The sequence below is a fragment of the Macaca nemestrina genome, chromosome 8 (assembly GCF_043159975.1).
Source record: "Macaca nemestrina isolate mMacNem1 chromosome 8, mMacNem.hap1, whole genome shotgun sequence".
Taxonomy (NCBI): Eukaryota; Metazoa; Chordata; class Mammalia; order Primates; family Cercopithecidae; genus Macaca; species Macaca nemestrina.
Window position 1 is genome coordinate 132,875,669 of NC_092132.1, and position 288,358 is coordinate 133,164,026.

General features: G+C 44.9%; 1 protein-coding gene and 1 long non-coding RNA gene across 2 annotated transcripts; one reads left to right on the plus strand and one right to left on the minus strand.

The window, feature by feature from the left end:
• Nucleotides 1-41,505: 41,505 nt before the first annotated feature.
• On the plus strand, nucleotides 41,506-191,163 carry LOC105482103 (uncharacterized). The gene is made up of 4 exons (XR_987384.3): nucleotides 41,506-41,745; nucleotides 90,981-91,049; nucleotides 166,721-166,799; nucleotides 186,260-191,163. It is a non-coding gene; the product is annotated as an uncharacterized lncRNA (long non-coding RNA).
• Nucleotides 191,164-240,768: 49,605 nt separating this feature from the next.
• Nucleotides 240,769-241,657, minus strand: LOC105482104 (ferritin heavy chain). Its single transcript, XM_071068535.1, has one exon. The coding sequence runs from the start codon at nucleotides 241,476-241,478 to the stop codon at nucleotides 240,927-240,929; it is 552 nt and encodes a 183-aa protein (XP_070924636.1). The 5' UTR covers nucleotides 241,479-241,657; the 3' UTR covers nucleotides 240,769-240,926.
• Nucleotides 241,658-288,358: the final 46,701 nt, after the last annotated feature.

Sequence of the window (288,358 nt, forward strand, 5' to 3'; positions counted from 1 at the left end):
TTGCTCCACTTAATTGGGCTTCATCATTGCTCCCTCTCCTCCCTCTCCAGCAGCCTTGCGCTTGTGCAGGTCAGCACTAACAGACCATCCGCAGATGCAGGACTGAGTAGACCTTTGTGGCCTTCACAAGGGAGCTCACAGGGCAATGAGGAGGGAGTTCTATAAGCAACTTCATTAAATCAAGTATGGTGTGGACTTGAAATGAGGGAGGAAGGAGAGGGGAGGAAGACGCTGCCCAAGGACACAAGCCCCTGCCCACAGTCTTTCCGGTGGGGTAGGGAGATGGGGGTGGCATTCTACTTCAGGGCTTGCCATCTGATTTTGCTGGGATCGCTAATGACCTTGCTGGGAATGGCTTTGATGGAAGGTGGCTTTTCCAGGAAAGAGACTGACCAGCTAGGATCTTACTCGCTTGGACCTGCCTGGACAGTTCTTACCTTGGGGGCGCCATGGTTAAAGAAGATAGTGTGTAAGTTTGGAAATCAGGCTGACCTGAGTCTGAGTTCCAGATTGGCCACTGACCAAGAGGGTGACCACGTCCAGTGTGAGTTTCAGTTTGCTCATCTGTGAAATGGAAATAGTGGTCCCTGCCTCCAAGGCGTGGTGTCAGGATTCAATGCAGTACTCTGCCACATGCCCTGGCACATGGGTGCTCAGCCACTCCCTCGGCCCAGTGGCCACCCTGCCCCAGCCCCCAGGACTCCTCAGCACCTGCTGGCCACCAGGCTCCTTTTGGCAGTGAGAGAAGCTGCACTGGGACCCATGCTTGGATCTTCTTCCTTCCTCCTCCTCTCTGTGGCCTAAGAAGCTTTCATGGATTCCCCGTGGCAGACAAGAGAACATGACTGATCAGGCCCTGGGGCTGTGTTCTTGAAAATTGCCAAGTGGAATTGAGAGGGCAGGAAGAGAGAAGAGAGAGAGGAAAGAAAGAAACTTCCTTGTGTTGGTAAATCAGTTGAAGTGATCTGTGAGCCACTGGGGACGGTGGCTACAGAAGATGCAAATGTCACGCTCTTTGGAGTCCCTTTGACTGGCTTCCCCCTCTCCAGGCATGCAGGCAGAGGACGTGCTGCCAGAGCAAGTGCACCAGCTCAAAATAGTGAATAAATATTGATCAGATGGGGAGCTGAGCTGAGGGGAATGTCAACACCGATGGGAGGTGGGCTGGTGTGGGGTCAGCCTGTCAGGCCTGATGCAAAAGCGGAACGGGCTTTGCTACCTCAGGCTCCTAGGAGATTCCTGCAGGGAGAGCCCCAGGAGGGTATGAGTTCTGAGCCACCTTGATGTTTTCTAACTAGAGCCACTTCTCCTTTGTGTGCTTTTGTGTATAGAAAGAAGGCTGGCGGGGGCTGGGCATGGTGGCTCACACCTGTAATCCCAGCACTTTGGGAGGCCTCAGTGGGTAGATCACCTGAGGTCAGGAGTTCAAGACCAGCCTGGCCAACATGGCAAAACCCCGTCTCTACTAAAAATACAAAATATTAGCCGGGCGGGTGCCTGTGATCCCAGCTACTCAGGAGGCTGAGGCAGAAGAATCGCTTGTACCCAGGAGGCAAAGGTTACAGTGAGCTGAGATCATGCCACTGCACTCCAGCCTGGGCAAAAGCGTGAGACTCCGTCTCAAAACAACAACAAAAAGGTTGGCAATGGGGTGAGAGTCTGAGGACATAGTATAGTCTTTTCTTTCCTCAAAGAGTCTGGAATATACCAGAAGGAGTGTCAGGGGATCCAGGTTCGAATGCTGGCTTTGCCATCCAGCAGCTGGTGACATCAGCTAGGTCACTGAACTTCTCTGAGCCTTGGAAAGTTTGCTTTAGGTCAGGGATGGGCACGCTTTCTCTGTAAAGGGCCAGATGGTGAAAATGACAGGCCTTGTGTGCTATGCCATTTCCATTGCAACTAGCAACTGTTCTGCTATAGTTCCAAGGCAGTCATAGGCAATGTCAATGACTAGGCGTGGCTGTGTTCCAACAAAACTTTATTTACAGTAACAGGCACAGGCCAGATTTGGCTCATGGGCTGTAGTTTGCCAGCCCCTGCTCTAGATGACCTCTGAGACGAAGCTGTCCATCCCAGGCAGTTAGAACTCTGAGGGTTTGCATCGGGCAGTGACTGATGGGTGACAGGGCTGAAATCCTCAAGTTGGAGGAAGAGAGAGGGCACGCTAGCCCATTGTGGAAAGGGAGGTGAACTCACAGGGGAGTTGGTGGAGGAGAAAGCTGGGAGGAAAGTACGGGGTCCAAGGGGTGCAAGGAGAGAAGCCAGGTAGCCTGTGGACCAGGCATACATAGGTGTGGGCTGGAATGTGGGGGCTTTGCATGCCACGGTGAGATTGTACTCTGCTCAGGGGCATCTGGTAAGCAGGGTGAATGGGGCTGAAATCCACCCACTGTCAACTCACCCATCTGTGCACCTAACCTGGGTCTCAGCTATAAGGAGGGGGCATCATTCTGTAATTTGCTCCAAGGTTTCTCTGTACCTGCAGAGAACCTGTGGCCAAGAGCAAATGGAGCTGCCACCCCAGTGACTGGGGAGGGGACAAGGGTCCCGAGTGCACAGAGAACTCCCTGAGAGCCCTGCATGGCTGTGGGCAAGTCGCTTACCCTCCCTGGACTCTCCTGCCCTCATCTTCAAAGGGAGAGGTCAGAGGGACTGCCCCCCAGGCTTCCTTCCGCGGTGGGATTCTGTGATTCTGTCTGGCAGCCCTTCCTGAACTCACTGGCCTGGGGCAAAATGACTTGAAAGGAGGCAGAATTCATCTCCCTTTCAGCAAACACGGCCACCTGCTTGGTTGCTTCAGTTTTTCTCTGAGTCTGTAGTCCAGAGCTGTGGACTGCCACCTTAGAGCTTGCTCTGTGCATGGCACCTTTCACGCTGGCTTGTTCCCGCTCCTTCAAGATAGCATTTTTTGGGAAGCCAACCTCTGGGGCCATGTGAAGCAGTGACCCAGCCCCCGCCTGGCCTCCCTCCCTGGAGGAGGGCACACTTGAGTCACCACCTTGACCTGGACACTGCCCAGCATCAGAGGTCTTGAAGTCTCCTACGCATGGACCACCCCGGCAGAAAGTGACTAATCTCATCAAACATCTCTGTGGGAGGTTTGCACAACCACCGTGGTGTGCCTGACTGTGTGTGTGGAAGCTCTCGCAGCCAGAAGAGAGGCTTCCAGGAAAAACTCTTTGATTTTTTTCAGCCCGGCACAGTGGACTGACCCCTCCCCTCTCCTTCCCTGCCCACCAACACACAGGAGGCTCACAATGTAAGATGAGGTTGCTGCTCTCACCCTACTCCATTTAAAAGTCAGGGTCCAGCCTGGTTGGCCAAACAAATCCTTGTGGAATGACCCCGCCTGGCCCAGTCCATCCTTCACTTTTATCCTCAGTGGAAGATAAAAGGCCTTTTTCAGGGGCCCCAGCAACCTGAAATTACTCTTAATTCTCATTTTGCTAGAAAGCTGGCTGAGTGGGAGGCTGCAGTGACATGAGGGATCTGTACTAAAATATCTTCTTCTGGGAAATGTATTTCTGGTATTTCTACCTGGAGTGCGTGGTGGTGATGGGGGCTGCTGGAATAACCTTCTCTTCCAAATGGAGCAAACTTGATCTTCTTCACAACTGGAAATGGTCCAGGGGAGCTGTGGTCCCAGGTGATGACAGCGATGACCTAGCCCAACCCCTCAAACTCACCTTCCTGCATCTTGATACAGAGTCCCAGGGCAGCCTCGGAGAGGACAGGTCTAGAAAGAGCACTGGGCAGTCTGAGAAGTGTTTGTGGAGGCAGCCACACTGCTGGGTCCCTGCTGCGGGCGGGAAGTTGGGCTGAGCTGCCCCTGTGAGCATCCTTCCTGCGGGCAGGAAGTTGGGCTGAGCTGGCCCTGTGAGCATCCTTCCTGCAGGCGGGAAGTTGGGCTGAGCTGGCCCTGTGAGCATCTTTCCTGTGGGCGGGAAGTTGGGCTGAGCTGGCCCTGTGAGCATCCTTCCTTTTTGGGCATTGGTTGGCAGGTCTAGGAAGTCCACACCACCCAGGATCTGCCTCGCTGAGTCTGCACCTTGCAAAGGATCCCATCAGAGAGCAAGTCCTCCTGGGAAGGGCTCTGTTTAGGGCAGGCCTTGGGAGCATCCACAGAATGAATTGGACAGTGGCAGGACAGTGGGGGGACTCGAGGGTACTACTCGTTCACAACCAACATGACTAATGGAGTGATTGATTTCTGGCAGCAAGATGAGTGCTCCCAGGGATCCACCTGAACAGGAGTCTCTCTTGGGGGATCCCTAAGGATTCTCTTTGTCCTCTGCAAGCCCCCAGAATTCCACCCTTGGAGCCAGCTGCCCCCGCGACTCCTCCCCTTTCTCCTCTGCTCGCCCCAGCTGCTGTGGTCAGGCCGGGACTACCACATACTTGAGCGTGCAAGTGTAGGATTTAGACGACAGTTGTGGGACTCTGGGTATGACACATGCATACTGATTAGGTCACCCCTAGTTGCTGTGTCCTGTTAGAAATTCAGTGTGGCAGACTTGGAATCCAATCATTCTCTTCTAGGAATTCCCTCTTTCATCCTTCCTTGTTAGAGCCTCTTCCGCCTGGCTGGCTTTCTGTCTTTCACCTTCTGCTGCCGGAGTTGTGTGCAGCGTTTGAAGGCCCTGGAGAAGGAAACAGCTTTATCCCCCTAGTCCTGTGCTTTGGGTCAGGATTGCTCTTCCTCTCTGCTGTCTGGACCTAACTGAGCATCATCTTGGGGGATCCATCCACTCAGAGCCCCTGAATGAACCTGCTCTCTGGGTCCATCGTGGTCATTCCATCTTGTGTTTTCCACTGTCTAGGCCAGGCCCTTCCTTACAGGGTCCTCTCGCCTCCTGGGGAATAGAGTCGAGAGAAGGAACCTGCTAGAGACACACTAGCATGTTAGGTGGCCTCACTTTACCCACGTAGTTTGCCTGAGTATTGTTACCAATTTTTTCCAGTTATTAGCCTCTTGGAATTCCGCTGTGTATTTCCTGGCTTCTTTCCATCAATCTGGGGCAAAACTCCCCTCGTTTGAATTAATCGGGAGGCTTTCAGGGAGACTCATTTAAATGAATTAAAAAATCTGAATTATACAATTTTGCTTAAACAAAGAAATGTACTATAATCTGTTTCAAGTGGAACCCAGCCCTTACAAGGCCTCCCTATAAGGCCCTCCATGGTCTGGCTCACTGCCTTTCTGGCTCCTCTCCAACTGCCCTCTCTACCCACTCTGCTCCAGCCACAGGGTCTTCCTGGCTGTTTTTGTACGCCCCCAGCCGATTCTCACCTCCAGGTCTTTGCAGTGGCTGTTCCATCTACCTAGGACACTCTTCCTAGTCAATATCATAGCTAACTCCCTCACTTCCTTCAGGTCTCTGCTCCAACATCAGCTAATTAAAGAAACCTTCGCTCTCCAGGGAACCCCTTCCCCCCCGCTAGTTTAGGACTTCCTATTCTCTATCACTTTACTTTTCCAAAGCACTTAACCACCTTCCAACAGACTACATATGCATGCATGTTCACATATGTGCATATGTATGTGTGTCTGTGTGTATAATTGTTCATGATCTACTTCTACTAGAATGTAAGCTCCAAGCAGGCAAGATCTTCCTCTGTTTTTTTTCTTCACACCTCTATCCTTAACCTCTAGAACAGTGCCTGGCAGAGAGTGGGACTTCAGTAAATGTTTGTTAACTGACTGAAAGAAAGTAGGCATGGAGTTTCGGTGGGTCCTGGGAGAGTGTTCAGGTAGAACGTGAGGAAAGATGGGATGGGGAGAGGAACAGAGAGGATTTTGAATTAGCATATCAAAGCAGATTGCAGAGAGTGCTGGCCTTAGACAGCTTTTTGTATCACTCAATCAAGGCCACACTGCAGTGCATTAACAGGAGAGCTGAGACTAGAACCCTAGATTGTATTTGTGAGTCCAATCCTCTCCAACCTTGGAAAATGGTTTCTTCTCTTAGTGGGTTCTGCACATGCCGTACAGTCTCACTTTGATTAATTTGCTTAGCAAACACTTTTCTTGTCAGTAGAGCAAAGGGAACTTTCCGTCGAGCCATTGAAGCACGGTGGGTTTTGGCCCAGTAGGATTTGAAGGAGGGTGTTTTGGTGAGAAGCTCCAGGGTGGGGGTCTGGCTGTTGTGGGAGACTTGGACATCTGCCGAAATAAGTTGAGTTCCTCCACAGAAAGCCTGTCTTGCAATCAAGCTCGAAGCCGTCTGATTTCTTCATCCTGTCCCTCCAAATAACTACATGTCCTGGTTTACCCAGCCTCACCCTCCTACTTAAAAAAAAATGACGTTCCAGCGCAAAAAATACCCTGAGTCTATGTCTCTTTCTGAATTTGCACCAGGCGTGCGTGCTTGCTGTGCGCTGTGGCCAGTCGCTGTCTCGGTAAACAAACGGGGAAGTTATCCAGGGAAAATCTCCCCGGTGCTGAGCCTGGGCCTGGAAGGGTTAAGAGGAGCCTCGGGAAGGGGAGGGGGCAAAGAGGGGAGCAGGTGGGTTTTATTTACTAAGCGGGGGCTAATGATCACAGAAAGAGGAATATCAGGTCTTGCTTGTTCAGGTATGTGATTGAGAAAGGCCATCAGCAGAGGGAAGAGGAGCTTGTTAGAAATCACTGGGCCATTATAACCAAGATCAACAGCTGCCTCTTGAAATGGGAAGGAAATAGATACAACCTCAAGGGGACAATCACATTGAAAGATTCCAGTGTGCCTGGGTGAGCGGACATCACTTCATAAAAGATCTACTTGGGCAAGCAGCCTCCTTAATAGTCATTGTCTTTCTCCAGTCATTAGTGACAGGAGTGCAGGACATTGGTTGACGACAGAGGTCAGGGGTCAGAAGCAAAGGGCAAGGATGAGACCAGCTGAGTAAAATTTCCAGCTCCTCCGCCTCTGGGGAGGGGCCACACAGCTGCTGACTTTTCTTCTTTTTTTTTTTTTTTTTGAGACGGACTCTCTGTTGCCCAGGCTGGAGTGCAGTAGCACAATCTTGGCTCACTGCAGACTCCACTTCCCGGGTTCCAGCAATTCTCCTGCCTCAGCCTCCCGGGTAGCTGGAACTACAGGTATGCGCAACCAAGCCTGGCTAATTTTTGTGTTTTTAGTAGAGACAGGGTTTCCCCACGTTGGCAGGCTGGTCTCAAACTTCTGACCTCAAGTGATCTGCCCGCCTTGGCCTCCCAAAGGGTTGCTGACTTTTAAAGACAGGAGAAGGGAGGAACCAGGAATAGCAAGCCTTAAGTTTTCTAAATTTACTAACAATCTTGTACTTAAACGATGCTGAGTGTATATAGGACACCATGCTGTGGTTCCTGGGGAGGGGGAGTCTAAAAGGGCCTGCAAATGGTCCTGCCTGGTAGAGAGAGGAACTTCAGTGAATGTTTGTTGATTGACTGAAAGTAGGTATGGAGTTTCAGCGGGTCCTGGAAGAGTGTTCAGGGCAGCTCGGTTAGATTGAGGGTGCCACAGCCGTTTTCTGTTTTCTATACTCCCATTCTGCAGTGAGGGGACAATGGTGAGTGTATATATGTGATAAATGCACACACACAGAAGTTTCTCCTTGGCAAACATAGAGGAAGGTGGAATTGTTTATTCACTTACAATTATCTGAGCCAAACCTTGGGTTCCTTTGGGAGAAGCTGATTGACTAACAAATCAAAGGGAAGCGGACTAGAAGTGACTGGGCATAGAGACTAGATGCCTTCCTTCTGGCCCCGCATTGACCCTGTTGCAGTGGCATGAGGTGACCACAGGGCCCCGACTGGGCCTGACTGAGGGTTGGGGAACCCACTCTGTGGGCGGATGCTGCCGCCTGGGTGCCTGACCTCTCGTCTCAGATGCCGGCCGACAGCATGCCTGTCCTGGGCCATCTTCTTCAATGGCCCCATGATGCCATTCTCCCTGTGATAATTTGTAACTAGTGAAGAATTTTACCAAGCCTATCATTTGAGCTTTTAAAGATGCCGTTGATTACTTGCACATGAACTCAGAGTAATCAAGGGAAGAATAGATGGAAAGAATGAGGCATCCAGAGAGGCGGCTGGTGAGGGGGTTTCCCCTCCCTTTCTTGAGCTTCCCTGCGTGGGTGGAGATGGCCCCATACAACATGGACTGGATTTTGGGCATCATAACCCTCCCGCTAGGGTCCAGGATGTGTCTGCCCTCAGAGCTCTGCTGAAGTGGCTGTGCTATTGAGGTGGAAGACAGGCAGAGGGCAGAGGGGCCCTAACCAGCTCCTAATCACTGAGAAGCAGTCGTTAGCAGAGATCCTGGGAGCTCCAGCACTTGGCTGACTGTTGCCCAGGAAGAATGATTCCTTCTGCGGGATGCAGGGGTCGGGAGGAGGTATCTGCCTGGGAGTCAGGAAAACAAGGCTGTGGTTTCTGCCTGGTCTAGGTTACTTGCCTTCTGTCTGCCTCAGTTTTCTCTTCTGTCAAATAAGTGGTTTGGACCAGGTGGGTGTCCTGGTAAACAGCTCCAGGAGATCTAGAATGACTGGGCAAGGTAAGGTATGGATGGGCAGCTTATGAAACTGGGCTGTCTCAGTGTGGACCAGCTCAGTCTTCGGGTCCCTCAATAAGGTCTAGCTATATGACCTTGGGAAGCCACTTAACCTCCATAAGTCTCGATTTTTCCCTCTGTAAAGGGGGTTGCGTGACATTTGCTTTGAAGAGTTGGGGGTAATGAATGAGCTAATTCACATGACGTGCCTAGTGCAGGGCCTGGGATGGAGTAGGCTCTTAAAAAATAGGTTCCCTTTTAATTTCCTTTTTCCCCAAGTCCTCGCTGCCTGTGCTTGCATTCTTCTCATTCCATTGCTGAACCAAATTTGAGAGTTGGAAAGCTGTGTAAAGAGACTGCAATAGTTTGATTCCCTGTGTAAACGTGATGACTGGAGGACATTCTGACATTCTACTCTTGGTTCCAGTGGGGTTTGCTATCAGTCACAGCCACTTCATGAAGGCTTGCATTGTTCAAAAGCTCATTCTGGAAGACACTGTTCATTACAGAAAATGTCCCTTTGATACGGATGTGTAAGACCCTAGATCTTAGTACAGGAAAAATAGTCTTCCTTGATGTCAGACCATGATGGAACAGATCTTATTTTCCCTTTGTGCTTTGGTTGCCAGAAAACCCAGTTAAGTTTGTGCTCAAGAGCTATGATGTCTGACATACTTGTACTGCCCAACCTCCTTTTATAAATCTCTCAAGGAAAACTTCTCTGGCTCCCCAGGGCTGGGAAAGAGGCCACCTTTAATGGTCCTGGATGACCTGTGCCCACTTCCATCTGAACACTCTCAGGCTGATTGTCTTATTTTCTTTTTCTCAACACACACATGCACATACACACACTTTAAGTTCCTTAAGGCCGTGGAGTGTGTCATTCTGCCCAGTACACCCAGCACAGAACACATGGTATCTGAAACTTACGATATACTCTGTGAATACTGATTGAATAAAGAGATAAATGAATGAACAAATGGTTAAAGAAAGCACTTTAGTTCAGGTTTCATGTTTAATTATCCTTCCCATTCTACTCTATGGGTTTTGATCTTTTACACTTGAACTTTTGCAGTGATTGAACACTTTTGAGTAGAAACAGAACTTCAGGCTGGGCGCAGTGGCTCATGCCTATAATCCCAGCACTTTGGGAGGCCGAGGCAGGCGGATCACTTGGGGTCAGTTGGACCAGCCTGACCAACATGGCGAAACCCCATCTCTACTAAAAATACAAAAAAATTAGTCAAGTGTGGTGACACATGCCTGTAGTCCCACCTACTCGGGAGACTGAGGCAGGAGAATCTCTTGAACCCGGAGGTGGAGGTTGCAGTGAGTGGAAATTGTGCCACTGCACTCCAGCCTCGGGGACAGAGCGAGACTCCTATCTTAAACAAAAAAGAAAAAAGAAACACAACTTTAAACCTTTTTGGAATTATGTGGGGTGGAGTGTAAGTAAATGAATAAGCAACTGCGTATCTCTTTCACAAAGCCTTCCTTCTTTGCCAACTCCAGCCAACGAGCCCCTTGTGCTCAAGAATGTAGATTTGGAGTGAAGCAGGACGTGTGTTTCTATTCTGCTCTGTCATATGACAGCTGTGGAACTTGGGCACATTCTTCACCTCTCTGACCTTGTGCCTGCTTATAAAATGGAGGTAGCAATATCTCTTGCAGAGGGTCGTGGAAGATTCAACAAAAGTGTGTAAGTAAAGTGGGTAACAGAATTCTTGACCCATAGTAAGTGCTCAGCAAATTTTTATGATGCATGAAAAAAAAAAAAAAACGTTTCTGGTTCAGTGATTTGATGTGCCCTAAGTCCTGACATTTAGATTCAAATGTAAGCTCCTTGAGGCCAGGCATCTTGCATGACACTCCTCTTATGTCTTTTTTTTTTTTTTTTTTTTTTTTAGGCAGAGTTTCATTCTGTTGTTGCCCAGGCTGGAGCATAGTGACAGGATCTCAGCTCACTGCAATCTCTGCCTCCTGGGTTCAAGCAATTCTGGTGCCTCAGCCTCCCGAGTAGCTAGGACTACAGGTGTGCCCCACCACATCCAGCTACTTTTTTGTATTTTTAGTAGAGACGGGGTTTTACCATGTTGGCCAGGCTCGTATTGAAGTCCTGGCCTCAAGTGATCTGCCTGCCTAGGCCTCCCAAAGTGCTGGGATTACAGGTGTGAGTCACTTTGCCTGGCCTTCTATGTCATCTTGACCACCTAGCTTGGCGCTTGGCATATTGGCTCTGCAAATCCCTGAATAAACCTCTGAACATCATTGGAGAGAAGGTTCAGGCATTCAGTCTGGTGCATAGACTTGTGGCACATAGGTCTGGGAGGGGCCTTTGAGATCAGGTGGTCTGACTCCCCATTATATGGGAGAAATTGGAGTCTAGGAAGGTGCCGGCCTGGAACCCAGGCCCTTGGCACCAGGCAGAGATGCATTTCCCACCACAGTGCTGCCCCACCTGGCCATGAGCAGAGATGGCCCAGTAGATCAGCCATCTCAGCATGTGGCCTTGGCCAGGCTGACACCAGGCTGCAGTAATTACCCATGGCACAGGTGTGGAGCTTCGTGTTTTCAAAGTTCTATTTCACAGCCGTGCTCTCTTTTCATCCTCACAGGGAAGATATGAAATAGGCTGAGCAGCTGTTTTTGTCTGGATTCCCCATGGGAAGCTTGAGGGCTGGAGAGGTTAAGTGATGGGTTGGAGCTCCCTCAGCCAGTTAGTGGCAGAGCTGGGATAAGAACTGCAGTCAGGGCCGGGCGTGGTGGCTCACGCCTGTAATCCCAGCACTTTGGGAGGCCGAGGTGGGCGGATCACAAGGTCAGGAGATCGAGACCATGGTGAAACCCCGTCTCTACTAAAAATAGAAAAAATTAGCCGGGCGCAGGGGCGGGCGCCTGTAGTCCCAGCTACTCGGGAGGCTGAGGCAGGAGAATGGCGTGAACCCGGGAGGCGGAGCTTGCAGTGAGCTGAGATTGCGCCACTGCACTCCAGCCTGGGCGACAGAGCGAGACTCCGTCTCAAAAAAAAAAAAAAAAAAAAGAGAACTGCAGTCAGTGAGCCCCAGCTCCGTGCTCTCTGCCCTGTGCCTGAAGAGGGAGGGGGGATGCTGCAAGCGACGGCATCTAGAAGTTGGTACCATCTCTGAAGTTTGCTCTGAAGAAGGTCAGAGCCCGAACCCAACCAGTGTAGCCCATGGAAACTGAGAGGGCCTGGCCTTTCACTGAGTCCACCTTTGTCCCTGACTGACATGACATGATGGCAGCAGGGGGAGACCAGGGCTAACTTTGAAGGCCTTGATTTGTCTCTGGGACTGGGTTCAAAGTCAAAAGCTGTGACAGGCAGTGTTGCCAAAGGCTGTGTTAATAACATGGTGGTAGGGAAGAGGACTGCGTGTGGAGAGTAAAGGCTCCGTGCTCGCCTCTGAAGCTGTATCACCGCGCACACACACACACACATACACACACACACGCACGCCTCTGGAGCGGGCACTGGACATACACACGGATTGGCATTTAGCAACTTTCCAAATGTGAATCGCAGTATAAAATTAAATCCACGTTTAAGGGCTTTTAAAGCATAGCTGATTTCTTCAGCAGCTCTTTACGCAGCACTCACTGATTTATAATCTAGGCGGTAACTCACTCCACATTGCTGAGAGCTGCGTGTTAACCCTTAGCTAGAAGAAGCACAGGTTTCCCTGTGTGAACAGTGCAAGTCTAGCTCCCTGGGCCTGTAAACTGTAAGACAAAGACCATCTGGGAGATGCTACTGAGTCACCTCCCCCTCCATCCTGATGACCTACTTCCCCTCCTGGTCCTCTGGAGTTCCTTGCTGGCTAGGAGCCTGAGATGCAGGGAAACGTTTATTCATTCAGCAACTTTCATCCAGAGCCTGCTATGTGCTGATGACGGGGGATCCAAAGGAGAAACTCCCTTCAAAAACTCCCCAAGGAGTCCAAGCTGGTAGCCTGGGCTTTCCCGTCTGTTGTATGAGCGACGGTTGCCCATAAACTCTTGCACAGCAGCCCTCTCCTCACACCATCCCAGGAAGAGAAGAGACACTTGGATGTGCCCCCTGGGAGGGTCCCCAAGCCTTAGCCTATCCTCTTTCCCTTCAGGTCGGCAGGCTGTTCTCTGACTATTTTAAATTAAGTCTGGTCTAAGGAGGCAAAAATCCCTTCTCAATACTTGGGCTCATGCAAGCAGATTTCTGTGTGGTCTCCTCCTAGAGAATGACTCAGGCCTTAGGGGGTGTTTCTTTCACTTCTGTTGGGGAGTATTTGTGCTGATTATTTGCTGCTTCCATTACATAACCAGACCTTTGTCAGCTGTTTTCCGATGGGACCATCTGTGAAATTAGGGTTTGCTGTTCAGGAAGCATTTCTGATATGTGCTCTGGGAAGTCCACGGTACTGTGATTTTGCATCTGCCCTCTTGGACTTCACATGCCACTGGGTGCAAACCCAGACTGCAGAAGCCCCAGAGTGCTCAGGCACTCTCTGCTGCGGAGGCAGCCTCTCTTAAAGAGGATGCATTCAGGAAACGCTCTGTGTTCATCGTCAGAGGCAGGGCCCAGCACACCTGGCTCTGGCCACAGCTGGAGTGGGGATGACTTATTGGAAAGGGGCAGAGTACAGTAGAAAGAGCTCTCCTTATAGGAAATGCCTCTGTTTATCTGTGCTCAGCCCGGGACCCTTTTGTTAAATGTAATCCCAAGCTTGAAACCCCATTAACTAAACTCTCATTAATGGCAATGACAGTAGCTAACATTAATTGCATGCTTTTTAGGCACCAGATACTGGCTGGGCTTTTAACCTGCATTATCTTATCTAGTCCTATTACAATCCTCTGAGAAGGTGCTTTTCTTCTCTTCATTCTACAAGCATGGAAATTGAGGCTAAGAGAGGCTTACTGCCTTGTCCAGGATCACTTAGTTGGGGTAAGTGGAAGTGGTGGAGGGCAGAGATTTGTCCCCAGGGCTTCTTGTTTTTATTGCTTGTTTGCTCATTCAGTTTTACAAACATATATTGGATGCTTTCTGCATGTCAAGTGCTGAAATACAAATGTAATAGTTGTACATTTGTTCATCTTCTTTCCCTGGGGAAGCTCAGAGCATAACGGGGGAGACCTTCTTTGAGGTGTACAATGTGGGTATAGCATACGGGGATGCATGCAGCACATAGCACTGGGTGCTTCAAGGAGGTGGCTGTATTAGGGTTCTCCAGAGAAACAACCAATAGGACATATATTATAAGGAATTGGCTCACGTGATTCTGGAGGCTGAGAAGTCCCATGATCTGTCATCTGCCATCCCCCAGTGGGTGGAGTCAATTCTAGTCTAAGTCTGAAAACATGAGAACCAGGAACACTGATGGTTTAAGTCTCAGTCCCAGGACAAGCAAAGAGTAATGTTCCAGGGTAGCAGTCAGGAGAGGGGGAGAGAGAGAGAGAGAGAGAGAGAAAGAGAGAGAGAGAGAGAGAGAGAGGAGAGAGAGGAGAGAGAGGAGAGAGAGAGAGAGAGAGAGAGAGAATGAATTCCACTGTCCTCTGCCTTTTTATTCTATTCATGTCCTCCATGGGTTGGATGTGCCCACCCATGTTGAAGAGGACAGGTCTTTATGCAGTCTTATGATCCAAATGCTAATCTCTCTTGGAAACACCCTCACAGACACACCCAGAAATAATGTTTATAATATTTAACCAGATATCCAGGTACCCCATGGCCCAGTCAAATTGACACATGAAATTCATCATGGTGGTTGAGTGTCAGCGATTGTCACATACAGAGATGGGTCAGGTGGCTTCTGGAGGTGGCAAGGTGCTGGAACTGAATCTGGAAGAGTATGCAAGAGATGCCAGGCAGAGAAGGGGAAGAGGGCCTCCCAGTAGGAGGAGTGGCCTGTGCAAATGCAGAGAGGTGAGAGGGATGCAACAGCAATTGCTGTTGCACCTTGGTGCAACAGCAATACGGTGGATCCTAAAGTCAACAGGAGGCCCATAGGTCTGGGAGGGAAGGCTCAGATGGGTGGGGGTGGGGCCTAAGTGCAAAGAGAAGGGGAAATTTATATCATGGGTCTTAAGGTTGTGCTGAGGCTCATCTTTGCTATCCATAAATGCCTCTTTCTCTAATCTTTGACACTTAAATCCCATTTTGTGTGTCCCCTACTCACTCTGATGTCAGTGTCATACGATTCCACCCCCTATGCTATGTGGTCTAAATGTATATGTCCCCCAGAATTCATATGTGGACACCTAACCCCCAAGGTGATGGTAATAAGAGGTGGAGTCTTTGGGAGGTGAGTAGGTCTTAGGAGTGAAGCCCTCCTGAATAGAATTTGTGCCCTTATAAATGAGGTTTGAGGGAGCTGCTGGCCCTTTCTGCAATGTGAGGACACATACAAGCCACTATCTATGGGGGATAGGCCCTCACCTGACATTCAGTCTCCTGGCACCTCAGACCTCTCAGCCTCCAGAACTGTGAGCAATAAATTTTGTTGTTTATAAATTACCCAGTCTAAGGTATTTTGATGTGGCAGCCGAATGAACTAAGACACCCTGCATTAAGCTGCTGCAAGCTACCGAGTCCAGCTATATGTCCTGGGGTGTTTGAGGATCTATATTCTTGCAACTCTCCCTCTCTGGTCTTAGCTTATAGGAAGCACACACTGAACTTACTTGTAACTTGACTTCCTTTGTTCTCCTCTTGCTTCCCCAAACCACCTACAGTGACGCTGAGCAAGGCCGGTCCTAAATGGATGTTCAGGAGATTCTGAACTTAGATCACGTGTTTAGCGTGTCCTGTTAAACTTCCTCAATTCCCCTTATGTCCATAAAAAATCTCAAATAATAGGAGGAACTAGAAAAAACTGGGGTAAACTTTGGCCACTAAATACTATTATAGTAGGGATGGCTGCGGTGAGTTCAGGTTAAACACAAACCACACCATTTCCTGTCACACACCTGCCCCAGCCTCAAGACCCTCCTGCAGGTAGAACAAATTCTCTCTCTCCCATTGGACCACCTCCTTGGATGAGAAGACTCACTATTGCCAAGAAGTCAGTACTCCCTAGGTAATTTATAAATTTAACATAATCCCAATAATATACCTACAGGTTTCCCCCCATTCTCCGCTCCCTTGGAGCTCGACAAGGTAGTTGAAAGTTTATATGGAAATGGAAACAAGCAAGAAATATCAAAAATACCTTAAATTAAAAAACAAAAAACAGCAGGCTAATGAGTGGAGACTAGCCCTACCAGAAAATTTGGAAACACTATTGTCTGGATAGTGAAAGCAGCAGGACATTGGCATGGGTGGATAGACCAAAGGGGTAGAACAGCAGGACCAAGACAGCCCAGAAGCCACATAACAATTAGGAAGTGATGCAGAGATGCAGATGGCATCTCAAATCCATGTGGTAAACATGAATTCTTAATTAAGGGTATTGAGACAATAGAGTAGCCATTTCTGGAAAAAGATAAATTTGGCTCCATACTTTATATCATGCATGGGGAAAATCTCCAGATGGAGCAACAATTTGAACATTAAAAGCAAACCTAATAATGCTACAGGGAAACTTGGAGTTCACTTTGGATGGGGATAGACTTTCTATGATTCAAAATCTAGAAGCCATAAAGAAAAGATGACCAGGTGCAGTGGCTCATGCCTGTAATCCCAGCACTTTGGGAGGCCGAGGCAGGTGAATCACCTGAGGTTGGGAGTTCTAGATGAGCCTGACCAACATGGAGAAATACACTACTAAAAATACAAAATTAGCCAGGCATGGTGGCACATGCCTGTAATCCCAGCTATTTGGGAGGCTGAGGCAGGAGAATTGCTCGAACCTTGGAGGCAGAGGTTGCAGTGAGCTGAGGTCACGCCGTTGCACTCTAGCCTGGGCAACAGGAATGAAACTCCATTAAAAAAAAAAAAGATGAAGAAATTTGACTATATAAAAATAAAAATGATTTCTGCATTCCCAAAACACCACATGCAGAATCAAAAAGCAAGTGACACTGAGGAAAAAGCGAGTGAAGAATGTGAATGTTGAGTTCACAGAAAAAAACTCAAATGCTGCTTCGTCATTGGAATAGAATAGATGTGCAACCCATTCCTGATGAGAGAAATGCAAATCAAAACCACACTGAGAGACACCATTTCTCATGCCTTTGATTGGGCAAAAATACAAAAATTTGACAAAACACAGTGTTGGCAAAATTGTGCAAAAGAATGTGGTCTCTGCTATTGCAGACAGTGTGACATGGAAGAACTCTATGGAAGGAACGTTGGTAAGGTCCAACAACATCATGGATGCCTTTACCCTTCCACCCAGCTACTGCACTCTAGGAATCTATCCTACAGATACACCTGCACATGTATGAAATCACATGTGTACAAGGTCATTCATCGTGGCATTGTTTATAATAACAAAAGTCTGGAAATAACCCAGTATCTGTGCACTGGGGACTGCATGAAGCCTCCTGGCACATCTACCTAGTGGAAGACTCTGCAGTGGAAAGAAAGAAAGGAAAATCTCCATGTATGGATACATAGAGAGCTCCAGGATAGTTTGCTAAGTGAAAGAGGGAGGGACAGAACATGTAAATAGTATATCTTTTGTGGAAGACGAGAAATGAGAATATATAAGAATATATATATATGTATATTCATTTGTGCTTGCATTTGCATGAAGAAACATGGGGAAGATAAACAAGTGGATCGAAGGGTATTCTGTAGTAGAGGAGGCCAGGGTTAGGGAGATGTAGGAACCTGGCTTCTCTGGGTTTATCTTTGTACGGAATTTGGAATTTGATGAATATAGATATGTTACCTGACTTAGAAACCTGTGTTCCGATCTGGCCAGATTAGAACAATCCCATAGGTTATGTGTTAAAATGAATCTAGAGTCCCAGGTTCCTATGTGTGGTGGGGCCAAGGAATGTGCATTTCCCCATGGGCGTCAGGTTATTCTGTGGTTCGGGAAGTTTGGGAAACTGTTGAAGCTCATGCTCTTGATGCCACTGAGGCTGCAAGGAGCCAATCAGAAGAGACGATCCCTGTGAAGGTCCCAACCCTCACAGTGTCATGGTCCTCAAACTTGAAACCCCACCTCCAAGTCTGACGGGAATGGGAGTCCCACTCCTTCCCCTTGAAACCCTGACCCCACGAGGCCAATCTCCCACCCCTAGAGGAGCACTGTGCTGTTGGGCGTCTGTCTCCAGCAAGCCAAAGTATTTTGTTAGATTTTATTTTCCACAATTTAGAGTATAAAAATGACACATTTATTTTTATTTAAACTATGAAATGATTGTTGACCCTTGAACAACACAGGAGTTAGGGGTGCTGACCTCCCCACACAGTAAAAGCTCTACTTACAACTTTGACTCCTCTAAAACTTAACTAATAGCCTACCGTGGACCTGAAGCCTTACTAATAACATAAAGTTAATGAACATAATATTTTCTATGTTATATGTTTTATATACTGTATTCTTACAATATAGTAAGCTAGAGAAAAGATGTTATTCAGAAATAGGAAAGAGAAAATGTATTTACTCTTCATTAGGTGGAAGTGGATCATCACAAAGGTCTTCATTCTTGTCATTTTCAGGTTGAGTGGGCTGGGGAAGAGGAGGCTGGTTTTGTTATCTCAGGGGTGGCAGAAGTGGAAGAAAATCCCTGTATAAGTGGATCTGTGCAGTTCAAACCCGTCTTGTTCAAGGTCAATTGTATATTATAATCTTTATTTTTATTTATTTTATTTTATTTATTTTTGAGACAGAGTCTCACTCTGTCGCCCAGGCTGGAGTGCAGTGGCATGATCTCAGCTCACTACAACCTCGGCCTCCCAGGCTCCAATGATTCTCATGCCTCAGCCTCCTGAGCAGCTGGGATTACAGGCATGCACTACCGCGCCCAGCTAATTTTTGTATTTTTAGTGGAGACAGGGTTTCACCATGTTGGCCAGGCTGGTCTCAAACTCCTTGTCTCAAGTGATCCACCTGCCTCGGCCTCCCAAAGTTCTGGGATTACAGGCGTGAGCCCCCATGCCAGACCTATAATCTTGAATACACTTTTTCAAACTCCTCCTCCTCCCTCTGCAGGGAATCCTGATAGCTCCAATGGATATTCCTTTCCCACTCCCAAACCTCATTCGAGAAAAACTGATGGAAGATGCTTGAAAGAGATCCCTCCAGTGCTTCCTCCCCTCCCAGGAAACATTCCCTCCCCTTTTGTAAGAGCTAATGCAGTGAGAAAGCCTAGGCCTGAGAGCCGGATAGGGGTTGCCATGCCAAGTTCCCTCTGGCCCTCTAAAGCCTTCTTGAAAATCAATTTGCAAAAGGCAGATTAGTTGGAGAAAAGGCATACAAGTTTATTTAATGTGTGTACATGGAAACGTTCAGAATAAAGGCCCAAAGATACAGGGGAGATTGTCCATTCTTTTTTTTTTTTTTTTTTTTTTTTGAGGCGGAGTCTCGCTCTGTCGCCCAGGCTGGAGTGCAGTGGCTGGATCTCAGTTCACTGCAAGCTCTGCCTCCCGGGTTCACGCCATTCTCCTGCCTCAGCCTCCCGAGCAGCTGGGACTACAGGCACCCGCCACCTCGCCCGGCTAGCTTTTTGTATTTTTTAGTAGAGACAGGGTTTCACCGTGTTAGCCAGGATGGTCTCGATCTCCTGACTTCGTGATCCTCCCGTCTCGGCCTCCCAAAGTGCAGGGATTACAGGCTTGAGCCACCGTGCCTGGCTGGATTGTCCATTCTTATGCTTCAGTTCAACAAAGGATGGACAGCTGTGTAGAGATATGATTGGACTAAACAGGTTTGATCTAATGCTAACAGACTGGGTTGGAAACCCAGCAAGGCCTGTCTGTCTAGATTTTTCCTGGCCTCTTTGAGCAACTTTCCTTCCTCCTGGGTGTGGGACAGGCCCTCTCTGGAATGAGGGTCTCATGACCTACAGTCAAACAAGGTACGTCATGGCCAGGTTTTACAAAGAAAGGCAGGGGAAAGTTAGAGTCTTATTTTTAGGTTTTATGGATGGCTTTGAAGAAAAGGGGTCCTGGTTTCTATGACCCATCTTGGGGAAGAGGGATAGTGTCTATGGGTAACCTCGAGGGAGAGTGAGACTGGAAGATAGGAGGGCAGGAGAAGGGCAAAGAAAAACTTCTGCTTCTGAGGCTGTTTCTGAAGCCTTCATTTTGGGGTGTTGTTTTCTGAGCCCCAACACAGCTAATCTCCACGGAGCACTGCAGGGAGTAACCCACATCATGATCATGGGGTGGGTACAGGGGCTATGAGGCTGGTCTTGGTCCTTTGAGAGAGTCTGGGGCCATCTCTGAGAGGCAATCTAGAAGTTAGGAAGATGTTTGTTTGGAGCTGGCGCCAAGAATTGGCCCTTTAACTCACTTGGCCAGCTGGGAATGCTGCCAGGAGGACCCAGAAGGGCCCTGGGTCCAGTACGTTTCCAACGAGGCTCTCTGTGGACCCACAGCCCAAGGGACAAGGTGGTTGCAAAGCTGTGTTCTGAGCCATGAATGCTGGCCACGTAGCTCAGTGGTAGCACGGGGCCTCTAAAGCTTAGCCCTTTGCCCCATCTCTTTCCTGGCATTGATTTTCCAGTTTGTTGCTTTTTTTTTTTTTGTATCAGAGGACAGTGTCTGTCTCCTTCCTACATCTCCCTGAAGTCCTAAAGGACTAATGAGAGCCTGTCTTGGAAAAACTTGGGGTTCTTGACATGCTGTTAACAACTGGGAATTAAGAGACAGAGATTGGATTTGCCAAACCCCAGCCTGTGGTAGTTATTGGGTGGAGGTGTTGGCAAGGGTAGCCCCATGTCTCTCCACCACCCTCCCCTGCCTGGATCCTGTGACTCGCATCACACCTCTCTGGACCTTGACCCTTATGCACTGTTGGTTGCAGGTCCTGTTGCCCATGGCAACGATCATGTTGGAGGAGGGAGTAAAGGTAGCTGTGAGACCTGGGGCAGCCTCCCTCTCCTCTGCCAACCTCAGTTTCCTCCCCAGGCGAATGAGGAGCTGCCCTAGGTCATCTCTAGAGGCTTCCCAGCTGGAACTCTGGTTCCTGCCTGGCCTGCTGCCCAGCACTGGGATCTCTCTCCAGCAGACATTCATGGTGAGGAGAAGCCCCTTGCTGGAGAGGACAGAGCAGCTTTAGCTGGAATAAAGAATGCAGGGAAGGAAGGCCTGAACAGGAAGCGCCCACGGGCACTGGCCCTGTCCACAGGCTGACAGTGGCATGTGGAAGCTGGCTGCTCCTACCCACTGCTCTCACTTGCCACTCCTGGGTCTGTGTGGCTTTACTCCTTCTGCACCCAGGGAGAATTAACAATGCATCCAATCTTCAACCCCATCTGGAAACAGATGTTTTTCCTCCCTCCATTATTTTCTGTAAATTTTGCAGGCATTCAGGCTCCATTTCCTGCCACCCCTGCAAGCTCTTGGCAGTTCTCCCAGGTTCTTGAGCCAAAGCCCTAGGAGAGATCCAAGCTGAGTGCTGGGGACCCCGCAGCCCAGGCCGCTCTGCTGACTCTCCATTGACTGTTTTCCTTTTCTTCCTTTCCCTTCCTCCTCCAGCGTGAGCTCAGGGGCGTCTGGGGGTACTTCCAAAGAGGCCCCACTTTGAGGAAGATTCTCATCCTTACTGGGGCCCAGAGGCTCTGGGGAACAGCCCTAGGCCAGTATGTGTGATGAGTATTTGCAGGGGACTGCTGCTTGCAGGGGACCATTTCATAGGCAGCCGAAGATGTCTTTGTAACCTTCTTATGTTCCTTTCTGTGTTCTTTGGGGTCTCCTCTCTCTTTGATACCATCATTCCCCCCACACTTGTTGGCATAAGCCCCTGATTCTTTTTTTTTTTTTGAGATGGAGTCTCACTCTGTCGCCCAGGCTGGAGTGCAGTTGTGTGATCTCAGTTCACTGCAAGCTCCGCCTCCTGGGTTCACGCCATTCTCCTGCCTCAGCCTCCTGAGTGGCTGGGACTACAGGCGACCGCCACCATCCCCGGCTAAGTGTTTTTAGTAGAGACGGGATTTCACCGTGTTAGCCAGGATGGTCTTGATTGCCTGACCTCGTGATCTGCCTGCCTTGGCCTCCCAAAGTGCTGGGATTACAGGTGTGAGCCACCACACCCGGCCAGCCTCTGATTCTTGAGGTCCCCATCACAGAGTCCTACTCCTTCCTAAGTGACAGGTGCTCAGTTATTCTTTCAACAAACACTGATTGACTGTTATGTGCCAAGGGACATAGCAGTGGAGGAACAGCCGGCTCTGGCTTCTAGGAACTGGTGGTCAAGTAGTGGAGGAAAAGATTATTGAGGAAACGATGACAACAGTGTGATCAATGTTGCAAGGTCTCAGCACAGCCCATGGGGCTCAGCAGAGGCTTCTGGAAGGAAGAGATGTAAACATTCCCTTCCTTACCCCTGAAGCTCCTCTTCCCACAGTATCCTGATGATTTTGGAGGAGAGTAAATGAATGGAAAAAATTCCCTGATGTGGGTGAGACTCAGATACAGGTTAGTTCTCTCCAGATTGTTTCCACATTACACAATGGAGCTTTTTAACCTGACTAGTTGACCTAATTGCATGTCCTGGAGGGAAGGCCCCTTCCTGTGGCCCTTGATATCTTAGTTTCTGCACTAGTTTCAACCCATGCCTCCCTTCTGAAAAGCTGACAAATTCTTATATAGAAGATCAACATACGGTGTGTGTGTGTGTGTAAATACTATTTTTGGAGGGAAGCTGGTACTGGGAGTCCAGAGACCTGGATTTGGGCTGCTATTAATTAGCTTTGTGGCTTGGGGTGAATCGTCACACCTCTCTGGACCTTGATTTCTTCCTAGAAGAAGGCAATGCCATGTGCCCTGTCTGCTTCATGCAGAAGCTACTGGGAGAGCATTAGAGTGTCTGTGTAAGTGTTGGCCCAACACTGGAAAAAGTCTCTCCAAGTACTAGGAGTCACCTTTGCTTGATGTATTAGTGAGGGTTCTCTAGAGCAGCAGGACTAATAGGATAGACTTATATATGAAAGGGAGTTTATTGGGAGAATTGACACACACGATCACAAGGTGAAGTCCCACAAGCTGAGGTGCCGTCTGCAAGCTGAGGAGCCAGGAAGCCAGTCCGAGTCCCCAAACCTCAAAAGTAGGGAAGCCAACAGTGCAGCTTTCAGCCTGTGGTCAAAGGCCTGAGAGCCCCTGGCAAACCACCGGCATAAATCCGAGAGTCCAAAAGCTGAAGAACTTGGAGTTCGATGTTTCAGGGCAGGAAGCATCCAGCACAGGAGAAAGATGAAGGTCAGAAGATCAGCCAGCCTGCTCCTTCCACCTTCTTCTACCTGCTTTGTGCTAACCACGCTGGGTGTTGATTAGATGTTGCCCACCCAGATTGAGTGTGGGTCTCCCTTTCCCAGTCCACTGACTTAAATGTTAATCTCCTTTGGCAACACCCTCACAGACACACCCGGAAACAATACTTTGCATCCTTCAATCCAATCAAGTTGACACTCACTATTAACCATCATATTTGTCCTCACATGCTCAGTAACCTGGGGCTCACTCTAGTCAGCAGGTTGGGACCAATTACGAGCTGGGGTCCCCTCCATCCTCATCCCCCAGGTCCCCACTTCCCATTTCTGTGAGTCTGTTCCTGGCTGCAGTGAGCTTTTGCTTCCAACACCTGCCTCTGAGGAAGACAGCTCTGGGGGTACTGGAGCTGCCTCGCCAGGTGCCAGGAACTCACCCCATCCCCAGCTCTCCATCTGTTCCCTGGGATTGGAGGAGGGTGCGAGTCTAGCTCACTGGCCTCACCATTAGGGGGTCTCTGTTGTGTAACTGACACTCGCGAACTTTGAGGGATTGGGCTGAAGTCATCTAAAGGGGACCTTGCCTGAGATTCCACTTGTGCTTGGCTCCTTCTGCATCCCTGTCACGTGTCCCCCTCTTCCTTACAGTTTTCTCTTGGGAGCACTTCCTTAAAAAGTCACCGCCATGTGAAGCCTGGCCTCAGAATATCAGGGTCTGTTAATGGGCATCTTGACCTTGGGGAAAAAAAACTCTTTGAAGATAGTGTACTGTCATGTTTCAGCAAGGATAAAAGGGTGAAGAAAGAAAAGAAGCAGTTGAACAATTATTAAGCACCAACTGTGTGCCAGGCACAGTGATAAGTGGCTATTTCACCTGATCCTTAAAAAAAAAAACAAAAAAACAAAAACACAAAACTGTATGATTGCTATACTTCCCATTTTATGGTTGAGAAAACTGAGGCCCAGAGAGTTTCAATATCTCACCCAGGTAATGAAGTTAGTGAGTGACGTCTGACCCTGGGTCCCACCCGTTTTCTGATTCCTTCTGTCACCTCCCTGGTATGCTGTGGATCTGGGGAGCCTGGGGTTGGCTTGGGGGGTACTTGTGAGGTGAGGGAGGTGTCTCTCTCTCTGTCTTTTTTCTTTTTGAGACAGAATCTCACTCTGTCACTCAGGCTGGAGTAGGGTAGCTCAATCTTGGCTCACTGCAACTTTGCCTCCTGGGTTCAAGCAATTCGCCTGCCTCAGCCTCCCGAGTAGCTGGGATTATCTGTGCGCACCACCATGCCCAGCTAATGTTTGTATTTTTAGTAGAGATGGGGTTTCACCGTGTTGGCCGGGCCGGTATCGAACTCCAGACCTCAAGTGATCCACCTGCCTCGGCCTCCCTAAGTGCTGGAAAAACAAGTGTAAGCCACTGCTCCTGGCCAGACATCTCTTTAGGCGAGCCTGGGCCTGAACACAGCCCTGGTAGTCATATACCTGAGCACAGGACAGCCTTGAGTGTCTTTTGTTTCTCTTCTGGTGGGGAGTGCATGACCCTCTCCTACCACCTGCAGGGTGTGTATGATGGAGCTGCTGTCACTTTCTTTTCTCCTGGCCCTAACAAAAGAAAGGACATAGGATGTCCTCCTGGGGCTGGGAACACATGCTAAACCAAAAGCCCTGCGGCCTGGAGCCACTCACTTTCTGCCTTCTGGGTCTCTGTCTTCTCATCTGTTGAATGGAGGTGGCCCTATCTGTGTGTGGCCTTCTTCATGGAGTTGGTAGGGGACAGAAGGAGAGAGCAGACATTGAAGCTTAGCAGGGAGAGTGGCCAGACAGCCCCATGGAAATGCCAGGGGTTCCAATTCTGGAAACGTACCTGCTCCATACCTCTGCCTTCCTGCACCTGACCTGCTCATGGGCTGGGGGTTAGGATCCATGCCACAGGTGACTGATCCTCTACAGGACAGCTGCCTCCCACCCACCCCTGCTCCCAGCTCCTATGCAGTCTGGCCTGCAGTTAAGTGTCCCCTTCCTGGCCCTCCCCAGGCAGCCCTGTAAATAGCCTGTGCTGAATTCTGCACACACCTCAGTGGAAGGGGAATTATTTGCCAGATATACAGTGTCTGCGAGAAGGGCCTCTTATGAGTCAGTGTTCAAATATGTTACTGGCTCAATAAACAGAGGTTTGTTGTAAATTAAGAGAAGGAAGCAAGGTGCCTGCAACAGCCCTTGTTCATTTACTGTTTTCTATTAGCAGCACTTTCCCCTAAGTAGTGCCTGATGCCCTGGGAGCTGTGGGGCAGGCAGCTTGGTGGGGGGAGGGTGGGCAGTATAATTACACTACAGTTGTTAGGTAGTTAGAGCTACACAGTGAGGCCCAGAGATGGACAGGGGCATCCCCTAAGGGACTTGGCTGGGCTCCTGTCTGGGACGGGGGCTACTGGATGGATTGGCGAGAGGCAGTAGGAGATGGTGAAGGGAGGAACAGCCTATGTAAGGGTGGCAGGCAGATCTGGAAACGGAGGCTCTGCCTTTCATGGCTGGGATGTGTGGGGTTGCTGGGGTCGTGGCTATTGGAGCCCTGTGGTTGATTGACAGGTATTGGTGAGGCATGGCAGACTGTGGCTGGCACTGGAGATGAATGAGGCTGAGGTGGGTGCTGGGAGGGGTCTGAGGTGAGGACGGCTGTTGGGGAGGGGAAGGAGAGCACAGAAACCAGGTTGAAATCCAACCAGGCTGCCATTACCTCAGAGGAAGCAGGCTGGCTGCTGGGTCTCACCTTTGGCGGTGTTGTTTGGTACTTTCAACTTCTCAGCCAGGTCCAGGGTCCCATCCCCCAACAGTTCCCCATTCTGAGCAAGCTTAGATGGTCAAGGTCAAGCTACTCACTCCTTGCCATGCCTCTCCACCCTGTGGCCTTCAGAAGCTCACCTGCCCTCATGTCAGGCATCCCAGGCTTGGGAAATGTTAGGCTGAACTGTGGGTTTAGGGTGGGAACCCATCTGGTCCTTGACATCAACTGTCTCTGCAGGTGTCCCCTAGGCTGTCACTGTGCCCATCTGCCGTAGTCGCATGTCCAAGGGAGTGCTACTGGGACATCGCTCTTCCCCCAGCTGGCCTGTTTGGCTGTGTCTGTCATCTCCTCTCGGCACAGGTGAATAGCATTTAGAAAGTTCGGGGGGCATCCTTGAACTCTCAGCAGTGGAGTTGAGGGTTCCCCTGCCTCCCTGGTCCGAGTCCTCTCAGGTCCCAAAGGACACAAGCTTTTGACATACTAGAGGCCAGAAGAGGCTGCAGTCCTGTTTGTTTTCTGTCCTGCAGGTTCCTGCCCTGAAACAATGGTCAAAGAAAGTTCTAGTGCTTGAATGGGAGAGGGGGAGGGGAGCAAGGAGAAGATGAAAGATGAGTGCTGATGTTCCCTGAATCCTTTCTGGTCTCATGGAAATGTTGGCGTTAACAGGGACCTTGGGCAGCATGTGGTTCAGGTTCTTAATTTATGGATGGGGATCTGGGGCCCACCATAGGCAGATTCTGAGTGGAGAGGGCACCCCTTCCCTGGCAGAAGAATTTGCAGTTGACATACTGGAATGTGCATGGCACATGGTAGGTGCCCAGAACATTTTAGTTGAATAAACGAATGAATGAATAGAGAGTGGGGCAGCCTCTAGTGAGTGAGGAGGGAGGAGATTCAATGGGAGCTCCAGAGCTTCTCCACTTTTCTTTCCTTCCCTCCCTCCCTCTTTCCCTCCCTCTCTTCCTTCTTCCTTCTGACATCATGGCATGCAAAGAAAATGATACCATTCGGCCGGGTGCAGTGGCTCACGCCTGTAATCCCAGCACTTTGGGAGTCTGAGGTGGGTGGATCATGAGGTCAGGAGTTCAAGAGCAGGCTGGCCAAGATGGTGAAACCCCATTTCTACTAAAAATACAAAAATTAGCTGGGTGTGGTGGTGGGCGCCTGTAATCCCAGCTGGTCGGGAGGCTGAGGCAAGGAATTGCCTGGACCCGGGAGGCAGAGGTTGCAGTGAGCCAAGATAGGGCCACTGCACTCCAGCCTGGGAAAAAGAGTGAAACTCTGTCAAAAAAAAAAAAAAAATACTGTTAGCAGGGCACACCAGAATAAATCAGGGAGAAATTAATATCTTGTAAACCTGTAACTACTGCCCCATCACTGTGCTACAGCAGGCTGACTGGGAAGCTCTGCATGCCACTTCCCCACTGGGACCCTAGAGCTGGCTGGAAGCAAATGCAGGCTCGAGGGGTTGGAGACCTTGGCTCAGATGAGCAGAAGGAGAGGCCAGTAGGTTCTACCTTAGGCTTCAAAAGAGAGAAGGGGACTCTTAGCTAGTGGCACACAAGAGCCATGGTTTTTGGTAAGTCCTTCCTCTGCACATGATCACAGCTCCGCATTGGAACTCCTTGGTGATTGAATGCCTGGCTGCCCACTTACTGGAGGAGTTCTGCTGCATTCTCCAGGAGGATCTCACTAGTGTCGCCCTGCCCTCCTGACTCTCTTGCCCCCTCCCCAGCAGCAGAGCTGGGGGTAGCTGCACAACTCCTGCTTTACTGCTCTGAGTGCAAAAAATTTCTCATCATGGTAGGCATGAAAGGTTCTGCCAGGTTTGTGGGATTGGAAGACAGGTCACTTCATTCCAATTGGAGGGGGCGGGAGAGCGTCTTTGGAAAGCTTTTGATTCTAGAGGCCTTTATCACATGCCCAGTCTCATCTTCCCAGGTTGGATGAGAAGGCTACATTCCCTTTGTGTCTCTTTTCTGTTTCACTCTTATTTAGCTAAGTCTTCTCAACATCCTTTGAGGCTCAGCAAGTGGTGTGCAACTCCATGGAACAGCGTTACCACCCTGCTCGGAGCAGAGCAGCAGGGAGGCCCTGTCCCCAGGGCTGGTTCTCCAGGCTTGCCCGGTCTCCTAGCTATGAGCCTATGCTGGTCCCTGACTGGATTTATCCACAAGTCACTAACTTTCACTCTTCTGCCAGTTTCTGATACTGGGGCTCACTGCAGCATGGGAAGAGTGTTGGAAGAGTGTTGGCCCAGGAGGCAAACAATTAGGTTTGAATGCTGGTTCTGTGGTGTGATCTTGAGCAACTCAAATAACCACTGTGTGTGTGTGTGTGTCTGTGGGGTGTGTGTGTGTGTTTTAATCAACTTCAAGATATAGAAAAATGTACTTCCCAGCATTGGGGTAAGGGTCATATGACAACATTTGTAAAGGTATTTAGAAACATTCTATACCACTGTGCAGGTATTGGTTATCCCAGTTAGACCCTGGGATCTCAATTCTAGTTTTCATTGAGCTAAGTTGTCAGAACCAGGCTATAAAGGACACATCTTCACCTTCCCTATTACAGAGCCAAATCAAGGGAGTGTAAGAGCAGGATCTTGGGGCAGCTCCTAAGATGAATGCTGTTGGTTTGCACGTAGCCTTCATTAGACGTTCCTTCCATGGATACTTACTGCACACTCATTCTAAGTCTAGGTACTCAGTGTACATCAGTGAACAAAACCCATATGTTAGTCCGGTTCCACTGAGAAGAAGATGCCATGATAGGACAACATTTCCTGGAGAAGGAGCAAGGAAAGACAAGGAGAGCCTCACACTGTGATGCAGGTCTAATGCCTGCAGAAGGAGACAGGGAAGGGAGGAGGCTTGGAGTAGAAGAGCCTTGGGCTGAAGTGCAATTCCAGGAATGCTGTGGCCCCACCAGTGGGGAGTTCTTGAACCAAAGTCACCCATAAGAGAGTCTTGCATTTTGCCAAAGGGATCTGTGTTAATGACCTTGCTGTGCTCAGCTGCTGGCTGGAAACAGCCTGTGGGAAGTATGAACTCAACATGAATGTGGTGGTGGGTCCCAAGGGGTGAGCTGAGATTGTGAGTCCATTGTGCTTCTCACAGCAGAGATCTGAGCTGTGCAGTTTTCATGGACACCCCTAATGTTTTCTTGGAGTGGGAGAGACAGAAGGTACTCACTAAGCATCAGAAATGAATGAATAAATAGAGAAAGGTATGATAGAAGCCCGTAAGTACTATGCAAAACCCGAGGTGGCACGGAGAAGGATTGGGAGTGCCAGGATGGGGAGGGCTACAACTGATATAAAATGGAAGGGCAGGTCTCATGGAGAAGGAGATGTTCAAGCCCAGTCCTGAAGGAGATGAGGGAGTTAGCTACGTGGCTGTCTCAGGGAGGAGTGTTCTATGAAGAGAGAAGAGTGCAAAGGCCCTAAGGTTGCAGCAAGCCCGACTGTGTGAAGAACAGCAGTGGAGTCGGAGTGGAGAGGGCCAAGGGGAGACTGGGAGGAGAGGGTGTCTCCCAAGGGGGATGTGCCTGTAGGCCATTACATGAGCTTAACTCCTCTGAGTGATGTGAGCAGGATGATGGAGAGTTTGGGCAGGGGAACAATGTGGTCTTAATGTTTTAAAAGCACTGATATGGCTTTTAAATCAGAATAGATTCTAGGTAGCTAAGATGGAAGACTGGAGACCAGTTGGGACATGAGGACATTAACCCAGGTGGGAGATGATGGTGTCAGTGGAAGTGATGAGGAATCAGGGGTGATATGGTTTGAATTTGTGTCCCCACCCAAATCTTATATCTAATTATAATTCCCAATGGTGGGAGGTGATTGGGTCATGTGGGTGGATTTCCATTTGCTGTTCTTGTGATAGTGAGTGAGTTCTCACAAGGTCTGGTCATTTAAAAGTGTGTAGTGCCTCCCGCTTCTCTTTATTCTTTCTGCTCTGGCCATGTAAGACGAACCTGCTTCCCTTTCACCTTCTGCCATAATTGTAAGTTTCCTGAGACCTCCCAGCCATGCTTCCTGTATGTCCTGTAGAACTGTGAGCCAATCAAATCTCTTTTCTTTATAAATTACCCAGTCTCGGGTATTTCTTTATAGCAGTGTGAGAATAGACTAATACAAGGGACCAAGCTGGGCGTGGTGGCTCATGCCTGCAATTCCAGCACTTTGGGAGGCTGAGGTGGGTGAATTGCTTGAGCCCAGGAATTCAAGAACAGTCTGGGCAACATGGCAAAAAATCCTGTTTCTACAAAAAAATACACACACACACACACACACACAAATTATTCAGGCATGGTGGTGCACACCTGTGGTCCTAGCTACTTGAGAGGCTAACTGAATCCGGAGGGTTACCTGAGCCCAGGAGGTCAAGGCTGCAGTGAGCCATGATCGCACCAGTGTTCCCCAGCCTGGGCGACAGAGTGAGATACTGTCTTAAAAAAAAAAAAATTCCTTATCCCCATCAGATTCTGAATGTATTTTGAAAGAAGAGCTAACCAGACATCCTCATGGATTGGTGAGAGAAGGAGAGAAACCAAGGATGGCGCCCACAGTTTTGGCCTGAATAGTGAGTATAAATTAGTGCTCATACCATAAATAAAAGAACATAGAGCTTTCAAACCAGCAGACGGAAGTTTTATCTATCCAGTGGAAAGAAGGGAAGAAGGAAAAACAAGTATGAAAATGTGAAATAAGAAATATGAAATAAGATAGTAAACATAACTGTTAACTACAATTTACAGTAATATAAATGAATTAAACTCAATTCAAAAATACAGAGACTTAAATTGGATTGAAAACACAAGATTTAAGAATACAATTTCTGGCTGGGCACGGTGGCTCATGCCTGTAATCCCAGCACTTTGGGAGGCTGAGGCAGGCGGATCACGAGATCAGGAGATCGAGACCACGGTGAAACCCCGTCTCTACTAAAAATACAAAATATTAGCCGGGCACGGTGGCAGGTGCCTGTAGTCCCAGCTACTTGGGAGGCTGAGGCCGGAGAATGGCGTGAACCTGGGAGGCGGAGCTTGCAGTGAGCTGAGATAGTGCCACTGCACTCTAACCTGGGTGACAGAGCAAGACTCTGTCTCAAAAAAAAAAAAAAAAAAAAGAATACACTTTCTATAAGAGACACAACAAGAGGTTGGAAATAAAGGGGTAAAAGAATAAATAACAAGAAAATATGAGCCAAAAAATTTTATAACAAAAAAATGGGAGGAATGTTATATTCCAGTAAAAGGAATAAAGGATCATAAAACTATAAAATCATGAAAAATGTATACACACCTATTAAGATAGCCTCAAATATGTATGTGTGTATATTTATACACATGCACACACATATAAAAAGTAGCTGTAGAAACAGAGAGAAAAATAGATAAATCAACCATTTTATTTGAATATTTTAACATATTCCTCTCAAGTTTATAGAGCAAGGAGACAAAATTTATTAAGTATACAGAAGATCTGAACAACTTGTTTAATCTTAAATGTGTGTGTACAATTATATGCTAATATGTAATTTATACCTAACAGAAAATACATTTTGATTATATGTAGAACATTTACAAAATGGACCATAAATCAGAGCACAAAAACAGCCTCAATAAATTTCATAGGACCAACATCATATGCATCATACAGACAGTGTTTGTATTTAGTCCATCTTAACACTGCTAATAAAGACATCCCTGAAACTGGGAACAGAAAGAGGTTTCATTGGACTTACAATTGCACATGGCTGGGGAGGCCTCAGAATCATGGCAGGAGGTGAAATGCACTTCTTACATGATGGCAGCAAGAGAAAAATGAGGAAGTAGCAAAAAAGGAAACCCCTGATAAACCCATTGGATCTCATGAGACTTATTCACTATCACAAGAATAGCATGGGAAAGACTGGCCCTCCTGATTCCATTACCTCCCCCTGGGTCCCTCCCACAACACATGGGAATTCTGGGAGATACAATTCAAGTTGAGATTTGGGTGGGGACACAGCCAAACCATATCAGTGTTCTCTGACCAAAATGCAATGAAACTCCAAATGAGTTAAAATCCAAAGACAGTGTGTCTAGAAACAAAAAATGACAATACTAAACAGTCTTTCGATTAAAGAAGAATTAATAGACAATCACAAAATATTTAGGATTAAATGAATGAACAAGCCACATGGCAAAAGTTGTGGGATATAGATCAAGCAACACTTACGAGAGAGGGGATAACCTTAAATATATCACTAAGAAGATATAGAATACCTTAAACAGAGGAGCTAAGTGCTTATCTCAAGAAGCTGGAAAAGTAGCAACAAAATAAGTTTAAAGAAAAGGAAGGAAATCATAGACATAAAGACAGACATCAATGAATAGCAAGTAACAAAAGAATCATAGAAGCTTAGCAAAGCTGAATGTAGGTCTTTTGAAAAGATTAATAAGATAGACCACTGGTAAGAGTGGTTGAGAAAAAAATAAAACAGGATTCAAAAAGGAAAATGACAGACACAATAGATGTTTAAATATTAAAATAATCTTACAAAAATATTATAAAGCACCAGTACATTTTAAAAATTAGATGGATTGGACACTTTCTGAAAAAAATGAGAAATGCCAAAATTGGCAAAGAATGAATAAAAAACCCCAAACAGACCAGTAATGAGTAAAAACATTAAAATCCTAGCCAGTCCTTCCCTTTAAAAAATTAGGCCCATATCCCTTTACAATTAAATCCTACAAAGCATTGTAGAGAAAATAATCCCAATCTTGTAGAAGCTGTTCCAGAAAATAGAGGAGGAAAAAAGTGGTCTGATCCCTTTAATTAAGCTAATTTACTTGTTACTCTTAAACTAGACACGGACAGGAGTGGAAAAATGATAGGCCCATTTCACCTGCAAAAATAGATGGAAACAATAGTAAATAAAACATTTACTAACTGAATCCAGTCTTGTTGGTGGGTTTCCGGGAAGAATGCAGGGCGGTTTAACAGCAAAAAGTCTGGCAATTCACCCCATTCGTGGACCAAGGAGAAAAAAATCACATGATTATCCCAGAAGTTACATAAAAAGCATGTGATGAAGTTCAATATCTATTTATAATGGTAATAATAATAAAAATGACAAAGTTCAACACCTATTTATTACAATAATTATCATCTTAATACATTTCTCGGGAAACTAGAACTAGAAACAAACTTCCCCAACTCTAGCAAAGCTGCTTACCACAAACCCACAGCAAGTCCCACTGAATGGAGAAACATGAGCTTCACTGTTTTATTTTTTAGGAAGAAATCACATGCACACCAGGGTCTGTCTGGTCCCACATCTCATGCTTTTCCTCCTCTGCTGTTTTCCATCAAGTAGGGGCAAAGACTGAGGCATAGCAGGCTCTAGGAATTTTCTCTGGGGCAAGGTCCTTTTGGTTGGTTATAATAGAAACCCACTTAAATCAATTCTGCAAAAAGTGGGAACTTGATGGTAGATATGACAAGTCCAAAAATATTTAATGATTTCTTCTTAGGCTGTAAGGGGTCTTGTTGGTACCTCACCAGTGAGCAGGAACCTGCTTATCTTGCAGCTGGTTCCAAATGGCACGACTCAATACTCCAGGGATAAGTGAATGGGTCACTCAGTTTTGCTCCTCAGTTTTCGGAGGTATAGGGAGAAGGATGGTGGATTCCCTGAGAGAAAGGCTGTGGAACTCCATAGTGTGGACTAGGATTACTAGGAAGAAGAAAATTTTATAAATTTTTGCAGGTGTTAGGTGCAGCCTGTCTTCCCCTAGTTCCTCAAGAGGACCTTCAGTCAAGAGCTATTTTTTTAAATCTCTGGGCATTTTAGTGTTAGCTATGTGATGTTTGCTTTTTTCTTCCAATGCATTCCTATAACAAAGAAAGAAACACAATGCCACACTTTATTCAGGTCGCATTAAAATACAGGATCTCACAGCCCCAAATCAGAAGTAGGGTTCATGCCCCACTTTCTGTGCCTCCTCCTCTGGGCCCTCAAGTCTTCTCATCTGTGCAGTGGCCTTGCACGCGTGTTCCTGTTCTCTGTTTCATTTTCTTCTCCCTCTTGCTCTCACTCTCCCCTCAATTAAACTTCTCTGGATCTATGGAAATTTGAGGTTGATGAAACAATTATCCTGTGCAAAGTGCGTGAAAATTTTACATTTTTAATTCAAAGGACCAACAGAGACTGACTTGTGCCTCTTACGCTCAAGTTCAAAATCTTATAAATCTTGTAAGACAATCTCTGATTTCGCCAGCCTGGGTCAGGTGTCCATCCAGGTCCAATTGGTTTCTGGCCAGAAATAGGGCAGTGAGGAAGGGTGGGAACAGGGTCCCAAGAACAAACATGGCTATAGGGTACCATGTCTGTAGGTAGGACTGGCTCTCAGAAAAGAGAGGCATGGGTTGGCTGGACTTCCCAAGTGCACTCTGCACCTGTCTGCACAAAAAGTACAAAGTTTTCTTAAAAGCCAGAGCCTGGCCAGAGAGGGTAACACATGACTCTGCAAGTGAGGTGGTCCAGGATGGCTGCAGCTATGACACTGACCATACAGAAGCTGTGTTCAGTTGTCAGCCAGATGATTTCTGAGGACAAGGAGCTAGTTCTAACTAGCAATAGGAAAAATAGAGAAGAAAAGAATTCATAACAGCTTGACACCCTGCAGGCTGAACCCAGCAATTTTATTTTTACTTGTTCAGGAGGGGGAAAAGTCATCACTAATTCCACAATTACTTCATTCCAGAGTACTGGTGAAAAATGACTTCAAGTGTAAAATATTGTCTACTAAAGAATTAACTTAATAGATAATTTGGATTCAATTATTGGCTCAATACTGAAATTTTCTGGGAAAAGTCAGGCAATATTTTATGACTGTCACATGATGCAGCGATTGTGAAATTAGTTATTAATGACTTATGAGAGAGACACTTAAAAAAAGTCAACTGGGGAAGGAAATACATCACTTAGGCATTTATAGGGCAGGCTAAGTTGGGGGATTCTTTCTCCTCCATTTCTCAAGTGATTCCGATTTTGCTGACCGAGCCTCTTGCCTTGGCTCTGTCCTTCCTCTCCCCATGTGTGTGATTTGGGGTTGGAGTCATACATGAATTCTTTGGGAGCAATTGGAAACTGAAGGTTGCTGCCATCCATCATGGGCAAGGGGATGCCATTTCTGTTCGCCCTGAGAGTTGGGTACTGACCTCTCCCCTCTGCTCCTGGCCATCGATTATCTCTAGCCAGCATTGTGTGAGAACCAAATGATCTTTTAAAACCAGAATGAACTGCAGGCAGTTTATGACCATTACTCCCCACCTATAACCTGCTTGCTAGTCAAAGGGGAAATTTTTTGAAGTCCCCTGGGTTCACTTTGGGGGTGGGTATGATATACCTTCATTAGTGACTTTAAAGTTACTGCTGAGGCTACCTTCTAAATTCAATTTAAATGACATTTGTTCGTTCTTCCCACAGTACTTATTGGGCTTCTACTCCACACCCAGTACTGTGCTAGAGCCTGCAGGGAATGGGAGATGCAGAAGAGGTGCTCTTTGCTCACTTAGAGCCTCGAGCCTAAGGGGTGATCTACGATGAAGCAATGCAGTGACAGTACTATTTAGGACAGGGAAACTGCCTAGTTGGGTGGCAGATGCAACATGTGTCCCTTAGAGTGAGATGTTGGGGACAGAAGGTCCTTGCCAGAGGAGGAGTGTGGAAGGCCCAGATTCTGACATTGAGCCAAGAGCAGTGTGAAGAGGCAGCTCATTCATTCGACAAATACTGAGTTAGGTCTACTAGATCTAGAAGAACTCCACAGGGCTCTAGGTGCCAGGGACATAAAACCACAAAGGAGATCAATGCTTTTTGCAATTCTTTCTAGGCAACAAAGATCACATAGCTAACACCAAAAATCCCAGAGATTAAAAAAATAGCTCTTGACTGAAGGTTCTCTTGAGGAACTAGGGGAAGACAGGCTGCACCTAACACCTGCAAAAATTTCTAAAAATTTCCTTTTTCTAGTAATCCTATACACACATCAGGATTACTGCCCATACTGTGGGACACCACAGCCTTTTTGTCATGGAATCCACCATCCTTCTCCCATATCTCCAAAAACTGGGAGCAAAACAGAGTGACCCATTCATTTATCCCTGGAGAATTGAGTGGGTACCATTTGAAACCAGCAGCAATGAATTGGATGAGTATGTGTGTTTTGGGATGGAGGGAGATGACCAATAATCAATACATGTTTGATAGGCACATCATCTAGTATATTAGAAGAAAATAGGTGCTGCAGAAAAAAATGCAGTTGGGCTAGGGGAACTGGAGACAGGTACACAGTGGGTGGGAGGGAACAATTTAAAATGTAGTAGCTGGGGCTCACTGAGAAAATATCTGAGTGAATATTTCAAGGAAGAAGTGAGGACTTTCATTTGTGAATCTCTGGAGAGAGATCTTTTTAGGCAGAGAGACATCCAGGGCACAAGATGCAAAACAGGAGTGAACTGGTGTGTTCCAGAAATAGCAGTAAGGTTGTGTGACTGTGGGAGTGGATGGAGAGATGAGGTTGGAGATGTGATGGGGGCAGGATCATGTGCTAGGGTCTTCTAGGTCATTGTAAAGACTTGTGTCCTTTTTGTGAGTGAAATATGGAGTCATTGGAGGGTTCTGACTTGAGCAAGGGTATGATCTGAATAATGATTTCAAGGGATCCTTCTGCCTGTTGTATTGGGACTAGACTACAAGAGGCAAATACGTAATCTGCTAGATCAGTTAGGAAGCTAAGACAGTGAGCCAGGTGAGAGAAGTCCTGTGTGTAGCAGTGGAAGTGGTCAGATTCTGGATGTATTTTGAAGGTGGTGTTGATAGGTTTTGCTGGTGGAGTGTGTGGTATGAGAGAAAGAGAGAATTTCAGATTGGCTCCAAGGTTCCCCTTTATTCCCAGTAAACTTTGGGTTGAAATATGCACCCACAGAAGGAATTGTGCCATCTCTAGGCAAGACCACATCCTTGCTAGGGTCTCTTCTGGTGATATGGTTTGGATGCCCCACCCAAATCTCATGTTGAGTTGTAATCCCCAATATTGGAGGTGAGACCTCATGGGAGTTGTTCAGATAATGAGGGCAGATCCCTAACTATAGCTTGGGCCATCCCCTTGGTGATAAGTGAGCTCTTGCTCTGAGTTCTTGTGCGATATGGTCATTTAAAGGTGCATAACACCATTCCTGCCCCCTGACTTTCTCTCTCTCTAGCTCCTCTTCTTGCCACATGATGTGCCTGTGCTCTTATTGCCCTCCACCATGATTGGAAGCTTCCTAAGGTCTCCCCAGAAGCACTATGCTTCCTGTATAGCCTGCAGAACCATAAGCCAAATAAATCTCCTTTCTTATAAATTACCCAGTCTCAGATATTTCTTTATAGCAGTGCAAGAATGGCTTAACACAGAAAATTGGTACTGAGGAGTGGAGAATTGCTATAAAGATACCTGAAAATGTGGAAGTGACTCTGGAGCTGGGTAGCAGGAAGAAGTTGGAAGAGTTTGGAAGATTCCAAAGGAGATAGGAAAATGAGAGGAAGTTTGGAACTTACTAGAAACTAGTTAAATAGTTGTGACCAAAATACTGACAGTGTTATGGACAGTGAAGTCCAGGCTAATGAGGTCTCAGACAGAAATGAAGAACTTATTGGGAACTAGAGAAAAGGTCACGTGTGTATTGCCTTAGCAATGAGCTTGGCTGGATTTTGTCCATGCCCTAGAAATCTGTAGAAGTTTGAACTTCATAGTGATGATTTAGGGTATCTGGTAGAAGAAACTTCTAAGCAGCAAAGTGTTGAAGAGGTAACCTGACTGCTTCTAACAATCTATGCTCAGATGTGAGAGCAAAGCAATGAGTTAGATTGGGAACTTATATTTAAAATGGAAGCAGAGCATAAAAGTTTGGAAAATTTGCAGCCTGGCCATGTGGCAGAGAAAGAAAGCTTTTTCAGGAGAGGAATTCAAGTGGGCTGTGGAGTAACCACTTACTAGAGATATTTGCATAACTAAAAGAGAGCCAAGTGCTAATATCCAAGACAATAGGGGAAAAAGCCTTGAAGCCATTCCAGAGACCTTCCTGGCAGGCCCTCCCATCACAGGGCCAGAGGCCTAGGAGGGAAGAATGGTTTTTTTGGGCCAGGCCCTGGGCACTGCTGTCCTGAGCAGCCTCAGTACACCGCTCCCTGCATTCTGGCCACTCTGGTTCCAGCCATAGGGCCCCAGATACAGCTTGGGACGCTGCTTCAGAGGGTACAAGCCATGAGCCTTGACAGCTTTGATGTGGCATTAAGTCTGTAGGTGCACAAATGCAAGAATGAAAGAGGCTTGGGAGCTTCCACCTAGATTTCAGAGGATGCATGAGAAAGCCTGGGTGTCCAGGCAGAAGCCTGCTACAGAGGTGGAACCCTCACAGAGAACCTCTACCAGAGCAATGCTAAGGGGAAATATGGGGCTGGAGCCTCCACAGAGAGTCCCCAATAGTGCACTGCCTAGTGGAGCTGTGAGAAGGGGGCCACATCCTCCAGACCTGAGAATGGTAAATTCACTAGCAGCTTGCACCCTGCACCTGGAAAAACTGCAGGCACTCAACTCCAATCAGTAAGAGAAGCCATGGTGGCTGAACCCTACAAAGCAGCAGAGGTGGAGCTGTCCGAGACCTTGGAAGCCCCATTCTTGCTCCAGTGTGCCTGGGATGTGACACATGGAGTTAAAGGAGATGATTTTGGAGTTTTAATATTTAATGACTGCTGTGCTGGGTTTTGAACTTGCATAGGGCTGGTAACCCCTTTCTTTTGGCCAATTTCTTCCTTTTGAGATGGGAATGTTTACCCAATGCCTATACTCCCATCGTATCTTGGAAGTAAGTAACTTGTTTTTGATATTACAGGCTCATAGGTGGAAAAGACTTACCTTGTCTCAGATGAGACTTTGAACTTTTGAGTTAATGCTGGAATGAGTTAAGACTTTTGGGGGACTTTGGGGGACTTTGAAGGCATAATTGTATTTTTGTAATATGAGAAGGACATTTGTATTTGGGGTGCCAGGGGTGGAATAATATAGTGTGAATGTCCCACTCAAACCTCATGATGACTTGCAATTCCCAATGTTGGAGGTGTTTGGATCATGAGGGTGTATCCCTTGTGAATGGCTTGGGCCATCCCCTCAGTGATAAGTGAGCTCTTGCTCTGAGTTCTTGTGAGATCTGGTCATTTAAAGTGTTTGGAACTTCCCCTCCCCGGCCTCTTGTTTCCATTCTCACCATGTGATGCACCTGCTCCCCCTTTGCCTTCTGCCATGATTGGAAGCTTCCCAAGGCCTTCCCAGAAGCAGATGCTGCTATGCCTCCCATACAGCCTGTAGAGCCATGAGCTAATTAAACCTCTTTTCTTATAAATTACCAGTCTTAGTTTTTTTTTTTTTTTTTTTTTTTTTTTTTTTTTTTTTTAAAGAGCGGTGCAAGAATGGCTTAACACACCTGGCCTGCCTGCTTTCCTCACCCCACTTCTCCTTAGCATATCCCCTCAATAAGCTACTCTACAAGGATCTCCATCTCAGGCTTTACCTCTAAGGAGCTTGGAGATGATAAACTTTCACAAAAGTAAAACATTCATGTAACCACCATCCAGATCAAGAAACTGAAACACTGCCACCTCTTCCCAAAGATTGTCATCAATCCGAATTATAAAACCATAGATTAGTTTTGTCCGCTTTTAAACTTTATTTATTTATTTATTAGAGATGGGATCTCGCTCTGTCACCCAGGCTGGAGTGCAGTGGTGAGATCATGGCTCACTGCAGCCTTAAACTCCTGGGCTCAAGTGAATCTCCTTCCTTAACCTCCTGTGTAGCTGGGGCTGCAAGGGTGCACCACCATGCCCAGCTAATGCTCTTAAACTTGACATAAAAGCAGTAATACAGTATGCACTCTTTTGTGTCTGGCTTCTTTCGCTTGAGATTCTGGCATTCATTCATAATGTTGCTTGTCGTGGTAATTCATTCTCCTTCATTGTTGTATGGTATTGAATTGTGTGAATATACAATGCTTTCTTATCCAATTTAATGCTGATGAGCATTTTGGATTGTTTCCAGGTTTTGGGTATTACAAATAATAATCCTGTTAATATTATTCTTGTATGTGTCTTTTGCTGCACATATGTAGGGTGTCTAAGGATGGAATTGCTAGGTCATAGTGTACAAAACTATGTTTAGTTTTTTTTGTTTGTTTTTTGAGATGGAGTCTTGCTCTGTCACCCAGGCCGGAGTGCAGTGGCATGATCTTGGCTCACTGCAACCTCTGCCTCCCGGGTTCAAGTGATTCTCCTGCCTCAGCCTCCTGAGTAGCTGGGATTACAGGTGTGTGCCACCATACCCAGCTAATTTTGTATTTTAGTAGAGATGGGTTTCTGCTAAGCATTTTTTCGCAGTGTTTGTATTAATTACCCTCCTGCCAACATGTATGAGTATTCCAGTTGCTCTGCATAATTGGTAACATTTGATATTGTCTGGTCTTTTTATTTCAACAATTCTACTGGTATTTCAGCAATTCTGCTGGCAAAGTTTCACTACGGTTCTAATTGTTGGTTCCCTGATGATGACAAAAAAGATTGAGCAGATTTTCAGGTATATTGACCGTTTGGATGTGTTAACTTTTATAAAAATACCTGTTCATGTCTTTTTCCCATTAAACAAAAGTTGAGTTGCCTTTTTTTTACTGATTTTTAGGATTTCATTGTGTATTCTGGGCATGAGTCCTTTGATTATATACAACACAAATATAATTTCTCAGTTGGGATTGCCTGTCACTTTCTGAATGGTGTTTTGTTGTGGACAGAACTCTTATTTGTAATGTTATTATTTATTTCCCTTAGGGTTAGTATATTTTGTATCCTGTTGAAGAAATCTTTGTTTAACTCATGATCCTGAAACTGTTCTACATATTTTTTTCTAGAAGCTTTATAGTTCTAAGGTCTTTGACCTGAACAGCTTTAAGGATAGAGTTGCTATCCACTGAGATGGAAAGATGGGGAATATCAGGTGTCTGAGAGGGGCTGTGGGGAATTCAGACTGGGATATGTTAAGTTCGAGGTAAATATTGAACATGCAAGTGAAATTTCACATAGATGATTGGATCTATGAATGAAGAGTTCAGGAGTTTGGTTGTCATGAAGACAATACTAAAACAGTATTAGGATGCCAAACACTGAGCTCCCAGGCTTGGCCATGTTAAAGTTCTGGATGAAGAAGAACCAGAAAAGGAGACTGAGAAAGAGCAAAACCAGCAAGATGGGAGAAAAGCGAGAAGACTGTGGTCTTCTGGAGGGCTGGTGAAGAAAGTGTATGTGGGAGAAGGGTCAGTGCTGTTTTGAATGTTGTGGACATGTCATGTAAAATGAGGACTGTAAAACTGCACCTTGGATTCAACAACAGGGAGGTCCCTGGTGACATGATAAGAACAGTTTTGGAGGAGGGTGGGGAGGACAGGCAGATTGGAGAAGGTCCAGAAGAGAAATGACCAGATTAGGAAGTCTGCTGCTGGGCTGGTAGCTATGACTCTGTGAGAGCCCACGCCAGGCATCAGGAGTCTAGAAGAAGGGAGGGAGCTGCTAGTCCCAAATGAGAGCAGCAGACACAGGAGTGAACCCGATAATCCTGCCAGACCCCGGAGCTGTTTTAATGAGCCAGCCCAGCTAGGTGGGTACTTGCTGAGGAAGAGCTCCTGAGCAGACCTAGTGGGGCTTGGAAGGGAGAAACAGCTTTGTGGAAGTCCTGGACCACGTTGAGTTCGTAGGCACAGCACACAGTGCTCTCTCTATGCATTTCCCAGCTCATTTCCCTCTTTTGTTCCTCCCTCCCACTTCTTGTTCCTTCAGTGCAGAACTCTCAGCTTGGGGGCCCCTGTTGCATAAGCTGTCCACATGTCAGGGTCTTCATTTGGCCTGCTGCTTCTCCTAGAATCTCCCCCACTGCTTCCTCCAGACCGATTCCTACGTATCCTTCTCGTCTTAGTCGGGAAACACATCCTCTGGGAAGTCTTCCATGACCGTTTAACATCTAGCATCTGCCTCCGTGGCATTCCTCTAGGTGAGTTCAATGGTCTTTTTATCTGTGTGTCTGCAGCACTCGATGGCGAACTTCTTATGGGCTGTGACTCATGCTTACCCATTTCCATCTTACGCGCAATGACTGGCATAGAGCAGGTCCTCACAGGGTTTTAGCAGGTGACTACGGAGGCCCTTGCATTAAGTGCAGGATGTGGACGGGCTGCCAGGAGGGAGAATGGTATTCCGGGAGGAGAACAGTGTGAGCAGCAACTCAGCCATGCAGCCGCATTGATCTGGGCATATGTGGGAGCCTGAGAACCAGGCCTGGCCGGGGTTTGAGGTGAGCCTAGAAAGAGATAGTGATGGCTCAGTGGGTGCCGGCCACATCGGAGAGGCAGCAGGTGCGCGTGTATGCGCACATGTAGCAGTTGAGGAGAGAAATTATGGATATCAAATCAAGCTAATTTACATGGATAAGTGCAGCCAGTGAGGCTTGGCCTGCGGGAGCTGATTTATTTAGGGCAGGAGGAGATCCGGCAGGGAGCTCCCCTCAGGTGAGCGAGCAGCGGTGTGGCCACTAGTATAAATAATCCAGCTGTCAGCCCGAGTTAAAGCCTCTGTTACTCTGTTTAGTGCTGGAGGAGGAAGCACCAGGGCTGTTTCAGAAACATTTTTTAGAGAGATGGACCTCTCTCTTTTTTCTCTTCCTGGAACACTGGAAGACTAATCTTTTTTAAAGCAAGCTTGATTGCTTTTAATTCTAATTATAAAAGTGAAATGTGTTTAGTATAGAACATGTGAAAAATACGGAATGGTATAAAGACAAGAATTAAAATAGCTCTACTTCTACTGCCCAGAGATAACCACTATAAGCATATTAAAGAGTTTCTTCCAGTCTTTTTTCTATGTTTAAGTGCAATTTTAATAGTATTCCAGTCTGTGTTCTAATTTTTTAAAATTTAAGATGATATTTTGATCCTTTTCCTATCCCACTGATAGAAGATGACTGGAATAGTCTACCTTGTGGATGCACTGTACTTTATTTAGTCAGTCCTCAGTTAGTGGATGTCAGAACTATTTTCAATTTGTTGTTGTTATTAATAGTACTGCAGCAAAAGACATTGTTTATGAGTCATTGCCTGTATCTTGGATTATTTAGAATGGATTCCTAGAAGTCAGACTTTTCTTACGGATTGTCAAATTACTTTCCAGAACATTTGAGTGGGTGTGGACATTTTTTTTTTGGTTTGCTGTTTTAATTAATTTATACTCCTATTGGAGATCATTGAGAATGATCATCTCATGGCACTGGATATTACTATTAGAAATGTTTAATGGCCATTTGTATTTTTATGTAGTAATCTATAATCTTTGTTTTTAATTTTTTTGTTGCTAAGTCTGATCTCTGTATATAACGTTAAAAGGATTGTTTAATTATATCCTTATTTTATTTTATTCCAGCGTATAATTTGCCTTTTTGTTTATAATGAGGTTTTTGACATGTGCAGACTTTAATTTTACATGTAGAAAAATTTCTTTCTCTTTCTTGCCTTTATGGTTAGACAGTGTTTTCTACTACAAATAATAATTTAAGATATAGGCAAAGACTTAGAAAAAATATTTTTTTTGCTGTAGTATTGTTGTCAAGAACAAATTAATGTTTTACTTACATATATTTTACTTATTTTATGATTTCATATGATTTATGAATCATAAAATTCATCCATCTGATATTTACTTTGATGAAAATTATTTGTTTTCATTTATTAACCACATACTTAACCAAATGTCCCAAATAACCTTTTTCTGGGTGCTTTCTGATGACCTCTATTTAAAAAATAAATTTGTATATATGTGTGCATTCATTTACATACTTGAATTTGTCTGTGAACTACATATTAATTTTCTCATCAGCTCCATGCCATTTGATTGCCGTAGTTATAGTCAGGTTTATTACTTGTCACAGCAAGTTCCTTGTATTACCCTTATTTTAATAATGCTTTTGGGAAATTATTGCATCTTAATTTTTACTGATGACCGTTTGAATCACTTAGTTAAACTTTAAGGAAGAAAAATTTCCCCTGGCATTTTGATTGGAGTTATACTAAATTTATAAAGTGTTATGTGAAGAACTGACTTCTTTACAAGATTCAGCTTTCCCAACCACAGATATACTCTCTTTACTGAAGTTTTCTTTTGATAGGGATTGTTATTTTATTTATACAGAGTTGGGGGCCAGCATGGTTCACCTGGAAGATGGGAAGGCAGAGAGAGGGCTGGGTAGCAGCTTGTCCCCATCTGTCCTTGCCTTTGATCCTACCTCTTTCTCCAGGAGCCCCACGTGGAGCCTTCTAAGTGGGGCACATTGGCTTCTACCCAGAGGCTCAAGGCTGCCCACGCCTGATCTGGAAGCCTGTAGCAGCCATTGCTTCTCTTTCTAGATTGTTTTTGCTGCTCATGTCTTATTTCCACTCTCTTCATTTCTGATGATTTATCTGGCTTTGGATTTATGGTTTTGCATAGCTCTGGGCAGACAAGCAGAGAGCAGATACTCTTTCATGGTGGGAGAATATTACCATAGGTGTGAGGCTTGATTGGGTACACAGCCTGTTAAGCTGCTGAATGCAGGCCTGATGGCTCAATATGATGCCCAACAAGGGCCTCTTGGTTCTCAGTGCCAACTAACACAAATCAAGAACCCACTTTATTCCCTGGCCACAGTCTATCTATCATCAATGTTTGGGCAACCCGTTTGGCTTCTCCGTCTTGAGATAAAGCCAGAGTTGTACCTCTTATCATTTGTATGTGTGACGTATGTGTGTGTGTGTGCATGCGTGTGTGTATTTTGGCTTCAGAAACTCTCTCTAGACAGCCTGAAACTTTGAGCCTGGATATCCTCTGGCTCTCACCCTTCATCACCTGCACTGTTTCTTTCCCTAGCTACTTTCTCTCTGAGTCTTCCTGGAGCAAAGAGGTCAGTCTCACTGGAGCTGAGGGCCTGGATTGGAAGGGAAGAGTAATAAGTTGGACATGTTGGGTGCAAAGGTCATTCTGGTCCTGGAGGTTGTCTTGAGACAGAGGATGGTTCCAGGGGGCATCCAGGGGCTCAAATTTCAATCCTGGAATTCCAGGTGGACAAGATCTTAACTTGTCAAGTTGATTAGACCCCAGTGTGTCAGAAGTGTCTCCAGCTCCTCTTACACTCTAGACATCCTCCTTATCTTGATCTGGGCTGGGGGGATTTCCCAGTACTCACCCTGCACCAGAAAGACCTGCACTCCCTGCCAGCTACACCCTCCAGCCTGCCTCAATCTGGGTGTCAGCTCCTCACCTTTCACCCAGGCCCCTGGGGACCTGGCCATCTTTGGGATGGTGGCTGAGATGGCTCTCCCTGCTGGGCAGTGACTCTCCTTAGGGTTTCCTGGTCTTGACAAGAGGAAGGAGTTGCAAGAGGAAGACAAGAGCATAATGAAGTGCCTCGGGTCGGTTTCTCCACGTTCTTATTACTCCCAAGAAAGTTTCCTTTCTCTCTTTTTTTTTTGGACTACAATCACGCACCACCACATCTAGCTAATTTTTTTTTTTTAAAGTAGAGAAAGGGTTTTGCCATGTTGGCCAAGCTGGTCTCAAACTCCTGACCTGGGGTGATCTGCCCACCTTGGCCTCCCAAAATGCTGAGATTACAGGTGTGAGCCACTGTGTGCAGTCCCAAGAAAGTTTCTCAAAAGGGTGTGCCCCCTTTGAGAAGCAGAAGCAAAGAACTTCTATGGGTAAAGGAGAGGGAGAGGAGAGACAAAGGAGAAAGTTCACTGCTATCTCTTGCCTTTCTTATCTAGAATGCAAATTTCTGGATTTGCATGACTCTCTTTTTCAAGGAAGAATACTTAGTCCTCTGCCCACCCATCTCAGCCCCACCAGGCCATGCTGTCTGTAGCCCCGCAACACTTCCTTGGGTCCTCAAACCCCGCCTTTCACCTCCTGCTTTTCTCTTGCCATGCACCCCACACCTAAAGGCCACCTCATCTCTCTTCTCTCTCCCAAGATTTGGGTTCCATGTCAAAGTCACGCAGAATTGTCTAATTATAACAGATTAATCCATTAGGATTTATGCTTTTCTGTTTATTGGCTGGAACTATCCATTTCACAGCTGTGGCTCCCACATCTAACCAGCTAGCAGGCAATTTAAATATAGAAAGCAATTTAACCTAGTTGGATACCGAGGCATCTCGCTTAATGTAGTGCATAAATTTTGGAGCTCTTTGCTCTCAGTCCTCAAAAGGGCAGCCAACAGTTTCATGTCCTGAAAAGATTTGGCTTTTCAGGGAATTTACACCCCGAGAAGGGACCCTGGGTCTTGGTTGAAAGAAAGGAGTCTTTTCAAATGAGGTCAGGGGTAGTTTGCAGGTCAATTCAGCTTTGCTTTTTTTCTTCCTCATGCGGGGAAAAATGATGTTTCCCTTGACTGAGCTTTTTTTGGAACCTGACATCCAAAGGATGGAGGGTGTTTGCATTTTCCTCTCTCCTTTTAATTTTCATGTACTGCCTGTTTGAGGAAAGTGGTTTTTCCCACATTGTGCCAATAGTCACGGTCAGCCTGCCTGCTAAGACCTTGCCTTCCAAGTAACACCATGCTCAATCTTGGTTCTCCTAGCTTCCCAGCACCTGGCTTATCGTAGGGCCCCACCTAATGTGTGTCATGACTGGGAAGAAAGGTGGAGGCAGGAGGTCACGAGAACTTGCAAACTTAACTCTAAACCCCAAACTGGAAGCAACAGTTACCAGGACACACAGACTTGAGAAAATCCTTTTAGTACGTACGACTGCATAGCCACCCCCCTTTCAGGGAGGAGAATAGCAGAGAGGGAGATCTTGCCAAGACAAGAGAATACTAAGGGGAATGAGGTACAAGTCCCCAAGTGCCTGAAGAGTTTTCAAAAAATGGGATTAGATTTTTAAATTTTCTTTTCTGCAGGGCCTCAGAGGGCAGAGCTAGCAGGCTAAGGGACAGAAGTTATAGGAAGAAAGAGTTGTAACTTATTTGTAGGGCAAACTTTGCGTTGATCAAATTTGGAGAAAGCTTTTTAATGGAACTCTCAAAGAGATAGCAAACTTCCTACCAGTATTTATGCTTAAGCAGAAGTTAGCCATGGCTGGGAGCTGTAGTGGACTTGAGAACCAGACAGGTCTAGGAGACCTTGAAGAGGTTGTCCAACGGAGCTTCTGTGATCTTGTATCTGGCTTTAGGAATCCATGGACCTGAAACACAGTCTGTTTTATCCACTCCCTTGGGCAGATGGGAAAAGAAAACTGTAGGCTTTGAAGAGGGTGGTGGGAGATTGCTTAGCACAGACTCCCTGAGCCAAGAGCATGAGTACAGGTCGCCTTGGTTCCCACTGCTTGGATTCAGTTCTTCCCCAGGGCAGGATGGCGATTGCAGTAGCAGGGATGGGGTGTCTGTTATTTTCCTAGAGCTGCCATAACAAGGTACCACAGACCAAGTGGCTTTAATCACAGGAATTTATTATCTCCCAGTTATGAAGGCTAGAGGGCTGAAACCAAGATGTTGCAAGCCCATGCGCCGTCTGATGGTGCTAGGGAAGGATCTGTTCCAAGCCTTACTCCAGGTCCTGATGGTTCCTTGGCTTGTGGCAATAGCACTCCAGTCTTCACACGGCATCTCCCTGTATGTGTGTCTCTGTACAAATTTTCCCTTTTTTCATATTAGATTAGGGTTGTACCCTACTCCAGCGTGAGCTCATCTTAACTAATTACATCTGTAACAACCTTATTTCCAAATAAGATCCCAGTCATATGGGAATAGGGGTCTACCTTATCCCACTGTGATCTCAACTAATTACATTGGCAATGACCTTATTTCCAAATAATATTCCACTCTGAGATACTGGAGGTGTTAGAACGCCAACATATAAATTTTGGTGAAACACAATTCAACTCATAACAAGGTATGAAGAGATGGGCTATAGAATGGTTGGTTTGATTATAGGACCCAGCAGAGGTTTCAGATGGTTTTGTTAGGTGTGAAATAACTCTAAAATGTTCCATTTTGAGCCACTCAGTCCCCTGGCAATCTGCTCTATGTAAAGCCCCAAGCAGGTATTCCTTCTTTTTTTTTTTGAACTCTAACAGTATTTGAAGTGGGCATCACAGTTTAGCCCTTAATGATGGTCCTTATACTAGTCTTTTGTTCTTGCAAAGAAACTATTACCGAGCACTTACTATAGAAATATGTGATCTATACAATATCTCAATTAGCCATGACTCTGTGAAATAGATAGTATCCATCCCATTTTGCACGTGAAGAAATAGATGTTGAGAAGATACTTGGTAACGTGCTGAAAGCCACACAGCTAGCAGCAGCAGAACGGGGATTTGAACCCCTGTCTATTTGGCTGTAAAGTTCATTTTCTCTCTGATATACCAGGTTAACTCCCAAACTCATTCATAAACTTTTCAGGAGATCAGACTTCTCTTACATTCCACTCACTACCAGGTTGATTACAATTCGCCATAGGCATTCCTTCAGTTCCTTGTGGTGAAATGCACAGGTGCTGCTAGCTCATCTCTAAGCCGCCTTTTAGCTCCTTCATGTCATGGTGAATAATCTCCTTTTTTGACTAATGGATTGGTTTACTTTGAATCAGGAATTTGGCGATTATGCACAGAGTTGGTATGTAATAGAGCGTAGGACGGACGTGCAAACGGCTCCATGCTGGGTGGCCTGTCTCCCGGGTAACCGTATCCTGGGCTGGGTCCTCTCCTTTGAGGTCAGAGGTTCTGCATCTTCTTCATTTCTCCAGGGGACCATCCTGTCTGAGTGAATTGATTTACACTCTCTCAACTCCCAGCAGTCTTATGGGTAAGCATGAACACTGATTTATTAATATACAGTGAGACGCAGTTGCCAAGAAGACTGAACAATCGGGGCATCAGGCAGCACATGCTCTTCTCACCCTTGAGAAGCAGCTCGGTCCTGAGAGTTGGTCAACAAGGAAAGAGACCAACAACATTGCAGTGGCTGTGAGGGCTTATCATCAAGCTGTGGTAACCCTAACCAATCCTTTGATCTCTCTCTCTCTCTTTTTTTTTTTTTCAGTTTTATTGAGGAATGGTAGACAAATAAAAATTGTCTACATTTAAGGTATGCAAGCTGACATTTTGACATGCAGATACATAGTGAAATGATCACTTCCGTCAAGTTAATTAACATGCACCACCTCACATAATTATCTTTTTTTTTTTTTTGGTGGTGAGAACACTTAAGATCTACCTTCTTAGCAAATTTCAGGTACATAATGCAATATTGTTAAGTATAGTGCACCACGTTGTCCATGAAACCTTCAAAACTTACGCATCTGGCATGACATGACTGAAACTTTGTACCTTTGACTAGCACTTCCCTGTTTCTCCTTCTTCCTGTCTCCTAGCATCCCCTTTCTACTCTGTGTTTCCATGAGTTTGACTTTTTTTTTTTTTTTTTGAGAGGGAGTCTCGCTTTGTCACTCAGCCTGGAGTGCAGTGGTGTGGTCTCGGCTTACTGCAGCCTCTGCCTCCTGTGTTCAAGCAATTCTCCTGCCTCAGCCTCCCCAGTAGCTGGTATTACAGGCACCCACCACCATGCCTGGCTAATTTTTGTATTTTTAGTAGAGACGGGGTTTCACAGTATTGGCCAGGCTAGTCTTGAACTCCTGACCTCAAGTGATCTGCCTGTCTCAGCCTCCCAAAGTGCTGGGACTACAGGCATGAACCACCGAGCCTGGCCGAGTTTGACTATTTTAGATCCCACATATAAGCAAGATCAGGTAGTATCTGTCTTGCTGTGTCTGGCTTACTTCACTTAGCATAATATCTTCCAGGTTCATCTGTGTTGCCACAAATGGCAGGATTTCTCTCTTTTTAAAGGTTAAATAATATTTCATTGTCTTTATACACCACATTTTCTTTACCTAGGCACCCCTCAATGGACACTTACACTGTTTCTATATCTTAGCTATTGTAAATAGTTCTGCAATGAACATGGGAGTGGAGACATCTCTTTGACATACTGATTTCATTTTCTTCGGATATATACCCAGTAGTGGTATTGCTGGCTCATATGGCAGTTCTGTGTTTAATTTTTGAGGCACCTCCATAGTGTTTTCTATCATAGCTATACTAATTTACATTTTCACCAACAGTGGGTAAAGGTTCCCTTTTCTCCATATCCTTGACAGCACTTGTCTTTTGTCTTTTTGATTAGCCATTCTAAGGGGTATGAGGTGATCACTCATTGTGGTTTTGATTTGCATTTCCCTGATGATTAGCGATGTTGAGCATTTTTTCATATCCCTGTTGGCCATTTGCGTATCTTATTTTGAGGAATGTTTATTTCGGTTCCCACTTTTAAACTGGGTAATTTGTGTGTTTGTTTTTTTTGCAACTAAGTTGTATGAGTTCCTTACATATTTTGGATAATGTATGCATTCCTATTCTCTTAGGACGTATTTAACAAGCAGCCATTGTATCACGTCAGTAGGTCAGGACACCTTCCACGGGGATGCTTACCCTTACACACTTGCTCTGACTGTATTAGCTACAAACCTGTCCTTCCTGTGTAGCAGGTTTCATGACACAGAGCAGGTGGGTTTTGCTTTAGGTTGCCTGCCTCAGATGATCAACATTGATTGAGCACCAATCATGTGCTGGGTGCTGGGCTATATATTGGTGGCGGTCAGAGAGACTGATACATGCTTGATAAGCATATGAAGAGATGTTATAATATGAGGAATAACAAGGTGGGGATAGGTACCGGATTTTATGTGAGCACTTGGAGAGACTGGGGCTTCAGGAAGGCCTCTAGGAAGAGATGTAACTGGCGTTGAATCTTGAAGAGTAAGAGTTAGCCAAGACCACACCACAGAAAATAAAACAAAGAAACAAAAACTGCCAATGAGTCCTGGCAGAGGGAAGAGTATATGCAAAATCATGGATGCATAAAGCAAGGTGTGAGTGTGTGTGTGCACGTGTGTGTTTTTGTGTGTGTGTGTGTGTGTAAGTGGATTGGAATTAGAGGATAAAATGTTGGAGATGAGATGAAGTAGTCGACAAATCATGGAGGTTGGTCAATACCAGGTCAAGGGGCAAAGACTTAATTAGTCATGTAGATGACAGAATTACTGAAATGTTTTAAGCAGAGGAGTAACAGGGTCAGAATCATGTCCTCTAGAGAGCTGGCTATGGGGAGGATTTCCTGATGGAGTTTCTGGAGACTCGCTGATCTCCTCTATACATGTTGCTGAATGAGTCACTCTGGAGGTTGGGGGAGGGTTACTTCTTGGTGGTTCGCAGGACAGCTGTGCCTGCCGCCCAGGTAACTGCAGTGCCAGAGAGGAGGGAGGCATTCCCGGATCTCGTAGCTGGGTTTTTGAACTCATTTTCTTCTGGAAGTTTAGAGTTCTCTGCTCCTGAGTACATTGTGAACTGTTGAGAGCAGGGTAGGAGGAATGGTGTGTGTGAGTGTGTGTGTGCGTGTGTGTGTGTGTGTGTGAGAGAGCATGTGTGTGGGCACCCGTGCATATGATCATCCACAACAGTGAGCTTGGCATTAACCAGTCAATATAATATCTGGTTACTCTCTCTTCTTTCTCTATTCATTTAGCATCTATTGCAGTGCTGATTGCATTGTACCTATCATCTTTTTCTGTCTATTCTACTTAACAGTGGGCAGAGACTGTCATCTTTATTTCACAAGTAATCCCTGAGCATCATAGAAGTTCAATAAATATTTGTGAGGTGAAAGAGTAAACGGAAGAATGAGGGTTGCTGTGCTCCCTGGCACAAGACCCTGGCCTGGGATCAGCAGAGAATGCCAAAAAAGGCAGCATGTCCTGACTGTGGCCATGCCAGGTGGGAAGCCAAGGGTATTAAAAGGTCTTAAGTAGAGGGTCAGGTCTTTGATTAGTGCATTGACTCTTTGAAGGGAGACTGTACTCTGAAAACTGTGGTACTTACAGGAAGGTCACATCTCAACAAGGCTTCAGGGTGGATCCCTGCTTGTCCCTGACAGCTAGGTCTTGGGCATAGTCACCAGGCTTCCTAGTTGTCCCAAATTACAGGAAAATCACAGGTGGGGTGTGGCACAGGCTTTTATGGGTCCTTTGCTTTGGAGCCTATTGACTGTCTTCTTTTGAGTGCAGGCCATGCTCCCCTCTCTGACATAGCGGGCACTGGCAGCTGGCAAATCCAGTTAAGAATGCTGAAGCAGGTACCGTAATTACAAAAAAAGATATGCATGCATCTTAAGCATTTTGCCTTAGTTTAAAATATATACATGTGTACTTATTTGCCAGTCCTTTGGGGGAGGGGTCAAAGCCTATTCTTGGAGTATGAATCTCCTAATCAGAATTTCCCTTCATTGTTCTTGGATCAACCATGCCTGTGATGCATTATCTAAGAACTCTAGTTTTCTTTAAATCCTGGGTTTCTTTAAAGTAGAATAAGAACATCAAGACCCATGCAAAGCAGTATAAATGCAGAATTCTGTATTTTTTATAATTATGCCCACCACTTTCCCACCCTGCTCCCCAAGCCCCAGTCTGTTTTAGTGGTCTCACCCACACATTATTTAACACCATTTTAAATGACTTGCTTTTATGAAGTCTTTCCAAAGCATTCAATATGGTGTACTTAGAATCACCAGCCTTCTTTTCATTTGTGATTGCATTTACAGCTTATTACTTTGCATAATATTTAATCTAGATGCATAATCAACAATAATAAGTATAATTGGCAACAGACTCCTGATAAGCAGACAATTTGCTGCTGGGAGAGGGGTCCAAGGTATCTTGGAACCAGCCCAGTGATTTCTGTCCTCAGTGGGCTGGGGCCCCAGCAATGAGGTAAAAAGACATCTGCTCCACACCCTGTTTTTTCAGTGACTTCAGGACTGGCTGCCTTTGCTGCTCTCTTCTTCTCCAGTCTGTCAGTCTGCCATAGGTGGGGGATTGGGACCAGTGCTTTCTGAGTTCCCCTTAGTTCTAGAGTAGACTTCTGGGCCCTCACAGGAAATGCTTCTAATGTCTCCTGCCTCCTTCTTCTTTTTCCTGCCTCCACCAGACTCTCTAAGTCCTCCCCAAGGTCCCTGCAAATGTTTTCATGTATAGGAAATCCCAGACCTCTCTTGATTTCTCTTTTTTTTTTTTTTTTTTTTGAGACGGAGTCTCGCTCTGTCGCCCAGGCTGGAGTGCAGTGGCCGGATCTCAGCTCACTGCAAGCTCCGCCCCCCGGGTTTACACCATTCTCCTGCCTCAGTCTCCCGAGTAGCTGGGACTACAGGCATCCGCCACCTCGCCCAGCTAGTTTTTTGTATTTTTAGTAGAGACGGGGTTTCTCTGTGTTAGCCAGGATGGTCTCAATCTCCTGACCTCATGATCTGCCCATCTTGGCCTCCCAAAGTGCTGGGATTACAGGCTTGAGCCACTGTGCCCAGCCAACCTCTCTTGATTTCTTATAAGCCACATAGATATGGAATGGATTCCCAGCTTTGTCACACAGCAGGCTGTGACCTTGGCCATCATACTTAACTTCTTTTAGCCTATCACACCTATCACATCAGATTATTGTTGCATTAAATTAAAGAAAGTTCCATGTGTTATAATAATAGCTAGCATTATTGAGTGCTTACTGTGAACCAGGATAAGCTTTACATGGAGTACTCCATTTCTGCAACAACACTGTGAGCTAGGTGCTATTGATCTCAATTTACAGCAGAGGAAATGGAGAGTCAGGTAGTCTACAATATCCTTTAAAATCTAGGTGGAAGAAGCCATGCTACCACAACTCTTGCATTCTGTGTGCCTGCAAAATTAGCGCTGTGTGAACACTGCCGAAATTTATGGCTTGAGCCTTCTGGAGTGATGGGTTGAGCAGCACTTGGGCCCACCTGCGCTATGGCTGGGGCAGCCAAGGAGCACTGCATCCAATGTGAGGAGCAGTGACCCAAGGCAGCTCTGGGCAGCGAGTCTACGGAAGGTACCCTTGACACACACCCCCAGATCATTCTGCCCACCTCGAGCTTTGAGCCTGTGATGAGAGGAGCAGATTTGAAGATCTCTCAAATGTTTTTAGGGTCATTCTCCCATTGTCTTGATGATCTCTTATCTCCACACTCATCTTCTTAGCAAATGGTCAATTGCCAGACCCTTGGTTTGTACTCCTGAACACCCTTTTTTATTCTTTATCTGACCAGGCTGGAAATTTTTGAAATCTTCCCATGCTGCTTCTCTTTTAATTATAACGTTTGTCTTTAAGTTACTTCTTTCCTCTTGCATCTTAGGCAGTTAAAAGTAGCCATGCACTTCCTTCAACTTTTTGCTTAGAAATTTCTTCTGCCAAATACCTTAGTCTATCACTTTTAAATTCTGCTTTCTATAAAGCCCTCAGGTATAGACATAATTCAGCCAAGTTCTTTGAAACTTTATAGCAAGAATGGCCTTTACTCCAGTTTCCAGTACTGTTTGTCATTTTCATCTGGGACCTCATCAGAATGGCCTTTACTGTTCATATTTCTACCAAAATTCTGATTAGGGCCACTTAAGTAATCTCTAAGAAGAGTCAGACTTTCTCCACAGTGCTCCTCATCTTCTAAGCCCTCACCAGAATCATGCTTATTGCTTGTTTACTGAAGTCCATGCTTTTTCTAGCATGCTTCTCCAAAATCTTCTAGCCTCCATCACCCAGTTCCTAACTGCTTCCACATTTTCACGTATTTGTTACAGCAACAATTCCATTTCTGGCACCAATTTTCTGTCTTAGTCCATTTCTATTGCTATAATACAATATTACAGAATGGATAATTTATAAAGAATAGAAGTTTATTTGGCTCACAATTCTGGAGGCTGGAAAGTCCAAGAGCATGGTGCTGACATCGGCGAGGGACTTCATGCTGCATCATCCCATGGCAGAAGGCAGAAGGGCAATAAAGCATGGGAGCCAGGGACAGAACAATAGGGAGCTGAATTCATTTTATTTATTTATTATTTATTGTTTTATTTATTTATTTATTTATCATTTTATTTATTTATTTATTGTTTTAAGAGACAATCTCCCTCTGCCACCCAGGTTGGAGCATATACAATGTATCATAGCTCACTGCAGCCTCAAAATCCTGGTCTCCATTGATCCTCCCACCTCAGCCTCTTGAGTAGCTAGGACTACAAGTGTGCACCACCACTCCCACCTAATTATTTTATATTTAGGAGAGGTGGAGTGTCACTGTGTTGCCCAGGCTGCTCCTGAACTCTTGGCCTCGAGTGATCCTCCTACCTCAACCTTCCAAAGCTCTGGGCTTACAGGTGTAAGCCGCCATGCCCAGCTTGAACTCGTTCTTTTAACAAGTCCACTCATGTAATAACTAATCTACTCCTGGGGTTATGTTAATCTATACACTGGCAGAGCCCTTATGACCTAACCACATCTTAAAGGTCTTACCTGTCAATACTGTTGCATTGGGTATTAAGTTTCTCCCAGGAAACTTAAGTTCCAACATGAACTTTGAGGGAAACACTGAAACCATAGCAAGGTTTTTTTGAACTTTCTGGAAACAGACAATCTGCAGCCCTCCTATAATTATCTCTGTGGCTCGCCACACTTTTGGTGCAGTAGAATGTATTCTAATGTCTGTGTTGTTAGACACCATCTCCCTCGTTTATAGAAACTGAAATTGCAAGTAAAACTCTATTTGCCACAACCAAGATGTAGTGAAAAAAGGTGCCGTGGGATTAGGAAGATCTCAGCTCACATTCCAGCCCTGCCATTTTCCAGCTGTAGCACCTTAAACAGATTAATTAATTTCTTTGCTTCTCGGTTCCTTATCTGTAAAGAGGCATAATAATATCTACTTTGCAGGGTTGTTGTGAGGATTAAATGAAAGTGACACTGCTCAGCAGACAGAGGGCAATCCACTAAGGGCCTTTTATTTATAATTCATTCATTTAATAAGGGTTTAAAGAAAATCTAGGATGTGCCCAAAACTATTCGAGGAGAAGATGCTGTGCCTACCTGGAGGAGATGACTCTCTAACAGGGAAACATGCTGAGTGTACATGAGGCTGTTGAGTCCTATAGCCAGGTAGCAGGGCCCTCGTGCTGGAGCAGTAGGTGTACAGATCAATTCTGTGACAGCTGCCCTTGTCCAGATGGAGACTTCCCTGAGGAGGAGGACAAGGCGGAGGAGATATTGGGACCTGAAGGAGAGGAGAAGCCAAGGTGACCGTTTGGAACAGGGCTCCTCTGGACCTCTGGTCCCCTTTGCCTGTTGCTTGGCGTGACTAGAGTGTTGAAGAGATTGGAAGAGGTTAGGGGTGAAAGTTGTGGGTTTGGGTGTGTCCTGCATGCAAGGCTGAGAGCAGATTGTGGTGCTAAGACAGTGCTGACAACCCAGCCAGGGAAAGCGCTTGCTTGGAGGGGCTAGGTGTCACCACCGGATCAGCCAGCTTTGCTGCTGTGAGGCATTTGCAAGGACAGGCAGCTGGCTCTTTCATCACCAGAATGTGCAGCATGACCCTGTGTCTCCAGCCTTTGCTGGGGCACCAAAACAATGCCAATGACACAAAGAGATGAGCAGCACAGTCATCCTTGTTGGCTCATTTCTGGGCAAGTCTCCAGTTCTGCTACCAATATCGCTGGATCTTTTAAAAGAGAGGCTCTACCTTGGGGATCCCCCAGCTCTTGGCATCTTCAGCTAGGAGGACAGAACAGCTCCTCCAGGGACTGATGGTTAGTAGACATGTCATCCCTGTGTGAGGACAACTGCAGCCACCGTGCCAACAGGCTCCTTGTCGCTGACACAGATCGGCCGTCTCCCTTTCCCCCGCCTCTAGGTTCTGTGGCAGCTGTTTAGTGACCATAGATTCCTTTGTGTTCAGTGTTTTCCAGGTTAATTAATCCAATTATTATCACCACTGTAGTTTATAGTTAGGCACACTGTGCAATTATATCATCCGTTCTGCATTATTGATGTGCAATTTGCCAGCCAAAGACAATCATTAATTCTTATCCTGTTGGGTTGTGTCACACATAAACATGATGCATCCTTAGTCCCAATACCTGGGTGTTTATCCAGTGTTTTGGGATCCCTGCTTGGGTCTGGGCTAGCTGTATTGTTAGAGAGCCATCCAATGAGCATGAGCGGATGCCTCTCGTTGAGGGGAGGTCTCTTTGGGCAAGACCAGGTAGTAGCAACATCCTCAGCTGAACTGGGAAGAGGAGCATGTGCCTCTGGTCCCAGCCTTCCTATCCAGGCCTTTTCTTCATGGGCAGGCCCGTTGGTGTCCTCAGAGATCCAGCTGTGTTCTCCCCAGACCCCAAGGGCCTTCAGCTCTGGTACTTCAATGGGCTTAGGAGCATGTAGGCTACCATTACCTTTGTGTGTGTTATCAACTCTGTGCCAGGAACTTCACATATGCTCTCAGTGAATCATCACGACAATCCCACAGGGTAAAATCATTATTGCCATTCTAGTTATTTTTATGTATTTATTTTTGAGACAGGATCTCTCTCTGTCACCCTGACTGGAATACAGTGGTGCCATCCCAGCTCACCACAGCCTCGACTTTCCAGGCTCAGATGATCCTCCCACCTCAGTCTCCTGGGTAACTGAGACTACAGGTATGCGCCACCACTCCCAGCTAATTTTTTGTATCTTTGGTAGAGACAGGGTTTCACCATGTTGCCCAGGCTGGTCTCAAAACTCCTGGGCTCAAGTGATCTGCCCGTCTTGGCCTCCAAAAGTTCTGGACAAGAGGCATGAGCCACCACGCCTGGCCCATTCCCATTTTACAAATGAGGAAGTTGAGGCTTGGAGAGACTTAGGGACTTTTGAAAGAATTGTGGAGATGAGTTGCACCTCAGTTGGCTTTGCTTCAAAGACAACACCTTCTTAGCATAAAGAAAAGAATCACATTTTGTAAAGAATAAAGGGAGGTGGGCATTTGAGCCTGACTTGATGTGAAAGGAAAGAAGAATTAAAGAGAGTTGTCAGCATTAGCTGGTAGGGGACAGAGAGATAAAGGCGCTCAGGCAGCAGGGCCTCTGGATTCCTGGAGCCATGTGTGCATAAGCCATGGTGGTTTTCACATGTGTGGCTGTGCCCGCCCCTCCCGCCAGGCTGCTGAGAAGAAGGCATTGTGGGTAGCAAGCCAGTCCTGGGGGCTTGTTCACATGTGACCCCTGACAGCAGCGTGGGACTTCTGGGGCGATGAGGATGTGCCAGGGCAGAGGCAGGCCCCCCACAGGGACTCTTGTGTCCTTAGGCACTCATGATGTCTGGATGTGTGTGAGACACTCTTTACTGGGGACGTCTGGCTTTTGGAAGGTCCATGGAGAGTACAGGATGAAGTCACCCAGAGAGACTGTGTCCATCTCCCTGCGTTCCACTCTGCCTGTGCCCCCTGCTATCTTAGCCAGGTGAGGCCAAAGAGGAACGACAGTGCAGGGAGGCCTGCGAAGGAAAACTGGTGTGAAAGGGCTGCTTTCTGCCTGGGGGTGGGGGCAGCTAGGGGCTGAGGAAGGCTGACTTCTTACGTTTGGGATGGTGGGGATACGAGAGTCAGGACTGTCCTCTGTCCTCTCCTTCCCTCTCTGCTGTATTCATCATGTTTTTAACTTTTCTGTGTTTTATGATGTTTTGACATTTCGCGGAGGCCTTGCCGGCTGGGGAGAGATGGCTTCCCCCAGGGCCAGCTGATTCCTAGAGACGGTAAACAGCTTGCCTGTGAACACACCCTTCATGTCCAAGCCAGCCATTCCCGAGCCCATCCTCCTAATCATCTCCTTTATCTAACTCTTCCCCACGCAGCAATATTTCCCTGCCCTGAATCACTCCAGGGTCAGGTACCAAGCAGCTAGGGACCACCCTTATACCCAGAGCCCACTGACATTATTCAAAGGAGCCAGCCCGAGGCCTGCCCATGCTGCCCTACCTTGCCTTCCCGAGAGCCTTGTGATAGAGGTGTGGCCTCTGCTTTGCTGGTGCTGGCTTCTGCCTCCTGCCTGATTCAAGTGCTTGCCTGCATGGCCATGGCTGGCAATGCCTCCCATTTTTAGGGGAGCTGGGAATAGCAATAAAATCTTTCAGTGGCATTAGTCTCTGTGTGCCATCACTCATTCACCTCAATTAAAATCTTGCAGGTACATTTTAATACAACCGCTACCAGGGCAGCCCAGATTCACGGTCCCCAGCATAGGCCTGCGGGGGCCTTGCTGGTGCTGGTCACACCTGGAGGTGGCTGACTGTGGTCACTGTGAGAGGATGGCGCACATTCTGTGGAGAGGATGGGATAAAGTCTCTAGAGAATTCCAACTCTTTCCAGCATGTTTGGAAAGTCAGAGCAGCACACCCAATTCTTCTTTTTTTTTTTTTGAAAGGGAGTCTTGCTCTGTTGCCCAGGCTGGAGTGCAGTGGTGCGATCTCGGCTCACTGCAACTTCCACCTCCTGGTTCAAGAGATCCTCCTGCCTCAGCCTCCTGAGTAGCTGGGATTACAGGCACACACCACCATGCTTGGCTAATTATTGTATTTTTAGTAGAGGTGGGGTTTTGCCATGTTGGCCAGGCTGGTCTTGAACTCCTGACCTCGGGTGATCTGCCCTCTTTGGTCTCTGAAGTGCTGGGATTACAGGTGTGAGTCACCACACCCGACTGACACACCCAATTCTGGGTTTGGAGACACCAGACGAGGCCATCCCAGAGTAGGTGTGGGTGCCACCTGGGAGCCTTTGGGGGCGAGGAGAAAAGGGAAGATGACTCAGAGTGTGAAGGGAGCGAAGGAGGAGAAGCTGTTTCCCAACTGCAGCTCAGGGAAGCAGAGGCAGTGCACAATGCTTCAGTTTTTCCATCTGCTAAATGGGGCTTGGTGTATTTGCTCCTTTACATCATAGGATTTAAGCCTGCAGGGTTGGGGAGGGAATTCTGAGTCTGGGTGGAAGCTCTTTACAAAGTCCTGGAATGCCATCATGCTCCGCTCTGTGACAGGCAGCCTGGAGACAGGAACATCAGGGGTGGGGGTCGGGAGGTGGCTGGAGCCTTCAGTCAGAAGGAGGAATGATCCATTTCTGCACAGTTCAGTGGCATGTTCTGGGTCTCCATGGACCCGGCCAACTGGTTAAAGGAAGACGATTTCCCTATGGCATCATTTTCAAAGGAAGGATGAGGAAAACTGAAAATTGCAGTAATGATAATAATGATACACACAATATAAATAAACTAGAAAATAAACAGTAGTGGTTTGCAGAAATAGCAGTTGCAAAGCCCCAGGCTGGTTCCAGGACCCGGATGATGGGTTACGGCAGCCACTGACCTTGGGGATGGTGCTGCCTCTGATCGGAGAAGTGGCAGGGGCATTTCCTGTGGCTTCTGTGGGGGTTCTGGTCTCTGCTGTCCTCTCCACACTTCTGTAGCTCTGCCTAAGCCTCTGGGGACTTCCCAGCTTGGCTCAAGGACTGGCCTGGCTGGGTGGGTGGGGACTTAGGTCCTGGGTTAAGCTCTGGCTTGGGAAAACCCCCAGTGTGACCTTGGCCTGGCCATTCAGTTCTGTCACATCAAGATGCCTGCGATCAGTTGGCAGAGGGAACAGGTGCCGAGCTGTTTATTTGTAACAGTTAAGGGCCTCAAAATGCTTTTTCCAGGCTCAGAAAAACCCCCACAAAATTTTCGTCTTCATTCTTTCTATCCCTTCCCGTCTTCCTACCTCCCTTCCATCGTCCTTCTCTTTCTCCTTCCTTCCTTTTCCTCCAGCCTATCTCCCTCCTTCCTTCTCTTCTTCTCTCCCTCCTTTTCTTCCTTTGAATTCCTAATAATGCAGCCCAGTACTGGGTTCTTGGTACCTGGAGATGAGAGAGGCCCAGTGTTTGCCCTTGAGGAGTTTTAATTGGATGTCTAAGTCTGTAGAGAATTATTAAAAGTCATTGACCTGCAGAAAAAACTAGAGCTTTCCTCTATCTCATTGGAAGCATCTCACAGTCTTATAAAACCCTAAGGCTGCTCTTGAATTCCTGCTCCTCCCTCCAACAGGTTTCTGGGGAAGACAGGGAAGCAGGGCATAATGACAGTGTCTTGAGGGTGTCCAGCTGGCTCCTGCATCCTGGCTGTGTGAGCCCAGAGAAGGGGCACTGGCCTTGCCTGGGTGACCCCGGCTGAGTCCCCTGCAAGTGCTGGTGGCCCTCTCCCTGTGCATCCGTCCATGTCCCAGCTGTTCCCATGGCGAGTTGTGGTCTGTGCTGCAAGGACAGACTGTGAGTGGGGGCTTGCTGCCACCAGTGCCACTGAGCCTACTTTAGGCTGTTATTGTCCAACTGCAGGCTGCAGCCATGTGCTTCTCCAATTTCCTCAGGTCCAGTTCAAACTTTTCCCTGAGCTCCACGGTGGGGTGACATTGAACTGCCTCCTGGATAGTAGTGCACACGATAGCTGTTTGTTAAGTGCGTGTGTGCTGTGTGCCAGGCACTGTACTCTGTTGACGAAGGTTGTTGCGTTTAATCTTTATCATTATCCTACAAGGCAGGACTGCAAGGGTGAGGCAGTAAAGCCAGGGTAACTCACCCAAAGTGACACAGCTCCTCAGCGGGTCCCTTGAAAGCCCAGACCCAGATGTGGGAAATTGCACTTATTTTCTGCCTATCCTTTCCTTATTGGATTCTCCTTCAGTGACTTCTTTCAGTCTGTTCAGCCAGTGGCCCAGCTGAGTAACCCAAGTTGCTTTTTTGCATTCTTTCCCTTCATCCCAACAGCCCCTTGACAATACCAATAGCTTTGTTGCCAGTGATATCAATACTTACTATTTATTGATCTCCTCTTGGTAGCAGGTTGTGTCAGGATTTAATTTTTAATCCTTAGAGAAACTCTGCGAGGTAGATGCTGCTACCTTCGTTTAGCAGATGAGAAACCTGAGACCTGGAGAGGGCTGGATGCTTGCCCTTTGCCTTCTAGTGGGCTTCTGAGATGGGGCATGCACCCAATCTGTCTGATTCCCGAAGGCCCACCCCTCACCAACAGGCAGGGATGCCACCCTCCTTGCTAAACCTTGCTAAATTCAGTTATTGTACTTCCTTGCACAGGCTCTGGATCCATTCCTATGGTAGGTGAAATAACAGCCCTTCCAAAGATGTCCATGTCCTAATTCCTGGAGCCTGTGAATACACTGGCTACATGGCAAGCGTGGGGATTAAGGTTGCAGATGGAATGAAGGTTCCAGCTCACCTTGAAATAGAGATCGTTTTGGGTTATCTGAGTGAACCCAGTGTAATCCCAAGGTTTCTTTAAATGTGGAGTAGGGAGGCACGAGGGTCAGAGAGAGATTTGAAGATCTACCCTGCTGGCTTTGAAGTTGGAAGGGGGCCACAAGCCACAAGTGAAGGAATGTGGGCAGCCTCTAGAAGCTGAAAAAGGCAAGGAAATGAATTCTTTCTAAAGCACCCAGAAGGGAACACAGCTCTGCAGGCACCTTGATTTTAGCCTTGTGAGACCCATTTTGGACATTGGACCCCCAAAACTGTAAGATTATAAATCTGTGTTGTTTGAAGCCATTGAGTATGTGATAATTTGTTACAGCAGCAAACGGGATCTCATACAACCCCTGCAGCCCTCAGCTCAGGACCTCATTACATTTCTCTTGAGCTGTGGCCTCTGCCTTTCCTCCCATCTTCCATCTAAAGGGTCCAAACTATCTTTTCAAAGCAAATATTGTTCCCCACCCCCAACCTTGGCCCAGAAATCACTGCTGGCTTCTGCCTTCAAATCTGCTAGGTGGCCAGTCTCTAAACACCACGCTCTGCCTTCCTTCCCATTAGCCTGGAGAAAGGTCCCTGGCTGTCTCCAAGGCTAGCTCCCAAGGGTGCTCTGTGACCTTCAGAACTTCCCTCTGTCTGTGTAGCCTCTTTCCAATCACCAGTTTCTTGCTCTCTGGGGACAGTTCCTTTTGGTACATAGCTATGTGCTGGCAGCTCCCATTTTGATCACCCATCTCACATTGGAGCATTTACATTTGCTGTTCCCTCTGCCTGGAATGCTCTTTCCCTGGGTATCCATGTAGCTCTTCTCTACATGTTGTTCAAGTCTCTGCTCCAATGCAATTTCCTTAGAGAATTCCCCCCCGATCACCCCATCCAAACTCTCTGCTCCCACTTCTCTCCTGTTCTCTTCTCTTCCTAGCCCTGGCCACTGCCTGAGACTGCAGCTTCCCTCCGTCCGTCTGGCTGCCTCCTCCTCTTTGCTCACTTTGCTCATTGCTTTAACTCCAGAGCCTGGAATAGAACCTGGCAACCACGTAGGTGCTCAGAGAACATCTGCTGGAAGAATGAATCACGTTTTATTGCTTTAAATACAGTATGGATGCTGATAAATGCCTATATCCTCAGCTCCTTTATCTCCCCGAGTTGCAGATTTATACATCCAAATGCTTATGTGACAGACACTCTCTTTGGATGTGTAACAAGCATCGCAAGGTTAATGAGCCTTGGGTTGGATCCGTGTTTCCTGCCTACAACCTGATCCTCCCCTGGTTGTTAAGCTGAACACCAGTGGTTATCCTTGATCCCCGTCTTCCCCCTCTTCACACCAGTCTCCTGGCCAGGTCCACACCCCAACACTGCACACTTTCTCATCCCCACTGTTACAACCACTAGTTTCCACTCTTGCTCCCCAAGAACTCAATCTGCACATGGCAGCCCAAGGATCTTTGAAAAAAATTTAAAAAATTGTACATTAGTTTTAGGTTTACAGAAAAGTTTCTAAGGTAGTGTGGAGAGTTCCCAGGCACCCCTGACCTAGGTTCCCCTATTGTGAACATCTTACAGTACTAAGGTATGCTCATCACACTAGGGGACCAACACTGGTGCACTGCTATTAGTTTCACTCCACACTTTATTCAGATTTCACTAGTTTTCCTAAAGTCCTCTTTCTGTGCTGGAATCCCACATTACGTTCAGTCATCATGTCTCCTTGTAACAACTTCTCGGATTTTCCTCATTACTGATGACCTTGACTGTTTTGAGGAGTAAGGGTCAGGCAGTTTGTTCATTGCCCCTCAATTTGAGTTTGTCCGATGGTTTTCTTATGTTTAGGCTGGAGTTATGGGTTTTGGAGAGGGGAAGTGCTATTCTCTTCACGTCACATGAAGGCTACCTAGCATCAGCGATGTGTTTCACTGTGGACCTTGGCCTTGGTCACTGGGCTAAGGTCATGTTTGCTAGGTTTCTCCTCTGCAGCTACCTTTCCTGCTCTTTTCCCACGCTCTACTCTTCAGAAACAGGTCACCAAGAGCAGATCACATTCAAGGGGCAGGGAGAGAAGAAAATTAAACTCCATGACCTGGAGTGGGGAGTGTCTACTAAATTATTTGGAGTTTTATAGGGGAGATCTGTTTCTGCTCTCTCACTTATTCATCCATTCATTTATTTACTAATTCATCGTGTATTTATATCAATGTGGACTCATGGGTATTTGCAGCATACTTTGGGTCACAATTCAATGCTATTTTATTTACTTACTATGCAAAGCGTTCCAGCTTTGGCCTTGGGGAGTTGCTTCGGGTTGGCTCCCGTGTCACTTGGCCATGCTCCCTCTGTTTAGTAAGTCCTTGTTTTCTGGCACTGGAAGGTGCCGTGGGCTCATCTGATGTATTCCCTGCCCAACTCCTAGAATCAGCCAGAATTCCAAGGAGCGTTGGAGCCATTTTCTTAGAGAAAGGAAGATCTGGGATCTGGGTGTGTCCATGGGAACTGGGCCAATGCACTGTTGAAAATGCTAAATGAAACACTTACTGTTTTCCCTTAGAATAAAAGGCACACTCCTTGCCATAATCTTCCGGTTCTGGGCGACCTTTTCAGTTTTGTTTTGAACCACTGGCAGCCACAATGGACTCACTCCTGTTCTTAATCCAGAACCTTTGGACTTCCTTTGTGTTCTTCAGTTTTTGCCTGGCTGGCTCCTTTCCAGGCTCCAGGTCTCAGCTCAAAGCCCCTGGACTCTAACTTCATGAGCGCTATAAGGGTAAAGGCCTTGTCTGCCTCATTCATCATTGTCTTCCAGTCCCTGGAAAAGCCTCTGGCACCTGACCAAGCTAAGCAACCATTTATGGAATGAGCAACTAGCTCCAAGCACTGGTGCCGCCATTTGCAGGCTGCTGTCTGATGGGAAGCCTGTCTCTCCCTGGAAAGTTTATTTCTTCTCTTAAGGCCTCGCTCAAAGATGAGTGGAGCCCTGTCTGCTTCTCCGTGATCCAGAAAACTGTGGCTTCTGCTTTTGCTCCTGTTGATCCTTCTGCATGTCTCTGTGACGTCATCCAGCCCAGTAGATGCTAACCATAGTGAGCCTGCAAACGTACCTTACTTCCTAGGTGCAAACCTTGACCTGCCCATCTAGCGCCCCTGTTCAAGGAACTCAGTAAATGTTTGTTAAGTGAATATTGGGGCTCTCCATTTGGATTATTTCAGCCATCTTCAGTCTAACCCTTGCTAGGAAAGGGTGAGCTGGCCACTAAGGGAGCTGTCTCCGGCACTCAGAAAGGGTGTGGAAGACCGTGACAAAGGTTGCCTCCCATTTGCTTTCTCCTTTTGGTAGAAAGAACCAGAGGGTGGAAACTTCACTTCTAGCTAAACTGTCTGATATTTCACTGGCTATAAAGGAGGTCCCTTCATCCCTAGTCTTATCTTAAAATCTCCTTGATGTCTGTATCTTTTAAAAAAATTTCCACCTCTGAAGATCAATAATATTGCAGAAGTGAGAGATCTAAGTTTTTCAAGTGGTGGGTGAGCTGGGGCGGGAGGTGGGGGTGGAGGCTGGAAGGAGGGTTTTTATTAAACTCATCCGTGGATGATGCTTCCAGATGCATGGAAGCTCATTCTGTCACCTGCTCGCAGTGCCCTCTTTTTCTTTCTCTCCCCACTCCTTCCCCCTCCATCCCTCCCCCTTTTGCCATAAACAAAGCCACAGCCTCAACAACATCTTGTAAAGCACATTATAAAACGCCTCTAATAAATCCCTAACAGCCTTGGCCATAACCAGCTGAAAGAAAGGTGATCATGACACGGAAGTGTCAGGTTAGAACAACAAATTGGGCCATGTGAGCAGGGATTTATTCGTCTTTGTAAGTGTGCTATAAAGGTCCATATAATTTCACAAATACATACGAATATTACTTAGTAAATGCCTCCTGAATTTAGAGCTCCAGGACCCCTGGAAGTAGCACATTAGCACCAACGGTGTAATTTCAGATGTGGGGCAAATCAGCCCGGGACACCAACCAGGTGGCACTGGGCCCTACCTGTGTCCCTTCTCAAATGTGTGCAGTGCCCCAGGCTAGGGCAGCAGGAGGGGATCCAGGGCTGGTGGGCTCTGGGGTTCTCATAACAGTCCCTGGGGCTTAGGATGATCAGGAAAGATCAAAGAGGAAGGCAGGCTCTGAGCTCTTCATCATCTCTAAAGATGGGGATTGTCAGGCTTAGGAGAGCTGGCAACCCAAGAATTGGTCCTTCCAGTTTGTCTGGGGCTAGGGGCTTCCTGGGATGCTGCTGGGCTTATGGTTTTAGAAGCAGGATGGTTGGTCACCTTCCTTGTTGGAGAGCAGTGGTACTGATCGGTGACCCTAGAAACTAGGCATGGGGAAGAAGAAGGGGAAAGGAGCTGAGGAGCGGGGTTGGGGGCTTCAGAGAAAGTATAATTGGATTAATATCGGTGTTTTTTCAACCCTGGCTGTACTTGAAGCACTTTTAAAAACTATTAGTTTGTGGCCTCATTTCAGACCAGTAAACTGGAATCTCTGAGGGTGGGGTCCAGGATTGGTACTACTTAGGGGCTCTGCAGGTGATTCTGATGTGCACTGGGGCATGGTTCAGAGCCCTGGAGGCCCCCGCCCCTCCCCACCCCAATGCTGCTCCTTGAATGCACCTTCACAGTGCGTCATAGAGCTGTCCGATCCATTTATTCCCTTTTGTCATGTTGCTGTTGTCCCTCCTACTCCCCTTTTTAAATACCAGATCACATAGGCTCAGACAAACCATATTGGCTAAATCAGTCATGAAACCACCAGGAACACTGGCTGACCCTCTCCCCATCTGGTGCTTTTCTGTTACAGACACAGCCTAAATAAGAAATGATGACCTGAATTTTCAAACCAAAGATGTTACAAATAGGAAGGTCCATCCTCAGAAGCATTCTTTTTTTTTTTTTTTATAATTAAGATACAGATGCAATGGGCCTTGGCAGAATGTGTGTGTCATTGCCCCTTCCCCATGCCTGATGGTGGGACAGAGTGACCTGGAGCTTATGTATCATTTTGCTCTGTTGGCCAGCGGGGATTGGCTGGCAGGACCCACAGACCCTACATTTAAACCCTGTACGTCTTCCTGTATACTTGCAATCTTGTTTTTCTGCATGGGACAGAAATCTGGATGGTGAGTGCTATAGTGGGTGGTGGGGGAAGCTCCCTATCGTGACCTGTCAGAGGGGGTGGATGGGGGTGGGGGCCTCCCATGATGCTTAGGGAAAGAGAGTAGATCAAGGCTCCCAGAAGAGGAAGTTTGTTTTCCATAGAAACCTGACTTGAGTGTGCAAGGTCCTCCTGCTTCTGACATGAAACTGACTCGTCCATTCTTCTAGGCTACAGTTCTCTGAACCCCACCACCTGTTGTCTGCAGCCCAAATTCTGCCCTCGACGCCTGTAACAATGATGCCTCAATCACCCAGTGCTCTGCCCTCCCGTAAAGTGATAGGTATCCAGGGTGTCATTTGATGCTGGCTTGCATTATTCTCTCATTATTTTACGAATGTGGAAAAGACGTAGAGATTTAGATTCAGAGCTTGGGTCCCAGTCCCATTTCACTTGATGGCTCTCTGACCTAGAAAAAATCACTTACTTCCTTTGATCATTAGTTTTCTTCTCTGTGTAATGGGAATAATGGGATTATAGACCCGTGAAGTGCACAATGTTACATACGGTAGCTGGGCACATATTTGGTGTTCATTGCATTTGGTGCCTCTTTCCCTAGCTCCCTTCTTTTCCTCCATATGGCTGTTGAGATAATCAAATGAGCTAATTTATGTAAGGATTGTGTGGAAAGTGCTATACTCATACTCATGCTTGTTCTAGTTATTACTCTTATACCTATTAGACCTCTATCCTCCCTGGCTATATCTGGAGACCAGACTACTCTTCCATACTAGTCCATGAAGCACCTATACTGCTTTGCTGTCTCAGACTTTACCATGGAAGCATCAGGCATTTACTGTTCTCTTTTCTCTGTAATGTCTATAGCGTTCCTTGCCTCTTTCTGGGGTCCAGTTCAAGTTCAGCCTTTCAAGGTTCACATCTTTTCTTTCCAGGAAGGAAGCCTGGGATTTCAGGATATCGGAACTGGTGAGGAAAGGGTCCAGTGATTTATCCCTGCAGTGATTTATCACGGCTACCCCATCTCTGAGGACTTCACACTGATCTCCAACTGTTTGACTTTGCTCAGGCCATCTGCCCTTGACTCTGTCATCCAGGCTGAAGGGTCCTCCTTTCTTATCTCTCCAAAGCGCACTCATCCCTTAGGATCCAAACCTGGCCCTGCTTCTCCCAGTAGAGAAGAAGTAACTCTAACCTCTTTCATACTTACCACCTGTGATGTTCTCATATCAGTCCATGGTCTGGATATCCTCTCTTGGTCCCCCCATGCTCACCCCTACCCTGCTGTGTGCTCTGGGAGGCCCACCCCTATAGACTCCTTTGTCTTTGGCCTCAGGTTGGGTTTAGCCAATGGAATGACCCAAATGGAGGACCAAATGACCAAATGGAGGGTGAAAGGAGAGTGAATGGAGCATACTCATTCCCTGAGTGGTTGCCTCAGCTGCTACAGCTCTTGTTAAGTGAACCTCTCCATGCCACCATTCTCTCTGGTTCTTCAGTTTCTCCTTCCTCTGGACTCTTCAGGCCCAGGAGAGTTGTACATGTCATCCTTTATGGATTTCTCTAAACCTTTCCCACTTATTTCAAAATAGCATTCTCATGAAACTCTCCTCAATTATCCAGCTTGAGTGTACCATCTGTTTCCTGCTGAGACCCCCATCTATATGGCTTCTGACAATGAGGTATCCGATTGAACACTTCAGCATATATTGTTTTGTGCCATCCTCCAGTTGTCTATCCCATGCACATCAGGGTTAGGGTCTTAAGGGAACACAGGACCACTATCTAGCTCTCTTTGGTGCCCCTGAGCTTGGCATAGAACTTGCCACATGCTTGGCATGAAACAAACACCCATAGAATTGTCCAAGGGGAGGACTGCCACATATGTGAGCCCCTGACTCTCTTTTAGCTGTCCACTGACATGGAGAGAAGTTCCAAGCAGGGTGGGTGGTGAGGAAGCCTGGACTTGGAAACCAAGCTCATACTTTGGACTGAGAGAGGCACTGGGGCAGGACCCCTGTGGCTTGGAACATGGGTTCAGATAAGCCAAGCCTCCTATCTGGAGAGCAGAAGGTCAGCACTGGGTGACAAAAGATGGCATGGACTGCCCAGGTGGTAGAGTTTTGTCTCCTTGAGAGCAGGTGGGCAGAGCCTGGTGATGGGAATCTGCTGTCAGGCAAAGTACAGAGGCATGATCACAAAATTCCAAGTTATCTGAACTAAGAGGGTCCTTAGGGTTATCTAGTCCTGCACTGTCCAATATGGCAGCCACTTGGCACTACATTGTGGCTACTGAGCATTTGAGGTGGGACTGGTCTGAACTGGCATGTGATGCCAGTGTAAAATACATACCAGATTTCAAACTCAGCATGAGAACATTTAAAATTATCTCATTAATTTTTGTATTGATGATGTGTTGAGATGATAACATGTTGTATATTTCAGTGGTCCCCAACCTTTTTGGCACCAGGGACTGGTTCCGTGGAAGACTGTTTTTCCACGGATGGGGTGAGGGGTGGTTTCAGGATGATTCAAGTGCATTACATTTATTGTGTACTTTATTTCTATTCTTATTACATTATATAATGAAATAATTATACAACTCACCATAATGTAGAATCAGTGGGAGCCCTGAGGTTGTTTTCCTGCAACTAGACAATTCCATCTATGGGTGCTGGGAGACAGTGACATCAGGCGTTAGATTCTCATAAGGAGCAGGCAAACTGGATCCCTCACATGTGCAGTTCACAATAGAGTTCACGCTCCTATGAGCGTCTGATGCTGCTGCTGATGTAGCAGGGGGTGGAGCTCAGGTGATAATGCAAGTGATGGGGAGTGGCTGTAAATATAGATGAAGCTTCACTCACTCACCTGCTGCCCACCTCCTGCTGTGTGGCCTGGTTCCTAATAGGCCCTGGGCAGGCGCCAGTCTGTGGCCTGAGGGTTGGGGACTCCTGGTATATATGATGTTCATGATATACATTATTAAGATTAATTCCACACCTTTCCCCCACCTTTTTAATGTGGCTACTAGAAAATTTAAAATTATATCTATGGCTCACATGACATTTCCACTGGGCAGCACTGGTCTAGTCCAATGCTCTCATTTTACAGGTGTGGAACCTAAGGCTCAGAGGACGGAAGCATTTCCCAAGGCCTCATACCCAGTGGGGATTAAGTGGAGAAAGCTGGGAGGTCTACAGGTTGTTTCACGGCATCAGTTATTTTTGTATAAACTATGGTGGATGGAGAGAGAGGGGGCATGATCCCAGTGGTCTGTCTCAAAAGTTGACACCATTTGTCCAGTCTTGGCATGGATTTGGGATCTTGGCATAAAAATTTGGAATGCAGGCCTGGGACCTTTCTCCATGGCAACTGGCCATGCTACTGTCCATGAAGCTCTTCCCTCCGTGGTGGGTTCTTGGTCTTTTTGGTGGGGGTGGTTCTTCTCCATAGGTGGCCTTGGTGCAGACAGCCTGGACAGGTCATGGCAGAAGAGGAGAAAAGCAGTTTAGAGAGAGCAGCCTTCTCACCACTCAATATCACATCAGTGTTGAACAAGTCTTGAGACGCTTCTGGAGAGCCTCCTAAACCTGCAGGACTCAGCAACATTCAAATGGATTCTGAAAATATTTCCTGAGCAGATCCTCTGTACCTGGGCCAAGAAAAGGAGAAGATGCAGCTCTTGGGCTCTGTGACTTTATCATCTGGGACAAGAGAATCCATTATACATGAAACAACTCAAGAACAATGACAGACAACAAGGCAAGTCCCAAGAGGGCATCCCAGCCTGCAGTTGAGATATGGTGGGAAGCAGGGTCATGACGATGGCCTGGTTTGGTGGAAATATATCCAGCATAGAATCCTTGCATAGTCTTAAGTCCTGCTATGAACAAATTCAGTGATTTGGGCAGATCGCATTCTCTCTGACCTCAGTGTTCTCATTTACTCACTGGAATGATGCCTTCCCTGTGGTTCCTGTTCCCCAGTGAGGCTGGGCATGGTGAAAGTGCCACACCCAGCCCAGGAAGAGGTGCCACTTTGGGCTGAGGTTTCAGGACCTCTGTAGGTAGAGGGAAGGTAGGAGCTTCTGAATGTAACCCATGAGGGAAGCCAGTCAAATGATTTATCTTCCAAAAGAAGATGCTGCTGCAAGTGAAAGAGAATGCTATTAATATTAAAACTGGGACAAGGGATGGAGAGAATGATTGTTCTATGTATATGGGACATATGGCCACCCTGCTGGGCAGAGGCCAAAAGACATAGCAAAGACATTGTCCAGTCTGGGCTTTGAGGCTACTACAGGGAAAGGCCTTGTGACAGAGGTTGGAGGCAGAGGTAGATGGTAAGGGCTAGGGTAGGGGTGAATGCAGGGAGGAATTTTGTGATAGCTCTGAGTCAGACAGAAGCAAAGCCATAGTTGTGGTGCTAGACACTTGCCTCCCAGAGCTATTGCAAATCTAAACTGAGAACACAGTAGGAGGCATGAAGTTTGGGGATCCAGTGAGGCACTTTTATTCTCATTCCTGGCAGAGTGAGCATATTTTGTGGGTGTCCCCTGGCTGCTGATAGAAGAAAGCCTGCTGCTTGGATCCCCCCAGAGGGAGCCCAAGAATGCTCTTCAAGTGAGGCCACAGCCACTGCTGCAGGATGTAGGGTTTAAATGGTTGGGACCTTGAGTGCCTCCCCAGGGCCTCCAGCCCTGTCCCCATCCCAAACAATGGGATCTGTTGAGCCAGATGGCTCCCAGGCCACAGGAAGCCCTGGGTCCAAGCCCCAAACATAGAGCCTTGGAGGAGATGCCCCAGTGACCTCTAACTGGGGAGCACAAAGGGGCCGATTTTTCTGGCTGTGGGACTGGAGTGGGAAAAAGCAGCGCTGTGGCTTTGACTCTAGAGAAACATGACTGGCCTAGTGTTCCAGCCTTTGCCCTGCAGCTCTCTGTTCCATCTGCTGACTTCATGGGATTGTCCTTCGAGTCCAGCTGGACCACGGTGCAAGGCAGTGGAGACAGGGCCTTTTCTTCCCTTCCCTGCGGCCCCTGGGGGTTCAGGCCTGGTGCTGGGCATGGAATCCTTTTGGCTGCCCCCTGCACAAACCCAGTGCCCCCACCACCTTCCTGTGCCTGTCTTGCCCATGGCTTCTCACTGGGGCCTGCAGGGATTTGTGGAAACAACACACGTGAGCCTCCAGCCAGGTGAAGTGATAAAACCCTCTCCTCTTCACAGGCCCCAGGGATTGGGTCTGTTTGATTATTGACTCTGTGGCCTCCCCCGGCCCTGTGTCTTGGGATTCAACTGCACACATTTGGTTCACAGCAAGGGCGTCCCTGATGCCCGAGATCGTCACAGGCACAGAGGGGCCTGTCCTCGCCCTCACTGTTTGACGGTGTTTCCTCCTAGGAAGATTCCCAAGCATAACGCTTTGGCCTTTCGTGGTTGCCTTTATATGGACGCAGTGGGATTTTTCGTTTAGAGCTCTCTGTTAGGAATCTCCCTAAGTCTGGTGCAGTTCCCCAGCTAGAAGAGGTCTTTGACAGATCCTCTGGACTCTCTTCCTGCACCGTGCTGAAACGTAGGCAGGGCTAGGCCTGTCTTCCTTACAGTTTCCTCTTTACTCATGAGTTGGTCCCATGGAGAAATTAACATCTTTCTTCCATTCATTGATATGTAGAGATAGAGCCCAACCAGGCTTCCTTCCCTCAGGGAAGCAGACCCATGTTTTAAGGGTCCCTGGGATTTGTTTTAATCAGAGATGGTATGAGACCCAGACACAGAAACGACTGTCACGAAGGAAGAAGGAGGGAGGCCCGGCATGCAGGGCCACAGCAGGGAAACACCAGAGGTGGTCGCGAGGCAGAAGACGGGAGGGAAAATCGTGGCCAAGAGCCTTTACAGTGGTTTCCCTGGGACAGCTCAGGCCCAGAGCTGGCTAGTTTGAATAGTTACAGCAGCTCTGTGGCTCGGGGACTGTCCCTAGCTGTCTGGTCCCTGGCCCTGGGGTGAGTCAGGCAGGTGGAGAGAGGTCCAGAGTGAAGTGTAAGAACATGATAGGGTAAGTGGTAAAGGAGTGGACTCTGGATTGGTTGGTTCGCTCTCTCCAGGAATTTGCTAGCCCTGAGAGAGGCAGCCTTCCACTATCAACAAGGCCCAGAGATGTCAAAGCATCGAATGCAGAAACTAGAAAATGTGGTTAGCGCACCCTTTCTCTTCAGAAGTGCTATACAGGGCCAGGCACGGTGGCTCACACCTGTAATCCCTGCACTTTGGGAGGCTAAGGTGGGCGGATCACCTGAGGTCAGGAGTTTGAGACCATCTTGGCCAACGTGGTGAAACCTCATCTCCGTTAAAAAAAAAAAAAAACCCAAAAAAACAAACAAAAAAAAACTAGCCAGGCTTGGTGGCGGGTACCTGTAATCTCAGCTACTCAGGAGGCTGTGGTGGAAGAATTGTTTGAACCCAGGAGGCAGATGTTGCAGTGAGCCGAGATCGCACCACTTCATTCCGACCTGGGAAACAGCCTGAGATTCCGTCTCAAAAGAAAAAACAAACAAAGTCCTATAGAGTTCCTGGCAATTCTGCTACAGTTACTTTCAACAAAACTTTATGCTTTTTGGAATCTGGTTCGAGCCTCAGGGTCTCTTCTGGGAAGTCTTCCTTCATCCCGCCCCTGGGAACCCCCCAGTGGAATTGCTCTCTTCTCCTGCAGAGTCCTTCCATCCCTCTGGGGGACCCCTGCTATCCTGCGCCGTAGCTTGGGGTTAGTTGTGTTTATGTTTGCTTTTCCATGAGCCGTGAGAGCCTTGAAGGTTCACCTGATCCAGTATCCCTTGCAGTGCCTGCCACAGACAGGCCTGACTCCAAAGGCTTTGGCAGATCATTGAGTGAACATGGACCGTAGGCCATTTGAATATCCTCACACTCAAGGGGGCCGTAATATCTGCTGCCTTGGTGTCATTCTTCAGAAAGTGGCAGGAGACATGCAGTGTGGGCACCCGGCAAGCCATTTGTGTTCTTGTTACTGGTACCACAGGTAAGCATTTCTCTGGATGTCCCCTGGCTGCTGGTGTGCTGTGCCTGGAGGAATTCTTATTGCACATGACCTTATGGAAGTCCTTCAAGCCTGGAATTTTATACAAAATATAGAGCTTTTATGCAAAATATAACACCTGCATTTTCTGGAGGAGAGAAGATCCAGGGCATTAATCAGACTTTGGAATTGCTCCAAAATGGGAACAGGTTAAGAGGTTTGGAACAGATGGTCTCTGTCAAGACTGTGGTCCAAGATGCTGGTGGCCACTTCCCATCTCCAGGTCATGCCCTGCGAATGCCCTCTTTCCTCAGAGGAGCTCTGTCTCTGTCCCCTCCCTTTTCCCATAGGTGGGGCCTCTCAGCCCCCTAGCAAGTCAGAGTCTCAATGTCTCTCAGGAGGGAGTGATTTAAGTCATTCCAGATTATCACCCTACAAGCTAATCGGACTCTGACCTTGTTCTCCGGTGACTGGGCTCCCATATTGTTCCTTGTGCCAAAAGCCCCATCCAGAGGGCTTCTTTAGTGCCCTGAGGGTTGTGGAATAGTGGCCTTCCTAGTCCCTCATCCTTGCTCCTTACAACCCCACCCAGGCTGCCCTGGTGTGGAGCAACTGGGAGCAGATGAGAGACTTTGCAGGTGCTAGTCGTTACAGCAATGACAACAGCAGCAGCTACCACTACTATGGCTATTACTCTGCTCAGCAGTCATAACATACTATTAACAATGACAATGGTAGCAGCTGACTTTGACTGGGAGCTCACTTTGGCTAGGTGCTTTCATGCACTCACTTTCTTGTTTAATTCTTGCCACGGCCCTGTGACTTAGGTATTTTATCTTCCCATCTTCATTTTACAGAAGGAACCTGAGGCACAGAGAAGCTAAGCTGCTTACCCAAGGTCACACAGCTAGTAGGTGTGGAGCCAGAATTTAGACCCAGGCTTGTGCTCCTCCCAAGCTCATACTTGTAGCCCCCATACTGCATTGCTGAGTGTTCGACTGCCCCCTTGTTCTGTGGGCATTGATGTCCCAGGAGCCAGCATTCCTCTGCCCTCCCCCGTGACTCCCACTGCATCTGCCCTTCCCTCCTCAACACATCTGTCACGCAGGACTGCTGAGGCCTGTTAATAGACAGTGAGCTTCTTGTGGGCAGGGACTGGGCCATTCTTGCTCCTCATTTAGCCTCAGAGCATGACACAGAGCCGATGTGCAAAATTAATGGAATGAGTGGACCGCCCACTGCCTGGTTCTTGTCCAGTTCTGTCAAGAGATACAACCTTGGCCTTGGCTCATGCCAGATCACCAGTGTGCAAGTGACAGGCTGCCCCACTGTGCCTGTTTCATGCACCCCTCTCTTCACCCTTGTGAGCCTAGAAGGGATGGGAGGCAACAATGACAGAGTTAGGGCTTGCCATGGCACGCCCCCTCCCTGCTTTTGGCACTATACTTCAACGAGAAGTGACATCTCCTCTTGCGTCTTGACCTCTCCTTTCCCCCTTCCCTGGGGACTTGACCCAGAAACTGATAGGGAAAGACAGTTTGACTGGAATGAGCACGCTGGCAAAAGGGCAAGAGCAGCCCTCCCCACCAGGACCCAGGCAGCCTGGCCAAGACAGCTGAGGCTAGCAGCCTTGGGGTGACTGAGGGGGGCCTGCAGGGACCACTTAATTCAGGCCTGGATGCCAAGGGCTTGGTGTTTCTCCCATTTCCCTACTCAAATGAACCTTTGTCCTGGCAGTCTATCCTTCCCCTGAGCACAGGGCCTAGGGGCTCTGGGGTCCCTGCCTGACTGCATCCTGGCTTCTAGGCACAGGATGGAGGCTGTGAAGTGCCTGTCCCAAGTGTCAACTTTTGGAGCCATGCAAGCAACCACTGACGGCCTTGTCCCAGCAGATTCCCAGGGCCAAGCAAGATGAACCACCTGAAGCCAATTCAAACAGGGTACGTGAGAAGAGGAGCCAGGCAGCACAGCCAGGCAGAGAAGTGGCTGGGGGAGCCGGTGCCAGAGGACGTTAGACATATATGCAGAGAGGAAGCCTGGAGGGATTCCTGAGCAGAAGCAGAAGCGACTATGATGGTTTTAAAACCATGATGCAAATCTGGATGTACCAGAAGCTGTTTTTAGGCGTCAAATCAGAGCAGACACTCATGGCAGAACCAGAATGGGTATTCCCAGGAGCCTTTCTTAGGGTCTGATTTCTATCTTCTAGAAATCCCCTCTGCTTCTGTTGGTTCACACATCAATCCATCAACCCACCAAGCATTTTTTGATGGCTTTCTACGCATGCAGCATCATTCCAGACATATACTTACACTCTTGCTGGAGAGATGAGATGGATGGTTGGATGCGTACACCCGCAAACATCCAACCAGTGGTCTGTTGCAAGGCATAGACCTGCGTGGGAGAGGGGATTGGCACCCATAAGGCAATGATTGGCAGCAGATGGATGCAGGAGTTCTGGAAGGGAGCAGCAGCATGGGCTGCAGTGATCAGGGAGGGTCATGCACTGGGGGCTTGAAGGATGTGGTTCTGTGAATGGGAGAGGAGAGATCCCTCCAGATTGGATGGATTCCTGCTACATGCCCTGGTGCCACGAAGACCACAGTTCCAACTCCACTCAGGATCTAAGCATGACCCTGTGGTTGCTCCAGCCCCTGACACGGTGCTACTGTGCCCTGCGGCTCACTCTGACGGAGGCTTCAGATTTAGGAGAGAGAACAGCACACAAGGAGACAGTGTGCACAGTGTTTCTCTCCTCCCCTCTCCCCTCCTTTCTCCCCTCCCTTCTCTCTTTTCTCACATGCCAGGTACCTTTTATAACAGGAAACAAAAGACTCATCACCCTGCCCTCATGGAGCTTACATGGATCTTTGTCACCAGTTCCAGCCTTCAGTTTCTCGTCTGTAAAATGAGACTACTTCTAGCTCCGAAGCTTTCGAATTCAGTGGAACTTAGAGTGGCAAGCTGGCCTGGTTGCAGTTGTGGAAGGAAGCTGAGAACCTGTCCTGTTCTGAGGGGATAGATACACACACACACACACACACACACACACACACACACACACACCATTGCACCAGTAACAGGGAAACAGAAAACATCAGAGTAGCCTCAGCTCCCTGTGGTGTGACTCGTGTGTCCCCAGGCACTGGCTGGGTTCTTTGCACCAGGGTCTCCTGGGATGTGCACGCCACCCACATCTCTGCAGCCTGGGGCTCTGTTCCCTGCCTTATTTTGCCCATAAGCATGACGAGAAGGCCTGCGATGCCTGTGCCTGTGTTTAGGTGAGCTACTCCAGTGGTGATTTCCCTTTGCAGGAGACTAAACACGGAAACAATTATTGTTTAATTTCAAGCGAAAGGATCACTGAAGGAGACATGGTGTGACCTTTTCTGTGCATGTATCTATAGATAGAGATATATAGACATTGGAATTTATTTCCCCCGGGAGACAAGTGCCACAGCGCAGCCAGCTGGGTTTGTGTGTGGAGCTGTGTTTGTGTACAGTGTTATGTGTAATTTATTTCCCCAGGGAAGAGCAGCTAAGATGGCGCATCTGATTCCTAGCAGAGGTTGCTTTTCCTTTTATTTCTTAAAAATAAACCAATCTACTCCCCGCTCTTCCCCACATCTGAAAGAATTGTGTCCTCCAGCCAGCTGCCTGATTTGACTGGATTCTTTGAGCTTCCCAATGTCTCTGCAGAGACGTGGGCTTTGGGCTCTGCAACTCCCTGGGATCCAGTTGCTACCCACTGTGCCTCTGTTGCAGCCCTGTTTCTGGATGGGAGAGAGGGCACTGCAGAATGGCTGGGGCTGAGGACACACATGGTGGGCTGGCCCTGCCTCTGTCACTTGTCCTCTGGGAGGCTCCAAGGGAGAGTTCTGAGTCTTTGCTTACTCTTTGCCTAAAACTGGCTTTTTCCTGCTGTCACCAAAGGGATGTCCTCAAGCCTCTGCCACTCCCACTTGCTAGACCCCGACCCTCTCAGCCCCCACCTTCCTCAGTAAGAGCAACCCTGTGAGGCAGCTCTCTAGACCCTGGAGTAAATGAATGAGAGCTCTGGCTTCGTGTTCCCTGCCCTCTTTTGTGACTCATGACTGGGGGCTTAGAAATATTTAGAAGGCATTATTTAATTAGTTAGCAAATACAATGCTTACTTTAATTTTGTAAATTCAGTGGGCACAAGTTCCCACCCACCTGTTCTGGTTGCCATAACAACTTTAAATTTCATTTGTGGTCTCGGCTGATGCTTCTCCTTTGACTGCGTGTATGTGCAGGTTTTGTTTGCTTGTGGATGACTGTGTGTAGTTTCTCTCCTGGCTTTCTCTCCCCTCAAGCCCTTACCCTGGCGCCTCCTCTTTGGTTTCTTCCTTCTTGGTGCCTCACTGCTTCTTTCCTCATTTCCTCAAGGGTTTCCCTCTATCCCTTCCCTCTGTGTTTGGATTTATGGTGGGATCTTCTTCCATTATTGGGATCCCTGAGCCATGAGTCCTCCAAGGCTCCCTAAAGGTACTTTAGGCATAAGGGAGTTGTAGCTGTCTATGTGGTATGATTTTAGGGAGACCGAGAAGAGCCCCAGATATCAAACTAACCCGTTAGGGTGATTGAAATTTCCCTATAATTTGTAACCTAAAAATATTATTTTCTTAGTTGACAAAAAGTTATGTTTATTTATGTGTACAGCATGGTATTTTGATATATATGTACATTGTGAAATGATTACATTATGCTGAAGGGTGAGGAAACCCAGTGTGAATCCTCCCACACCTCCCTATCATCAGCATCCCACTCATATCAACACCTCTGGGTGCCTTGATTCCCCAGCACTTCAGGCGAGCTCCGGGGGGAGAGCTGCAGGTGCAGGGATGCTGTTGGTGTGTACTGGAATGGTAAGTGCATGGGGGATATGGACAGGGAACTGACGGCATCTACTCCGGTCCTCCCTTTGCACTACTCAGATCCCCTCATGGCCCAGTTAACCTGACTGCATCCTGACTGTTTCTTTCAAATGTGACTGATCCTAATAAAATAAGAAAGACAACTGAGGGGCTAGTGAGACCAAGATTTTGCTGCTGTGGTTGATTCTGGGGTTGTAATTGGTAATCATCATGTTGCTCTTTTACCACCAACCGGTTCTATGTTCTCCTCGCACTCAGCCAGCATTTCTGCTACATTTTGCTTGCCTGGCGGGATGGACCAAGCCATTATCCCTGAGAGGCTGAGCCCCTGGCTACTGTGACTTTGTCAGGCCATTGGTTGAGAGACTTGCCCATTCATGCCTATCCCTGGGCACAGAAGCACCAAGCAGCACCCCCAGTGGATCTCCTGAATTCCAGACCTGTTCCTTTCTGCCCCCATGATGTAGCAAAAATCCTAACTGCTCATGGAATCAGGTCAATTTTCCCTCCTAGTTTAATAATTTCTTTATTTGTCTGCTGGTATGCTGGCATGAGGACCCCAAAATGATCAGGGAATAGCCCTCACTTTAGGATTAGAGGAAGCCTTACTGTGTCTCCTGCTTCAGGTATTTACCCCACCCTGGAATCAGGTTCGTCAGATCCTAAAGGTGCAGGGACAAGAGACATGAATTCCTCTGGTGGGTCACTGGGAATGGTGCTGAGAAGGGCTACTTCTTCTGCCAGCCGTTGGTCTTCAGACTCGTGTATTTAAGTCACTGGGGATACAACACTATGAAGTAGTCATTAGTTCAAACAGTATGTTGCATCTTGACTAGTGTCCCAACCCCGTGGGTGTTATTACCAAGCTGGTGCTTAGCTGAACCTTCATGAGGCCAACCCAAAACTCTATGAGATTGGTGGCTTCTGAGAGATGGATGTATGACAGGACTACCAGGCCCTGTGGTTGTGTGCTGACTGCCACACCTCTATCACTGCAAGGTGCATCTTTTGGCCCACAGTGATACTGCAAGATCCCATATATTAAACCAGTACTCTATGAGCCCTTGGACACTAGTTCTATTCAAGACACTGTGGGTCCAAAAGGCAAAGGCTTTCCTAGCATATGCGTCAATGCAGTAAGAACAAAACACGTCTTCCAGGGTGAGGAATTCTGACATCATCAACTTGCCACAAAGTGGCTGCGTGGTTTCCTTGAGGGATGGTGTCAAACTGAGGGCTCAGCATTGGTAATGAGGGACCATATGAATCTCTGGAAATAGCTGGACCATCCTCAGTAAGAAGTAGCCCATGCTGTCTGGCTCAGGGCCTCCTTACCTGTTATCAAAGCTTCATTCACTGGGATGGTTAAGGGCAGCAGTGGGCTGACGTCCTCAGGATCCTGTCTACTTGGTTGTTCAATGCCTGCTCTGTGGGGATGCTCTCCGGTGGGTGCTGAGAATGATCCACACCATTTTTCCTTGTTTTGCAGTCTTGCTCTTTCCAGGCTCTTGACCATAACCAGTTATGCCATTCTCTACTGCTTGCGGGTATGTGACTGTCATAACCTTAGGGCCCTTCTCCCACCTCATCAGGTTAGGGCTCAGTTCAAGTGTTCAAGGCCCTCTCCAATGGGAAGATTTCCCTTCACTGCTGACTTTCAGGGCTACCCTTGCATCAGGCTACTGGGACACAGTGGTACATTTTTAGGTTCAACCAGAATATGGAGTTGACTTATCTGTGAAGTAGGCCCAAGGTTTTCCTTCTCCATCAACTGGTAACAGAGAACTCCCTACAACCATGAGCTGAAGGAAACACATTGGTGCAACATAAGTAGGTGACATGAGATCTGGGTCATCTGTTCGTGTCCTTTAAACCTGCTAGGGATTGATCTTGAATGTGCTGTTTTCATTAACTGGTGGAATTCTGCAGTGTCCACACAACTTATGACTTGGCAAGTCTAAACATACCCAGACCACGATGGATAGCTCTGGTCTCATTGTTCCTTGATATCCCATGGTCAAGCGATTAGTTCCTACTAGAGCCCAATAGCGTGCCTAAACCTGCCTTTTGAATGGTGAGGTTTTTTGTTTTGTTTTGTTTTACTGTAGATAGTTCAGTCTTGCTCTAGAATCCTAGGGGTTTGTTCTGTAACTCCCCTGCTTAATCTCACCAAGACTCCACGAAACATTGTCATAGCAATAACCCCAGATATTGCTAGCATCCTGGAATCTGTGAGGTCTTAAGGTACCAAATATGAAGCCTCTGTCTTAAAGATGGGATGTTCAAGATTTAATGATTTCTTCTTTATCTTGGAAGAAATATCTCAATATGCCCCATACCACTGGATCTTTAAAAACTTTTCTGATGTGGCAGGCCTCTGAGTCTTTGTGGGGCTTATCTCCAACCCCTGATGCACATATCTTACCAGGACTTCTGAGTACTTGCCACTTCCTGCTCATTTGAATTATTATGATGCTCATTTGAATTATTATCAGTATAACAGACTGGTCTGATGTTCTGTGGAATGTTCAGAAAAAGATGGTTCCTTTGAACTGTATGGTGACAGAGAGCAGAAGAGTTAAATAGATCTGGGCAAAACCATTCATATGGACAGCTATGTATGCCAAGTGAATGCAAACTTGTTCTGATCTTCCTCAAGAGGGACTGAAAAAAATGTATTCATCAGATTGTAAACCACATACTAAGTGCTGTAGGCTGTGCAGATCTGTGCTACTGAAGATGTCTGGCATAAAGACTTGCAATTGAGGTAACTGCTGGGTTAAGTTTGTAGTAGTCCATTGTTATCTGCCAGGAGTCATCTAATTTTGCTGATGGCTTATATGGGGATCTGATGGGGACCATGACCCTGCATCCTTTAAGTCTTTGAAGGTGATACCATACTAGTCTTTTTCATTCCATCTAAGGTGTAATATTGTTTGACTCTCTTGGCCCAGTGAGCATATGTTTGTGTGTGTGTGTGCATTTTAGTGTGTGAGTATAGGTGTGGGTGTGAGTATGGGAATGCCTTAGTCTGTTTTGTGCAGCTGTAACAAAATAGCACAGACGGGATAATTTCTAAAGAACAAAAATTTATCCTCTCACGGTTCTGGAGTCTGGGAAGTCCAAGATTAAGGTACTGGCAGCTGATGAGGATTTTCTTGCTGCATCCTTACATGGCAGAAGGTGGAAGGGCAAAAAGGGACAAATGCTGTGTCCCCACATGGTAAAAGATCAGAAGAGAAAAATCTACTCCTGCAAGCCCTTTTAAGATGCATTAATCCATTCATAAGGGTGGAGCTCTCATGACCTAAATACATCCCAAAAGATCACACCTCCAGGCCGGGCGTGGTAACTCATGCCTGTAATCACAGCACTTTGCAAGGCTGAGGTCGGGAGTTCGAGGCCAGCTTGACCAACATGGAAGACCCTAAAAATACTGTCTCTACTAAAAATACAAAATTAGCCAGGCGTGGTGGCACATGCTTGTAATCCCAGCTACTCGGGAGGCTGAGGCAGGAGACTCACTTGAACCCGGGAGTCAGAGGTTGAGGTGAGCTGAGATCACGCCAGTGCACTCCAGCCTGGGCGACAAGAACAAAACTCTGTCTCAAAAAAAAAGAATAAAAAACCACACTTCCAATTTCAACATGCAATTTGGAGGGGACAAAAACATTCAAACTATAGCAGTGGCAAGAATGTGTGCATGTGTGTGGGTGTGGGTGTGTGTGGGTGTGAGTGTATTTGAGTGTGTGTAAGAGTATGTGTGTGTGAGTGTGTGGGTGTGTGTTGATGGTAGGAGAGGTGGGGAGGCTTCCACTTGGCCTTTTCTACTCCAACAAATACTACACAGGACAGGAAGCCAGTATGAGAGGTCTGCCAACTTCTAGGTGCATTCATCCAGATTATGCATAAAAGGACCTGAGAAACGACCACAGAGTGAGGCTGTAAACCCATTGGACCCTCTATGAAGTGATCTTCTACTGGGAGTCCATTGATTAAATAACATTTCTATGCTTTCCACTCAAATAGGATGGTGTTTTTCATCCCTTGGTATCAGTTTCAATCTGTGCAGATCCTGTATCCAGCAGTCTCTGACATTTCTGGGTATTATCCTTTTCCCAGCATACAGTTACTCTGATAAATGGCCAAAAGTCCATTAGGGTAGGAATGAGAGTATTGGTACTGTACATACTTTCTGTGGCATTTTCAGAATCCTTTATCAAAGGGGCACCGATCTCTTCTTTCACCGATGGGCTGTGAGTCCAAGAACTATCTCCGATCTGGAAACTGGATGAGGGATTATAATGTTCTATTCTAGCCATGACATCAGCCTTCTGCTCACCCCCTCTTGATCATTTTAGGTTATATAAGCCAAGCAATACCTTTGTTGGCAAAGAACGTCTATCTCACCTCTGGAAACATCGAGGATTATTAGTCACTGCAATAAGCCTCCCCCTACCTGACCTCCTCCTGGTTATGATTCCAGCCTTGCTGCCCATCACGTAATTGCATTCACTTTGCCTCTGACGTGGTCCTGGCTATTCTAGAATTCCAGCCCCATTGACATTTGGGAGCCATGGCAGCATCTCCCACTGTTTCCCCTGGCCTCAGACAATAGCCACCACTGAACTACTGATCATAGTGCCTCATATCTTTATTGCTTTATTGAAGGCAATGTCCTCCAGGCCTCCCTGGAGAACATAGTTAGTTAGCGTGTTCCCTGGTATAACATAGTAAATTCAGTTCAACAAGGTGCCTTTCTGAGCCTTTTGTTCCCTTCCTCAATACCCTGCCAAGGCAGTTCTGGCATTTCCACCTCATATACCATAGGCTGTTATTGTTTCCAAGCTTCAAGGAGCCAACAGTGCATTAGGACTGGCTCTGAATGTCTTTGCCAGGGCATTCAATCTTGAGTCATAGGAAAGTGTTCTCTTGTCAATGAATTGTTCACAACCTAACCTTGTATTCCACCTGTGCAGTCCAGCACACTCACGATTAATTCCCAGGCATATCTCCAACTTCCTGCTGGATTTGCAGCAGCTTCTTTTTTCCCGGAATAATCTCTTTCCTTCCACAAGAAGTGACGTATTTCTCTAGTTGAGTCATGCTGAGACTTGTTCTTAGATATTGGTTTAGAAACAACAAGGGGAAGTGCAGGCAGCCCTGGAAGACAGTAATCATGATTTTGTGAGTCATTGGCTTTTAGTGAGGCCTCTTCATGGATCCAGGCCAATAAACAGTCTCTCCTCTGCATGGGGGAGGTGGTATTTCTGCTGGCCCAAGGGATTAGGGGAATCTGGGACTTCAAGGTTCTCAAGTGCATCAATCTAAATGTCTTTATCACAGGTCTCAGGGTTCCATTCATTTCTAATGGGGGCCATCCCATTAGCATTGAAGGCTTTGAATGCAGCTTCCTTTGCATCTCTGCCACCCTGTTAGTCATACATTGAGCCCGATTTCTGTTCAGTCTGCCTCTCAGCTAGAGGAGACAAGGTTCTCTTTAACATGCTCCTGGAGACCTTCTGAATTTCAAGTTGATAGCTCAGTTGAACTGAACCTATCTTATTTTCCCTTCAAAACTTTGGGGGCAGTTAACAACACTTAACTAACTTCACAATTGTCATAACTAAAATTATTCCCATTGTTTTCAAGTCTAGGCCACTACTTCTCAGACTGTTTGTTGTAAAGGAATAGTTTCAGCAATACTTTGTGGACTGATGAATTTCTTAAAAAAAAAAATAAAAAAAATAAAAAAGACATATGGTTAGGCACAATGACTCATGCCTGTAATGCCAGCATCTTTGAAGGCCAAGGCAGGAGGATCACTTGAGGCCAGGAGTCCGAGGCCAACCTGGGCAACGTAGTGAGACTTTGTCTCTATAAAAAGCTAAAAAATTACCCAGGCTATATGATGTGTTCCTGTAGTCCTAGCTATTCAGAAAGGTGAGATGAGAGAATCAATTGAGCCCAGGAGTTGGAGGTTACAGTGAGCTATGATGGTGCCACTGTACTCCAGCCTGGGTGACAGAGTGAGACCTTGTCTCTAAAAAAAATTGAAAGCCCATGGACCACACTTTGAGTAACACTGTGCTAGACCTATTTTATAAGCCAGTGCACTTTCTTTCACTTCGACTCCATCTCAATGCATTTCACCACAGGTGAGCATGTTAGTAACTGTGATGCCATGGTGTGACACGGTTGTCTCCACCCCATCCCATTTATCACCAGCAATGGGGTCCTCATTAGCATCTGGCTGGCATGTGATCCTATTCTAGCACCTTATGCTGAAGGTCTGCTTCCTACTCTTATTCTGGCACCAAATATCTTAGATTGGGTTCTCCCAGAAGCATTTTCTGAGCCAAGTAGATGAATGCATGTGGTTTATTTAGGAGGTGATCCTTGGAAACACAGTAGGGAGTGGGGAAGTGAGACAAGGAAGGAAGAAAGCTGAAAAGGATGTATTATTGTATAAATTCCTACTGTGAGAATCTGGGCTTACTTCTACTGGGAAACTGGAAATAGATTAGAACATTCCATAGACTTATTTTACTCAAGGATTATTGACTGATGGCTGCTGCAAGAACATTGACTCTCAGCATCTCCTGTAGATTTGCAGACTGAAAGAAATCTCTCAGGCAGGGAAGTATATGTGCTTGCAGCAGAATACCACCGGCCTGTACCAACATAGTGATATGGACAGGTCATTGACAACATCTGCTCTGGAGAAGTACCAGAGGTCCATTCAAAGAAGCAGAGGCAAGAGGTCAATCCTAGGCGCATGCCAGGGCAAGGTGGAAACTGGAAATGAAAGCCAGCCCATGTCAGTCACTGAGAAACTGAATGAAGGGCACAGGAAAGAGCAGAGTGTGATTTTAAAAAAATGTGGTGCAGTCCAGGTTTGTTTGTGACCAGATATTTTTGCAACTGGAGAGTAGATTCTTACTACTCAGGGTGGAAGAAGACCATGTGAGGTGTTACAGACTGGGACTTGGCAGGGCTACCTGCCTCCTAAAGAGTGAGATGGAACAGAGCTCTACAGGCCTTTTGTGAGTTAACCTAATCACGTGTTTTTTTGTTTGTTTGTTTTTGTTTTGTTTTTTTTTTTTTTTAGGAGATGGGGTCTCGCTATGTTGCCCAGGTAGGAAACAAACTCCTGAGCTCAAATGATCCTACTGCCTTGGCTTCCCAAGTAGCTGCAGCAGCAGGCCTGATCTACTATGCCTGGCAACCAAGTAACTTTTGACTTGTCTGAGAACCCCACCATCCTGCAGAGGTGCCTCCAAGAAATGGGGTGGGCTGAGGGCCTAGTGTGTGTAGCCCCCACTTTGGCTTCAAGCACAGTGTCTTTAGTGGTGGTTGTCTTCTGATCAGATTTTGTTTGAAATGATGTTTCTGCTTCTAAAAGACTGCTTGAAAACCACTGATCTAATCTGTGGATTTCTGATTTATCTACTTTTGGGTGAATCCATTTGGCATGTTAGAGGGTCAGGGCTTGGGGCAGCCGATACCCTGTGTGGGAGGCCCTGGCACATGGAAATTGTGCCCCCGTCTCCCTGAGAGTAATTGTGTCTTCAGATGCCATCTGAAGGGTTTGTAAGAAAAAATAAATAAAAAGAAAGTGGTGGTGTCACCTCAAACTTCTGTTTCTTCTGTTCTCTCTCTGTAAACTCTGAGTGGGCAGGAACATTCTCTAGTGGTTGGCATGCATCTCCTTCAATAAGACCTAGTTACCTTGGAAAGTAACCTTGCAGGAGGTACACAGGAAGTCCTGGGAAAAGGTGCCGATCAGTTTCCAAGTCCAGGGGATTTCAGGGGGTCCCTTATCTGCCTTCTCTCTAAACCCTAGCCTTCCCCACCTTCTCCTTTCACAAGAAGGTTGTATTTGGGCCTGGCAGACACAGACACATGCTTCTTCCTCATGGCCTCTGCACGCCTAGCACCTTGGACAGGGACAGGCGAGGCCATTTCCAAGACTATTTCTCTCAGGGGAACAATTTACTCTTTGCTCTGTGCTTGTCAGCAGAGCTCTTAAATTCCGAGGACAGTTGGATGAAATTGGATGTAGCCAATTTGCATCTTCAAATCGGTTTTGTACACACGGGTGCGTGCACTCATGTCTCTGGGGACGAGAGGGGAATGGTGTTTGACAGCTCATAGGCCATGAGATGACAGTTGTCTCTGCTTTGTCTTTGAGCCTGGGCCTATGTATCCTTGTCCCTCAGTTTCCTTTTAGGAGAATGGGGGCAGAGGGCTGAGTGATCTCTGAGGTCTCTTTTAGCTTTAGTGTTCTATGGTTTTCTGGCTATGAGGAAAGAAGATGATAAGAAAACCAATAGTCCATGTTCCACTATGTAGTTGAACTGCAGCCCAAGTAGGGAGAGTCAAACTGTTCTTTGCACAGTCTTGATTTCAGACCCAGGCTCAGCATTTGGACGTCATCATAGTAAGCAGGCCTGGAAGTGTGGAGGGTGAAGGGGTGGATGCTGTGTGCTCAAGATGATCTCCTGCAGCCTCTGTGTAGCTGGGATTGGCCATGGGCAATGCAGGAGGTCATTGGATCTCTCAGAACCTCAGTTGCTTCACCTGCAAGAAGCTGAAAAGAATTCCTCCTAGTCTGGTTGAGAAGAATAACGAGGAAGGACCTGAGATGTCATAGGCACTCATCAGTGTTAACTTCCTGATCCTTTCCCTTCCACTTGGGTCCTGATCTGGAGGGGTACATTTGAGTATGAGCCCTCCATGGGGAGAGTATTCTCACTTCTTCATCTTTATCTCCTACAGCTCCCAAAGCTCAAGGACTCTTTTTCCCCTGCAGTTGTCCTCTCTCTCTCCTGCATCATTAATTTTTACCTCTCTACTCTCTATTGGAGTGTTCGCATCAGAATACAAACATGCCATAATATCTTCAATCTTAAAAAAAAAATCTCTCTTGACCCCCACGTCCCTCTTCAATTACTGTTCAATTTCTCTGCTTGCTTTGACAGCAAAACTTGTCGATACTTTCTGTATCCACTTTCTCACCTCTAATTCTCCCGTGAGCCCATTCCCATCAAGCTTTCATTCCTACCACCTCACCGAAATAGCTCCTAGCGAGGTTGCCCATTACTAATTTGAGTGGTTAACTCAGAGTCCTCCTGTTGACCTGCTGGCCTCATTTGTCACAACGAATCACTGTTTTTTTTTTTTTAAATACTTTCTTCCCTTGGCTCACTGTTGTTCTTTAACATTCGTCTTCTCTGGTTTTCCCTTATTTTCCTTACTTTTTAGTGCTGGAGTTCCCCAGGATGCTCAGTTCTAATAGTTCTTCTCTAGGTTCCTCCCCAAATTTATATCTCCAGTCCCAACTCTGACTTCCCTCCCCTGATTACAGACTGATATATCCAGTTTGCCCCGTGTTGCTGCTTGGTTGTCTAGCAAGCACCTTGAACTCACCATAGACAAATCTGAGTGCATCTTAGAAACTGACAACTCAGACTTCCTCATCTTTGTCATGGGAAAATTATTTTTTTCCAGATGTCCAGACCAAAAAAAAATCTAAGAATAATTTTTGATTTCTGTCTTCCTCTCCCTCTCTAAGTGCAACCTGCCCCCCGCCACCAAAAAAAAAAAAAAAAAAAAAAAAAAAAAAAAAAAAAAGAGGCAGCTCTACCTTCGAAATAATCCTGCCTCCTACTCCTTCTCCTGACCTCCACCATAGTCATCTTGGAGCACGTCACCATGATCTCTTGCCTAACAGTTACAACAGTCCACTAACTTGTTTCCTTGCTTCCATCCTTCCTTTTTATAGTTTGCAATGATAGTCATGGTTTAGACATTAATTTTAAAACATAAATGGGATCATGTCGCAACTGTGCAAAACAATCCAAGCCATCCCCATCTCTCTCAGGATAAGTTCCTTTTTGTGGAAAAATGACAACTAATACAACATAAATGGATAGTATATTGAAGACAATATTGGATATAATATTGTAATGTAAATTATGTATTCCTAATGTTTATTAGTTGGGAACCTCTATGCCAGGGATAAAAATTAGTGGCCTTTGGGTCCAAATTCAAACTGAAAATATGTTTTGGTTGGCTTAAATATTGTAGTTGCCATATCGTTTTGCCTGCTGTTTTGACTTGAATATATTTAGTCAGAGCATTTAGCCACACACTCTGCTATAGTCTCTTATTTTATACCAGTATTATGTTACTGGCTATCCCATAGGCATTTGAAATTTTATTTCATATATATTTCTATTTATTTTCCTCTGCAAGCAAATAGTGCACTTTCTTTTTTTTCAATATTATTATTATTATTATTTTTTTAACTTTAAGTTTGGGATACATGTGCTGAACATGCGGGTTTGTTACATAGGTATATGTGAGCCATGGTGGTTTGCTGCACCTATCAACCCATCATCTAGGTTTTAAGCCCCACGTGCATTAGCTATTTGTCCTAATACTCTCCCTCCCCTTGCCCCCCACCCCCCGACAGGCCCCAGTATGTGATGTTCCCCTTCCTGTGTCCATGTGTTCTCATTTTTCAATTCCCACTTATGCGTGAGAACATGCAGTGTTTGGTTTTCTGTTCCTGTGTTAGTTTGCTGAAGATGATGGTTTCTAGCTTCATCTATGTCCCTGCAAAGGACATGAACTCATTCTTTTTTATGGCTGCATAGCATTCCACGTTTTCTTTATCCAGTCTATCCCTGTGGTAACTTTTCTGACACCTCCTGCTTAAAACCCAAAAGGTCAGAAGGATTGTGAGACCCTGTTTTCACGGTGTATATTCATACTGATAATCAAGATCGAGTGAGCTTTTGCCCTTTCGCTCCACAGGAGGTTTCTGTCCTCCCTGAGCTTGCCTTAGGACACCTGCGTTACTGTTTGACAGTGTACTGTCCTAGTCAAACTCCCCACCTGGCACTGTCCCTGGAGCGGGTCGCACCTGGGTGGCATGTAGCCAGGCATTTGGTGTCAGATGCAAGAGCCCCTTGGGACTTGCCCCCACCCCCACCTCACCAGGTCAGTGAAAAAAACAGTAAGTTCTACATGATCTGGGCCTTCTCTACCTCTCTGACCTCCTTTGTCCTTTGTTCACTCTCTTGCAGCCACATCATACTCTAACGTGCCCAGCACGCTCCCAGTCTAGGGCCTTTGCATCTGCTCTTCCCACTACCTGAAATGTTCTTCTCCAAAGCTGGTCACATCGTTCACTCCTTCACTTCATTTGGGTCTACACAAATGGTACCTTCCCAGAGAGCTTTCCACGAACCTTCTATCAAAAGCACCACCTTTGTCATTCTCTATTCCCCAATTATTCTTTTTGTTTTTTAAATTTGAGAGCTTTGTTGAGGTATAATTGACACACAGTAAACTACACGTATCTGATAAGTTTTGACATATGTATGCATCAGCAAAACCATCTCCACAATCAAGATAATGAACCTATCTATCACTCGCAAGTGTTGACTTGTGCTGCTCTGTAATTCTCCCTCCTGCCTCTCTCCCATACACAAGCAATTACGGATCTGTTTTCTGTCACTACAGATTAGTTTGCATTTTCTAGAATTTAGTACAAGTAGAATCAAACAGTGTATATTCCTTTTTGCCTGGTTTATTTCACTCAGCACAATTATTTAGAGACTTTTCCATGTTGTAGCAGGTATCGGTAGTTCATTCCTTTTTATTGCTGAGTAGTATTCTATTGTACATGTCTATTCACCTACTGCTGTATGGGACATTTCTAGTTTTTGCTGTTACAAATAAAGATGCTGTGAACATTCATGTGTAAGGCATTGGATGAACATATGTTTTCCTTTCTCTTGGGTACATGCCTAGGAGAAGAATGACTGGGTCATATGGTAGATGTATATTTAATTTTTAGGAAACTGTCAAACTCTTTTCCAACATAGCTTTTTACATTTTACAGATCAACTAGCAGTGAAAGCGAGTTGCAGTTCCTCCGTGTCCTCGCCAACACTTTCAGCAACTTTAAAAGGTATGTAGTGATATCTTATGGTGGTTTTAACTTGTATTTTTCTAATTACTAATTATTTTAGTAATCTTTTTCATGTGCTTATCATTTTGGCATCTTTTTAATGTGCTTGTTTGCCATCCACATACTTCATCTGGTGAAGTGTTGGTTCAGAAGTTTTGTTCGTGGACAGTCATGTACCACCTAATGATGGGGATACATTCTGAGAAATGTATTCTTAGGTAATTTTGTCATTGTGAATACATCATAGTATGTACTTACATAAACTTAAGTGGTACAGGTTGAGCATCCCTAATCTAAAAATTTGAAATCTGAAATGCTACAAGATCTGAAACTTTTTTGGAGTGCTGACATTATGTCATAAGTAGAAAATTCCTCGCCCGACGTCATGTGACAGGTTGCAGCCAAAACTTTGTTTTATGCACATTATTATACAATATGTATAAGATTACCTTCAGGATAGTCATGTAAGGTATATATGAAATATAAATGAATTTTGTGTTTAGACTTGGTCCCATTCCCAGGATATCTCATTATGTACATGCAAATATTCTAAAATCTAAAGAAGTCTGAAATCTGAAACACTTCTGGTTCCAAGCATTTCAGATAAAGGATATTCAACCTGTGTAGCTTCCCACACACCTAAGCTAGATGGCATAACTGATTGCTCCTCGGCTACAAGCCTGTACAGTATGTTATTGTACTGAATACTGTAGGCAACTGTGACATAGTGGCAAGTGTTTATATATCTAAAAGTAGAAGAGGTACAGTAAAAATATGAAATTATAATCTTGTGAGACAACCATCATATATGTGATTTGTCATTGACCAAAACATTGTTATATGGTGCATGACTATTAGTTTTCTGGTGCTTTATAACAAGCTATCACAAACGTAGTGGCTTAAAACAACATACATTTGTTATCTCACAGTTTTTGTGCATTGGGAGTCTGGGCACAGTTTAGCCGAGTCCTATGCTCAGGGTCTTACCAGGTTGCAATGAGGATGTCAGCCAGGCTGATTTCTCATCCGGTGGCTAGGCTAGGGAGAAATCCACCTCCAAGCATATCAGTTTGTTGGCAGGATTCATTATCTTGCAGCAGTGTGACTGAGGGCCCCGGCTTCCTACTAGCTGTCTTTTAGCTACTAGAGGTTGTCTGCCATACCTTGCCATGTGGCCCCCTCCATAGGCAGTTTAAAATATGGCTTTTTGCTTCTTCAAGGCCAGCAGGCAAATCTCTTTGCAGTCTGCTAAGATAGAGTCTTATGTAACATAAGGTAATCGTGGAGTGATAGCCCACCATCTTTGCCATATTCTGTTGGTTAAAAGCAAGTCGCAGAATCTATGTGTATTCAAAGGCAGATGATTAAACAAAGGCATGCCTTGTTGGAGGTCACCTTATGGTGTGTTCACCAATCCGTTATTTTACTGGGTTATCTATTTTCTTCTTTTTGAATCTTGAGAGTTCTCTATATACTCTGGATACACATTCTTTATCAGACGTACACTTTTCCTCCCAGTCTGTGGCATGTCTTCTCATGCTCTCAACAGTGTCTTTCAAAGATCAGAAGTTTTAAATTTTGAAGTCTGCTATATCAATTTCTTCCTTTATAGGTACTGCTTTTGCTGTTAGACCTAAGAAATCTTTGCCTAACCCAGGGACAAAAGCTTTTCCTTATATAGTATTTTCTTCTAGAAGTTTTATAATTTCAGGCTTTATATTTAGGTTTATGATCCATTTTTAATTAACTAGAATCATTTTTGACTTCTCTCTTCCTCTCCCTCTCTACATGCAACCTGTCAAGAAAATGAAACAGGTTGTATATGATGCTAAGATATGGATTGGAGTTTACTTTTTTTGCCTATAGACATCTAATTGTTGGAATACTGGTCTATAGTTTTATTGAAATATCTTTATCTGGTTTTGGTATCAGGGTAACACTGACCTCAGAGAATGAATTGTGAATTATTTCTCTTCTTTAATTTTCTGGGAGTTTGTATAGAATTGTTATTATTTATTCCCTAACATTTTGATAGAATATACCAGCAAAATCATCTGCATCTGGAATTCTCTTTGTGGGAAGAAATTTATTTAATAGATATAAAGTTACTTAAGTTATCCATTTTTTCTTCATTGAGCTTTGGTGGTTTTTATCTTTCAAAGAACATGTCCATTTCATTTAAGTTGCCTGTTTATTGGCACAAAGTTTTTTCGTAAGATTCTCTGGGTAACCTTTTAATATCTGCAGAATCTGTAGTGATGTGACCTCTCTAATTCCTGATATTGGTACTTCATATTTTCGCTCCTTTTTCTTGGTTAGTTTGGCTAGAAATTAATCAATTTTATTGATCTCAAAAGACCATCTTTTGATTTTATTAATATTTATGTTGCTTTTCTGTTTTCTAGTTCATTGATTTTCGCTGTGATCTTTATTATTTCCTTTCTTCTACTTATTTTGGGTGAACTTTTCTATAAATATCAATTAGGTACAGTTGGTGGTTACTGTTGTTGAAATAGTCTCTGTCCTTACTGATTTCCTGTCTGTTTGTTCTACCAGTTATTGAGAAGTAGGCATTGAAATTCTTTACTAAAATTGTGGGTTTGTCTATTTCTGCTTACAGTTTTGTCAGTTTGTGCTTCATGTAGTTTAAAACTTTATTATTAGGTGCATCACCCTTTTGGCATTGCTATGGCTTTGTGATGAATTGGCCCTTTTATCATTATGAAATAACCTACTTTACCTTTGATAATATTCTTTGCTCTACAATCTACTTTGATAGTCATATAGGCACTGCAGTGTTTTTTGGTTAGTGTTAGCATAGTACTTCCTTTTCCATGCTTTTGCTTTTAATATAATTGTGCTTTTATATTTAAAGTTTCTTGTGAGCGGTGTACAGCTGAAAATCTCTGCTTTTTGTTCATTTATAAAGTGATTTTCTATAACTCTTTGTTTTGTTATTTTAGTGGTTGCTTTAGGATTTGTAATATACATATTTAATGTATCAGTCTACCTTTAAGTGATATTATAAGTACCTCATGAATAGCATAAAAACCTTATAATAATATACTTCTATTTCTCTTCTAATGTTCTTTGTGCTATTGTTGCTGCACAGTTTACTTTTAAATATGTTATAAATCCCATGCTACATTGTTATTATTTTTATATAATTATCTTTAAAAGATATTTAAATAATAAAAAACAATTTTACATATTTCCATACGTATTTGCCGTATCTAGGACTCTTCATTCTTTTCTGTAGGTGTCTAGTTCCATCTAGTATCATTTTTTTTTCTGCTTGTAGGACTTTCTTTAACATTTCTTGTACTCTGGATCTTCTGGTGATAGATTCTCTCAGCTTTTTCATGTCTCAAAAGTTATTATTTTGCCTTTGGTTTTAAAAGATATCTTTGCTTCTGCAGAATTCTAGGTTGACAAATTTTTCTTTCAGTAACTTAAAGTTGTTGCTTCACTGCTTTCTGGCTCGCACTGTTTGTGATGAGCTGTCTGCTCACATAGTATCCTGTTCTGCTGTACCCAGCAAGTGGGTTTCTTTTTGTGGCCGCTTTCAAGGTTTTTTCTCTATTGTTGGTTTTGTGCAGTTTGACTATTGAATTTGGAAAATTTCTAACCATTATTTTTTCAAATTTTTCTGTCTTTGCTTTTTTCCTCTCCTTCTTTGACTCCAATTACACATCCATGAGAGCACTTGGAGTTATCCCATAACTTAGTAATGCTGTGTTCATTTGTGAAGTTATTTTTCTCTCTGAGTTTCATTTAGAATAGATTTTATTGATATGTATTCAAAATTTGCTACCGTTTTCTTCTGAAATGTCTAATGGGATTTTAATTCCATACTGTGTAATTTTATCTCATACATTGTAGTTTCCATCTATAGAATTCCAATTATCTTTCTATCATTTATGTCTCTGTTTAGCTCTTTGAATTACAGTCGTAATAACCATTTAACGTTTTTGTCTGCTAGTTCTAATATCTGTGTCATTTTTTAGTTGATCTCAATTGATTGATTTTTTTTTCTCATTGTGGATTATATTTTCCTGTTTCTTTGTATGCCTGGTGATTTTTGATCGGTTGCCAGACATTGTGAATATTACTTTGTCAGGTGCTGGATATTTGTGTTTTCATATAAATATTCTTGAACTTAGTTTTGTGGTGGAATCCAATGACTTGGAAATAGTTTGACTTCTTTTGGGTCTTGGGCTTAAGATTTGTTAGATGGAACCAAAGCAATGCTCAGTCTAGGCTTTCTTCACTACTGAGGCAAGGCTCTGGGTTATAAAGTTTTACAGTGTGGCTGATGGGAATAGGCACTGTCCTTGGCCCTGTGTGAGCAGTGGTCACTGTTCCCTTTAATCCTTTCAGATCCTTCTTTCCCTGGTCTTGGACATTTTCCACACATACACATGCTGATCGGTACTCAGCTGACTACTCAGTAGGAGCCCTCTCCTGATCTCCAGAGTTATCTGTCCTTGCATTTCTCTCTGTTTCTACTCCATTTTGGCGAGTATCTGCCTTGGTTTCCCTGGACTCCAAGCTGTCTGTCTCTTCAACTAAAAATGTCTTCTGGGCTCCATCTGTTCCTCCTCCTTGTGCCTTGACCTAGAAATTCTCTCAAGTTGGGACGACTGTAGAGCTCACCTGTTTCTTGTCTCTCAGGAATCATTGTCCTTTGTTACCTAATGTTCAGTGTCTTCAAAACCATTGCATTTTGTATTTTGTAAATAGTTTGAATGTCTCAGAAAGAAGGGTCATGGTCCTTCTTACTCCATTCTGACTGGAAACCCTGGTTTCCTTTATTTTTCTTCATAATTGTTGTTTCCACTGATGTTATATATTTTTTTGTTTGGGTTTTAAAAATTCATATTAGAATGTAAGTTCCATGAGAGCAGGGATTTTTTTGGTTTACTGCTGAGTCCCTTTCACCTACAATAGAGTCCATTATATAATAGGTGCTCAATAAATATGTATTAATTAATGAAAAGATGATGAGTCAGTAAATGAATGCATCCCAACACCCAGCCACCCTGGCCTCTTCATGTGTTCTCTTTCTGCCAGATCTCTGCCTCTGCCCTTCTACTCATGCTGGTTCCTGCTTGATGAAACCTTCCTGTTTCCTCTCTGAAACGTTTTTCTATCTTTCAAGCCCCAGCTCCCATGTTTCTTCTCCCATAATTCCTTCTCTGATTGTTGTGGCTGACCCAGATCTCTTCTTCCTCCAAGTTCTTTCAGCACTTAGAGCCAGTACCATGTAAATTACAATGTCATCACTCCCCTTTTTGGGTGATGTGAGCTCTTTGAGGGCCTTCCCCTGTCTTCCCCTATTCCCCACTATATACCTAGCACAGGACTAGTCTCAAGAAACACATGTTGGTGATGGGCTGGAGTCTCTTCTCTTAGCAAAACTTGTGAGTGGTTAGATTCCCCTGTTCTTCCTCTATCTCCAATGTTTCCACAATAGTCCCTCTTTCAGGGGCTGATGTCCTGTCCCTTTTAAATTTTCAGAAACCAGAATGTCTGGAATTTGGAAGACCTTTGAGGTCTAAGGTCAGAGCAAAGGGTTTGGAAACAGGCTGTGGAAGAAAAGGGGATGGCAGTTGGGATGAGGGACAAATATTTGATGAACAAGTGTTTTATGCAGTCACTTTGTCTATTATTACTTCTCATGCCACCATAGCACCATAAGCCTCATGATGCTAACATCATGGTTGGCATGTTGAAACAGTGTTGCTTGTCAGTGAAGACCCATAACACAGAGAATGATTGGATTCACAGAAAACCATCCGCTAGGAACTGAGTGGTGTCCCTCCAGAACTCTGGGCCCCCAGTGTGATGGTATTTGGAGAGGCAGTTTTGGGGAAAGAATTAGATTTAGATGAGGTCATGGGGATGGGGCTCATGATGGAATTAGTGCCTTTATAAGAAGAGACACCAGAGAGCCTGCTCCTTTTTTCTCTAACGTGTGAAGACACAGTGACAGGGGGATTGTCTGCAAGTCAGGAAGAGAGGTCTCACCAGAAACTGACCATGTTGTCACCCTGATCGCAGACTTCCAGCCTCCAGAAATGTGAGAAAATAAATTTTTGTTGCTTTAGCCACCCAGTCTATGACATTTTGTTATGGCAGCAGCTTGAGTGGACTAAGACATATGTCAATCAGTCAGTGTGTTGGGATTCAGGAGGACTGGCGTGAGGGAGTCATATCCCGGGAGAGAAGACGCATGTGACTTCCCTTGCCCGGCCTTGGTGAAGACCCAGATAGTGCTGATACCCCTGAGAGTCACCCCAGTCTGTTGTCTGGTTGCTCCATCTCCTTTCTGGGTTGAACCATGGGAGGACCACCCTGCATCGTGGCTCTTCCCAGCTCCCTTGCTCTAGCATGGGAACCATGGTCACCCTGATTGGGCTGTTGAAAATGGATTGGATGCCCCCAGCTTTGCTCCTGGCAGCTCTTAGGGGACAGTGTCCTCCTTTTACTAGATCACGGACACAGTGCTTTGTGCTCTCACTGCATGAGGTTAGCTCTGACAGTGAATGACAGGGTTCTTTGGCTTACTTCACTAGTGGAGGACAGAGTCCCTGACAGGTAGCTCAATCCACTTTCAACTCTGAATCTACCTAATCATACTTCAAATCCCCATCAGGTCTCTGTGAAGTTCCCCACTGGAGAAGCTCCCTCCGCTTGCGGTCTCCCCACCACTCAACTGGTGTGATCACCCTCCCCTTTGCTGCCATCAAACACAACCACATGTCCCCTTTTCTGCTCATTCCTGATGGAGGATGATCTCACTACCTCCCCTCAGCCTTCCCTGCAGAGTACATGATTCTCCTCCTCCTGGTAAGAGCCAGTGTGCATTTTGCTCTGTTCATCTCCCCAGTTAATGCTTCCAGGGCTATCTCAGTCCCTTGAAGAACCTCCCCTTTGGCTAGAATGTTCTTGCCAAATAGGAGGCCTGTTGCTTCGTAGAAAGAAGATAACTTGGAAAGTGCCCAGCCAACCAGCCTAAGCGATGTCAGCATTGTTTAGACCTGGTACACGTCCTGGAATGAGCTCCACAACGCTTATGATTTCCTTCTGGGAATGTGGCCATTTGGGACCCTAAAGATAACAGCTTGGATGTTTTTCCCATTTTGAAGTTGTCTTTTTATTTGTTTGTTCTTTAAATAAACCTTTTCCGTTTGAAAGGAACCTGGATTTTACAAATTCACCTGCTCATATTTACGGTTTTAGGTCTTTTATCTCTCTAGCCATCAGGGAAAAAATAACTTTGGCAGCAGTAAAAGTAGACTGGCCACTCTTATCTCTGTCAAACTTGGGGGAAATGTTGTCAGACTGCCTGGCTCACATGACAGGGATATTTTTCTTCTAATCTTGATCCTGTTCCCTGGCAAGTTGGATGTGATTTGTCTTAACACTCAGCTTCCCCTGCCAGGACATGCATAGTGTGTTTGGACACATGGTCTTTTAAAAATGTTACTTTGAATGTTATTCTTATTCATCTTGGGGCTGATTGTTTTGGGGGTCTGGAGCACTAGATTTGGCTGCTAGTGTGCTTGAGCCTCATTGGGGTCCCCTGGGGGATAGGTGACTCACTTCTCTGTGGGATGAATCTTTAGAGACAGTTTGATCCATTGAAAGAAAAATTTCCTAACAAACTCAGTTGTGCATAGAACCCATGGTATTGTATGGTTGTGGAATACATCTGGGGTAAATTTTACCTGTACTTCTTCTCTACTGTGCTACCTCTAGCATGATTGACTCTTGTTGTCAGCCCATCTTGAGTTTACAGCACCCAAAGGGTATAAGATCTGGGTCAGGTAGAAAGGGAATATGCCTCTTTATCTCTCTCTCTCTCTCTTTTTTTTTTTTTTTGGAGATGGAGTTTCGCTTTTGTTGCCCAGGCTGGAGTGCAATGGCACGATCTTGGCTCACCACAACCTCCGCCTCCTGGGTTCAGTTATCCTGCCTCAGCATCCCGAGTAGCTGGGATTACAGGCATGCACCACCAAGACCAGCTAATTTTGTATTTTTAGTAGAGACGGGGCTTCTCCATGTTGGTCAGGCTGGTCTTGAACTCCCAACCTCAGGTGATCCACCCTCCTCAACCTCCTGAAGTGCTGGGATTACAGGCATGAGTCACCACGCCCAGTCTGGGAATATGTCTGTCTTGTGTAAGCCGTGGGCATGGCTATCCTAGAACCTACAGGTCCACAACTTTGACCTGGAAAGTTTAAGAGGTTGGGAAGTGTAGGACAGGCAGAAGAACTTTCTGACTTTCTGGGATTTCAACATATTTCATCTCTGAGCCCTTAAGGTAGATGTCTCACTTCCTAGGAGAATGTAGAAAATGTAAAGTTGGGTTTAGGTGCCAAGTGTTTCAGTAAAAATGAGCCTTATCCTCCAGAGTTTGGAAATAACTTTTTAAAAGGGTGGAAAAATGGTGTCTGAATTGGTGAAGACCTTTGCAAACAAAAAATCAGAAGTGTCCAACTGGGACCTTGTCAAATTTAAAGTCGATTATAAATTTTACATTGGTTGGAAAACATTTAGTTGTAGTAAAACTTAGTGAGATGACCTTAATGTGGTTGATAGTTCTGGCAATAAAAACAGATTTTAGGACAATTACCTGTGGCACAAATGTTGGGAGTAAGACTCTGGGGCACTGATTCCAGTTGAGAGCTGGAGGCTTAAAAACATCTGTTCCAATTTTTGCAGAGGCTAATTTGCTCTTGGTCCAGCCCTTCACGTTGCATAGTTAATTTAAAACCTGTTGCTGAATACAACACCAGAGAAAGATCATTTGTGCCTACAGCTGTTAATACACTTTCTTCTTTTTGTTTTTTTAGACAGGATCTCACTCTGTCGCCCAGGCTGGAGTGCAGTGGCATGATCTCAGCTCATTGCAACCTCTGCCTCCCAGGCTCAAGTGATTCTCATGCCTCAGCCTCCCAAATATGTAGGATTATAGGCATGCACCACCACGCCTATATTTTTGTATTTTTTAGTAGAGACTGGGTTTCGCCATGCTGGCCAGGCTGGTCTTGAACTCCTAGCCTCAAGCAATCCCCCACCTTGGTCTCCTAAAGTTCTGGGATTATAGACATGAGCCACTGTGCCTGGCCCAATAAACTTCCTGAAAGGTGGGTTCTGAGCCATAATATCTTGCTCACTTTTATTGAATCTATGATTGTATTTTATCCCATCACAGACATAAAATATATCTCTTTACTTCTCCTAAAAGATTTATCCGTTTTTGGATATTTTATAGATAATGTATGCTTGATGAATGAACATGAAGCCTGGGGTTTCCAGGCCAGTGTTTTATGTGAGAAGCAGATAGGCCCTTTGATAGGTCTTTCAACCACAGACCATATTTTTAACCAATTACCACCTGGTGGTGAAGTCCACCAGGAGCAATATCCGATCATGTGCGGTTTTTGTTGACTCTTCCCAAGCCTTCATATTGATTAAGAACGAACACATGAGCTCATCAAAGACCTGCAGTTCCTGATGCTTCTACATACTTGATACTATTATTTTATAATCTCAGTCAGGGGCAATACGTGGAGCAGTAAAATCAGGGAAGTGTTTTGAACCCCATCATTTCAATTTGTTTCTTAATGATTTGATATCCCACCTGGATGAGCGGGGCATGAGCCCCCTGCTATGATGAATGGAAAGACACACATCGTTTATATTCAGATCACACTTTCCACTGCCTTGAACTTGGAGTGGACTGGACAGACAAGAGGTCTGATAACTACTAGTAAACTGCTGGAAGGAGCCCTCCAGAGCAACAATCACGAAAGCAACTTTACTAATTTTGGTAGAATTTTTCTAGTACTTCAACTGCTTAAGCAGCAAAAATAGTGTGTGGTTAGGAGCATGAACTTTGCTTCCAACTGCTTGGGTTCAAGTCTAGGTTTTGCCACTTGTTAGCTGTGTGGTCCTCTGACTCATTTTCTTCTTCTGTATACTGTGAATAGGAATAGGTCCTACCTCCTTGGTGAGCTTATGTCACTTATTGCAGGTAGGGTCCTCAGAGTAGCTTGGCATATGGAAGTGTTTGCATTGAAAGCCTATACATTTTGCTCTTGTGCACATCAACTTAAAAAATTCCAGACTAAGTCAGAATGGCGATTATTAAAAAGTCAAGAAACAGCAGATGCTGGCGAGGCTGTGAAGAAATAAAAACGCTTTTACACTGTTGGTGGGAATGTAAATTAGTTCAACCATTGTGGAAGACAGTGTGGTGATTCCTCGAAGATTTAGAATCAGAAATACCATTTGATCCAGCAATCTCATTACTGGGTATATACATAAAGGAATATAAGTTATTCTATTACAAAGATACATGCATGCATATGTTCATTGCAGCACTATTCTCGATAGAAAAGACATAAAATCAACCCAAATGCCCATCAATGATAGACTGGATAAAGAAAATGTGATACATATACACCATGGAGTACTCTGCAGCCATAAAAAGGAACAAGGTCATGTCCTTTGCAGGGACATGGATGTTGCTGGAAGCCATTATCCTCAGCAAACTAACACAGGAACAGAAAACCAAACACTGCATGTTCTCACTTATAGGTGGGAGTTGAACAATGAAAACACATGGACATGGAAGGGAACAACACACACTGGGGCCTGGTTGGGGCCGGGTGAGAGGAATAAGACCATCAGGAAAAATAGCTAATGCTTGCTGGGCTTAATACTTAGGTGATGGGCTGACAGGTGCAGCAACCACCATGGCACGTGTTTACCTATGTAACCTACATGTCCTGCACATGTATACCAGAACTTAAAAAATGAAATTGAAAAAAAAATTCCAGACTGAAATCCTTATGGCCATTCTCTGTGGTGCAGCCTTGCTCACCCGTTTATCTACGTGCTGGAATTGACCCAAGACTCCTTTAGAAAGGAGAATCTTGGCCTTGCCTTTTGGATGGCACTGTCAGTTGGAGGAGTCACAGCTTCCTTCAGCCCTTCTCCTTGAGGGCTGCTCAGCTGAGCTCCAATAAGAGGACTTCACATTTACTCTTGGCTCTGCTGCTGGTTGAGGTGCATGGGTTTGATGGGCAGCCCAGGCTTGTGGCACCACAGGTGCTTTTGAGGAGTAAACAACACTGAACTCCGTGTTGAAAATCGAGTTAGATAAGAAAAAAAAACTCAGCTAAGAGAAACAATACCTTAAAGAATTTTTCAAGTGACAATCTGGAGTCTAAAGTTTACATAGTCTAAAATGTGTCCCAGATCAAGTTGTACCACTGGAGTTGGGCACTGAGATCTCATCACTCTGCCCTTCCCCTGACCTCTCCCCTGAGTTCAGCAGCTTTTACTGAATGATGCTTTGATGGGATGCTCCCAGCCCACACTGGAGTGGTTGAAAAGAAAATGGGGTGTTTACTTCAAGGATGTTGCTCATTACATCATGTAGGGGCCTCCTTAAGAGGTGTCTAAGAAGAAGGCGTTTTCCCCTCTGCTCTCAGGGCCAGGTGCACTGTCCTGATCACCTGGTATTTCTCTTAGGAACCCTGTGAGCTGTATAAAAGACCAGCCTTTCCTTTTCACACTGGTTTCTATGATGCTTGGGGTCATGTGCACGGGCAACTCCTAGATCTTTGTTGTCCTCACTTTTTCCAGCCTCCATTCCAGCTTTTGATTATCCCTACCTTAATTCCCTTTCTTCTCTTATCAGTTTTAACCTGTATCTTGTTTCTCTAATGTAATCTCATCAACCACCTTAAAACCTGTCTACAGCAAGGTAAGGACCTACATGAATAAATAAATAACTCAGGGGAGTGGGTGTTGTCGTCCCCACTTTGAAGGTGAGGAAATTGAGGCCCTGAAGGGCAAATAAGTTTGCCCAGTGTCATATAGTACTAAGTAGATGGTCCAGGTCAAACTCAGGCCTGGCTGACTCTGCAACCTGGTCTCCTCTCACCCCCTCCTCATGCTCAGAAACATAGGTAGAAAGAGCCGTATTAGGGGATTTGACGAGCCACTGATACTGGCGGCCAGTGGGTGAAACTGATAAGTGAAAGCTACACTTCCATTTTACATTGAGGAAGGACATATTTATGGAACCTTTGGTCATTGGGGTACAAGTAATCTGTAGGGTGAATCTCAATTGCATTGTAACCTTGATTAACTGAGACTGGTTAACTTGGGTAATTGAATTGTCAAGTTAACTGAGAGTCAACTCAATATACCGTACTTTTCCACCCTGACTATTGAAGTTTTCTTTATGTCTCTGACCATTTTCTGCCTCCATTACTATAATGTAATGTACATGTTAGGACTATAATTATAATTCTATACTCCCTTCAACATGTGGTGCAATTCCAAGGACATAGTAGGTCCCCGGTCCTGACTCTTGATTCTGTTGAATAACAGTTTTCTTGGGCCTTGAGGTCAGGCTAGTATCTATCAGTTCTCTCTGAGCAAGATAGCGAGTGGATACACAGGCTGGTCAGGACACTGACCCACTGCAAACATGCCTGCGTTCCTCCATGCACCCGTTCAACTGCCTACCTAGTCCACTGACCTGAAATGACAGTCACACACAAGTTTATTATGCTGTGATTTGCTTGTTTCACTTAAAATAGAAGCTCTACAATTTTATTTTAGTTACTTGAGAGTTTCAGTTGGCAGGATTCTGGTTAATCAAGATTTTGTTTGCCTGTATGGGTTTCTCATTATCCATAACCATATATTGAGCATCTTTTGTACACAGAAAAATGTGCTGGGCTTGGAGAATACAAAGATGTATGAAGATGAGGCAAGTTTCTATTTCATGGTAAGGAACAGACAAACTGTCTGTGGCTGGCTTCTGTGTTTAAGGTGGTATGAACCCCGCTCCATGGTATTTTAGAAAGAGCACAGGCTCTGGCCTTGGATTCACCAATGACTTCTGCACGACTCAGGAGAAGTTTCTTAACCTATCTGAACCTCAGCTAGTTTCTTAACCTAGACGAACCTTGTCTGTAAACTATGAATACAAATATCTATTCAGAGATTTGTCAAAAAGATGAGATGTAACATATGTAAAACCCTAGCACATAATAGCTGCTCAGTAAACTATAGCTGGTAATATTGTTGTTCTGAGCAGTCTTTGCCTAGAAAAGCAGGGAAAACGTCTTCTCATTCCCTTTTAGAACTGTTTCAAGAATAGGTGGCGTAATTTCTGTGAGGTCCCTTTCGATTTCAGGTCAAAGGGCCAAGGCTACTGTAAGCCACAGTCTATAGATGCTCTTGTCTATAAATATCCCCAGCATGTGTAAATACGCAATTGAATGCAAGCGTCTGAATCATAGTGAAGATATGCATGCCCTGCCGTCAGGCATTGTACAGCAGCCAGCGTCTGTCTCGCACGTTCATCAGGCCACATAGCCGCCCAACAGAAAGAACATTGTGCACTGTGCTTGTTCTGCACGCTTTATGAGAGAGAGAGCAAATCAATAGAAGAAAACGTGGATTTGTTCTGCCAAGGAGAGGGGTGGGGCCTGCAGAGTTGGTAAGGAAAAGGGGAATGAAAAGGGGGGAAGGATATTAAGGACAAGGAAGGAAGAGAGTCTTAGTCTATTTGGGGTGCTATAACCAAATACCATAGACTGGGTGGCTTCTAAACAACAGATATTTATTTTTCACAGTTCTGGGGGCTGGAAAGTCCAAGATCAAGGCACCAGCAGATTTGGTGTCTGGTGAGGGCCACTTCCTGGTTCAGAGATGGCGCCTTCTTGCTGAGTCTTCATGGTGGAATAGGAGAGGGATCTCTCTGGGGTCTCTTATAATAGCACTAGTCCCATTCATGAAGGCTCCACCCTCGTGACCTCAACAGCCCCCAAAGGTGTCACCCCTAATATCACTTTGGGCTTTAGGATTTCAGCATGTGGAGATTTGGGATGGGGGGCATAATTATTTAGCTCCACCCTCATGACCTCAACACCCCCCAAAGATCTCACCCCTAATATCACCTCGAGGGTTAGGATTTCAGCATCTGACTTTGGGGTTGGGGGCATAATTATTTAGTCCATTGCAGATAATAAGAGAAGTGAAGGCTGAGGGAGACACAGAGTAATCCCCTCTCTGGTGGTTTGTAACTCCTTAAGATCAGAGAGGTTCTTTGCACATCACAGATTGCAGTGACACCCACGGGGCTGGGATAGGGTGTGGAGGACTTTTCTTGCTCTGCCATGTTGGTTTTCCTTACCAGGGACAGCCTGACCCTTCCTGTTATCTTTCGCATCCCTCTCCCTCTCTCCTTCTTTTCCTCCCTCTTTCTCTTTTTTCTTGAGTTTCTTCCCTCCCCTTCTCTCTAGCCCTGTTCCCCAGCAGTCCTCTTGGTGTTCTCCTTTTCCAAACCCTAGGGTTGGTGATACCAGTGTCTCCCTCACTAACTGAGCTTTCCTACTGCTCCCATCTTCTAACCAGGTCGTTAACATCCAGTAGCTCCATGGACACAGGCTCAGCTTGTTGTCAACATCCAAGCCCCGTGCAGGATGGTCTTGCAGGGAGAGGTGGACATGGACATTCAGGGAGACGATGATGTCCAGAATGGCCGTCAGAGTGACTGACTGCTAAAAGCAGCCTGGGATGGTGCAGGGTGAGGGAGGGCAGGATGTGGCTGGAGAAGGAGCTGACCTCCTCCAAGGCCCAGTGGGTGCTGGGGAGTGGCCTGAGCCCATATGGTACACAAGCATGGCCTGCCCAGGTCAAAGCCAACAGGGAGGAAACATGGCCAAGAGGAAGGAGCCCTGGACCAGGATGTGGGAGGGCCCCATGTTCTCCCAGAATGGCTTTGAGACTCAGCCTTTCCATCTTTGAATGGGGACAATGACCCCTGCTCTGCATGCATATCTATACCCTGATTCAAGATTGAGTGCTAATGATGCTCAAATGAGGTCAAGTGAGGTAAAGGGCTTCACATCTCTCTCTCACCAAGCGGTGTGGCATATTGGTTCACAAGAGCACTGTAACGATGTCACAGACTGGGGGCCTTAAACAACAGAAATTTATATTCTCACAGTTACGAAGGCTGGAAGTCCAAGATCAAGGTGCTGGCAGGGTCGGTTTCTTCTGAGGCCTCTCTCGGCTGGCAGACATCTCCTGTTACTGTGTCCTCATGTGGTCTACCCTCTGTGTGTGTCGTCCTCATCGCCTCCTTATGAGGACACCAGTCACATTGGATCACGGCCCAGCCTAGTGACCTCATTTTACCTTAACTACCTCTTTAGAGGGCTCCAAATCTAGTCACATTCTGAGGTACAGGGGATTAGGGCTTCAACGCAGGAATTTGGGAGGGATTCAGTTCAGCCCATAGCACGTGGCGACTTATGTTTGTATTCTCATCAGTCCTCCCTAGGGTTAGGGTGTGTCCAAGTGATGACAGCATTTTCATCCTTGGCAGATGGGAGGATGGACAGCAAGTTCCAGAGAGCTGTGGGGTCTGGGCCAGCCTTTAGGGGATGGGAATGGGTGAGAACTGAGTGGCGTCTGCTAAGCCTCCTCCCATCAGTGGCCCATCTTCCTGGCAGGGCTCCCCTGCAATGGGATGTCCATGTGTCCATGGGGCTTCTACTGTGGCTCCGAATGGATGACACAGGCCCAGATCTGTCCACACGTCCCCTGAGACCTACCCAGAGGTAACAGAACTGGCTGAGCTGTCACCAGTCATGGCCCCAGTCTCCATCTCCTCCAACTGTGAGCCGAGAGGAGGACCTGGCAGTCATGGGTCATTGGTCTGCGGGGAGTTCTGTCTTCCTTTTCTGTCTGGGTAGGAGAGCGTCCTCTCCCAGAGCCAGTGATGGGTGATAAGACAGCACTCCTAGAAATTGAGTCCATACATGCTGCCTCCCCCACTGGATTCCTGTGGAGCTGGGGCACTGCCAGGCTCACCCTGGGGGATCATAGAAATGGGGTGTGAAGCAGCTGGTGCTTGTTGCGGGAGTTAGAGGTGAAAAAGAGCCTGAACCCTGATGCCTGCTTCTTCCCTGGAGTCTCTGGTAGACGGGGATTGGCTGCAGCAGCCGTGGGTGGCAGCTGGGAGAGTCTACATACCAGGACAGAGTTCTTCCGGACGGTGGGTGTGGTGGCTGCCCTGCCGAGGTCCCAGGGTTTGGGTGAAGGACCCTGGAGGGTAGGGCAGGAGGCGGGAGCTTAGGGAGGGGAATCCTGGCAGGGGAAGGGTTGAGGGCATGGACCTCAGGAAGGTGGGAGGGAGACCCCCTTGCCCTCCCTGTCGTCAGCAATGGAGGGCCAGTCCAGTCTGGACACCACCCATGGCACAACCAGCAAGATTGTCTAGAAAGTGATTCCAGGAACTCGCCGGGTGCTGGGTGTCTGGCTTCCCTGCTCAGTTCTGCAAACAGTAGGCACCTCTCAACCTACTTGGCACCAGAGCAATCTCTTTCGCCACTGGCCATGTTGCCCACATCTGCTCAATTCAAAGGGAGAGCAGACTGGGAGGACTGTGTCCATTGCAATGTGTCCAGGTCCAGTCTGGGCACCTCGGTGGGGCGATGGGAAGGAGGTCTGTGCCTTCCTTCTCTTCTCTGGTCAACTTCTGGTCCGCTAAGCTTTCCCTTTCTCCAACAAAGCTGTTTCCTTCATTCATGCCATGTGATGTTATAGAATTGTCCCTAACCTCAGCACACCTGGTCGTGACCCAGAAAGGACCTAACTGGCATGAAATGCCCTAAAATAAACTATGCACTTAGACAAAGGTGGCCCACAGCCCACAGAGCCAGGCTGAGGCAGACAGAGAGAGACCCAGAAGAACCCTGTGTTAGCCCAGGCTGCCCTAACAAGATAACACAGACTGGGTGGCTTAAGCAACAGGCGTGTATTTTCTTACGGTTCTGGAGGCTAGAAGTCTAAGATCAAGGTGCCAGCAGGGTTGGTTTTTGGTGAAGCCTCTTTTCCTGGCTTGCAGACAGCTGCCTTCTGACTATGTCCTCACCTGGTCTTCCCTGTGTGTGTTCAGAGAGAGATCTCTGTTGCCTCTTTTTCTTATTTAAAGAACATCAGTCCCGTAGGATGAGGGCTCCATCCTTATGACCATATTTAACTTCAATCCACCACATTACAGGCCCTATCTCTAAATACGGTCACATTGGGCGTTAGGGTTTCAACAAACAAATTTTGGTAGGGATTCAGTTTGGTTCATAACAACTTCCCTCACCTTGGAAGGCAGCCAGTTAGAAAGACGTTGCCTCTCATTCTGCCTCCCCACGCCAACACAGGAGAAGAGGGAGAGGGGAATCTTCAGGTGGTCATTACCTCTCCATCCAGGACTCGAAGGAGAGGAAAAGGAAGGCCAGCCACATCCTCTTCCTCCTTCAGGTCCTGAGCTGAAAGCTGTCCAGGGCTGGGGAGGGAAAGAGCTTTAAAATGGACCCAGATTGAAGCTTAAGATGAACTGAGGTTTTAGTAATCAAAATTGACCAGAAAGTTATGGAATCTGTCTAAGGTGCCATGAAGAGATCTGCTATGCACCAAGGGAGATTGGATTTAGCACTGTGTGGAGGTCAGATTGCTAATAAGCCCGTTCCATCACTGTGAGAGACTAAGTCCTTTGCTATCGGAAAAACTTTCCATCACCAGTGGACTCTGCTGGACCGTCCACCCCTTAGGTGGTGTTGCTGACGTGGGCTCAGAGGGCTGGGTTCCTGGGACACAGAGCCCGGAGGGGCTTGCCAGAGAAGAGACTCTGAGCTGGGGACATCGGAGGGAATTAACAATCAGAGGGTACCAGCCCAGTCCATGTTGAGGGAGACAAGGGGGAAAGGTGCTTCTAGCACAAAGGCCTGGAGGCAGGGGGGGCTTCAGTCTGTTCCAGAAACTGTGGTTTTGCCTAGGGCAATGATTTCCTGGCTTTGGAGTTCACAGACCATAAGAAACAGTCAAAGTTGGAAATCAATACAGGGTTACCAGCTTTGTGTTTTGCCAAGAAAGGACACAAATAAAAAAACCCAAGAAACCTTGTTATCTATTTATCACCACCCTTCCCAAAAAGAATGAATACTTTAACACTCCCCCCCACCCCAAATCAAAGAAGAGAGAAACAACATAATCTCTGAATGACATATATAGTCCTTTAAATTGAATAAGTGTGGCTTTGTGAAAAAGTCACTGCACTGACTTTTTTTGGGAAACTAATTTTGCTGAGGCTGATACAAACCTCACTAATCTGAGCTAACGCTTAGCTGATAACACATGCGAGTGTGCATGTGTCTGTGTGTTTTGAGTGTATGAATGAGTGTGTCCGTAGCTTTGTGTGAGTGGTGGGGGTGGAAGGGGCATTACCCATAGGACCCTTACCTGCTGGAAGCCCATCCCCAGGTCCTAGGGATATTCCTCTCTCTGTCCCTTCTCCGCAATCACCCTCGTATGCTTTCCCTCTCTTCCTCCCCTACTCCCATTGCCAATAGTGAGCTGACTCCCTGAGCCCATCCTCTAGTCAGAGGAGAGGCCAGTCAGCAACCCCGCCAGACTTCTCACTTCCTGCCAACAACAATTGTCCCTCCGTAAAGAAGCTTTGCATCCTTGTGACACACAGTCACTCCGGGGGAGCAAAACTGGGCCAAGTCCTTATGCAGCAAAGGACTCAGCTTCCTCGGGGCCTGGCACTGCTTGAACCTCTCACATGGTTTGTGACCTTGAGTCAGTGAGGCTGTCCTTCAGCCCTGTTAGCTGGGACAAAGCCACAGGTGCCCCTGAGGCTTCCTGGAGTGGCCCTTTAGCCCTCCATCCTTGTTCCCTGGGGAACAGCTGCCTGACCTTGATCCAATCTCCTGGATTGGGCTGGAGGTTCTCCTCTACTGGTCCCAAACCAACTCTTGATCCCTCCATATCACCCCTTCCCTAAGGGAATACCTTGCCCCAATCAGGCTAATAGGTATTAATCCCTGTAAAATTTTACATCATCTCTTGCCCTTATGTCTTTGTTCTTTATAATCATCTTCTTCTGAGGAGACTTCCCTTCAAAACCAAAGCCCAACTTCAAAGGTCAGCTAAAAGGCCACCTCCTCCAGGAAGCCTTCCTGTACTACTTCAGTGAATGCTAACTTTGCACACTGTGATGAAGGGAAGGTAGGAACTGGCTTACAAACTCTAAAACCTCCTCCATCTTTCAAAACACGTGCTTCCTGCCCTGGGCCTCTGACTTGCCTCTCAGCTCAGTTTTCTTGTTTGGGATTTAAAAATTCAGATGAATCTCCTCTGCTAGCCCCCGGTGCTGATTCTGCTCAATCATTTTTTAAAGCCGTACTCTCGTTTTTACTGTTTTTAAGTTTGCCTTTTTATGGAGCCATTTTTTAACGCTTATTATTTCTCATCGATTTTACTTTCTCATTTAGCATTTTCTATCAAAGAGGAAACAGGAAGCGGCAGTGTGAGACCCGGCCTTGCCGAGTGGGGGCTGGAGTAGGAGGATCCAGGTTCCATCACATTTGTACCCTTTGGCCACCCACAACTTGGGAATCCATCCCACCTCTCTATGCCTCAGTTTTTCTCGTGCGTAGAGATTTAAAAACCCCGAGTACACTGGGTTGTCGTGGGTATTAAAGTAGAGAATGCTTGTGTGGTGTGCAGCACAGTGCATGGTACATGCTACGTGCTCACAAAATGAAATTTCTCCTTCTCATTTCCATTCCCCAAACAGAGTCCTGAGCTGGTCTTTCCTGAAGCTTCTGTGTGAGCCAGGGCAGCCACCATCCTGTGAGGTGCCTTCCTAGGAATTAGAGAAGGTCACTCCCTCTGGGTGGAGTGGGACACCATGTGGGCGCAAATGGAGCTTTGCAGAGGGAGGGAGTCCCAGGCCCATTCCCCACCCTGGTTGGGCAGCGGCCTCATAGGTGAGGGAGGAAGGCAGCCATCCTTATGTTAAACATCACCAGTTCCTGCAGTGGCAATGATTGGCAGGTGAGCCACAAGGCTGGCTTCAAAGGAGAACTGTTTGGCAAAGGTGCTTATGTCCAGAATCTTCTAGAGGGAGAGAGGCACCGTTCTCTTTTCATGCATATTCCACCATCCTCACTATGAATGCAGGCTCCTTGAGGAGAGGGACTTCCACTTTCTTCTCTTTATATTTTCTTGGCTGGGCACGGTGGCTCACATCTGTAATCATGGTACTTTGGGAGGCTGAGGTGGGAGGATAACTTGAAGCCAGAAGTTTGAGACCAACTTGAGCTACATAGTGAGACCCAGTCTCTACAAAAAGCAAAAAAATTAGCCTGGCATAGTGGCGCATGCCTGTGGTCCCAGATACTTGGGAGGCTGAGGAGGGAGGATCTCTTGAGCCCAGGAGGTCAAAGTTGCAGTGAGCTGTGTTCATACCACTGCATTCTGGCCTGGGGAACAGAGCGAGACTGCATCCATCATGCCTGTGGCTGGACATTTTCCTCTGCTTGAAATGTCCCCATCTAGCTCCTTGCCATTTGGCTGATTCTGTCTCATCTTTTGGGACTTATTTCATATGTCATTTCCTCCAGGCAGCCCTCCTTGCTCTGCAGGCTGGATTAGGGGCAGGGAATCTCCTGGGAAGATTCTGATTCTGTAGGTCCGCAATGAAGCCCAAGATTTGCCTTTGCTCCCAGATGATGCTGATGCTGCTGGTCCCTGGACCACAATTCAAGTAGCAAAGCAGTCTGGGCTGCCGGGTCTGGTTCAATGGAAAACATTGAGTACAGGACCTGTTAACCTTTTGAGGGTCAAGAACTCCTTTGAGAAGCAGATGAAAGTTTTTGAACACTTCCCCACAAAATGCACACATACTAATACTTTTCTATATTGTTCCAGAGATTTTATTGCCTCCCGAAGCTCATCTATGCACGTCCAGGTCGGAAATCCGTCCCCCTGGGCCACCACGTAATACAATGAACAAATACACGGGCCCGTGTGTTCAGAAACCAGCTTTGTTACTTAGCTGGCTGCTCTCTCTGGGGTTTCGTTTCCTCATTCGAAAAGTTGTTTAAACTTTTAGAAAAGGATAGTACTTACAGTAACTTTCTCATAGGGTTATTGGGAGGATTAAAAATGATAATGCAAGAAAAGTGCTTAGCACAGGGTCTGATAAGCTCTTGATAAATAGTAGTTATTCTGTTTCTTATTGTTATCATGAATAATTGATGTGCAGGGAGAGGAGCTGCAGCTAGAGGGACTGAGCACTACGGGGCGGGAGCACTAGCTGGGTGCTCACCTTGCACCTGACCTGGCCATGATGTTTTCACATGCTCAGTATCTTCCACCCCTCAGAATGAGCTGGGCATACAGCCAGCTTGCCCTATTGTTCAACGAGGACATGGAGCTTCAGCAAATTAGGTCATATGCCCAGAGTCGCTCTGTTTCTAAGCAGCAGAGACAGTTGTGCAGCCAGACTGCTGTGTTCCGACTCTGGGTTTTTCCCTCTATTTCCCTAGATGAAAATAAACAAATAATTGGATGCATGGGGAGGTCTTTTTTTTTCCTTTAAAAATATTTAAATGATTTTCCCACATTTTAATAAAATGATATTAACTTTAATCTCATCGTTTTCAGCAATGCTACAAAGCTGCCTGTGACTTTTTCTCAGCATATTAGTTGCTTGGGCGGTTACTTGTTAGCCCTTAATTTTGGTGAGGCTTTCTGTAAAGTGACGGCTCCAAAGAGCCATTTACCTGTTTATTCGTACTTTCCACCAAAGACCTATTTTTCTTTGCAACCAACCAAATATTAAATACGCAGCCAGTTTTATTTATTTATTTTTACAAAGAAACCCTGACCTGTAAAGGCCTCTTTCTTTTCATCTCGGTTTCAAAACAATTCATTCATGCATTTTAGAAGTTATGCAAATGAGCTTCCCTTGATTTTAGAGGATTTCTCTGGAATTGATTTTGGGATTCTATATTAATTACCACTACCCAGGCATAGGGGCTGCCACATAATGGATATATTTAGCAAGAATGACAAGGCTGATAATTATGCACGAGGCACCTCAGAAAAAGGATTGTGTACTTTGATGTTTAATGTCAGCAAACTTCTTTAGTTTGTTAAACTTAATCAAAAGCAATCAGAATACACTGGTGTGAATTACAGCAAATTAATTGCAAACCAATGGAAAACATCATGTCTTTCAAACTGGAATGTTGAACTGGAACTTCTGATTGAATCACACAAGTCTAGGAAGTGGTAAGTTTTTGAATGTGGAAGAGTAGTCTAGAGCTTGAATTAGGATCCGGGTGGGAAGTGCGCAGGATTCCATAAGGAATTATGCTTGTAGGGAAGACTGAAGGCCTAAGAATAACCTTCATGTTTGACTTTAAGGGAAACTCACTCTGTGAACGTGGGAAAGTCACTTAAACTTAGATTCTTGGAGCTTCAGTGTCCTGATCTGTTCAGCAACATAGCTCTTGCCTCGCTACTTTGATTAGTAAAGAGACAGCTTACCTTTATCATCTTTGTTGAATGTACTCTGAGCCAAGTTCTGTGTGTACCCCCATTGTCTACCTTAGACCTGATGAGGGCGCTAGGAGGTTGGTGCTCCCGTTTCACAGATGCAGACTCAGCTCCAAGACACGTTGAGCCCAGGCACTCTGCCTTCAGATGACTACTCTAGGGATATTATGTTTAATTTCAGAAGACTTTGATTTGACAACCTAATCAGAGGCAATCAAAATATGCTTATGAAACATATAGAAAATTAATTTCAAGCCAATGCAAAGGATTATATTTCCCAACCATAGAGAATCAAGTGAGAAGATGGATGTGAAAATATTATGTAAAATGTTGACTGCTATGCAAATGAACAGTAGTAAAACTAAGGCAGCAAATCTAGGAGACGATGCGGAGGCCACTTTTGCAGAAAGACAATTCCTCCAGCTCATGACTCATCACCGGAGGCTAAGTTTTGTTTCATGAGATTTGTAGCTCCGTGGGGTCCACTGAGTCATTCAAACATTGATTCATTGAATACACTTTTTATCTACCAAGATCAAGGTGCGAGGAAAAGAACACAGCGTTTAACAAGATGTCATCTTGACCTCTGGGAGCCCATGATGTAGTGACAAAGATATAAGTTGTTCATGATAATCCAAGGAACCATTGAATAAGAACAAAAAGTAGCATTTTCTTGACACGGTTTTAAGGATGGGAACTGTGTTACCAGTGCATCCCCAGGACTTGACGCAGAGTCTGGCTACAGAAAGTACTGCATACATTTGACTGAATGAATGAGTTTTAAAGGAGTCTTGGATACCAGGGTGGGCGTCTAAGTGAAAACTTTCCCTCCATTCACAACACTTCTGACACCAAATGTGTGGGGTGTATCTGACCAATAATCAATTCTCCAACTCTTCAGACACTACCTGGGTGTCCAATGAGTCAATTTGATTCTGACATTTACTACCTGGAATTAGTGCAGTCCCCACAGGTAAGGGATCAGTCTGAGATGGAGCAGGGACTCCTTTTGGAAACATAGAAATAAAGGAAACTCTTGAGTTTCTTCAAGAAAAATTTCAGGCACCTTACTGTCCTTAAAGAGTAAGTGAGCAACTTGATAAGAAGGAAGATAATAATGGCTTAAAACAATAGCCAAAAAAGCTAGAGCTACAAGATATTTTGTCTCCTGTGAAAACAAAAGGTAACATCCTAACATAGGTTCCTGTGTTTAAAAAACCTGGACTCTACTGGGCCGGGCACAGTGACTCATACCTGCAATCCCAGAATTTTGGGAGGCTGAGGTGGGTGGATCACTTGAGGTCAGGAGTTTGAGACCAGCCTGGCCAACATAATGAAATCCCGTCTCTACTAAAAATATAAAACTTAGCTGGGTATGGTGGTGTGCACCTGTAATCCCAGCTACTCCAGAGGGTGAGGCAGGAGAATCGCTTGAACCCGGGAGGTGGAGGTTGCAGTGAGCCAAGATGGTGCCACTGTACTCCAACCTGGGTGGCAGAATGAGACTCTGTCTCAAAAAACAAACCAAAAAAACCCCTGGAACCCACCAACTAGAAAAGACCTTTTGCTGGCACATAAACCTTAGATTAGGGAAAACAGGACTGAATGAGCTCGGACTGCTGTTCTAAATTCTAAATGTCTTCCTGGAGGGCCTAGAGAGAGTCATGCCCACAGGCCGCCTTAGCATTCCCTTCTATTAGCCCTAAGTTTTTAGACAAAACTTTGCTTCTCTGATCACAGATCAGACACTCTTTAAATCCACCTATAACCTGTAAGCTCCTGCTTCAAGATATCCTGCCTTTTAAGGCCACAGCAATGTCTAACCTCTATGTATTAATTTACAATTTTGCTTATAACTTCTGCTTTCCTGAAATTTACCCCTGCCTTTAAAAACACTTGCTTGTAAGCCATCTGGGAGGTTGGGTCTTAAATGTGAGATGCCTGGCTGGGCACAGTGACTCACTCCTATAATCTCAGCACTTTGGGAGGCTGAGGCACAAGGATTTCTTGAGCCCAGGAATTGGAGTTTGTAGTAAGCTAGGATTGCACCACTGCACTCCAGCCTGGGTGACAGAGTGCAATCCTGTCTAAAAAAATTAAAAATAAAGAAAAATAAAAAAGTGAGCTGCTCAATTCTCCTTGCTCGGCACCCTGCAAATAAGTGACCTCCTTTCTCTGGCTACAACACCTCAATGTAAATACTTGGCTTTTATATGCTAGGTGAGTAGACCCAGGTTTTATTTGGTAACAAGTCCAACAAGAAGGCCCCCTACTTTGGACACCAATAGTAGATCCAGGTGACCTGCACTTTTGACCAACTGGCTATTAATCAAGATAACATTAATTGCTCCAATCTTCTTTTTTTTTTTTGTTTTTTAGTTTTAAACTTTAAAAAAATTTTTAATTTTTACGGGTACATAGTAGGTGTATATATTTATGGGGTACAGAAAATGTTTTGATACAGGCATGCAATGTGAAATAATCACATCATGGAGAATGGGGTATCCATCCCCTCAAGTATTTATCCATTGAGTTGCAAACTCTCTTTAAGTTATTTTAGAGTTAACTTGCTATTGAGTATAGTCACCCTGTTGTGCTATCAAACAGTAAGTCTTATTCATTTTTTCTAACTTTTTTCTTTTTATTATTATACTTTAAGTTCTAGGGTACATGTGCACAACGTGCAGGTTTGTTACATATGTATACATGTGCCATGTTGGTGTGCTGCACCCATTAACTTGTCATTAACATTAGGTATATCTCCTAATGCTATCCCTCCCCGTTTTCCCCTCCTCACAATAGGACCTGGTGTGTGATGTTCCCCTTCCTGTGTCCAAGTGATCTCATTGCTCAGGTCCCACCTATGGGTGAGAACATGCAGTATTTGGTTTTCTGTTCTTGCAATAGTTTGCTGAGAATGATGGTTTCCAGCTGCATCCATGTCTCTACAAAGGACACGAACTCATCCTTTTTTATGAGTTTTCCATGGTGTATATGTGCCACATTTTCTTTTCTTTTTAATTATACTTTAAGTTCTAGGGTACATGTGCACAACGTGCAGGTTTGTTACATATGTATACTTGTGCCATGTTGATGTGCTGTACCCATCAACTCATCAGCACCCATCAACTCGTCATTTACATCAGGTATCACTCCCAATGCAATCCCTCCCCCCTCCCCTTAATAGGCCCCAGTGTGTAATGTTCCCCTTCCCGTGCTCAAGTGATCTCATTGTTCAGTTTCCACCTATGAGTGAGAACATGCAGTGTTTGGTTCTCTGTTCTCACGATAGTTTGCTGAGAATGATGGTTTCCAGCTGCATCCATGTCTCTACAAAGGACACGAACTCATCCTTTTTTATGGCTGCATAGTATTCCATGGTGTATATGTGCCACATTTTCTTAATCCAGTCTGTCACTGATGGACATTTGGGTTGATTCCAAGTCTTTGCTATTGTGAATAGTGCCACAATAAACATACGTGTGCATGTGTGCTCACTCTTTATAAGACTCTACCTGATGATTTAAGATGGAATAGTTTCATCCTGAAACAATCCACCTTCCCCCTGCCACCACCAACCCATGAAACTGGTCCCTGGTGCCAAAAAGTTTGGGGACCTCTAGTCTAAAAGGAAGGCAGAAACCCTCTGTACCAGGAATTCCTTGCCCCTTTCCTACTTATGAATAATCCACCCCTTGTTTAGCATATAATCAAGAAATAACCATAAAAATAGCCAAACGACAGCCAGAGGGCTGCTCTGCCTATGGAGTAGCTGTTCTTTTATTCCTTTACTTTCCAAATAAACTTCCTTTCACTTTACTCTGTGGACTTGCCCAGAATTCTTTCTAGCATGAGATCCAAGAACCCTCTTTTGGGGGTCTGGATCAGGACCCCTTTCCAGTAACAAAACAGACCTTGCCCTGAGTGTAGGAAGATGGCTCCGTGGTGAGAAGCCTGGATGAGACACAGAGGTGGGGGCCTTGCATGGAGGCTGTTTGGATTGTCAGTATGACAGGCAGTGAGCTAAGGTTTTGGGAAGCCAAAGAGAAAGCAGTGTCTGGGACCATGAGAGAAAAGGGGAGGGTGAGTTGAGAGACTTGACTATTGACCTGGAGGTTTACAGGGAAGGGCCAGGGCTTGAGAGAAGCAAAGACAAGGTCAAAGTTTCTCACCTGGTCCTGGGAGAATGACTATATATTGACTGAGATGAAGGACTCAGTAGAAGCAGGGTTGGGGATAAAGAACTCATACATTGACAGATTTACTGTGCAGCGGATGTGTGGTTGAGAAGGTTCAGAGAGCATTTCATTAGTTAATTGTGTTTGAACAGGTATTCTCCATATATTCTGCATTTTTAGGGAGATGAACTTACCCACATTACTTCTTTTATTATGGTAAAGTATACTCAACATGCATTTACACTGGTTTTAACCATTTCTGATTGTACAGTTAGTGCATTCACATGGTTATGCAACCATCACCAACATCCACCTCTAGATCTCTTTTGTCTCCCAAATTGAAACTCTGTGCCCAATCAACAGTCACTCCCCATTCTTTCTTCCCCACAGCCCCTCACAACCATTATTGCACTTTATGTCTATAAATTTGACTACTCTATGTACCTCATATAAGTGGAATCAGACAATATTTGTCCTTTTGTGACTATTTCACATAGCTTAACATTTTCAAGAATCATCCATGTTGTCAAATGTGTCCAAATATTCTTCCTTTTAAAGCTGAATAGTATTCTATTGTGTATATAAATCATATTTTGTTTATCTATTCCTTTGCCAGACACTTGGCTTTCTTCCACCTTTTGCCTATTGTAAATAATGCTGCTGTGAACATTTGTGTACACATATCTATTCAAGTCCCTTCTTTCAATTCTTCTGTGTATACACCCAGACGTGGAATTGCTGGATCATATGGTAAGTCAATATTTAATTTTTTGAGGAACAGCCATACTCTTTTCCACAGCAGCTGCCCCATGTTGCATTCTCACCAGCAATGCACAAGAGTTCTGAGTTCTTTGCGTCCTTGCCCATGCTTGTTATTTTCTGTTTCTTTCTTTGTTGTTGTTGATAATAGCTGTCCTAGTAGGTGTTAAGTGATATCTCATTTTAGTTTTGGTTTATATTTCTGTAATAATTAGTGATGTTATACATCTTTTCATCTGCTTACTGGCTATTTCTATATATTTGGATAAATGTTGATTCAAGTCCTTTGCCCATTTTTGAATTGGGTTGTTTGGATTTTTTACTGTTGTAGAGTTTAGGAGTTCTTTATGTATTCTGGATATTAATCCCTTATCTAGTATAAAATATTTTCTCTCATTTTCCCATTGTGTGGGTTGCCTTTTCACTCTCTTTATAGTGTCTTTTGATGCACCAAAGTTTTTAATTTTGATGATGTCCTCCACATTACCTATTTGTTTTTCTTTTTTTTTTTTTTTTTTTTTTGAGACGGAGTCTCGCTCTGTCGCCCAGGCTGGAGTGCAGTGGCGCCATCTCGGCTCACTGCAAGCTCCGCCTCCCGGGTTCACGCCATTCTCCGGCCTCAGCCTCCCGAGTAGCTGGGACTACAGGCGCCCGCCACTGCGCCCGGCTAATTTTTTTCTATTTTTAGTAGAGACGGGGTTTCACCATGGTCTCAATCTCCTGACCTTGTGATCCGCCTGCCTCGGCCTTCCAAAGTGCTGGGATTACAGGCGTGAGCCACCACGCCCGGCCACCTATTTGTTTTTCTTTTGTTGCCTCTGCTATTAGTGTCATACCTAATCACACCACTTCCTGTATCACATAAGAAAGAGTCAAATTGTGATGCCAGGCTTCTGGGATAATGGTGTGACTAATGTCTTAGCAAAATCTATTTTATAAATTTCTTGGGTTATTGTAAATACTAGACATAGGGATATAGAATGCCGAGCTTGCAATCCTCGTACCTTCCTCTCTAAATTTTTTTTTTTAAATCAATGTTCCCATCAATATTACAGTCCCCAGGACTGAGAATAGGCATTCTTGACTTCCTATTCCTTTCCCTCCTAATCAGCTATAGAAGCTGGGGAACTTTCCTTTATCCTCCTGGGCAGCTAGGCTATAGATCCCAGCCTTCCAACAGTTAGGTGAATGAATTCTGGTCAACAAAATGTAGGTAGAAGAGGTGTTTCTATCTTCTGGCCTGCAGCAGAAGCTCCTATCCAACCTTCCATGCTGTCTGTCTGCCCTCATTTGCTGGTCATATGCAGAGGATCTCACAGAGGACTATGTGGATTGTGTTGGAGCCACAAGGCAGAAGGAGTCTGGGCTGTGAATGACTGCATGGATCAAGCCCCTCTATTCACTCACATTGTCCTGTGATATGAGTGAGAAATAAACCTTTACTGTGTTAAGCCACTTGGATTTGTGGTTGTTTGTTACAGCAATTAGCCTGTGCAGATGAATCCACCAACAATTTAGATGTCCTCTCGGAGATAGCCAAACAGTATGTCTCCTTGCCTCCTCCTTCCCATGCATATTTATGGTATTTTAGTCTCCTTGCAGCTCACCACATCCCTAAACCACTATAATGGTTTACCTACTGGATTACCTGGTCCAAATCTTTCCTCCTCTAGTTCATCATTCATGCATAACAGAATGAATATATAGAAAATAATATTTCTAAGAGGATAACAGCTTTATATGCTTTGGTTTCAAAACTTTTGTTATTAGAGATTTTCCCCATAGAATGCCTTCTTCCCTCTTTTAGTGCTCCCCTACAGAAATACTCGCCATCCCTTATGCATGCCTACTTTTTTACCTTGGCTCCATCTCTCCTTCTCCTCCTATCTTCTTCAAGCTCAAGTTCCCTTGTTCCCCTTCCTCCAGGGAGCCCTCTGTGAACTCCTGTCTTACTTGTTTATCTTATATCCTTGGCAGCAGACATACATTGCTCTTCATACTTGTAGTTCCATGCTAAGTGTCTTCAGCTGAACCAGAGATTTCTGCCATTGGGTTCATCAGTGCAATACGTGAGGCCCTTGAAATTGCATGCCAAATTCTTCGTCTGTGCATGTATGTATTTTTTTTAAGGGGTAAACTTAGACTTCACAAGTTCCTTCCAATGTGGAAAGTGCATAAGACTGGTATACCCATTGTCCTTAGAAAAACATTCGTGACTGCAGCAATCGATGTAATACCTCAGAAGCAAGAAAAGATAGGGGTGGAGGCAAACTCTGCCCACAAAGGAAGCCCTTTGTACTCTTCCTGCTTTAATAGGAACAAGTGCCCAGCTTCCAGGGAGGGGGAGTCAAAAACTTCTGTAATGAAGTGACTCATCCCTGGCACAGAATTGCCTCCAGCTGCATTCCCTTCACTTCATAGTGGGCAGGTGGTTTGTAGAGTTGACTGAAATGGGCCAGGGCCCTGCCAGGTTACTTCACTCCTTTGCCAACCCTCAAACAAGGCTAGCTTTTGCCATATGCTGGGGTGGGCCAATAGTTCCCCTTTCCTTGTTGTTCCATCAAGATAATGCCACATTAGCCAGCAGCCCTCCTCTCCATCGTCTCATGTCCATACTCATAAAATACTTTAGAGCCTCTTAGATCCCATGGTCCAGGCCCAGTGGCCTCTGATGCTTGCTATTCCCCAGGGAGGCCTGCTGGAGCCCTGCGGGATCCCCTTCCCTCTGTGACTCTTTCTGTTTGCTCAGCACCCAACCCTGGCAGAAAGCAGCATGCCTTGCTAGTTGCTTTCTCTACAGCTCTATGAATGTTTAATAAATTCTTAATTAAAAGCTGGGCACCTCATCGATTCCTGTCAATTGCTTCTCTGTTGTGAAGAAGAGAGGCCTACAGGAGGGAAAAGTCAAGCCCTCACTCCGCCCTCTGTTCACACCCACAACTACCCATCTGCACGTGCACACACATACACACACACAGCCATGGGACTTGGTGCTGTATTTACATAATTCTATTGACATTTTGAGGCTAAAATTATGTATGCTACTTTAATTCTCTGTTAAATTAAATTATGAATGTTTGGAACGTAGTAATTTCTTTTGTTCTGTGAACAGATTGTTTTATATATCTGCCTATATTACCAAGTTATTAATTTAATGATTTCATAATAGCAGCTCATTCCTCTGGGTAATATAAAGACTGAAGTGCATGCTCTGTACAGCACAGGCAGACACTGCTTGCCCTATGTGAATTGAAGGTTTTAGGAATAAAGTTATTAGTTTTGGCAGAATGTTTAAGTGTGCACAGGGAAACTGGAGGGATGTGTCAGGTCAGCTTGAGCTTCCCAATCTCATTTTAAAAAGTCAGGGCATAGTCTGTTGCCTGTGAGACTGGATGAAAAATAATTTTCTTAAATAAAGTCAAGCACCTAGCTGAACGCTGGCAAGTTTGAGAGCTGCTGCCTGCCCCTCTACCCTGGCAGCTCTGGACACAGTGTAGGGTCAGCCCCAGCTACAAACAGGAGAGTCTTTGTCTTTTATCCTGTGGACCTGCTGGGTCATCTCCAGCATGATGGAGATGTGCTGCCAGGCAACACGGCTGTGACTGCATCGTCCTGCTCCTTGCTGGCTTCCCACCCTATTGTGGGGAGATGGAATATAGTCAGATTCTGTGTGGTGAGTGGGGATGAGCATGAAGTCTGGATTCAGAGGGACCTTCCTCTATCCCTGGGAGTTGTGACTTTTGTGACTTGGGCTTTTTAAGCCTCAATTCCCCAATCAGTACAATGGGGGCATTGATAACACCTTTCCAATCAACGTTGTAAGATTGTTGTGTGGCTCAAATGAGGAAATGGGTGGGAACGTGCTTTGCGATTGCTAACAGACAGGTTTCTTTGGAGGCTGGGTTGTGTAGGGTATGGGCAGGTACCACTAATCACTACAGATAACATCAGAGCAATGTTTATGGCCATTTTCCTCACAGCTCCAGGTGATTCACTTCTCCATTTGTTACTCCATTTGGTACTCTGTTTGTTCAACTGACACCTGAGATTTGAGTTTGAGGTCTTCTAAAGTTCTCCCACCTTTGGTAGTTTGGGACTCTATCTGTTTTTCAGGAGAAATCACCAAAATGCTTCATTTTAGTTGAGAAGACAATGTTGAATGTGGAGCCTTACTAAGGAATCACAGCATATTCAGTTGTTCAATAAATATCAAGCACTGCTAACTCAACAAGTACTAATTTAGAGCAGCAGATGCAACAGTCTCCAAGACAGGAGTGGTTTCTGCCTTCTCCAAGTCTATGATCTAATGAGAATCAGATGACTAAACAGGCAATCATGATATCCTGTGATGATAAAAGGCATGTACCCACCCTAGACTGGGGCCAGGAAAGAGGAAGGGAAGCCCAGGTTGAGACCTTGATATTGACTACGGATCAGCCATGTAAAGAGGAGGTGAGAGGATGGGAAGGGCCAAGGTGTTTCAGGAATTAAGAGCATGTGGAAAGTGTGGGGAGATGGAGGCAGGAAGAGCAACACAGCATGGACTGGACATTCCATCTAGGTTTGGGGAGGGAGTGGTGAGATATGAGGCTGGAGCCATCAGCAGGGGGCCATATAGGACAGACTTTGGGAGCTTTGCTAGGCAAAAGGCATTTGGGGAGCCTTGAGGAAGAGAAGGGATTATTATGCTTTAGAAAGAATGCTATGGCTGCTATGGGGAGAACCATCTGGAAGGGTCAAGTTGGAAGCAGAGAGACCAGTTAGGAGACTGCTGCAGTCAACAAGACGGGAGACAACAGGGTCTGTGTTAGGTAGTGACAGTAATGTAGAGAGAAGACGTAGGAGGTGCTTAGAAGGTGGAACTGACGAGGTCTCCATTAGGCTCTTGGTTAGATGGGGGCAAAACAGAGAGGGAGGTGCTGAAGTTTGGAACAGCAGAGGTCTCTGAGGTTGCTCTTTACCCTTTGAGTTCTTCCCTCTTTGGCTTTTCTATGTTTAAGAGGAAACTCTCACACAAACCCCTTTGTCCATGACTGACAGACACTTGTGTAATCACCCGATGGGTTTTTCCTGCCCCCTGAACAGACAACACCAATCCACTGGAATTGTGCTATTGTGGTAGAGAAAGAGTATTACTAACATGAGGCTGGCCACAGAGGAGATGGAGACTCAAATCAGTCTCCTCAAAAGTTAGAGTTTTTCAAGAATAGTTTGGTGAAAAGGAGGCTAGGGAGTGGAGAATGTTGATTGGTTGGAGATGAAATAATAAGTGTATAGAAAGTGGGTCTTGTGCACGGAGTTAGAGCCTGGATGGGATCACGCAAGTGGACCCATTGAGTCATGAGTCACAGATCTGAGTGGAGTCAGCAGGTTGTCAGAAATGCAAAAGTCTGAACAAATATCTCAAAAGGCTAGTCTTAGATTCTACAATAGTGATGTTATCTACAGGAATAATTGGGGAAGTACAGACCTTTGGAACAATGGTTGATTATTGCTTAACTATGCCTACATCTTAGTAGAATTCAAGCCCCTCTCATAATTCTAACATGTGGCCTTTCATTAGTTTTACAAAGGTGATTTAGTTTTGGGAAGGGCTATTATTATCCTTGCTTTAAGGTTAAAGTGTAGACTAAATTCCTCCCCAAGTTAGCTTGCCCTATGCCCAGAAATGACCAAGGACAGCTTGGAGGTTAGAAGCAAGATGGAGTCAACTGTGTCAGACACTTCACACACACATGTGTCTCAGCTGCTCAGTGAGGCCAGCAGTGTAGCTAAAAAATATTTCGCTGTGGAGGTGACAGATTGCTAAGTTAAAACTAGTGTCATTGCTTATACTTTCTCCATTTGTTTTTTTGTCTCTGCATGTCAACTCTATGAAACATTCCAACATCCTCAGTTGAAAAATAAAAGAATTCCTTTGTTTTACTCTCACACAATATAGTGTGTCTTAATCATCTGTGGATTCCTGGTGCCTAGCACTGTGTCAGGCACAGCTATAGCGAGGACTGTTGAGTGATGGACGAGCAAAAAAACCCCAAGGTCACAGGGTCTCATTCCTCATGAAGGGAATTCTGGGGTGTGCTCACCAACCTCCCCCAGAAGAAACCTGGATCTGTCTAGGTATGAGGCAGGAAAGTACTAGATGTTGATGGCAAACCTCCTTCCCAATTGAAAATTGCCAAAGCCAGATCCCTGTGGGGCCAAAGACAAGAGGTCCAAAGTAGTTGCTTTGCAAATGTACGTTCATGTTGGCCAACCCATTAGCAGAAGGTGGGCAAGAAGGGGATAGAGGAGAAAGTAGAAGTAGGTTTGGTTAGGGCTCAACTTACCTACAGAGGATAGCAGCTATGAAAGAAGGAATGCCTGCTTAGGCACAGGATAGAGAGATGGTGAGACATACAAAGGGACAAAAAAGGTGACAAAGATGATGTAGAAAATTGAACATGAGCTAGGAGCCAGAATTTGGACAGAAGATCAACTGTGGAAGGTGACTTTCACCAAACATGTAGGGGAAGAATCAGTGTAGGATATGTCAAATAGGATCCAGGGGGTTGGGGGTGTGTGGAAAATGACTATTTTGAGACATCAGGGGAGACAGAGAGCAGGACAGAGTTTGGACTGCAGTATTCATAGGGACAGAGGAGATCATGTTTGCTTTGTTAATGGCTGTGCACAAATGACTGAGGCTGGCACTTCATAGATAGCCTATAAAAAATGAATGAATCCTGGGTGTTGTCCTTCAAGAATCACGTAGAGGAAGGTTGAGGAAAGAGGGATGCCAGGGCGTGGGAGAAGTGTACTGTCATTAGGACCTGGATCTTAGAACTGGCAGAGTGGAGGCAGATCAGTGGGACTGGATTATGTTCAACACATTCCCAAGGGGTGCCCCAAGAATTCTTCCTCAGTGGTAAATTATTGCTAATACATTACTGTGGTCTGAGCGCTTGTTGTTCCCCAAAATTTGTATGTCAAAACCTTATCCCCAGTGCAATAGTATCAAGAAGTGGAGCCTTTGGGATGTGATTAGGTCATGAGGGCTCTGTCATCATGAATGGGATTAGCGTCCTTGTAAAAGAGGCCCGAGGGAGCTATTTGCCTCTTCAGCCATGTGAGGACACATAGAAGGCATCATCTATAGAGGCCTTCCTCAGGAACCCAATCTATTAGCACTTTAATCTTGGATTTCCCAGCCTCCAGAACTATGAGCAATACATTTCTGTTGTTTATAAATTGTGCAGTGGAAAGTATTTTGTCATAGCAGCCCAGATGGACTAAGACATACACTAAACATCATGGACTGAGTGGATGATGGCTCAGAGGCCCCTAAGGCAGGGGCACTGGCAGGAGCCACAGTCAAGGCAGTAAGTCCAGGGTCTCCTAAAGAATGCTTCAGGAGGTAGAAGTGGTATGATCTTCAGGGAAGGGCAGAGAGCCTTATTTTGATTGAAAACTATAGATGTCTTTTTCTGGCGCCTCATGGAAAGGCCACATTTGCAGGTGAGAATGGTGGTGGTGGTGGGGTTTTGGCTAAAATTCGGGAGAGGAAGTGCTTGGTTTCCCTCTGTATGTCTCCAAACAACAAAAAAACTGGAGACTTGTGAGAGGCCATTTGGAGCAATTCAAAGTCTGGAGCCCTGAGCTATTTAACATTTCCAGCAATGAACTAGATGATGAAACAGAGAGCACGCTCATTAATTTCATAGATGACACCCAGCTGAGGCTGGAGGGGCACCTTGGAGGATCAGATTAGAATTCAAATTGACTTGAGTAGGTTTTAGAGATTGGTCAGAAACCAACCAAATGAGATTCGGGAAGGACAAGGGCAGAGTAAGGGAAAAACAGCCACACAAATGACGGGGAGGAATGACTTACTGAGTCCCAGTCCTGCTGGAAACCTGAAGACTGTCTTGACCTCCTTGCCTGATTCATCACTGCTGACATTTGCACACAGCTTACAATGAACTTTCACAGCTCTCTCCTTTGAGCTTAGGGTGACAATGCCTTAAGAGAGGAATTGTTATGAATAAGATCGTGGGGGGTTCAAAGATGTTAAAAATCTACCCAAGGCCACATAGCTGATAGATGTCACAGCCAGATGCAAACTCAGTTAGCACTTTACAGCGCTCATTTGACACTTACCTCAGTGCTTTACTGTGTCATCTGTTCTCTCACCTCATTTAGAGGTACACTTTCCTTGACACTTCCCTTGCCCACAGGCCAGCCCCATCTCCTTTCCTATTCTTCTCTAGGTAGCCAATATCCTAGGGTGTGTCCTCCAACCCAATTTTTACAAGCTGCTTTATCAATCTGGATTTGTTCTGTCTGGACTAGACCCACCCAAGTTGTGCCCATTGGATCCATCCAGCTATCTGTCAGTTCCTCTACTCACTGGGTTTGTGGAGAACCACTGGAGGAGATCATATAATTGGCTGGAAGGAGCCACTACAGATCCATTCGGTAGGCTCTTGGTTCTGCTTGGCAAGAATCCATTATGTGTCTCTGGTCAGCTTATTCCCCTCAAGGTCCTAACATCATTACTGCCTCATTTATCTTCTTCTTCTTCTTCTCCTTCTCCTTCTCCTTCTTCATCATCCTATCGAAGAACAGATGGGGGTCATCTGTAAAGTTCTGTCCCAGCTTCCTATCCTTATTCTCTCTCAACTTATCCAAATGTACATCAACTCTTACCCCTCTCCTCCTGGCTCAGGGCAAGGAATAATTTTTCTGTTCACTCTTCTCTCCTGTACTCACAGTCTATCCCATTCGTCTTCCTTCAGGGACTCCACAAGATCTTCCCACTCTGTTGTTCCTTCCTCGTAGTCCTTGAACATGCTTCAGTTCAGTCCATCTTCAAAAGCTCTTCCTGGAGGACAGTTACAAGGGAGGTGATAGAGTATGGTACTGCTGTACTGGCAATGTTCTGGTTCTTAGATTAAGTGGAGCTCTTAGGTTAAGTGAAGCATTAATGGGTACTTTATGTATATTCTGTCACATGTATCCATCATTAAGTAATTAAAAAATCAACTTACATAAAAATATCTCTCCTTCAACCATGCTAGCAACATCTTGTTCTTCCTTTTGAAGACAGTTCCTTGAAGATCATCTTCATCTTTATTTCTTGTTCTCTCCGTAAGCTACTATTCTAATGACAAAAGCCCCCAGTGATGCCTAATGTGTCAATTTGCAGCCCACACCTCACCTTACTTTTCTGAGGCATTAATCAATCTGCCATTTCTCTTCTCTTAAAACCCTGTAGACCTGAGCCATTTCTCTGCCTTGGTTCTCCCCTGAGCTCCCTGACCAGCATCTCCAAGTGTCTTTGTTGCTTCCTCTTCTTCTGCCCAGAACTTACACATCTGTAATCTCTCAGCTTCCTTTCCTAGGGTCCTCTTTCCATTTCTTCTCATTCTTCCTGCACCGGACCAAGGTTGTCCATGACTTAACATCTACCCATTCATACACATCTGTCCTGGCCAGAGCTCTCTCCTGTACCACACACCTTATATTGAACTTCCCACTAGATAGCGTCTCCTGAATGCTTCTCCTCCCACGCAACCTGGACTCATTTTATTGCCCTCCTTCAACTTGCCCCTCCTTCTGTGGGCCACTCCCTAGGAGTTACCTTGGACTCCCACACATTACTCTCTTTTCCTATATCTGATTGTGGAGTAAATATCTTTGTTCCTGTTCATAAGCTCTTAATTAACTTCCCTGTTTCTAACCTTGCCTGCTGTTAATCCAGAGCTGATGTTGCCAAGATGCAAAATTTATCATGTTTTTTGCCTGCTTAAAATCCTTAAATTCCTCTCTGTTACCTACAGGTCTGAGTCCAGATTTCCTGGCCTGCAAGGCCCCCATCACCTGATGCCACCTGCCTCTTGAGTGACAATTTCTGCCCTTGTCATGCTTGGCCTGCTTGTAGGTCCCCAAGGCCACCATGATGTCACCACTCTTTGCCTTTGCACATGCCATGCCCCTGCCTCAAGACCCTTCCCCATGTTTCCCACCTGGAAGCTGTTCCTGCCTATGCTTTTGCTTCCCATTCTGAGATGCAACACAACGTGGCAACTGAGAGTGCTGGCCCTGGAGTCACCCGGACTAGGTTTAAATCCTGTTCTATTCCTTCTAGCAATATCACTTGGGTCACATACCCTAAGGCTTCCTGTCCTCATCTGTGAAGTGGAAATGAGGAAAGCACCCACCTCACAGGATTGATGTGAAGATTCACTAAGGTAAAGGTCCTCAACCTCAGGGCCATGGATGGGTACTGGTCCATGGCCTGTTAGGAACCAGGCTGCACAGCAAGAGGTGAGCAAGGGCAAGCAAAGCTTCATCTGTATTTAAACACACTCCCGGCACTCACATTACTGCCTGAGCTCTGCCTTCTGTGAGATCATCAGCGGCATTAGATTCTCATAGGAGCATGAACCCTATTGTGAACTACACTTATGAGAGATCTAGATTGCACGTTTCTTATGAGAATCTAACTAATGCCTGATGATCTGAAGTGGAACAGTTTGATCCCCAAACCATCCAGCCCCTAACCCTGGTCCATGGAAAAATGGTCTTCCATCAAACCTGGTGCCAAAAACATTGAGGGCTGCTGCACTAAGGCTCTCTGTGAAGCATCTGCCACCATGTTTGGTGCATTGGAAGTCCTTCCTGCACACTGGCCCTCCCCACATTGGACTAAGGTCCAATGGCACCTGCTCCCTGAAAGTGTTCCAGACCTTCCAGACAGACTTAATTTTACTACTTTTCCTCCTTAGAGAAAAGTGTAATGTTGTGTGTTTGTGTCTGCATTTACAAGAACACTGGACACTATTTGTGACGTAGCTCTTAGAATCTTACACAGTATTCAATGTTAGGCACCCTCTGCTCCCTGCCATGCCTCAGAGATGAATGGCTTGGACCATTCATATTTGCTTGGTTACATAAAGGCTTTTGTGGTTTTGGACGAGCTTCCTGATCCAATTTACTCATCTATAAACTGGGGCCATTGTGGAAGGGATGCTGCATTCTGAAAGGATACTTTTATATTGGGCATAAAGTGCACAGGGAAACCAAAATTCCTAAAACAGTCAGGATGGATTATCTAGAAATTAGGGCTGGTCAGCAGGGTACATATTGTCGAGTGTGTGGAGAGACATTGGTAGGAGTTGTGGCTGTGGAATAGGGCAGGGACCTATATTACACATTGTGTGTGTGTGTGTGTTGTTGTATGTGTCTGCAAAAGCACATGCCTGTGCCCCATGGTTGTGCAGTATGCCCTGGGGCAGCTAGCTGACAGTCAGTCGCTTCATTGTTCTCTGGCTGAAGCAATTGTTAGAGCTATTAGAGGAGCATGAACAGGAGCATGAACCCTATTGTGAACTAGCAGCAGCTGGCCTGGCCAGCCTCCCCACAATGATCTCAGGGAGCAAGAGTCACGCTGCTGCGTGAAGGCCATGGGAGATGGAGGCTTAGCTAGATAGAGCAGCCAGCCCTTGTGGACCCCCCCAGGCACACACTTGCTGCCGGCCATCTGAGGAGCTGCCAGGACATTCTTGCATCTTGCCTGGGTGGGACTGGGAAGCAGTTGCCTCTAGCTCTGGGTGGATGCCGATACAGGCTCTGTGGCTGGCGGTGTCACCCGAGGAGATGGGTAGGACTTCATGGCTGATGCTTTCTGTCCAAGCTCCCTGGGTTGGGGTGGGAGAAGGGGATAGAGGGCATTGGCTCTTGTCAACGGCCAGGATCCACTCTGCCTGACCTTGGGGTCTTCTGGCCTGTCAATTTCTAGCCCACCCCATTTTGGGCTCTTTCACATCTCCTCTGCATATCCTTTAAGGGTTCAGAGCATGACCTCACCTGGGGCCACAGAAGCAGAGGCGGAAGTGGTTCTGTTGCCTACTCTTTTGCCCTGGCCATTCCTCTAGGCCTGGTTTTTGGGCGGCCCACTCCAAAGGGCCTCATAAAACAGCTCCCTGCAGTCCCTAGGCATCCTACTGGCTCTTCCTTTATTGGCCTGTAGGAATTTTGTAACCTGCCTGTGGATGGCTCCTTTGGGACCATGGGCCTGCCTGTAGCACTTTCCCACATCCCTATTCCCCAGCTGCACATTAGAGGCATCAACCCCCACTCCCACTGAAGGCCTGGGCCATGTACTTATCACCTCTTTGGGGCAGAGGCAATTCGGACACTCCGTTTGGTCCTTGCCCTAAGCTTGCTTGACACTGTCTGCCATTTCTCCAGCACGTAACTAGCTCCCCTACCCACATTTTTAAAGACACAGCCTACTTCCTGGTGGATAAATGGCCCTGTAGGCTTGTGTAGTATAGTCAGGACAGGGTCTGTGGAGAGGGTGGGGCTGGACATGGGCCCTGAAGTCCAGGCAGGATAGGGCTAAGTGGCAGGAGGGTGTGTGGGGCTTCCAGGTTAAGGAACATGTCTTTGGAAATGGTCCTTCCATTGCATTCTCACAGCTGCCAATTAATAGTGCCTGTCAGGTGAAGATGGCGCTCAGAGACAGGAGTGTGCCCTGAGGTCCCCGCAGAGGCTCACTGCTACATCTGAAGCTGCGCCATGCTCGGGCCAGCCAACTTGTCATCTTCCATGTAGCCTTGTGGGATGAAGACATTGAAGTACTGCCTCCTCCTAATGACCTTCAGCAGAGAACCTGAGTTGGCTTCTGAGCAGACATGTCCCCTGCCTCGGCCCTGCTGCTACCGGGGCAATTAACTGCTGCTGTAATTCTGGGTCTCTGCACCCATGGGCCCCCCTTTCCAAACAACATGTTGAACAAGAGTCCTTAGAGGAGAAGGGAAAGCGGTTGTGTGGTCTGGTGGCCCGACAGGTGGCCAGATGAGAGATGACAGGAGTGTGAACGGAGGGACTGTGTGGTTTTAATCACTTAAGATGCTGTTCTGCAAGCAGATGTGAGATAGCTCCTGGAGAGCACTCTGGGGGTTGCAGCACCCTGAGGATAAGTGAGGGTGACATCTGGAAGACAGGATATTCTCCCAGATCGCTATCCCCCCAGGGCTGGCTCTAAGCCCTGCCAATTACCTCCTCTGCTGGCTGGGCTCTGCTGTGTTTGGGGGGGGGCCTGAACTAACCCGGTGGCGGGGCACCCCACCACGGAGTAGGAGGCTTGGTGACCCCGGAAGCATGCTCCTGTGCTGGGGTGGGGGGTGGCATGCTGGGAGGCTGGGGGAATGACCTCTGGGGACCTCAGATTCCTGGACGCCTCCAGCCCTCCCATGGGTTATTTTCTCTCGCAGCAGAACAGCAGCAACCTGGGTTAATCAGGAGCTTGGGCTGACCCTGGGAGGATGGTCTCAGAGGAGAGAACCTATTTCGAGCTGGTGAAGTGATTAGTGGTGCTAATCACAGGCTCAGCCCAGACCCTTCTGGCCTACTTACAGGCTATTCCAACTTTCCCTGGCCTGCACGTGCTCTCCCTCCCCATCCCTTCTTCTCCTGTGTAAGCTGGCAGCTGCCCTCACCTGCCTTTCTCTCTTCTTGCTCTCTCCTCCCATTTTTATGGGAAAAGAGACCCCGGGGACCCTGAGAGCTCTAGTCTGTACCGCTAGGAACCCCAAAGATTTCAAATAACCCCAGTAGCTTCTAAAGCTGAATTATCCTGACCATGAGCTGACCCAGGGTACATTCTATATAAGGAAAGAGAGAAGGCCTTGGAGCACTCCCGAGGTGATGGATCCAAGGGTTTTCCTTTGGACCATGGTGAGTGGTTGGTGGTGAATGAGGGAGTGAGGGGTGGAATGAGCCGAGGGGGAAGGTCCTACCCAGGTGATCCTGCCCTTGGCCTACAGCCAGAATTTCTTGGGAGTGGCAGCAGTTTTTGAGTGACCCAAGGTGGAGCTGTGCTCTTGGGGCATTTAGAAGAGGCAGTGAGGAGCCCAGGGGCCTGGGACCTCTGGGAAGTTGGCCCTGTGACTGGCTCTTCTGAGCATTCATCTGGCCTGGTGAATGAAGGCTGGTCAGCATACTCATTTACTCACTCAACAAGTAGGCATTGACGCCTGTTCTGTACCAGGCCCTGTGCTAGGTGTTTGGGAAAAGTGAAGGGTGAAAATTGTATGAAGGGAAAAAAGAGAGTGCTGAGCTGAAAATTATTGGGAGGGGTTGTCCTATTCTAGACAGCAGAGAGCAGGCCCCTCAGAGGAAGTGACATTTAAGCTGAGACTTGAAGAATGAATAGGGATGAGCAGAACTAGGAGTGGGAGAAACAGGATAGGTAGAGGTATGCATGGAGCCCCCAAGGCAGGCAGGAGCTGGGCTCTGGGGTACCACAGCGTAGAGAGGAAGGGTTAGCAGGGCCCCACAGCCTGGGCTGTACAGGCCACGCCAAGAAGTTTGGATTTTGTCCTTAGAACAGGGCATGCCCATCCCAAGCCTGCTATTTTCTGACTCACTCCATGCCCTGGCCCCACACTGCTCTGCTTGGCAGGGCCTGACTCTCATAGGCTGTATCTTCCAGCCCCTGGGTCAGCAAGTTTCCAGCTGGTCTCAGCCAATGGGAGACTGGCAGGAGCTGGGAGCTGGGAGGAAGAAGCCAGGGCATTTCTCCTTCTCTGCCTCGGACAGCATTTCCAGAACTGGCTGCAATTCTAGGTTTCTGGCACCCAGTAAACAGATCTGCCAGGTGACCAGGCCCCTGGGTCCCTCAATCCAGAGGCCTCCTTTGTCCCAGCAGCATATGGATGTAAGTGGCAGTTTGCCATTGCTAATCTCTGGGTAGCCTCATTGCTCCTGTTTGGCTTCTTGACCTCCTTAAAATAAACTCAGTTTTAGATGCTCATTTACTGAACACTTGCATGTTCTCTAAGAAGGACTTTGCATATCAATTCATTCAAAGCTCTATGATGTGGATTATACCCATTTTATAACCAGAAAAACAGAGTCCAGAGAGGTGAAAGTGCATAGGTAGTAAATAGCAGAGTGGAGCATTGAACCAGGTAGTCCAGCCCCAGAACTTGAGTTTTTAACCTCTGGGCCAGGGCCTGTGTAAAGTGCTGAGTGGCGGAACTCAGTGAAGTGTGTGGTTCTAGAGGAAGACTTGAGTACGCATTGTGACTTCCCCATGATGGGTTCTGTGATCTTAAGTAAGGCACTTAATCAGTGGGAACCTCAGTTTGCCCATCTATTAACTGGGGATAATATTAATACTAGAATTTAGTTCCTAGAGGTTTTGCAGGATCAAATGAGATAATGCTCGTGAAATACTTAGCACAGTGCCTGGCACACAGTGAGCACTAGATCACCGTGTGCTTTTATTCTTGCTCTTCCTTTTACATGACTGTCCTGACCCAGGAGTCCAATACACAGCACTGGACAACTGGATCCCAGGTCAGGTAGGGCCATGGCTACTCTTGTGCTTCCAGGTTCCATTGAGACCTGGGGTGAGTACACTGAGCTCCATGGTGCTGAATCTGAAGCCTCATCTCTAAGGGTGTCCCTGGCTTCTAGGTTGTCCTGTCCTTGCCTATAGTTTTTCTGCGTTCTGAGCAGGTGTTTCTCAGAAGTCTCATATGCATCCTCCCTCCATGGCCTTCTGCCCTGTGGAGACCTCCTTGTACCCCGGGGAGGACTTTGCTAGACTAAATCAGGCTGAGAGTCACCAGACCCAGATCTTCGGAGCAATCTCAGGCCCACAGGACTTGTAATGGTCTCTTGTTCTTTCCTGTTTTGAGCCACAACAAAAGATGGAGCATGTGCATATGCATGCACACACACACGCAAACACACACATACACACACACTACTAAAATCAGTGACCCAGTGGCAAACCTCAGTGAATTGCTGAGCCTTGAACAATTTCAGCCGACTGATGAAGATCCCAAATAATTTTCATTCTAATCTATGTTGCTTGACTTCTAAGGAGGTAATGGCCCCTTTGGTGACATGCTGTCCTTTCTGTACACAATTTATAGCTGTGACTTGCCTTCTGAACTGCTACAAAATGTGGAGGAAAAACAGTTTTTGAATTACTGTGTTCCATTCTTTGCTGAGATACTGGACCCTTGGCTCCCAGCTTGGGCAAACATGGCGGTGGCCAGACTAGGGAGAGGGTGGAGAGAGATGGAAGGAGGAAGAACATGGAAGGAGGTCTGAACATGAAACTCAAAAGATTGTAATGATATTAACAATAAGAGTAGCTCATGTTTATGCACTTTACAATTACAAAGAATGTTTAACCGCATTATTTCCACTTAATCTTATTAACCTGTCATTTTACAGGAGATGAGATTTAGTTAGGTGACTTGTCCAGGGACACACATTTAGTTGGCAGAGGCACAGTCACAACTAACACCAGTTCTGACTGTCATGCAGTTTTTCTGCTGAGTAGGTGGGGTGAGGAGGCTTACAGGCCTTTACCAGGTAAGTAGCAGTTGGCTCAGGAGGTTGGAGTCTTCCAGGCTGCATAGAATGTGACTCAGGGTCATGCGTGTAGTCCTTGAGGAGAATGATTCTCTGGGCCTAATCTGAGTCCCAATCAGGTCTTGCCTGGCACTTCCTAGTCGTGGTTTTTGAGGGGTGGGACAAGATAAGAGTAAGTTGATTCCTATAAGTCTATCATTTCTGGAAAACAACCCAGAGTAAATGCTTTGCTGAGCTTGGGAAGTCTTCTAACCTCTCTGTAAATCTCAGCTCCTCCCTCATCTATAAATGGGATTGTAACAATCAAGTCTCTGTGATAATTAAATGCAATAAAGAGCTTTGTAAATGGTCGAGAACCAAAGACATCTGAAGGAATTTTATTGTATCTTCCATCACCACCACCATCATCATCCTCCCCAATTTCCTCCATCATCATCAACATCATCACCACCATCATGATCTTGTAAGAAGGACAGCGTAAGTCACAAATTACTAAGAGTATAGGCCAACACTTAGAATATCTGGGGGAGCTTATTTAAAATGTCACATCCTGGCCATACCCCCAGAGATCCTGATTCAGAAGGTCTAGTAGCACCCAGAAATATTCCTTTTTAACAAGAACCCAGGGTGATTTTTGTTGCAGGAAGTTTGTGGATTGCACATTGAGAAACATTGCCTTATAGTTGTAGGACAAACAAAAAGAGATTATACCACACACAGGGTTTAGTGATGCTTGTGAAACCCGTAAGCCTACGGTAATATGTGTAAGCAGTCCAAGACCTTTCCACATGAGGTCACTGGCTACCCATCAGCATTCAGGGGGAGGGGCAGCCTCCCTGAGTTTTCTGGTCTTGCTTTATCTAGTTTAAGCCACCTGGGGTGAGCTGGGCAGAGCATATCTATCTAATACACTCATGTGAACTTGGGTCTTGGGATTGAAACAGCAGTGTAAAGACAAATGAAGGAAGTATTTATTTATACTAACACAGTACAAAGCAATTAATCCTCTCTACTAGCCATAATTAAATTCCTCAGAATGAAGACTTTCAACTTGTGAGCTGGAGCAAATCTCCCTCTGTGGCTTCCTGGGGAGGTCAGGCATCTTCTGCCGCTCGCCTCTGCCCTGTCATCCCGGGCTGGTGCTACTCCGTTCCTATTGATTCCAAAGAGTTCCTCAAGCTGAGACTGGGGAATTGACTTTGAAAGTTGCCTTTTTAAAGGGCAGACTAATTTTCTACAGGAAACATGAGGGTTATATATGAAGAAACTCACCTAAGCAAAATGTGTAGCAGGAGTCCAGGGTGGCCAGTAGGTGAGATTGTAATTTAATTTTGTATGTGGAGTATTTGCAGGACAACCCTGGAAATCAAATTTGCATCCACTGACGTGCATGGTGGCTAGAAACTTCTTGTGGGGGAAGATACTCCAGCCATGTCTAAATTTGGGGTTTAGACATGATCAGATAGGTAAACTGAAAGTGGGGTTTGGGAAGCAGAGGACAAATTACCAGGTGGGAAGTGAAGCTGTGTAAAAGGGACCCTGGCTGGCAGAAGTCCAGGAAGGCACTCAGAGGCAGACTCAAGGCTCAGGGACCTGTGGAGTGTTTTGGTGAGTGCAGGGGCTGTTATTTGGGAGCCCTCAACCGTGCTTCTATATTAGTCTGTTCTAATGCCACTAAAAAGACATACCCAAGACTGGGTAATTTATAAAGAAAAAGAGGTTTAATGGACTCACAGTTCCACGTGGCTGAAGAGGCCTCACAATCATGGGGGAAGGTGAAAGGCACGTCTCACACGGTGACAGGCAAGAACACATGTGCAGGGGAACTCCCCTTTATAAATCCGTCAGATCTCATGAGACTTCTTCACTATCATGAGAACAGCACAGGAAAGACCAGCCCCCATGATTCAATTACCTCCCACCGGGTCCCTCCCATGACACATGAGAATTATGGGAGCTACAATTCAAGATTTGGGTGGAGACATAGTCAAACCATATCGGGGGAGCGGTATGTGTGTATTTCGGGGAGGGAGAGGCTTTGGGGTGTTTCCTCAAATTCTCTAACTGGGGGGACCCCTGCAAAAGAGTGTCACTAAAAAGTAAGATATCAGGTTGGTGCAAAAGTAATTGCCTTTTTTACCATTAAAAGTAATGGCAAAACTGTAATTACTTTTGCACCAACATAATATCTTGATAATCTGGGATGGAATAAGAGTGGGTGGCAGCTGCAGCATGGACACCTCCAAAGGCTCCAAGAGGTACCTAGAGCAGGGAGGTGCATTACAACTGAGCAGTCGGAACAGCCTGGGCTCTGACCTGAGAGGAGTGTGGAACAAAGCGTGGAACTCCAGCAAGTAGTAGAGGGCAGCATTTCAGTGAGGTGGGAGGTGGGAGGCAGTGACCAAACTTGCCTAATGGGGGAGTGATGGGCTGGGCTGCTCGGGCCATGCTGATGAAGCTGCTTTGGGTGGGTTGGGCACCATCACCACATGATGTGGGTTTTCCTGACAAGTCTCCTGGGGCTTCTCCCTCCCCGGCTCCTGTTTCCTCCCTTCCTGCCTGCCTGCCTGCCTTCCTGCTTTCCTTCCTTCCTTCCTTCCTTCCTTCCTTCCTTCCTTCCTTCCTTCCTTCCTTCCTTCCTTCTTTCCTCTCTTTCTCTCTCCCCTTCTCCCTTTCTCGCCTTCCTTCCTTCCTCCCTCCCTCCCCTTCACCCTTCCTTCCTTCCTTCCTTCCCTCCTTCCTTCCTTCCTTCCTTCCTTCCTTCCTTCCTTCCTTCCTTCCTTCCTTCCTTCCTTCCTTCCTTCCTTCCTTCCTTCCTTCCTTTCTCTCTCCCTCCCTTCTCCTTTTCTCCCCTCCCTCCCTCCCTTCCTTCTTCCCTCCCTCCCTCCCTCCCTCCCTTCTTCCCTCCCTCCCTCCCTCCCTCCCTCCCTCCCTCCCTCCCTCCCTCCCTTCCTTCCTTCCTTCCTTCCTTCCTTCCTTCCTTCCTTCCTTCCTTCCTTCCTTCCTTCCTTCCTTCCTTCCTTCCTTCCTTCCTTCCTTCTTTCGTGGCATCTCACTCTGTAGCCCAGGCTGGAGTACAGTGGCACGATCTCGGCTCATCACTACCTCCGCCTCCTGGGTTCAAGTGATTCTCCTGCCTCAGCCTCCCAAGTAGCTGGGATTACAGGCATGCACCACCATGCCCAACTAATTTTTGTATTTTTAGTAGAGACAGGATTTCATCATGTTGGCCAGGCTGGTCTTGAACTCCTGACCTTAAGTGATCTGCCTGCCTCGGCCCCGCACAGTGCTGGGATTACAGGCGTGAGCCACCATGCCCGGCCCCTGTTTCCTTTCTTTTTAAATCTTCTGTCCATACTTGATGGTTCCGCTTCTAGGGCTCTCCAGTAGCCAGGCTGGCATGTGCAGGAGATAAAAATAAAACTCAGAGAACTTGCTGCGGTATCATTTTTCAGGTCTTGAGGTCCCTATGTGACCCTCTTTCCACCTTTAAGCATTCTTCTGTGATTGTCTGTTGAATTATTTGCAGAGTATTTAGTTTTACTTTAAAGAAGAAAACAGGAAAAGTGGGCTAATGGCATCTTGCTGTTGAACTTGCACTCTTTGTCTTCCTTTTAAGCTCTGTCCTGGGATGGCCAGATGGGGAATTAGCAGGTGCTGGTCCTTGGTCTAATGCAGGAGAACAGCAGATGCTTGTGGCTGTTGGTGGCAGCACGGGCAGGGGCCAGGTCCTCTGGATAATGCTTCAAATTGCCCCATGTGTTTCTCTATGTGGCACCAGCCCTTAAGGCTATTGCAGGAGATAGCAGTGGGTGACATGCTCCAGGGTCTGATCCAATGTGGTCATGCCCAGGGTCTTGTTGCTGCTGGAGGAAGGTGGCATTGTATGAGGCAGTTCAGTGAACCAACCCATCCATCACCAGAGATTCCCATCTTTAGGAATCATGCTGTCTAAGAGCTACAACAAAAGTGCCGACTGTGGTTTATGGGCACAGGGGCAATTGGGGAACTGGACTATACATTACAGCAACTTTTCCATGAGCTAGAAACCATGCCCCTTTGACTTCCATGATTCATTTATTTTACTTTGTAAAATCAATTTTTTTGCCACGTGCCTGGTGATATGGTTTGGCTCTGTCCCCACCCAAATCTCATCTTGAATTGTAGCTCTCATGATTCCCATGTGTTGTGGGAGGGACCCCCGTGGGAGGTAAATGAATCATGGGGGTGGCTTTCCCCATACTGTTCTTGTGGTAGTGAATAAGTCTCACGAGATCTGATGGTTTTATGTTGGGTTTCCCTTACATGATTGTGAGGCCTCCCCAGCCACGTGAAACTGTGAGTCCATTAAACCTCATTTTCTTTCTAAATTCCCCAGTCTTTATGAGCAGCGTGAAAATGTACTAATGCACCTGGCATGGTGTTTGATGTTGTGGAGAGAGAGAAATGAATGAGACAGAGCCCCTGCCTTTGGGGAGTGCCCTGTCTAGGAGGGAAACATCAGTAAGAGTGACAAGATGGGACCTTTGCTATGCAGGGGCCTGTCCAAGGTGCTCTGGTACCATCAGGGGGGTCTGAGGGAGCCTTCACAGTGGTGGTGACCATGGAGGTCCAACACTGAGGGCTGCCAGCAACCCAGGAAGACAATGGGAAAGGCAGAGTGGGGCACACTGAACCACTGTCTCACTTGTCCAAGACACATGGGTGACAGTGTCTAAAATTGGAGTTGAGGGCTAAGAGGATTTGCCTTCCAGGTATGTACAGCCTGATTACAGAGTTGGACTCACACTTAACCATAAAGTTATTTATTTGCTCACTGACCCCACAGGGTGAGAGATGTTCAGGTGAGATGTTGACTCTCCTACATGGTTGTAGTCGAAACCTTCCTTCTCATGGTAAAATGGAAACTTCTGTCTGGATTAATGGATCTGGAGGCATCTTTAAGGAGGTATTGGAGTAAGTGGGGGACTTGGAGCAGGAGGAGTTGTGGCTTTTGGCTCTCATTAGCAGGGGGCTGCTTGTCGGTTTTGAAGGTGAGGTTGAGGCTGCCCTCTTGTGTGATGTAAGTGTGTGTGTATGTGAACGTGAGTGTGCATGTGCATGTGAGTGTGTGTGAATGTGTCATATGTAAGCTGCCCTGAAATATTTTCTTTTTATCTTCTCCAGCACTTAGCTTCACGTCTGGCACATTGCATGTCTCTAATAAGTGGGTATTTAGTGTTGACTGCCTTCAGGACCTGGATGACAAAGGCATATTTCCTCCACAGGATGGAGATGAGAGAAGGCATCTCAGCTCACAGTATTAATAGCAGCAGCTCCATTTATCAGCTCCAGACTCTTGGAGGCAGGTACCCTGATGTTTCCATTTGCTCTTGTCTTGGCACTGGGAAGCTTTGAAAAGACCTGGCTGCTTGAGTTCCCTCATTCCATTGCCCTTAAGCTCATCTGGGTCCCCTTACTCTCGGCTGCTGGACCACTCTCATTCCTCAGTGCTTCTGCCCATGCAGTTTGTTCTACCTGGAAGGAATCTCCTCCACCAGTAGAGAGATCCTACTCAGCCTTCAAAGCTCATGCCAGATATCACCTCCTCCAGGAAGCCTTTCTTGATACCCCTGACCCTCCTCTGTGCTGCCCAAATATACTGTCCTTCCAGTGCAGCATTGGACTGCAGCAGTGCTTGCTGTTGTGCTCATCGCTTTACTTACTTGTCTTTGCCTCTAAATTGAGAGTTCCTTGAGGGCAGAGACTGTATTTCATTCATCTCTGAATTCCCAGAGTCCAGAATGTGGTCAAACTTTTAGTGGTTACCTGGTACACATTTTCTCTGTAACAGGCACAGCTTCACTTCTGTGAAGTGGGGAACGTGTCTAGAGCTCTGAGGTTCAAAGATTCTGGACACATTTGAAAAGTGAAAGAAGCCAGGGCACCTGGAGCATTGCAAGCAATGAGCAGAGTGATGGAGATGAGGCTGGAGAGCAAGGCAGGAGCTGGGTCATGTGGTGCCTGGGAGCCAATAGGACCAGGAAGAGGATGTGAATCTCCAATTCCTTTATGAATCTTCTGGGCCAAGCAGAGAGTAGATTCAGGAATAGTAGATGCTGCTTCTTCTATCTCTTCTAATATCTCAAGACATTCTAATTACTCCCCCTGCAGAGAGAGAGAGAGAGAGAAAGAGAGAGGAGAAACATATACAAGTGGTAGGAAAAGCAACTAAAATGATCAAGAGGGATGGGACAGCAATTAGGATTCTTAGCTCTGGAAAGACCAAGACTGGTAGAGGATGGGATGAAAGCTTTTCAGTAGTGAAAGATGGAGTGTATGTCAAAATCCTAATATCGTAGTCCTAAATCCCTCCTTCTCCTGCATCCGCATAAAACTTGACAGGAGACAATTTTAGGAGAACTAAAGGGAGTCTACTTTACTCAATGAATAGCATTAAATTCCTGCAATTCTCTGTCCCCAGGAGACATTGCACAGGTGGAACATATAAACAACCTCAAGAAGGGTTTACAAATTTCAAAGATTATGGTTCCCTAATGAGCCGAAGAGTGGAGTTCAGTATTTTAGGGTGCCACCCTTAATTTGACACTCACCCAGTAAGCAAGCTCATTGCTGCTCTGGGCAGAATAGAATCTTCCAGATCTGACCATTTGTAATTCTCAGTCTCTTTGGCTGCGCAGCTCTAATGTTCATTGAATGTTCCACTCTGCAGATGGGGTGGTGCGTTCAGGAGTTGTCTGTTTTCGGCTGTCCTTAAAAGATGTTCTCAACCCGTGGGGAAAAGTTTGTGCTGGGTTGTGTGAACCACAGCTGCTGGGGAAGGAGAGCTGGACTTGAGTGAGGAGACCTGGGCTGGAGCTTTAGCACTGTTTTTTTTCTTTTTTTATTGTGTTGAAATACTCCTAACACAAAGTCTGCTATTTTAACCATTATTAAAGAGTACAATTCGGTGGCACTTGGTATATTCACAGTGCTGTGCGATCATAACCACTGTCTAGTTTCAAAACATTTTCAACCGAAAAGGAAGCCCCATGCTCCTTAAGCGGTCACGCTCCATTCTCCCTGCTGCCAGCCCATGGCAACCAGTAATCTGTTTTTTATCTCTATAGGATTTCTAGGACTAATTTTACTTCCTAGGCCTGCCTTCCCCTCCAGCTGCATCTTGTTCTGTTCTCCCTTCTGATTTGGCCTTTGTCCAATTCTTTACAAATACATGAGTTTTGGGATCGTGGACTTGTGTGCATGCCCACACTCACTGGCCTTCACCTTACGCTCTGGACACAACATCCTTCCTGACTCCATTCCAGGTTCTGAGAACCTTCCTGTAATTGGCCTTCCAGACTGAGCCTTATGCTTGTACAGCTGGGCTGGGCTGGCCTGGTTCTGGGAGTGGAGGAGCTAGAGATGTGTGTGGAAGTCCTTGGGAAACTATACAGTGCAGCACAGGGCTGGGAATGGTTACCTGCTCCAGGCAGGTGGTTCCTCCATAACACATAGCAACTGGCTGCTTTTGGAGTATAGACCAGGAGTCTCTCTCCAAGTAAGCAAAGACATGGGAGAGCCTAAAATGCAGTCAGTGGAGGTGAGCAGCTTCTGCCGGAGAGACCTGAGAGGGGAGTTTTAACAGCACATGGTCTTCATGGGTGTGGTTCTGGTGCATTTCTCTTGGCCCATAGCTGAGAGGGTAGCAGAGTGGGAGTGGGGTTGTCTGCCAGGGCTGGGATCCTGGGACTGCTGCAGACTCCTAACCCATTTCACAGGAGTGTCATGAGGACCAAAGAGTGTGTGTGACAGAGCTTCGGGAAGGCATAAATTGCTGCTGTACAAGTCTAAGGTAGGACATTTTTACACTGGTAATAATTGTGAAGTTTCTAGCTCTTGCCTGCTATCTCCAGCCAGCATGCGTGATTGATGTGAGGGGCTGGCCAGGAGCCTCAGTCTTTTACTCACTCTCTCATTCGTGTATTTACTCACTCATGCATTCTTTCACTCATTTATTCCTTCACTTACTCACTCATGCACTCATTCATGAATTTATTCATTAATTCACTCACTTTTATTCACTCACTCATTCATTCATTCACTCATTTATTTACTCATTCCTTCACTCGCTAACTCATTTATTCATTCACTCACTAATTCATTTATTTACTCATTCACTTACTCACTTGCTAACTTTTATTCACTCATTCATTCACTCTCTCACAGACTCATTCACTCACTAACTCATTTGCTCACTCAGTCACTGATTCATTCACTCACTCATTCATTTACTCACTTGCTGACTCTTTTATTCACTCCCTCATTCATTCATTCATTTATTCACTCACCCACTCATTTATTCATTCACTCACTGAATCTTTTATTCACTCATTCATTAATTCACTTACTAACTCATTTACTCATTCATTCATTCACTCAGTCACTAAGTCATTCACTCACTCGTTCATTTAGTCACTTGCTCACTCTTTTATTCACTCATTCATTCACTCACTCATTTACTTGCTGAATCTTTTATTTACTCATTCATTCATTCAATCATTCATTCATTCACTCACTAACTCATTCATTCACTCACTTACTCTTATTCACTCATTCGTTCTTTCCTTGCTCATGGTTTAGATCTGCACTGTCCAATATGGCAGCCCCTAGCCATGTGTAGCCGTTGAAAGCTTGAAATGTGCTCATCTCAAATGAGATGAGCCATAAATGTAAAATGCATACTGGATTTTGAAGATTTGTAATCAATATTTTTTAAAAATATTTTTTAAAATATTGATTACATACTGAAATGATAGTATTTTGGATATGGAAACATGTATTATAAATGTTAATTTCATCTATTTCTTTTTATTTTTAAAAATGTGACTACTAAAATGTTAAAAATTTCCTACGTTGCCTACATTATATTTCTCTTGTACAGACCTGGTTTAGCCACATCTATTTCTCTGAAGGACAGGAGAGTGTGAGACTGACTGCTCTTGGTTAAAAAACTGGCACAATCTGGCATCTGTCTCTTTGAATAATACCATCGAGAGAGTGAGGCTGGCCTTCAAGTCCTACATATAGGGACTGAGCACCCCAAACCATGAATGGAGAATGTAATTACAAGCCTCTCCTGAGGGACTGAGCACAATGTTTATGATTGATAAAGGCACTAAAGCTGTTGATTATTTATGTTTGCTGGTTTGTACTTCAGTGCCTCTCAACAGTGCAGGAATAGGAACCAAATAAATTACCCAGTGATCTGGGAATTCATGTAACCCATAACTCCAGTAAGCAGTGTGTGAGTATGTGTGCACATTTTAATGAGATGCAATTTTGTTTCAATTTGGGAAATCCCAAAAGCTCTTCTGCTTTGTTTTCTCTGATTCCAACCTAACAGCTTTGGGGGTGGTAGCATATGGGGAATTGAAATGAAAACTGCCCAGCACAATCACTCCGAAAACTTTCTGGTGTTTTTTTCACTGGGAACTTTCTACCACCTCTATACCAGGTGTCAAGCCCTCTTTAGAACTGTGGGCTTCGGTCTTGAGTTGTCTATGGTCTTCATCCCCCATTGTAGGCCTTCAATACAGCACACAGTCAAACCAGAGTGCCAGCCCTGGGCACAAAATGAGGAAAGCTAAGACTCCAAGTAAATTACAGACACAGTCTCAGTATTTGAGAGACTATAATGTAGAGTGGAAGAAGCTGGGCACTACACAGGATTCTGCACAGGTGCTTAGGCACAATATTCATTCAACAGGTGTATATTGGACACATGCTCTCTGCTAGGTGCTGAAGAAATTAAAATGAATCAAGTTTGCTCCTTGCTCTCAAACCATTTTGGTGGATGAGAAAATTGTTTAAAAGCAAAGTGCAGACTGGGCACAGTGGCTCACGCCTGTAATCCCAGCATTTTGGGAGACTGAGGCGGGTGGATCACCTTAGGTCAGGAGTTTGAGATCAGCATGGCTAACACGGCAAAACCCCATCTCTACTAAAAATTAAAAAAAAAAAAATAACCAGGCATGGTGGAGCACATCTGTAGTCCCAGCTACTCTGGAGGCTGAGGCAGGAGAATCCCTTGAACCTGGGAGGCAGAGGTTGCAGTGAGCCGAGATCGCACCACTGCACTCCAGCCTGGGTGACAGAGTAAGACTCCTTCTGAAAGAAAAAAAAAAGCAAACTGCAGTTTGCTCAGTCCACTTCTGAGAAGATAGAGCAGATATACTTTGCCCTATTCCCCCTAGTAAATACAGTGAAAAATCCTGGATAGTGTACGTAAGAAAAATAATGAGACATTAAAAGGTTGAAGAAGGGCACACTGCTAGAGATCAAGAAAAGAAGAAATGACAGGATGATGATGAGTTCCCTGGGCTTTCTTTTTGTCTTGTATATCCCAGACATGGAGATAAAGAAACTGGCAACTCAAAATGCCAACAGGTGCAAGAAACAGAAAAAGACCCAGGAAAATCCTGTTCCTTCTAGCCAAAGGACTGGGAAAGAGAACAATTAACAAGACGGAAAACTTTTGGACAACAACCACTTGCTGTAGTTTGGATGTTTGTCCCTCCAAATCATGTTGAAATTTGATCCCCAGTGTTGGAGGGGGCACCTAACGGGGGTGTTTGGGTCATGGGGATGGATCCCTCGGGAATAGATTAATGGCCTCCCTAGGACAGCGGGAGTGAGTTATCACTCTTATTGTTTCTTGAGAGCGCTGGTTGCTGAAAAGAACTGTCACCTCCCTGCTCTCCCTTGCTTCCCCTCCTGCCCCATGATCTCTGCACACACCAGCTCTCCTTCCCCTTCCACCTTGACTGGAAGCAGGCTTTAACCCTCACCAGAAGCAGATGCTGGTGGTCTGCTTCTTGTACTGCCTGCAGAACTGTAAGCCAAATGAACCTCTTTCATTTATAAATTACCAAGCCTCTGGTATTCCTTTATAGCAACAGAAAATGGACTAAGACAGAAAATTGCTGCCAAGGAGTGGGGTGTTTCTGTAAAGACATCTAAAATGTGGAAGTGGCTTTGGACCTGAACAATGTGTAGAGGTTAGAAGAGTTTGGAGAGCTCAGAAGAAGGTAAGATGAGGGAAAGTTTGGAACTTCTTAGAGACTGGTTTAGTGGTTGTGACCAAAATCCTGATAGAAATATGGACAGTAAATTTCATGCTGACAAGGTCTCAGATGAAAATGAGGAATTTACTAGGGACTGGAACAAAGGTCACCCTTGTTATGCCACAGCAAAAAACTTGGCTACATTGTGTCCCTGCCCTAGGGATTTGTGGAAGGCTGAACTTAAGAACGATGACCTAGGCTATCTAGTAGAAAAGATTTCTAAGCAGCAAAGTGTTCAAGAAGTCGTGTGACTGCTTTTAACAGCTTTCGATCATATACAGCAGCAAAGCAATGACGTAAAGGTGGAATTTATAATTAAAAGGGAAGCAGAGCATAAGAATTTGGAAAATTTGCAGCCTTGTCATGTGGTAGAGAAAGAAAGAGTAATTTCAGGAGAGGAAGCCAAGAGTGCTGAGGCACAACCACTACTCAGAGAGATTAGCACAGATTAAAAAAAAAAAAAAAGAAAGAAAGAAAAGAATCTAGTGCTAATAGTCAAGACAATGGGGAAAATGTCCCAAAGGCGTTTCAGAAATTTTTGAGGCCACTCATCTCATAGCAGGCCCAGAGGCCTAGGAAGACAGATTGGTTTTGGGGGCAGGCCCAGGGCTCCATTGCCTTGCACCACCTCAGGCATCCGTTGGAGCCAGGGCTCAAATGGCCCCAGGTACTTGTTGGGCTACCGCTCTGGACAGCAAAAGCTGTAAGTCCTGGTAGTACCCCCGTGGTGCTAAGTCTGCAGGCACTCAGATGCAAGAGTGGTGAAGGCTTAGCAGCTTCTACCTAGATTTCAGGTGATGTATTGGAAAGCCTGGGTGCCCAGGCAGAAGCCTGCTGCAGGGGTGGGGCCACTGCAGAGAGTCCACCGCAGTGCCTAGTGGAGCTGTGGGAGTGGAACCACCACCCTCCAGACCCCAGCCACCAGCAACATGCAACCTCAGCCTGGAAAAGTTGCACGCATTCAATTCCAACCTGTGAGAGCAGCCACGTGGGCTGTGCCCAGCAAAGCCATAAGGGCATGTTTGCCTGAGGACTTGTGAACCTGCCCCTCACACAAGTGTGCCCAGGATGTGGGGCATGGAGTCAGATTGTTTTGGAGTTTTAAGACTTAATGTCTACCCTGCTGTGTTTCAGACTTGAATGGGTCCTGTTATCCCTTTCTTTTGACTGATTTTCGCCTTTTGGAATGGAAGTCTACTCAATCCTATACAACCATTGTATCTGGGAAGTAAATAACTTGTTTCTGATTTCACAGGCTCATAGCTATAAGAAACTTACCTTGAGTCTTGATAAGACTTTGGACTTTTGAGTAGATGCTGGAAGAAGTTAAAACTTTTGAGAACTGTTGAGAAGAGATGACTGTACTTTACAATATGAGAAAGACATGAGTTTTGAGGGAACAGGAGTGGAATGCTAAGATCTGATCCCCAGTGCTGGAGGTGGGGCCTCTGGGAGATGTTTGGGTCATGGGGATGGATAGTTTGTGAGTAGATTAATGCTGTCTCTAGGTACTGGTGAGTACATTCTCATTCTTATTGGTTCCCTCAAGGCTGGTTGTTAAAAAGAGCCTGACACTTCTCTCTTTCTAGCTTTTCCTTTTGCCATATGATCTCTGCACATGCTGGGTCCCTTCTACCTTCCGCCGTAAGTGGAAGCAGCCTGAGGCCTTCACCAGAAGCAGATCCTGGTGCCATGCTTTTTGTACAGCCTGCAGAACTGTGAACCAAATAAACCTCTTTTTAAAAATAAATTACCCAGCCTCAGGTATTCATATATAGCAACATACATGGGTTAAACAATTAGCAAATAGAATCAAGCAACATATAAAAAGCATTATGCACCGTGACCAAGTGGGGTTTATTCCAGGAATAAAAGGTTGATTCAATATTCAAAAATCAAACAGTGTAATCCACCATATCAATAGGCTAAAGAAGAAAAACAATGTAATCACATGATCATACGTATCAGTGCAGAAAATTTAATGCCCATTCTTAATTTTAAAAATTTCTGGACAAATAGGAATAGAGTGAACGTTCTTAACCTGATAAAGAGCATATACAAAAAAAATCTACAACTAATATGCTTAATGACGAAAGACAGAAAATGTTTCCCCTGAGACTGGGAACAAGGCAAGAATGTCTAATGTCACCAATCTCATTCAACATAGTACTGGAAGATATAGGCAGTAAAATAAGGGAAGCAAAGGAAATAAGAGGCGTGCAGATTAGGAAGGAAGAAATAATAAAACAATCCCAGTTTGCAAATTATATAATTGTCTCTATAAAATCCCAAGGAATCTACCAAAAACTCCTAGAACTAATAAGTGAATTTAGCAAGCTCATAGGATACAAGATAAATATAAAATGGCATTGAAATAAGAAATTAAATACCATTTCTGATCCCCCCAAAAGGTAATATTTAGGTTGTAAATCTAAGAAAACATATACAGGATTCATATGCTGAAAAGTGCAAATGCTAATGAAGTAAATTAAAGGTCTAAATCGAAGGAGAGACATGTTCATGAATTGGAAAATTCAACATAATAAACATATCAATTCTCCCCAAGTTGATATATAAGCTTAATGCAATTCCTATTAAAATTTTGGCAAGGGTTTTGTAACTATACACAAAATTATTCTAAAATTTATATGAAAATACAAAAGAACTAGAATAGTTAAACAATTTTGAATAAAGAAGAATAAAATAAGGAATAAATAATAAAATAAGGAGTTAATCTATCTGATTTCAAGAGGTATTGTACAGACACAGTAATCAAGATTGTGTGGTATTGGTTGGGGGATGGACTCATAGGTAGAATAGAGAACTCAGAAATAGACCCCCATAAATACGCCCAACTGATTTTTGACTAAAGGGCAAAAGCAATTCAATGGAGGAAGGATAACCGTTTCAACAAATGGTGCTGGCACAATTTGATAGCTATAGGAAAAAAACTAAACCTAGACCTAAATCTCACCCTTTATACAAAAAGTAACTCAAAATGATCTATGGATTTGAATGTAAAATTTAAAATTTAAAAACTTAAGGCCAGGCATGGTGGCTCATGCCTGTAATCCCAGGACTTTGGGAAGCCAAGGCAGACGGATCTCGAGGTCAGGAGTTTGAGACCAGCCTGACTAACAAGGTGAAACCCCGTCTTTACTAAAAATACAAAAATTAGCCAAGCGTGGTGATGTGTGCTTGTAATCCCAGCTACTCAGGAGGCTGAGGCAGGAGAATCACTTGAACCCGCGGGGCAGAGGTTGCAGTGAACTGAGATCATGCCACCGCACTCCGGCCTGGGCAACAGAGCAAGATTCCATCTCAAAACAAAGAAACAAACAAGTTAAAAACAAATAATAGGAGAAACCATTTGGGAACTAGGGCCAGGCAAAGAATTCTTACACTTGACATCCAAAGCACAATCTATAAAAGGAAATATTGATAAATTGAACCTCATCGAAATCAAATACATCTGCTCTGCAACAGACCCCATGGAAAGGATGAAAAAGAGAAGCTACAGTCTGGGAGAAAATATATGGAAAGCATATATATAACAAAGGACTAGTATCTATAATACAGAAATAATTCAAAGCTCAGTAGTAAAAAACAAACAAACAAACATACAATTCAATTAAAAATGGGCAAAAGATGTGAGCAGGCATTTTACCAAGAGGATATACAGATCAAAATAGATGAAAAGATGTTCCACTTCATTAGCCATTAGGAAAATCTAAATGAGAACCACAATGAGATTAGACGTCATTACATACTTATCAGAATGGCTAAAATAAAAAATAGTGACAACAGCAAATACTGATGAGAATGCAGGAAAACTGGCTCACTCATACATTGTTGGTAGAAATGTGAAATGGTACAACCACTTGAGAAAAATGTTTGGCAGTTTCTTAAAAAAGCAAACATGCAACTACTATACAATCCAAGATTTGCACTTGTAGGCATTTATCCCAGAATGAACATTTATGTCCACGCAAAAACCTGTACATGTTTGTTCATAGCAGCTTTATTCATAATAGTCCCAAACTGGAAATGACCCAGATGTCCTTCAACAGATGATTAAACTGTGGCATATTCACAACAAGGAATACTACTCAGCACTAAAAAAGAACATCTAGTGATACATGCAACAATTTGGATTCATCTTCAGAGAATTATGCTGAGTGAATAAAAAACAGTCCCCAAAAGTTACACACTATATTAGTCCATTTTATAACATCATTGTAACGACAAAATTATAGAAATGGAGAACAAATGAGTAGTTCAAGGGGCTAAGGGAAGTGGATGTGTCTATATCAGGGCAACACGAGGGATCCTTGTGGGGATAGAAATGTTCTGTATCTTGATTGTGTCAATGAAAATATTCTGGTTGTGATAGTGTACTGTAGTTTTATAAAAGATGTTACCATTGATAGCAACTGTTCCGTTGTGAAAGGTACTTAAGATCTCTTTGTATTCTTACAACTGTGGGTGAATCCATAATGATCTGAAAATGAAAAGTTTAATTAAAGAAAATAAATATAATTCAATTTATTAAGTGCTATCACGGAGTTATATAAAAAATGCTCTGGGAGTCCTGGGAATGAATCAATTATTTCTTCATGGAGAAGTTGGTAAACGTTTCACAGAGCTATCAACATATGAGCAATGTCTTAAAAAGATAACTTTTACCCCTCATCTTTCATGTGATTTCATCTTTCTACTGAATTCTTTTGTGTTTTTGTGTTGTCTCCACTGTTTACTTATTGATAGCTTATTAAGGCCAGGGGCTGTGCTAAGTGACACAGTTTTAAATATTTCATACAATAATCCTGGGAGGCAGGTACTATTATTTATTGATAAGGAAACTGCTTTGAGAGGTTCAGACTCTTTACAAAGTTCACTCAGAGGGTAAGGGATGGAACCAGATTTCAAACTCTGGTCTGCCTCAGACCACTACTTAAGTGGGCACCGAGAGTCATCTTTTGTCATTGGAATATTTCATTCTATCTTCTCTATTAGCATTATAGCTACATCTCTCTCTATATATATTTTGAAAGTTTATTGTCCAGTGCTTTGGGAGGCCGACGTAGGCAGATCACTTAAGGTCAGGAGTTTAAGACCAGCCTGGCCAACATGGTGAAACCCCACCTCTACTAAAAATACAAAAATTAGCTGGGCATGGTGATGTGTGCCTACAGGTTACTCAGGAGGCTGAGGCATGAGAATAGCTTGAGCCTGGGAGGCGGAGGCTGCAATGAACCGAGATCATGCTACCGCATTCCAGCCTCTGTCTCAAAAAAAAAAAAAAAAAGTTTATTGAGTAGGGATTATAATGTGCCTCTTTAACTTAATCACTGTCTTTCTGAAATTGTTATACCACTCTTGGTTTAATGTCAAAATTAAAATATAATTCCATTTACCACATAATGTCCTTTGTTCTATTGTCATATATTTAATTCTACATATTTTATAAACACCAGGATATATTTTTATTACGTCAGTCCATTTTCTTTTAAAGCCTCTGAGAAAAAAAATAATTAAAAAACTTACCCGTACACAGTTATGAATTGCATATATGATGGTGGTCCCATAAGATTGTAATACTGTATTTTTACTGTACCTTGTCTGTCTTTAGATAGGTTTAGATATACAAATACTTATCATTGTGTTACGATTGGCTACAGTATTCAGTACAGTAACATACTGTATAGGTTTGTAGGCTAGGAGCAATAGGCTATATCATACTGCTTAGGTGTATAATAGGCTTGCCGTCTAGGTTTATGTAAGTACACTCTCTGAGGTTCTCCCAATGACACAATTGCCTAACCATTTCATGCATTTCTCAGAGTATATCCCCATCATTAAGTGATGCATGAATGTATTGATCATTTTCAGCATTCCTCATTCCTTCCTGTATTTCCAAATTTCTGTCTGGTATAATTTCCATTGAGCCCAAATAACTTCGGTTAACATTTCTCGTGGTGTGGGTCTGTCGGTAATGGATTCTTTCTACTTTCAGTGATCTGAAAATGCCTTTACGTTACTTTTTGTTTTGAAGGATATTTTCGCTGGGTGTAGAATCAAGGTTGAAGTTTTATTTTGCTTTGTTTTCCCTTCAGCATTTTAAAGATATGCTTCTGTTGTTTTCTGTTCTCTATTGTTTGTGATGAGAAGTCAGCCATTATTTTTGTTGCTGTTCTCCTCCACGGAATGTGCCTTCTTGGGCTTCATTGGAGATTTTTTTCCCTTTGTCTTTATTGTTTCAGCATTTTGATTTTGATATGTCTCAGTGGGGTTTTCTTTATATTTTTTTCTGGGTGGGTTTTGCTGAGCTTCTTGGATCTATGTTTGTTTTATTTGTATTTGGAAAATTTATTCCTAATATTTTGTCATTTTTTCTGACAAAAATTTTGAATGAAGACAAGGTCAGTGTTACTGATTTTTTTTTTCCAGTTTCAGTAAGGCTTGGTATAGCATTGTTATTGATCTTGCCTTTATTTTAAATTTTGGTATTTTGTACATCATGGATTTCTTTTGCATTAATTTTGATTTGTTAAAATACTGCCTTATTGTATTACATTGGTTGCCAAGTTCTTTGGCACCTCCTTAAATTTTACACACAAGGCAAGTGCCTCACTCATTTCACCTTAGCCCCAGCTTTTTCTTATAGTTATTGAAAAGTTCTGCTAATTCTAACATCCATGTTGTCTGTGGGTCTATTTCTATCAACTATTTTTTCTTGATGATTTGTCATATTTTTCCTCTTTCTTGCATTTCCAGTAACATTTAATTATATGTAGGGCATTATGGATGATATAATCTAGAGATCCTGGGTTCTATTTTCTTACTCTGAAGAGTGTTAAGTTTTGTTCTATAAAGCAACAAATTCCTGCAGATCACCTCAAATTGTGGAGGTTTGATTTTAGGCTCTGCTAGGGTGGCTCTATTTCATTTTTCCCCTAAGTTTAAGGCTCAAATGTTGTCGCTAGTCCTAAGGTCTGGCCCCTCTTGGGTTTCAGTAGAAAGTCTTCTGGGGTTTGCCAGAAATCTCTAACTTTGGTGAGATTTTAACCCCGAACTCTGTTCCCCCAGCATAAGGCAGCTACTGAAATATCTTCTTAGCTATTTTAGCCTTCTGCTTGTAACTTTCTGGATTTCTTATTGCCTTGCTCAATGCATGCGCAGTCCAGAAGTGAGGCAAGATTCTGAGGGCAGTGTATTTGCGTATTGTGTGCCCCTCCCCACAAAATGGCTCACTCTTTTCTGAGATATGACCTCTGAATTTCTAGCTGCTGAGACAACCCTACATTCCAATCTCTGACTTTACAGCCCAGTAAGGCTGTTGCTTTCTGCTTGGTCTCTGTGTACCATGTGCCATACAGACTGGGCATGCCTTCAGGGGAAAAACCAGTTACATGTGGATCTTACCTAGTTTGCTTACTGCTGTGAGTTGAATTATGTCCCCCAAAATTCATATGTTAAAGTCTTAACCCATACCTCAGAAAGCGATCTTAATTGGAGATAAGCACTTTACAAGGTTATCAAATTAAAATGAGGTCATAGGGTGGACTTAACCTAGTATGACTGGTGTCCTGAAAAAGTAGGAGATTTTGACACAGAGACACATGCACAAGGAAAGCTCCATGTGCAGATGAAGGTAGAAATTGGAGTTGCTTCTGCAAGCCAAGGAGTGACAAAGACTGTCAGAAAAGCACCAGAAGCTCAGAAAGAAGCGTAGGGCACAGACTTCCTTACAGCCTTGGGAGGGACCAATACTGTCAGTTCCTTGATCTTGGACTTCTAGCCTCTGAAACTGTGAGACAATCCATTTCTGCTCTTTAAGCCATGTAGTTTTGTGAACTGAATTTTGTGTCCCCCCACCCCTGCCCAAATGTATATGTTGAAATCTCAACTCCCAGTGTGATGAAATTAGAAGGTGGGACCTTTGGGAAGTAATTAGGTCATGAGGGTGGAGTCCTCATGACTAGCATTAGTGCCCTTATTAAGGAGATCTTAGAGGCCTCTTATGCCCTTTCCTGGCATGTGTGGATACAACTAGAAGTTGGCAGTCTATAATCTGGAAGCAGGGCCTCACCAGAACCCAACCCTGCTGCCACCCTAATCTTGGACTTCCAGCCCCCAGAACAGCAAGAAATAAATTTCTGTTATTTGTAGCCACCCAGTCTAGGGCACTCTGCTATGGCAGCCTGAACTAAGATACCCAGTTTACCAAACTGCTTTACCTGCTGTAGTAAACCAGTATACTCTCCTTCATGAAGTCATATCCTCTCTAGTTTCTCCTTGCTTTGGCCACCCCCAAGTTCCTCAAACAGGTTTTTAAAAATATATATGTTGTCTAGAGTTAGTAATTGCTATTGGCATAGGGGTTAGTACAATATTAGCTACTCTATTATCACCACAAGCTTGAAGTTCATGGGCTAATTCTTCCGTCTCTCTTGAGTCAACGCTTGGCTGCCTGTGATATAGTTTGGATGTTTGTCCCTCTAAATCTTATGTAGAGATGTCACCCCTAATGTTGAAGGTGGGGCCTGGTGGGAGGAGTGTAAGTCATAGGGACAGATTCCTCTTGAATGACTTGGTGCCATCCTCAAGATAGTGAGTGAGTTCTTGTGAGATCTGGTTGTTTAAAAGGGTGTGGCACATTTCCCTCTCTCTTGTTCCTGCTCTCACATTGTGAGATGCCTCCCCACTCTGCCTTCTGCCATGATTGTAAGCTTCCTGAGGCCCTCACCAGAGGCAGATGCTGGTGCCATGCTGCTTCTACAGCCTGCAGAACCGTAAGCCAATTAAACCTCTGTATAAGTTACCCAGCGACAGGTATTTCTTTTTCTTTCTTTTATTTCTTTTCTTTTTTTTTTCTTTTTTCTTTTTTTTTGTGGGGGGACAGAGTCTTGCTCGGTGGCCCAGACTGGAGTGCAGTGGTATGATCTTGGCTCATTGAAAATTCCACCTCCTGGGTTCAAGCTATTCTCCTGCTTTAGCCTCCTGAGTAGCTGGGATCACAGGTGCACACCACCATGCCCAGCTAATTTATGTATTTGTAGTAGAGATGAGGTTTCACCATGTTGACCAGGCTGATCTCGAACTCCTGACCTTGGGTGATCTGCCTGCCTCAGCCTCCCAAAGTGCTGGAATTACAGGAATGAGCCACTGCACCCAGCCTGTAGCCTCAGGTATTTCTTTATAGCAACATAAAAATGGTGTAACATAGCCTGTAGTCCACTTACGTTTACCCTGAATTCAGTCCAGCATCTCAGACACCGCCCTAGGTTCTGGCGTCCCACCCTCTGATGATCTAAGAGAAGAACTAGGGCAACATCAAGGGTCTTCTGTGGTCTCATGGTGACTAATTGGTTATGGCTGTTCTTAAAATTGCCTAGGTAAAACCCATCTTTTCCCTTTACTGGGAGGTGTTTCACAGGACTTCAGTTGGGCCACTATTCAAGTACCTGTGAAGATGGAAGGCTGCTTACAGTTACCTACAAGAAGCCTGACCCCACCCGCAGGTGCCTCTGCAATCTGCTTCCATGCAGGAGCGTGGAATTTGTGTGTGTGTGTGCATGCATGCAGGTGTATTGAGGGGAGCTAGGGAGCTCTCCATTTGGGTAAGAATACAAAGCAAGTTCTTTGTGTTTACTAATATTTCAATTTTCTTTTAAATAGATGGCTCCCTTTCAGTCAACAATTGAACATATTTGTAACTTGGGGCACTTACCTGTTATTTAAATCTCCTGAAAGCAGCCTGACAAGAACCTTTGGGAGTTAGTCCATAGGACATTAACCGTCAATTATTCTGGGTTCTCAAAGCATACTCTCTCTCTACAGAGTTCTATTACCGAGGAAGACACATGCTATTCTACATTATTTTAGCTTCCCATAGAAATGTCTTTTCAGAAAACGGTGATCTAATATTATGCTTTCAGTTTCCATCTAGTGTTGATAAAAGAAGCAGTGATATGAAGAGTACTCTGCAACTTTTGTATAACTGCTGTTGAAGATACTGTTCATTATGTTGTTCAATATCTTATATAGAGGCCTAGGAGAATGGCTCTCATTTTTTTCTTTTTAATCACAGAATCCGTTCTTTGAATAAAAGCTTATGTGGAAACGTAATACCTGTAATAGATCAATATGGTTAAGTGGAAGCTGGAGGCCCTTGGACCTTGTCTTTTCTCTCCTTCTGCATTTATTTTTTTCATCTCCTTACCCACTACCTCACACGCCCCTGTTCAATCCCTTGTTAAAGGTCTTATAGCATAAAAATCACTAGTGCTAGCCTAAGGTAGACGTTATTCTGGGAATTCACTACAAGGACAAGATTTGTCTCATCTGACAAATAGTTGTGTTCATTTTGATATAACCCAGATTTGTAACACAATGTATTTCTCTTCTTGCCTTGGTTGAGAGGAAATTCAGATAAATTAGGTGCTCAAAATGCAGTATTTCTTGACTATTATTTCCAAACATAGCTAAAAATGGCTGTCTCCCACTTTTTTTTTTTTGCAACCAAAGATATAGAGGATTGAATTTATTATATTTCCCAGTTCCAGGTACATTATCATTACTGGTTCAGACAAGGCCCCTCTGTTGTAAACATAAAGGTTTGCATGCATATGTTTATTTGTTTAATCCTCCTTTATCCCTAAACTCTATTTTTATTCCTCACTATTTCCCCTACCCTGTAGGCAGCCATATTGTAATGGATTTAATATATGTTAACCTCTGTTCCTGAAACTGTTTTTTTTTTTTTTTTTTAATGGAGTCTTGCTCTGTTGCCCAGGGTGGAGTGCAGTGGTACGATCTCGGCTCACTGCAAGCGCCACCTTCCAGGTTCGTGCCATTCTCCTGCCTCAGCCTCCTGAGTAGCTGGGACTACAGGAGCCCACCACTACACCCGGCTAATTTTTTTGTCTTTTTTTTTAGTAGAGCGGGACTTCACTGTGTTAGCCAGGATGGTCTCGATCTCCTGACCCCGTGATCCGCCTGCCTTGGCCTCCCAAAGTGCTGGGATTACAGGCGTGAGCCACAGTACCCGGCCAATTGTGTATTGTTTTTTATGCACACACACACATTGTTTCATACATTCTTCAACATCCACATTGCTATATATAAGTATGACCTACTGCTTTCAACTGCTGCATAGTACCCTATGGTGAATAACTACCACATAGCATATGTCTTCTTTCCCAGTGATATGCACCCAGGTTGCCTCCTACTCCTGGCTACCACAAATAACACTGCAAAGAGATCTTTATATATGTACCCTTGGGACTGTATAATAATTTATCTGGGATATATAGACATAGAAATAGAATTTGGGGGCCATAGCATATGTTTATATTGAGTATGACTATGTATTGGCAGATTGTGCAGTCCAGTGGCTACACGCATCCACGTTCCCACCAGCAGTGAAAGAAGGTTCCTGCTTCTTTAAATCTCCAATGACTCTTGGTGTTATTCAATTTTCTTACATTTTCCAGTCTGTAAAGTGTTTTTTGTTTGTTTGTTTGTTTTCTTAATTTGCATTTTTCTTATTCTTAATTATTTTGAGCAGATAGTCATATGCTTGTTTTGGATTATTTTTTTCATTTTTCCTTCTATAAATTACCTGCTTGTATCTGTTGCCCATTTTTCTGTTGAGATTCCCATGTTTTTATTGTTGATTTTCAAGAGTTCTTTTATATTCTGAATTAGCTTTGTCCAATAGAAATACAATGTGCGATATGCACATACAAATTAAAATTTAAAGATTAAAAAGAAACCAGTGAAATTATTTTAAAAATATATTTTATTTAATCTATTTTATTTACCAATATATGTAAAATATGATCATTTTAATATAAAATCAACCAGGTTTTATAATAGAGAATCCTCAGAAATCTCAGGTGATCTGCCTGCAGCGGCCACACAAAGCACTGGGACTACAGGCCAGCCGACTTAATTTTATCATTTAACTTTTTCCTCTGTTTTAAGTAGTCCTAGTTTGTGTACTACAAAAAGTAGTTTTTCATAGAGAATCTCTATTTTTCTGTGTCTCTCTCTCTCGGAAGCTCAGATATAAAATTGCTTTGGCAAAAGTTCTTTATATTGCCTTGTAAGAGCTTACATCTTTTGGAGAATAAAATTATACAAATCACGACTTCTGCTTCTGGCTAAAGAAACAAGGTCCCGACTTGAACACTTATCTGAAACAAAAGGAAAAAAGGAAAAAATACTATATGTATGTGTGTATGTACATGTATATATACACAGAAACATACACATATGTATGGAGAAATGTATACATACATACATACACATCTACACGTGTGTGTGCATGTGATATATATAAAATCACAGTTTTCAAGACTGGTCATAAGATCAGGCAACAGCAAACCTTGAGAGATGGGAAACAAGTGACATAATCTCGATTGTTTCCCCACTTTACTACCTGAAGAGAGATGTCAGGCCATAGCAGAGAGAGAAGAAAACCACGTGGAACCCAGGGTTTTCCCTAAGTTGAGAATTTGAAGCTGGGAGCTGGGGGGGTATCAAGAAAGCTGGGCCCTGGCAATTTCCAGAGAGAAAAGAGTGTGTGTGGGGGGGTGGGGCTGTGGGGGAGAATGGAAGAATGAATATGCATGTATGCAAACATATGGATGGTGTGCCTCAAAGTGGGGGAGGAGTGTGGGAAGGAGAAAGCTCTGTGGATTTCAGTAAGTCACTCATGAGTCTTCAGCTGAGTACTGGTCAGCACATGTGAATGAGAAAACAATTGAAGCTGGAGAAGGAGTGACCCGAAGAGATCAGAACAAGCAATATCAAAGCCCACGCAGGGCCAGAATAAGTCTTGTTCCCATGAGAAACAGTAAAAAATAAAAAACAATGCCACAGACACACACACACAAACCCCAAACTATTCCACCCAATTCCTTGAGCATAAGATAGTGTACTCAGAAGAGCTAATGGGAAAACATTATACCTAAACTAAAAATTGGTCTGGTCCTGCCTAACAAAAGTTAACAGCAATACTTAGAAGATTCAAACTATTTTTATTTAACATACCTTCATTTTAGAACATGATTCAATAGTATTTATTGGAATGTGAAAGTATACACCCAACCACGCAAAGTTCACAATGATTTATACTCAATACAGAATTACTAGGCATGCAAAGAAGCAGGAAAATAGAAGTTACAATAATGAGAAATATTAATCTATCTAAATTGACTCCTGAACAACACAGGTGATAGCATTAATAGAGACAGTAATACACTTAGCATATTGTATCTATATATTCAACAAGGTAGAAGAAAAATTCAGAATGTTCATTAAAGACATGCAAGATAAAAAGAGTTCCAAATTGCAGTTATAAAGACTATAATGTCTGATATAAACAACACACTATATAGAAATAACAGAATGGGCATTGTAGAAGAAAAGATTTATGAACTTGAAGATATCGAAACACATGAGAAAAAAATTGAAAAAGTTTTCATTTCAGTGAGCTGTGGGACAATTTTAAGCTGTCTAATATACATGTAATTGTAGTCCATAAATGAAAATAGGAGTGGGAGGGAAAAGACAAAAAAAATTGAAGCAATGATAGCCAAAAAATCCCCAAATTTGATGAAAAACTATAAAACCATAGATCCAAGAAGCTCAATGAAATCCTAGTATAAAAAAATATGCAGAAAGCTACAGCAAAGCACATCATTATCAAATTGGTTAAAACCAGTGATAAAGAGACAATCCTCAAGGCAGGCAAGGGCTAAAAAGACACATTACATACTGAGGAATAAAGATGAGGATGACAGTAGACTTCTTGTTGGAAACAACTTAAGCCAGAATGCAGTGAAATAGTATTTTACAGTATATGGGAAAAAGCTTTCATATTTAGGATTCTAAATCAAGTGGAAATATTTGTCAAAAATACAAGGAATATAGACTTTTTCAGACATACAACAGCTGGAAGAATTATCAGCAGATTTGCACTACAAGAAATGTTAAAGGAAATCCTTTGGGCAGAAGACAAATGATACCAGATCAATATCTGGATCTACACAAAGAAATAAACAGTGCTAGAACTGGTAATTACAGTGATAAACATAAAAGTATGTTTCCTTATTATTTAAATATCTTTAAAGATAATTTATTGTTTAATGCAAAAGTAGTAATATTGTGTAGTTTCTCAAATATGTAGAAATAAACTATGTACAAATATTGGGAGAAGAGAATAAAAGTATGCTTTTTTATGATTTTATTACCATACATGAACTTTTTTTTTTTGTCAGTTAGTATAACTGTCTTTGTAGAAAATCCTACAGGATTTACACAAAAGCAACAATGCAATATAGCTTTGTTCAGGTTATAAATACTTTCTCAGATTATTATTTATAACATAATTTTCAATGACTGTATACATTGTACTAAATTGAACTGTCTTTTTATTATTGGATATTGTGGTTGTTTTAGAATTTCCTGTTGTTGTTATTGCTGTAGTGAACATATCTATTAGCTTAATTTTATTAACATCTCTTGTTATTTTATATTGTGCAAATCACCAATAATTAAAGTGGAATTGATGGATATTTTAAAAGTTGTGGTATGTTTTATAAAATTGTTATCAAGGCATGTTGTCCTAACTTTCATATTAAAAATAATCCCCAATGTAGTAGGTAGTAAGTAGCATCTTATTATTTTAATTTGCACTCCTTTGCAAAGACTATCTTTTCTCCATTGCATTGCCATTGCTCCTTTGTTAAAGATCAGATGACTAAATCTGTGTAGGTCTATTTCTATTTGTGTAGGTCTATTCTCCCTTCTGTTCCATTGATCAATTTGCCCATTGTCTTGACTAATGTAGCTTTATAGTAAATCTTGAAGTCAGGTAGTTTCAGTCCTTTGACTTTGTTCTTCTCCAATTTTATATTGGCCATTTTGGATCTTCTACCTCTCCATATAAACTTTAGAATCAGCTTGTCAATATTCACAAAACAAGTTGATGGGATTCTGATTGAGACTGCATTGAATCTAGAGATCAAATTGGAAAGAATTGATTTTTTGACAATATTGAGTCTTCCTATCCATGAACATGGAACGTGTCTTCATTTAGTTAGTTTTTGATTTCTTTTATCAGAGTTTTGTTTTATCAGGTGTGTTTTAGAAAAATACTTGCTATTTCTTTCAAGCACCAGAATCCCATTTAGTGTAGTAAGATGCTCATGCCAGGAGATGTATGAGGTTGACAGCCCATTCTTCCCTCACTCAAAGGGATGTGATCACTGAATGTAAGGGTGGGTAGAATCACTCACACTTAAAAAATTTGCTTTTCTCTCTGCCCTTTTGTAGAATCTGAATGATTGCGTGCATCTGAGTTAAATGTGTTTATAATGTGACTCTATTGTATGCAGCCCTCAAGCCATCCCTTAGTCATTTCATGCTCATAGAAGATGGTATGTATTAACTCCAGGATTCTTTCCCACAAAATCTGGAATTCAGAACCCATCTCAACTCAGAGGTCATCCCAGGAAGCTGTTAACCCGTCAATGGGAGTTGTCATGGATGTGGGTACCTGATTGTCGTTTCTGAACTATATCAATGCTGCCTATTTTCAAAAATACATTTGAAGCATTAAAAAAATCAACCACTAGAAACACGTAAATAGACACTATTATTCTAATTATCATAGGCAGTGTTAGCCTAATCTCCAGACACCTTAAATCGAAACCCTGTGTCTGTATGAAAACTAGGAACAGGGACCAGCTCGCCTGTCTGGGTGTACTGCAGGCCCAGGTGGAGAGAGAGATGGCGAGTGTGGGTGGCCTTCATGAGCTGTATTGACAAAGTGTGGCTTTGTTGACTGGAGAGAAGGGCTTTGATTTCCTTTCTCAAAGATTAGGACATGTGAAAGGGTCAGGCAGTGGGGGACAAAGGACTTCAGCCAACATACCAACTCTGCCACCAAACAGTGTCACTGATGTTGGGTGACATTACATCTGTGTGCCTCTGTTCTTTATCTGTTAAATTGGGATGATAAGAGTTCCCTCCCCCTTGTATGCTGTGAAAATTAAATAAATAGCAATGGCAGGGCAGATTAAATGAATGGTATTGTTCTGACTGGCAGGTCAGAATGATTCTTGGGTATCGTTGCTCCAAGATGGCACTAGAGTGCAATGCTCCACCTGGAGCTGGGTGTGGTTCCCATCAGCTGACCTCATCCTCCCCAGCCTCCAGCCCCTGGATCCTTGCAGGATTCTTCCTGCCTGATACCTCACACCAATCTGCCTTCAAATAAATGAATAAGTGGACAGATAAGCCAATTTGGGCATTAGAATATTTGCAAAGGGTGGCTCTCAAGACAACAGACGTGTGAAATAATCCATTTCGGCACTGGGTGAATTTGTTCCAACCAAAGGGCCATCACCAGTGTCAAAGGCAGTTAGCATCATGCTGCCTCTGTATCTATTTCTTGTTAGCGCTCCCACATTGAACAGTAAACACATTTCACTGTTTTGCAAATTTCTCCAAAACAAATATTCTGACATCAATGGTAACTGTTTTCCTCCCCTCCCTCCCCAGAGACTTTTCTTTCTTGCTTGCTTTCTTTCCAAAACTTTTCAAGTTCAAGACCCTGGGATCCTGCTGAGCTCAGGAGCAGGAGCTGAGGAAAGTTCCGACAGACCATATTCTCTCTTGATCTCCCTTCTCTTCACCACGGCTAAAAATATACACTTCTCCACCCCACCTTGTCAATTCCCCTGTAATTAGAAGGGCCGCCAGAGTCTCATCTGCCAAATCTGTGCCCCAGAGCGGAACTTAGGGAACAGGAACAGGTGGGGAGGGTGGATGATGCAGTGGGGAGGGAGCTGGGGGACTGGAGGAGCCCAGGGTTTTGAGCTCAAAGCTGATGGTCAATGAAGGAGAGGAGGCTCATGCAGGAAGCGGGGGGGTCTCCTGCTACTGGAGACATAACTTCTAGGGAGTCCCTACCCCTCAGTGCACACATCAGGCATTCTGTGGGTGCTGGGCATGTAAGACCGGGCCCCTAAGGAGCTCACTGTTTTGTGCCACAGATGGACACATGGAAAATCACAAAGTTATGAGAATAGTAGTAGGTCTGAAAGGATGTTTAAGTGTTAATGTTGGTTTATGCTGGCAGCAATGAGGGTGTGAGGGTTGTTGCATTTTTTGTTTTTTCTTGTATTACTTTTGTAAAAAAAAAAAAGAAGAACATGTATACTTTATAAAAAGTGAGAAATTTGTTACTTTAATAAAAGTAACAATACAACATGGTGAGTTTTCTAGAAGTCCATTTCAGGCTGGGAGCCCTGAAGTTTTAAAGTGAGAGGCGCCCTGTGGTTGAAGACAGTTTCCAAACCAGAGGATAATTATTGAAATGTTTTTCTACGCAGGCCCAGTTCTAGAGTGTGAGGATACAGAAGTGTATTGCTGGAACACAGTCTGAGGTACAGAAGTGTGTTGCTGGAACACAGTCCAAGGTGGGGAGAGGTGAGAGGTGGTAATGGAGGGCCAGGCATGGTCCAGACTGGAAGGGCCTATGTGCTGGTCTGAGAACCTGGCATTCCCCTGCTCCTCAGTGGGGAAAATGGGTGGTTATGGCAGCATGAGGTGGTGTGTCAAAGAGAATGCAAAGCTCCAGGAGAAATAAATGCAGAGCCATCTTCCTGGGGCATCAGTTGTACTTAAACATCCTTGGGGAGGAGGTTGAGTGATTCTGTAGATAGGTAATTTAAAGAATTATCCTGACACTGGAACCAGCCTGAGTGGATCCTGGCAGAACTTTCAGACTGGGCTCCCGTCTGGTCCCCTCAGACGGAGTGTGGCCCCCAGCTCTGCTAGATTAGGGGAGCTCCCTTGGGAAAGCGTGAGGAGGCCTGCTGCGGTGAGAGGAAATGGAGAGAGTCTTACCCTATTTGTGCTTTAGAAAGATCCCCTGGTGGCTCGCATGGAGAGGGAGGATGAGGTTTGAGGCAGTTAAGAGGCCTTCATAATAGTTCACCTTGGAGATGCTGAGAGCCTGGCCACAGGGTGGATGTGAGAGGGATGTGGGGATTGATGGGGCTTGGATATTGCTGAGGCAAGGTGTGGGGGAAAGGACAAGGGAGTCCAGATGAATCCTAAGTGTCTTTGGTCGCTGAGAGATATGATACCATTAACAATAATAGAGAGCACAGGAGGAGAATGGGTTCCATTTCATGCATCTAGAAGGCGGTGAATGAGAGACCCCCAGGGAGTGGATTGTGAGCAGGAAAGAAAAGAGGGACAGGGGGACCATGATGGGACACCGTCTTCAGGGAGCTAGTGGAGGACGAGGATCAGGTGATTGGAAGACCTCCCACCTTTGTCCTCCAGCCACTCCACACATCTCCCAGGGGCTGGGGTCCTGGGCCGTGTCAGGCCACCAACATTTGCTTCCTTAGCAATTCCTTCAGGTCTGCATGGCTCTGCTTGTCTTTCCGGAGGGTGCTCAGTCATCCTTCAGCTCCCTCTGAAGCTCTCCCCTAAGTGGGAACAATTGTCTCTTCTGTGCTCCCCTGGATCCCCTGTGACCTCCTTTACAGAATGTGCTGGTTTCCTCCTCACTGCATCTGCAGCACTTTACAGAATGTGCTGGTTTCCGTGGCTGTTTCCTCCATCAGCCTGTGAGCTCTGTGCCCAGCCTTGCACAGAGTAGGTGCTCAATGAATGTATTCTGGATGAGTGGATGGATTGCCCAAAAGGACAGAGAAAGAATCAAACAGGATGTGCTCACAGAGAGAGAGAAAGGAAAGAATTCTCAGTCACAGGAACCACATGCGCCAAATAATAAAGTCAGAAAAGAGCTGAGAAGCATTTGTTTGAGTTTGGAGGTGTCCATGGCAAGAATAATGTCCCTGGCTAGATGTGAGTGGAAACACATCACAGCAAGTTTACATTAAAGAGTGACTAGGAGGTAAGAAAGTGGGGACAATGAGTGCAGACCTTTCCCCCACTCCGGTAAGTTCAGAATAGAAGAGAAAGGGAAAGATAAGGTGATAATTACAAGTGACATAGATTTTTAGACTTGAAAGGAAGGAGCAAGTCGGGAGAGAGATGCCTATATAATGCAAAGTGAATGGGCGCAAGTGATTGAGATGTGAAGGGATGATCAAGAGCAGAGGTGAAGGGATTGGCTTTGAACCAGAAAGATTTGAGGTCAGACATTCCTTCCCCTATGAAGGACAATGGTGAGGGGAAGGGGAAGGGAATAGGTTATAGTTGAAGGAGATCAGGGAAGGCTGTGAATGGGAGAGGAACACACACACATAAAGACTCATGACACTGCTGCGCATCCACAGAAGACTGGAAAATCACACTAGACCTCCAATTGCTATGGCTCTATGATGTTCCATAGAACCAGTTCCATCTGGAACTGCTCTCTGGGCCTGCTGCAAAGCCACCATGTGGGACTCTCCTTTTCTATCATCTGAGGACTTAGCTTTTCCTTTCTCTTGTCTGGAGCCCTGTTTCCTGGGATCCATGTTTTTCTCTTCTTTGGATTTCATCTCCATATCTTCTGCTACATATCTAGGGGCTTCCTGAGATGCTGAATGTGCCTTGGAGGTCTAAAAATGTCTTTAGTCTATACTCACACTGAATTTGTGGTTTAGTTGGAAAATCAATTCTAGATGGAAAATAAATTTCCCTCAGAATTTTGTCTTCTGTCTTCCCCTGTGGTTACTGAAAAGTCAGTTGTCATTCTTATTTCACATCTTTCGATGTGATATTTTTCCTTACTGGAAGAATTTAAGGGATTATTTTTAGCTCTGTTTTTCTAAAATTTCATGATGAGGAACCTTGATGAGAGGTCTTTACTTAATATGTTGGGCAATCAGAATCATTTCAAACAGGGGACTCATGTCAGTTCATTGGAAAATGTTTCTGTAGCACATATTAGATGATTTTCTTTTATTTTTATCTGTTCTCTGTTTCTGCAATGTCCACTAGATAATTGTTGAACTTCTTGGATTATCTTCTAAATTTATTTTCTACTTTTCGTCTTTGTCTCTCATTTTCTTCATTATGGGTGATCTCTTTGACTTTGTCTTTCAATGATCCTATTACATTTTTGATTTTAGCTATCACACTTTTACCTTCCAAGACTGTTTTCTGTTCTTTGTTCTTTTTAAAAATTACATCCTTTGTTTTTTGCTCAATGGCTGCGATATTTTCTCTTCTACATTAAGTGATGTTAAGTAAAGTTTTTTTGGAAAATTTATTCTGCTCTCTGCATTGTTTTCTTTAGTTTTTGGTTCTGTTAATTTTGGTGGTTGTTTTCCATATTCCGTAATTGTCATCTATATCCCAAAAAATCACTGGAATCTCTCTCTCTCTCTATCTCTCTCTCTCTCTCTCTCTCTGTGTGTGTGTGTGTGTGTGTGTGTATGATGCATATTAGAGGAGGAGGACTTCTTATTGGCTTTCCTGTAGGGTGATCAAGCACCAAGCAGGATATAGATCTTTTTAATTTTTGGTGTGAGAAGACAGGAGAATTCTCTTTCTTCAAAAAAGTCAGCTGCTTATCAGGGTCTCCCTCTCTCTTCTCTCTCTCTGTCTCTCTCCATCTGTCTCTTTCTCTCTCTTTCTTTTTTTTTTTTATCTCATCTCTATTATTGTTTGTATACCTACCTGTTTCGATTCTTGGACCTGGGTAGAAAAACAGAGTTAGAGAGCGTGTTTGTTACTATTCAAGATAGAGAATTTCATGTCTGTTTTTAACTCTGAGACTCAACTCTGTCTTCTGCTTTTCCAGGTGTTCCTGCATTTGTACTTGTAGCTTTTCCAGTTCAATAGAACTAGAGGATCAGCCTCTGCTCCACCATCTGGGCAGGGTAAGTAGAGAGGTGGCTTTTTGGGGTTGGAGGAGACCTGGGGGTCTAATTGTTCTGCACACTGACTTCAACCAACATCTCCTTCTCAGCTCAGCCCCTCCACTGTCTTTACCTGCTGCCTCCCAATGCCAAGTCTTCTGTGGGCTTTGCTGGGTGAATTGGCTCCTGCCTCACAGGCACCCTCTGCAGGCTCTCAGAGCACAGCTTTCTCAACTCTGCAAGGACAGTTGTTGCTCCTCTTCTCCCACCCCACCTTGAAAAAGTGGGCTGAAATATCTTATCTGCTACTGACTTCTGTCTCATTCTCTGTGTCCCTGCTGGCTTTTATCATTTATTTCATCAAATTAGAGGGTTTCACACGCTCAATTTAGCATTTTAATCAGAAAACCTAGTATACATTTTGGTACAAAAAAAAAAATACTGTGCAATCTGTTGTATGCCCTTTGTTGCCTAACGTGGCAGGCGTTCCATGAAGACCTGTTGACTTAATTAGTAATTCCAGGTCTAGCACATGGGACTATCGAGTCCAATGCTGAGCCTGGGGCACAAGGAGCAGAGGATACCTCTGGGAGAGAGGGAAGGAGGCCAGAAAATAGACTTCCATAAGGTGGGTAGGTAAGAACAGCTCTTCTTTCTAGATCTTAGTTGATGAGGAGTGATTGGAACAGTTGGTTGGTTTTGCATCTAATTTATCAGTGTTGGACAAATTGGCTGTGCCATTTGGACTACACAGTGAGAGCTATGACTGGCAAATATAGGAAGGAACACTGCCCCTACAATTTTCTGCCCATTATCCTTGCATTAGGGCTTACATTTCCAACCACTTGGAATTAAGCCATTAAATCAACAAGCAGATTGGAAGCTCTACTGATAAGAGCCCATGAACCATGATGCAATGCACCCACACCATGATGGAATGCACCCGCACCATGATGGAATGCGCTGGCCACAAGTCCCTTATGGTCACTGATGAGAGCCCTGTACAGTGGATGGCTCTGTTGTTTCCACGCCAACATTGGGCACAGGGATCTTGGCCAAGGTTCTCAAGTCACTGACTCCATGTCTGTTTCCCTTGGGCACCAGGCTACTGGAGCTTCCATTGGAACTCAGGCCACCCTATGGAACTGTTGGAATTGGGGCTCAGGTCCTGCTGCTCCAAGATACCCATCTCTGTCTATCCCCACACATCACCCAAGGGCCTGGGAAATCCTACCCTTCCTCTTTAGTTGATCTCCATCTCTTGAACTAAATCTCAGTTGGGGGTTGCCTTTTGTGTGTTTGGTATCAGCCTCTGTTGTTGTTTTTCCTCTGAAACATAAAGTACTCTTAACTCTACTGTGAGGCACTGGGAACCAGACTGAGATGAAGATTAGCTAACATCTAACTTCTTAGTTTTGGATTAGGGTTTCCAATTCTTCTTTTGAGTCTCCTACTGAAACAGGAATAAAAAGCACATTTATATCTCAGTACCTTCAGTATTTGACTAAACTCTGCAGTTGGAAAACCTGGTTAGGTTTCGCCATGACTTTTCCAAATGTATTAGGCCATAGCACTCTGTTCCCCTCTTAACATTTATTAACACCTATATCAGTTAGGGCACCCACAGGAAACAGCTGGCATACTCACCCCGGGATAATTTTAAGATGCTTAATTTACAAAGGGACTGATGACAGCAGTGTGGGCAGCATGTGATGGATGGTTCATGGCCCTGGGGCCAGCTGCATGGAGCTGTTAACACCCCATCCTGGAGAGCTAGGAAGGTATAGGGGAATTTGGCAGATGGAATTTGTCTGCTCTGTCAGTTAAAGCTCCCCATCTGATTTCCGAGTGCCCCTGCTTCTTCACCAGTGCCCTTACCTTGTCATTAGAGGTCTGGTAGGGATGAGAATTAACGGGCTCCACAGCTCTGCAGCCCTTACTGTCAGATCCTGGGCTTAGTCCTCACCACGTCTCCTCTGTGACTGCAGGAAGTGAGGAATTTCATCACTGCCATGGGTCTTCTGGTCCCCCGAGTACGTTCTGAATTGCATGCTCATATCCTATAGGGCTGTAAGAAGGAGCAGTGAGTGCAATTGGCTGCCTGATGCCTATTCCCACACATGTGGGATCCCAGGACATGGGGCTTAGCCTGTAGTGCAGTGTCCAGAAGCCCCACCAGGGTACTGGGGCAGGAAAGGTTACTTCTCTAAAAGTTCTGGTTTCTGGAACTGAGGGTGGGGCCTAGGAGGCAGCATCCTCATCATCAGACAAGCTGTCATCCAGGAGAGATGAGGCAGTGAGGGAGGCACTGAGGATAAGGCACTGGGGAGGCAGAGGAAGGTGGGGCAGGAGCAGTGTCCTGAGTTGGAGATCTTGGCTGGGATTCTTTCTATGGGGTTCTCAGACCAGCACATGGACCTCTGGCCCCGCCTGCTGCTGGGATGGAGAATCGGAAATGCTTTTTCATGGGGTTTTACCACTTATTCTTCTAGCCATCTCTCTCTCTCTCTCTGCCTTCTCCTTCCCATTCATTCCCCCTGCTTTTCCTCACAACTGCTCTGTTTGTTTCACTTCTGCCTGCATCTTTTCCTAAATCTTTTACTATCTCTCTTTTCTTTTTTTCAGCTTCTTTTCCCTTATGTGATACAATTATTTTTATTAGCCTGTGCTATCTATATATTTAAATCCCAGAAGTGTATCTGCTAATTGTACTTTTAGGGAAATAATTATGCAAGTTAAGATGATTAGATAATGAAAGTGTTCTCTGGGGCTGGCCTCTTTACAAGGGAATGGTGATGGGAACAGGGATCCTTTCTACTGAAACTAGCAGGGTGGTTCAGTTCTTATTAGGACACTTTGAGACATCTGAGATACAATCAGATCACTCCCAGGGCTTGGCCAGAGGGCTAACTCTGGGAGCTCATCCTGTGAGCAAGATTGGATATTTTGTGGCCTTCCAGGAAGGAAGAGTTCCATGATACATGGCTTAGGGCGTAGGACCCCATGGAATTCCTAGATCCATATGAAGATTCCAAAGACATTTGGAGTTTCTGAAACTTGAGCACACACGCGTGCGCCCGCGCACACACACACACAGAGCAAGATTTGGCTTCCTTTGGGCAGAGGGTTTTGTAGATGTGAAATTGCTGAAATGCATCAACTCTGGAATTGCTTCATTGTACACTAATGGTGGCCGTAAGCTTCCTGCTCACTCACTCTTGTCGTATAATAAATGTTCACAAGATACATGCTTTCCTTCTCTGGATTCTGCTCTTGGTTCAGAAGGGTGGCTTTGCCAGTCACTGCTGGCACACCTGGGCCATCAGAGGTGCCTACCACACCCTCGCATTCAGTCACTTGCTGACCTGACCTCCCCAGACAGGAAGAGGTGGTGCTGGTGCTATTATTCTAAGATGAGGGGACATTGAGAGAGGCGATGGCTGGGGGATGGCCCAAGTTAAGAAGGGGCAGAGAGAAAGGGTACATGTGATTTTGGATGTGTAGGGGAGCAGAGAAGTGAGCCAGGGAGAATGGGGTTCTCTTGAGTATTGAAGAACTGGCAGGAGTAATTTCTTGGAAGAATAAAAGGGGATGGGAGTCTGATCTTGGTTTAGAGACACTATTTTGCAAAAGGAGAATTTGATGCTTAGAGGGGATACACTCTTCTGCAGTGGGACCTTGACACTTCTCCATTAAGAAGTGGAAAGAATTCCTCTCCCCTTGAATCTGTGTTGCCTTTAGTGACTTGTCTGATCAACAGAATGTGGTGGAAATGATGTTCTGGGTTTTCCAAGGCCAGGTCATAGGAGCTTTGTGGTTTCTGCTTCTCTTTTGTAAACACTCACCCTTGGGGACACTTCCTCTCAGAACTCACGCCTCAGTGGGTGAAGCCCAAGACACATGGAGAGGTCACATGAAGGGGCTCTGCTTAGTGCCCCGCCTGAGAGGCTGCCTGGCAGCCAGCATCAACTGACAGCCTTTGGGAGGGGATCTTGGATGTCCAGCCCAGCTGAGCCTTCAGTGACCTCAGCTCCAGCTCCACCTGACTGTAACTGCATGAGAGACCCCAAGCAAGAACCATGCAACTGAGCTCAGTCAATCCAGAGTTGTGACAGGTGGTGCATTTTGTTTTGAGCCACTACATTATGGGATAGCTTGTTATGCAGTAACAGATAACTAGGAACCATATTTAAGAAAAATACTCAAGATCCTGAATTTTAAACAAGAACCAAAGGGTCTTCTCTCTGCACTTTCACAATTACTTTCAGAGAAAAGGGGTAGTTTTAAAAACAAGCTTCCCTGACTATGCAAATATATCCCTTTCTGATTGGACAAATTAATGGTCAGATAGGCTTGAGCCATTGGCCTTCATGCTTGAAGGCAACTTAGAGACCATGGAATAGTCATGGGCCTGCCTGCTTGCTTTACAGATGAGAATCATGGAGCTGAAGTGACTTGCCCAGCGTCACCCAGGTGCCTAATAACAGAACCTGGGCTGGACCCTAGGTGCCCTGATTCCTAGCTCAGTGCTCTCTATATTATATTATGCTGCCTGTTTATAATGCTGTTTAGGGACAGGCAATTCCCTGAAATGGAAGTTTCCAAAGGCCTAATGCGAATGATGAAAGGGTGTGTGTGGGGATTCTGAAGTCACCTGGGCTCTTTCACAGCTCTGTCCAGCTGCATGGTTTTTAGGGAGGCATAGCTTGTTTCAGTCGGCTCAGACTACCATAACAAATTACCATAGACTGGCTGGCTTAAACACCATATGCCTATTTCTCACAGTTCTGGAAGCTGGGAAGTCCAAGATCAAGTTGCCTGCAGATCCAGGGTCTGGGGAAGGCTGCTTTCCAGTTTGCACACAGAGGTCTTCTCATTGTATCTTAACAAGGTGGAGCGCAAAGAGAGACAGGAGACTGGAAGCAGGTTCTCTCAGGTTTCTTCTCTTGTTTTTAACTTTTATTTGAGGTTCGGGGATACATGTGCAGGTTTGTCACATAAGTAGACTTGTGTCATGAGGGTTTGTTGTACACATTATTTCATCACCCAGGTATGGAGCCTGGTACTCATAAATTGTTTTTCCTAATCCTATCCCTCCTCCCACCCCTCATTTAGCTCCCACTTATAAGTGAGTACGTGCAGCATTTGGTTTTCTGTTCCTGTGTTAGTTTGCTAAGGATAATGGCTTCCAGCTCCATTCAGGTCCAGGCAAAGGACATGATCTCGTCCTCTTTTATGGCTGCAGAGTATTCCATGGTGTATATGTACCACACTTTCTTTATTCAGTCTATCATTGATAAGTACTCAGAAAAAGAGAATTTCTTCTTATAAGGGCACCAATCTTATCATGAGAGCTGCACCCTCAGGCCCTAATCACCTCGCAGAGTCCCCATCTCCTAATACCATCACACTGGGGATTCAGGATTTCAACGAATGCATTTGGGTTATTCAGGGGAGATGGGGGTGGGGGAGACACAAACACTTAGTCCATAACACAGTTTCAGTTATTTAATTTAATTTTTTATGAGACAAGGTCTTGCTCTGTCACCCAGTCTGGAGTACAGTGGCACAATTATAACTCATTGCTCTGCCTTGAACTCCTGGCCTTGGCCTCCCAAAGTGCTGGGATTACATGCATGAGCCACTGCACCTAGCCTAGTTTCTTTTAAAAAGCATCTTTTCACGCTATGTCTGGCAAGAGGACATTGAAATGTGGAGTGATAAGGTCAAGCGTGGAGAAGGGCCTCGATGGGGAATTAGCTGGGCTGAGGCCCAGCAGGGTGGGAGGCTTCAGGGCACCCCACTCTCCTGGGATGGAGAGGGTCTGGATAGGGCAAGGCCTGTGATGAGCCATGTTCCTGGCCTGGACTCTGAAGGCCATTGCCCCTGGGGCTTTCTGCTCATCACCAGTCCAACTGAGAGCTCCCCATTTGAAGAAAAGCAATGTCCGGCTGATCTGGGAGACAGTTGTCTCCATCCCAGGGCAAAGAAAGCATCAGAGGGAGGTGCTCAATGATGAGGGAACATCAAGTTGCTTTTTATGGTTTAAATTAAATGGGTTAAATAACGTCAAATTTATTTGTTGACATCCTAACCCCCATGGCCTCAGAATGTGACCTTATTTGGAAACAGGATTGTTGCAGATGTAATTAGTTATGATGAGGCCATACTGGGAAAGGGTGGCCCTCTAACCGAATGTGGCTGGTGTCCCTCTAAAAAGGGAGAAGGCCACATGAAGGTTCATGCAGAAGCTGAGGGAGTGCTTCTGCAAGACAGTGCACACCAAGATTGCCAGCATACCAGCAGAAGCTAAGACAGAGGCGTGGAACAGATTCGCCTGCATAGCCCTCCAAAAAAACCAACTCTATCCACACCTTGATTTTGATTCCAGCCTTCAGAATCGTGAGACAGTAAGTTTCTGTTGTTTAATTAAGCCACTTAGTACTTTTTTATGGAAGCCCTAGAAAACGAATACAATGTTAATTAGGTCAATGAATAGAGTCTTAAAAAAAAGATGAAAGGGGACAGGGAGTACTGGTTTGGAGGAGGAAGAGGTGAAAAGTTGGGTTGGGAAGCCCTGGTGGGAGAGCCACAGCACAGGCCATTGAGACCCTGGACCCATGTCATGCCATCTGCGGTAGAGAATCATGCATCCTTTAAGAAATAGCTCTTGGCATGTTACTGGGTCCTAGTGGAAACAGAACATGGCCATGGACACCAAGTGGCAATGCATCCAGAACTGCCTATTATGAGCTGGGCTCTGTCAGAGCTACCAAGTTATAAAGTCAGACAGGCCCAGTACCCATCTATTGTGGTGTGGAAATATTACATGTGGTGTTGAGCTTGAGTAGGACCTGAGGGCATGACTAACTTGCTAGACCTCCTGGTCACCCACCACAGTTGGATTTTCCCAGCTTGTGCCTGTGGCCATAGAGAGGAATCCTGTATGATCAGCTGGAAGAGGAAGCAACATAGTTTACTCTTGGTTTACAGGTGGATCAACTCAGTACATGTGTGCAAGCCAAAAATGGAGAGTGGCTGCATTTCCCCCACATTTAGGGTGACCCCAAAAGGCAGTAGAGAGGGAAAAATCTTCCCAGTGGGTGAAGCTTTGAGCAGTGCACCTGGTCATCTACTTTGTATGGAAAGGAAAGCGGTCAATTACCTGGTTAGGGGTCTGGAAAGAAAAGGACTAGAGGCAAGGTAACGTGGGTAGAAGCATGTGACAGACATATGGGAATGGGTACCAAGTATAAGGATTTTGAATCATATGTTCACCACTAAGTGTCTGCTATCAACTAGGTAACTGAGTAGACAAAAGGACTTGACCTGTTGACATTGGTCAGTGTTTTAGTTTGTTGAGGCTGCTATAACAAAATACCATGAACTGGGTGGCTTATAAACAACAGAAATTTATTTCTCACAGTTCTGGAGGCTGTGAAGTCCTAGCTTGGGAACCAGATTCCATGTCTGATAAAGATCAACTTTCTGGTTCATAGATGGTGCCTTCTTGCTGTGTTCTTATGTGGTAGGAGAGGAGAATGAACTGCCTGGGGCTTCTTTTATAAAAACACTAACGTATTCATAAGCGGTTCACCCTCATGATTTAATTATCCCCCAAAGACTCCACCTTCTGATATCCTCACCTTGGAGGTTAGGACTTAAACATGAATTTTGGAGGAGATGAGGGTGCACATTCAGTTCCTTGCAGCCAGCCTTGATAATAAGCCATCCCACATTGACACGATGGACTCATGAGTGGAGTGGCTATAGCATTAGAGAGGAAGATATGTGTGAACTTAATAGCGTGGACTTTCACTTATCAAGGCTGATCTAGCTACTGCTGCTTCTGAAGGTCCACATTGTTAGCAAGAGTCCAATTCAACCAGGCACTATTCCTTAAGGAAACCAATTGACTGCACAGTGACAAGTTGACTACACTGGCTCCCGTCCATTCTGGAAGAGCCAGTGAATCCTTCTCCAGGGACAGATACCTTTTCTGGGGATGGGTTTGCCTTTCCCGCCCACAAAACCTCAGCCAGCATTTTTATCTGGGGGCTTTCAGAATGCCTGATTCATAGGCATGGAATCTCACAACAGCACAGCATCTGACCAGAGGATCCATGTCACCTTGAGTGAGGTGTGAGAGTGGGACCATGACTAGGGAACCAATGGTTTTATCACAGACTCCTGCTCATAGGCAGCCATGCTCTTGCAACACTGGGACAGCCCTCCAGAGGCACAGTTGAAGCCCCAGCTGAGAGGAAACATTCTGAAGGAATAAGATACCATTATTTATGATGCAGTCCATTTTTTAAACCATTGGCATTTATGGTACTATGTCTTCCATAAGAAGGAAGCGAGGGCCCCAGAACCAAGCTGTAGAGGCAGGAGTGGCTCCACTTACCATCATACCAATGACCCACTGGGGGATGCTCCATGTCCCTGAAACCTTGGGTTCTGCAGGGTTGGAAGTTCTGAGTGCTGAAGAGGCACCTTTGCCAGAGGTCACAGGAAGTTCCCATTGAACTACAAGTTACAGCTTGGATTTATTGTGCCCATGGATAGTAGGCAAGGAGAGGGGCAGTGTCCTTGATTAGCAGGAAGAATCAGATCTGGTTTTACACAATGGAAGCAGGAAAGAATACATGTGGAACCCACGTAAACCACTAAGATTGCTGAGGTTGAGGAAACTTTAAGAGGGACAATGGGGAAAGGGGAGAATGGCATTAGTTGTGGCCTAAGGTCAATTGCAAAGGGAGGGCAACAGTTCATCCTACTAACCTCCCTCTCCTGGTTCTTACTTAGGAAGAAAGGCCCACTGGACTCATGAAATTATGAAACCAGCTGCTGCCCAAATCTGTGTGGAGAAGGTTTGCTCAGCGCAAGGGGTGGACTGTAGCAGCCATGAGAATGTGCCTTGGGGAATTCTAACTACAGGGCACACAAATAACCAATAAAGGCAGTTGCTGTGGCTCTGAGATCCAGCATCCCGTTTTCACAGAGGCTACATTTCCCATGGGCTGCTTTCAGCTAAAGAATGAATGTGGCAGGTACACTAAGGAAGATACATTCTTGGGAGGCATGGGACTCCTCTGGTGACCAGTGTGGCTTGAGGACTCCTGAACTTGCCTTAGACTGCATCATTCTTTAGGATGCTTCCATCTAACCTTCTATTCCTCTGTCCTTCCTTCAAGGTCAGACTTGCATCATGGTCTGACTGTTCTTACAGCTTTCCCTGGGCCCCTCCCCATTTTCTGTCACAGGCATTTCCCCTAAAAAAAAAATCCTTGCATGTAATGGTGTCTTGGCATCTTCTTCCCAGGGCACCTGGAATAACCCAGTCCCTTTAACTCTTGCTCCAACCTCTGTAAACAGACCTTCCATAAAGCATCACTTCAAATACCCTGCTGAGTTGCCATCTGTTTCCTGCTGGGACCCTCAGTGATAGAGATTGCTATAGACTATAAATGTTAGAGAATTTCAAGGAAGAAAAAGCAATGTTAGGTGGTGTGATGAGAATAAGCAGCAAGGAAGCCATGGGTCTTGAGATATGGGGTTGATCTGATGTTAGAGGTTGGCATTTCAGGTGTGTGTGTGTGCATGTATGCATGCAGATGTGGGTGCGTGCATGTATGCATGCAGATGTGGGTGCGTGCATGTAGGCATGCATGTGTGTGTGCAGCATAAGCAAAGGTACTAGGGAAGAAACAAGTACATATGGCAGGGTTTGTCCAAGAGTCCACACCTCTTTTCTCAGGAGTTCCATTTGTGCTATGGGAGGAAAGCACCGAGAAATTCTTATTTCTCTATGTTCAATGTTTAGAATTTGCAAAGAAGTTTCCCCCTTTCCTTATTCATCACCTCATTGCCTGCATCTTTCTATGTGCAGCCAGGAGCTTGTGTTAGACAAGACCTGGGGCAGTGGTGAGGCCACATGGAAATACAGAAAAACAGGAAAGAAAGACAGAGAAAAATGAGTGCCTTGAAATTCTGGTGTCCAGGGCTCAGGATACTGGGGGCAACAGGACTAAAGAGCCCCATTTGTTAGAAGCCAAGGACAGGCAGCAGTTTCCTTCAGAAGTCACAGGGTGAAGAGAGGTTGATTTGACCAGAAGCTCCCAAAACAGAATTCTACAAGATAAAGGAGATAGAGGTTTTCAGACATAGGCTTCTATAATTCAAGTATCTCTAAGATGTTACTGCAAAGCTGTGAAAAACCGGGTTCTATTTATTCCTTCATTCAACATACACATATGGGGTACCTACCACGTGCCAGGAACTGCTCTAGGCACTGGAGATGCACTATTAAACAAGACAGATGAAAAAGCCCTGTCCTCATGGAGCTTACATCCTATTGATTAACAAATAAACCAGTAAAACAAATAACATGTCAGAGGGTGGTAAGTGCCACGGGGCAAAGCAAAGCAAAGCAAGAAAAGGAATAGGTTGTGCATGGGTTGGGGCAGAGACAGCTAGAAAAGGCCTTGCAGACAAGGCAACGTAGAACAGAGACTTTAAGAAGGTAAAGGAGCAAGCCTCAGAGATACCTTGGAGAATGGTCCATGCAGAAGAAAGAACAAGTTCAAAGTCCTGAAGGTAGGGGTGTGCTTGCTGCTCTTATTAATGTCTGTCTGTTTATCATCCTGTACTGGTCCACCTACACACAGAAAAGCATCTATTTGCAAAGTCTTCAAGTTCTAGTGTTTTGCATTCCAGACTACAGTAATGTTATCTAACTGTAGCATCTAAAAGGTACCAGTGGCATGACAAAAAAACATTATATCTCATTATAGTATCAGACTTGAGGTTCATTATCTCACAATCTGCATCAGTTTCAGCAGCAGATAAAACTCTCCAAATATGACTCCTCAGATACATCTCCACTTAATCTAGAGACTTTGAATTTAAAAGATAAGTAGTACCTTGGCTTTTGGGATTGGAAAATTTGCATCCTGGTTCACTAACAGACTGTGTGGTCCTGAATAGTTACTTAACCTCTCTAAGCCTCTATTTCTATATCTATAGATGGAGATAATAGCAACATCTACCACACACACCAAGGAGGAAATCAGATGAGACTGTGTATTTATAAGTGTTTATGAGTTATTGGCTTTTTTTTGGTGGAGTCTTGCTCTGTCACCCAGGCTGGAGTGCAGTGGCACAATCTTGGCTCACTGCAACCTCTGCCTCCCGGTTTCAAGCAACTCTCCTGTCTTAGCCTGTTGAGTAGCTGGGACTACAGGTGCCTACCACCATGCCTGGCTAATTTTTGTATTTTTAGTAGAGACAGGGTTTCACCAAATTGGTGAGGCTTGTCTTGAACTCCTGACCTCAGGTGATCTGTCCACCTTGGCCTCCCAAAGTGCTGGAATTACAGGCATGAGCCACCATGCCTGGCCAAATTGTTGGCTTTTGTATAGCACAAGATGCTAACTGAACCATTAGTCTGTTTCTTGATACATAACAAACCATGTCAAAAAAAGTTAATGGTTTAAAACAACAATCATTTATTTCCTCACAGTTTCAGAAAGGTTGACTGGGCTTAGCTGGCTGGTTCTTCTGTTGGTTTCCCTGGGGCCCACTTTTATGGTTGCAGTGATCTGGCAGCTCAGCTGGATGACTCAGAATGGATTCACTCACATGTCTGGCCTCACTTACACATTCTTACCTCAGGCTCTTGGCTGGGGTGTCTGGTTCTCCTCCACATAGTTTGTCCTTTATTAGCAGAATAATCTATTTTTCTTTTACATGGTGATGGCCACTTTCCAAGATGAGAGTGGCAGCTGTTAGGCCTTTTATGGCCTGGGCTCAGAAGTTACATATAACTTTTGTTACATTTGACTGCCCAAAGCAAGTCACAATGTCATCTGAGATTAAAGGGGTGGAGAAGCGAGCCTCACCTCTCAGTGGGAGGAACTTCAAAGTCACATTCCAAAGGGATATGCAACATGGATGGAAGAAATGGGCCATCTTTAGAGACAGCATACCACAGTCTGTCCTCTAGCCTCAGCAAATCACTCCCTGTCATGTGCAAAATACATTCACTCTTCCCAAGACCCCCAAAAGTTTTTTCATCTCATTATGGCATCAAGCTTGAAGTATATTATCTCATGATCTGCATCAGGTTCAGATGTAGATAAGACCTCTCAGTGTGGCTCCCCAGGTGCAGCGTCTCTTGATTCAGAGACTTTGACTTTGAATTTAAATGACAAACATTCTGTCTCAGCACCCCTAGAACACAGCAGTGGTTTAGGAACTGGATAGACCTAAGAGCCAGACCTATTTAAAATGGAGAGACCAGGAACAACAAAGTAGTTGCTGGTCCACAGCAATTGTGAAGTCTATCTGGTTACATGTTGATGTTGGCTTCCCTTATATGGGTCAGAGAATGTTCCTTGATGAGAGTCTGGTTCTGCTCCCTGAGAGGGATACCTAGGCCCTTGTTTTCTGTAGCTCTTAGATCTTCTCCCTGGACTCTTGCTTCTATCCTCTAAGATGCATTTATTTATTTTTTGTCTCATAGGAAATTATCTGTGTTGGTAACTAAGTAGCTTTCCCAGCCTGATTCTTGCTCATAGAAAGTGGAGTCTCAGAGGCTTATCTTCTATTTGAGTTACCTCTTTAACTTTTAGTCCAACTTGTAGTACTTTCACTGATAAAAGGCTCTTAAAAATTTTGTGTTTCCTATGAATCTTATTGGGGTTCACCCCATGGCCCCAGTAGCTCTATCCATAATTATTTTTGAGACAGACCTTTCTCTTTGGGTGTGTTAATCTATTGTGGGACAATATATATAAGACTGTCAGAAACCCCTTTGTCTAGCAGAGAGGGTCTCCTAATCACTGCCTTTCAGAGGTTTACCAAAGGGTCTTATAAGTACACCCTTGATTAGATCTTTTTGCTGAGGTTATTTCTTATCTGAGAGCCTTTGCCTTACTGAAGATACTGGACATCAGAACTAGTTTAATTTTTCTAAAACAGTAAATTTTTGGCCTTTTTTATTTCTTCTAGAACAGTCTTGAAAACTAAAGAGCTGGTTCTTTAGCTCATCCCTCTCTGGCAGTACCTTATCATACACAGCTGAAAGCATCTAACTGATGCTTTTAATATTTTGCCTAGAGATCTTCTTAACTAAATCAGTACATTCATTAACTACTGTTTGTCTTTCAAGTTACTGCAGACAACATTATTGGCAATTATTCTGCTGCTTCATAACATGAGTTGCCCCTTTTCCAGCCTCTAATAACAATTTCTTCACTTCCTTTCTAGCATACTAAAAGATTGTTCACCATTTTTTCCAGCCTTCAGTAACAATCTACTCAAGTGACTTCCCAGCTCCTATCTGCTGTGTTGTTCCAGAGCCAATGCCACATGTTTTAGGTTTTTGTTACGGTACTCCTCTACTAGATACAAATTGCTTTAGCAGTTATCTACTGCTGTGCAACAAATCACTCCAAATTTTTGTGGTTTCAAACAAGAACCATTTATTTGCTCACTCTTCTGTGGTTCAGTAATTTGGGCAGGCTTAGCTTGGATGGCTTATCTCTGTTCCACATGATGTTGGCTGGGCTCAGTCATATGCTTGCGGTCAGCAGTCAGTTCATCTGGGAGCCGGCTGATCAAGATGGCCTCACTCACATTCATTCCAGTTGGCTGGGGCTAGCAATTGAGGTGCTTCTGTTCTTTTCCATGTGGTCTCTCTAGTAGAAAGCCTGGGCTTTCTACACTGTGGTGGCAGTGTTCCAAGACAGCAAACCTCCGCGTGCAAGCATTTATAAATCTCTGGCTTGTATCACATCTGCTGGTGTCCCATTGGCTGAAGAAAGCCACATGGCTGAGCTCAAAGTTGATGTGAGAATGGATTAAACAAGGGAATGCAAACTGAGGGGGAGGATCCATTGAGGGGCCATTAATGGGACCATCTACCACACTTGATGTCCTCGTTGATCTGTTCTTGCTGGCTTCCAGACATGGTTTGTAATAGGTAATTCTAACACTTCTATTTTGATCTTATTCTCCTCTTCTTCCAGGATTAAGGGAGGATTACAATTACTTTCCTGCCCCATATAGTGGACCAGATTAGCTATGGCCTGTGGGTTGTAGGTAAAGAGCTTATATTATTTTCAGATTGAGAATTTAGTCGCTGGAGTGAATACCTCTCATTTCTCCATTCTTCCCATACTATGTGAGCCCAGAGTTCTCTGTTGAGATTGTTGTTTGTTCTGGCCTGGGTAAGGAATGAGCGATGATGGCATGAAACAGAGCCTCTCATCCTTATCTCCACACTTCACATCTGTATCAAGAGTTAGCAATTAACCTTTACAGTCTTAAGCTATTGAGACGTTGAGTTCTTTGGTTACCACAGCATAACCCAGCCCATCTTGATGGATACACAGCCTCGGTCTCTCCATCCCCTGTGGTCAGTTCTAGCTTCTTCCCTTGGTATTTTTTGATATAACTTAAGCTCCAAGAAAGGGAGGAGGATACAGATAATTAAGTGTCTAATAGGAGAGATGAAGGAAGGGGGAAGGAAGAAAGTATTGGGCCATGAGGAGCCCATTGTTTATTTGCCAGGGATTTATGACATGCCTTCTGTATACCTAGGCTTTGTGCACTGCCTGGGGTATGCGAAGATGCATAAGGCATGCTCTGGAAGGGAACACAGACCATGGGGGAGGCTAACACATGAACAGTGAACCCCACTAGAGAGTGATGGCTACTGCCCAGGGGTGCAACTGATTCTCTGTTTTCTTCCGTAATTGGCTAATTGTCCCTGCAGGCAATTTCCATAGAGAAATTCCAGCTATGGCATCTGGAATGGCGGCCTCATTGCAGTAATTGTGTTTCCAGCCTCCCAAGATAAGATCTTTGAAGGCCAGCACTCATCTCAATGCATAAGGCCTGTGATTTGTTGAAAAGTCAGTCTCATTACTTTATAATCACATATCAGATTCAATCCTTACAGATGACAAATATGGGGACAAAAACGAACGCTTCTGAGGGCTGCAGTTTGCAATTTTGAGGCAGAAACAGACTGAAATGGGAAGGTGTTTTTGAACAGTCAGGGCCAGCCCAGAGCAGAGGCCCCGAGGATGCTGGATAGCATTCCTGGCAAAGCTTCAAGACTCTGACATTGTAAAACCACAGCACAGTAACGGGTTAACCCATGAGATGTTAACATCTAACTAATGTCGGTTCATGCACGTTACAGGGAGATCTGGCTTGGAATGTCTGGGATCAGCTTGCTGAAGCTGTTCAGGGCTGCTGGGGAGGTCAGCACAGCGTGGGCATTTCCTGAGGTCAGAGTCAATGGGGATGAGGCTGGGGGTGTGTGGGGATTTAACCAAAAAGCGTAAGCCACGTGTAGGTTGTGGTGGGACACTTTAACTAGATTTAATGGGTATGAATTTTACTCTATAACATGAGATACAAGGTAAGGATTTTTCCTTCTCCAATTTCAATTTAATTTATTCCCAGCCCACATTCTACCAGGCTGATGAAAAATTCTATCTTAGCCAAAATGGGGACCCTTTTCCCCCACTCTCTGCCTTCCTTGAGTTTTGGTCATAGCATCTTAAAACTGCAGGATATTTGCTGGGCACTTTCTGGTGTTCAGTCCTCACGGACATGTCCAATTTTGTAGCTCACCTAGTCTCTTGATGCTTAGCTGCCTCTCTGCAAGCTGGCACAGAGGGCCTTTGCTATGACCAAGTTCCTTTTGCACAGGATAGGGTTGAGTCACCTAGATGCATCCCAGAGAGGTGTTCCCAGGGTCTCAGCACCTGCCAGGGGTCAGGCAAGGGAGCAGGAAGTGGATCCTTGGTATTTTCAGGATCCCTCCAACTCTGTCCCCTCTTAGTCTTGTAAATCTTTCCCACCCTCTCCAATGTCTGGCTGTGTCCCTCTGCTGTCCGATCCCAAGCCCCAGGACCATCCTCTTTTCAGAAAACCTATTTCTTTGTATCCAAGATCACATACTTTAAGAAACAAAAGTCTTTTAAGCCTGCCTTGTGGCAAAGGAGCACAGTTTCTAGGACTCAGAGCCCTACTTCTCCCTCTCGGGAGGAAAAAGGGGAAGTGGGTGGTTCCTCCTATTCTCTCTAATTTTTCTATGGCTGTTGAGACCAAAATTATACTTTCTTTCCCACATATGCATTGAGTATAGCTTGGTGGTAAAGAGAGGAATCAAAGCACAAGCAAAACTTGTAGACAAGATGGTCAGAAGTGAAGCAGGCAGATGAATGACTACTTCAAAGAACACAGAGCATCCTACCACGCTCTCCATCCATGGGCACCCTCATGGTCTTTGACCAACTGGGATAGATGTAGAAAAGACCCAGATGGAGCTGGGTGTGTAGGAGTGTTAGGGCCCAGGAGGAAACTTCCACTATGAATGAGATTCGTAAAGGCATGCTATTCTATTCTGTGGCCTTGGATGAATATTTATCCAGAGACTCCCATGTGCCAGGCAACGTGTAGGGCACACAAGGGCTTTGAGGGCCGGCAGAAGGAACGAGCGATGTGGTGGAGGTACAGGTACGAGGATGCAACACCACAATCTCCATCATGCAGACAGCTCTTGAGCCAGCTTATGTCTGTGTTGGTGATTGGGGAATCTGCCAGGAGACTCCAGACACTGAAGAAGGCCTCCCTGGTCAATTTCTTACAAAGCCTCCAAAAGTGTTTCCCTGAAAGCCTCTTCAAACATGGTCATCATTGTCTTAAAAATAACTTTTCTGAATCCATGTTTCTTCACTTTGTAGTTTGCTGTGATAAAACTGTCTTTCCCCATACCCTCTCTCCTGGCACAAAGGGAACTTCATGTGGCCCTGAGGTTGGGCCCTTCTCTCCTGCTTCTGCTGAAATTGGAGAGTTGGTGGGGAGAGCCTCTCGGATTGCCTCCCACAACACCCCGTAGCATTCAGACTTAGATGGAGGGGGTCACTGGAGGGACACCCTGTCCCCACGCAGCACAGCCCCGGGAAGGCCACTCTACATGGTGGTTTTGCAGGCCTTCCCGGTCACTGGGACCAGGCCACTCCTGGCTCTTCATTTCTTGGATCTCAGCTTCTTATGTTTGTTTTGTTTTGTTTTGTTTTGTTTTGAGATAGGGCCTGTACTCTGTTGAGTAGGCTGGAGTACAGTGGTATGATCTTGGTTCACTGTGGCCTGAGCTCAAGCAATCCTCCTACCTTAGCCTCCTCAGAAGCTGGGACTACGGGTGCATGCCACCATGCCTGGCTAATTTTGGTGTTTTTTGTAGAGACAAGGTTTCACCATGTTGCCCAGGCTGGTCTAGAACTCCTGGGCTCAAGCAGTCTGCCTGTCTTGCCCCCCTTAAAGTGCTGGGATTACAAGTGTGAGCTGCTGAGATTACAGGCGTGAGTCACTGCACCCAGCCAGGGCTCTTACCTTTTATTTATTTATTTATTTATTTATTTATTTATTTATTTATTTTGGTTTTTTTGGGTTTTTTTTTGAGACGGAGTCTCGCTCTGTCGCCCAGGCTGGAGTGCAGTGGCGCGATCTCCGCTCACTACAAGCTCCGCCTCCCGGGTTCACGCCATTCTCCTGCCTCAGCCTCCCGTGTAGCTGGGACTACAGGTGCCCACCACTGCGCCCAGCTAAAATTTGTATTTTTAGTAGAGACGGGGTTTCACCGTGTTAGCCAGGATGGTCTCCATCTCCTGATCTCGTGATCCGCCCGTCTCAGCCTCCCAAAGTGCTGGGATTACAGGCGTGAGCCACCGCGCCCGGCTTTTTTTTTTTTTTTTTATACTTTAAGTTCTAGGGTACATGTGCACAACGTGCAGGTTTGTTACGTATGTATACATGTGCCATGTTGGTGTGCTGCACCCATTAACTCGTCATTTACATTAGGTATATCTCCTAATGCTATCCCTCCCCCCATCCCCTCCCCACAATAGGACCTGGTGTGTGATGCTCCCCTTCCTGTGTCCAAGTGATCTCATTGTTCAATTCCCACCTGTGAGTGAGAACATGTGGTATTTGGTTTTCTGTTCTTCCGATAGTTTGCTGAGAATGGTGGTTTCCAGCTGCGTCCATGCCCCTACAAAGGACACAAACTCATTCTTTTTTATGGCTGCATAGTATTCCATGGTGTATATGTGCAGGGCTCTTATCTTTAAGACTGGATGTCACTGTCTCTTCTTCATTTTCCAGCTTTTTTTTTTTTTTCTTAGCACTTGTCCCCTTCTGGAGTGCCAGCACAATGGCGTGATCTTGGCTCACTGCAACATCCACCTCCTGGGTTCAAACAATTCTCCTGTCTCAGCCTCCTGAGTAGCTGGGATTACAGGTGCCCACAAACATGCCCCATTAATTTTTGTATTTTTAGTAGAGACTGGATTTCACCATGTTGGCCAACTGGTCTTAAACTCTTGACCTCAGGTGGTCCACCCACCTTGGCCTCCCAAAGTGCTATGGGATTATAGGCGTGAGCCACTGGGCCCGGCCCCAGGGACAGATCTTTTTGTTCTTGTTCTTGTTCTTTTTCTCTTTCTTCTTCTTTCTCTTATTTGTCCTCCTCCTCTTCCTCCTCTTCATCTTCCTCTTCTCATGGTAGGTCTAAAGTTCCATGACATTCCAGACCACGGAGGAACACAGGTCTCGAGGCAGCCTGGAGTGAGGAAAGGGTCTATCAGTATTATGGGTTGCTATAAAAGGTTATATTTAATCCCACCTTACATGATTCGTTATTATGATTAATTGACTATACAACTAGAGGTATAGAAGTGTACAGATAATCGGACCACTGGCTGGGAATGTAACCCTCCAGCACACCATGGATTTTCTGTGAAGTTCAGATTCAGGCTTCATTAGTTTGACTCACAGTTCCTTTCTCTTGAGAGTTTATGAACTGGTTCATAACCGCATTTAGGTACACCTGTTTGTTAGTTTCTCTCAAAGCTTGGCTATTCTAATGCATCTCCATTTTTGAGCCTGGATCTCCAAGAAGGGACCCCCAAAATCTTGGCCAGTGACAGTGGGAATGGCAAAGAGAGCAAGAAGCTTGCTGCTTTGTGATAGAATCAATACTTCTAGTTCAGAACCTGGATAGACGTGGAGATACCTTGTGACAGTAATGGATGAGAGGCCCCCAAATCAACATGATCAGTGTCCATAAGAGGGGACAGAGCTGGGGTAGTGGAACATTTCCCTCCTTCCTGTGACCTTTTCCTTGGGAACAGAAGATCTCAGGCTAGTTTTCAGGATAACTCAGACTTTCAATTTCCTACTCCCCCAGAAAACAGCTAGGTAGAACACAGACCCACTACTGGGAGTCAATTCCAGACACAGGTGGGACATGTGCCTGCCTTTTTCTCTCTTCCAGGGAGATTCTCTGTTATCATTCGGTAGAGGTTTGCAAGTGGCATGTGTCAAGGAAAGCCTTCTAATTTACCTCCCACAGTTGATTTTCTATTTACATGTCCTTTTTTTTGGTTAATTTATTTCAGAGAAATAAAACCAAAGTTTCCTGGTGCCAGCCTCAGAGGTGGATCCCAATCATATGGGTGGCAGAGATGAAGCAGAAGAGGCCTCCCCAGCTCCAGCTAAGATCATGGAGATGGACGGAAGGTCAGAAACACCTATGCTACAGCAGATCTACAAATAAAGAAACTGGTGCCTCTTTTCTGGAACTTAGAGACTTTCAGAGACCAGTTAGCAAGCAGTGGCTGGAAAGTGAGACTCCACTGGGGCATTGTGGGACTGGCAAATCTGTAGATGCGCTGGGCCAGGTCCTTCCCCTTGGCCTTTTGATCCTGTTCCTCCTGCAGTCATTAATTCTACAGTGCCATCAGCTATGATGGGTTCAGATACGTCTTTGTCCAACTCCCTTTCAGATGCTGGAGTTGGCTGATTACACTGGGACGCTGCCATAGAGATGTGGGGCTGTATCTCATTCTAGAGCTGTGGACAGAGTGCAGAGGCAGACACTCCATGAGCTTCCCAGCCGAAGAAGTGGAGAAGAAAGGAGCAGTGTGTGGCTTTTGTACTAGTACGACCTGTGGCTTGTTGCTTATTTATCCGCGGCATCCACGGTACAGGTCAGGGTAAAAGGAGGAGGATAATAAAGACAGGGGTAAAGCTGGTGGTCAAGAGACATGCATCAGGGATGCACTTGGAGGCATTGATTGATATGTGATGTATTACCTATCAATTAGTCCCTTAGTCTCTCTGTAAGCTCTGATGCTAAAGGCTGGAGTGTGTGTGTTGGCACTCCTGTGTTTGCGGTAATTGATAGGTTTCACTACCTGTCACGTAGTAGGCACTTAGTAAATGCTTGAGGCTCTGGAAAGAACAATTCTATAACAAAGCAGCAAGTTTTCTGCTCTCTCCACCATCCCCGCTGTCACTGGCCAAGACCTCGGGAGTTCCTTCCTGGGGATCCAGGCTCACAAATGGAGGTTGATTCAATAACTCCCCGAATGTAACCACAAGCAGGTGCTTGGTAGATGCTTTGGATTATTGACTCTTTTCAGAGTGTCTGACAGACCGGGAGCTCCCTTCTCCCCTCCAGCGAGGGCGATACTAATTCTGGAAAACAGTGAGTGGTAGCCCAGGCTCTGCCCAGACCCACAATATTGGTTTGAACATTTGTTTCTGGTGAAATACTGTGTCTTGAAATTCTCTTCCTTGGATCACTCCACTCTCTCCTTAAGTTACTTTGTGCTCCTTTGTTCTGGACTGCAGCTTCAATGCCACATTAATGCAGACGTCTGATCAGGACAGCTCTCTGCAGCTTAAGTCTTGGGAGCTGAGCCTCTCAGGAAACTATTTTCTCCCTGTAGGCAGCTCCAGCAGGAGAAGCGATGGGAGAGGCAGGCTGAGACTCTTGACTCAAAGGAGGGATTAATTATGAATCTCATCCAACTGCTCTATCCCTGTCTCAGGCTGTCACCAATAATTAAGAGCTGACAATACAGCTGTTTTCAGTGAGCATTTTCACCTGGGAAATTTAAGGTTCTTTAGAAACATCATCTGAAGATCCATCTTAATACCCTGGAAGCAAAGTGTAATGAACCCCCTGGATGCTTGAATGTAAAATCACTTGAGAAAGCATTAGAGAAGGACAAATGTGTTATAGTGGAAACAGCGTGAGGTTTAGAGGCAGAAGAGGTCTAATTCTGTGTCCTGGTTCTTCCATTCATGGGATGTATCATGTTGAACAAGTAACTGAAACTCTTGGATTCATTTCCTTGGCTGGAGACATGGAGTTAATAAAATACTCATGATTTAGTGAACATCTATTATTAATTCACTGTAAAATGGGGATTATGTAATAGCCACAACTTAGGGAGCTCCTCCTGTGATATGTTACATTTTGTTATCTGTATTTCACTTTAATCTGCAAAAGATTTGAGCCAAATCTCTCTCTTAAACACACATGCACATGCACACACACATGTGTGTATCTATTAAATTCAAGAGAATAAAATAAAAAAGTCAGGGTAAAAGTAGGAAGGCAATAAAAACAGGAGTAAGGACTGACACTCAGAGATGTGCACCAGGAATGCACGTGGAGGCATTAATTGACAAGTGTCTTATTCTTGATAACCCCTCTGTCTCCTTCCTTCGCATCTCCCTGTCTCATGCTCCCAACCCCCAGCCCAACCCTTAACCTGGTCACCATCCTTACAAGCAGAAATGCAGACACAGTCAATATTTACGTCAGGTTCGGCATTACAAAATAGATCTTTGAAACATATAACCAAGACCAACATTTCAGAGAAAAGGGTTGCTTGGGATCAAAAGTTAAAGTCCTGAAGGATGCAGGGCACAAGGCTTCTGGAAAGAACAGATGGGGAGCCCTATTGTTCAGCCTGACTAGACAGAGCTCTCTCAGGCTGGAGAAGTCGATGTGGTCATGAAGATCAGACACTGTGAAATTCCCTGGTAAGGCCAGTGGCCATAGCAGAAGCTACGAGGAGGGTGTGAGTGATGGTAAAAAAGCAACAGAAACAAGAAAGCAACAGGAGAGGCTACCTGGACAGCTGATGAGCAGGGCTATTGATAGATGCAACCATCACCTTCTGTCTTGGTCTGTTCTGGCTGCTATAACAAAATACTTTAGTCTAGATAATTTATAAGCCACAGAAATGTATTTCTCACAGTTCTGGAGGTTGAGAAGTCCATAATCAACGTGCCAGCAGATTGAGTGAGGGCTTATCCTCTGCTCCAAAGAGGTGCCTTCTTGCTGTGTTCTCACATGCCGCAGGCAGAGGGCAAAAAGGGCCAAACAACCTCTCTGGAGGCCTTTTCTAAGAGCATTGATCCCATTCATGACGGTGGAGCTCTCGTGACCTAAATCACCTCCTACAGGCCCCACTTCTTAACACTATTTTATTAGGGACTACATTTCAACATAAATTTTGGATGGATACATACATTCAGACCACAGCCCCTTCCCTGTTCCAGCACTGTGTGGGCTCCTGAGAACATCTAAGCAATCCCAGTGAGAAAAGGCAGCGAGGGAAAATACACCCAAGGGGCTGGAAAAATCTGGATTGACTAGAAGCCAGTTTGCATGGACAGGCAGAATAGAGGCTTGGAACAGAAAATGAGTTAGGAAAACATAAGACAGTTCCATTTTTGCATTCCTTCTTGCATGGCCTGAGAAAGTCATCCCTGTTCTTTGTAAGGTGTTTCCACCTGGTTTCTGATGTTGATCTGTGCCAGGATTAGCTAAGGCATCTTCTGTCTGAACCACCATGCCTCTTTGGGTCTATGGAAGTCCTGTCAACTGCATTGTGGGTGGGGAACAGGAACATTTGAGACCTTCTCCTCTGTTGCTCTGGGACTGCAGAGAACCCAGGGAGCTCTCTCAGGCCCTCTTTTTCTGTGGTGGCACCATTTTTCATTACAGCTGTCCTAGCATGCTGGTATGCATGGTAGGGGACCTTGCACGGAGAGGTGCCTCCCAGGCTGCACCAAGGTCTTTGCTACTCTGGCACACATAATCCTATTGAGAAGGAGAATGGGTATCCGAACCCAGAGTTCTGGGTGCGTACCAGCTTGCTTCTCTGCCCACATTCCCATCCTTCAGCTCATGGTCAGAACAGGGTAGTGTGAAGCTTCACCAGTTATTCCATATTTGTTATTTCTAGCATACACTTTCTGCCAGAATCCCTTTAGGGTTGTGGCGTTTGATGTTGACGTGCCTGGATATGAGACTTAAAATGTATTTTCTCATCTATTCTCTCTGCCATGAGCCTATTCTGAAGCTCATAAACTGAACCTTGGCTTTTTTTTAAAATTATTATTATAACAATGCTTCCCAGAGGTAGGAAATGAGGGCTTCTAGCATGGCTTGAGTGGAGAATGAACGAAGCCATTCAAAATATTATTTGGCTACAAATGCGTATCATATGATTGCTAGAGAGAAGACATAAAGTTGAGTCTCAATGATTGCTAGAGAAAGGACATAAAATTGAGTTTAAGCTTCTCATGGCCAATGTGAAAAGGAGAATCATTTCAGGATTAATAATGTTCAAAGATTTCAAAAAAGTAATTGCTTAGGGGTAGCCTGGCTTTTTCTTATTTGAGATGCATAAAAGTTCTACGAGGGTCTTCATAGAAATATACTGTTATGAAGTTGATTAACATGAGGATATCTTGATAATGGTCATAGCATCAAATTTTACATAGCCACTACTTATCTTCTAAGTGTGTCAATGACATAATGATGTAGTGTAAACCACCAAAATAATTAACAAGTTAAGACAACATTACTCAAGGACCTGACTCTAATAATCTTGTTGATCCAAGAGTAAATTTAAGAATAAGTAGAGTACTTTTTCTCAAAATGCAGTCCACAAAACATCTGCACCAGTACCTTCTGGTATGCTTTTAAAAATGTAGATTACTGGTTCCCACCTATGATAAACTGAATTGGATTTTCTCAGGGTAAGAGCCAGGACTTTGTATTTTCAACAAGTGTTCTAGGTGATCCTATGTACAGTAGATGATCTAGAACAGGGATTCGTCACCTTTTATTTTGTGCCATGGACCCTTGACAGTCAGGTGATGCCTATAAACCAGAATAATATTTTTAAATGCAGAGAATCGAATACACATGATTGCAAAGGAAATCAATTATGTTGAAAAACACTGATCAAAATATTAAACAAAAATAAATTTGTGATCAATAATACATGTGCCTCCTCATTAATGCATTGAGTAACAAGATCTAGCAGCACGTCGAATAAACACAATCGTTTTCAGGAAATGATGAGTATACATGATATTTTGAGATGCCTGCAACACCTGTAATGTGATATGATATGAAAGTCTGCTATTTTAATTGGTGAGAGTCTGAGGCACTGCTAATCCTCCTGTCATTTGTTACCTACATTCATAATTAAAGGAAGTTGGTGAAAAATGGAAGATATATCTTTTTTCTTCTTTAAGCTCATAGGCCTCTCTCAACCCATAAACCACAGGTTAAGAATACTAGTGCGGTGGGATGGGTGGAGTGCGTGAGCTTTGGGACGTCTTGCATAAACAAATGTGATGCATGTGCCCACATGCACATCACATATATGATATCTTTGTAACTCTGCCTAAGATAGAGTGAACACAGGCTATTTAAAGTTCTGGTCTCAGTGGGATGAGCATAGCTCACCACTATTAGTATTTAAAGACAGAGCCATATGCCTTGGTAATCAGTGAGACCAGGAATAGGTTCAAGGCATATTATGAAAAATAAAGGAGTCTGTTAGAAACGTATGACTGGCTTTTTAGACCCAGTACTTTTCACGCTTCTCCCGTGAGTTCTGATCTATTCCAGAACATGCACACATAGGTGCAAGAGAGCCACATTCTGTAACATGGACCGTCACTGCAATAACCTTGACCTGGAAAGATTTCAAGGCAGGTGTTACCAGTTACTCCCTGATACCACAAAAGGCCCAATAAAACTTACTAATTTTTCCAAAATGTGTTCTGCAAAACATGTGTCTTCAAGAAGATGATCAATAAAAAGGTGTTTTTTTGTGTGGTCAAATAAGTTTGAGAAGTTCTGCATCCTAAATACCTCCTCTTGGTAATTCATAACATATTAGCAGTGCTAAAAAAGGTACAGACAAGGAGACCTGCTTCATTTTGTGTGGCTCAGTTTTCTACTCTCACTATGCATCAGAATGTCCCGGTGAGCCTTAAAGAAATACTTAAAAGAGACCATGCACGGTGGCTCATGCCTATAATCCCAGCACTCTGGGAGGGCGATGTGGGCAGATCACCTGAGGTCAGGAGTTTGAGACCAGCCTGACCAACATGATGAAACCCTGTCTGTATTAAAAATACAAAAATTAGCCAGATGTGGTGGCAGGTGCCTGTAACTCCAGTTACTCGGAAGACTGAGGCAGGAGAATTGCTTGAACCTGGGAGGTAGAGATTGCAGTGAGCCAAGATTGCGCTATTGCACTCCAGCCTGGGCAACAAGAGCAAAACTAGGTCAAAAAAAAAAATAGAAAGAAAGAGAGAAAGGAAAGAAGGAAGGAAGGAAGGAAGGAAGGAAGGAAGGAAGGAAGGAAGGCAGGCCTAAGAAATATCCACCCTTCAGAGATTCTGATTGATCTGATCTGGTCTGGGGTGGGGCATCAGGTTTTTTTCTCAGGTTCTTTAGGTTCAGAGCAGTGGTGAACTCATCATTTGTAAAGCTTACTTTGCCATAGACCTTGTGTGAGGTTCCCAGGGATGCTGTAACCAAGTACCACAAACTGGGTAGCTGAAAACAACAGAAATGCCTTGTTTGCTGGTTCTGGAGCCCAGAAGTCTAGGATCAAGGTGTTGGCAGGGTGAGGCTCTCTCAAAGGCTCTAGGGGAGTGCCTGCTCCAGGCCTCTCTCCTGGCTTCTAGTGACCAGCAATTCCTGCCATTCTGAGGCTTGCAGCTGCGTCACTCTGTTGTCTGCCTTTGCTGTTGCAGGGCATTCCCCTGTGTCTCTCTCACCTCTTCTCATAAGGATACCAGTCCTAGTGGGTTAAGCTCTCACCCTACTCCATCCACAATGACCTCCTCTTAACTTTATTACATCTGCAAAGGCCCCCCCTGCCTTTTATTTTTTTGAGACAGGGTCTCACTCTGTCGCTCAGGCTAGAGTGCAGTGGTATGATCTTGGCTCAAGCAACCTTCGCCTCCTGGGTTCAAGTGATTTTCCTGCCTCCGCCTCCTGAGTAGCTGGGATTACAAGTGTGCACTACCACATCTGGCTAATTTTTTTTTTTTTTTTTGGTGTGTGTGTGTTTTTAATAGAGACAGGGTTTCACCATCTTGACCAGGCTGGTCTTGAACTCCTGGCCTCAAGTGTTCCACCCACCTCAGTCTCCCAAAGTGCTAGGATTACAGGCATGGGCCACCATACCTGGCCAAAAGGCTCTATTTTCTAATAAGTTTACATTCACAGGTACTTGAGAAAGCAAGGGTAGGACTTCCCCGTATCTTTCTGGGGGACACAAGTCAACCCCTAGCAAACCTCCTTTGCAAAGAATCCTTGGAACACGCTTTGGGACATGCTGTCCACTAGAATTCTCATTTTCAGCAGGGTAGCTTCCTGGTTAAACCACCCAGATGAATTATTTACACATTCTATTCCCTGGTAACTGAACCATTTGAACTGCAGTAAAGAATCATTGAGGCAACAGAATGCTGAAGGTTGTTTTTCTGTAAAGATGATTTTGGTTTTAGGGGGGTTGATCTAAAGCCATTCTTTCTGACCCAAATGAGCTTGCCAGACAGATTGTCTGTTGCGACCACTCCCACTCTGGGTCATAAACAGCTCTCATCAGCAGAGAGTCGGATACTTACCTATCTGTTCTCGGCAGTAGGCAGGCCTGCACGCCAGCGCAGCCAGGAGTGGTAACAAGCCATTCAGGTGCTTGTTCAAAAGAACAAGGCCCAAAATATATCTCTGTCTCACAGCCCTTGAAACCATTGCCTAAGCTGTGATGAGCTAACTCCTATCTCCTGAATCTCCAAGTAGTAATTAAATGGAGGTTTTTAATAGTCTGGGAGGCAGAGTGACCCCGTGGAAAGGCAGAACCAGGACTGAAACCTAGGCTGTGACTCTGAGGTCTGTGCTCTTTTCGTCTTTCCTCTGTATTTCTCTGAAAATAATAATGATATTTGCCTTACAAGATTGCTATGAGGATTAAATGAGATGCTGTGGGTCAAAGTGCTTGTAAATTATAAATTCAGAAAAAAACCAGGATAATTACAGAAGATGATGGAACTAGCTTTCATGTCAGGATGATGATGATTATTAAGGAGCATAAAACTGATCATTGGCATTAGCTCTGGACAGCATTATGAAGTCAAGTTCGTGGCTGACTGCCTGCCCACTTCCCTTTCCACAGCATCTCTCTCCTTAAATCTTACCTGCCCTTGCTAAATGTAGCTCTGTGGTTGACCTACTGATGTGAGTTTGTGTGGTTCTGGCTGTAGAAAATGGAGCTGCTGATTTGAACAGTCCTGTTATTAGGGTCAGAGAAGGGCTCTGGTTAGAAAACAGGAGGAAGCAGCTCCTTCCTGTAATCAGAAGACCCAGCTTTTGGCAGGGGCTACAGAGAGGGAGAGGCACGTGGAAGATGCCCTGCTTGCCCTTGGAGAGAACTTTCTTAGAAGCCCTGCCCCTGAGAATCATTCTGGATTCTGGGAGGATAGGCTCTCTTGCCTCAGAGAGACTGAGATCTTGCCTCAAGAAGTGGGTTCCTTCTAAACCAAGTTAGAGAGCCTGGAGCCCTGGGAGTATAGTAGGAAATAAAGAAAGCAAGGGCTGGGCACCGTGGCTTACGCCTGTAATCCCAGCCTTTTAGGAGGCCGAGGTGGGCAGATCATGAGGTTAAGAGATTGAAACCATGCTGGCCAACATGGTGAAACCCCGTCTCTACTAAAAATACAAAAATTAGCTGGGCATGGTGGTGCATGCCTGTAGTCCTAGCTACTCGGGAGGCTGAGGCAGGAGAATCGCTTGAACCCTGGAGGCGGAGGTTGCAGTGAGCCAGGATTGTGCCATTGTACTCCAGCTTGGCAACAGAGTGAGACTCCATCTCAAAAAAAGAAAAAAAAAAAAAAAAAAAAAAAAAGCAAGGGCCAGCCATTACAGAAGCACAGGAGCTCTTAGTGGTAGATAGCCACTGGACGGTGTGACAAACAAAGAGAGAAAAGTACTATTGTAAAAAACCCAAAAACATCTAAAAGGCAGCCCTTGACCCAAATGTCTCCTCCACTGGCCTACTCCAGAGTCTAAATTTCCATCACTGGGAGTCCTAATGGGTGCTAGAATTTCCCTGCTAAAATGAAAATATCCCTGGAAGTGGGTGTGTGGGTGGGTCAGGTCTTAACTGTCTCTCAATCAATAGTATTTGGGGATAGATTTATTTATTGGCTCAAGAGCCTTGGGAACCTTACAACTAGGTTGCAATCCCCACAGTACCTATCCTAGTGTGGTCTCCAGAGCAGGTCCCTGGTAAATGTTTGTGGGGTCATAGGTGGATTAAAGGAGATAAAGACCTACTGTGCTACGAGGAAGAGAAAAGACCTACATGCTATGAGGGGTGGTATCAGTGTAGGGAGTGCTACTTGGGGCCCCTAAGCTTTGGGAAAAGAGAGATTCAAGAAGCTACAAAGAGAGGGCAATGTGGCATATAGGATTTGCAGACAGAACGATTTGGGTTTGTGTTCTAATTCTGCCACTTACTATCTGATCCCATGGAGGTCATGCAACCTCTGTGAGCCTTGGTTTTGTCAACTGTAAAATGGGGATACTGATATCTCATAGGACTGCTGTGAGAATATGTAGATAGGATGGCAGTATAATTTCTTTGTCAACTGTGAAAGGATAGACTTACTGTTATTATTATATAGAGCAGAACATACTCAGTGCTATTATGAGTAGTATTTACCTTGAAGAGACACATGATACCATTGACTAACTCTTGTGTCTGGGAGGAGTATAAACATGTCTCACAGGAAATGGTAGTGTACTGTAGTAGTGCACCGCGCAATGGGGAATCTGTTTCACCTTAGAGTCCAAGAAGTGAGTTCCTTCCAAACCAAGTTAAAAATTCCCTCCTCATGTGGATGCTGAAGAGAGAAGGAAGCTGTTAGAAATCCAAACAGAGATCTCTGGTTAAAGAGACAGAGAGCTGCAGCATCAAATGGCCATTCCCATCTCAGTAAAGCAGGCAGCTGGCAAATTTGCAAGGAACACTGGGAAAAGCTAAGCCTGGGGAGGAAAATCAGATGGAGATTGAGTATTAAGGGAAAGTACTGAGGTCAGTACCAAGCTGTTGAGTCACAGCCTCAAGGGCCCTGAGGAAAAAGGGACCCATCTGGCTCTGAGGACAGCTTTGCACAAGCAGAAGAGAATCTTGAGTGGGCATGGGTCTTCCCCCTAGTGCCATTGCTCAACGTGATTCTAGCCGCATAGGGTGGAGAAGCTGAGACGGATATCAGAATTTCTCTATGGCCCTATAATTTTCTCTAGACCAGTATATGCTATAAATGAAGCTGGTTGTCCCTCAGAGTTTGTGTGAATTCACTTTTGACCAATCTATTTGTCATTTTCATAAAATCCCAAGGAAAAAGCCTGCATATACATACATACATACATACATACATGTGCGTGTGTGTGTGTGTGTGTGTGTATATATAGTTCTATGTGAACCTTACCGGGTTGGAGGCCACTGACAATCAAACTTAAGATTCTGGTTCCTTTAAAAAGGGCCAGGCCAGGTAAGGAGCTTCCTATAAAGAATGTCATCATAAACAACTCAATTCTGTGTTAGGGAACCACTTATCACATGACAATAGAAACACGAAGGGCTAGAAACACACAACAAAGGACATATTGGCTCTAATCAGGGAACTAAGGCGAGCTCCAGGGAGGAGGTAGAGCTTGTGATGGGTTTTAATAAAAGGCTGTGATGTTGACATAGGGGCTGAGCTCAGGTCAAGAGCATGGAGTGGATTCCAGGGAAGATGGAGTAGAAGGTGGTTTCAGTTTAGAGACAGGGACTCACATGACAGGGAGGTAGGATCAGGGTGACAACAAAAGGGTAGAAAGAAAAAGTGGGAGGACTTGGGGACATCTGCCTTGTTGATGGTTCTACAGGGCATGAGCAGAGGCTGAGGTCTTACCTCAGAGAGTCACGGGACTTCTCAGCAGGGAAGGATGGACTGATGGAGCCAGGTCTTTTTAGACAGAAATGTGAAGACTTCCTGACTCGGTCAGAGCTCTTGGATAGGATATAGAGATGTCCCTTCCCCCTCGACCAACTTACACATTTCCTCTGCGTTCATCTTCACCAGACTTTCCTGCTCTGCTAAACAAAACAAAACAAAGAAAGAAACAACAACAACAAAAACAGAGTTTGGCATTTTTCTGGATTTGCCAGAGGGAGCTCTTGAAACTGTCACTGCAGAGTATTTTTATTGCTGCTAAGCAAGTGGAGGAGAGTTTAAGGCATCCAGAACAGTATGTGTGGAAGAACTCAGTGCTGCAGGTTTAAGGAGCTCAGGACTCATCCTTCAGATGTCACTCACTGTGGTGTGACTATTTTACCTCTCTGTGTCCTCACCTGGAAGGAGAGAAGATTGCACAGGGTGGTCAAAAGAGCCCTTGTAGTTCTGGAGTCTGAGTGTCTCTGTCCTCTCTACCAGGTGATGAGGGTGACTGTGACTGCCCTAAACTGCATGACAAAGGCTGACTGCTGTGCCTTGTGTATACACAGACAGAGTTTTGCTTCAAGAGCCAGTCTAGCATAAAAACAAACAAGCAGCTTCTTTCTAAAAACCTAGATCACTTGACTTAACTTGGCTCTGGGTCTGCAAGTTAATGTTTTAGGAAGGAAAATCTCCCCAAACCCCAGGAAAAGTGAGCTGGTGCAAAGATGGAGAAACACCAGGCAGAAAGAGCGAGGAGAGAAAGACTTTGTTGGTAGCTTTAGTCTTTGAAAATTAGAGGTCATCCTGCCTTGTCACTCTGACCTGTGGGTTCCTGCATTCTGGGCGAGTTGAGTCTGAAAAGAGTATGAGTCAGCCCCACTCCTTTGCGTTTTCCCAATGAAAATTTCCCTCAAAGAAATTCTAGTAGTGGAAGTGATTGCATAATTGCAACCTTGTTCTGTTGTTGCAATGTTTTCCAGCTGCTATTACTATTTATTTCCCCTTCAGTACCTGTTTACTTTCCAGGAGGAAAGGGTGAGCCATAAAAAGGGTGGTTGAAGAAAGGTCATTTCCAAGAGTGAGAGCAATGCAGATTGCAATGAGGTGGCCCCTTGGTGGTCCTGTGAAGGAGGGACAGGGTACTCAGTATTTGCCTGTGCTGGGGGCGATGACTCCACTAATTAGCCCATCTCTCAGCCCCTGGTGAGGACTAGCCATAGCCTTTGCTCCCTACCCTTTTCCCCACAGCCAGGATTGTTAACTGTGATGGCCAAGTCAAATGTTCATGAAAAAAAAAATCCGTTTTCCTGGCATCCCCCAGTGGTTGTGTGACAAGTCAAGGTTACCTTGAAAGGAATGCAGAGGAGGAAAATCTATCCATCTATCAAGATGTGAGTCACCCATGTGATGTCATCTGAATCTCAGCCTGATTGCATTAATTTTGACTATGTAAGCACATAAAATACCAGAAGAAAATAAAACATGCAGCTATGAAAGACACGCATGCTGCCACAGACATACACACGGACACCCACGCACCGACATATATGCATTCATTGGCCTAATCTGCCCAGGCAGCAGGCAAGAGGTCCTATTATGAGTGGAACAAGTGGAAGTGGAGAGGGGTGGCTTTTTTTGGCAGCGTTAATGAGGGTGACCTTCAGGTAGGGATGCACAGGCTGCGTGGAACAGAAGGGAACACAAGACCTTGGCATCCCTCTCACTCGAAGATATGGCAAGGCTTACACAATTAGGCTTAATTATGTCCTGCTCTGCCTTCAGCGAGTGTGTTCCTTGCAGGTGGAGTCTGACTTTTCCTCCCCATGCATTCCCCAGGCTCTTTTCCTGATGCTGGAAACCCAACTGGCCTCTAGCTATGGTTTTCAAAAGCCAGGCACGGAGGCCACCCTGACTGCTGAAGGCCTGCCTCTCTGGCATTACCTGGGTCCTCTCTCTTCCTAGAGAAGGCGAGTTGCTGATCACTGCCCAGTGGGTTTTTATGGGGCATCTTTTTGATTGTGAGCACAGGTCTGTCAACAGAAGCCACTGGGGCAGTAGGCACTGTGGTCGTAGCAGCACAGGGCTGAAGCCAGGAGATGCGGCGTGAGTCCCAGTGCTTCTCTGATCTTCAGTTTCTTCCTCTAATAATGGCAATAAAAAAGCTACCCAGCCTACAGAGCAGCCACATATGCTGCACAGGTTGGGCACTGCGCAACTCAAGCATGTCTTGTGACTGATGGCAGGGAGCCATGCAGAGCAGTGACCTGGCCTGACTGCTTCCAAGTTGATGAGGTCACACAAGATCAGTGATTATTTACTGTCTGCTTCACTTTGCTTTTGCTGATTTTCCTAGAATGTGACCTCTCACCTGCCTGGCTCGGGGTATATGCCCATCAGCTCCCTCTCTAGCAAAATCCTACATCTCGCTCCTCCTGGTCAACCTTGCCTTCCTGATATCTGAGACCTGCGGTTTCCAAGTGCAACAGAGAGGTGGAGAAATTTCCAGTATTTGTGGCTTTGCTGGAGCAACAGGGCTTATCTGGAAAATGCACACTTTAAGGAAGGGCCTGAAGGAGGCAGCTTACTGCTTGGGGAGGAGAACTGGATTCCAGGATGGAAAGATCAAGCAGGTCATAGGGCAAATAAGGACACTGCACATATCTGCTCACTCAACGGACGGGTTGAGGGTTACACTCCTAATGCGTGCCATTATCTATGGTTAACCAGGCCTGGGACACAGAACGAATGAGATTCTGAACTCTCCTTTTAAGCAGGAGCTTTCACCTCCCCCTCAGTCACCCTTAGGCTTCTCCTTTTTCATCCTTCCCCAGCTATTAACACAAGTGGTGAACATCTGGGTTTGCCTTGGCCTGTGTGGAAGGGGCCAACCAGAGCAGGAAGCCACAGGACCCAGGACAGGAAGAGTGAAGCGAGCTATTACCCACGAGAGTGAGCCCAGAGGGGACACCTGGCTGCTTAGGAATCGGAAACAGGAGCATTGTAGGAAAAGGAGAAGATTCTGGGGACCTTCAGCCTTGAAGAGCTTCCTCATAGAGGAGAAACCACGCTTCTCCACTAAGCTGTGCAACAGAATTACCCCAGGGCTTTAGAAAATTATGGATTCCCAGGACCTATCCCCAGAAAATCTGATTCAACACATCTGTAGCAGAGCACTGGGAATGGATGTTTTAAAAAATAAGCATGTAACTTCAGAATAATTTTAGATTTGCAAAAGCGTTGCCAAGACAATTTGTATTTTAGCCCTTTTTAAGTTGTGGAATATAAAGCACATATAGGTAAGTGTTCAGAACAAAGGATGGCTTGATGATTTATCAATAAGTGAACACCTGTGTCATCACTACACAGCCACAAAATAGGACACTGCCAGGGTCCAGGAGCTCCCCTCAGACCCTCTGTGTTCCTTCCCATCCAAAGTTTACCACTGAAGCAGGCATCCCCAAATGCTGGGGCTTAATCTTTCATCCCTAAACATTTAATTTCATTTGATCTATCTTTGAACTTTATATAAATGTAGTTATAAAAAGTAGGCATTTTGGGAGGGTCTGACTTCTTTCACTGAATGAGTTTCATTCACATTACTCTGTATAGTCTGTTCTTTTTCACTGTTTCGCCCTTACACAGTGCTAGCAAATGCAGTAGTCACTAACCACATGTGCTATTAAAATTAAAATTAATTAAAATTAATTAAACAATTCAGTTTCTGTCTTGCACGAGCCATATTTCAAGTGCTAGGTGGGCTCATGTGATAAATGGGTGCCATCTTGGACAGTGCAGAACAGAAAATTTCCATCATGATATGAAGTTATTTTGGACAGCTCTGCTCTCGGATGTGCAATTTTACAAATATATCAAAATTTACCCATTTTACTGTTGACAGCCATTGTGATTCCTTGCAGTTTTGGCTATTGTGACTGACACTGCTGCGAATGTTTTTGTACTGGCCTCTTGGTGCACATGTGCAAGTATTTATGGTGAATGTATGCCTTAGAGTAAATTGTAGGGTCATAGATGTGCGTATGTTCAGCTTTAGCAGATAATGCCACGTTATTTTCTTAAGTGGTGTACTAATTTGTACTTCCACAAGAATCTCTTTTCAAAAGCATCCCAGGTAATTTTGAAGATTCATCAAGTTTGGGATAACGGCTTGAGTTTTTAAGGGATTTGATTTTATCTTTATATAAAAAGGAGTTTTCTAATGATCTGATTGTTTAGCAGTAGAATGGACCCTCATGAGAAATACCTCATCTGGTGGTGAGTGTCCTGTCTTTAGAGGTATTCAAGTTGATGCTGCACAACTTTCTGAAACAGCAGCTTTAAAAGGAACTCCTGGACTTAGTAGGAAGTCTTCCTAAGTGATGTATTAAATCCTTTCCAACTGTAAGAGTCTCTGATTTCATCCCTTTTCATGGCTACGTTTGGATGGATGCATGCTGGACAGTAAAATTCCTCATAGTTAGGCAGTAGAAGAGAGAAAGGGCTGATGCCAGAGGCCAAGATTAATCACAAATTGAATCGTTAGTCTCTGAGTAATTGAGTTAGTTGTCCCAATGATCAATGAATCACCTCATGCTCACTCTCAACCTACTCTTTCTACTTGAGCTCTTGGGATAATGGGAAACATGACTTCTTCAATGTCACCCTCTGCAGACATTTATAGGTCCTCCTTATTTCTATTTTAATGGCTTTATTGGATATGTGCCTATTATTGTACTGGTCTCAAATCATTTCTGGAAACAGGTGTGGCATAAGTCATAATACCGTAAAAATGCCCTCCTCCACCATTGCCGAGCAGTACATCTTCATCTGTTCTTATCTCTCTCCACCTGTTCTTCCCGCCTCCTCCCTGCTGGAATTCCCTTCTACCCTTGTGGGGTTTGGAAATGCAGGGATTATTCTAGGTCACAAGAGAAATAATCCTCCCGCCAAGGCACTCAAGAGGCTGCCCTTGAGGATAGAATGGCTTCCTTTTAACTCACTTGAAGACTGATTGTTTCTTATAAAAATGCTGTTAGGGGATTTGGGAAAAGGTCTTAAATCTCACTGGGTATATTCAAGTGATGAGATTGCAAAGGGAAAATGAGAAGTGGGCAGATCTAATAACCCGAGCCTATGCTGGACCCGTGCTCAGCAACCAGCTATGCTCCACGACAGAACTTTCAGCAGAGTCCTGCTCTGGGTCTCCAGGGAGTTCACAGATGAACTTGTTGGTAATTTTCAGGTAAAAACCACCCAACCAGATCTCAGACAACCTGTGGGTGTATCTAAAACTGGGCCAACATAGAGATGAGATTGTGGTGCTGCTGGTGGTGGCAGATCTTACTCCAGCTCCAGACTGGAACTCAGGGCTGAGTTAGGCTTTGTCCATATAATCTTATGGATGGAAGGGACCATTGAGGCAGCAGAAATAACTCCAGAGAAATAGCACTGGGGCTTCCAAGGGTGGCCTGGAGCTCATTCTTAATGCCATTGGTTTTATCTTTAGAAGGATATAGAGAGAAGTTTGGAGAAGAAACTTGAGAAGTTGGCAAGATCAGACCTAGTACCCATGTAGTTTTCTCTCTGCGGTTTTAGCCTGTCACCCCACTTTTTTGGTCCTTGGTTTCCTTGAAACTTCGGAAACAAAGACAATCAAAGGGTTATGTCTGAAGAACGATGTCCGTCCCAGGAGACATGCTAGGCTTAATTAGCTGGTACCCACAGGATGTTCTGAAAATGAGAAATGGCCAGGATTATTATCTATCAAATGTCAAATACAAATGCACTCATGTTCCCATTATGGATGTGTGTGTTGCAAACTTGCTCAACTGAGTGTGACCCGTTGGGTGTTTTTAATTACAAATATCAATAAAATTGGTTGATATTTATGGACACAGACCCTTCAGATCAGGGCGAAGGAAGCTAATTGCGTAAGACAGTGCCGTGATTGAACTCCAAGGGAGGCGTGGACTCCTGCTAGCTGGGTGCGAAGCTGAGACAGCTCCAGTCTCCCTGTGTTAATTAAATGTGATGAAATGAATATTAACTTGTAAAAAGAGTTGGCGACTTGGACTGGGTTTACTTGGTGGGTGGGGCTGAGGCTAGGGATGGGGGTTGTGGTTGATGAGACTCAAGGGCTATTGTCTTAGAGAGAAGCAAACATTAGCACAGAGGTTCCTAACCTTGGGCTGCAAATAGAATCACCCGAGGGGCTTCTATAGCTTACCAGGGCCTGCATTGCACTGCCAGCAATTTGCCTGGGGTAGGACTTTCCCGTATTATTATAATAACCAGCCAGGACTGAGAAGCATTGATGTAGTGAAAACAATTCATGCTTTTGGAGTCAGACAAATGAGACTTTGAACTAGCTGTGTGTCCTTGAGCTTCAGGGATTTTTTTTTTTTTGTCTGTAAAAATGAGGTTAATCAAAGCTGCATGGTGCATCTGTGATGTTAAAATGAGATCATATGGGTGATGGGGCTTGGTATATAGTCAGGGCTCAGAAAAAGTTAGATTCCCTTCCTTCCTTAGGTGCGAGTGCATGCGGGCCCGAGAATTTGGAAGACTGCAAGTGCCTGGTGGTTTAAGCGAAAGTGAATTCTTCCCTGAGCACTGATAGGATTGCCCACGAGAAGAAATCATCTCTTCAGCCCTCTCGTCCTCCACAGGAACAGAAGGACACGTCCCAAGTGGCGAGCTGTGCAAGGCTGCAGACACTGTGAGTGGGCTGCGAGGGGCAGGGCTGAGGGTGGACGTCCTGACTGCTCGATTTCCAGCCACAGCTCAGTTCACTCTACTTGGGAGAAACTTTCCTTTTCTGTCCCACAAGCTTGTCACTTGTGCTCATTTCCTAGGGCACCTGAGCCACAGTTTCTTGGGAGACTCATGTCCCCAGAAGCAGGGAACGGTGGTGTGACATGGAGCTTTTTAAAATTTTTTTTTGTGGAGACGGAGTCTCACTCTGTCGCCCAGGCTGGAGTGCAGTGGTGTAATCTCGGCTCACTGCAACCTCTGCCTCCCAGGTTCAAGAGATTCTCCTGTCTCAGCCTCCCGAGTAGCTGGGATTACAGGCACGCACCTGTATTTTTAGTAGAGATGGAGCTTCACCATGTTGGCCAGGCTGGTCTCAAACTCCTGACCTTAGGTGATCCATCTGCCTTGGCCTCCCAAAGTGCTGGGATTACAGGCATGAGTCACCGTGCCTGGCCAACATGGAGCTTTTAACTCACTTTCTCAAATCTTCTTACCATAACAGTCAAGGTCTTCCTGGTTTCACCGAACCTCTTTACATGTCCAATCTTCCCTTCTTGAAACCCACACAGTGTAGCCACACTGGGGTACTCCAAACTCTCCAACAGGCCCCCTCCTTCCTTCTCTGAGCATCTACTCATGTTTCTTTTCCCCCCTTCCCTGTAACATCTGTAACTCACCACCTCCAGAAGCCCAAAAATAATGCTTCCCTCCATATGAATCCTTTTTTGAAATGCCTTCCTTTGGAGCAATGATGATGGTTGTGTGTGTATCTTGCAGGGTACAGGCCACACAGCTGTATTTTGTTATTTGATGATATCTCTGTCTCATCCCCATTGCTGGACCAGATACCACTGAGGCAGGTGTCGTGGAAAGAATTAGGACTTTGGGATCAGGGCACAACTGGGTCTGAATTTCATCCCTGTCACTTATTAGCTTTGCAATCCTAGGAGAATCATTTAGATTCTCTAAGCCTCTGTTTACTCATTAATTAAAATGAAGAAATAATTCCTATTTCTTAGGGCTGATGTGAGGATTAGTTTGATGCATATTTATGAAAGACTCTGGCAAAGAAATGTTTTCATAGATGCCTGTAAAATGATTAAATGAATTGATATATACTATACGGCATGATGTTTGAAAAAAATTGCTCTCACTTTCCTCATCATTAAAGCTTACATTTTGGGAGTGGTGATGGTGAGGAATATAGGGTCTAGGAAACCAAGCTAAACTTTTAGTGGCTACTACAAAGCCTGTACCATTGTCTTTTCTCAGACGTCCTTAATACAACCCCAAGAGGTGGGGATTAGTTTTTCGGAAATACAGGATTCTGATCTTAGCTTTGCCAGTTACTGATGGGCCTTGGCAAAATGGTTTGCCTGCCTGAACCTTAGTTTTCTAATGTATGTAATGGGCAAGCATTCCACTCACACATGACTTCTATCCTCAGGAGAGCGAATGCAAAGTGCATATGATAGCGCCTGGCATGTGGTTGGCACTCTACATGGGACAGTTCTATGGCCATCCTTATGACAATATTTGTACAATGAACAGTATGTTAGCATCACCCATGGCTTTATGGCTAGCATGAGCAGTATTGTTATTTCAACCCTGGTAATTCTGTGCCACTTCCAACCCTCTTCCTGCTATATAACCCTGCCCTGGGCAGCCTGTCTTAACCCCAACATCGCAGCATCACTGAGCAGGACCTTTTCATGGGCATCCATATTGCATCTGTTCAGAATTCTTTGAATTTGCCACCAGGAAAGCTCCGCCACCCCTGTATTTTGCAGAATCGGGCCTCACTCCCCTCTGGCAAATCCCCACCCGACTCTATTTCCCTTATCAACCTGCTGATCACCTCTCATTTGTCATCTTTATTAGCTTTTAATCTCCCATCAGTTTAGTGCTGGAGTTTAAGAGTAGGATTAGAGGGGTGAGTTTAATTGGATGATCCTCCATGGCCCCTTGAACATCAGATTCAATAAAAGTTTATGAAAAGATAAAATCGCAAAGGGTTTTATAGCCCCAGACAGAGCAAGAGACTGGTGCGAGAACAAGGTAACTGTTTTTCAACCTCATATAATCTGTGTTTCGACTTGATTAAATGAGGAAGTTAGTTTTCCCTCTCTCTCTGTCTTCCGCCCTCTCTTTCCATGGGCAACATTATCCTTTTCCTCCTGGCGTAAGCAAGAAGCCACTTTCTGCCCGGTGCCTCTCTCCTCTTGCTTTGATTTGCCCTGACAGGAAGAGTAATGAAACCTGGGTGCACCAGAAAATAACATTTATTTCACGCAGAAATATGCTGAACCACCACTGAAGGTGGCTGAGGTGATCATTTGATGGGAAAGAGCCTGGTTTTCAGGAGGGGGAATCGTGGTTTGTGAAGATGAAGGGAGGAAAAGTGCTCCTCTCCGTGAACTCCCTCCTATCTCAAACCCATCTTTCCCCAGACTTCTGCTCTCTGCTTAGACCATTTTGCTTCTGGTTCAGGCAACCAGAGTGTAAGGGGTGGGCCAGCATGTGGAGTCATGTGTGAATTCGTTCATTGATTAATTCAACAAATTTTTTTTGCATGCATTTTACATGCCAGCCACTGTGCTAGGCAGGGAGGATAGAAAGGTGAATAAGATCTCACTCTGCTCTCAGGAGGGCAGAGTCTATGGGGGAGATGGACAGTGTGAGAGGAAATTATTTTTTTATTTTTACAGCCATCACTTTGGTCTGAGGAAGTGATGACCCTTGGTGGTTTTTTTGTATTGATGTGATTCTGCAGTGAGTTTGGCTGTCAGACTTAGGATGAGGAAGTGATCTGCACAATGAGAAGTGAAGAATTTGGGGCTCTTGGTGGAAATCTTGGTGGGTGTGTGGGGGATGGGAACAAGAAAAGGGAGAAGGTGGGGAGGGGGTATAAATGGAAGCCAGTGAATGAATGTTAATCTTTGAGTTGAAGATTCTAGGAGTGATGCTGTAATAAAATGTTCCAAGTGTGGATAACTGAAAGATGTTTAAGGAATAATCTACAATACTCATCGGTGCTTTGTGTGAATATTTATTTATTTACACGCAGTCATTCATTTAGGACAATAAAAGTAAAAAGCCCAGAATCATTGGTGACTAGGAGAATGCAGCTTCCCAGGAAGTCATAAAAATCCAAAAGTGGGCTTGAGATTTCCACTGGCTGCAAACTGGGGTCCAAGCCAATTTTAAAGGGACTCAGGTGACCCCAGGAGACATGTAATTTACATAACTTGTATTGACTACCAGAGGCAATAATGACAGTGGTACTAGGTAAAACTAGAGCCCAAAGGAAGGAGTGATTAGTCTACTTGGGGAAGGGTGGTGCGGATGAACATCAGAGAAGACTGCATAGAGGGGCATGAACTTGAGTTGGGCCTTGAAGGATGGGCAAGCGTTTGCTCGATGGATGAAATGGAAATAGAGGTGGGGCACAGGGCCTCTCATGAGGAGGAGGTATTGAGGATACAGGAAATGGCAAGATAGCTTGGAGGCCAGGTAGCCAGAGGGGGATGTGAGAGAGGATATGAGAGGCTGTAGATACCAGCATCTGGTAGTGGGTGGTGGTGTGGTCATGGTGGTGTGGGTCATGAAAGACCTCTGATGTTAAGTAAAGGAACTTGGATATTGGTAGTTGGTGGAGGACTGCTGAATAATTTTGCTTTCAGTGGGATGGAGTAACATTTCATTTCAGGGCAAGCCCCCTGGCTCAGTGTGGAGGATGATTGAGGGAGAGGGTGACACTGGAGTCGGGGGGACCTATCAAGGGACAATGGCCCAGGGGAGATGCAATGGAGGCCTGAACAGGGGTGCTCACAGCGTGGACTGGAGGGAACGGGCTGCAGGACTGCTTTGAACAGAAAATGGAAAAGCTTTGTCACTGGTAGAACGTGGGGACAGGGGATGGAGGGAGAAGTGTATCTCTCCAGGCCTGTGGACGGGGTGCCTGGTGCTGACTTGTGTGTTCTCTGGGAGAGGGAATTCAGGGGCATGTTTAGGTATTTGCAGAAATGCCGCAGTTGTGGATGTATTGAGATTTAGGTGTCTGTGCGCAGATGTGCTTGAAGCCATGTGAGTGAATGAGATAGTCCTGGGAGAAGGTATTGCGTAGTAAAAAGAAAGGAGACAGGAGGGTAGGAAAGGAAGGGAAAGGGAAAGGAAATGTGACCCATGGTTTTCTGGCATCTTTGAATGTTCTAGGACCCCATCTGCTTCCACCCACCTGTGGATGGGGATGTTTAAGAGGTCTTAATTGTGGATGGAAATGGAGGATGACTTCACATGTTGGCGGATGTGTGGGGTATAGGGTATGGTGTGCCCTGCTCTTGGGAGGGTGCCCCTCCCAAGCCGAGCCCTCGGTGCCACCATGTGGTTCCAAGTGAAAATAATTTGGTTTGGGAGCCAGATGTTTGACTGGATCTTTTAGAGTAGGGGTGGATCCAGGCTTTGTGGAGCTTGAAACGTGCATGATCTTTGAAGGAAAAAAAAATACATTGTGCATATGAAATTGGATACTGGGCTTGGAAGGGGTAGTGAGGATCTCTGAAGCTTAAGTTTCACTAGTTTTGTGATAAATTTCCTTTTGTTTGGGAGACTTCCAGAAAGCTTAGGAAGGGCATGTGTGTACTGTGTGTGTGTGTGTGTGTATACTTCATAAATGCTGCTGGCTTTTTGAACTCATTGGGAGGATGAGCTAGGATAAATGAGAACACAGGCCTGGTACTTCCTAAATCTCATCCTACCTAGCATGGAGCTCGCAAAAATAGGAGTCCTAGGGGTGTGCATTGGGCACATGGCCTGAGTGTCAGCTGGAGCATCCAGCCGTTAAGGTCTCAGGGAGGTTGGTGTGAACTCCATGCCATGCAGTTCCATGTTTTGGGGAGAGCCCAGTGCTTTCCTCTATAAGCTCCAGAAGGACTTACATCTTCATGAACCCTTTTGCTTCTGAGCTTGTACTGCCACCAAATTAGTTGCAGATCCTCTCAATGTCTCTGTTGCATTCTGCGTTGACTCAGACGTGGAACTCATCCTCCTTCTATGATTTATAAACACACTCCTTCACTCATACCCACAAGGCCTTTATGTATGAGGCAGACTTCACTGAATAAAGGATGGATATATTAAGTAACACAAACAATTAGCATTGCATATGAGCGATTGTGAATGCTTCTTCCTTCTGCCATTGCTCTTGACCTTCCCCTCTTCTTTCCCTCTCTACTTTCTCCTCTTCTATTCCTAACTCTTGTTCCTTGCAGCTTAGTGACCCGTTTGGTTTCCCTGATTGTTATTAGCCAGTGCCCTCCCAGGTCACATGTGTTAACTGACTGTTGCCATGTAACAAATCATGCCAAAATTCTGTGTCTTAAGCAATAGTCATTTATTATTTTGGATGAGTCTGTACTTCAGTGGGATGGGCCTGCTGATTGTGGCTGGACTCAGCTGATCTTGGCTGGGCTTGTTTCTGCTCAGGTTGTCAACTGGTGGATGGTTGTGGGGGTGCCTGGTATTGTGCTGATCCTCTATTAACCTCAATAGGAAAGGCACCAGGCTCCAGAGGATGAAGAAGAGACCCGGAGCCAGCAACAAGATGAGACTTTTTTTTTTTTTTTTTCAGAGTCTTGCTCTGTCACCCAGGCTGGAGTGCAGTGGCATGATCTCAGCTCACTGCAACTTTTGCCTCCTGGGTTCAAGTGCCTCAGTCTCTCAAGTAGCTGGGATTACAGTCATGCACCACCATGCCCAGCCAATTTTAATATTTTTTGTAAAGATGGGGTTTCACCATGTTGGCCAGGCTGGTCTTGAACTCCTGACCTCAAGGGATCTGCCCGGCTCGGCCTCCCAAACTGCTGGGATTACAGGTGTGAGGAGACTTGGGGTTTCATTAGGGGCGTACATACAGGGAAGAGAACCCAGTGGCGGTGGGCTGGACAAGGTGATTGCATGGCTGAGTAGTGGCAGGTGGGGCAGGAAAACCACATGGCTCCCTGGTGGTAGACTGCATAGGAAAATGACAAGCTCTTGCAAACAGCATGCAGTTTGTGTAGCATTTTCACTTAACACCCTTCTCCTAATGACCTCTACCTGACAGCCTTCATTTAACCCAAAAATCGGGACCTCAATCCCCTGTCTGGTCCGTGTTCCACAGGAAGGGCCAGGGGCTTGGTCAATATTCCTCATAGACAAGGAATGCCTCTCCAGGTTGGCCAAATGTGGATTCCCTAGCCCAAAACACGTATACAGGGTCATTCTAAGGGTATTCTGAGGTTATTGCTGTCAGGTGTGTGTTTACCCTACAGCTGGTCTGGATGGCCTTGAGTGGCAGGACCCAGCCCCTGCCATGGGTCTCCTGTATCTCTCCAGAAGGGTACCAGCCCTGGCCAGGGCTCTCCAGTACCTCTCCAGTTATGTTCTGTGTGGGGCAGGATTGAAGACAGCAGAAACATGCAAGTGTCTTTTTCAGGCCTCTGTTTGCATCAAGTTTGCCGTCATCCGCTTCACATGGGCAAGTCGCATGGCTCAACCCAGAGTCAGTGTGGGAGGCACTACCCAAGGGCATGGATGCAACAGCCGTGAAACACCAGGGCTGCTACTACAATCCATCTATCACACCGCGTTTTTCAGGAAGTATTTTTCTAAGCAAAGACGGTTCCTTCTCTGAGAGGCAATCCTGGTTCCAGCTGTTAAGACAATAATTTGTTTCCCTCTGCTACATCTGGCCCCTGCGTTGCATCTTATTGAGCAATAACATCGCCCAGGGTGTGACATTTTATAAGGGCTTTTCCTTTTCCACATGAAAAGGACATTTTTGTAGATCATTTATTTACTTTCCCAAATCTTATGGGCAGGTCTAACCTTTCTGTTTCTTCAAAGGGTTCTGCTTGATTTCCAAGAGACCCTTGAACGGAGGAGAGAAGTGAACCTGAGTTACTGTGTCATTGCTAAATATCTGATGGCCAAAAAGAGAAACTGAGGCAAGGAGGAAAATCCTGGTGATTCTGAATTCTAACATGCTTAAGCCACACATGTTCCCTGAATTGGCACGAGGTACACTGGTCATCTGTTCTCAATGTAGGGTCTCGGGGTAGTTGCCCATTTGGGGAGCTGGAGGCGTTGGCAGTCAAAGCATCTTCCTCACTACTCGCATTCTAGAGGGAAGATTAGAGATGGGATGGGGCGGTTGTGTTCTGTGTCCCTCCCTTTGCCACATCCCCTCTTAACCTGTGTGAGTGTGTGTATGTGTGGGGGTGGTGTGTGTGAATTCACATGTCTGCACACACACATATCAACATACCTCAGGGTCCTCTGCTGAGAGAGATGCAGCTTTGCACTGCTTTGTATTAAACCAGACAATAGGGGAAATGATTAGGGCCTTTCAGAGCAACCACCTGACAATAGTGTGAGGTGAATGTGGGCTGATTGGAGCTCCATTTACCACTTCCTGATAGCAGAGAAGGGCAGGCCAGGGGTGGCCCAGCATCTGCGTTTTGCAGAACTGGTTCCCAGGATGAACTCTTTCTTCTCATTCCTCCTCCCCGACTCCCCCCAGGGACCTCTGGGTTGGTTAAATTTAGTGTTCTGGCGTATCCAAATCCATGCGATTTCTTCCAGGACTGTGCATTTAAATGTCACCCAAACTGCACAATTACCAACACATCGGGCTGACAGGGGTTGTTTAAAAGCCGTATGGCTGTGAAGGGAGCAAAGAGGAGGATGTCTCCAGAAGGTGAGAGGAGAAAGAAAGGAAAGGGAGGCCTGGAGAGAGGATGACTGGGCTTCCTTCTTCCAAGTGTCCCCAGAACCAGCCCCAGTGAGGTCAACCAAGAAATGTCCTCTTCAAACAAACCCTGAGAAAATAAAAATGAAATCGGAGGTGGGAGCCACTGCTTGTCACAAACCCCTTCCCCATCTTCCATTGCCTTTCCACTAGGCATCTCCATAGGGTTGCTAATAGACTCAGGGTGTTCTCCTGGGCACAGTGGCCTCTGGGGACATGGTGGCATGGTGTAAACAGCCATGAAGTTAAGCCACTGGGGCACACACCTGTGCTTGACCACTTAACAGCTGTGAGATCTGGGACTCCCCATTTCACTGTTCTGAACTTTGGTTCTTTACTTTGTTAAATGGGGATCATTGTCTTTACTCTGCCCACTTTGCAGGGGTATGGTGAGGATCAAATGGCACGAGGTATAAAAAAACCTTTCAAAATAACTCATCTGGGTTCTGGTAGTGACAGGGGTCTGTGCCACTGCCCAGATGGAAGTGAATGGACATTTCTAGAGAGAGAGAGGCACATGGCACCTTAGCCCTGGAGCAAGACTTCTGGAATGAAGCCCAGCTAGGGGCTTCGCTGAAACCATGAAGGGACATTTAAGATGCCATTTGAAGGCAGCACCCAGGCCTGAATGACCTCAGGTTGAGGGTTCTTGCTTTAGTATCAAGGTGGTTTGAAACCCCACCATGGTGTCAAGAAAGGTCCTATGTGCTTCTGCTGCCTCAGCTTTCTCGTCTCTCAAGTGGGTCCCTGTGAGATTTAAATGAACAGATAAATGCCTAACCAGTGCCTAGAAATAATAAGCCCTCGGTCAGTATTGTCTACTATTATATCTCTTTCCTGAGGTCTCCTGCTTTGGGAGTCTGGAGTTCTTTCTAGAAAGATTTTTATGTGATGATTGCAGGAACTTGAATTAACACATGTAATGTTTCTAGACCATGGCTGGGCATGAAGCTCACGATATGCTGTTTCCTTTTTCTTCACATTCTACCTCTCATCTGACTGGTCCATGAGGTTTTACTCTGTGGGTAAAAACCAGAAGAGAGGACACAAAAAGATCCCAAAGAAAACAATAGATGAGTGAGCTATTGTTACCACTCCACGACACCTTGCTCAGAGCTCTTCTTCATGCATTTTGGGCCTGATGAGAAAGAAATCCCATCAGGAACATCCACCAGTCATCATCCTCCACGTAACATACAGACCTTGGGGAAATTCACCTCTCTGGGCCCCAGTTTCCCCATTTATAAAATGCAGTCATCGCCAAGGGACCTTCTAGCCCATCATGATACCTTTGACTTCAGTGATCCCAGCCAATGCCCGGCCCCAGCCCCTTTCCATGATAATATCACTGCTATTTTATTTCTTTTTCTTTTTGTTTCTTCATCTCGGACATGCCTAGTGTTTATGGCGTTTCTGAGAATCCAACAAACTGCATTATTGGGAGGAGATGGGGAGTAACAAACATAGGCAAAAATCTGCTATTTTCACATGAATGCTTTAGGCAATCAGCCATGATGGGAAATGAAATGTGTGGAAAAATACAGGGTGAATAAAGAGGGCTTTAGTGAGATGATGAGGCTTTTATGCTTGTGCCTGCACGTGACTGCTGTCGATCCTTCAGCCCAGCGGCTGCAGCGCAGCCTGCGACGGCTTCTGCCGTGGAGGTCTGGGTCCCAGTCCTCCTCTACAGGTTGGGTTACGATGTGGAACAACCCATAGTTATTTATTAAAGTTCCAGTAAGGATCAAGTGAGGAGAGCAAGGGCGAGACTCCCTGAAGGAACAGACCCAGATCAGGCATCAGGAGTTACTTCTGCCAATTACAAGTTCCTGAGGGACCTTCCTTGGGGAAATGAGGGAGTCTCTCCTACTGACTGGTGTGGTGGGAGGGACACTTAAGATGCCCTTTGGAGGCATCACTCTGGTCTGAATGGACTCAGGTTGAGGGTTCTTGATTCAGTATCAAGGTGGCTTAGTGTAAGTTCTGCAAATGTGAGAGTTAAGAGGCTGGTTCAAGTTATAGCTGGGATCCTGACCTGTTTTGTGATGTTAGACAGCATGACCAATCTCCCTGCTCCTCCAGTAGATGTCACCGATTCAGACACGAACGCTCATGCATTTTACAAATAGAACAATATAGAACAATGCCTGTGTATTTTCACTCTAGGAATAGGTTTTTTTTTTTTTTTTTAATTAGGAGTCTTAATTTTTTAGAGCAGTTGTAGGTTTAAAGACAAATTGATCAGAAAGTCCAGTGAGTTCCCATGTATTTCCTCTCCCCTTCACTCAGTTTCCCCATTCACATCCTGCATGGGTGTGGCACATTTGTTAAAGTCGATGAGCCAATATCCATACATTGTTATTAACTGAAGTCCATGGTTTATATTATAGTATGGGAACAGTCTTTGTATTGTATAATTGCACATGTTTTGGAAAATGCATGTCCTGTATCCACCATTCCAGTGTTATACAGAATAATTTCATTGTCCTAAAAATCCTCTGTGCTCCACCAATTCATCCCTTTCTCCCCTCCCGACAAACTCTCAGCAACCACTAATCTTTTTACTGTCTCTATAATTTGTCTTTTTTTGCCAGGAAGTCATATAGTCAGATTCATGCAGTATGTAGCCTTTTCAAACTGACTTTTTGCACATAGTAATGCATATTTAAGGTTTCTCCATGTCTTTTCCTGGCTTGACAGTTCATTTCTTTATATTGCTGAGTAGTATGGCATTGTATGCATATACCACCGTCTATTTATCCACTCACCTACTGAAGGACATCTTGGTTGCTTCCAAGTTTTGGCAATTATGAATAAAGCTGTTATAAACATTCCTGTCCAGGTTTTTGCGTGGACCTAAGTTTTCAACTCAATTGAGTAAATACCAGGGAGCGTGATTGCTGGATCATATGGTAAGAGTATATTTAGTTTTGTAGGAAACTGCCAAACTGTCTTCTAAAGTGGCTTTGCCATTTTGCATCCCCACTAGCAATGAGTGAGAGTTCCTGTTGCTCTATATCCTCCCCAGCATTTGGTGTTGTCAGTGTTTTGGATTTTAGCCATTCTAATAGATGTGCAGCGGTATCTTGTTTTAATTTGCCTTTCCCTAAGGACATATGATGTTGGACAAATAGGAAGAGTGCCTATGTATTTTCACTCTAGAAATAGTTTTAACAAGCTCATTTATCTGTTTATATTTTTTCTTCCAGCTAGTAGGAAATCAGAAGTGTGTGTGTGATAGAACATGAGAAGGAGGCCCACAGCTGATAGGAGCAGAGAGCCCGGCACTGAGCATCAGAAGACCCGGTCTTCTTGGCTACTCTAACTGCTTGACCTTGGGAAATCAGCTCATCTCTGGAGCTCAGCTTCCTGACTCTGGAAATGTGGTGCTTGTGCTGGATCAAGGTTATGAAATGCTTCTCAGGATGACGCCCTCCAATTGGAGTGACAGCCTGAGATGGGAAGAGGCTGGCAAGGCACTGGGGGAGTAGGAGGTGCTGACTTCCATGGCAAAGACTGTAGCCGGGGGCATCTGTGACACAGACACATTCTCTTCTTGAGAATTAGTTCTAACTTTGCCTCCTGTTTACTTTCCATGCAAGTTTAAGTGACAACTGACCACCTAACAGAAAGAAAGGAAAGGTAGTTCTTTTTCCTTTTTTTTTTTTGAGTCGGAGTCTCGCTCTGTCGCCCAGGCTAGAGTGCGGTGGTGCAATCTCGGCTCACTGCAAGCTCCGCCTCTGGAGTTCACGCCATTCTCTTGCCTCAGTCTCCCGAGTAGCTGGGACTACAGGTGCCTGCCACCACGCCTGGCTAATTTTGTTTTTTGTATTTTTAGTACAGATGGGGTTTCACCATGTTAGCCAAGATGGTCTCGATCTCATGAGCCTGTGATCCGCCCTCCTCGGCCTCCCGAAGTGCTGGGATTACAGGCGTGAGCCACTGCACCCAGCCAAGGAAAGGTAGTTTTAAAAACACTGACACCATGGCTTAAAAACCTCCAGACTGGGTGCAGTGGCTCATGCCTGTAATTCTAGCACTTTGGGAGGCCGAGGCAGGAGGATTGCTTCAGGCCAGGAGTTCAAGACCAGCCTGGGCAACATAGTGAGACCCCATCTCCACAAAAAATGAATAAAATTAGCCAGGCGTGGTTGCATGCGACCGTAGTCCCAGCCACTCAGGAGGCTGGGGAAGGAGGGTGACTTTGGTCTAGGAGGTAGAAGCTGCAATGAGCTACGTTCACATCACTAAACTCCAGCCTGGGTGACAGAGCAAGAGCCTATCTCTTAAAAATGAAAACAAAAACAGCCTCCCTAGAGTAGGTGCCTCCTGGGTTGCAAAGTCAGCAGGACTCACGCTTATCAGTGGCTGGAACCTGACATTCCAGCATTCCCTGTCTGGCCCTTGAGCTCTGCTTGCGAGGAGAGAAATTTCATCTGCTCCTCCCCATATCTCCAGAGCTGGACGTGCCTGGCATAGCAAAGTGCTTCCTTTAGGTCGAGTGAGCCTCTTGCAGGCCCATTGTTCTAGGCGCTGGAAACACAGCAGGGAACAGAGACAGAAGTTCCTGTCCTCACTGGGCTTCCATTGTGGTGATGTGCATGAACAACTCCCTCAAAATTAATTTGCACTTTATATTCAGTTTCAGAAAACAGTGTCATCCTATTTAGGAAAAGGTCCACTCTAAACAGGGAAAATAAAATGAATTTGGGATCTACAAAAGTGAAATTCAGTTACCTGGGGACATCTCATAACACGAAGGTGCTGACCCAGCGGTGATGAAGGTTTTATTACGATTTTCTCCCTGGGGGCTTTCAACAAGGCAACTGGTGAGGAGTTTGGCTGCCCGAGTTTCTCCTGTCACTAACGACTCAGCCATCACATCAGGCCCTGCTCCAACTCCCCCTGGTACCCAGCAGGGCTCGAGAAACCTTTGAAGTCCAGTGGCTCTGAACGTTGAATCCTTCGAAGGCGTTCCACCCATGCAATCCCCAACAAGGTCCCAGGGAGATGATTAAACACACTTGAAAGCTGAGTCACTTTCCTAGATTAAGAGTTGTGTGTAAGGAGTGGAAAAAGTCTGAGAAGCGAGGAGATGCTTATCGGGGTTTGTGCGCTGGTGAACTCTTCCTTCTTAGCTGAACGCTTTGGTAATGGCTTTCTTCATGGTAGAAGGAGATAATTTCTCTTTTCTCATCCTGAAAACTTCCTGTGAGTAGCGGCCTCACCCCATCAGGAGAGGCAGGAGAAAGGCTCAGATAACAGATCTACTGCCCTACAAGGTCTGGGAACCCCAGGCAACTCATGAGTCCCCGCAGGGTCTCTGGGGGCTCTTGTGCCTGTCCTTGAGGATGGGACAAGAAGAGGCTGGAAAATGGTGCATGCAGAGCCATCAGAGAACTCAATGCTCCTCAAGCTACGAGGAACCTATGAGCCACTTGGGGGCCATGTGCAGCTCCTGATTGGCAGGTGTGGGGTGGAGCTTATGGTTGCCATTTCTAAAGAGCACCCACCTGGATGATGCTGCCGGTCCACAGACCACACAGAGAGAAGTGAGGATGGAGTCACTTCTGATATTTCACAGGGCAGAGAATTGATATCTCAGGGAAGGGGAGGACATGGCCTGACCAAAGTCACCCAGCTGGGGAAGTGGAGGAGCTTGGCTGGATCCCAAGTTTCCAGAACCCCACACCTGGTACATCTCATCTCTTCTTTGTGAATCCAGGCAGGTGACACCCAATCGCAGGCATGCTTCGGAGGGAATTAAAGATCACTTGTATTTCTTTCCTGTACAAGGCCCACTTATTTTTTCCCTATTTACTCATTCAGACAACTAGAAATATTTATAAGACCCTCTATATACCCTCCCTGAGCAAGGCACTATAGGAATGATAGGAATAGCAAGTTATGTATGAATTAGAAGGGGAGAAGTGACATTTATATGTAAAATACCTAGAGTAAAAGAAAAGTAGTTGACTCAGAGCTGATGGCATGTCATAGACCCTACATTCTCCAGGAGTCCAAAGGAGAGAAAGAGACCTTTGTGGCCTGGTGGTCAGGGAGGGCTTCTTGGAGGAGGAGGCTAGCTCAGACAGGGCCTTTGAAGGCTCCATAGGATTTGAAGGGGAGAGAGGGGTGGGCTCTGAAGGTGCTCTGCCTGTCACTTAGGCCTCCCTTTTCACTGCATTGGGCCGTTCCCATCCAGCATTTTCTCTTTCTTCTCTGTATCTTCTTCCTTCTATTCCCTGTTCTTCTCCTCCCTCCCTCCCTCCCTCCCTCCCTCCCTCCCTCCCTTCCTTCCTTCCTTCCTTCCTTCCTTCCTTCCTTCCTTCCTTCCTTCATTCCTTCCTTCCTTCCTCTGCTTGTGCTCTCATTTCCACTTCACAATAGAATATAAGTAGAAAATAAAGGGTTTATAATCAAATACCTTACCTTACCTATTTATCTCAGCAATCCAGTGACAAAGTCAGCTCTGTGTGTTGTGCCCATTTAGCAGGTAAGAAGAGTGAAGTTTAGATTAGGCATCTTAGGATGCTCCATTTTCATTGTTAAAACAAGGACAATATTGATCATCCTAATTATGTGCTCACTTGCCAATACCTTGGGAGCATGTTTTTGGCCTGTTGGGCAGGGTCAATGAGGTCATGGGGTTACTGTTAGGGTAGGTTAGTCAGTTCTCTGCCTTTCCCTTTAGGAAGGGGAGCTGGCCACATATCCCTGAAGGATAGGTGCAGAAGAATGTGACTCAGAGCCTGTCTGCAAGCACAAGTGGGAGCAGTGTTGCTGTTACGCCTGGTCCCTGACTCAGCCCTGGGGTATCCTCTGCTTTGAACTTGAGCAATCCAGCTTTCCCTCTTCTCCTTTTCAATCCTGCAAAGACCCTTAGCCTTCTGAGGCATTGAGGTTTCCCCTCTTTGCTGACACTACTCAAGAACTTTTGCCTCCTAACATGAACAGGACAACTATTAGTATAAAGTCCTGTTCTCTTAAAAGGACTTAAACTTTGGTATACACACACACACACACACACACATACACACACACACACACACACATATAGTCTAGGCAGGGACTTTTGCATGTGACCACTATGCATGGGATGGATGCAGAACTCAGATTTGAATAGTTCAGAATCTATTTTTGGTCAGGACTCCCTAAACTAGATGAATTCATCCTCAGAGTTTAGCTCAGCCTTCTTTTGGCTGCTTAAGAAGTTTCTGGCCTCACTATTCCTGGTGTTGCATAGTCATAGCCATGTGAATCTTGATTGCAAACCTGGATGTAAATATGAAAGCAACAGAAAGAACAAGGTCCTTGGCCTTTACCACACAGCCTCTGTCAGACCAGAGGAGAAGGACTGCTTGGGTTGAAAATCAAGAGATTAAAATTCTAGTTCTAGCTCTGCTGCCTATTTAATCTTAGATAAGTCATTTCTTCTTCCAACTCCTCATCTTAAAGAATTGAACTAGATCGCTAGGCACAGTAGCTCACGCCTGTCATCCCAGCACTTTGGGAGACTGAGGCAGGCGGATCATGACGTCAGGAGTTCAAGACCAGCCTGACCAACATGGTGAAACCCCATCTCTACTAAAAGTACAAAATTTATCGGGGCATGGTGGTAGGCACCTGTAATCCCAGCTACTTAGGAGGCTGAGGCAGGAGAATAGTTTGAACCCAGGAGGCGGAGGTTGCAGTGAGCCAAGATCATGCCACTGCACACCAGCCTGGGTAACAGAGTGATCGAGACTCCGTCTCCCAAAAAAAAAAAAAAAAAAAAAAAAAAAAGAACGGAACTAGATGTTTTCCAGGACCCAGCTTAGCTCTAGGAGTGCCCGATTTCTCTGCCTTTGTGGGGAAAGCATCATGGTTACTGTTTATTGAGTTAGGCACTCATTTCCTTAGTTGTGTAGGTGAATAGGGTATAACAGACTAGAAGCAGTGGTGATAGATGCCAAGAGCCAGCTGTCAGGACAACAGGGTTAGGAGTGGAACTACTGGAAAAACGAACAGCAATGGAAAAGTTAGGAGATGCGTACTTCTTAGCAAAGCAGGGCGGGGTTTATTTTGTATCGGGGCAAATAGGCTCAACAATCGCTGAGGACATCTCTAAGTTGACACTCAACATGTACTAAGTACTTCAGAGTTTCTGAAGCCCGGTCGCGGGCATTACACCCTCGAATTCATCAACAAGTGTGAGGTTGATGGGCACGCCATGGTTTTATAAATGAAAGTGAGGTCTAGAGAGATTTAAGGATGTACAAATGCTAAGATGCAGAGGGACTCACCACAAGTCTTTTGGCTTTGGGTCCAGTGCCATTTCCACTACACCATAGCTGCCACCAATGGGATTCATAGTAATGATGGAGTTACCAACAGTGGTCAGAGCAATAGGAGACTATGCTTAGAATTATAAGCTTCAGTGATCTGAAAACTTTGCTCAGCCAGAATACTTCTTTGATTTCAAACAAAGAGGTATAAATCAGGCATTCTTGTGTTTCTGTGTTTGCAATCAGTTACTGGTGAAGTCATTAAGACAGGAGCCACAAAACACATACACAGCTATGCCCGATAAATCATGCAGCCAAGTACACACAATAGGAGACAGTTTAACAAGTAGGGAAGATGTATACCTGCTCCTTCTGAGCTTCACCTGGAGGAAGAGTCTACAAAGAAAGGGAAGAAGGTTGCATCTGGTAACAGGCGGGGGCCTGTGGGGCTTGATAGCTTAACATGTATCAGGTGATACTCAAAGAGCTTGCCAGGCATTCATTTATTTATGCTTTACAACCACTCCTTGAGGTAGGTGCTACCATTATCCCCATTTTTGAAGATGAGGAAACTAGGAAACAGAGAAGCAAGCTGAAAGAGACTGATCCTGTTTGATATGGTTTGGCTCCGTGTCCCCACTCGAATCTCATTTTCAATTGTAATCTGCACCTGTCAGGGGAGGGGCCTAGTGGGAGGTGATTGAATCATGAGGGGCAGATTTCTCTCTTGCTGTTCTCGTGATAGTGAGTTCTCGTGAGATCTGGCAGTTTGAAAGTGTGTGGCGCTTCCCCTTCATGCTCTCCCTCTCTCCTGCTCCACCATGGTAAAGACGTGCTTGTTTCCTTTTCGCCTCTGGGGTGATTGTAAATTTCTTTAGGCCTTCCAACCATGCTTCCTGCAACGCCTGCAGAACCGTGAGTTAATTAAATCTCTCTTTTTTTTTTTCATAAATTACCCAGTCACAGGTAGTTCTTTACAGCAGTGTGAAAATGCACTATAATACACTTGTTCAGGTGGGCAACTTCTGCCCTGGATCATGTAGAGAGATGGACTTCTGCTTGGAGCTTGGCCAACATGTGAGTCCTGGGGCCACTTCTCTCTCTCCCTGCTTCTCCTTTCCTCCCCACTTCTACGTCTCTTCCTTTCTTCCTTCCTTGCTTCTTTCTTCATTTCTTCCTCATTCCTTTATTTTTCTTCCTTCCTCATTTCCTGAGTGTCTACTAGTGCCAATAACGATGCGTAGTTCTAGGGATGTACAAATGAGAAAAGCACTGCTTCTATTTTTAAGGGATTCAAAGCCTGATCAGGGACTGGGAGTAGGGTAGAAGGTGCAGATGTGAACATCAGTGGAAATGAGTTCATCAGCTCATTTCCCTGTAAGAGAGAGTGAAGAGTATAGGAGAACAGGAGTGTGGGCCACCTGTAGCAGGTAGGTCAAGACAGAATGGATGTAAGAGGTGGTGGTGGGAAAACATCAAATGGTATCAACAGCTTTGCAACTAAGCTCATGCTGGGCCTGCTGCAGCCTCTGTCAGCAATCCTCTTCTGGGGCCTTCTTCTAAAGACACCAGGGGCCCGACACCTGGAAGGAGTTTGGAACTTGGACATCCATTGGTAGAGAAGGCGCTCATCTGCATGAGGCAGGCAGTATGCGGAAGGACTGTGCTTAGAAAGGAACTGGATTGAAATGGTAAACTTTTCATGAGAGATAAGGTTATGAAGGAAGTGAAATTCTCTCCTGAGTCCCAAGGGCCATGGATAAAAGGCAGCCTTTCCGGCGATCTTTAGCACCTTTCATCGGTCAATTAATTCACATATGTTTCTTAAACTCGGAGCAGAAGCAAGCCACTGTGCTAAGTACTGGGGAGAGGGCACAGGAAGTAGAATACAAGCCCCTAACCACAGATAGGGGCAGTCTGACTGGGGAGAGGAGGCAGCTTTCTTACTAGGTAATAGCTTTGCAATGCACTGAGCACCAGACATGCAGTGCAAATTGTACATCTAGATTGTGCTCAGGATGGGAGGGATGAGAGTGGGCTGGGATGGGCTGGGCTGGTGGGTGAGCAGGGAAGACTTCTTGAAGGAGATGGACCTTAAAGAAACAGTAGGATTTGGCTGGTGGTAGAGAGGATATTTGGGGCTGAATAGCTGCGAAAGCGGTTCCTGCACCATTCCACAGGCTGAAGGACACAGGGGAGCCAGGGGAACAGCTGTGTGCAGGGAGGTGTGGAGGAGGGATGTTTCAGAGATTCTCTCTCCCTCCTGGGCTAGTCAGGAAGGTCTGGGCTACCTCACCTCCAGTGCCCATTGAATAGGACCTGATGTTGGGAATGCAGGATTAGAAAATATTCTTGGAAAAGAAGCCTAATCTGGTGGGGAAAATATTTGCTATTTTGCAAAGACTCAGAGGAGGCATTCTTTCCCTTTTGCCATTCTCAGGGCAGAACCCTTCATGCCATTGCAGTGGCAGGACCACAAGTCTGAACAAGGGTCCGTGGATTCTTAATGGCCTTGGTGTTGAGACAGGCGTTGACTTCTTTATTGCTGTCTGTGTCCTTCTGTTTCTCTGTGCTCCCCCCACCTCCAGTCCCCGCCACATGCCTTTGCTCAGGCTGTGCCTATGGTGCCTCCTACATCCCATTCCCTGACTTCCATGCTTCGAAACACCCCCCTTCCCAGCTTGCAGCCATCCGTCTCCCCTTGTGAGAGCCTCTGGCCCGGCATCTCTTGTAAGCATAGATCATTTTCAGTCAGTCATTAGTCGCCTGAAGAAAGCCTCACACACCCTATCAGACCGAGGGCCAGGCAAACCCTTGGCACAGGCACCTCTACTTCTCTTACAGTGTCTAGCACAGCCTTCTCACCCAGGGGGGACTCAACAGACCATTTGTTGAATGAATCAGGAGGTTCAAAGAAAAATCAAGGGATTCCGAGTGAGTATGGCATGTCTGGGAGAGTGAGATCTCTCTCTGGCATTTTCCAGATGAAGATGACATTGCTGCTGATTTTTGCACATAGTCTCCCTGTGATTTTCTCTCTGGGAAAATTTCAGCCCCTGTTTTTACTCCTGGGACCTCCAACTCCACGGTTCATTCTCTGTCCCTCTTATGATGATGATTTGGTGGGATTCTGATTCCAGGGCTCTAAGCTGTGTGCTTTCCTCCTGACTCTCACACTTGTCTTCCATGATGAGGATGGTTGGTGGAGCTGAGAAATCCCCCAGGACTTGCACCACCCCCGGGCCAGCTGAGGAGTGTCATTTTTCCATTCGTTGAGAGCACGGAGTGTGGGTGTGTGACTTGTCGGGGATCCAGGCCTGCAGGGGAGTTAGCCGTGGCCCTGCCCACCTGCCCTGTGACCTCGGGGCCTATCCCTGGACCTTTCTGGTGTTCCGTTCTGCTGATTTTAATAATGACACTCGGTGTGAACTGAAAATGCTACTAATGTTACCTCTTCTGGCCTGGAAGGAAAGACAGCAATCTGCTGGGCCTGCCTCTAGCTGGGGAAGGATCCTCGATGGGGATGGAACAGCTGAGAGATTTACACCAGCAGGTGGTTGCTGCGCCCGTGGAGATGTCAGCCAGATGCTGGTTCCTCTGCGGGGGTCGTGCAGACCGGGGTGGGTGCAGAGATGGGCTGGAAGGGAGGAAAGGAATGGGGGGTGGTCTCTCTCCTCTGTATAATAATCTGCTTCTGACAAGAAGCTTCTGTTCTTTTCCACTGGAAAGCTTTTAAGAACGCTGAAAAGGACAGGCAATTATAGGAAGGTTAGGTGCGCTTGATTGGATGTTGTTACAAATCACTCATTGTCATACATGGCGTTTGGAAAGGAGGCCATCGGGGACTGATTGCCATTTAGGGTAAGTGATTTCTGTTTAGAGTGAGCGAGCAGATGAAGGCTTGGCTGCTGCTCATTGTCCTCTCTCCCTGTTTGCTGTCGTGTTGATGGTTTTTCTTGGCAAGAAGGGTTGTTGCAGATGCTCACAGGATGTGTGGATGGGAAGAGGCTGGAGACCAGCCTTCTAATCCCACTCCCACCCCACCCATCCCCCCATTACACAGATAGGGAAACTGAGTGTAAGGAGAAGAGAAAAGAGACTGGTCTAGCCACACACAGCAGGTCAGTGAAAATGCTGGACCCGACTTCAGGTCCAGAGCCCAGGCCAGTGTTCTTGCCTGTGGCCAGGCTCTGAGCTGACACTCCAATGGGACTGGGTGTTTCTATTAACACACCCCATGGACAGTTGTGCAGGCTGAGCACACCTCACATGGCAGCCTTTGAGGTTCCAGGTGCTACTCCATGATTAGTTCCTCTGGATTCTCTTATACCCTGTCCCCACACAGCCTCTTTACTTTTGTGTCTAAAACACCACCATAATGGAGAAACTTCCTTGGATCTCGAAGTCTATTCTATCTTTATGAGTCTGAATTAACGTGCAAGTGTTCTGGGAAGGATTGCACTGTAAGTAAGCAGGGAACAGTGAGCTAGTAGCAGAGGAATCCACACATGGGGAAAGATGGTGGAAGAAAGAACATCAGAAATAAACTTCAGCAAATCCTCTATTTAGTTCAGCAAAAATTCTCCCACCATTTTACCAATGAGGAAGATGAGGTAGAGGAGGGCCAATGAACATTTTTTTTTTTTTTTTTTGAGACAGAGTCTCACTTTGTCTCCCAGGCTGGAGTGCAGTGATGCAATCTCGGCTCACTACATCCTCTGTCTCCCAGGTTCAAGTGATTCTCTTGTCTCAGTCTCCTGAGTAGTTGGGACTACAGTCAAGCACCACCATGCCTGGCTAATTTTTGTATTTTTAATACAGATGGGGTTTCGTCATGTTGGCCAGGCTGGTCTTGAACTCCTGACCTCAAGTGATCCACCTGCCTCAGCCTCCCAAAGTGCTGGGATTGCAGGCATGAGCCACCATGCCTGGCCCTTTTAATTTTATTTTTAACTTCTAAATTTTATTTAGAAGTTAATTTTATTAATCTATTTATTTTGAGACCAGGTTATGAGACTGGCTAGTTTTCGTATTTTTGGTAGAGACAAGGTTTCACCATGCTGCCAAGGCTGGTCTCGAACTCCTGGGCTCAAGTGATCCACCTGCCTCTTGGCCTCCGAAAGTGCTGGGATTACAGGCATGAGCCACTGTGCCTGGTTCCAATGAACATATTTATGCTTGGAGTCATCCCTGCCTTTGTTATGCCAGTTTTGAGTATAAACTGTCAGGGGGTGAATTGTGTCCCTCTGCAAAATATATTGAAGTTCTAGCTCCCATGACCTCAGAATGTGACCTTGTTTGGAAATGGGGTCTTCATAGAGGTCATGAAGTTAAAATGAAGTCTTTAGGTAGGCCCTAATCCAATATGACTGGTGTCCTTGTAAAGATGGGAAATTGGGACAGAGAGACAGACATGCCCGGGGGGAGACTATGTGAAAAGACTCAGAGAGAATGCCACGTGAGGGCAGAGATTGGGATGAAGCATCCATAAGCCACAGAACCCCAAAGATTGCCAGCAACCATCAGAACCCAGGACAAGAGCGTGGAACAGGTCCTTTCCCACAGCCCTCAGAAGGAACCAGCTCTGCTAACACCTTGATTTCAGCCTCCAGGACTGTGAGACGATACATTTCTGTTGAAGTTACCTTGTTTGTGGTACTTTGTTACAGCCACCCTAGGAAATGAACACAGTAAGAATGTCCTTCTCCCTGATCTGTTTTTCTTCTTATTACATAACTGGACTCTACAGCTTTATTTTATTGGGATGAAACCCCTCTGGTGGTGTGATGGTTGTGTTAATGTTATCTGGATTTAGGATAAAACAGGGTCGGGTTGTGTGATTGAGACTGTGGGACAATCCCAGCATGTCTACCTTGTACCAAGCAGGGAAATTCCTTTATTTAACCATTTAACAACTGCTTGCTGAGTGGCTACTAAGCGCCTGGCACTGTGTTGTGTGCTGCAGACAAAGACACACAAAACAGTTTCCTCCCTCGTGGGGGGCTCACAGTCATGCAGACAAATAATTGTGGTGTGATGCTGTGCAATACAGCGATGGTGGTGGTACAGAGTATTACAGGGTCACAGAGCAGAGGAGGGGACCCAGGAAGAGGTGGAAGAAGCAGGGGAAGCGCCAGAGAAGAGACCACAGGGGCTGAGCCTCCAGGAGGTTCTCTAGGGCACCAAGTAGAAAGGCTGCTCCATGCAGAGGTGACACCATGAATAAGGGAACAGGGACACAGAACAGTGTGTGTGTGTGTGTGTCTGTGTGTGCACATGCATGCATGTGTGTGCATGTGTGAGTGCCTGTGATGTTCTTAGAAGCAATGGATTCACCCATGCACAGCACAGTAGCTCAGGCAGATCCCTCACAAGCTGAGTCATGCCTGTTCTTGGAATGGATCTCAAATACAACTGATATGGCTTGGCTGTGTCCCTACTAAAATCTCATCTTGAATTCCCATGTGTTGTGGGAGGGACCTGGTGGGAGGTAAGTGACTCATGGAGGCAGGTCTTTTCTGTGCTGTTCTTGTGATAGTGAGTAAGTCTCACGAGGTCTGATGGCTTTATAAGGTGGAGTTTCCCTGTACAAGCTCTCTCTTGGCCTGCTGCCATCCATGTAAGGTGTGACTTGCTCCTCCTTGCCTTCCACCATGATAGTGAGGCGTCCCCAGCCACGTGGAACTATAAGTCCATTAAAACCTTTTTTTTTTTTTTGGTAAATTGCCCAGTCTCAGGTATGTTTTTATTTTTATTTTTATTTTTTTGAGATGGAGTGTCACTCTTGTTGCCCATGCTGGAGTGCGATGGTGCAATCTTGGCTCACTGCAACCTCTGCCTCCTGGGTTCAAGCGATTGTCCTGTCCTGTAATCTCCAGAGTAGCTGGGATTACAGGCATGCACCACCACACCTGGCTAATTTTGTATTTTTAGTAGACACAGGGTTTCTCCATGTTGGTCAGGCTGGTCTCAAACTCTCAACCTCATACGATCCACCCACTTGGCCTCCCAAAGTGCTGGGATTACATGTGTGAGCCATCGTGCCCAGCTCAGGTATGTTTTTATCAGCAGCATGAAAATGGACTAATACACCAACCTAAAACAGGCCTCTTTACTGAGTGTGGGTAAGTGTAGCTTTGGTCTCCAGTTACCTGAGCCAGTCCTTGGTAGTATCCTTTGCCTACACTTCTGAAGGAAAGTCTCTGAAGTTCTTTTTCTGATCATTTTCCTCTTTATGGAACTCTCCTTTTAGCTTCCAATGCTTTGATGCATTGACACTCAAGTTGATTCAGATTTCCTTCGCATCTCTAGACCAGGCTCTTCCTAGCACTTGTATGTGTGTATGTGGGTGTGCCTGTGCCATTCTTTTAATATATTTTCTTAATTAAAAAGAACATTAATCAATTGAAAAGTTGGGTATGCTTGGGAGCTGCCTTACTCTGTTGTCTACTGGATGGATGTGAGGGTCTCAGTTGGGAGAACGGAGAAAAAGAACTGAGTTTGAAGCAATAGCTTTAGAGAGACATTTCATAATTTGTGAAAACACCTGAAGTCCAACTTCACGTGTGAAATACCTTCATACAGTTGGAGTGGGCTTTCCAAGCACATACTGTTCTGGGACCAAGCTCTGAAAAGACAGATGAAGAAAGCCATCGTTGTTGACGATTGGTGATGAGAGGATGCCCAAGACATAATTTATTGCTGTGTTCCTGTGATTCATCTTAGGGAATGAGCATTGGACCAAGTATCAGACCTGGGTTCTAGTACTGGTTCTCCTACAATTGACCTTGGGAAAATCATTCCCACCCAATGGTGCCTCAGTTTCCCTATCTACAAAATGCTTCTAATTCTAACATTCTGTCATATTTCCTTTATATATTCCCATCATCTTCAGGGTCTGAAAATGGTACTTGCTTTTACACGGTCATTTGTAAGTCAGGCACATTTTTCAGTATAGCATATACGAGAAAGTCAAATTCACTACCTGGTTCTTCCTAGCTAACAAACTTGGAGAGTGGGGCAAAGTCAAAGGTGTGTGTGTGTGTGTGTGTACACATGTATGCATATGTGGGCATACACACACACGTATGCATATGTGTGTACATCAAATTTTCCTTCCTTTTCCTGAGACTGGGAGCTGTTGTGGAGTTTAAAGGACAAATCATAGCTCAAAGATGGACTCAAATAACTTGATATTGTGAAAATGGCATAAAATTAGATTCGAATCCTGGCTCTCCCACTTAGCAGTTTTTGGGAATTTGCAGGCCACCTAACCTCCATGAACCTGTTTCCTCATCTGTGAAAATGACTTTAACTGTAGGATTCTTGAGCAAATCAAGTTGGTTTATTCAAAAAGGCTTTATGAAGTGTTGACTGTATGCTGGACATTGTTTTGGATACTGGGTAATCCGGAATGAATAAAACAGACTGCATTCCTGTCTTTCAAGGAGGTTATAATTCAGTGGGAGAGATGGATAATAAATAGGTAAATAAGCAAAAACACAAAAAAATGTAATTAAATGCTATAAAAAGCAAACAGAGTGCCAAGATAAATAATGGTGGGGAGGGCCCTAATTTGGATAGGGTTGTCAGGGAAGATTTGTCTAGGAAGGAGAAATTGGCCCAGCTGGGGTGAGGGGTGGGCGGGTGTATAAAAGGATTGTCCAAGAAGGAAGAGTGCGTTCCCCTGAGCTGTGAATGGTCAAAAGATATTGTGCATGTGGAAATGTCTTGTCAACAATATAGCATTGTAGGAATGGCTGGGGGATTCATACTAAGTCTCCTTAGGCCTTGTCTGTGGTAGCCATGGAGTCTTTTCTCAGTTTGGGCCCTGCAAAAAATGTTCCCCTTCCAGTCTGCATCCATGATTGCACTGTGAGCATTTTCTAGTAGGTGGGTAGGTGTGTGCGCACATGTGCGCAGGAAGCATAGCATGTGTACGAGTGTGTTCATTCTCCCCTGTGTGCATGGAAGAGCAGGGATGACTGCAGGCCTGTCATCAGCTCACACAGAGAACATCGTCTGCATTGCTTGTTCCAATGGTGAAATTAAGCCCACTTCACAAATAAGATCAGTTTCTAACTCTGAGCCAGGGACCAAGGGATCTGGCTCATTTTCCCCGCTCTGCTTTCCCTGAAGATAAAAATGGTTTGAAATTGTGACATCCACATCAAATGCTAATGGCACGGTGGGGACTCTCCAACAGAACTGATAAACTTCTTAGATTGAGGGCAGACTGTTAAGAGAGAACAGCTCCAGATGTAATATTTGGAGCTCACTTCCAAGAAACATTATCATTTTGGAATGTTCAGAAGTAAAACTCCAGGAAGTAAAAGTCTGGGAGGAATTACACTGGTGGATCTGATCCAATAGCAGAAAGCAAAAGCTGGTCACCTTCAGCTTTCTCCAGGGACCTGAGTAGGCCAGGAGCTTCAACGTGTCAATTCTGGAAAATAACTCAATATCTGAAACACTGATCTAAGAAAAAACCCAAACACCCAAGATTCCTGACCTATTAGGGCTTTACGTTCAACCCTCCTCATGCTTAGATGAGGAAATTGAGTCCTAGAGGGGCGAAGCACTGTGAAGTGTCACATACCTGTTTGGTCACGGAAAGAACCAAGATAGCAGAATCCAGGTGTCGTGATTTGTCCTTCACTGCCCTACACTGAATTCCTAATGTCACATTTGGAGGAGTGGGCAGAAGCTTCCGTTTCTTTGTTTCATAGTGCTGCCAATAATATCCAGTGTTATAAAGCCTGAGAATCAACATGTTAAGCCTCAAATATATATCAAGTCTTGTTTTCCTGCTGGGCTACAGATGAGCTTTCAAATATGGGCAGGTGTTGGTGCTTTGCCATGGGAAATGCCCTGGGCACTGGTGTGGTGGAGCAGAGAACAGCATCCAAAAGCCAAGAGAGCCACTCCGTCTTTGCCTGTCGGACACAAATAACTAAATTAAAGTAACCATCTTAATGGGGAATAGATTAGAGGGTTAGGTTAAATAAGCCCATGGAAGCAATTTGCCACATGTTCCTTTAAGGGAGATTTGGCAGAAGGAGCAGGGGCCTGCATTTCCTATTAAGGCCATTGCTGGAGGAGATTGGGTGGTTCAGGGGCGGTAGATGCTGATTAGGAGGTGTCTCCTTGGAGGCCCTGCTTGGTGAGGTGGAGTCCGCATGCCCGTGCTCTGGGGGCACCTGTATCCCTTGCATCAGGGCCAGCACTGTCCAGGCAGGGGCTGCTTTGTCTCGCACGCTGTTGAATCACATTCCGTTCCAAGTTCACCTTGGTTATGCACTGCCTGTATTGTGTGAGAGAGGGTCTGTCACAGGTAGGGGTCCCTGATAAGCAGGCTCTGAGACACTGATAGGTTATTAAAGAGGTGCCTGGGGTCCACACCAGGGAAAGGGCAGGGGAGGAAGTGGGGTTGGGCGGAGGGGAAGGGACAGTGTGGTGCGACCTACTGATTGCCTCAACAGACCCCAGGGTACATCCTGGAACTGAAATGACCTCCAGAGTTGTCCTGAGTTGGGCTGAGATGGCCAGGCCTTTTTCTGTTACTGTGTTGAGGGCACCCCGGGGAGGGGTGTATTCATGGGTGATGCAGCTCTGCTGCTGGGCAGCCTCCATGGGAACTGACAGCCGGGCCTCTGCCAGTGCCACTCCCAGCAACCTGGGCACAGGAGAGCACAACAGCAGCTACGACAGGTGCTCCAGAGAAAGGACTGCTTTTATTTTTCTGAACTTATTTTTAGGTCTACTCCGTGTGTGTGTGTGTATGTGTGTGTTTGAGACAGTCTTGCTTTGTCACCCAGGCTGTGGTGCAATGGTGAGATCTCGGCTTACTGCAACCTCTGCCTCCCAGGTTCAAGTGATTCTTCTGCCTCAGCCTCCTGAGTAGCTGAGATTACAGGGACCTGCCACCATGCCCAGCTAATTTTTGTATTTTTAGTAGAAAGAGGGTTTCACCAGGTTGGCCAGGCTGGTCTCGAACTCCTGACCTCAGGTGATCCACCCACCTCGGCCTCCCAAAGTGCTGGGATTACAGGCATCAGTCACCACGCCCAGCCTGTGTGGGGTTCTTTTCCCCCACACTGATCAATCTGACCAGTTATCTGACACCACCTGGGTGTCCTGCAGTTCAATACAACTCAATTGTGATGCTAAGTAGAGTTAGTGCAGACCCCACAGATTAAGGGCTCAGTCCCATAGGACTGCCCCCCACTTCAGATGCCAACATAGGTTCCCTGGTCACTCACACTTGTCTGACTCGGCTACAAATTGGAGGTCCCCATGACCTCCTTTTTGGGTTCAATAATTTGCTAGGGCAGCTCTGAGAAGGCCAGTAAACAGTTTACTTGCTATTATTGGTCAATGATGAGAAAGAGTATTTTAAAGGATACAAATGCAGCACAGGTGAAGAGATACATATGGTGAGGTTTAGAAGGGTCCTGAGCACAGGGCTTGTGTCCTCAGAGAGTTAGGGTGCACCACCCTTCCGGTGTGCTGATGTGCTCCTGTTCACCAACGCAGAAGCTCTCTGAACCCTAACCTTTTGGGTTTTTATGGAGGTTTCTTTATAGAATCATGATTGATTACATCATTGACCATGGGCGATCAACTCAGCCTTCAGCTCCTCTTCCCTCCTGGGAGGTCAGGGGATGGGGCTGAAAGTTCTGACCCTCTAGTCACAAGGTTGGTTTCCCTGGCACAGTCTCTATCCTGAAGCTATCCTGGAGCCCCAGTCATCAGTTATCCCATTAGCATAGAAAAATACATGTTTCACTCAGAGATTCCAAGGGCTTTAGGAGCTATGTGTCAGGAAACAGGTGGAAGACCAAAATATACAGTCCTGTGTAGAATGAGGAGATGATTAGGTCAATAGAAGACTATGTATATGACCCTGGTTACATATTATGCTCCCATAATAGTGTATTTTTACTGTACATTTTCTAAAGGTACGCGTATGTTACAGTTGCCTACAGTATCAGTAAAGTAACATGTTGTCCAGGATTGTAACCTAGGAGCAATAGGCTTACCATATAGCCTAGGTGTGGAGGAGGCTATACCATCTAGGTTTGTGCAAGGACACTCTACAATGTTTACACAATGACACATATCTTAGAATATATCCCTGTTGAACACATGACTGCTTTTATCAGATGGCAGCATCACGCTGCCCTTATAGGCATCTATCCTCATAGGTGTTCAGTGAAGCTTATCTATTACCCTGACCTAGTTCTGGATCATTGGAATACAGGCATTTGCTGAGATATCCTGCCCAGGACCCCTTCAGGCCTAGAGGCTCCTCTGCTTTCTCTGCCGTTCTTTGGGGGAATGGGAACTGTCTGGCTACTTCCATCATGCTGGAGTGTGGAGATTCATGCAAGGATGAATATGGCTCAGGTATACCATACTGTCACTTCCTCTCTGGGTTTATGCACTTCTGTAGAACCCACCTGTTAATTGCTCAATTATGTCCCCCTGCAAATCCATATGTTGAAGCCCTAAACCTCCCCCTGCCCATGTGACTGTAGTTGAAGATAGGACCCTTAGGGAAGTAATAAAGGTTAAATAAGGTTATAAGTTTGGGACCTCATCCAGTAGGACAGTGTCCTTATAGAAAAGGAAGAGACACCTGAGGGCTTTCTCTTCTCCACAGGGGCACAGAGGGAAGGCCAGGCGAGGACCCAATGAGAAGACTGCTCACCAGGAAGAGAGGTCTCACCAGAAGCTCATCCTGCTGGTGCTTTGATCTCGGACTTACAGTCTCTACACTATGAGACAATAAATTCCTGTTAAGACACTCAATCTATGGTTTCCTGTTATGACAGCCTGAGCAGACTGAGACAGCGTCCCCGAAAGGATCTAGCTGGAGCATGGAGCTCCTCTGCTCTCCTATCCCTTCCAAATCTCATATGCTTACCCTGTCTCGTCAGCCAGAAAATGTGCTGCAATTTGGTTGTAAAAATAAAGATGAAGTCTAACAATAGATTTAGAAAAAAAGAGTTACATTCATAAAAGATTCATAGCTATAATATACAAAGAGCTCTTAAAAATTAATAAAAAGATAACTGAACAAAACAACAGGCAAAGGATATGAATAAGCAGCTCACAGAGGAGCAAATCTAAATGACCAATAAACACATCAAGAAATGCTCAAGCTCACTAGAAAATACAAATTAAAGCAGCATTGAGTTATCACTTTCCACCCATCAGACTAGCAAACATTAAGAGCAATAATATCTGTTGTTGGAGGAGATACAGGGCAGAGGGAATTCATACACGCTGCTGGAGGACGTGTAAATAGTTGCAGTCTTTTTGGAAAACGGCATGGCAATAGCTTGTAAAATAAAAAGAATGTATATCCCCTTCTACCCAGCAGTCCCACTTCTGGGAACCTATTTCACAGAAATAAAAGCACCAAAGAGTTAGGGTAGATATGCAATGTTGCCTCAAAGGAAACGTCCATCAATAGGAATAGCTGAATAAATTACAGTACATTCATATCACAAATATTATGCAAACATTAAAATAAATTAATTTCAAAGCTGCTCATTTGGAGAAATCTACAAAATATGAAACAAGCAAAGTGCAGAGAAGTGTGTAAAAATGATCCTTTTGTAAAATAATGACAATCTTCCTTATATGAGAGGTGGAGGGAGAAAGGGAAAGCGTAAATCTTCCCCAAACCGAGCTTGTGTGATACGATCCTATTAAATATTGTGGCAATACATAAAGACGTGTATGAGAGAATGGCCACCAAATCATTATTTCAGGGTTGAGAAATTTCAAGTAATTTCTTTCTCTGTTATACTTCTGTGTACTGTTTGAAAAAGTTATAATGAGCACTTATTTTTATAGTAGTAATGCATTTTACTTTAAAAAAAAAAAAAAAAAAGGATCTCACCACCCTCTCCAGTCCGGCACCCCACAGCCTGGCACAGAGGATGATTAATTGACCTCATATGTTTCTCCCAGGAGAGGGGCTGTAGGAACAGCTTAGAGGCACCTGTTGGGGACACCCAGCCCTAGTGTGGTAAGGCCCCCTGGCCATCCCCTGGAAGCTCCCCCTTTCAGTGCTATTTCCTTCCTTGGGCCCCTGAGCTTGGGGTCTCAGGCCTCAGTGATATCTCACCCTGTGTCCCCATCCCTTGCTTTAGATGGAGCTGTGCCACCAGCTGCCATTGGGTCTCTAGAGAAGCCAGGTCTCTCTTGCCTGGGCTCCAGATCCTTGTGCCTCTGGTTCATTTTCCAACTCTCTCCCTGAATTCATGACCAGTGGTCCTCTTTGGGTAGCACCTAGGAATCCTACTGTTTCTCACCCAAAAATACCTTCTCGAAAGCTCATTATTCCTTTAACTCTGAATTTCCTGAATTGCCTTTTCAGATTAAGTAGAGTCATCCCTCAGTGTCTGTGGGGGTTGGTTCTAGGACTCCCTATGGATACCCAAATCCACAGATGCTCAAGTCCTTTATATTAAATGATGTGGTGTTGGCATATAACCTAAGCATATCCTCCTGTACACTTTAAGTAATTTCTAGATTACTTATATTACCCTACGTAATGCCTACACATCACTTCATTCTTGAGGATTCAATGTAGTACTTGGCGCAAGTCAAGGTTTGCTTTTTGGAACTTTGTGGAATTTTTTTTTTTTTTATTTTCAATCTGCAGTTGGTCGAATCCATGGATGTAGAATCCATGGATATGGAGGGTTGACTATTTTTCTCTCAAACCCCAGACCACATCTCACATTTTACGTTTCTATAGCTACACCATTTTTTTATGTCCCTCCTCTTCTGAGAGGTGCTGGTGACTTGGCCAGGGCTGGTAATGAGCTTCCTGAAGGACTCCTAGGATATCCCACCGCAGGAAAGTGGAGAAAATCCAAGACAGAGACCTCCAGGAGGAGAGCAGAAGAGGAGCCAGAGAGAGAAGAGACACCCACAGGAAAGTCAGGGGCAGAATGAATGAGAGGGAAGCCAGAATGAAGAAGTGGACAGAAGTAGGCTGGGAGCAGCTGAGGTCCCTCTGTGGGTTCAGTCCTCGGGGGTAATATAAAGGCATCCATGCCTTGATGGGGCACTTTACTTTTGGAATATCATGGGCAAAGGTTGAGTGGATCAGAGGAATCAGGAAAAATTTTAAGGAGTCAGAACTCTATTTGGATGCTGGAGAACGGATAGTTTTTTTTTTTTTTTTTTAAACCTATTCATATTTTAGATAGTCATGTGAAAGCTGGAAAGGACCTTAGAGCTAATCTGGCCCTATGCTGTCAAGTATAGTAGCCATTAACCTCATGTGATTATCGAGCCCTTGAAATGTAGTCGCTAGTTGAACTGAGATGTGCTGTAGTGTGCAAAAAAACATATCCAGTTTTTAAGACTTCGTATGAGAACAATGTAAAATATCTCCTAAAAATTCTTTATATTAATTATACACTGTACTTTTGGGATATATTGGATTAAGTGCAATATACTATAAAATTTATTTTACTTCTTTCTTTTTATAGCATGATCTTGGCTCACTGCAACCTCCGCCTCCTGGGTTCAGGTGATTCTCCTGCCTCAGCCTCCCAAGTAGCTGGGATTACAGGCATGCATCACCACGCCTAGCTAATGTTTTATATTTTTAGTAGAGAGGGGGTTGTACCATGTTGGCCAGCCTGGTCTTGAACTCCTGACCACAGGTGATCTGCCTGCCTCAGCCTCCCAAAGTGCTAGGATTACAGGTGCGGGCCACCGTGCCTGGCTTGCTTTTTAAGTCAACTACCGGAAAATTTAATATTCTGTAGTTGGCTCACATTGTATCTCATCTATTGGACAGGGCTGCTGTAGACTAGGGGTTGGCAAACTTTTTCTGCAACAGGCCAGATAGTAAATATTTTAGGCTTTGCAGGTTGTATGGTCTTTATCCCAATTTCCAACTCTCCCATTGCAGTGTTTGAGGCCTGTACAAAAACAGGTAAAAGGCCAATGGCCTGCAGGCTATAGCTGGCTGTTCCATGTCTGGACCAATCCTTTAATTATAGAGTTGAAGTTTTCAGTGTCTGGATGGAGAGAGACTGACACACATCATGTTAAGCTAATACCATAATTTACTAGACTTTCTGCCTGGTCTGTTTATTTCCATTTTCAATAAATAAGCAAGAGCGCAGGTGTCCCTCTATGGATAAAAATACTATTCTATGTAAATTTGAAGTCTAGTTAAAGATGTGATAAACATGGCTGTCTTTTACAAAAATACACGTTAATTATTGTGATTCCTCAAAGAGACTTCTCCAAGACCAAATCCAACTAAAAGAGGCTCAGATATTTCTGCTGATAGCTTTGGTGTCTCTCACTCCTCTTCTGATCAATGGTAAGAGTCTCTGTGAGTAAGATTGATGAAGTTTTTGTAAGCTCTACTAGACAATGAGGCCTTGGTGGTTCCTCAGAAAATACCTAGGTATTTTGGGGCAGTCGAATTTGGATATATGTATTAAACAAATATAGAATGGAGAGAAGGGTGAAAGTGGAACCTTGATTCAGTTGGCAAGAAATATCTAATTTATTATTCTTTGCCTGTGGGTTCCATCTGTAGCCTGGAGTCCTTTTGCTCCTCGGGACAAATGAGTAGGTCGCCATGCCAACCTGCCTACTCTGGCGTTGGTGACGGCTCCTTCATATTGGGTGTGGGTCAGTACTATGGCAGGAAGTGAGCCACTTGACATTCAGATTCCCTCTTGGGTAGAGATTTCAGCATAAGAGCATTTCATGGTTCCTAAAATCCCTCTCCTTTGCTGCATCCTAACTGTGCCTTGCATTTTGGCCACTAATCAAACCTGATCTTCTCTTTGATGACTGTTTCATGCTCCTTCCCTTGAGAATCTTGTAATCTTCTTGAGGTATATTTCCATCTGTTTTAAAAATATGACTGTTAGTAATTTAAAAAAAAGTATTATGAAATATTTAAGATATGAAAAAGTTTTACAGATGAATAAAAGAATGCCCATGCATTGCTCTGTGTACCATCTCCCACAGCATCTTCCCAGGAAACCTCTGCCTGAGTTTGTTGTTTATCATTCTCATGCATTTTTATCTTTTACACATATGTATGTGTCTCTAAATAGCATGTTCTACAGATTTAAAAATTTTACATAAATTGTACCAACATATATATATTCTGCTACTCTTTTTTGTTATTTTGTGTTTGATATTTGCCAAAATTGTGTTTCAAAAATTTATCCGCATGATAACATTGATTTGTTTTTGCTGCTAAGCAAGTTTTCATTGTATAAATATGCAATTTATATTTCTGTTCTCTTGGTGATGAATATCAGTTTGTTTCTAATTTTTCCTCTACAAACAATGCTACCTCAAATATTTTTGTGCCCATTTAGAAGAATCTGGGGTATACACCTTGTAATAGATTTTCTTGAGCCTAGGGTGTGTACATGATACAGTTTGGCTTTGTGTTCCCACCCAAATCTCATCTTGAATTATAATCCCCACGTGTTTAGGGAGAGGGAGACCTGGTGGGAAGTGATTGGATTATGGGGGTGGTTTCCTTCATCCTGTTCTCGTGATAGTAAGTGAATTCTCATGAGAGCTCATGGTTTTATAAGTGGTAGTTTTTCCTGTGCTCTCAACACACTCTTCTCTCTCCTGTCACCTTGTGAAGAAGGTGTCTGCTTCCCCTTCCACCACGATTTTGTTTTCTGAGGCCTCCGCAGCCATGTGAAACTGTGATGCAATTAAACCTCTTTCCTGTATAAAGTGCTCAGTCTTGGGTATTTCTTTATAGCAGTGTAAAAATGAACGAATAAGTACATCTACAGCTTTATTGTATGGTGGCAGATGGGTCTCCAATGTGATTGCAGCAATTTGTATGATACCCACCTTCCTATCCTTCCTTTTTCTCACCAACACTTAGTGTCATAAGACATTCATCTTTTGTTATTGTTCATCTGATGGTTATGAAATGGTAGCATTTCAGATTGTGCATTTTTTTCCTGATTTCTAGTGAGCTTGATCTTCCTGGTTTTTCATGCTTTAACTTGAGCTTTTTGTTCTGTGAATTGCCTGTTCATATCTTTTGCCCATTTTTCTATTGAGCCATTTGTCTCTTTCAGTAATAGACATTTATACATTCTAAAAAGTTATCCTCAGTTGGTTATGTGGCTTACAAACATCTTTCCTCACATTCTGGGTTGTCTTTGCCACTTTTAACAGAATCTTCAGAGAAATAGAAGGAATCTTGCTATGTTGCCCAGGCTGGATTCCAACTCTTGGGATCAAAGGATCCTCCTGTCTCACCCTCTTGAATGGCTGGGATTACAGGAATGTACTACTGTGCTTGGCTGAGGTTTTCCACTTTGATATGGTAATAAGTTCCAGTCCCACGTGGGGGGATGTGGAAGCTGTGCATAGGGGCCAAGAACAGTGGACTCAGGGACACATGTTTCTATGACTCCCTTTACCCATCAGCCCAGGGAACCCTGATATAGATAAAATAGCTAAGCAGACTAGAGGAAAAGAAGGCAATCTGTGTTCCCTGCTTAGTGATTTTTTGGGTACTTCATGTACTACTTTGAATCCCATAGTAGTATTTGCAAAATGCCTCAATCATAGGATAACTTAATTAAATATTACTTACAAGAGTTTAATATTCATTATTTGGCTTCAATTACTGTCTTTGTCCCCTCTCCTCTTTCTCCCACACTGGAGTGCTCTCTCCTCTCTCTTATTCCAAAGCTCTAATTAGGCTAATGGCTGCTGCTTGCAGTGACCTTGTGTCTGCTGAAAAACAAAAGAATAAATAAAGGCTCTCTTTGGTTTGCTTTCCCCAATGATCTTTGCATGTGGCAGCTCCAGCTCTTGAATTCCATGTTTCTTTCCTTTTTCAAATGCCTCAGCTCACTTGGGCTGTATAGCGGAATTAATGATGTGTATTTGAAAAAGTCTTGGCAGCCAAATTGCAACAAGCACAAGAGGGCTGCAGCATTGGAGAGAGGGATGAATTGAGAAAAACCCAGAACCTTCCCACAAGGACTCAGCAGCAAAGACTGCCACAAGGCTGACAGGGAAAAGCTTTCAAAGGAGGGGGCATGCACAAAGCAAAATGCATTCTTTTTTATTCTTTCTTTCTCCATCTTGGAGCTCAATAGCATCCTTAGCTCCCCTCTAAGCGGGTTTCTTCAGAGGCTTTTGGGAGTCTTTCCCAGGGCCCTGCCTATAGCCTGTACCCCACTGAGGGGCCGTGATGAAGGGAGGAAGCCAGGTGAGAAGTTTGTTCTCTGCTCTGGCTCAAAAGTCAATCTGTGCACTTATAGGTGCTGTATGTTGAGCTGGGCATTGTGGGGATGAAACATGGGAAAGCCCCAGTTTCTGGGAGCCAGAGAAGCACCGTGGGAACTGTGCTACCAGTCAGCTTGGGAGAGCAAGAACAAGCTTTATCAAAGAGCACTCGGGTTGCTGAGCAGTGAGGAACTGCTTCTGACAAAAGCTGGGTATGGGAAGGAGGAAGCCAGGGAGATTGACTCCAAGAGTAATGGTTGAGGTGAACCTTAACAGGTGAGAAGGAGGTGGAATTAACCAAGGGGAGGGATGGTATCTGGGCAGTGAGAAAGGGGAGGTGCTAAGTGCATGTCAATCAGAGGAAGCACTACCCCAAATGCTTTTGGGGTTGTGCTTCCTCTGATGGAGCTGGAACACAGGGAAGTTCTCTGGGGAAGCAGGAGGACTCTGTGCCTGGGAAGGTGAGAAGAGGAGGTGAGAAGGCAGTTTGAATCCAGGAGGTGAAGACCTTGAGTCCCAGTTAGGGATTTGATCTCTATACTGGGAATACTTTATCCTGGCTATATGCAAACTGAAGGTTTGCATATAGGGGATGATAAAGTCTAAGGTATGTTTTAAAGTAATACCTCCTGTAGCAGTAAGGAGGGTGAGTCTATGAGGAGACGAAAAGAGGCAATGCATGGAAAAGACCAGAGCCAGACAGAGCAGCTGGCAAGTGCTTGCTCACATGAGTAGAGATGCGAGTCTAAAATCAAAGGCACTTGGGAAGCAGATTCAGCAGGATGTGGTGACCAAGGGGATGTGGCAGTTGTCCAAAGCTGGTTAGCCCTGATCATGAGCCACTCTGCAAACTCCCATGAGGAGGAGAGAGTGATTGAGACCAGCTGCAGGCAGAGGTCAAGCAGAATTAACCTAGAGAGAGGCTGGCCCCAGTGGCCCAATTCACTAGATTTGCAGAGACAGAGCAAACTTTTGCCTGGTCCAGGACCCTTGATATCTGAGGGGTCTTGTCTGAGATGGCAGGGTGAGACACAGGGTTTGAGTTTCTAGGGGATCCCAGGGAGGGGGTGATGACATCAGGACCCCAGCCTAATTCAGGGTTCCAGGCCTGACTTCAGTACTAGTGTAGAGCCCAGGATGTAGCCCATTGTTCAGACTGTCCCCAATATCTGTTATTCAGGAAGAGACTTGTCCACCTACTGCTTCTAAATGTACCCAAAGGCCAAGTTCACCCTCAAAGCACCCAAACCACCTAGGTTTGTAGCCACAGAAAAATTCTACAGCCCACATACAGGCAGAATAGGGTCCCCCTCTCCCAAATGTCTTTGCAACGGTCTCTTTTTGTTTGGGATACTGAGCTGAGCCTATTTTTGGAGTCACTGGTCATGTTGGGGTCATCTGGGCAGAACTGAAATCAAAAGGACTGACAGCAGACTGGCATAGGGCAAGAAGGAAGTGAGGGGGAGGGACTTTCCCTAGGACAGTTCTTGAATGGCAGAATTGGAACCATAGTTAACAACTTTTAACTTCTATTCTCATGTCTCTGTGTAATAGAACTACGGTCCTGGAGAATTTTCTTGTTTCCTCTCAGATCTTAGACCCCTGGGCCAGCAGTGGTTGCACTGCCTGTACTTAATGTCAGACCCATGGCTGAAGCATATTTGCAGGTGGCCTTTGTTTTTTTTTTTTTTTTTTTTTTTTGGGGGGGTACCAAATGTCTTTATTTGAAGGAATGGTACAAATCAAAGAACTTAAGTGGATGTTTTGGTACAACTTATAGAAAAGGTAAAGGAAACCCCAACATGCATGCACTGCCTTGGTGACCAGGGAAGTCACCCCATGGCTATAGGGAAATTAGCCTGAGGCTTAGCTTTCATTATCACTGTCTCCCAGGGTGTGCTTGTCAAAGAGATACTCTGCCAAGCCAGATTCGGGTGCTCCCATCTTGCGCAAGTTGGTCACGTGGTCACCCAATTCTTTGATGGCTTTCACCTGCTCATTCAGGTAATGTGTCTCAATGAAGTCACACAAATGGGGGTCATTTTTGTCAGTGGCCAGTTTGTGCAGTTCCAGTAGTGACTGATTCACATTTTTTTCCAAATGTAAAGCACACTCCATTGCATTCAGCCCGCTCTCCCAGTCGTCATAGTCTGGTTTCTTAATATCCTGAAGGAAGATTCGGCCACCTCGTTGGTTCTGCAGCTTCATCAGTTTCTCGGCATGTTCCCTTTCCTCATGAGATTGGTGAAGAAAGTATTTGGCAAAGTTCTTCAAAGCCACATCATCGCGGTCAAAGTAGTAAGACATGGACAGGTAAACGTAGGAAGCGTAGAGCTCCAGGTTGATCTGGCGGTTGATGGCGGCCTCTGAGTCCTGGTGGTAGTTCTGGCGCACCTGCGAGGTGGACGCGGTCGTCATGGCGGAGGCTAAGGACAGGCGGTGGCGGCGGTGGCTGCGCGGCGCTGGAGCGGCGGCGGGGGCCTTGGGGCGGTCCGAGGACGCGGTGAAGAGGAGACGGAAGGCTGGCTATGGCGGCAGGCCGGGATGGGGGACGAGCGCCGGGTTCCGTCCAAGCACTGTTGAAGCAGGAAACCCCGACGACTCTCGGCGAAGAACCTGGTTTTTATGACTAGTTCCCAGAATGCTGGGCAAACTGAGTATGGAGTAGAGTAATGGTTATGGGAAAATATTCTGGAGCCAGACTGCCTGGGTTCAAATCCTATTACTGCCACCTACTAGCTATGTGTCCTTGGGCGAGTGATTGAGCTTGCCTGTACTTAAGTTTCGTCTTCTGTTAAGTGGGTAGAGTAAGCAGACATCCTCAGCATTTTGGTTAACACTTGTTTTCTTAGTATAATTGTTAATGGTATTCCCTTATCCTCTCAAAAATGTATTGTTTTGGATGAAACATCATACGGTCACTCTAATACAGGGTGAGAAGTGTACGTTCTGAGGTTATAAAAATTAAATATGTGAAAACTCTTAGATTAGTGTTTGTTAATATATGTATAGGCATCTATTTATTATTAATGATACATTGGATATTGCATTAATTTTCCTAAGGCAATCATAGCAAATTAGTATTAATTAGGTTGGTGCAAAAAAAAATTTAATGGCAAAAACTGTAATTACTTTTGGACCAACCTAATACAAACTAGAAGGCTTAAAACAACAGGAATGTATTCTCTTACAGTCTGGAGGCTACAAGATGGAATGAAGGTGTCAGCAAGGTTGCACTCCCTACAAAGACTCTACAGAAGGGTCTTCTAGCTTCTGCTGGCAGCTGCTGACCCCTGGCAATCCTTGGTTTGTGATAGCATCACTTTAATCTCAGCCCCTGCCTTCACTTGGCTTTTTACCCTGTGTGTGTCTGTCTAAATGTTCCTCTCCTTATAAGGACACCAGTCATGGGATTAGCGGTTTATCCTAATCCAGGATGACATCATTTTAAGTTGATTACCTCTCAAAGACGTTATTTCTATATATATATATATATATATATATATATTTTTTTTTTTTTTTTTTTTTTTTTTTTTTTTTTTTGAGACGGAATCTTGCTCTGTAGCCGGGCTAGAGTGCAGTGGCGTGATCTTGGCTCACTGCAACCTCCGACTCCCTGGTTCAGGCGATTCTCCTGCCTCAGCCTCCTGAGTAGCTGGGATTACAGGCATGCACCACCATGCCCAGCTAATTTTTGTACTTTTAGTAGAGACAGGGTTTCACCGTGTTGGTCAGGATGGTCTCAATTTCCTGACCTTGTAATCTGCCCACCTCGGCCTCCCAAAGTGCTGGGATTACAGGCACGAGCCACCGCGCCTGGCCAACCTTATTTCTAAATAAGGCACATTTACAGGTTCTAAGTGGACACGAATTTTTAGGGAAATGTTATTTCAGTACAGATAGATAATATATCTCATCTCTCAATTACATTTTGAGCTATTTAACTTTTATATTTAGCATGAAATTTGGTGTAGCATAGTAGGTAGTTGATGTTTGATAGATACAGTGTTGCAAAATGATGGCCTTTGTGGGTTTATTGTGGAGGCAACAGCTGAGGGAAGGGAATTAGGGAAAACAGGCAGAAAAAAATATTTCTTCATGTCATCTCTCCTGTGGCTCAGCGGAGAATCTAGTTTCTAGGAGGTGTCAATCTCATCACTTGCCTCACCCTTTGGCTAATCTTTAAAAAAAGTAAAAAGGAAAAAGCCTTCAATTCATTCTTAAAAAAAATTTCAACAATGCAAATCAACAACCACACACACAAAACCCAACAAAAAGACCCCTCGGCACATCAAGAAGATGCTGATACCAGAAGCTGAAATAGCTTTTCCATAATGCAATGAAATATATTAAATTCAATAGACATCAAAGGAACTTCAGGAGCAATTGCTGAATTTCCGAAGTAAACAGGGCTTTCAAAAGAAACAAAAACAGCAGTGGGATCTTGGGGGTGGAAGCGCATTTTGAGGGGGCAAAGCATGGAATCCCCAGGCTCTTGATCAAAGAGTGAATTCTTTAAAAAGTAGTAATAAATGAAGACTTGAAAACTGTTTTTGATCCAAACTGCCCCAGGTATGGGTACTGACTGCAAATGACAAATCCATTTCCAAATAAGGGAGGCCAACAATTCTGTCTTCAGCCTTACATTTTGCAGGTTATTCAAAGGAAGGAAATAATTCCAGACAAAAGGGATCCAGATAAGTAAAATGCAGCCTCATGAGGGCTGCAAGGCAGCAGAGGGCCTTTGTGTCTGGAATAGTTTAATGACAATTCTGGCATCCTCAATCTCGGAGACATTAACATTTTAAAATTGAAAGGTGGGGTGTGTGCATGTGTGTGTGTGTGTGTGTGTGCATGTACTCATGTGTGTGCATACCTACTTGTGTGACTGGGTGTCTGGCGGAACAGACAGAGAGATGTCCCCACGGGCAGAAAAACTACAGCCCATATACTGTTCTATGGGATTCATTCCACCTTGTTAGGGACACTGAGTGGGTTTATGATGGAGTTCTCTGAAATCATCAAAGTATAGAATCCTGCAGGCTGGGGATTGCTGAACCTCCCTCTTAGGGTTCAAATGTACAAAATAGAGGTTGAAAAGATAAAAAGTGACTTGTCCACTATTACATAGATTCATTAAATGGTATTCTTTTCCCAACAGGTTACATTTGGAATTCAACCCCTTCCCTACTTACACAGCTATTTGAGGAATAAGGGGATTTTCCTCAGGCAATGGTATATATCCAAGTCTCCCAGCACAATGGTTCCAAAACCTGCCTCATTATTAGAATCACCTGGGTGTTTTTTAAAACACAGAGTCCTATTAAACATAAAGTTGCTCTGAACATTCATGAGCAGGCATTTGTGTGCACAGGTGCTTTCATTTCTTTTGGGTAACCACCTAAAAATGCAGTGGCCGGTTCATATGATAGGTACATGTTTACCTTTTTTGAGAGACTGTTGAACTGTTTTCCAAAGTAGCTGTGTCATTTTGTATTCCCAGCAGCAGTGGATGTAGCATTCCAGTAGCTCCACATCCTCACCAACACTTGCAATGGTTGGTCTTTTAAAATTTTAGTCTTACACTTGTGGAGGGGATAGCTCATTGAAGTTTTAATCTGAATTTCTCCAGTGATGAATGGTGTTAAGCATCTTTTCATGTGATTATTTGCCACTGGTAAATCTTTTTGACTGAAATGTCTCTTCAAGAATTTTCTGGATTTTTAGATTTTTTCCCTGATTATTAAGGTTTAAGAGTTTGAGTGTGAATGTTCCTAGAAGCCTTATTTGGAATAGCCTCACACTGGAAACAACACAGATACTCACTAACAACTGAATGGCATATCCTTGGGATAGAATCTACTCAGCAATAGAAGGGGATGTGAATACATGTGAGAACACACATGAATCTCAAGATAATTATGCTGACCAACAGAAGCCACATACTGCATGATTCCATATTCTATGTAACTATAGAAGCGCATATGGTATGATTCTATATTCTATATAAAAATGCAAACTAACTTACAGTGACATAAAGGTCAGTGGTGGCCTGATGGTGTGGGAGATCCTGGAGCTGTGGGGGAGGAGAAGGACTACAAAAGGCCTTCATGACACTTTTGGGGTGATGGAGATATTTATGATCTTGGTTATGGTGATGGTTTTACCAGTGTATATGTATGTAAAGACATCAAATTGTTCCCTTTGAACATGTGTAGCTGGGCATTAAAAAAAAAAAGAATCTAGATTTGAATTTGACGGAAAATCAAAACCAAAACCACATAACCTCTCTGCATCTTAGTTTTCTGCATCTATGCAAATGGAGTCATAACCTGAAATATCTTCCCAGTACTTTTGTGAGGCTTAAACTAAGTAAGCAAATGGAAGTGCCTGGCCCAGAGTAGGTCTCGGTAAATGGAATTCATTTAATTCCCATTTTCACAAGAATCCTCAAAAGAGAAGTGGTGGGCTCTGGGAGAACACCCCAGATGGGGCTCTGGAGCATGTGTGTGTGCCTGTGCACACGTGTGTGTGTGTGCATGTGTGCACACACATGTATCCAGGTGAGGCTGACTCTGACTAGCCAAGGTTTAGCATGAAAGTCCCTGAAGACTTTGGGAAGTGGGATTAGCATTACTAACATCCATGTTTACTTCCTACTTTCCCCGCCAAAAGGCCTTAAGAAAAAACGCCAGCTCCCATGTGGGATTGCAGTGATTAATGTTTATCTCATTCTGCATCAGGGCTCAGGCTGGAAGCCTGGGCTCCTTTCTGCCAGCCTTTATCATATTGTTACCTGGTTAACCAGCTCAGATCTTGCAGCCAAAACCGAAGGGAGGCAGCCCAAGTGGGCGTCTTTCTTTACTTCCCTGCCTCTTCCTCCTCCTTTGTAAGCTCTGTGGCTCGCTGCTCCATTGTCCGATGAGTTACAAAGGCTCTCCAGGTGCACGGCGAGCAGGAGTGTGACATGCGGGCATGCACACACGCGCTCGCACACACGCTCTGCTTCCAGCCGGGGCCAGGGTGATGAATTGCGGCATTTGAAAGTCTCCTTATCGCAGTGGTGCACATGGGCTGGGATGTGTGTGCCTGTGCGAGTGTCGGAAGAAAGCAGTGGGGAGCCTGGAATGAGAAAATAGAGCTCCTGGCTCCCCTTGTCCCTGCCTCTTTGTCTAGATGAAATTTCAGATGCTGCTGGGTGTCTTGTCAGCAAGTCTTTTGCAAAATAAATGGAGGTAATATTTTTTAAAAAGCTGATTTGTTCAGTATTTAGCCCACCGAAAGAATGTACACAAACGTGAATGAAAGACCTGCTCCCTCGTGTTGATGTGATGCCAAGAAGGAAGAAAGTAACCCTTTACTGAGTGCCTACTGTGTGCTAAGTCCTTCATGGACATATGTTGGCATGAGTCTTGGCACCTTCTGTAGGAGGCAGTTACTAAATAAATGCCACCAGGCCTAAAGTGTGTTAAAAATTGGAGAGTTGCCTCTGTCCTCCTGTCTGTCACAGATGGCCTGATATCAAGAAATGCACCTCCACCTATGAGGTGCTGGGCACCGTGGGCAGGAAACTGAAAAGCCGTATCTTGATTTTAGAGAACATTGGGCTTCCACGGCAAATCAAAGCACTTCTTTCCGTCTTTTTTTTTTTTTTTTTTGGTTTTTAAATTATTTACTGTCTTCATTAAAGACACACTCTGCTTATTATTAGGCTGCAGGCGCTACTAACAGAATTAAAAGAAACAAAAAAAACTTCAGGCAATTAAATGACTAAGTCCTTTTGTCCTGGAAACAACTCTGAAAAAAAGGATCCATCATTTCTCCAAAGAGTAGGGCAGGGAGTTAACGATATTCCCCTCCTCCCCACCACTTGCCGCCCACTCTTCTGTCTCTTTTTCGGGGAGTTGTGAATGAAGAGCATTAGTTCTTCTGGAACTTTCCATTCATGTTTCACATACTGCCATACTGTCTTCCCAACTCACCCCAGTGATGACTGTACTGGGGAGGTCCAATGCATTTACTTTTTGTCAAAAGTGTTACCACCAGAGTGAGTGACTCTATGGGAAGCTTGAGGATACTTTCCAGATAAGGGATCTTAGGCATGAACCATCACTGGCGGAGATAATTAATACACATTCAGTGCTTTACCCCTTACTCCATTTCTACCGCCATTGGTTCTTATAGTTTTGCTGTAACACATGTAGGTGTATTTGCCCCATTTTACAGATAAGAGAACCGCGGCTCAGTTTGAGACATTTAAAAAAATGTGCTGAAGGTCAAACAGTAGTGAAACCAGAACCTTGATCTCAGGTCTCCTGACTGCTATACTCTTTTCTCAGTGCCTAGAGCAGCATATTTTGTGAGTCAGAACTGCAGGTATATGATTTGAGAAGACTGGGTATGATAATATTTGCATCAGAATCATTCTGGGAAATTAAAGGGTCCAGTCTTTATAATTGCACAATATTGCTGGCGTGGATCCACCAGATGTGAGCCTTAGAACCTCGAGAATAAGAGATGAGGGCAGGACAAGCTCTGAGTTGACCTGCAGAGGGGTTGTGGAGGATACAAGTTCTTGAGACTTATGCCTCCTAAGACCCTTGCACTGTCCAAGCAAATGCTTGGACTATTTTCTCTCTGTGGTCACCAGATGGTCTCCAATGTGGACAAAGTCTGTAGGACTTAAAATAACAACAGTTTTAGATTTGGTTGCCAATTCACATGTGTGATTTGCTGTTAGCTACCTATTTTAAAGTTGTTGATGGTTACTGTTTTGCCTTGGGCAGCCTTGCCCCCAATGACTGGCTGTCTTCCAGGGGACTGACAGCCAAGGCAAAGGAAGAAAAAGGATTAAAAATTGAATCTCCCCTTTCCTATCTATTGATAAAGTCAATGCTATCTTCCCAGTTCATTGAAGTAATTGTCTTTGGTTCTTTAAGAAAGGCAATTTCATTAATTTTTTTTTTTTTTTTTTTTTTTTGAGATAGGGTCTTGCTCTGTTGTCTAGGCTAGAGTGCAATGGCTTGATTGTAGCTCACTGCAGCCTCCTGAGAAGCTGGGACCACTGGCATGCACCACCACACCCAAGTAATTTTAATTTGTTTGTAGAGACAGGGTCTTGCTATGTTGCCCAGGGTGGTCTCAAAATTCTGGGCTCAAGCAATCCTTTTGCCTTGCCTCCAAAGTGCTAGGATTATAAGCGTGAGCCACTGTGTCCAGACAATTTCATTAATATTTAATGATAGCAATAGTATCAATAATATCAACAGAATCCTTTCCAAATGCATAGAGCTTGGGAGTTTGCAGAGCTCCCACTGAATAGCCACAGGCACTTCAACTTTAAGTTGTTCAACGTGAGCTGTTTTCTTTGCTGTTCCCTTCTGCCAGTGTTCCCTGACTCAGTATTGTCACCATCCCACATCCTGATGTTCAAGCCAGAAACCCTGGAATCACCCCAGATCCCATACCACTCTCCACATCCAGGCAATCTTCCAACAAAATCAGTTCTTTCTCCAGTTTTTTCGATTTACCTATGTTTCCCCATTTGCAATACCAATGCTTTATTCCAGGCCACCGTGGTGAGTCTTGGTGGGAGGAAAGGCTCAGTGTTTCCCCATGGAAACTGAAAAGTCTAAACATATATTCCTAGGACCCTGGGCAATTGGATGTTCCCATTTGGGACTTAGAATTTGGAGTAAGAGCTGCAAAGAAATGGGAACAGTTTGGAATTGACTGCAGTGGCTGCAGCAGCAGTGTCTTCATTAGCACAGTGAGGCAGGGGGCAACCATAGGCTGGATAATATTCTAGCCAGCCATGGTGTTGGCAGCATCCTAAACCACCTGTCCCGTTGGGCAGCTGAAGCTGGGGTCTGGTCTCCTTACCTACTTGGGTGCTACCCATTTGCCTTGTCAATTCTGTGAGATATCTAGCGGCTTTACAATGACTGCTTTTGTTTGATTTAACTGTGTTAGTCCCTGTTGCTTGCAATCAAGGACCCTGACTAGGACGAGGTTCCTCATAGTAGGCCTCTATGCTATGCAAGACATTTCCTAGGATGCTGCATGGACAAAATCGAAGAGCGTGCAGCCTCAGGGCCCTGTGAACTCATGGGTGCATTTTAGAATTGTCTGGAATGTAGTTGGGCAAGGCTGATGTAGACTTTCCACTAATATGGTCTCACCTCCTTCCAGGCTACTTAGAATCTGAGGAAAACTCAAAGGTAAAAGCATTTAAGGCACGTAGAGCAGAAGGAATTTTACTTGCAGAGAAAGTTTTTAAAGTATTGGGCACCAAATAAAAATTGCTATAAATATTTGCAGGGAAAATACAAAGCACAAGATTTTCGAGGTTATCAAGCTGACAGTCTGTTCTTGGTGGACAAACAACAATTTTCTCATATGAGTATCATGTTTCCCAAGATTATGACGAGTCTTCAACTTTCAGCTTTGAAAATTCAGGGCACAGCTGTTCTTGTTAGGGAGTCAGTAATTTATAAGAAAGCTCAAGGTTTCCTTTATTTTTGAAACTAGAGCTAGACAGGGAGGCTCTGGGGCTTTTGTTGTTATGTTTGCTTGTAGAGTTGATGCTGGTTATTCGTGATAGTTCTGTTTTACAAAGTTGCCATGAACACTGAATTAGCCAATACTGACCCCACAGTTCCCAGGGGAAATACAGGGTTAGGTTCCTGACAACCTCTGATCATAACATTTTCATCAATCAATCAATACAGGACCTTGTTTTATGCGTTTCTGTTTAGAGATAGCATATTTAATTTGCATCATTGATTCATTAACATCGAATCGTGGCCAACACTATTATACATAGCTGATTAAAGCCTATCTAACACACATGTTTTCTTTATAAGACACATCACAGCCTTCTTGTGCTTGGGAACTCTAGACAGCTATTCAGCACTACACTTGGGGACCATTTTAAATAGTGAGATCACCAACAAAGAGCAAGAAAATACAAGAGAAGTGGCACAATGGACCATGAAGAGGACACTTGTTTGCAGTATGGGAGCTGAAGCAAGAAGGCAGAGTGTTTGTTACCTTGTTGGAACTCCACTGGGAACATGCATGTCAGCAACTCCAAGTTTTTGCCACTCTGTGGATGTCCAAGTAGTGTGTTGAGCATTGGTTTTAGGATTATGAATCAATTCTAGAGTGTACAGAAGACCAACTGTATGCATGCGTGCATGTATGCTGTACGTATGTATTTTGGCTTATCCGAGGGTACAAAGAGCTTTCTATATCCCTTTATTGTGAGTTGAAAAAAGTAAAAATTAGTTCAGACTAGATGAGATGTGTATACTACTCTTTAGTGGCTGAAGGTCAAGGTGTCAATTTTGTTTCCATGTCAAGTCTCCTTAGGCCCTACACATGAAAAAACAGCTATGCCTCTAGGGCAGTGGTTCTCAAAGTGGGGTCCACGAGCTCTTGGTCTCCAAAACTCTTTCAGCTGGTCAGCGAGGTCAAAACTATTTCAATAGTACCAAGATGTTACTTGACTTTTCCACTCTTGTTCTCTCATGAGTGCAGAGTGGGGATTTCCGGGTAATTCGGGACATATGATGATGCCATTGCTCTGCTAAACCAAAGTTTATCCCATCAACATAAACGTGCAATTGAAGACCTCAATAATCTGTCTTGAGAACAGAATAATTTGTACTCCCTGCTTGAGGTTGGGGAAAGTCCTCTAGGGATCACTTATAAGATGGGTCTGTCCCTTGCTCACTCTTGGATGTGTCCAGACCTCCCCCTATTTGCCCACTCTGACTCCCATGATTGTGCAAGCTTTGCTTCTTGACCTCTGACCCCTCGGCATTGTGGGACCTCATGGTCCCTTGACCCCTGTTGGGACATGTATCCTGCTGGTTTGTTGCCTTTGGTTCTCTTCTCAGGCCTGGCTGCCATGGCTGTGGACACAGGCAGCTGCCACTCCCAAAAGTCCTCTCCAGCTTCTGACATGTGGGTTGTCCAGGCCCCTCCCTGGTGGTGGCCACCTCGGGGTGCTGCTGCTTCCACAGACTTTTCACTAATTAGGCTGTGCTCCTTCCTCCCCCAACTCCTCCCTTGCACTCCCTCTTCCTATTTCCTCTTCTGGCTCTTCTCGTTCTCACTTGGTTTTATCCAAATAGGCAGCCCAGTGGATTTGTATCAATAAGAAGCAATCAGGGACAGCCATAATACTTGCAATCAATAGATAATTGCATCAGGGTGATTCCATTACCTCAGGCCTCCATGCGCTGATTACCGCTGAGGCCTCGCCATTCCAGTAGCTGTATCTCGGCTGTGCTGCAGCTTTGGTGGAGGAGTGGGTAGGGGGCTGCTAGGTTGAGCCCCGGGGCGCCTACCCCAGGCCTAGGCAGTTGTGGGGCCCATCAGGGTCCAGGATCAGGGTCAGGCACCAGGAAATCAGACACAGGAATGAAAGTCTGATGGGCTGACGAATGAGTCCAGAGGCAGCCTGGAGGCAGGCAGCAGGATCAATGGGACTAGAGCCATGAGAAGCACATTCTGGAGTGGCCTTCTCAGACAGAGGCAACTACCTTCATGGTCCCCATACCACTTTAGCTGATATGTAATTTGTATTGTGCTTTTCAGTGCAGACAGCACTTTCTCATACAGGACCTCACCCCAACCCTACAGGCTAAGTGTGACCATCCCTACTGTACAGGCGAGAAAGTGGGATCCCAGAGGGAAGGCTGAGCTGAGGGCTCACCGTTACTCAGCTTCCAAGCTGAGAAGCCACAACTCAAACTTGATATTGAATTTAAAGTTCTCATCCACAGTTGAGTTCAAGGTTTGGTGTGCTTTTTCTAATAGACCCAGAAAAACAAACAAACCCCACTGCCTTGGTACCGCACTTCTACACATGTCATTTCAGCTGTCCTATGAGAAGGGCAGTGTAGTATATTATGGTCATTTGACAGATAAGCAGAGTGAGGTTCAGATTAGGGTGACCAATTGTCCTGGCTTGCCTGGGGCTAAGGGAGCGCTCCTGGAATTTTCAGTGCTGACCAGGAAAGTCCCGGGATGAGTGGCCACCTTAGTTCTGGTAGAGCTATGTTGACTGATTATAGTGACTACTGATAGATTCCTTTCTCACAGCACTAAACTACTCCGGGTAACTGCCTGTGTACCCATTTTACCTCTTGTCTTTAAGACTAATATAATAACAAAAACAACAGCTATGATTTGGTGAGTGCTGATGGGGCACCATGGCATGTTACATAGTTGGTAATAATAGCCAGCACATTCTTAGCACTTACTGTGTGCCAACCACTCTTCTAAGCACTTTACAAACATTAACTTGTTCAATTCTTTTTTTTTTTTTTTTTTTGAGATGGAGTCTCACTCTGTTTCCCAGGCTGGAGTGCAGTGGTGTGATCTTGGCTCACTGAAACCTCCACCTCCTGGGTTCAAGTGATTCTCCTCCCTCAGCCTCCCAAGTAGCTGGGATTACAGGCACTTGCCACCACACCCAGGTAATTTTTTTTTCTCTTTTTAGTAGAGACAGGGTTTCACCTTTTTGGCCAGGCTGGTTTTGAACTCCTGACCTCAAGTGATCCACCCACCTTGGCCTCCCAAAGTGCTAGGATTACAGGTATGAACCACCACACCCAGCCCCATTTAATCCTTTTGCAGAGGAGAGAACAGAAACAGAGAAAGGTTGAGTATTTTGTCCGAGATCATGCAGCCAGTGAGGGATGAAAACAGAACTCGAAGGTGGCCATCTGGCTTCTGAGTACCCCCTCGTAACTGCTTGCCTCTGTAATCTTGGTCAAACGCTTAGACAACAGCAGATATTACCATTGTAATCTTTATGGAAAATAAAACTGAGGCAGAGAGTAAGTTCTTGTTAGATGAATGAATGAGTGAATGAACGAATGGGGAGTCCTATAACTTTCCCAAGACCACAAAGTGAATGACGCCTATTCCCCTGTATACAATGGGACACTAATCAGTAAAAGAAAGAAAATAATAGAGATGAAGGTCAAAAGCAATATGTTTTGGAGAAGAAGCTTGACACAAAAGATAGCATTCTCTTTCACAGGAGACTTTATTTATGAAGTTCAAGACTGGATCAAATCTATAGTGATAACATTCAGAATGGTTCTTGCCTATGGAAGGTGGGGGTTGACTAAAAGGGGTCCCAAGGGAAATTTCTGGGGTGATGGAGATGTTCTATGTCTTTTTTTTTATTATTATACTTTAAGTTCTGGGATACATGTACACAATATGCAGGTTTGTTACATAGGTATACGTGTGCCATGGTGTTTTGCTGCACCCATCAACCCATCATCTATATTAGGGTACTTCTCCTACCGCCATCCCTCCCCTAGCCCCCAACCCACTGACAGGCTCCAATGTGTGATATTCCCTCCCCTGTGCCCATATGTTCTCATTGTTCAATTCCCACTTATGAGTAAGAACATGCAGTGTTTGGTTTTCTGTTTTTGTGTTAGTTTGCCGAGAATGAGGGTTTCCAGCTTCATCCAGGTCCCTGCAAAGGACATGAACTCATTCTTTTTTATGGCTGCATAGTATTCCATGGTGTGTATCTGCCACATTTTCTTCATCAAGTCTATCATTAATGGACATTTGGGTTGGTTCCAAGTCTTTGCTATTGTGAATCGTGCTGCAATAAACATACGTGTTCATGTGTCTTTTTAGTAGAATGATTTATAATCCTTTGGGTATATACCCAGTAATGGGATCGCTGGGTCAAATGGTATTTGTTAGGTTTATATTCTTGAGGAATCGCCACACTATCTTCCACAATGGTTGAACTAATTTACACTCCCACCAACAGTGTAAAAGCATTCCTATTTCTCCACAGCCTCTCCAGCATCTATTGTTTCCTGACTTTTTAATGACCACCATTTAAACTGGCATGAGATGGTATCTCATTGTGGTTTTGATTTGCATTTCTCTAATGACCGGTGATGATGAGCTTTTTTTTTATATGCTTGTTGGCTGCATAAATGTCTTCTTTTGAGAGTGTCTGTTCATATCCTTCACCCACATTTTGATGGTTTTTTTTTTCCTTATAAATTTAAGTTCCTTATAGATTCTGGATATTAGCCCTTTGTCAGGTGAATAGATTGCAAAAATTTCCTCCCATTCTGTAGGCTGCCTGTTCACTCTGATGATAGTTTCTTTTGCTGTGCAGAAGTTCTTTAGTTTGATTAGATCCCATTTGTCAATTCTGGCTTTTGTTGCAATTGCTTTTGGTGTTTTAGTCATGAAGTTTTTGCCCGAGCCTATTTCCTGAAGGGTATTGCCTAGGTTTTCTTCTAGGGTTTTTATGATTTTAGGTGTTAGATTTAAATCTTTAATCCATCTTGAGTTAATTTTTGTATAAGGTGTAAGGAAGGAGTCCAGTTTCAGTTTTTTGCATATAGCTAGCTAGTTTTCACAACACCATTTATTAAATAGGGAATCCTTTCCCCATTGCTTGTTTTTGTCAGGTTTGTCAAAGATCAGATGGTTGTAGATGTATGGTGTTATTTCTGAGGCCTCTGTTCTGTTCCATTGGTCTATATATCTGTTTTGATACCAGTATCATGATGTTTTGCTTATTGTAGCGTTGTAGTATGGTTTGAAGTCAGGTAGCATGATGCCTCCAGCTTTGTTCTTTTTGCTTAGGATTGTCTTGGCTATACAGGCTCTTTTTTGGTTCCATATGAAATTTAAAGTAGTTTTTTCTTAATTCTGTGAAGAAAGTCAATGGTAGCTTAATGGGAATAGCATTGAATATATAAATTACTTTGGGTAGTATGGCCATTTTCACGATACTGACTATTCCTATCCATGAGCATGGAATGTTTCTCCATTTGTTTGTGTCCTGTCTTATTTCCTTGAGCAGTAGTTTGTAGTTCTCCTTGAAGAGGTCCTTCACATCTCTTGTAAGTTGGATTCCTAGGTGTTTTATTCTCTTTGTAGCAATTGTGAATAGGAGTTCACTCATGGTTTGGCTGTCCATTATTGGTGTATAGAAATGCTTGTGATTTTTGCACATTGATTTTGTATCCTGAGACTTTGCTGAAGTTCCTTATCAGCTTAAGGAATTTTGGGGCTGATACAATGGGGTTTTTTAAATATACAATTATGTCATGTATACAATTATACATATATAATTATGTATACAATTATATACAATTATGTCACCTGCAAACAGAGATAATTTGACTTTCTCTCTTCCTATTTGAATACCCTTTATTTCTTTCTCTTGCCTGACTGCCCTGGACAGAACTTCCAATACTATGTTGAATAGAAGTGGTGAGAGAGGGCATCTTTGTCTTGTGCCAGTTTTCAAAGGGAATGCTTCCAGATTTTGCCCATTCAGTATGATATTGGCTGTGGGTTTGTCATAAATAGCTCTTATTATTTTGAGATACGTTCTATCAATACCTAGTTTATTGAGTGTTTTTATTATGAAGGGGTGTTGAGTTTTGTCGAAGGCCTTTTATGCATCTATTGTGATAATCATGTGGTTTTTGCCATTGGTCCTGTTTATGCGATGGATTACGTTTATTGATTTGAGTATGTTGAACCAGCCCTGCATCCCAGGGATGAAGCCGACTTGATCATGGTGGATAAGCTTTTTAATGTGCTGCTGGATTCAGTTTGCCAGTATTCTATTGAGGATTTTCGCATTGATGTTCATCAGGGATATTGGCCTGAAAGTATTTTTGTTGTTGTTGTGTCTCTGCCAGGTTTGGTATCACGATGATGCTGGCCTCATAAAGTGAATTAGGGAGGAGTCCCTCTTTTTTTGTTGTTTGGAATAGTTTTAGAAGGAATGGTACCAGCTCCTCTTTGTACCTCTTGTGGAATTTGGCTGTGAATTCGTTTGGTCCTGGGCTTTTTTTGGTTGGTAGGCTATTAATTACTGCCTCAATTTCAGAACTTGTTATTTGTCTATTCAGAGATTCTAATTCTTCCTGGTTTAGTCTTTGGAGGGTGTATGTGTCCAGGAATTTAACCATTTCTTCTAGATTTTCTATATTTGCATAGAGATGTTTATAAGTATTTTCTGATGGTAGTTTGTATTTCTGTGGGATCAGTGGTGATATCCCCTTTATCATTTTTTATTGTGTATGTTTGATTCTTCTCTCTTCTCTTCTTTATTAGTCAGGCTAGTGGTCTATCTATATTGTTAATCTTTTCAAAAAATGAACTCTTGAATTCACTGATTTTTCTGAAGGGTTTTTTGTGTCTCTATTTCCTTCAGTTCTGGTCTGATCTTAGTTATTTCTTGTCTTCTGCTAGCTTTTAAATTTGTTTGCTCTTGCTTCTCTAGTTCTTCTAATTGTGATGTCAGGGTGTTAATTTGAGACCTTTCCTGCTGTCTCATGTGGGCATTTAGTGCTATAAATTTCCTTCTAAACACTGCTTTAGCTGTGTCCCAGAGATTCTGGTAAATTGTATATTTGTTCTTGTTGGTTTCAAAGAAGTTAATTATTTCTGCTATAATTTCCTTATTTACCCAGTACTCATTCAGGAGCAAGTTGTTCAGTTTCCATGTAGTTGTGTGGTTTTGAGTGAGTTTCTTAATCCTGAGTTCTAATTTGATTGCACTGTGGTCTGAGAGACTGTTATGCTTTCCGTTCTGTAGTATTTGCTGAGGAGTGTTTTACTTCCAATTATATGGTCGATTTTAGAATAAGTGCTATGTGGTGCTGAGAAGAATGTATATTCTGTTGATTTGGGGTGGAGAGTTCTGTAGCTGTCTATTAGGTCCACATGGTCCAGAGCTGAGTTCAAGTCCTGAATATCCTTGTTAATTTTCTGTCTTGTTGATCTGTCTAATATTGACAGTGGGTGTTAAAGTCTCCCACTATAATTGTGTGGGAGTCTAAGTCTCTTTGTAGGTCTCTAAGGACTTGTTTTATGAATTTGCGTGGTCTTGTATTGGGTGCATATATATTTAGGATAGTTAGCTCTTCTAGTTGCATGATCCCTTTACCATTATGTAATGCTCTTCTTTGTCTTTTTAAATCTTTATTGGTTTAAAGTTTGTTTTATCAGAGACTAGGATTGCAACCCTGGTTTGTTTTTGTTGTTGTTTTGCTTTCCATTTGCTTGATAAATACTCCTCTATCCCTATTTTGAGGTTTTGTGTGTCTTTGCACATGAGATGGGTCTCCTAAATACAGCACACTGATGGGTCTTGACTCTTTATCCAATTTGCCAGTCTGTATCTTTTCATTGGGGCATTTAGCCCATTTACATTTAAGCTTAATATTGTTATGTGTGAAATTAATCCTGTCATTATAATGTTAGCTGGTTATTTTGCCCATTAGTTGATACAGTTTCTTTATAGTGTCTATGGTCTTTACATTTTGGGATGTTTTTGCAGTGGCTGGTACCAGTTGTTCATTTCCATATTTAGTGCTTCCTTCATGAGCTCTTGTAAGGCAGGCCTGGTGGTGACAAAATCCTTCAGCATTTGCTTGTATGTAAAGGATTTTATTTCTCCTTCACTTATGAAGCTTACTTTGGCTGGATATGAAATTAAAAATTCTTTTCTTTAAGATTGTTGAATATTGGCCCCTACCCTCTTCTGGCTTGTAGGGTTTCTGCAGAGAGATCTGCTGTTAGTCTGATGGGCTTCCCTTGTCAGTAACCTGAGCTTTCTCTCTGGGCTCTGTCCGAGCCCTTAACAGTTTTTCCTTCTTTTCAACCTTGGTGAAGCTGACAATTATGTGTCTTGGTGCTGCTTTTCTTGGGGTGTATCTTTGTGGTGGTCTCTGCATTTCCTGAATTTGAATGTTGGCCTGTCTTGCTAGGTTGGGGGAAGTTCTCCTGGATAATATCCTGAAGTATGTTTTCCAACTTGGTTCCATTCTCCCTGTCACTTTCAGGTACACCAATCAAATGTAGGTTTGGTCTTTTCCCATAGTCCCATATGAAAGTTCCTTTTCATACTTTTTCTCTAACCTTGCTTTCACGCTTTATATCATTAAGGTGATCTTCGATCTCTGATATCCTTTCTTCCACTTGATTGATTCAGCTATTGATACTTGTGTATGTTTCATGGAAGTTCTTGTGCTGTGTTTTTCAGTTCCATCAGGTCATTTATGTTCTTCTCTAAACGGGTTATTCTAGTTAGCATTTTCTTTAACCTTTTATCAAGGTTCTTAGCTTCCTTGTGTTGGGTTAGAACATGCTCCTTTAGCTTGGAGGAGTTTGTTATTACCCACTTTCTGAAGCCTGCTTCTGTGAATTCATCAAACTCATTCTCCATCCAATTTTGTTTTCTTGCTGATGAGGAGTTGTGATCCTTTGGAGGGAAGAGGCATTCTTGTTTTTGGAATTTTCAGCCTTTTTGCGTGGGTATTTCCTCATCTTCATGGATTTATTTACTTTTGGTCTTTGATGTTGGTGACCTTTGGATGGGGTTTTTGCATGGTCGTCCTTTTTGTTGATGTTGATGCTGTTGCTTTCTGTTTGTTACTTTTCCTTCTGACAGTCATGCCCCTCTTCTGCACGTCTGTTGGAGTTTGCTGGAGGTCCACTCCAGACCCTGTTTGACTGAGTATCACCAGTGGAGCGTGCAGAACAGCAAAGATTGCTGCCTGCTCCTTCCTCTGGAAGCTTCATCCCAGAGGAGCATCTGCCAGATGCCAGCCAGAGCTCCCTACTGGGAGATGTTTCCCAGTCAGGAGGCATGGGGTTAAGGGATCCACTTGAGGAGGCCATCTGTCCCTGAGCAGAACTCAAGCACTGTGCTGGGAGATCCACCGCTCTCTTCAGAGCCGGCAGGCAGGAAAGTTTAAATCTGCTGAAGCTGAGCCCACAGGCGCCCTTTCTCTCAGGTACTCTTTCCCAGGGAGATGGGAGTTTTATCTATGAGCCCCTGCTGGGGCTGCTGCCTTTCTTTCAGAGATGCCCTGCCCAGAGTGGAGGAATCTACAGAGGCAGTCTGGTTACAGAGACTTTGTGGTGCTACAGTGGGCTCTGCCCAGTCTGAACTTCCTGGCAGCTGTGTTTACACTGTGAGGGGAAAACCGCCTACTTAAGCCTCAGTAATGGCAGATGCCCCTCACCCCATCAAACTCGAGTGTCCCAGATTGACTTCAGTCTGCTGTGCTGGCAGTGAGAATTTCAAGCCAGTGGATCTTAGCTTGCTGGGCTCTGTGGGGGTGGGATCCACTGAGCTAGACCACTTGGCTCCCTGGCTTCAGGCCTCTTTTCAGTGGAGTGAATGGTTCTGTCTCGCTGGCATTCCAGGCGTCACTGGAGTATGAAAAACAAACAAACAAACAAACAAACAAAAAAAAACAAACTCCTGCAGCTAGCTCGGTGTCTGCCCAAATGGCTGCCCAGTTTTGCAGTTGAAACCTAGGGTCCTGGTGGTGTAGGCACCCCAGGGAATCTCCTGATCTGTGGGTTGTGAAGACCATGGGAAAAGTGTAGTATCTGGGCTGAATAGCACCGTCCCTCATGGCACAGTCCCTTGCGGCTTCCCTTGGCTAGGGGAGGGAGTTCTTCAACCCCTTGAGCTTCCCGGGCAAGGTGATGCCCCACTCTGCTTCTGCTCACCCTCTGTGGGCTGCACTCACTGTCTAACCAGTCCCAGTCAGATGAACCAGGTACCTCCATTGTAAATGCAGAAATCCTCTGCCTTCTGCATTGGTCTCACTGGGAGCTGCAGACTGGAGCTGTTCCTATTTGGCCATCTTGCCAGGAATATAGAGATGTTCTGTCTTGACTGGGCTGTTAGTCATATGGCTGTATCTATTTAGCAAAGCTCGTTGAATTGTATATTTTAAGAACTATTTATCTTATATGTAAACTTTACCTCCAAAAAGTATAAAGCACAAAAGGATAGATGAAATAGAAGAGACATGATTCCCAAGTAGAGGTGTCTGTCCCCAAAACCTGACTTCTGCCTACTGTTTGGATGGAAAGCACTTCCGTGTCCAGCTAGTCACAGGTGGTGGCCAGGTGAGCTGCAAGCATTAGGTGAGTGTTCACAGGTAGGGGAGCCATCGAGGAGGAAGCCAGTTGAGCTGGTTCACCTGAGCCCCTGACCTGGTCCATGCTGAACTAGCCCCACAAGTGATGATGAATTAGATGCAGCTACCACCTGGAGTAGTTTCCAGCCTGGGGATGCTGTCAATACAAGAGAGGTGGACCACAGGGAACAGCTTCAGTTGATACAGGACTCCAGTCCTTGAATAAGGTATGAGGTGGGGTGCATAACCCACAAAGGAAAAAGGGGATCCTAGTTTCAGAGGAACAGGGGTCCTAGGGACATCAGAAATACAGAGTCCTAGCTGGAGGGAATAAGGATGGAATTCAACTATTGCATGCGGAGTAGAAGGTAGGAATGTGGTTTCCAGTGGAAGCCAGAAGAATAGGAACCACACTTGGGCTCACAGTGAGAGCTGGGTTGTCAGAAAGTCTGACTTCAGCTAAGTCTCCAGAGCACAGAGCCAGCATGGTGTAGTGTGGTCCTATTGCCTTCTAGTGTGTGACCTTGGGCTGGTTACTCAACATCTCTGCTCCTCAGTATCCGCCAGTGGAAATAATGGCAGTGCATACCTCAGCGCGGTGTTCTGAGGATTAATTTATTTTATATGCCAAGCAGTTAGACCAGTGTCAGCCTCACGGTTGTTGTTATGTTATCACAAGTGTTGTTAAGTTAAGACCCTTTAACTGACACTAACTGAAGACCTAGTTGACTGCTAGCCCTGGTCAGGGGTCCATTTGTGGGTTAAGTAGCTCCAAAGGTGAGTTGTGGGGGTTGCAGATGCAACAGGACTTGGTGGGCATTAATAATAAAAAAAAGAACAAATATGGCTATCCCATTTCATGGGATAATATATCAAGGCCTTGGGAGGTTAACACTGGTCTGAGATGGCACAGCTAGTTAGTGGAAGACCTGGGGCTACCTGTCAGTTCTTCTGCTCCCTGTCAGAGCTTCTCCCATCAGCTCAGAAACTGCCATCCTCCCCAGCCCTTTGGACTCATTAACTGACCCTGTGCAGGGGTGACCTTGATCAGGAACAAGGGCTGCCCGTCTGATCTTCAGTTTGTATTGTGTAGAGCATCTTGCCTGGGACTTTACTGGTGGTTTGGCGACATCCTCATTACTTTCTGGCTTGTGTTTATGTCAGAGGCACCTGTCACCATGTCACCTTGGCGCCTTGATCACATATTTAGCTGTCAGATCCACAAGCTCAGGGGCTGACAGTCTGCCATTTTTACAGAACACAGCGTTCTTCGCGGTGGGTCTCTGATCCTGACCCCAATCTTTCCTTTGTTCTTTGTGTTTCTATACCTGGAGTGTCAGTATCTGCAGCAAGTCCCACCCCTTTTCCCCCTGCCCTCTCTGCCCTAGAAAGAAAGATGGATAAGACCCAGGAGAAAGATCTCTGGCTATAACTATGGTGGGAAGGGACAGGGAGCCTCTGCTGTGGCCAGCAGTGACTAGGAGAAGGGCTGGGGTTGCAGTCCAGGGGGTGGTTGGCCAAGCTTCCCACATGCTCTAGCTGGGAGGGTACTTGGGAGGTGTGTCTGAGGGGCCTTCCTAATATTTGCAACAAGAGGAATTTCAGAGTCCTTGATTCCTTCTTCCAAGCAAGAAAAAAAAAAAAAAAAAAAAAAAAGAAGAGCTTATTCTGATCATTTCACTCAGGCAGACATGGTATAGTTGTTGGTTTATTTCCTAAACTCATTCACTCGTTCACTCCTTCATTTATTCAACAATGTCTTAATAAAGCAGCTATTTGTTTAGCATCCAGGAACCAGAAGAAAATTAATTTTTGGCTTTACCTGGAAAGTTAAAATGGAGACAGAAAAATAGTAAGTGTGGGGAATGAACCCAGATTTTAATAACATTAAATTCTCCTTTTAAGTCTATTTCTTGATACATGATCAATAAAACGCAGGACAACCATGTGTGATGCTGCTACAGGAGCACCTAGTGAAGGTCGCCTTTGACTCCCAGAGATGTGTACTGTTGGCCAAGGGAGCTATGCCACTACTCTCTGCTGAACTTGCAGGAGGACACTCTTGGGGGAAAATCAATCGGTTTGGATCCTGAGAAAGTCTCTTGGTTACCTTCTGAGACTCTGGGAACCTTCCATTTCAATGGTCTGGGGGCCCTGGAAGTTGGGTAGATGCTGCACACATACCTGCAGCTATACCTAAGAAGAGGCTCCTACAAATGCCCAAGTGTTGACTGGCTGATGCCTAGCCTTTAAGCAGTGCAGCATTTGTGCTTCTGTACAGGATACCAGTGCATGCTATGGCATGACTCGTGTCAGAATATTCTCAATCTCTCTAAGCCTGGGCTACATGCTGCTCTGCTGAGTACTGATCAGACATGAAAGAGTGAGCCTTACCATTTGGTATGTGTGTCGAAACTCTCTGTAACCTTACTCAACCCCAAAATGTGCAAGGCCCAGGGCAAACCACATGTCCTGCCTGTTAGCCACCGCTGGTATAGATGCTGTATGTCATGTTTGGGAATGAATTAACAGAAGGGAAAAAGTGTTATCAAGGATCCAAGAAAAAAAATAGCAAGAGAAATAGAAATGGTAAGGAGGAAAATGGGTTGAGGTGAAAGCAGATTGAGAAGAAGATGGCTGAAATATGAATAAAATTGAAGGATCCCTAAATGCAATGGAATAAATAAAATTCATATGGCAGGTAGTAAAGCAGGAGTTAATACTGCTAACACTCCAATTATTGATGAGAAGAACGAATTTTTCTTATATTCAGAGGGGAAAAAATAAAGAGATGAAAGTGATGGGAAGATAAGAGGAATGGCGAAGGAAGAAGGAGATACAATCTAGGAATCATAGGTATTGCCGAGGAATAATCCGGAACAATTTATACAGAAAGAACAAAGTCAAAATTGAAGAAAATGTATATTGCAAAATGACCTAAATATGCAGGCAAAATAAATTTAAAGGGAACGGCATCAACACACATCCTGGGTAAATTTTTGAATTGCAAAGATGGAAAAAAATAGAAACAAATAGTTTGAATATGCAGTTACAAAAGTTAAAATTAAAATATCTTCCAGCTTTTCTGTAAATACAGGACAATAGGGTAATTCTGTGGCCCAGACAGGGCTTTGTATTCATCAAACCATTTCCTTTTCTGTCTGGGAACATAGGAAGACAACATTTCCCAGCCCCCTGGCATATAAGTGGCCCTGTAACTAGTTCTGTCTGATGACCTGTGGGCAGAAGCCACCCATGCCCCTTCTGGCCTGGCCCCTAAAATCTGCTATGAGATCTAGTATTCTCCTCCTTTCTTCCTTTTGTTTTCTCTGTTCATTGATCAACCAGATGCCGAAGGCAGAGCAGAAGACCAGGTAAAAATGAAAAGAACCTGAGTTCCTAAATCTTGTCACAGAAGGCTGCCTCTGTTCCCCAAAATGGACTTTGACAAGTGTTAAGCCACTGCGATTCCGAGGTTGTTTGTTACAGCATTTAGCTTTCCTTCCTATAAAGAGTTACAGACTTTGAGGGAAAATAATCATGATTCAAGTATTTTTAAAATTTAGTCAAGCTATCAACACAAGAGAAACACAATTTTGGAAACGTAAGAGTTCAGAATATAGAATAGTTCTATTTCCTTCCTGAGAAAAAGTACTGGAATATATTCCAGTTAATAGAGACATATAAAGAATAAAGAATTTAAGCACAAGGAAGTTACCAAAGAAAAAGCTTGAGGCTGGGCACAGTGGCTCACGCCTGTAATCCCAGCACTTTGGGAGGCTGGGGCAGGCAGATCACTTGAGGTCACGAGTTCGAGACTAGACTGACCAATGTGGGGACACCCCATCTCTACTAAATATATAAAAATTAGCCAGGCGTAGTGACGCGTGCCTGTAATTCCAGCTACTCCAGAGGCTGAGACACGAGAATTGCTTGAACCCAGGAGATGGAGGTTGCCAAGAGCCCAGATCATACTGCTGTACTCCAGCCTGGGTGACAGTGTGAGATTCTGTCTCAAAAACCAAACAAACAAATAAACAAAAGGTAAGCACTGAGATCAGTTAAAGATGGAGTAAAATCTAAATACTTCTTGTTAACATAGCTACAAAGTAAAACGGAAAGTAAAAAGTCATTCTCAAAAGTGAAACAAAACAAACAAACAAACAAAAAACCCAAACACATTTTATTCCAGGAATGGGGTGAAAGAAGATTTAAAAGCATTAAAAGCATACTAGTTTCCTCATCTTACAGGGAGAAGTTAATAGATACTGTTTATTTTTAACATTGGTCATTAGAAAAATAAAGTTCAAGAATTATTTTCTAAAACTCAAAAGAACCACTAAGAGTTTAAAATGTTTTCTACCATCTAGGCTGTAAGAGGGAAAAAACCATGAAGAAAATAACTTATGTTCTCTCTGCTAAATAAAAATTTTAAAAAGAAAGAAGGTTACAAGGTAAAAACAAGTCAAGAAAATCAGAAAAGTTGAGGAAGTTCCAGGGGCAGAAATACTAAAATGAAGTGACAGTATTAAGTCTAGATGTAAAATTTGTGACAAAAAACTAAAAGGGTCAACCCTTCCATTGAAATACAGAGACTCTTAGATTAGGTCAAATAATAAATGTCAACTATATGCCATTTACAAGATAGAAATCTAATCTACTATGATCGACAGAAAATGATAAAAAAAAAAAAACTGGGTGAAAAATATCAGGAAAAGACATACAAAAGGTAGTAGTGACAATATTAATATAACAACAATAGAATTTGAAGCACAGAGAGAGTTATGTAATATTGATGAAACAAAAATCCAGAATAAAAATGTAGCATTCATAAATGAAACAGTAGATGATGTCAAATAATTGAATATTAAAATATTTAAAGAGAAAGCATTATAAAAATATAAGGAGAAATTTTTTTTCTCAGAACATAGCAGATGAAGTGGGCAAAAAAAATGAAGATGTGGGGGATGTGGACAGACCAATTAGTAACTTTTGTTTAATAAAATGGATAACAAAGTTTAACTCTATGAAGATATCATAAACCTTCCTTTCAACTATTCTTAGAACAGTGAAAAAATTTAAAAATTTAGTAAGTACTAAAGTCAGTGTTTATGCAGAACATATTCACTGACCACAAATATAGCACAGATAACAATAAAGAAGTTTTAAATAAGGCAGATCTGAGATCTTAGAAACTAAAAACTTCTCAGCTTAATTGTTAGGTGAAAGAAGAAATGTAGACTATTTGTAAAGTGACAACAATAAGAATAGTTTATATAAAAGCTTATGGGGTAAAGTAAAAGCTATGCAAAAGGGCAAATTCATAGGCTAAATGCTTGTATGATTACAATAAAATGAAATAATTAAAATATTTTAATAAGCAACAAAGAAGCTGAACATAAAGGGAAAAAAACAGGAGAGCTATTCTTGAATTCGAATAGCAGCAGAAAGACCTAGAAAGTCTAACAGGAAAAAGGAAAAAACAAATACATTAGGTTGCTGCAACAGTAATTGTGGGTTTTGCCATTAAAAGTAATGGTAATTATATATAATTGTAAAAATACAACAATAAAAATACAAAATATTTAATACAATTATAATACAAATAATATTTAATACAAAAATAGAATGATACAAACCTTAGATATTAGAAAGTGAACATAGCTGCAGATATTGAAAATATAGCATGTTTCATGATATTGACATATAATATTCTAAAGTTTAAAAATATTTTGATCACAGGTAAACAAATTTTGATCACAGGACATAATTTTGTAGCAAGATATTAATCACCAAAATTGACTTAAAAATAGAAAACTCATATTATTTGAAGAATTTGTAAGAAAAAAATTGCTGAAGAATTACCTTCCAAAAAATGCTCTTGGCTTCTTATAATTCAGATGATCAAATTTAAAGAAACATGTAATTTTTAGGGAGAAATTAATAATTTCTAATCATATATAAAAGTGGAAAACTTTCAAAATTATTTTATGAACCCAACATAATCATATCATAAAACAAAAGTAAATAATAGTTTAATTTCCTTTATGAAATGAGAATAAAAATCCTTAAATGCCATCCATTGCTATTAAGGAAAGAATAGTATACCACATGCAGTTAGGCATTTCTCAAGAATGTAAGAACCACTTAATGTTAGGAATTCTATTAATACAGTCCAGGAATAAGTAGGCAGAGAAAATTTTAGTTGATGCCTCAGTGACATTTGATAAAATGCTATTTGTTCATAAAATGTCTTGGTAAAAGTTTAATAAAAATTGATATAATACGATCATTTATCACAAATGAAAAGTTCAATCTTACATGTGATGGTGAAATACAAAAGGAATTATCATTAAAGTTGGAAGAGTATAAGGATATCACTCTCATCTAACAATGTTGTATACATTCTAGCTACACAACAATAAAGAATGGATTAAAATGGACTATGGTATAGCTATATAATGAAATACTATGCAGCAGTGGTTTTCACCTGAAGTGACTGTGAGGTGATTGTGTCCCCCATGAGAGATTTGGCAATGTCTAGAGACATTTTTGGTTGTAAAGATGAGGGTACTACAGGCATCTAGTGCACAGAGGGCAGGGATAATGCAGGGTACATTACAACGCCCAGGACCATCTGCCATAATGAGAGATATCTATCAGTGGGTACTCTTAAACAGCCATTAGCATCTGAGATTCAACCTGTGCAATACTGAGCTTGTACTACATGACAGGTACCACACTAAATATGTAATTTAATCTTATTTAATATCACAAACCCTCTGTAAATCAAGTACTATCATTATACTCTCCTCACATACTAAGTCACTGAGACATGGCGAGGTCTCTATAACTTGTTCAAGGTCAGATAGATATGAATGATAGGGACAGCTTTGAATCCAGGCATTCTGGCTTCTTTCTTTTTCTTTTTCCATTGTGCTAGCTTGCTGACATTAAGTGACCAAAGCAGGATTCAAAATTACACATGCACATCATGATTCATCCCAATTTCGTAAAACATGATACATATTTAAATAAAAGTAAATATATCTTGGTTTTTAGTAGTAATCTTTCATGATGGGACTTCTAACGTGTTTTAATGAACATGCATTATTTTGTAATCAGATAAAACAAAAATCCAGTAAGTCGTATAAAAAGATCATTGGAGCTAAATGTCTTTCGATATTTTCTTATAAAAATTCAGAGCCTAAATTGAGAGTCATGCTTCCTCTGCATTTATATGCATCAGAAAAAAAAGTCACCATTCAAGAACATGCACTAGAATCCCTTAGGGTGCAGAAATCCTGACTAAAACTGGTTGGTTTATACAGAGAAATGAGTTGGTTCATGTGACTGAAACGTCTTGGAGAAAGGGCTGTGCTAGCTTCAGGCAAGGCTTGATCTTGCAGTACAAAATGTTTGACCCAGACCCAGTTTCTCTGTCTCTCTCTGCAGTGCTTGACTTTGCTTCCTTACTGCTAGCTCTACTGTGAGTAGGCTCTCTCCTCTCTCTCTCTTATATATCCAGCAGGAAAAACAAGTCTCTTGTCCAGCATCTCTCGCAACCATCTAGGTGTTCGCTCTGACTGGACCACCTTACATCACATGAATGTATTGATTGGCCTGGCCTTGGTTTTGGGTCTCACTTCTGGAACTAGGGGTGAACTCAGCTTCCTTGATGTCCTGTCATTCCCTAAATAGAAGATGGGGGCTATTCGGAAATGGAGCAATTTACATGCATTGGGGAAATGAATGATGAAAATTGAACCAACCCAGGCCCACTACTTTAAGGGATGAAGGGTATAGGGCTCACTTTTATTAAATATCCACTTTGGTACATTTATTATCTAATAACATAGACAACACGTACACTGTGTTAAGAGTAAGGAGAGGTCACTGAAGGATGGAGTTATAAGGAAAGTTTCCCTGGTAGGGATGGGACTAGAGGAAACTCTTCAGGGACAGATCAGAGTTGGACTGGCAGGCAGAGGAGGGCTGTGTCTGGGTGTGTAAGTGTAGCACAGCAAGACTAGGTGGTGTGTAGGAGAAGTGCTTGCCTGGGACCTGGAAAAGCCACAGCAAGGAGTTGCAGTGTGAGGAAAGGGCTTAGCCTGAGAAGGCTGGCTGTCTAAATCTTGCTGCTGCAACCCCTTACCTCTCACTGGAGAAGAATACTCATGGAAGCCTTTGTGTGAGGGATATTCATATGCTAGTTGTTAATAGTTTATATTGCAAGCTCCTTTTTTTTCCAGCCTCATTTTCCACATCTGTCAAATGGACAAAATAGCATAACCACAGGATTGGCATGTTGATTAGATAAGATTGTCTCTTAGGGTCTGCTGTAAGCTGTCATTAGGAGATACATATAGAAAAGGGGTTTTGGAATGAGCCCAGGACTAGATGCAGAGTGTGATAGGGAAGTGGGGCACGTTCATGTTTAAAAGTGAGAGGAATCCCTGGGTCCCCTCTTATTCCCAGATGTACTGCCCTGCCTTCCTGGGACCTCGAAGACCTCCCTGTTTCCCTATGACACAGCTGACTCATGTGGCCATGAGGGTGGGGCTGGCAAGGGAAGACAGGGGCTCTGGATGGCAGGGGAGACCAGAGGGCTTCCCCGGGAGGAGGGGCTGGGAGCGGCTGCATTCTGAGAAGGGGCAGGAGCGCCCAGGGAGGAGACAGAATGACTTCTTGGGCTGAGTCTGCCAGAGACCATAAAAACCTCAATGTATGAAATTAGCTTGATTCTGTAAAATAGTTACATCAAGGCGGCTGTCAGGAAATCAATAGCATGCTGTAATTATGTCCATAAACATGCTGAAAAAGCAGGAGAGGTCAGTGGCAAAGGAAGGGGGTGGCCTCTGCAAAGCCTTCAGAGACATAAGTCATGAAGCTGTGGGCAGTGGAGCCACCCCAGAGGGAGCCAGCTCCTCTATTCTGCCACTGATTAATCCAGGGAGAAGGAAATTCAATTTGGCAAACATTAATTGAGCATTTACTTTAGTCCAGGTGCTGGGGGCAGCAGCAGTGGGCTAGGTATTGGGTTAGTGGGCCAACCCTCTTAATCCAAATCGTACTTCACAAATATGCCAAGTGGGAAGTTACTGGAATTGACACAGGGTTAGTAAATATAGACCTTTTGGAGAACAAGAAGAGAGGAATTTGCCCACCCTTCTTCATTTGGATTTACAAATACAGCTGATTCTGCTCTGAGGATGGTGCTTGCAATTCAAGTGACTGATATCTAACCCATGTGCACTCAAAAGCTCTTCCTTTAAAATTCTAATACTATACACTTTGGAGAAGGAGGATGGAAACTCACAATTTCTGAACATTCAACAGTTCTGTGCTTTACCTGTATTATATCGTCTTCTCAAAAATATGAGCTGGGAATTTGAATCTCCCATTTTACAGATCAAAAAACTGAGGCTCAGTACGAAGAGGCGATATTTTCAACATTATATTGATAGTAAGTGGAAATTGATGTATGATTCATACTTTAGTCTGAATTGCTTTAATTGTCACAGTGGTGATTAGGACAAGCTCCTGGCTGATACTGATTTTGCTCAGAAAATAACAATGTTGGAAGTAGAGTTGTTTGTACGTTGGCTGGGACTGGAGAGAGAAGGAAGAGGGTAAATTTGAGCTGGGGAAATAGGGGAGAAGGGCAGACAGTTCTGGATGAACCTTGGGTGAGTTGACTGGAGAGGGGGCAGGAATTGTGGCAGGGGGAGGAGAGGAGGTGATCAAGAAGGGGTGTACTGGTACCATTGCCCTCCAGCCTGGGGCAGGGCGAGGGGCTCAAGACATCCACATCCAGTGTCTGACTTGGACTAGCCGTGCCTGGCAAGACTTTCCTCTCACCCGTGTGATGGCTCCCTAGAGTATTCTCGACGAGACTTCTTTTGCAGAATTTCTCAGGAAATGCGTGTGTTTTTCCAAATCGTGAGAAAAATCAGTGGAGAAACTGGGTAAATGGTGAAAAGTAATACAGGTCTCCTTCAAGAATGATTGAAGCTTAACAGTCAACATAAAGATGTTACTGCTTTGAAAGAATCTACTGAGATAAAGTAAAAACTCCTGACCACAGGAATTAAAGCTCAAGGTCAAAATTTCCAGGACCTGGACAGGAGCAGGTGGGAGAGTAGCAGTCAGTCTAGCCAGGTGCTTGGAGTCTTTGCCATGTGAGAAGGGTGAGTTCATTGCCCTGTCTGCTGCTAGTGGTGAGTGCTTATTGCAGATAAAATAAATATTAGTAAGATGATACACATGGATAACTTTATACAAATTCTGTGGGTGGTGTTTCAGGAAATAATATGTTTTGGAAGTGAAATAAGTCATTAAATTGGCAATTTCAGCATGTGATTCTGTGTGGTGCTGTTGGGAGCGCTTGCTAGGAGATCTAAAAGTTATTTTATTTCATTACTACCCCAAAATGTTTATGGCTTGAATATTTGCTGTAAGTTACATTACAGTTATTTGCAAATACTTTAACAGAAATGCAAAGAGAAGATTTGGATGTTGTGGGAATACTACACCATTAAAGCGGAAACTGATTTAAAAATCTAAATTAGCAGAAGCAGTAATGAATTTGAAGACAAAACCAAAGTCAGATCAAGCAGACAAAATGCTTTAGCCGTTAAAAAAGGAAATGAGCTTATGTGAAGCACCATGGACCTTAATGCCAGCTTGAAGTTGCTTTTGGACACAATCTTATCAATTTGAAAAATGTCAGTGCAAAATGAAAGAAATTTTCTGTCCAGAGTATTTGTCACAGATACAAAAAGATCAAAACTTTTAGGTAAGGCAATTATTGCGTTGTGTGTTTTAATATTTCATTTTCGAGAATTTAAACGAGCATTTAAATATTAAATATTGTGCTGTTATTTTTTAATTTTTAAGTGACTTTTATTTGGCATTCATTTTTTCTGCTAATATTCCCTTCGCTTCTTTTAATGTTTTTGATCATCAAACATCTCTATCGGGGAGAGATCAATTTAACATATTGAAGTTTATGCTCTTGAATTATATTGAATTATATAATCTTGAAGTATATACTTATTGCAGTGTACGATCTTGTCATAAAATATTTTTATAATAACAATAAACCATTTATGATGATAAAAAACATTTATGATGTTTTTAATAAAAACTTCTGTGATAACCTGAAAATGATTCACTGTTTATTATATTCACTCATTATTATTTAAAAACACACAGATGAAGTGTTATGAAAAATAGGAAATAACTTATGAATGAGGGGGGGCGCCCAAGAATTACCACGAATTTTGATGTCTTGTTTATAAATTGTGCAGATGACTGTCTGTTGGGAATAAGAAACACTAGCCAGGAGGCTCAGGGCACCTATACCTGTAATATTTCCCTCTTCTGCTGCTGGCCGTGCCTCAAACCACCCATCACCACTGCAATATCAGAAAAGCAGACAGGCAAAGGGGAGGACTGGGCAAAGTATGGGATGCAATTCGGTGCTGCCGGTGAAAGTATTTATCATTAAAAAGAGCAGTTCTGACAGCGGCATTTAGAACTGGGTCAGCCTCAGAGGTCTGGCTTCATCTGGCCTGAGAGTTGCTGAGTTTCCTGTAGTCGATGTGTACCTGATTCAGTTTCTCAACTTCACAGCCCCACCTGGGGTACCCTGGGGTCGGTCAGTCCTAGGCTGTCATGCTGGGTGGAGTGACATTTCTGTGGCCCCTTCCTCCTGCCATTTTTGCCTTGCCCTGGCATCTGAACATCCTCCCAACCCCTTTTGGAATGGGTTCCTGTTCTCTGGATCCCCGGGCTAGCTTAGCGTCCAGTTCTTGGTTTATTTGTTTTGTGGTCTTTTAGAAACATAATCAGAACTTGGTGGGATTAATTACAACAAGACCTTTTTATTTTAAACCAAATACCTAATAGGATTAATAACAGCTGATAAAGGAACATAGGCCTTAATAGCTGATAGTGTTACAACACTTAACAATTATGCTCCTATAAAGCTGATAATAGCTTCCCTGCTACTGGGGGCGGGGATGTATGTGGTATCAGCTCCTCAATGGGGCCTCTAGAAGAATCTAAACCTGGGGATAAGTGGCAGATGATGTTAGTCACCTATTCAGGTGCTATTCCACCTTCCTCCACTAACAGAACCTAGATCTTATTCCAGAAATGAGGGCTTCATGGAGCCCTGCCTTTTTCAGGGGAAGAAAGCCGATCAGATGAAGCCAGTCAGTGCAATCCCATTTCGTTGGCCAGGACTGATTATGGGTGAGTTGGTGGCCCTGCTGTAGCTAATGATAAGTAAAAGGAAGTTTACTGGGTGGGGGGTGTCCGAAACTATCTTCATTGGCCTCATAAAATGGGGATGTACTTTGTTTTCCTTCTGATTCAGCTACGTGAGGAAGAGATGCCTGGAGCACCCACTGTAGCCATTGTGTGTCCAAGAGGGGAGCTGTCAGCTTGCCGGGATGCAGAGCAGAAAATTGGGAAGAACTTGAGGTCTGGATGACCTCTTCGTATGACTTTATTGACAGCCTGGAGCTACTCCATCTCTTCATAGAGGCTTCTATGTTTCAGATAGCATTGAGCACTTCTGCCTGTCTCTTGCACCTGGCAGTGAAAAGCATCTCAGATATAGATAGCCTTTGCCCTACCATGAGGTGAGTTTTGTGGTATAACATGTGGAAGGACTTTTGAAAAGCTAAAAAGTCTGTAAGTCGAAGCTGTTTATCTTTATTCCTTCCCGCAAACACACACATAATACCAAATGGTGCAACTTTATGCCTTGAGACTGGTTAGACAGGGAAATATTGGGAGGCAGGAGATCTTCCCAAGGTCTCTCAATCCACACCCCATAGCTGGCTGGCTGCTTTGACATCCTATGAGGCTGACTCAACTCTCACTGGAAAGAGTGCAGCAAGAGGAGGTAGCTCGCGATCGTTGCCAGACCTGGCTTTAGGTTTATCTCTGCAAAGAATTTGCCGTGAGACCCCAGACAAGTTAAGTAACCTCTCTGAGCCACAGATGCCTCTCTTAGAACCTATAGGTCATAGCCTACGTCTCTCTCAGGATCCTTTCCAGGATCCAATGAACAAGCATGTAGTTTTCAAACTACAAGCCTGGAAAGTGATGGTGATGTTCATGATAATAGTGATAAAGATGACTTTGCTCCATCTGGCCGTCAGTATAAGTCTAAAAATAATGAAAATTGGAGAGAGCAGCCGGTGGAGAGAAAAGGGTCGCAGAACAGGTGGGAAATCTGTGAACCCGGAGGTCTGAAACCTACCAGGAGGTCAACTTCCATGTAGGTGAGAGGAGCATTCAGAGAAATGTGGGTTGCCATCTCCTTAATGCAGACACCATGGGGCTCCCGGGAGTGGATCTGTGCCTCCCTTACTCTGTTCTGACACATTTAGAAGAGTTTCCATTCAAATGGACTTTTTCTATTTCTGAGCCTCACTTTCCTGGGGCTGCCTGTGTGCCCTGTGCAGCCAAGCATGAGCTCCAGCAGTGTTTTCTTTTACTGCATTTCTGAGAACACCCAGACATGGCAATTCTGTTCTTACAAATGTACCTCTTTCCACAAAATTAATGAGTTTCTTTACGGACATAAATCAACATCTTGTAAATCGAGTCATATCATAAGTGCAGCAGGAGAGCTGTTTAACTGTAGGAATCCTGTGAGGACTTTTTAGGTATATCAGCTGAGTGGGTGAAGAATAAAGGTTTGAGTCTGGCTGAATCTGATCCTCCATTAGAGTGTGCTGTCTGTCCAAAACCTTCTCCTCTATTTCAGCTTTGTGATCCTTCCCTCACCACCCCTAGGTATTCTATGCATAGGCACACTGGTTCCTTATCATGTGGGATGTGGCCACATTCCAGCCTGGTGAACTCTTATTTAAACGTCAAGGTTCATTCCAATTGAACCTTTCCTTTAACTGGCCCTTGCTTTCCCTGCAGCTTTACTTGACTATTCCATTATTAATAAATTGTTTGGTTTATCTTGATGCCCAGATAATTTTAAGTATGTCTTCACCATAGCATTTACCACGTTTGCAGACGTACTTGTTCACTTGTCTGTCTCCCTCTGTCAGAGTATGAGTTTCTGAAGGGCGGGGATCATGTCTTAAATATCTTTGTTATCACCTGCACTGGCACAATGCCCCGAGTACAGAAAAAGTAATCAATAAACATTTGTTGAATTAAATTGAATTTGTAAATTAGACTTGCTTAAGGGAGAGCACACCTACATTCATTTCACAAAAGAATTCTTGGCCATATAAATTATTTTCTAAAGAATCTCTTGAAAGGGTGAGCCCCCTGGTGTATGTGCAATAAGATACAATTTCAAATAGGCCACGTTCCCATCGTGTGTGCAGAAGCACATTTCCTGCTTAAAGTGGGGCGCCCACATTCACATCCTCAACCTGCAATCAACACCTTGTTCACGAGTGACATTGATAGTTCATAGAATGATAGTTTTTTTTTTTTCTTCAATCTCTGAGGAAAATCCCTGGGGACATCCAGGGTACTGCCTGAGCTTCTGAAACGACCCTGCAGTTAGCTGAAGACAAAGGGGAGACGGCATGAAGGCTGGTTCTCTCAGGGAGGAGCACACATCTGGGTTCCCATCTCCCATCAGCCTTCATAATAGTCTATTTCAGTTCCGCCCAAGAATCGCCCATCTGTCATCACCCATTAAAGGTGTTTGTAAGGAACTGCAAAATATTGAAGCTGATGCTTTTTGGCACTAATATTGCTATTAATATTGATATCCTTGTAATGCCAATGTCATATTAATCGTGCTTCTTGCAGGCTCCTTCAATGTTGTCCTCTTCTCCACTTTTATGTTTTCTAGTCTTGCCCTGCAGCTTATTTTTAAGGATTTAGAGAAGTTATTGATCACACAATAAAAGGGAGCAAGAAATCAAACCTGGCCTTTACATGGCTCTAATACGGTGTGTGCTGGAATGGGCATTCTTTAAATGCTATGGGATAGCTTCCTTCATTGAGCAGGATGGGCACGGTGGATCTTTAATCACTCATTTACCCCTGGAAATGTCTTGAATGCCATCTGTCTCTCAGGTAGCATGGAAGGTACTGAAGCCCCAAAAGGGAAGAGTCAGGGTCCTAACCTCAGATGGTCATAGTCTGGCAGGAGACACAGACTCAGGAAATAGCTCAGCAGTGAGAGGTGCTTTGAGGGGATGCTGTCTTGGTCCATTTGTGTTGCTATAAAGGAATACTTGAGGCTGGGTAATTGATAAGGGAAAGAGGTTTATTTGGTTCATGATCTTGCAGGCTGTACAAGATGCATGGCTCCAGCATCTGCTTCTGGTGGGGACTTCAGACTGCTTCTACTCAAGGTAGAAGGTGAAGGGGTGCCAGTGTGTGCAGAGATCACACGGTGAGAAAGGAAGCAAGAGGGAATGAGAAGGGGAGTGCAAGGATCTTTTTAACAATCAGCCCTTTTGACAACCAATAATAGAGCCGAACTCACTTCCCCAGCCCCCTCCTGCCTCAGGGAGGGCATTAATCTATTAATGAGGGATCTACTCTTATGACCTGAACACCTACCATTAGACCCCACGTCTAACACTGAGGATCAAATTTCAACATGGGATTTGGAGGGGACAAACCATACAGATGTAAAAGCAGCATCATCAAGGCCACCTCTCCTGGCCTGATACAAGAGGCTCAGGAAAGCCTCCTTGGAGTTGCTGACAGCAGAGATGGGTCTTGCTTTAAGCTGAATTTTGTCCCCCCTCATGTTTCTATGTTGGAGTAGCTGGGATTATAGGTGTGTGGCACCATGCCCAGCTAATTTTTTTTTTGTATTTTTAGTAGAGATGCGATAGCATGCAATTTGGGTACCTCCAGTACTTTGGATGTGACTGTATTTGAGGACAGGGTCTTTAAAGGATGACTAAGTTAAAATGTGGCCACTGTGCTGGGCCCTAATGCAATAGGACTGGTGTCTTTATAAGAAGAGGAGAGCAGGACAGGGACATGCACAGAGGGGTGACCATGGAAGACACATCTACACCCCAAGGAGAGAGGGTTCAGATAACAACAACCTTGCCAGCACCCTGATCTGGACTTCCAGCCTCCTGAATGGTGAGAAAATAAATTGATGTCATTGAAGCCCCCAGTCCATGGTACTTTGTTATGGCAGCCTCAGTAGACTAATCTCGGCCTTAAGGCAGACCCAAGTAGAGAACATCCACTAGGCTCTCCAGATCCTGGGATGATTTGGGAGTTAGAACACGTGGAGAGTATCTGGAACTCCTCAGGTGAATGTGATTGCACAGGGAGAACGTATTAAGTGAGAAGAGGAGATGGGAACACGAACACTTCCCATGAGAACAGGACTTCCCAGTCTTCTTTCTCTTTGTAAAACCCAGCCAAAGGTACAAAAACAAAGTCAAGGCTGGGCACGGTGGCTCATGCCTGTCATCCCAGCACTCAGGGAGGCCGAGGCGGGTGGATCGCTTGAGGTCAGGAGTTCAAGACTAGCCTGGCCAACATGGTGAAATCCCATCTCTACTAAAAGTACAAAAAAAAAAAAAATTAGCTGGATGTGGTGGCACACACCTATAATCCCAGCTACTTGGGAGGCTGAGGCAGGAGAATTGCTTGAACCCGGGAGGCAGGGTTTGCAGTGAGCTGAGATTGTGCCAGTGCACTCCAGCCTGTGCGACAGAGCAAGACTCCATCTCAAAACAAAAACAAACAAACAAACAAACCAAAAACAAAGTCAAAAACTACTTTTAGAAGAAAAGTGTTGTGATAGTCCCAATTATTTGTGAGTGGCTTTGTGTTTATAAAGTACTTCCCTGTGTTTACCACATTCACCGTACACTTGGTGTACATAGAGATGTATTATTTATCACTCACATTTTGTGAATGAGGAAACTTAAATTCAGAGGAGGCCCTTTGAGGCCCAGGTCCTCCTCACTGCAAAACTGTCTGTAGGAACACTTTCTGGTTGGGGGCCAGCAAGGGGCTAGGCCTGTGTGTATCAAATGACAGTGGAAGGAGCTACCTCTCCCCATACTCTGCTGCCTCTGGCTTCCCCATTCAGGGTGTGTGTCCCCTGGCCTCCCGTAGGAACCTGAGCCTTTATTTTGCATAGAAGTGTTTAAGGGCTGACTTGCTCCCTTGTTTCATGCGAGGGTGAGATTTTGTTTAGTTTTCTTTATTTTTGTAGATAAGAGTCTCGCTCTGTCACCCAGGTTAGAGTGCAGTGGTGTGATCATAGGTCTCTGCAGCCTTGAACTCCTGAGCTCAGCTGATCCTCCCATCTCAGCCTCCTGAGTAGCTGGGACTACAGGAATGTGCCACCATGCCTGGCAATTTTTTTTTTTTTTTTTAGAAATTAGGGTCTTTCTATGTTGCCAAGTTTGGTCTTAAACTCCTGGGATCAAGCAATCCTCCTGCCTCAGCCTCCCAAAATGCTGGGGCTATTGTTTTCTTTGTTCCAGCAGGTTCTTCTTTTTCCCAGATGCCCCATTTTAAGCTCTGACATTCCTCAAATGTGCCCTATGTCCTCCCCAGCTTGGCTTTGGTCTTCTGCTCCTGGACATCCCGGCTTTCACTGACCACCGTCTGAGCAGGTCTGAGCCCTGTTCCACCCTGTGCTTTGTTTGAGCTGCTCTCCCAGGCTCCAGCCAAAGCCAGTGGAGTCTTCCTCTGCTCAACCTTTGCTTACTTGAGAAAGGGAAGGGGGAGGCACAGAGCAAAAGAAAAACCTCTACAGCTTCAAGTTCAGACCCATGTCTCCACCCACAGAGCTGGGGCTGGTATTCCTCCTGAGCATCCCGAAGGCAAATGTAACTTGCTTCCTTGAAAATAAATTTTCTTGATAGACTACCCAGTCTAGGCTACATGAGGAATTCTCCCTCTAGTCTAGGGGAAAAAACCAGTGAATGTGTCCCTATTCCTTGAGAAATAATAACCTTGACCTTGTTTTGCTAAAGGCACATTCTCCTTTTATCCTGGCCTGGATTTCACCACAAAATGTTCTTGCATTAACCCTGGGGATGAATGGTACCATGTGCGGAGATTTTCTCTGGCCCTCAGATTTCTCTCCTGATAGTGGAAGAGATTTATAGGTCCGCCCGACCAACCCTCCATGGGGGCCTTATCCAAAAACCCACTTCTCTCAATGAGCCTTGCAATGAAAACTCTGGATGGGGCAGGGCTCAGATATCCCCTTCATTTCACAAATGAGGGATCCCAGGCCTGGCCTGGGGAGGAAAACATGGCTGGCACTGCACTGGCTCTTCCGATGCAGTGACTGGCTGGGAGAGGCAGGGGTCAAGGTCAAAGCAGGAGCTAGATGTGCAGTCCTGACTCTCCAGCCAGCCTGTCCTACCGAGCACCCTCTGCGTCCTTCCTTAGGGCTTGCATGGGAATCTCCTGGCCCTCCCTGCCAGGCCTCCAGCTGCCACCTGCATGTCTAAGACCCAGGGCACCACCTCAGGGGTGCAGTGAGCATTCTCTTTGATCCATGATTGTCCGCCCTCCTGCTTCTCCCTCCTGGTTCCTCTGGGAGCAGCCCTGTCTGGCCAGCCCAGCTGGAGTCCTTTTCATGTCCTGCAGCCCCTCAGGATGAAGAGTTTACATTGGTGTCTGGCTTCTTACTTCTCAGTGTTGTGTGGGGGAGGCAGGGCTGGAATTTCTCCCTCCGCCAGGCAAATGGGGAAACAGAGATGCACAGCCTCTTGATTTGTAAGGTCACAGCTTGCACCTTGGATACATTCGCATGTTCTCTCACTTATACCTCGAGGTCTCTTATCTAGGAACTGTGTGGTGTGGCCAACCTGAGCCCCACACCCCAGCACTTACAGCTGTACATGTCCCCAGCTCCTCCAGCTGGGCAGCTTCTTGTTTCTTGGTGGCTGGGGGGCAGTTTCTGCTGAGCAGATGGCAGTCAGCGCCCCCTCTTCTCCGCTCTCACTTCCTTGCTGGGGAGATGAGGCTGCGATTCTCCTTCTAGCTGTTGTACTCAACTCTCTGCTTTCCCAGTTTGATGGGCGGGTGGAAGACATTTTCCAGTTGGTGCCATCGGTGCGGGTGCTCAGTGAGCAACTGCAGGTTTGATTTGTAGCCTTCTCCACAGGCTGCCTGAGAGGGCCTCTCCCCTTCTCCTGCCCTTTGGGGAAGGCTTGAGCCTGTGTGTCACTGTGTCTCCAGGCCTGTGTGTGTGGCCAGACTCTTTGCTTTAATCCCACTTCAGACTTCAGCTTTATTATTTTTCCAAGCACAGTGATTATCCCCCTAATCATGCCAGGAAATGAAAAGCCACAGCCGCTTTCAGCTCAGTGGCCCTGTAGATCTCTGTTGTATTATGAATGTGAAAGTTGATTGAACCAGGGAAACAATTTGAAAGCAGAATTTCCAGAGCGACCTTGATAAGAGGAAGCCTCGTCCAAGGTCTAGGGCAGCTCAGGCTGGCTTTGAGTGAAGAGCCACGATGGATGAGGGATTGTAGCATCTTGGCCCTGCCCAGCCTCTGCAGGTCTGAGTGGCACAGAATGCCCCAGCCAGACCAGTTTCAAGACTCTGCCAGCCCAGCTCTGGGTGCACAGAAGAGGATACAGGCTGATTCTACAAAGACCAGCCCCAGAGTTCCAACCTCTGCAGCTTAAGGGGCTCCCTGCTTTGGCTCCGGCCTCCTCCCTCACCTGCCTGGTGATTGACGTTTCTCCATAGCTGCTTTCTTCCCTCCTCAGGGTGGGGACTTCCTCTTATTCCCATGTGTGTCCTGGATACCTGGTCTCTAGCACAACACAGGGACACGTTTGGTGAACAGATGTCACCATTATAAGTCCAATAATGATGATGAGGCAGAGAATGTGTAAATAACATTGACTGCGTTCTGGATGTTTTAAATATCACTATGAATTTAATCTTCATAATCAATTTTATGGGAACTCAGGTTTGTTTTTTCTCTAGCCCCTCCTTTTCTAAAGTCTAGTGATATCTCAACTCTATCTCAATCAAGATCTAATTGCAGGGCAAATGAGGGATCTTGAATTTGCAGCAACAATCTCTGCCTGGGATTGAGTGCCGATGTCACCCCTTCCTCTCTGTTCCAACTTCCCTTCCTTCCCCTCCCCTTGCATCTACAGCCTGTCTCTCTGGTTTGCCTCCGTTCCTGATCCCCTAACAGCGGGTACCATCTCAAGAACTCCAGCAACTCCCCCGCCTCCGTGAGCCCCCAAGCCCGTGTGCACTGCTCCATGGCTTCTCTGCTCTTTGTCTCCCACCAGGAATACCTTTCATTTCATCATTTACCTCCTGCCTTCCCAATCGAATGTCATGAATATTGTTTCCGTTGATAGCCTGCTCATTGAAAAAGGTGTATTTGCTTTTCTGTGGGCTGGAGATGTCATGGCCCAGGTGCACATAAAGAAAACAGCTTCTAAAATAAGCATCATGAAGACTATCCTTCCTCCCCAAGGCACTGGGGCTTCCAGGCAGAAATGGATGTGCACACCTCCCTGAGGGGCAAGGAGCAGGCCTTGAAGCAACTGTCAGGTTCACCGGAGACGGTCTAGAAGAGCCCACATAACCAGGCTTCCTCAAGGTGTCTTCCCAACTATACAGCAGATGCTTATTCAACGAACATGTATTGAGCCTGCATTGTATACAAGGCTCTCTACAGCCAACAGAAAAGAGAGTCCTAACCTTTAGGGAGCTGAGGATGTGGCTGGGAGAACAGGGAACATGACGATAGTTTTGACCTGCTGGGTGCTGGTCTGACTGCTTTATAGAGAGTCATTCACTGAGTCCTTGTAACAACCTAGCAGCTGGGTAGCTTAGTATCATCCTTCCCATTGTACAGATGAAAAGACAGGTCCAGCAAGGGTAAGCAAATTCCCCAAGGTTGCAAAGCCATTAAATGGCAGAGCCAGGACCAAAATCCAGCCAATGTGAAGCTAACTCTAACTACACTATGCTTGCTAGGTTATCCTGCCCCTGTGTGTGCTGCTGTGTGATGCTGGAAAAATACTAGCACCTGGGGGCATTGGAGGACCCTACGCATATAAGGTGCAGTGGGAGTTCCTAAGAAAAGAGCTCTTCTGGGCTTGGGGAGGGCAGAGAAGCTTCCTGGAGAAGGTGGCACTGGATCTTTACGGAGGAGCAGGATTCAGAATGGTGGAGGAGAGGGGTAAGGGGAGGCAGGAAGAAGGAAAATATCAGGACATGGTTTCAGAGACAGCATGCGATGGCGTGTGTGTGTGTGCATGTGTGTGCCTGTGTGCTGCCTGCTGGAGGTACCAGGGAAGGACAAGGATGCCAGCCATCCGGCGTGTCTACTGGCATTTTATTGGTTGGAGGTCTGGGATGTGCAGACTCTTATTTAGGGAATCAGAGCTGGGCATACTGGGGCAGAGAGACTGGGGGGCAGCGATTCCCCTTCGGCCCCACTGCAGACTTGTTGTGTGTTTCTGCTTCCTCCCTGCTGCCTTTCTAAGTGTAAGTTGCTTGCCTGGTGCAGACTGCCATTCTCAGCTTTCTTCAGCTGTCACGGTATTAAGTGTAAAACACCACCACCATATATTTATTTAATGTTATTTACAAACTGGAATGTTCAGCAGGAAAACAAATTGAGATTTCTGGGCAAAGAGGCAGCGTCTGATGTTGGAGTGAGATTTCTCTCGATTCTGATTCACTCGCTCTGTGGCTGCGGATGCCTTTGGAGGAGCCCAGAGGGGCTCTGCCTGGGGCAGGAGGGAAGCCTGCGAAGGACAGAGGGTGGTGGACGGGGACAGAGGTGGGTGGTGATGACTTCAGTGTGGCCTTTGCAGGATCCAACCACCCGGGTCAGGGACATACCATAGGTCCAGTTAGCGAACAGGGATGAACACTGGTGATGCCCCCATTGGCGGGTCTGGTATGCACCATCCACTCTGCAGTACGTGTGTGTGTGCGCCTGCTCTTTGGTGCCTGCTCTTGCCATTTTTTCCTGAGGGATTCTGACCTCCCTTCTTCAGCGTGTATGAAGCAGAATTCTCATTTTCCAAGTCTTGTTTGGTAGCTGTGGCCCCTTTCCCTGAGACAGGCCATTTCCCATTTTGTTGATACAAAATCATGTTACCGAAATCCCAGAATCACGGTATCTGTCTCCCCCATTCAGCAGTTGCTTATTTGTCCTGGGTTCCAAGTTCTGTTTGAGGGACCATGAGCCATGATGTTGGCCTCTACTCAAGTTCCCCCCTCCAAGGCCTCTTATCACCCAGGACTAGGCTCCCGACCTCTGCTTATCTGCTCAGCAAATCTGGAACTTTGTGGAGTTCCTGGAAGAGAAGCCTTTTGTTTCCTCTTGGAATCGAAGCAGAAAGAATGGACAGGCTTCGGCAACCACATAGACCCCCTGAAGGAAGACTGGGCATGACCCCAAGACCATAGTTCCCAAACCTGGACATGAGGAGGAGCAGGGTCCTGGTGCTGCCGCGCAAGCCTCTGGATGCGTCTGGTGTGAAGCTAGTCAATCCTCAGACGTCTCCACTGGGCGAGGTGATAGGTTCTATTTTTCTTTCTATCATGTTGTCACTTGCATCTGTGAAAGAGTTCTGAAGGCTGCAGTGCTGACCACTGCTAGGTGAATTGGACAGCAGAGTGGGGAGGAGGAAGGTGGCATAAAAAGAGGCCTGGAGGACAGGCCAGCCTGAGGCTGCTAAGGGGGAGGGCAGCCCCATGCCTGGACCCCTCACTATACTCTTTGTGATTTAGAGAAGGGACTATACTCTTTGTGATTTAGAGAAGGGGAGAGGAGAAAGCTGGTGTGAACTCAATTCCTCATTTTATGTCTATGAAAGTTGAGGTCCCGGGAGCAGCATGATTGATCCAGGACCACATAGCGGGTTGGTGGTATATTCTTTTTTCTAACCGGATAGTTCCAGGGTACAGAGCTGTTGAGTCGGGAAACCCTCTGATATGGGCATTTTTCTTGGAAGAAGCAGGCAGTAGGGAGGGAGACAGTGCTGGGAATGGGGTTGGGACAGTGGTTGGAGCCTGGAAAAGGAGGACTCAACATCTTCCAGGATCCTAAATCAAAAGGTGCCCCTGCAGAGATTTACTTTTAAAGCCAGCCACTACCACCTCTATTTTTATCCTATCACATTACTGCTGCCCCATCTGGAGGTGGTCCCCTCTTCCTGGCCACTCATCCTTCTCTCGGAGCTGAGAGGAAAGGAGCTGCATTAATGGCTGGGCGTGAGGTCAGCCCTGGCTGTGACTTTGGGAGGAAATTGGCTGTGGGTTGGTAGCCAGGGAGGGAAGTGCCAGGCATGAAAGGCTCATCAGAGAGGGACCAGCTTGCACAACCTGAATGGCAATACCAAGCTTTGCTGAGATCAATACCAGGGTCATTCTCTCAGCATCACTCCCTAAGGAAGGCAGTTTCTTCCATCCAAGGTCTACATTGTCTCTGATCCTCTGAAGAAAATGATCAAAGATATAAATACATATACATATGCCTCTCCTACATACACACAGGCATGCAAGCCACACAGACATGCATACATATACACACATGCATGTGCACACATGCACACAGACACATGCACACATACATGCATATACATATACACATATGCACCTCTGCATGTATATACACATATGCACACATGCATGCATGCACATACACTTATACACATGCATGCATGTATATACAGATACATGCATATACACAAACCCACACACAGGCATATACACACATACTTAGAGAGGAGGGTGGGAAAACTCAACTTGAGGGCTGCCTTTTCTCTTCCCTCTCCCTCTAGGGAGCCCTCTCACAGGAATGAGTTACTGAGAGCCCCAGGGACCTGCTCAGCCAGGGCTCTGCCATGTGTACAGGAAGTTGGCAATTCATTCCTCCTGATGTTTCCAAACCTCTCCTCTTCAGTGTTTAGTGAAATGTTTTCTGCTTTGCAGAACACCTTTCTGCTTGCAGAGAGGAGGAATGAGTCCATGTTTCTGAAAGATACGAGGAAGTTGAGGGGCACAGTGTGGCTCTGCTACTCTTGCACCTTGGCCAAGTCACTGTCCTTCTCCAGGCCTTGGGTTTCTTATCAACAAACACTGGCTCTGCTGTGCTCGGTCGATCTTTAAGTTTCTTGGCTTTGACTTCCTAGTCTCTTCTCTTGGTACTGAGTTGATTTTCACAGCCGGGCTCCTCCCGGCGGCTCTCCTGGTTGGCTGGCTGGCCTCAGCACTGCTGAAGGAATGCCCTCCCCAGAGGTCTCAGGTGCATGGGGACACCTGACAGGACTCTCTGCCAAAGGAAGAGTCCTTCAGACCTGAGCCATGACGGTGCAGGCTGAGGGTCCCTGGAGGGGAGTGGGTAGAGGGACTGCCTGGAGTCTCTGAGATGGACACAGCAGAAGCAGCTGCCTCTGGGTTGGGGGATTATGAGTGATTATGTGTGTTGATGAGGGTGAGGGGCGGAGAGTGTCCAACTTCATTGCATCTGATTCTGAATCTTGCATAAATAAAATTCATAATATTTCAAGTTAATATTGTAAATTGTCACATACAAGAGTTGTCAGATCTGAACTTCCTTTTGCAACAACAGTAACATGTGAGTATGTACACGGTTTTAATCTCCTCTTTCAAAAAGTTATTCACTCCTAAAAGTGGAGGCCAAGTTGCTGATAAATTGCTGACTCCTTCGACATGAATATTGTTCAATTATTCACAGATGTGTTTGGCCTGACAAAAGCCTCTGCTTCAGCACATTCCACGGGTAACCGAAGGCATTCTTGCTAATGTAGAATCAGCTATCATTAGCACAGACTTTCCGCAGCTTTCAACCACTCCAGCATCATCTTTCTTCACTCTATCATTTTCTCTTATGATTTAATTAGTGTGAGACTGGAATCCTGGGCTCTTAATTTACCCAGGAAGTTGAACAAACTGAATTCTGACACCTGCTGAATTTCCCAAGTGGGGCTGTCTGCTCTGTTCTTCACCCGCTAAGCGACAGGGTGGGACATTGGCTTTGAAGGTCCCCCACACCCAGCCTTTGGGGTGAGCAGCTTGGCCATGGCGAGATTCAGGATTTGGAACATAGGCTGCTTGCTCTAGGGTGTGGGCTTCAACCCTTCAATTTTCAATCGGACTGATCTAAGGGACAGTTTTCTATCACCTGGAAGGTCCATCCGTCTTCACCCTCCTAGCCTGGGTTGTCCAGTGATCTCATATCTAAAGAGGGGCAGGTGCCTTCGAGACCACCAAGAGCAATGGTTTTCAAGCTTTCTGTTGTTGGCAGTGGAACGCTTTTCAAATGCAGTCTTGTGCAGGATGCCACTTGTCCATGAGAGATGTGCAAAGCTATTCTGGTGGAAATGAGCAGAGCCACATGCTCCCTTTTCTCCCCAGACACCCAAGACCCTCTCAGGAATCCCATCCTGAAATCCCTGATCAATCAAAGTGCAACTGAGAGAGGCTGTGACTTGGCCAAGGTCAGACAGCAGCCACTGTCAGAGCTGAACCAGGATGCAAGCAGTTCGAGAGACTTCTCAATATTCTGTTCACTCAGCCCCTTCTTCCCCAACTTTTCCCAAATGCCACCTTCTTCATTAAGCCTTTCTCAATACCTACAACTTGTTCTGCTCATTTTTTATTCAACAAGTATTTATTGAGCTATATGCTGGGCACTGTTTTATGTGCAGAAGCAGCAGCAGGAAACAAATCAGGTGAATATCTTTGCTCTTATGAAGCTTATATTCTAATGGAGAGAGAGAAACAATAAAGAAATGAATAATTAGATTATTTAGTGTATTAGGTTAAGTGTTTGCTGAAAAAGCAAGTCAGGGAAAGGAATGCTAGGGAGAGGGGCTTGTAATTTGAAATAGGTGTTCTCTTATGTAACATCATATACATTTCTGTTACATTAGGATTAGAGACAAGTTCTGTTTAGAAATAACTCCAAGAACAGTTTTTATATTTTATTTTCACATTGGAAATCAGTCAGATTTGCTTCAGCCGCAAACACTGTGTTTATGTAAAATTAAATGAGCCCTGGCAGTGAGCTTCACTTTTTTTTTTTTTTAATGGGAAATGGGTTAAAGAGGAGAGGAGTAATATATTGCCAAAGAGATAATGGGACAAAATCACTCAGGACCATACAGGTCACTGTAAAAACTTGGCCTGGCACTTGGGTGAATAGGGAAGCTACCGGATTGTTCTGAACCAAGGGATAACATAATCTGACTTGGGTTTTTTTTTGTTTTTCTTTTTTTTAATTTCTTATTTTTCAGATGGAGTCTTGCTTTGTTGCCAGGCTAGAGTGCAGTGGCACAATCTCGGTTCACTGCAACCTTCGACTCCTTGGTTCAAGTGATTCTCCTGCCTCAGCCTCCTGAGTGGCTGGCATTATAGGCATGCGCCACCACGCCCAGCTAATTTTTGTATTTTTAGTAGAGATGGGGTTTCACCATGTTGACCAGGCTGCTGTCTATCTCCTGACCTCGTGATTTAGCTGCCTCAGCCTCCCAAAGTGCTAGGATTACAGGCGTAAGCCACCGCGCCCGGCCCTGACTTGGATTTTAAAGGGATTCCATCTACTGCCGTGTTGAAAATTATAGGGGTGCAAGGGTGGAGGCAGGGAGACTAGTGAGGACATGGTGGCTGTTATCTAAGTGAGAGATGATCATAATGTACGCCTGTGTGGTGGTGAAGGTGGTAAGGAGTATTTGTATTCTGAATTTATTTTGAGGTTAGAGTCAACAAAATCATCTAAAGGATTGGTTGTGAGGTGAGCGAGCAAAAGAACAGTCAAGGATGATTATAATAGTTTTAGCCTGAGAAAAGAGAAAGGATGTCATGACCCGAGATGGGGAAGACTAACAAAGGAGCAGGTTTAGGATCAGAGACTCAGTTTTGGAAAAGTTAACTTTAGGTGTTTGTTAGATGTGATGTGAAGATTCTGTTCAGCAGTGAAGCTTCCAACCTTTTAACCCCCAAACATTATCATAATTTCCCAGAGGTACTTAATCATATTCTATGCAGGCTTACAATTGTGTATGCACATGTCTGACTATTGTTAGGACAATATAAGCATCCTGGGGTCAGGGACCTTGTTCATCCTGGTGTCCTCCAGTGCTTTAGCACAGGGCTGGGCAGATGGTTTGTGCTTAATAAATGCTTGTGGTCATGAATTCCACAAGCCTTTTGGAAAAGTTAAAGAGTTAGAAGAGCAGTATGATATGGCTTAATATCCCCCAAATTCTTTTCTTCTGAACATTGATCCCTTGAGATGTTCAATTATGAAACAGATCTCGTAGTTAAATACATTTGGGAAATCCTTTATTCTATACCCCTCTCTTTGAGCATCACATATCACAGTTCTTCCACACTAAAAGGGATTCAAAGAATCTTCCCAAATGTACTTTACTCTGTCCACCTCAATGTCTCCCAATCATATCTGACCACTTAACTTTTCTTCAAATGATGCTATGATACCTTCTGTAACTAGGGTTCTATATGAACACACCATGTTGGGTGACAAAAGTGTTGATTTCCGTTAGGAGACAGAAAGAGTGCTGGCATTAGGAATCTGAAGACATAGGCTCAAACACCCACAATGTGATCTTGGACAAGTATCGTCAGCTGTCTGGGTTCAGTTTCCCCATCTAAGGGAATGAAACTGGTTGATTTCTGTGGCTATGGCTCTAATGTGAAACATGCACATTTTATACATGCCTTTCATTTATGGTTCTCCTGGTGGCAGGGCTGGACTTCAGGATGTTAGTTAAGACACTGTGGTTTTTATTTAGTATCCTATCTGTTTCTTCATACTGCTCACCCAAATTGCCCTCTGAATGTTCCTAGGGAAACTCCTCTTATCCCCTAGCCAACTAACCCCTCAATCCCCAACACTGATATGTGTCTCTCTCTTTAATTTCTATCCCTACCACTTTCCCTCTCTAGATAATGGGTTAGTCTCCAGAGCTCTCCTGCCTTCCCCTTGTTTCCCCCAACCCTACATTTTCCAGTCTGGCCAAATGACAGTTAGCCAGTGTCTGCTGGGTTATCAGGACACAATGGCTTATATATTGCTCCTCCTTGGTAACTCCAATTTTAGCAGACCCCTCTGCAGGTTAGTGCCTGGGTTCAAAGAAGTATGTGTCTGATGGTAAGAATCTCAAGATTATGAGGCAGCTCTTACACGAGTGTGTCTTGCAATCTTTCATACCACACTAGAAAGAATATTAACTTCTTCATTTACACGTAGGAGTCTTCTTGGTATGTTCAGAAATCTCGCAAATGAAGTCTATGGAGGGCAAGAACAGATAAAAAAGAGTTCGTATGAACCCC

Excerpts from the sequence above, each read along its gene's own strand:
- LOC105482104 (XM_071068535.1), bottom strand. The coding sequence starts at position 241,478 with ATGACGACCGCGTCCACCTCGCAGGTGCGCCAGAACTACCACCAGGAC.